Source organism: Lonchura striata, chromosome 16 (assembly GCF_046129695.1).
Source record: "Lonchura striata isolate bLonStr1 chromosome 16, bLonStr1.mat, whole genome shotgun sequence".
Lineage (NCBI taxonomy): Eukaryota > Metazoa > Chordata > Aves > Passeriformes > Estrildidae > Lonchura > Lonchura striata.
In genome coordinates, this window is record NC_134618.1 from 319,981 (window position 1) to 602,084 (window position 282,104).

Below are 282,104 nucleotides of genomic sequence, written 5' to 3' on the forward strand. Positions count from 1 at the left end.
GTTGCAGCGTGCACGTGCCTTCCTGGCATTAAGAGCACAGTGAAAGCAATCGCAAAAGTCCAGCAGCTGCTGACTCCCAAACACAAGGCGCTTGTCTACGTTCTTGCTTCTCGACAACTCAACGCAGCCCTTCATTTCTGCAGCTGCCATCGAGTTTTCTGTATCTTGAGCCTTCTGGGACGAGCACCAATTTCCCAGGAGGGGCTGCATCAGGACGAAGTCAAAACCCAGGAAAGTTGTCTCGGAACACCTTCAATAAAGCATGCCAGCAGTGCATTGAAAAGGCAGGTAGCTTTAGCCACCGTCCTCTAGCAGTCGCGAAGCTGTGCACACAATGTCGTCTCCCTGCGGCAACGTTCTTCGCCCTCGTGCAAGCTACCGCTCTGTCCGGCTCCCGGAGCAGGAGAAGCGGCTGCTTCGCGCACACAGCAGCGGAGCGGCAGCCCTACGCTCCGAAGCGCTGCTTCAGCCGAAAGACGCCGGCCACCGGCGCTTGGCTTCGGACAGCTCCGGAGAGCCGTAGTGTGCGTCTGCACTAGACTGCATCATAGCGAAAAGCTTTGGCAGTGTGTCTCGCAAGGAGATAGCTTAGGAGAGCAGCGCACTTATGCCTCCCTTGTCCAGAAACACGATTTTACTGCACACTCCAAAAACAGTACTCTTCCCAGGGCAATATGCCAGATGCTCTCTGATGCCCGTGCTCCCTTCCTACTCTTGCCCAGCTCGTTGTTTTAACGTGCACATGCCGTCCTGGAATTCAGTGCACAGTGAAAGCAATCGCAAAAGTCCAGCAGCTGCTGACTCCCAAACACAAGGCGCTGGCTATGTTCTTGCTTCTCGACAACTCAACGCAGCCCTTCATTTCTGCAGTTGCCATCGAGGTCTCTGCATGTCGGAGACTCAGAGGACGAGCACGAGTTTCCCACGAGGGGCTGCATCAGGAGGAATTCAAAACTCAGGGAATTTGCCCTGGAACACCTTCCATAAGGATGCTAGAAGGGAATTGAAGAGGCAGGCGAGCGGCCACCACCGTCCTCTAGCAGTCCTTAGGGTGCGCGCAGAAGCCCGGTGCTCTGCGGCTTCGTTCTTCGCCCTCGTGCAAGCTACCGCTCTGTCCGGCTCCCGGAGCAGGAGAAGCGGCTGCTTCGCGCACACAACAGCGGAGCGGCAGCCCTACGCTCCGAAGCGCTGCTTCAGCCGAAAGACGCCGGCCACCGGCGCTTCGCTTCGGACAGCTCCGGAGAGCCGTAGTGTGCGTCTGCACTAGACTGCATCATAGCGAAAAGCTTTAGCAGTGTGTCTCGCAGAGAGATAGCTTAGGAGCGCAGCGCACTTATGCCTCCCTTGTCCAGAAACACGGATTTGCTGCACACTCCAAAAACACTGCTCTTTCCATGGTACTATGTAAGCTGCTGTCTGACGCCCGTTCTCTTCTGCCCACTCTTGCCCAGCTGGTTGTTGCAGCGTGCACGTGCCTTCCTGGCATTAAGAGCACAGTGAAAGCAATCGCAAAAGTCCAGCAGCTGCTGACTCCCAAACACAAGGCGCTTGTCTACGTTCTTGCTTCTCGACAACTCAACGCAGTCCTTCATTTCTGCAGCTGCCATCGAGTTTTCTGCATCTCGAGCCTTCTGGGACGAGCACCAATTTCCCAAGAGGGGCTGCATCAGGACGAAGTCAAAACCCAGGAAAGTTGTCTCGGAACACCTTCAATAAAGCATGCCAGCAGTGCATTGAAAAGGCAGGTAGCTTTAGCCACCGTCCTCTAGCAGTCGCGAAGCTGTGCACACAATGTCGTCTCCCTGCGGCAACGTTCTTCGCCCTCGTGCAAGCTACCGCTCTGTCCGGCTCCCGGAGCAGGAGAAGCGGCTGCTTCGCGCACACAACAGCGGAGCGGCAGCCCTACGCTCCGAAGCGCTGCTTCAGCCGAAAGACGCCGGCCACCGGCGCTTCGCTTCGGACAGCTCCGGAGAGCCGTAGTGTGCGTCTGCACTAGACTGCATCATAGCGAAAAGCTTTGGCAGTGTGTCTCGCAGAGAGATAGCTTAGGAGCGCAGCGCACTTATGCCTCCCTTGTCCAGAAACACGATTTTACTGCACACTCCAAAAACAGTACTCTTCCCAGGGCAATATGCCAGATGCTCTCTGATGCCCGTGCTCCCTTCCTACTCTTGCCCAGCTCGTTGTTTTAACGTGCACATGCCGTCCTGGAATTCAGTGCACAGTGAAAGCAATCGCAAAAGTCCAGCAGCTGCTGACTCCCAAACACAAGGCGCTGGCTATGTTCTTGCTACTCGACGACTCAACGCAGCCCTTCATTTCTGCAGTTGCCATCGAGGTCTCTGCATGTCGGAGACTCAGAGGACGAGCACGAGTTTCCCACGAGGGGCTGCATCAGGAGGAATTCAAAACTCAGGGAATTTGTCCTGGAACACCTTCCATAAGGATGCTAGAAGGGAATTGAAGAGGCAGGCGAGCGGCCACCACCGTCCTCTAGCAGTCCTTAGGGTGCGCGCAGAAGCCCGGTGCTCTGCGGCTTCGTTCTTCGCCCTCGTGCAAGCTACCGCTCTGTCCGGCTCCCGGAGCAGGAGAAGCGGCTGCTTCGCGCACACAACAGCGGAGCGGCAGCCCTACGCTCCGAAGCGCTGCTTCAGCCGAAAGACGCCGGCGACCGGCGCTTCGCTTCGGACAGCTCCGGAGAGCCGTAGTGTGCGTCTGCACTAAACTGCATCATAGCGAAAAGCTTTGGCAGTGTGTCTCGCAGAGAGATAGCTTAGGAGCGCAGCGCACTTATGCCTCCCTTGTCCAGAAACACGGATTTGCTGCACACTCCAAAAACACTGCTCTTTCCATGGTACTATGTAAGCTGCTGTCTGACGCCCGTTCTCTTCTGCCCACTCTTGCCCAGCTGGTTGTTGCAGCATGCACGTGCCTTCCTGGCATTAAGAGCACAGTGAAAGCAATCGCAAAAGTCCAGCAGCTGCTGACTCCCAAACACAAGGCGCTTGTCTACGTTCTTGCTTCTCGACAACTCAACGCAGTCCTTCATTTCTGCAGCTGCCATCGAGTTTTCTGCATCTCGAGCCTTCTGGGACGAGCACCAATTTCCCAAGAGGGGCTGCATCAGGACGAAGTCAAAACCCAGGAAAGTTGTCTCGGAACACCTTCAATAAAGCATGCCAGCAGTGCATTGAAAAGGCAGGTAGCTTTAGCCACCGTCCTCTAGCAGTCGCAAGGCTGTGCACACAATGTCGTCTCCCTGCGGCAACGTTCTTCGCCCTCGTACAAGCTACCGCTCTGTCCGGCTCCCGGAGCAGGAGAAGCGGCTGCTTCGCGCACACAACAGCGGAGCGGCAGCCCTACGCTCCGAAGCGCTGCTTCAGCCGAAAGACGCCGGCCACCGGCGCTTGGCTTCGGACAGCTCCGGAGAGCCGTAGTGTGCGTCTGCACTAGACTGCATCATAGCGAAAAGCTTTGGCAGTGTGACTCGCAGGGAGATAGCTTAGGAGCGCAGCGCACTTATGCCTCCCTTGTCCAGAAACACGATTTTACTGCACACTCCAAAAACAGTACTCTTCCCAGGGCAATATATAAGCTGCTTTCTGACGGCCGTGATCTTTCGATTACTCTTGCCCAGCTCGTTGTTTTAACGTGCACATGCCGTCCTGGCATTCAGTGCACAGTGAAAGCAATCGCAAAAGTCCAGCAGCTGCTGACTCCCAAACACAAGGCGCTGGCTATGTTCTTGCTTCTCGACAACTCAACGCAGCCCTTCATTTCTGCAGTTGCCATCGAGGTCTCTGCATGTCGGAGACTCAGAGGACGAGCACGAGTTTCCCACGAGGGGCTGCATCAGGAGGAATTCAAAACTCAGGGAATTTGCCCTGGAACACCTTCCATAAGGATGCTAGAAGGGAATTGAAGAGGCAGGCGAGCGGCCACCACCGTCCTCTAGCAGTCCTTAGGGTGCGCGCAGAAGCCCGGTGCTCTGCGGCTTCGTTCTTCGCCCTCGTGCAAGCTACCGCTCTGTCCGGCTCCCGGAGCAGGAGAAGCGGCTGCTTCGCGCACACAACAGCGGAGCGGCAGCCCTACGCTCCGAAGCGCTGCTTCAGCCGAAAGACGCCGGCCACCGGCGCTTCGCTTCGGACAGCTCCGGAGAGCCGTAGTGTGCGTCTGCACTAGACTGCATCATAGCGAAAAGCTTTAGCAGTGTGTCTCGCAGAGAGATAGCTTAGGAGCGCAGCGCACTTATGCCTCCCTTGTCCAGAAACACGGATTTGCTGCACACTCCAAAAACACTGCTCTTTCCATGGTACTATGTAAGCTGCTGTCTGACGCCCGTTCTCTTCTGCCCACTCTTGCCCAGCTGGTTGTTGCAGCGTGCACGTGCCTTCCTGGCATTAAGAGCACAGTGAAAGCAATCGCAAAAGTCCAGCAGCTGCTGACTCCCAAACACAAGGCGCTTGTCTACGTTCTTGCTTCTCGACAACTCAACGCAGTCCTTCATTTCTGCAGCTGCCATCGAGTTTTCTGCATCTCGAGCCTTCTGGGACGAGCACCAATTTCCCAAGAGGGGCTGCATCAGGACGAAGTCAAAACCCAGGAAAGTTGTCTCGGAACACCTTCAATAAAGCATGCCAGCAGTGCATTGAAAAGGCAGGTAGCTTTAGCCACCGTCCTCTAGCAGTCGCGAAGCTGTGCACACAATGTCGTCTCCCTGCGGCAACGTTCTTCGCCCTCGTGCAAGCTACCGCTCTGTCCGGCTCCCGGAGCAGGAGAAGCGGCTGCTTCGCGCACACAACAGCGGAGCGGCAGCCCTACGCTCCGAAGCGCTGCTTCAGCCGAAAGACGCCGGCCACCGGCGCTTCGCTTCGGACAGCTCCGGAGAGCCGTAGTGTGCGTCTGCACTAGACTGCATCATAGCGAAAAGCTTTGGCAGTGTGTCTCGCAGAGAGATAGCTTAGGAGCGCAGCGCACTTATGCCTCCCTTGTCCAGAAACACGATTTTACTGCACACTCCAAAAACAGTACTCTTCCCAGGGCAATATATAAGCTGCTTTCTGACGGCCGTGATCTTTCAATTACTCTTGCCCAGCTCGTTGTTTTAACGTGCTCATGCCGTCCTGGCATTCAGTGCACAGTGAAAGCAATCGCAAAAGTCCAGCAGCTGCTGACTCCCAAACACAAGGCGCTGGCTATGTTCTTGCTTCTCCACACTTCAACAGAGTCCTTCATTTCTGCAGCTGCCATCGAGTTTTCTGCATCTCGAGCCTTCTGGGACGAGCACCAATTTCCCAAGAGGGGCTGCATCAGGACGAAGTCAAAACCCAGGAAAGTTGTCTCGGAACACCTTCAATAAAGCATGCCAGCAGTGCATTGAAAAGGCAGGTAGCTTTAGCCACCGTCCTCTAGCAGTCGCAAGGCTGTGCACACAATGTCGTCTCCCTGCGGCAACGTTTTTCGCCCTCGTGCAAGCTACCGCTCTGTCCGGCTCCCGGAGCAGGAGAAGCGGCTGCTTCGCGCACACAACAGCGGAGCGGCAGCCCTACGCTCCGAAGCGCTGCTTCAGCCGAAAGACGCCGGCCACCGGCGCTTCGCTTCGGACAGCTCCGGAGAGCCGTAGTGTGCGTCTGCACTAGACTGCATCATAGCGAAAAGCTTTGGCAGTGTGTCTCGCAGAGAGATAGCTTAGGAGCGCAGCGCACTTATGCCTCCCTTGTCCAGAAACACGATTTTACTGCACACTCCAAAAACAGTACTCTTCCCAGGGCAATATGCCAGATGCTCTCTGATGCCCGTGCTCCCTTCCTACTCTTGCCCAGCTCGTTGTTTTAACGTGCACATGCCGTCCTGGAATTCAGTGCACAGTGAAAGCAATCGCAAAAGTCCAGCAGCTGCTGACTCCCAAACACAAGGCGCTGGCTATGTTCTTGCTACTCGACGACTCAACGCAGCCCTTCATTTCTGCAGTTGCCATCGAGGTCTCTGCATGTCGGAGACTCAGAGGACGAGCACGAGTTTCCCACGAGGGGCTGCATCAGGAGGAATTCAAAACTCAGGGAATTTGTCCTGGAACACCTTCCATAAGGATGCTAGAAGGGAATTGAAGAGGCAGGCGAGCGGCCACCACCGTCCTCTAGCAGTCCTTAGGGTGCGCGCAGAAGCCCGGTGCTCTGCGGCTTCGTTCTTCGCCCTCGTGCAAGCTACCGCTCTGTCCGGCTCCCGGAGCAGGAGAAGCGGCTGCTTCGCGCACACAACAGCGGAGCGGCAGCCCTACGCTCCGAAGCGCTGCTTCAGCCGAAAGACGCCGGCCACCGGCGCTTCGCTTCGGACAGCTCCGGAGAGCCGTAGTGTGCGTCTGCACTAAACTGCATCATAGCGAAAAGCTTTGGCAGTGTGTCTCGCAGAGAGATAGCTTAGGAGCGCAGCGCACTTATGCCTCCCTTGTCCAGAAACACGGATTTGCTGCACACTCCAAAAACACTGCTCTTTCCATGGTACTATGTAAGCTGCTGTCTGACGCCCGTTCTCTTCTGCCCACTCTTGCCCAGCTGGTTGTTGCAGCATGCACGTGCCTTCCTGGCATTAAGAGCACAGTGAAAGCAATCGCAAAAGTCCAGCAGCTGCTGACTCCCAAACACAAGGCGCTTGTCTACGTTCTTGCTTCTCGACAACTCAACGCAGTCCTTCATTTCTGCAGCTGCCATCGAGTTTTCTGCATCTCGAGCCTTCTGGGACGAGCACCAATTTCCCAAGAGGGGCTGCATCAGGACGAAGTCAAAACCCAGGAAAGTTGTCTCGGAACACCTTCAATAAAGCATGCCAGCAGTGCATTGAAAAGGCAGGTAGCTTTAGCCACCGTCCTCTAGCAGTCGCAAGGCTGTGCACACAATGTCGTCTCCCTGCGGCAACGTTCTTCGCCCTCGTACAAGCTACCGCTCTGTCCGGCTCCCGGAGCAGGAGAAGCGGCTGCTTCGCGCACACAACAGCGGAGCGGCAGCCCTACGCTCCGAAGCGCTGCTTCAGCCGAAAGACGCCGGCCACCGGCGCTTGGCTTCGGACAGCTCCGGAGAGCCGTAGTGTGCGTCTGCACTAGACTGCATCATAGCGAAAAGCTTTGGCAGTGTGACTCGCAGGGAGATAGCTTAGGAGCGCAGCGCACTTATGCCTCCCTTGTCCAGAAACACGATTTTACTGCACACTCCAAAAACAGTACTCTTCCCAGGGCAATATATAAGCTGCTTTCTGACGGCCGTGATCTTTCGATTACTCTTGCCCAGCTCGTTGTTTTAACGTGCACATGCCGTCCTGGCATTCAGTGCACAGTGAAAGCAATCGCAAAAGTCCAGCAGCTGCTGACTCCCAAACACAAGGCGCTGGCTATGTTCTTGCTTCTCGACAACTCAACGCAGCCCTTCATTTCTGCAGTTGCCATCGAGGTCTCTGCATGTCGGAGACTCAGAGGACGAGCACGAGTTTCCCACGAGGGGCTGCATCAGGAGGAATTCAAAACTCAGGGAATTTGCCCTGGAACACCTTCCATAAGGATGCTAGAAGGGAATTGAAGAGGCAGGCGAGCGGCCACCACCGTCCTCTAGCAGTCCTTAGGGTGTGCGCAAAAGCCCGATGCTCTTCAGCTTCGTTCTTCGCCCCCGTACAAGCTAGCGCTCTGTCCGGCTCCCGGAGCAGGAGAAGCGGCTGCTTCGCGCACACAACAGCGGAGCGGCAGCCCTACGCTCCGAAGCGCTGCTTCAGCCGAAAGACGCCGGCCACCGGCGCTTCGCTTCGGACAGCTCCGGAGAGCCGTAGTGTGCGTCTGCACTAGACTGCATCATAGCGAAAAGCTTTGACAGTGTGTCTCGCAGGGAGATACCTTAGGAGCGCAGCGCACTTATGCCTCCCTTGTCCAGAAACACGGATTTGCTGCACACTCCAAAAACACTGCTCTTTCCATGGTACTATGTAAGCTGCTGTCTGACGCCCGTTCTCTTCTGCCCACTCTTGCCCAGCTGGTTGTTGCAGCGTGCACGTGCCTTCCTGGCATTAAGAGCACAGTGAAAGCAATCGCAAAAGTCCAGCAGCTGCTGACTCCCAAACACAAGGCGCTTGTCTACGTTCTTGCTTCTCGACAACTCAACGCAGCCCTTCATTTCTGCAGCTGCCATCGAGTTTTCTGTATCTTGAGCCTTCTGGGACGAGCACCAATTTCCCAGGAGGGGCTGCATCAGGACGAAGTCAAAACCCAGGAAAGTTGTCTCGGAACACCTTCAATAAAGCATGCCAGCAGTGCATTGAAAAGGCAGGTAGCTTTAGCCACCGTCCTCTAGCAGTCGCGAAGCTGTGCACACAATGTCGTCTCCCTGCGGCAACGTTCTTCGCCCTCGTGCAAGCTACCGCTCTGTCCGGCTCCCGGAGCAGGAGAAGCGGCTGCTTCGCGCACACAACAGCGGAGCGGCAGCCCTACGCTCCGAAGCGCTGCTTCAGCCGAAAGACGCCGGCCACCGGCGCTTCGCTTCGGACAGCTCCGGAGAGCCGTAGTGTGCGTCTGCACTAGACTGCATCATAGCGAAAAGCTTTGGCAGTGTGTCTCGCAAGGAGATAGCTTAGGAGAGCAGCGCACTTATGCCTCCCTTGTCCAGAAACACGATTTTACTGCACACTCCAAAAACAGTACTCTTCCCAGGGCAATATGCCAGATGCTCTCTGATGCCCGTGCTCCCTTCCTACTCTTGCCCAGCTCGTTGTTTTAACGTGCACATGCCGTCCTGGAATTCAGTGCACAGTGAAAGCAATCGCAAAAGTCCAGCAGCTGCTGACTCCCAAACACAAGGCGCTGGCTATGTTCTTGCTACTCGACGACTCAACGCAGCCCTTCATTTCTGCAGTTGCCATCGAGGTCTCTGCATGTCGGAGACTCAGAGGACGAGCACGAGTTTCCCACGAGGGGCTGCATCAGGAGGAATTCAAAACTCAGGGAAATTGTCCTGGAACACCTTCCATAAGGATGCTAGAAGGGAATTGAAGAGGCAGGCGAGCGGCCACCACCGTCCTCTAGCAGTCCTTAGGGTGCGCGCAGAAGCCCGGTGCTCTGCGGCTTCGTTCTTCGCCCTCGTGCAAGCTACCGCTCTGTCCGGCTCCCGGAGCAGGAGAAGCGGCTGCTTCGCGCACACAACAGCGGAGCGGCAGCCCTACGCTCCGAAGCGCTGCTTCAGCCGAAAGACGCCGGCCACCGGCGCTTGGCTTCGGACAGCTCCGGAGAGCCGTAGTGTGCGTCTGCACTAGACTGCATCATAGCGAAAAGCTTTGGCAGTGTGTCTCGCAGAGAGATAGCTTAGGAGCGCAGCGCACTTATGCCTCCCTTGTCCAGAAACACGGATTTGCTGCACACTCCAAAAACACTGCTCTTTCCATGGTACTATGTAAGCTGCTGTCTGACGCCCGTTCTCTTCTGCCCACTCTTGCCCAGCTGGTTGTTGCAGCATGCACGTGCCTTCCTGGCATTAAGAGCACAGTGAAAGCAATCGCAAAAGTCCAGCAGCTGCTGACTCCCAAACACAAGGCGCTTGTCTACGTTCTTGCTTCTCGACAACTCAACGCAGTCCTTCATTTCTGCAGCTGCCATCGAGTTTTCTGCATCTCGAGCCTTCTGGGACGAGCACCAATTTCCCAAGAGGGGCTGCATCAGGACGAAGTCAAAACCCAGGAAAGTTGTCTCGGAACACCTTCAATAAAGCATGCCAGCAGTGCATTGAAAAGGCAGGTAGCTTTAGCCACCGTCCTCTAGCAGTCGCAAGGCTGTGCACACAATGTCGTCTCCCTGCGGCAACGTTCTTCGCCCTCGTACAAGCTACCGCTCTGTCCGGCTCCCGGAGCAGGAGAAGCGGCTGCTTCGCGCACACAACAGCGGAGCGGCAGCCCTACGCTCCGAAGCGCTGCTTCAGCCGAAAGACGCCGGCCACCGGCGCTTGGCTTCGGACAGCTCCGGAGAGCCGTAGTGTGCGTCTGCACTAGACTGCATCATAGCGAAAAGCTTTGGCAGTGTGACTCGCAGGGAGATAGCTTAGGAGCGCAGCGCACTTATGCCTCCCTTGTCCAGAAACACGATTTTACTGCACACTCCAAAAACAGTACTCTTCCCAGGGCAATATATAAGCTGCTTTCTGACGGCCGTGATCTTTCGATTACTCTTGCCCAGCTCGTTGTTTTAACGTGCACATGCCGTCCTGGCATTCAGTGCACAGTGAAAGCAATCGCAAAAGTCCAGCAGCTGCTGACTCCCAAACACAAGGCGCTGGCTATGTTCTTGCTTCTCGACAACTCAACGCAGCCCTTCATTTCTGCAGTTGCCATCGAGGTCTCTGCATGTCGGAGACTCAGAGGACGAGCACGAGTTTCCCACGAGGGGCTGCATCAGGAGGAATTCAAAACTCAGGGAATTTGCCCTGGAACACCTTCCATAAGGATGCTAGAAGGGAATTGAAGAGGCAGGCGAGCGGCCACCACCGTCCTCTAGCAGTCCTTAGGGTGCGCGCAGAAGCCCGGTGCTCTGCGGCTTCGTTCTTCGCCCTCGTGCAAGCTACCGCTCTGTCCGGCTCCCGGAGCAGGAGAAGCGGCTGCTTCGCGCACACAACAGCGGAGCGGCAGCCCTACGCTCCGAAGCGCTGCTTCAGCCGAAAGACGCCGGCCACCGGCGCTTCGCTTCGGACAGCTCCGGAGAGCCGTAGTGTGCGTCTGCACTAGACTGCATCATAGCGAAAAGCTTTAGCAGTGTGTCTCGCAGAGAGATAGCTTAGGAGCGCAGCGCACTTATGCCTCCCTTGTCCAGAAACACGGATTTGCTGCACACTCCAAAAACACTGCTCTTTCCATGGTACTATGTAAGCTGCTGTCTGACGCCCGTTCTCTTCTGCCCACTCTTGCCCAGCTGGTTGTTGCAGCGTGCACGTGCCTTCCTGGCATTAAGAGCACAGTGAAAGCAATCGCAAAAGTCCAGCAGCTGCTGACTCCCAAACACAAGGCGCTTGTCTACGTTCTTGCTTCTCGACAACTCAACGCAGTCCTTCATTTCTGCAGCTGCCATCGAGTTTTCTGCATCTCGAGCCTTCTGGGACGAGCACCAATTTCCCAAGAGGGGCTGCATCAGGACGAAGTCAAAACCCAGGAAAGTTGTCTCGGAACACCTTCAATAAAGCATGCCAGCAGTGCATTGAAAAGGCAGGTAGCTTTAGCCACCGTCCTCTAGCAGTCGCGAAGCTGTGCACACAATGTCGTCTCCCTGCGGCAACGTTCTTCGCCCTCGTGCAAGCTACCGCTCTGTCCGGCTCCCGGAGCAGGAGAAGCGGCTGCTTCGCGCACACAACAGCGGAGCGGCAGCCCTACGCTCCGAAGCGCTGCTTCAGCCGAAAGACGCCGGCCACCGGCGCTTCGCTTCGGACAGCTCCGGAGAGCCGTAGTGTGCGTCTGCACTAGACTGCATCATAGCGAAAAGCTTTGGCAGTGTGTCTCGCAGAGAGATAGCTTAGGAGCGCAGCGCACTTATGCCTCCCTTGTCCAGAAACACGATTTTACTGCACACTCCAAAAACAGTACTCTTCCCAGGGCAATATATAAGCTGCTTTCTGACGGCCGTGATCTTTCAATTACTCTTGCCCAGCTCGTTGTTTTAACGTGCTCATGCCGTCCTGGCATTCAGTGCACAGTGAAAGCAATCGCAAAAGTCCAGCAGCTGCTGACTCCCAAACACAAGGCGCTGGCTATGTTCTTGCTTCTCCACACTTCAACAGAGTCCTTCATTTCTGCAGCTGCCATCGAGTTTTCTGCATCTCGAGCCTTCTGGGACGAGCACCAATTTCCCAAGAGGGGCTGCATCAGGACGAAGTCAAAACCCAGGAAAGTTGTCTCGGAACACCTTCAATAAAGCATGCCAGCAGTGCATTGAAAAGGCAGGTAGCTTTAGCCACCGTCCTCTAGCAGTCGCAAGGCTGTGCACACAATGTCGTCTCCCTGCGGCAACGTTCTTCGCCCTCGTGCAAGCTACCGCTCTGTCCGGCTCCCGGAGCAGGAGAAGCGGCTGCTTCGCGCACACAACAGCGGAGCGGCAGCCCTACGCTCCGAAGCGCTGCTTCAGCCGAAAGACGCCGGCCACCGGCGCTTCGCTTCGGACAGCTCCGGAGAGCCGTAGTGTGCGTCTGCACTAGACTGCATCATAGCGAAAAGCTTTGGCAGTGTGTCTCGCAGAGAGATAGCTTAGGAGCGCAGCGCACTTATGCCTCCCTTGTCCAGAAACACGATTTTACTGCACACTCCAAAAACAGTACTCTTCCCAGGGCAATATGCCAGATGCTCTCTGATGCCCGTGCTCCCTTCCTACTCTTGCCCAGCTCGTTGTTTTAACGTGCACATGCCGTCCTGGAATTCAGTGCACAGTGAAAGCAATCGCAAAAGTCCAGCAGCTGCTGACTCCCAAACACAAGGCGCTGGCTATGTTCTTGCTACTCGACGACTCAACGCAGCCCTTCATTTCTGCAGTTGCCATCGAGGTCTCTGCATGTCGGAGACTCAGAGGACGAGCACGAGTTTCCCACGAGGGGCTGCATCAGGAGGAATTCAAAACTCAGGGAATTTGCCCTGGAACACCTTCCATAAGGATGCTAGAAGGGAATTGAAGAGGCAGGCGAGCGGCCACCACCGTCCTCTAGCAGTCCTTAGGGTGCGCGCAGAAGCCCGGTGCTCTGCGGCTTCGTTCTTCGCCCTCGTGCAAGCTACCGCTCTGTCCGGCTCCCGGAGCAGGAGAAGCGGCTGCTTCGCGCACACAACAGCGGAGCGGCAGCCCTACGCTCCGAAGCGCTGCTTCAGCCGAAAGACGCCGGCCACCGGCGCTTCGCTTCGGACAGCTCCGGAGAGCCGTAGTGTGCGTCTGCACTAAACTGCATCATAGCGAAAAGCTTTGGCAGTGTGTCTCGCAGAGAGATAGCTTAGGAGCGCAGCGCACTTATGCCTCCCTTGTCCAGAAACACGGATTTGCTGCACACTCCAAAAACACTGCTCTTTCCATGGTACTATGTAAGCTGCTGTCTGACGCCCGTTCTCTTCTGCCCACTCTTGCCCAGCTGGTTGTTGCAGCATGCACGTGCCTTCCTGGCATTAAGAGCACAGTGAAAGCAATCGCAAAAGTCCAGCAGCTGCTGACTCCCAAACACAAGGCGCTTGTCTACGTTCTTGCTTCTCGACAACTCAACGCAGTCCTTCATTTCTGCAGCTGCCATCGAGTTTTCTGCATCTCGAGCCTTCTGGGACGAGCACCAATTTCCCAAGAGGGGCTGCATCAGGACGAAGTCAAAACCCAGGAAAGTTGTCTCGGAACACCTTCAATAAAGCATGCCAGCAGTGCATTGAAAAGGCAGGTAGCTTTAGCCACCGTCCTCTAGCAGTCGCAAGGCTGTGCACACAATGTCGTCTCCCTGCGGCAACGTTCTTCGCCCTCGTACAAGCTACCGCTCTGTCCGGCTCCCGGAGCAGGAGAAGCGGCTGCTTCGCGCACACAACAGCGGAGCGGCAGCCCTACGCTCCGAAGCGCTGCTTCAGCCGAAAGACGCCGGCCACCGGCGCTTGGCTTCGGACAGCTCCGGAGAGCCGTAGTGTGCGTCTGCACTAGACTGCATCATAGCGAAAAGCTTTGGCAGTGTGACTCGCAGGGAGATAGCTTAGGAGCGCAGCGCACTTATGCCTCCCTTGTCCAGAAACACGATTTTACTGCACACTCCAAAAACAGTACTCTTCCCAGGGCAATATGCCAGATGCTCTCTGATGCCCGTGCTCCCTTCCTACTCTTGCCCAGCTCGTTGTTTTAACGTGCACATGCCGTCCTGGAATTCAGTGCACAGTGAAAGCAATCGCAAAAGTCCAGCAGCTGCTGACTCCCAAACACAAGGCGCTGGCTATGTTCTTGCTACTCGACGACTCAACGCAGCCCTTCATTTCTGCAGTTGCCATCGAGGTCTCTGCATGTCGGAGACTCAGAGGACGAGCACGAGTTTCCCACGAGGGGCTGCATCAGGAGGAATTCAAAACTCAGGGAAATTGTCCTGGAACACCTTCCATAAGGATGCTAGAAGGGAATTGAAGAGGCAGGCGAGCGGCCACCACCGTCCTCTAGCAGTCCTTAGGGTGCGCGCAGAAGCCCGGTGCTCTGCGGCTTCGTTCTTCGCCCTCGTGCAAGCTACCGCTCTGTCCGGCTCCCGGAGCAGGAGAAGCGGCTGCTTCGCGCACACAACAGCGGAGCGGCAGCCCTACGCTCCGAAGCGCTGCTTCAGCCGAAAGACGCCGGCCACCGGCGCTTCGCTTCGGACAGCTCCGGAGAGCCGTAGTGTGCGTCTGCACTAGACTGCATCATAGCGAAAAGCTTTGGCAGTGTGTCTCGCAGAGAGATAGCTTAGGAGCGCAGCGCACTTATGCCTCCCTTGTCCAGAAACACGGATTTGCTGCACACTCCAAAAACACTGCTCTTTCCATGGTACTATGTAAGCTGCTGTCTGACGCCCGTTCTCTTCTGCCCACTCTTGCCCAGCTGGTTGTTGCAGCGTGCACGTGCCTTCCTGGCATTAAGAGCACAGTGAAAGCAATCGCAAAAGTCCAGCAGCTGCTGACTCCCAAACACAAGGCGCTTGTCTACGTTCTTGCTTCTCGACAACTCAACGCAGTCCTTCATTTCTGCAGCTGCCATCGAGTTTTCTGCATCTCGAGCCTTCTGGGACGAGCACCAATTTCCCAAGAGGGGCTGCATCAGGACGAAGTCAAAACCCAGGAAAGTTGTCTCGGAACACCTTCAATAAAGCATGCCAGCAGTGCATTGAAAAGGCAGGTAGCTTTAGCCACCGTCCTCTAGCAGTCGCGAAGCTGTGCACACAATGTCGTCTCCCTGCGGCAACGTTCTTCGCCCTCGTGCAAGCTACCGCTCTGTCCGGCTCCCGGAGCAGGAGAAGCGGCTGCTTCGCGCACACAACAGCGGAGCGGCAGCCCTACGCTCCGAAGCGCTGCTTCAGCCGAAAGACGCCGGCCACCGGCGCTTGGCTTCGGACAGCTCCGGAGAGCCGTAGTGTGCGTCTGCACTAGACTGCATCATAGCGAAAAGCTTTGGCAGTGTGACTCGCAGGGAGATAGCTTAGGAGCGCAGCGCACTTATGCCTCCCTTGTCCAGAAACACGATTTTACTGCACACTCCAAAAACAGTACTCTTCCCAGGGCAATATATAAGCTGCTTTCTGACGGCCGTGATCTTTCGATTACTCTTGCCCAGCTCGTTGTTTTAACGTGCACATGCCGTCCTGGCATTCAGTGCACAGTGAAAGCAATCGCAAAAGTCCAGCAGCTGCTGACTCCCAAACACAAGGCGCTGGCTATGTTCTTGCTTCTTGACAACTCAACGCAGCCCTTCATTTCTGCAGTTGCCATCGAGGTCTCTGCATGTCGGAGACTCAGAGGACGAGCACGAGTTTCCCACGAGGGGCTGCATCAGGAGGAATTCAAAACTCAGGGAATTTGCCCTGGAACACCTTCCATAAGGATGCTAGAAGGGAATTGAAGAGGCAGGCGAGCGGCCACCACCGTCCTCTAGCAGTCCTTAGGGTGTGCGCAAAAGCCCGATGCTCTTCAGCTTCGTTCTTCGCCCCCGTACAAGCTAGCGCTCTGTCCGGCTCCCGGAGCAGGAGAAGCGGCTGCTTCGCGCACACAACAGCGGAGCGGCAGCCCTACGCTCCGAAGCGCTGCTTCAGCCGAAAGACGCCGGCCACCGGCGCTTCGCTTCGGACAGCTCCGGAGAGCCGTAGTGTGCGTCTGCACTAGACTGCATCATAGCGAAAAGCTTTGACAGTGTGTCTCGCAGGGAGATACCTTAGGAGCGCAGCGCACTTATGCCTCCCTTGTCCAGAAACACGGATTTGCTGCACACTCCAAAAACACTGCTCTTTCCATGGTACTATGTAAGCTGCTGTCTGACGCCCGTTCTCTTCTGCCCACTCTTGCCCAGCTGGTTGTTGCAGCGTGCACGTGCCTTCCTGGCATTAAGAGCACAGTGAAAGCAATCGCAAAAGTCCAGCAGCTGCTGACTCCCAAACACAAGGCGCTTGTCTACGTTCTTGCTTCTCGACAACTCAACGCAGCCCTTCATTTCTGCAGCTGCCATCGAGTTTTCTGTATCTTGAGCCTTCTGGGACGAGCACCAATTTCCCAGGAGGGGCTGCATCAGGACGAAGTCAAAACCCAGGAAAGTTGTCTCGGAACACCTTCAATAAAGCATGCCAGCAGTGCATTGAAAAGGCAGGTAGCTTTAGCCACCGTCCTCTAGCAGTCGCGAAGCTGTGCACACAATGTCGTCTCCCTGCGGCAACGTTCTTCGCCCTCGTGCAAGCTACCGCTCTGTCCGGCTCCCGGAGCAGGAGAAGCGGCTGCTTCGCGCACACAACAGCGGAGCGGCAGCCCTACGCTCCGAAGCGCTGCTTCAGCCGAAAGACGCCGGCCACCGGCGCTTCGCTTCGGACAGCTCCGGAGAGCCGTAGTGTGCGTCTGCACTAGACTGCATCATAGCGAAAAGCTTTGGCAGTGTGTCTCGCAAGGAGATAGCTTAGGAGAGCAGCGCACTTATGCCTCCCTTGTCCAGAAACACGATTTTACTGCACACTCCAAAAACAGTACTCTTCCCAGGGCAATATGCCAGATGCTCTCTGATGCCCGTGCTCCCTTCCTACTCTTGCCCAGCTCGTTGTTTTAACGTGCACATGCCGTCCTGGAATTCAGTGCACAGTGAAAGCAATCGCAAAAGTCCAGCAGCTGCTGACTCCCAAACACAAGGCGCTGGCTATGTTCTTGCTACTCGACGACTCAACGCAGCCCTTCATTTCTGCAGTTGCCATCGAGGTCTCTGCATGTCGGAGACTCAGAGGACGAGCACGAGTTTCCCACGAGGGGCTGCATCAGGAGGAATTCAAAACTCAGGGAAATTGTCCTGGAACACCTTCCATAAGGATGCTAGAAGGGAATTGAAGAGGCAGGCGAGCGGCCACCACCGTCCTCTAGCAGTCCTTAGGGTGCGCGCAGAAGCCCGGTGCTCTGCGGCTTCGTTCTTCGCCCTCGTGCAAGCTACCGCTCTGTCCGGCTCCCGGAGCAGGAGAAGCGGCTGCTTCGCGCACACAACAGCGGAGCGGCAGCCCTACGCTCCGAAGCGCTGCTTCAGCCGAAAGACGCCGGCCACCGGCGCTTCGCTTCGGACAGCTCCGGAGAGCCGTAGTGTGCGTCTGCACTAGACTGCATCATAGCGAAAAGCTTTGGCAGTGTGTCTCGCAGAGAGATAGCTTAGGAGCGCAGCGCACTTATGCCTCCCTTGTCCAGAAACACGGATTTGCTGCACACTCCAAAAACACTGCTCTTTCCATGGTACTATGTAAGCTGCTGTCTGACGCCCGTTCTCTTCTGCCCACTCTTGCCCAGCTGGTTGTTGCAGCATGCACGTGCCTTCCTGGCATTAAGAGCACAGTGAAAGCAATCGCAAAAGTCCAGCAGCTGCTGACTCCCAAACACAAGGCGCTTGTCTACGTTCTTGCTTCTCGACAACTCAACGCAGTCCTTCATTTCTGCAGCTGCCATCGAGTTTTCTGCATCTCGAGCCTTCTGGGACGAGCACCAATTTCCCAAGAGGGGCTGCATCAGGACGAAGTCAAAACCCAGGAAAGTTGTCTCGGAACACCTTCAATAAAGCATGCCAGCAGTGCATTGAAAAGGCAGGTAGCTTTAGCCACCGTCCTCTAGCAGTCGCAAGGCTGTGCACACAATGTCGTCTCCCTGCGGCAACGTTCTTCGCCCTCGTACAAGCTACCGCTCTGTCCGGCTCCCGGAGCAGGAGAAGCGGCTGCTTCGCGCACACAACAGCGGAGCGGCAGCCCTACGCTCCGAAGCGCTGCTTCAGCCGAAAGACGCCGGCCACCGGCGCTTGGCTTCGGACAGCTCCGGAGAGCCGTAGTGTGCGTCTGCACTAGACTGCATCATAGCGAAAAGCTTTGGCAGTGTGACTCGCAGGGAGATAGCTTAGGAGCGCAGCGCACTTATGCCTCCCTTGTCCAGAAACACGATTTTACTGCACACTCCAAAAACAGTACTCTTCCCAGGGCAATATATAAGCTGCTTTCTGACGGCCGTGATCTTTCGATTACTCTTGCCCAGCTCGTTGTTTTAACGTGCACATGCCGTCCTGGCATTCAGTGCACAGTGAAAGCAATCGCAAAAGTCCAGCAGCTGCTGACTCCCAAACACAAGGCGCTGGCTATGTTCTTGCTTCTCGACAACTCAACGCAGCCCTTCATTTCTGCAGTTGCCATCGAGGTCTCTGCATGTCGGAGACTCAGAGGACGAGCACGAGTTTCCCACGAGGGGCTGCATCAGGAGGAATTCAAAACTCAGGGAATTTGCCCTGGAACACCTTCCATAAGGATGCTAGAAGGGAATTGAAGAGGCAGGCGAGCGGCCACCACCGTCCTCTAGCAGTCCTTAGGGTGCGCGCAGAAGCCCGGTGCTCTGCGGCTTCGTTCTTCGCCCTCGTGCAAGCTACCGCTCTGTCCGGCTCCCGGAGCAGGAGAAGCGGCTGCTTCGCGCACACAACAGCGGAGCGGCAGCCCTACGCTCCGAAGCGCTGCTTCAGCCGAAAGACGCCGGCCACCGGCGCTTCGCTTCGGACAGCTCCGGAGAGCCGTAGTGTGCGTCTGCACTAGACTGCATCATAGCGAAAAGCTTTAGCAGTGTGTCTCGCAGAGAGATAGCTTAGGAGCGCAGCGCACTTATGCCTCCCTTGTCCAGAAACACGGATTTGCTGCACACTCCAAAAACACTGCTCTTTCCATGGTACTATGTAAGCTGCTGTCTGACGCCCGTTCTCTTCTGCCCACTCTTGCCCAGCTGGTTGTTGCAGCGTGCACGTGCCTTCCTGGCATTAAGAGCACAGTGAAAGCAATCGCAAAAGTCCAGCAGCTGCTGACTCCCAAACACAAGGCGCTTGTCTACGTTCTTGCTTCTCGACAACTCAACGCAGTCCTTCATTTCTGCAGCTGCCATCGAGTTTTCTGCATCTCGAGCCTTCTGGGACGAGCACCAATTTCCCAAGAGGGGCTGCATCAGGACGAAGTCAAAACCCAGGAAAGTTGTCTCGGAACACCTTCAATAAAGCATGCCAGCAGTGCATTGAAAAGGCAGGTAGCTTTAGCCACCGTCCTCTAGCAGTCGCGAAGCTGTGCACACAATGTCGTCTCCCTGCGGCAACGTTCTTCGCCCTCGTGCAAGCTACCGCTCTGTCCGGCTCCCGGAGCAGGAGAAGCGGCTGCTTCGCGCACACAACAGCGGAGCGGCAGCCCTACGCTCCGAAGCGCTGCTTCAGCCGAAAGACGCCGGCCACCGGCGCTTCGCTTCGGACAGCTCCGGAGAGCCGTAGTGTGCGTCTGCACTAGACTGCATCATAGCGAAAAGCTTTGGCAGTGTGTCTCGCAGAGAGATAGCTTAGGAGCGCAGCGCACTTATGCCTCCCTTGTCCAGAAACACGATTTTACTGCACACTCCAAAAACAGTACTCTTCCCAGGGCAATATATAAGCTGCTTTCTGACGGCCGTGATCTTTCAATTACTCTTGCCCAGCTCGTTGTTTTAACGTGCTCATGCCGTCCTGGCATTCAGTGCACAGTGAAAGCAATCGCAAAAGTCCAGCAGCTGCTGACTCCCAAACACAAGGCGCTGGCTATGTTCTTGCTTCTCCACACTTCAACAGAGTCCTTCATTTCTGCAGCTGCCATCGAGTTTTCTGCATCTCGAGCCTTCTGGGACGAGCACCAATTTCCCAAGAGGGGCTGCATCAGGACGAAGTCAAAACCCAGGAAAGTTGTCTCGGAACACCTTCAATAAAGCATGCCAGCAGTGCATTGAAAAGGCAGGTAGCTTTAGCCACCGTCCTCTAGCAGTCGCAAGGCTGTGCACACAATGTCGTCTCCCTGCGGCAACGTTCTTCGCCCTCGTGCAAGCTACCGCTCTGTCCGGCTCCCGGAGCAGGAGAAGCGGCTGCTTCGCGCACACAACAGCGGAGCGGCAGCCCTACGCTCCGAAGCGCTGCTTCAGCCGAAAGACGCCGGCCACCGGCGCTTCGCTTCGGACAGCTCCGGAGAGCCGTAGTGTGCGTCTGCACTAGACTGCATCATAGCGAAAAGCTTTGGCAGTGTGTCTCGCAGAGAGATAGCTTAGGAGCGCAGCGCACTTATGCCTCCCTTGTCCAGAAACACGATTTTACTGCACACTCCAAAAACAGTACTCTTCCCAGGGCAATATGCCAGATGCTGTCTGATGCCCGTGCTCCCTTCCTACTCTTGCCCAGCTCGTTGTTTTAACGTGCACATGCCGTCCTGGAATTCAGTGCACAGTGAAAGCAATCGCAAAAGTCCAGCAGCTGCTGACTCCCAAACACAAGGCGCTGGCTATGTTCTTGCTACTCGACGACTCAACGCAGCCCTTCATTTCTGCAGTTGCCATCGAGGTCTCTGCATGTCGGAGACTCAGAGGACGAGCACGAGTTTCCCACGAGGGGCTGCATCAGGAGGAATTCAAAACTCAGGGAATTTGTCCTGGAACACCTTCCATAAGGATGCTAGAAGGGAATTGAAGAGGCAGGCGAGCGGCCACCACCGTCCTCTAGCAGTCCTTAGGGTGCGCGCAGAAGCCCGGTGCTCTGCGGCTTCGTTCTTCGCCCTCGTGCAAGCTACCGCTCTGTCCGGCTCCCGGAGCAGGAGAAGCGGCTGCTTCGCGCACACAACAGCGGAGCGGCAGCCCTACGCTCCGAAGCGCTGCTTCAGCCGAAAGACGCCGGCGACCGGCGCTTCGCTTCGGACAGCTCCGGAGAGCCGTAGTGTGCGTCTGCACTAAACTGCATCATAGCGAAAAGCTTTGGCAGTGTGTCTCGCAGAGAGATAGCTTAGGAGCGCAGCGCACTTATGCCTCCCTTGTCCAGAAACACGGATTTGCTGCACACTCCAAAAACACTGCTCTTTCCATGGTACTATGTAAGCTGCTGTCTGACGCCCGTTCTCTTCTGCCCACTCTTGCCCAGCTGGTTGTTGCAGCATGCACGTGCCTTCCTGGCATTAAGAGCACAGTGAAAGCAATCGCAAAAGTCCAGCAGCTGCTGACTCCCAAACACAAGGCGCTTGTCTACGTTCTTGCTTCTCGACAACTCAACGCAGTCCTTCATTTCTGCAGCTGCCATCGAGTTTTCTGCATCTCGAGCCTTCTGGGACGAGCACCAATTTCCCAAGAGGGGCTGCATCAGGACGAAGTCAAAACCCAGGAAAGTTGTCTCGGAACACCTTCAATAAAGCATGCCAGCAGTGCATTGAAAAGGCAGGTAGCTTTAGCCACCGTCCTCTAGCAGTCGCAAGGCTGTGCACACAATGTCGTCTCCCTGCGGCAACGTTCTTCGCCCTCGTACAAGCTACCGCTCTGTCCGGCTCCCGGAGCAGGAGAAGCGGCTGCTTCGCGCACACAACAGCGGAGCGGCAGCCCTACGCTCCGAAGCGCTGCTTCAGCCGAAAGACGCCGGCCACCGGCGCTTGGCTTCGGACAGCTCCGGAGAGCCGTAGTGTGCGTCTGCACTAGACTGCATCATAGCGAAAAGCTTTGGCAGTGTGACTCGCAGGGAGATAGCTTAGGAGCGCAGCGCACTTATGCCTCCCTTGTCCAGAAACACGATTTTACTGCACACTCCAAAAACAGTACTCTTCCCAGGGCAATATATAAGCTGCTTTCTGACGGCCGTGATCTTTCGATTACTCTTGCCCAGCTCGTTGTTTTAACGTGCACATGCCGTCCTGGCATTCAGTGCACAGTGAAAGCAATCGCAAAAGTCCAGCAGCTGCTGACTCCCAAACACAAGGCGCTGGCTATGTTCTTGCTTCTCGACAACTCAACGCAGCCCTTCATTTCTGCAGTTGCCATCGAGGTCTCTGCATGTCGGAGACTCAGAGGACGAGCACGAGTTTCCCACGAGGGGCTGCATCAGGAGGAATTCAAAACTCAGGGAATTTGCCCTGGAACACCTTCCATAAGGATGCTAGAAGGGAATTGAAGAGGCAGGCGAGCGGCCACCACCGTCCTCTAGCAGTCCTTAGGGTGTGCGCAAAAGCCCGATGCTCTTCAGCTTCGTTCTTCGCCCCCGTACAAGCTAGCGCTCTGTCCGGCTCCCGGAGCAGGAGAAGCGGCTGCTTCGCGCACACAACAGCGGAGCGGCAGCCCTACGCTCCGAAGCGCTGCTTCAGCCGAAAGACGCCGGCCACCGGCGCTTCGCTTCGGACAGCTCCGGAGAGCCGTAGTGTGCGTCTGCACTAGACTGCATCATAGCGAAAAGCTTTGACAGTGTGTCTCGCAGGGAGATACCTTAGGAGCGCAGCGCACTTATGCCTCCCTTGTCCAGAAACACGGATTTGCTGCACACTCCAAAAACACTGCTCTTTCCATGGTACTATGTAAGCTGCTGTCTGACGCCCGTTCTCTTCTGCCCACTCTTGCCCAGCTGGTTGTTGCAGCGTGCACGTGCCTTCCTGGCATTAAGAGCACAGTGAAAGCAATCGCAAAAGTCCAGCAGCTGCTGACTCCCAAACACAAGGCGCTTGTCTACGTTCTTGCTTCTCGACAACTCAACGCAGCCCTTCATTTCTGCAGCTGCCATCGAGTTTTCTGTATCTTGAGCCTTCTGGGACGAGCACCAATTTCCCAGGAGGGGCTGCATCAGGACGAAGTCAAAACCCAGGAAAGTTGTCTCGGAACACCTTCAATAAAGCATGCCAGCAGTGCATTGAAAAGGCAGGTAGCTTTAGCCACCGTCCTCTAGCAGTCGCGAAGCTGTGCACACAATGTCGTCTCCCTGCGGCAACGTTCTTCGCCCTCGTGCAAGCTACCGCTCTGTCCGGCTCCCGGAGCAGGAGAAGCGGCTGCTTCGCGCACACAACAGCGGAGCGGCAGCCCTACGCTCCGAAGCGCTGCTTCAGCCGAAAGACGCCGGCCACCGGCGCTTCGCTTCGGACAGCTCCGGAGAGCCGTAGTGTGCGTCTGCACTAGACTGCATCATAGCGAAAAGCTTTGGCAGTGTGTCTCGCAAGGAGATAGCTTAGGAGAGCAGCGCACTTATGCCTCCCTTGTCCAGAAACACGATTTTACTGCACACTCCAAAAACAGTACTCTTCCCAGGGCAATATGCCAGATGCTCTCTGATGCCCGTGCTCCCTTCCTACTCTTGCCCAGCTCGTTGTTTTAACGTGCACATGCCGTCCTGGAATTCAGTGCACAGTGAAAGCAATCGCAAAAGTCCAGCAGCTGCTGACTCCCAAACACAAGGCGCTGGCTATGTTCTTGCTACTCGACGACTCAACGCAGCCCTTCATTTCTGCAGTTGCCATCGAGGTCTCTGCATGTCGGAGACTCAGAGGACGAGCACGAGTTTCCCACGAGGGGCTGCATCAGGAGGAATTCAAAACTCAGGGAAATTGTCCTGGAACACCTTCCATAAGGATGCTAGAAGGGAATTGAAGAGGCAGGCGAGCGGCCACCACCGTCCTCTAGCAGTCCTTAGGGTGCGCGCAGAAGCCCGGTGCTCTGCGGCTTCGTTCTTCGCCCTCGTGCAAGCTACCGCTCTGTCCGGCTCCCGGAGCAGGAGAAGCGGCTGCTTCGCGCACACAACAGCGGAGCGGCAGCCCTACGCTCCGAAGCGCTGCTTCAGCCGAAAGACGCCGGCCACCGGCGCTTCGCTTCGGACAGCTCCGGAGAGCCGTAGTGTGCGTCTGCACTAGACTGCATCATAGCGAAAAGCTTTGGCAGTGTGTCTCGCAGAGAGATAGCTTAGGAGCGCAGCGCACTTATGCCTCCCTTGTCCAGAAACACGGATTTGCTGCACACTCCAAAAACACTGCTCTTTCCATGGTACTATGTAAGCTGCTGTCTGACGCCCGTTCTCTTCTGCCCACTCTTGCCCAGCTGGTTGTTGCAGCGTGCACGTGCCTTCCTGGCATTAAGAGCACAGTGAAAGCAATCGCAAAAGTCCAGCAGCTGCTGACTCCCAAACACAAGGCGCTTGTCTACGTTCTTGCTTCTCGACAACTCAACGCAGTCCTTCATTTCTGCAGCTGCCATCGAGTTTTCTGCATCTCGAGCCTTCTGGGACGAGCACCAATTTCCCAAGAGGGGCTGCATCAGGACGAAGTCAAAACCCAGGAAAGTTGTCTCGGAACACCTTCAATAAAGCATGCCAGCAGTGCATTGAAAAGGCAGGTAGCTTTAGCCACCGTCCTCTAGCAGTCGCGAAGCTGTGCACACAATGTCGTCTCCCTGCGGCAACGTTCTTCGCCCTCGTGCAAGCTACCGCTCTGTCCGGCTCCCGGAGCAGGAGAAGCGGCTGCTTCGCGCACACAACAGCGGAGCGGCAGCCCTACGCTCCGAAGCGCTGCTTCAGCCGAAAGACGCCGGCCACCGGCGCTTGGCTTCGGACAGCTCCGGAGAGCCGTAGTGTGCGTCTGCACTAGACTGCATCATAGCGAAAAGCTTTGGCAGTGTGTCTCGCAGAGAGATAGCTTAGGAGCGCAGCGCACTTATGCCTCCCTTGTCCAGAAACACGATTTTACTGCACACTCCAAAAACAGTACTCTTCCCAGGGCAATATATAAGCTGCTTTCTGACGGCCGTGATCTTTCGATTACTCTTGCCCAGCTCGTTGTTTTAACGTGCACATGCCGTCCTGGCATTCAGTGCACAGTGAAAGCAATCGCAAAAGTCCAGCAGCTGCTGACTCCCAAACACAAGGCGCTGGCTATGTTCTTGCTTCTCGACAACTCAACGCAGCCCTTCATTTCTGCAGTTGCCATCGAGGTCTCTGCATGTCGGAGACTCAGAGGACGAGCACGAGTTTCCCACGAGGGGCTGCATCAGGAGGAATTCAAAACTCAGGGAATTTGTCCTGGAACACCTTCCATAAGGATGCTAGAATGGAATTGAAGAGGCAGGCGAGCGGCCACCACCGTCCTCTAGCAGTCCTTAGGGTGTGCGCAAAAGCCCGATGCTCTTCGGCTTCGATCTTCGCCCCCGTACAAGCTACCGCTCTGTCCGGCTCCCGGAGCAGGAGAAGCGGCTGCTTCGCGCACACACAGCGGAGCGGCAGCCCTACGCTCCGAAGCGCTGCTTCAGCCGAAAGACGCCGGCCACCGGCGCTTCGCTTCGGACAGCTCCGGAGAGCCGTAGTGTGCGTCTACAACTAGACTGCATCATAGCGAAAAGCTTTGGCAGTGTGTCTCGCAGGGAGATAGCTTAGGAGCGCAGCGCACTTATGCCTCCCTTGTCCAGAAACACGATTTTACTGCACACTCCAAAAACAGTACTCTTCCCAGGGCAATATGCCAGATGCTCTCTGATGCCCGTGCTCCCTTCCTACTCTTGCCCAGCTCGTTGTTTTAACGTGCACATGCCGTCCTGGAATTCAGTGCACAGTGAAAGCAATCGCAAAAGTCCAGCAGCTGCTGACTCCCAAACACAAGGCGCTGGCTATGTTCTTGCTTCTCGACAACTCAACGCAGCCCTTCATTTCTGCAGTTGCCATCGAGGTCTCTGCATGTCGGAGACTCAGAGGACGAGCACGAGTTTCCCACGAGGGGCTGCATCAGGAGGAATTCAAAACTCAGGGAAATTGTCCTGGAACACCTTCCATAAGGATGCTAGAAGGGAATTGAAGAGGCAGGCGAGCGGCCACCACCGTCCTCTAGCAGTCCTTAGGGTGCGCGCAGAAGCCCGGTGCTCTTCGGCTTCGTTCTTCGCCCTCGTGCAAGCTACCGCTCTGTCCGGCTCCCGGAGCAGGAGAAGCGGCTGCTTCGCGCACACAACAGCGGAGCGGCAGCCCTACGCTCCGAAGCGCTGCTTCAGCCGAAAGACGCCGGCCACCGGCGCTTCGCTTCGGATAGCAGCCGAGAGCCGTAGTGTGCGTCTGCACTAAACTGCATCATAGCGAAAAGCTTTGGCAGTGTGTCTCGCAGGGAGATAGCTTAGGAGCGCAGCGCACTTATGCCTCCCTTGTCCAGAAACACGGATTTGCTGCACACTCCAAAAACACTGCTCTTCCCAGGGCAATATATAAGCTGCTTTCTGATGGCCGTGATCCCTCCCTGCTCTTGCCCATCTGGTTGTTGCAGCGTGCACATGCCGTCCTGGCATTCAGTGCACAGTGAAAACAATCGCAAAAGTCCAGCAGCTGCTGACTCCCAAACACAAGGCGCTGGCTATGTTCTTGCTTCTCCACACTTCAACAGAGTCCTTCATTTCTGCAGCTGCCATCGAGTTTTCTGCATCTCGAGCCTTCTGGGACGAGCACCAATTTCCCAAGAGGGGCTGCATCAGGACGAAGTCAAAACCCAGGAAAGTTGTCTCGGAACACCTTCAATAAAGCATGCCAGCAGTGCATTGAAAAGGCAGGTAGCTTTAGCCACCGTCCTCTAGCAGTCGCGAAGCTGTGCACACAATGTCGTCTCCCTGCGGCAACGTTCTTCGCCCTCGTGCAAGCTACCGCTCTGTCCGGCTCCCGGAGCAGGAGAAGCGGCTGCTTCGCGCACACAACAGCGGAGCGGCAGCCCTACGCTCCGAAGCGCTGCTTCAGCCGAAAGACGCCGGCCACCGGCGCTTCGCTTCGGACAGCTCCGGAGAGCCGTAGTGTGCGTCTGCACTAGACTGCATCATAGCGAAAAGCTTTGGCAGTGTGTCTCGCAGAGAGATAGCTTAGGAGCGCAGCGCACTTATGCCTCCCTTGTCCAGAAACACGATTTTACTGCACACTCCAAAAACAGTACTCTTCCCAGGGCAATATATAAGCTGCTTTCTGACGGCCGTGATCTTTCAATTACTCTTGCCCAGCTCGTTGTTTTAACGTGCACATGCCGTCCTGGCATTCAGTGCACAGTGAAAGCAATCGCAAAAGTCCAGCAGCTGCTGACTCCCAAACACAAGGCGCTGGCTATGTTCTTGCTTCTCCACACTTCAACAGAGTCCTTCATTTCTGCAGCTGCCATCGAGTTTTCTGCATCTCGAGCCTTCTGGGACGAGCACCAATTTCCCAAGAGGGGCTGCATCAGGACGAAGTCAAAACCCAGGAAAGTTGTCTCGGAACACCTTCAATAAAGCATGCCAGCAGTGCATTGAAAAGGCAGGTAGCTTTAGCCACCGTCCTCTAGCAGTCGCAAGGCTGTGCACACAATGTCGTCTCCCTGCGGCAACGTTCTTCGCCCTCGTGCAAGCTACCGCTCTGTCCGGCTCCCGGAGCAGGAGAAGCGGCTGCTTCGCGCACACAACAGCGGAGCGGCAGCCCTACGCTCCGAAGCGCTGCTTCAGCCGAAAGACGCCGGCCACCGGCGCTTCGCTTCGGACAGCTCCGGAGAGCCGTAGTGTGCGTCTGCACTAGACTGCATCATAGCGAAAAGCTTTGGCAGTGTGTCTCGCAGAGAGATAGCTTAGGAGCGCAGCGCACTTATGCCTCCCTTGTCCAGAAACACGATTTTACTGCACACTCCAAAAACAGTACTCTTCCCAGGGCAATATGCCAGATGCTCTCTGATGCCCGTGCTCCCTTCCTACTCTTGCCCAGCTCGTTGTTTTAACGTGCACATGCCGTCCTGGAATTCAGTGCACAGTGAAAGCAATCGCAAAAGTCCAGCAGCTGCTGACTCCCAAACACAAGGCGCTGGCTATGTTCTTGCTACTCGACGACTCAACGCAGCCCTTCATTTCTGCAGTTGCCATCGAGGTCTCTGCATGTCGGAGACTCAGAGGACGAGCACGAGTTTCCCACGAGGGGCTGCATCAGGAGGAATTCAAAACTCAGGGAAATTGTCCTGGAACACCTTCCATAAGGATGCTAGAAGGGAATTGAAGAGGCAGGCGAGCGGCCACCACCGTCCTCTAGCAGTCCTTAGGGTGCGCGCAGAAGCCCGGTGCTCTTCGGCTTCGTTCTTCGCCCTCGTGCAAGCTACCGCTCTGTCCGGCTCCCGGAGCAGGAGAAGCGGCTGCTTCGCGCACACAACAGCGGAGCGGCAGCCCTACGCTCCGAAGCGCTGCTTCAGCCGAAAGACGCCGGCCACCGGCGCTTGGCTTCGGACAGCTCCGGAGAGCCGTAGTGTGGGTATGCACTAGACTGCATCATAGCGAAAAGCTTTGGCAGTGTGTCTCGCAGGGAGATAGCTTAGGAGCGCAGCGCACTTATGCCTCCCTTGTCCAGAAACACGATTTTACTGCACACTCCAAAAACAGTACTCTTCCCAGGGCAATATATAAGCTGCTTTCTGATGGCCGTGATCTTTCGATTACTCTTGCCCAGCTCGTTGTTTTAACGTGCAGATGCCGTCCTGGAATTCAGTGCACAGTGAAAACAATCGCAAAAGTCCAGCAGCTGCTGACTCCCAAACACAAGGCGCTGGCTCTGTTCTTGCTTCTCGACAACTCAACGCAGCCCTTCATTTCTGCAGTTGCCATCGAGGTCTCTGCATGTCGGAGACTCAGAGGACGAGCACGAGTTTCCCACGAGGGGCTGCATCAGGAGGAATTCAAAACTCAGGGAAATTGTCCTGGAACACCTTCCATAAGGATGCTAGAAGGGAACTGAAGAGGCAGGCGAGCGGCCACCACCGTCCTCTAGCAGTCCTTAGGGTGTGCGCAAAAGCCCGGTGCTCTTCGGCTTCGTTCTTCGCCCCCGTACAAGCTACCGCTCTGTCCGGCTCCCGGAGCAGGAGAAGCGGCTGCTTCGCGCACACAACAGCGGAGCGGCAGCCCTACGCTCCGAAGCGCTGCTTCAGCCGAAAGACGCCGGCCACCGGCGCTTGGCTTCGGACAGCTCCGGAGAGCCGTAGTGTGCGTCTGCACTAGACTGCATCATAGCGAAAAGCTTTGACAGTGTGTCTCGCAGGGAGATACCTTAGGAGCGCAGCGCACTTATGCCTCCCTTGTCCAGAAACACGGATTTGCTGCACACTCCAAAAACACTGCTCTTTCCATGGTACTATGTAAGCTGCTGTCTGACGCCCGTTCTCTTCTGCCCACTCTTGCCCAGCTGGTTGTTGCAGCGTGCACGTGCCTTCCTGGCATTAAGAGCACAGTGAAAGCAATCGCAAAAGTCCAGCAGCTGCTGACTCCCAAACACAAGGCGCTTGTCTACGTTCTTGCTTCTCGACAACTCAACGCAGTCCTTCATTTCTGCAGCTGCCATCGAGTTTTCTGCATCTCGAGCCTTCTGGGACGAGCACCAATTTCCCAAGAGGGGCTGCATCAGGACGAAGTCAAAACCCAGGAAAGTTGTCTCGGAACACCTTCAATAAAGCATGCCAGCAGTGCATTGAAAAGGCAGGTAGCTTTAGCCACCGTCCTCTAGCAGTCGCAAGGCTGTGCACACAATGTCGTCTCCCTGCGGCAACGTTCTTCGCCCTCGTGCAAGCTACCGCTCTGTCCGGCTCCCGGAGCAGGAGAAGCGGCTGCTTCGCGCACACAACAGCGGAGCGGCAGCCCTACGCTCCGAAGCGCTGCTTCAGCCGAAAGACGCCGGCCACCGGCGCTTGGCTTCGGACAGCTCCGGAGAGCCGTAGTGTGCGTCTGCACTAGACTGCATCATAGCGAAAAGCTTTGGCAGTGTGTCTCGCAGAGAGATAGCTTAGGAGCGCAGCGCACTTATGCCTCCCTTGTCCAGAAACACGATTTTACTGCACACTCCAAAAACAGTACTCTTCCCAGGGCAATATATAAGCTGCTTTCTGACGGCCGTGATCTTTCGATTACTCTTGCCCAGCTCGTTGTTTTAACGTGCACATGCCGTCCTGGCATTCAGTGCACAGTGAAAGCAATCGCAAAAGTCCAGCAGCTGCTGACTCCCAAACACAAGGCGCTGGCTATGTTCTTGCTTCTCGACAACTCAACGCAGCCCTTCATTTCTGCAGTTGCCATCGAGGTCTCTGCATGTCGGAGACTCAGAGGACGAGCACGAGTTTCCCACGAGGGGCTGCATCAGGAGGAATTCAAAACTCAGGAAAATTGTCTTTGAACACCTTCCATAGGATGCTAGAAGGGAATTGAAGAGGCAGGCGAGCGGCCACCACCGTCCTCTAGCAGTCCTTAGGGTGTGCGCAAAAGCCCGGTGCTCTTCGGCTTCGTTCTTCGCCCCCGTACAAGCTAGCGCTCTGTCCGGCTCCCGGAGCAGGAGAAGCGGCTGCTTCGCGCACACAGCAGCGGAGCGGCAGCCCTACGCTCCGAAGCGCTGCTTCAGCCGAAAGACGCCGGCCACCGGCGCTTCGCTTCGGACAGCTCCGGAGAGCCGTAGTGTGCGTCTGCACTAGACTGCATCATAGCGAAAAGCTTTGACAGTGTGTCTCGCAGGGAGATAGCTTAGGAGCGCAGCGCACTTATGCCTCCCTTGTCCAGAAACACGGATTTGCTGCACACTCCAAAAACACTGCTCTTCCCAGGGCAATATATAAGCTGCTTTCTGATGGCCGTGATCCCTCCCTGCTCTTGCCCAGCTGGTTGTTGCAGCGTGCACATGCCGTCCTGGCATTCAGTGCACAGTGAAAGCAATCGCAAAAGTCCAGCAGCTGCTGACTCCCAAACACAAGGCGCTGGCTATGTTCTTGCTTCTCCACACTTCAACAGAGTCCTTCATTTCTGCAGCTGCCATCGAGTTTTCTGCATCTCGAGCCTTCTGGGACGAGCACCAATTTCCCAAGAGGGGCTGCATCAGGACGAAGTCAAAACCCAGGAAAGTTGTCTCGGAACACCTTCAATAAAGCATGCCAGCAGTGCATTGAAAAGGCAGGTAGCTTTAGCCACCGTCCTCTAGCAGTCGCAAGGCTGTGCACACAATGTCGTCTCCCTGCGGCAACGTTCTTCGCCCTCGTGCAAGCTACCGCTCTGTCCGGCTCCCGGAGCAGGAGAAGCGGCTGCTTCGCGCACACAACAGCGGAGCGGCAGCCCTACGCTCCGAAGCGCTGCTTCAGCCGAAAGACGCCGGCCACCGGCGCTTCGCTTCGGACAGCTCCGGAGAGCCGTAGTGTGCGTCTACAACTAGACTGCATCATAGCGAAAAGCTTTGGCAGTGTGTCTCGCAAGGAGATAGCTTAGGAGCGCAGCGCACTTATGCCTCCCTTGTCCAGAAACACGATTTTACTGCACACTCCAAAAACAGTACTCTTCCCAGGGCAATATGCCAGATGCTCTCTGATGCCCGTGCTCCCTTCCTACTCTTGCCCAGCTCGTTGTTTTAACGTGCACATGCCGTCCTGGAATTCAGTGCACAGTGAAAGCAATCGCAAAAGTCCAGCAGCTGCTGACTCCCAAACACAAGGCGCTGGCTATGTTCTTGCTACTCGACGACTCAACGCAGCCCTTCATTTCTGCAGTTGCCATCGAGGTCTCTGCATGTCGGAGACTCAGAGGACGAGCACGAGTTTCCCACGAGGGGCTGCATCAGGAGGAATTCAAAACTCAGGGAATTTGTCCTGGAACACCTTCCATAAGGATGCTAGAAGGGAATTGAAGAGGCAGGCGAGCGGCCACCACCGTCCTCTAGCAGTCCTTAGGGTGCGCGCAGAAGCCCGGTGCTCTTCGGCTTCGTTCTTCGCCCTCGTGCAAGCTACCGCTCTGTCCGGCTCCCGGAGCAGGAGAAGCGGCTGCTTCGCGCACACAACAGCGGAGCGGCAGCCCTACGCTCCGAAGCGCTGCTTCAGCCGAAAGACGCCGGCCACCGGCGCTTCGCTTCGGACAGCTCCGGAGAGCCGTAGTGTGCGTCTGCACTAGACTGCATCATAGCGAAAAGCTTTGGCAGTGTGTCTCGCAGAGAGATAGCTTAGGAGCGCAGCGCACTTATGCCTCCCTTGTCCAGAAACACGGATTTGCTGCACACTCCAAAAACACTGCTCTTTCCATGGTACTATGTAAGCTGCTGTCTGACGCCCGTTCTCTTCTGCCCACTCTTGCCCAGCTGGTTGTTGCAGCGTGCACGTGCCTTCCTGGCATTAAGAGCACAGTGAAAGCAATCGCAAAAGTCCAGCAGCTGCTGACTCCCAAACACAAGGCGCTTGTCTACGTTCTTGCTTCTCGACAACTCAACGCAGTCCTTCATTTCTGCAGCTGCCATCGAGTTTTCTGCATCTCGAGCCTTCTGGGACGAGCACCAATTTCCCAAGAGGGGCTGCATCAGGACGAAGTCAAAACCCAGGAAAGTTGTCTCGGAACACCTTCAATAAAGCATGCCAGCAGTGCATTGAAAAGGCAGGTAGCTTTAGCCACCGTCCTCTAGCAGTCGCGAAGCTGTGCACACAATGTCGTCTCCCTGCGGCAACGTTCTTCGCCCTCGTGCAAGCTACCGCTCTGTCCGGCTCCCGGAGCAGGAGAAGCGGCTGCTTCGCGCACACAACAGCGGAGCGGCAGCCCTACGCTCCGAAGCGCTGCTTCAGCCGAAAGACGCCGGCCACCGGCGCTTGGCTTCGGACAGCTCCGGAGAGCCGTAGTGTGCGTCTGCACTAGACTGCATCATAGCGAAAAGCTTTGGCAGTGTGTCTCGCAGAGAGATAGCTTAGGAGCGCAGCGCACTTATGCCTCCCTTGTCCAGAAACACGATTTTACTGCACACTCCAAAAACAGTACTCTTCCCAGGGCAATATATAAGCTGCTTTCTGACGGCCGTGATCTTTCGATTACTCTTGCCCAGCTCGTTGTTTTAACGTGCACATGCCGTCCTGGCATTCAGTGCACAGTGAAAGCAATCGCAAAAGTCCAGCAGCTGCTGACTCCCAAACACAAGGCGCTGGCTATGTTCTTGCTTCTCGACAACTCAACGCAGCCCTTCATTTCTGCAGTTGCCATCGAGGTCTCTGCATGTCGGAGACTCAGAGGACGAGCACGAGTTTCCCACGAGGGGCTGCATCAGGAGGAATTCAAAACTCAGGGAATTTGTCCTGGAACACCTTCCATAAGGATGCTAGAATGGAATTGAAGAGGCAGGCGAGCGGCCACCACCGTCCTCTAGCAGTCCTTAGGGTGTGCGCAAAAGCCCGATGCTCTTCGGCTTCGATCTTCGCCCCCGTACAAGCTACCGCTCTGTCCGGCTCCCGGAGCAGGAGAAGCGGCTGCTTCGCGCACACAGCAGCGGAGCGGCAGCCCTACGCTCCGAAGCGCTGCTTCAGCCGAAAGACGCCGGCCACCGGCGCTTCGCTTCGGACAGCTCCGGAGAGCCGTAGTGTGCGTCTACAACTAGACTGCATCATAGCGAAAAGCTTTGGCAGTGTGTCTCGCAGGGAGATAGCTTAGGAGCGCAGCGCACTTATGCCTCCCTTGTCCAGAAACACGATTTTACTGCACACTCCAAAAACAGTACTCTTCCCAGGGCAATATGCCAGATGCTCTCTGATGCCCGTGCTCCCTTCCTACTCTTGCCCAGCTCGTTGTTTTAACGTGCACATGCCGTCCTGGAATTCAGTGCACAGTGAAAGCAATCGCAAAAGTCCAGCAGCTGCTGACTGCCAAACACAAGGCGCTGGCTATGTTCTTGCTTCTCGACAACTCAACGCAGCCCTTCATTTCTGCAGTTGCCATCGAGGTCTCTGCATGTCGGAGACTCAGAGGACGAGCACGAGTTTCCCACGAGGGGCTGCATCAGGAGGAATTCAAAACTCAGGGAAATTGTCCTGGAACACCTTCCATAAGGATGCTAGAAGGGAATTGAAGAGGCAGGCGAGCGGCCACCACCGTCCTCTAGCAGTCCTTAGGGTGCGCGCAGAAGCCCGGTGCTCTTCGGCTTCGTTCTTCGCCCTCGTGCAAGCTACCGCTCTGTCCGGCTCCCGGAGCAGGAGAAGCGGCTGCTTCGCGCACACAACAGCGGAGCGGCAGCCCTACGCTCCGAAGCGCTGCTTCAGCCGAAAGACGCCGGCCACCGGCGCTTCGCTTCGGATAGCAGCCGAGAGCCGTAGTGTGCGTCTGCACTAAACTGCATCATAGCGAAAAGCTTTGGCAGTGTGTCTCGCAGGGAGATAGCTTAGGAGCGCAGCGCACTTATGCCTCCCTTGTCCAGAAACACGGATTTGCTGCACACTCCAAAAACACTGCTCTTCCCAGGGCAATATATAAGCTGCTTTCTGATGGCCGTGATCCCTCCCTGCTCTTGCCCATCTGGTTGTTGCAGCGTGCACATGCCGTCCTGGCATTCAGTGCACAGTGAAAACAATCGCAAAAGTCCAGCAGCTGCTGACTCCCAAACACAAGGCGCTGGCTATGTTCTTGCTTCTCCACACTTCAACAGAGTCCTTCATTTCTGCAGCTGCCATCGAGTTTTCTGCATCTCGAGCCTTCTGGGACGAGCACCAATTTCCCAAGAGGGGCTGCATCAGGACGAAGTCAAAACCCAGGAAAGTTGTCTCGGAACACCTTCAATAAAGCATGCCAGCAGTGCATTGAAAAGGCAGGTAGCTTTAGCCACCGTCCTCTAGCAGTCGCGAAGCTGTGCACACAATGTCGTCTCCCTGCGGCAACGTTCTTCGCCCTCGTGCAAGCTACCGCTCTGTCCGGCTCCCGGAGCAGGAGAAGCGGCTGCTTCGCGCACACAACAGCGGAGCGGCAGCCCTACGCTCCGAAGCGCTGCTTCAGCCGAAAGACGCCGGCCACCGGCGCTTCGCTTCGGACAGCTCCGGAGAGCCGTAGTGTGCGTCTGCACTAGACTGCATCATAGCGAAAAGCTTTGGCAGTGTGTCTCGCAGAGAGATAGCTTAGGAGCGCAGCGCACTTATGCCTCCCTTGTCCAGAAACACGATTTTACTGCACACTCCAAAAACAGTACTCTTCCCAGGGCAATATATAAGCTGCTTTCTGACGGCCGTGATCTTTCAATTACTCTTGCCCAGCTCGTTGTTTTAACGTGCACATGCCGTCCTGGCATTCAGTGCACAGTGAAAGCAATCGCAAAAGTCCAGCAGCTGCTGACTCCCAAACACAAGGCGCTGGCTATGTTCTTGCTTCTCCACACTTCAACAGAGTCCTTCATTTCTGCAGCTGCCATCGAGTTTTCTGCATCTCGAGCCTTCTGGGACGAGCACCAATTTCCCAAGAGGGGCTGCATCAGGACGAAGTCAAAACCCAGGAAAGTTGTCTCGGAACACCTTCAATAAAGCATGCCAGCAGTGCATTGAAAAGGCAGGTAGCTTTAGCCACCGTCCTCTAGCAGTCGCAAGGCTGTGCACACAATGTCGTCTCCCTGCGGCAACGTTCTTCGCCCTCGTGCAAGCTACCGCTCTGTCCGGCTCCCGGAGCAGGAGAAGCGGCTGCTTCGCGCACACAACAGCGGAGCGGCAGCCCTACGCTCCGAAGCGCTGCTTCAGCCGAAAGACGCCGGCCACCGGCGCTTCGCTTCGGACAGCTCCGGAGAGCCGTAGTGTGCGTCTGCACTAGACTGCATCATAGCGAAAAGCTTTGGCAGTGTGTCTCGCAGAGAGATAGCTTAGGAGCGCAGCGCACTTATGCCTCCCTTGTCCAGAAACACGATTTTACTGCACACTCCAAAAACAGTACTCTTCCCAGGGCAATATGCCAGATGCTCTCTGATGCCCGTGCTCCCTTCCTACTCTTGCCCAGCTCGTTGTTTTAACGTGCACATGCCGTCCTGGAATTCAGTGCACAGTGAAAGCAATCGCAAAAGTCCAGCAGCTGCTGACTCCCAAACACAAGGCGCTGGCTATGTTCTTGCTACTCGACGACTCAACGCAGCCCTTCATTTCTGCAGTTGCCATCGAGGTCTCTGCATGTCGGAGACTCAGAGGACGAGCACGAGTTTCCCACGAGGGGCTGCATCAGGAGGAATTCAAAACTCAGGGAAATTGTCCTGGAACACCTTCCATAAGGATGCTAGAAGGGAATTGAAGAGGCAGGCGAGCGGCCACCACCGTCCTCTAGCAGTCCTTAGGGTGCGCGCAGAAGCCCGGTGCTCTTCGGCTTCGTTCTTCGCCCTCGTGCAAGCTACCGCTCTGTCCGGCTCCCGGAGCAGGAGAAGCGGCTGCTTCGCGCACACAACAGCGGAGCGGCAGCCCTACGCTCCGAAGCGCTGCTTCAGCCGAAAGACGCCGGCCACCGGCGCTTGGCTTCGGACAGCTCCGGAGAGCCGTAGTGTGGGTATGCACTAGACTGCATCATAGCGAAAAGCTTTGGCAGTGTGTCTCGCAGGGAGATAGCTTAGGAGCGCAGCGCACTTATGCCTCCCTTGTCCAGAAACACGATTTTACTGCACACTCCAAAAACAGTACTCTTCCCAGGGCAATATATAAGCTGCTTTCTGATGGCCGTGATCTTTCGATTACTCTTGCCCAGCTCGTTGTTTTAACGTGCAGATGCCGTCCTGGAATTCAGTGCACAGTGAAAACAATCGCAAAAGTCCAGCAGCTGCTGACTCCCAAACACAAGGCGCTGGCTCTGTTCTTGCTTCTCGACAACTCAACGCAGCCCTTCATTTCTGCAGTTGCCATCGAGGTCTCTGCATGTCGGAGACTCAGAGGACGAGCACGAGTTTCCCACGAGGGGCTGCATCAGGAGGAATTCAAAACTCAGGGAAATTGTCCTGGAACACCTTCCATAAGGATGCTAGAAGGGAACTGAAGAGGCAGGCGAGCGGCCACCACCGTCCTCTAGCAGTCCTTAGGGTGTGCGCAAAAGCCCGGTGCTCTTCGGCTTCGTTCTTCGCCCCCGTACAAGCTACCGCTCTGTCCGGCTCCCGGAGCAGGAGAAGCGGCTGCTTCGCGCACACAACAGCGGAGCGGCAGCCCTACGCTCCGAAGCGCTGCTTCAGCCGAAAGACGCCGGCCACCGGCGCTTGGCTTCGGACAGCTCCGGAGAGCCGTAGTGTGCGTCTGCACTAGACTGCATCATAGCGAAAAGCTTTGACAGTGTGTCTCGCAGGGAGATACCTTAGGAGCGCAGCGCACTTATGCCTCCCTTGTCCAGAAACACGGATTTGCTGCACACTCCAAAAACACTGCTCTTTCCATGGTACTATGTAAGCTGCTGTCTGACGCCCGTTCTCTTCTGCCCACTCTTGCCCAGCTGGTTGTTGCAGCGTGCACGTGCCTTCCTGGCATTAAGAGCACAGTGAAAGCAATCGCAAAAGTCCAGCAGCTGCTGACTCCCAAACACAAGGCGCTTGTCTACGTTCTTGCTTCTCGACAACTCAACGCAGTCCTTCATTTCTGCAGCTGCCATCGAGTTTTCTGCATCTCGAGCCTTCTGGGACGAGCACCAATTTCCCAAGAGGGGCTGCATCAGGACGAAGTCAAAACCCAGGAAAGTTGTCTCGGAACACCTTCAATAAAGCATGCCAGCAGTGCATTGAAAAGGCAGGTAGCTTTAGCCACCGTCCTCTAGCAGTCGCAAGGCTGTGCACACAATGTCGTCTCCCTGCGGCAACGTTCTTCGCCCTCGTGCAAGCTACCGCTCTGTCCGGCTCCCGGAGCAGGAGAAGCGGCTGCTTCGCGCACACAACAGCGGAGCGGCAGCCCTACGCTCCGAAGCGCTGCTTCAGCCGAAAGACGCCGGCCACCGGCGCTTGGCTTCGGACAGCTCCGGAGAGCCGTAGTGTGCGTCTGCACTAGACTGCATCATAGCGAAAAGCTTTGGCAGTGTGTCTCGCAGAGAGATAGCTTAGGAGCGCAGCGCACTTATGCCTCCCTTGTCCAGAAACACGATTTTACTGCACACTCCAAAAACAGTACTCTTCCCAGGGCAATATATAAGCTGCTTTCTGACGGCCGTGATCTTTCGATTACTCTTGCCCAGCTCGTTGTTTTAACGTGCACATGCCGTCCTGGCATTCAGTGCACAGTGAAAGCAATCGCAAAAGTCCAGCAGCTGCTGACTCCCAAACACAAGGCGCTGCCTATGTTCTTGCTTCTCGACAACTCAACGCAGCCCTTCATTTCTGCAGTTGCCATCGAGGTCTCTGCATGTCGGAGACTCAGAGGACGAGCACGAGTTTCCCACGAGGGGCTGCATCAGGAGGAATTCAAAACTCAGGAAAATTGTCTTTGAACACCTTCCATAGGATGCTAGAAGGGAATTGAAGAGGCAGGCGAGCGGCCACCACCGTCCTCTAGCAGTCCTTAGGGTGTGCGCAAAAGCCCGGTGCTCTTCGGCTTCGTTCTTCGCCCCCGTACAAGCTAGCGCTCTGTCCGGCTCCCGGAGCAGGAGAAGCGGCTGCTTCGCGCACACAGCAGCGGAGCGGCAGCCCTACGCTCCGAAGCGCTGCTTCAGCCGAAAGACGCCGGCCACCGGCGCTTCGCTTCGGACAGCTCCGGAGAGCCGTAGTGTGCGTCTGCACTAGACTGCATCATAGCGAAAAGCTTTGACAGTGTGTCTCGCAGGGAGATAGCTTAGGAGCGCAGCGCACTTATGCCTCCCTTGTCCAGAAACACGGATTTGCTGCACACTCCAAAAACACTGCTCTTCCCAGGGCAATATATAAGCTGCTTTCTGATGGCCGTGATCCCTCCCTGCTCTTGCCCAGCTGGTTGTTGCAGCGTGCACATGCCGTCCTGGCATTCAGTGCACAGTGAAAGCAATCGCAAAAGTCCAGCAGCTGCTGACTCCCAAACACAAGGCGCTGGCTATGTTCTTGCTTCTCCACACTTCAACAGAGTCCTTCATTTCTGCAGCTGCCATCGAGTTTTCTGCATCTCGAGCCTTCTGGGACGAGCACCAATTTCCCAAGAGGGGCTGCATCAGGACGAAGTCAAAACCCAGGAAAGTTGTCTCGGAACACCTTCAATAAAGCATGCCAGCAGTGCATTGAAAAGGCAGGTAGCTTTAGCCACCGTCCTCTAGCAGTCGCGAAGCTGTGCACACAATGTCGTCTCCCTGCGGCAACGTTCTTCGCCCTCGTGCAAGCTACCGCTCTGTCCGGCTCCCGGAGCAGGAGAAGCGGCTGCTTCGCGCACACAACAGCGGAGCGGCAGCCCTACGCTCCGAAGCGCTGCTTCAGCCGAAAGACGCCGGCCACCGGCGCTTCGCTTCGGACAGCTCCGGAGAGCCGTAGTGTGCGTCTACAACTAGACTGCATCATAGCGAAAAGCTTTGGCAGTGTGTCTCGCAAGGAGATAGCTTAGGAGCGCAGCGCACTTATGCCTCCCTTGTCCAGAAACACGATTTTACTGCACACTCCAAAAACAGTACTCTTCCCAGGGCAATATGCCAGATGCTCTCTGATGCCCGTGCTCCCTTCCTACTCTTGCCCAGCTCGTTGTTTTAACGTGCACATGCCGTCCTGGAATTCAGTGCACAGTGAAAGCAATCGCAAAAGTCCAGCAGCTGCTGACTCCCAAACACAAGGCGCTGGCTATGTTCTTGCTACTCGACGACTCAACGCAGCCCTTCATTTCTGCAGTTGCCATCGAGGTCTCTGCATGTCGGAGACTCAGAGGACGAGCACGAGTTTCCCACGAGGGGCTGCATCAGGAGGAATTCAAAACTCAGGGAATTTGTCCTGGAACACCTTCCATAAGGATGCTAGAAGGGAATTGAAGAGGCAGGCGAGCGGCCACCACCGTCCTCTAGCAGTCCTTAGGGTGCGCGCAGAAGCCCGGTGCTCTTCGGCTTCGTTCTTCGCCCTCGTGCAAGCTACCGCTCTGTCCGGCTCCCGGAGCAGGAGAAGCGGCTGCTTCGCGCACACAACAGCGGAGCGGCAGCCCTACGCTCCGAAGCGCTGCTTCAGCCGAAAGACGCCGGCCACCGGCGCTTGGCTTCGGACAGCTCCGGAGAGCCGTAGTGTGGGTATGCACTAGACTGCATCATAGCGAAAAGCTTTGGCAGTGTGTCTCGCAGGGAGATAGCTTAGGAGCGCAGCGCACTTATGCCTCCCTTGTCCAGAAACACGATTTTACTGCACACTCCAAAAACAGTACTCTTCCCAGGGCAATATATAAGCTGCTTTCTGATGGCCGTGATCTTTCGATTACTCTTGCCCAGCTCGTTGTTTTAACGTGCAGATGCCGTCCTGGAATTCAGTGCACAGTGAAAACAATCGCAAAAGTCCAGCAGCTGCTGACTCCCAAACACAAGGCGCTGGCTATGTTCTTGCTTCTCGACAACTCAACGCAGCCCTTCATTTCTGCAGTTGCCATCGAGGTCTCTGCATGTCGGAGACTCAGAGGACGAGCACGAGTTTCCCACGAGGGGCTGCATCAGGAGGAATTCAAAACTCAGGAAAATTGTCTTTGAACACCTTCCATAAGGATGCTAGAAGGGAATTGAAGAGGCAGGCGAGCGGCCACCACCGTCCTCTAGCAGTCCTTAGGGTGTGCGCAAAAGCCCGGTGCTCTTCGGCTTCGTTCTTCGCCCCCGTACAAGCTACCGCTCTGTCCGGCTCCCGGAGCAGGAGAAGCGGCTGCTTCGCGCACACAACAGCGGAGCGGCAGCCCTACGCTCCGAAGCGCTGCTTCAGCCGAAAGACGCCGGCCACCGGCGCTTGGCTTCGGACAGCTCCGGAGAGCCGTAGTGTGCGTCTGCACTAGACTGCATCATAGCGAAAAGCTTTGACAGTGTGTCTCGCAGGGAGATAGCTTAGGAGCGCAGCGCACTTATGCCTCCCTTGTCCAGAAACACGGATTTGCTGCACACTCCAAAAACACTGCTCTTTCCATGGTACTATGTAAGCTGCTGTCTGACGCCCGTTCTCTTCTGCCCACTCTTGCCCAGCTGGTTGTTGCAGCGTGCACGTGCCTTCCTGGCATTAAGAGCACAGTGAAAGCAATCGCAAAAGTCCAGCAGCTGCTGACTCCCAAACACAAGGCGCTTGTCTACGTTCTTGCTTCTCGACAACTCAACGCAGTCCTTCATTTCTGCAGCTGCCATCGAGTTTTCTGCATCTCGAGCCTTCTGGGACGAGCACCAATTTCCCAAGAGGGGCTGCATCAGGACGAAGTCAAAACCCAAGAAAGTTGTCTCGGAACACCTTCAATAAAGCATGCCAGCAGTGCATTGAAAAGGCAGGTAGCTTTAGCCACCGTCCTCTAGCAGTCGCAAGGCTGTGCACACAATGTCGTCTCCCTGCGGCAACGTTCTTCGCCCTCGTGCAAGCTACCGCTCTGTCCGGCTCCCGGAGCAGGAGAAGCGGCTGCTTCGCGCACACAACAGCGGAGCGGCAGCCCTACGCTCCGAAGCGCTGCTTCAGCCGAAAGACGCCGGCCACCGGCGCTTGGCTTCGGACAGCTCCGGAGAGCCGTAGTGTGCGTCTGCACTAGACTGCATCATAGCGAAAAGCTTTGGCAGTGTGTCTCGCAGAGAGATAGCTTAGGAGCGCAGCGCACTTATGCCTCCCTTGTCCAGAAACACGATTTTACTGCACACTCCAAAAACAGTACTCTTCCCAGGGCAATATATAAGCTGCTTTCTGACGGCCGTGATCTTTCGATTACTCTTGCCCAGCTCGTTGTTTTAACGTGCACATGCCGTCCTGGAATTCAGTGCACAGTGAAAGCAATCGCAAAAGTCCAGCAGCTGCTGACTCCCAAACACAAGGCGCTGGCTATGTTCTTGCTACTCGACGACTCAACGCAGCCCTTCATTTCTGCAGTTGCCATCGAGGTCTCTGCATGTCGGAGACTCAGAGGACGAGCACGAGTTTCCCACGAGGGGCTGCATCAGGAGGAATTCAAAACTCAGGGAAATTGTCCTGGAACACCTTCCATAAGGATGCTAGAAGGGAATTGAAGAGGCAGGCGAGCGGCCACCACCGTCCTCTAGCAGTCCTTAGGGTGCGCGCAGAAGCCCGGTGCTCTGCGGCTTCGTTCTTCGCCCTCGTGCAAGCTACCGCTCTGTCCGGCTCCCGGAGCAGGAGAAGCGGCTGCTTCGCGCACACAACAGCGGAGCGGCAGCCCTACGCTCCGAAGCGCTGCTTCAGCCGAAAGACGCCGGCCACCGGCGCTTCGCTTCGGACAGCTCCGGAGAGCCGTAGTGTGCGTCTGCACTAGACTGCATCATAGCGAAAAGCTTTAGCAGTGTGTCTCGCAGAGAGATAGCTTAGGAGCGCAGCGCACTTATGCCTCCCTTGTCCAGAAACACGGATTTGCTGCACACTCCAAAAACACTGCTCTTTCCATGGTACTATGTAAGCTGCTGTCTGACGCCCGTTCTCTTCTGCCCACTCTTGCCCAGCTGGTTGTTGCAGCGTGCACGTGCCTTCCTGGCATTAAGAGCACAGTGAAAGCAATCGCAAAAGTCCAGCAGCTGCTGACTCCCAAACACAAGGCGCTTGTCTACGTTCTTGCTTCTCGACAACTCAACGCAGTCCTTCATTTCTGCAGCTGCCATCGAGTTTTCTGCATCTCGAGCCTTCTGGGACGAGCACCAATTTCCCAAGAGGGGCTGCATCAGGACGAAGTCAAAACCCAGGAAAGTTGTCTCGGAACACCTTCAATAAAGCATGCCAGCAGTGCATTGAAAAGGCAGGTAGCTTTAGCCACCGTCCTCTAGCAGTCGCGAAGCTGTGCACACAATGTCGTCTCCCTGCGGCAACGTTCTTCGCCCTCGTGCAAGCTACCGCTCTGTCCGGCTCCCGGAGCAGGAGAAGCGGCTGCTTCGCGCACACAACAGCGGAGCGGCAGCCCTACGCTCCGAAGCGCTGCTTCAGCCGAAAGACGCCGGCCACCGGCGCTTCGCTTCGGACAGCTCCGGAGAGCCGTAGTGTGCGTCTGCACTAGACTGCATCATAGCGAAAAGCTTTGGCAGTGTGTCTCGCAGAGAGATAGCTTAGGAGCGCAGCGCACTTATGCCTCCCTTGTCCAGAAACACGATTTTACTGCACACTCCAAAAACAGTACTCTTCCCAGGGCAATATATAAGCTGCTTTCTGACGGCCGTGATCTTTCAATTACTCTTGCCCAGCTCGTTGTTTTAACGTGCTCATGCCGTCCTGGCATTCAGTGCACAGTGAAAACAATCGCAAAAGTCCAGCAGCTGCTGACTCCCAAACACAAGGCGCTGGCTATGTTCTTGCTTCTCCACACTTCAACAGAGTCCTTCATTTCTGCAGCTGCCATCGAGTTTTCTGCATCTCGAGCCTTCTGGGACGAGCACCAATTTCCCAAGAGGGGCTGCATCAGGACGAAGTCAAAACCCAGGAAAGTTGTCTCGGAACACCTTCAATAAAGCATGCCAGCAGTGCATTGAAAAGGCAGGTAGCTTTAGCCACCGTCCTCTAGCAGTCGCAAGGCTGTGCACACAATGTCGTCTCCCTGCGGCAACGTTCTTCGCCCTCGTGCAAGCTACCGCTCTGTCCGGCTCCCGGAGCAGGAGAAGCGGCTGCTTCGCGCACACAACAGCGGAGCGGCAGCCCTACGCTCCGAAGCGCTGCTTCAGCCGAAAGACGCCGGCCACCGGCGCTTCGCTTCGGACAGCTCCGGAGAGCCGTAGTGTGCGTCTGCACTAGACTGCATCATAGCGAAAAGCTTTGGCAGTGTGTCTCGCAGAGAGATAGCTTAGGAGCGCAGCGCACTTATGCCTCCCTTGTCCAGAAACACGATTTTACTGCACACTCCAAAAACAGTACTCTTCCCAGGGCAATATGCCAGATGCTCTCTGATGCCCGTGCTCCCTTCCTACTCTTGCCCAGCTCGTTGTTTTAACGTGCACATGCCGTCCTGGAATTCAGTGCACAGTGAAAGCAATCGCAAAAGTCCAGCAGCTGCTGACTCCCAAACACAAGGCGCTGGCTATGTTCCTGCTTCTCGACGACTCAACGCAGCCCTTCATTTCTGCAGTTGCCATCGAGGTCTCTGCATGTCGGAGACTCAGAGGACGAGCACGAGTTTCCCACGAGGGGCTGCATCAGGAGGAATTCAAAACTCAGGGAAATTGTCCTGGAACACCTTCCATAAGGATGCTAGAAGGGAATTGAAGAGGCAGGCGAGCGGCCACCACCGTCCTCTAGCAGTCCTTAGGGTGCGCGCAGAAGCCCGGTGCTCTTCGGCTTCGTTCTTCGCCCTCGTGCAAGCTACCGCTCTGTCCGGCTCCCGGAGCAGGAGAAGCGGCTGCTTCGCGCACACAACAGCGGAGCGGCAGCCCTACGCTCCGAAGCGCTGCTTCAGCCGAAAGACGCCGGCCACCGGCGCTTGGCTTCGGACAGCTCCGGAGAGCCGTAGTGTGCGTCTGCACTAGACTGCATCATAGCGAAAAGCTTTGGCAGTGTGTCTCGCAGGGAGATAGCTTAGGAGCGCAGCGCACTTATGCCTCCCTTGTCCAGAAACACGATTTTACTGCACACTCCAAAAACAGTACTCTTCCCAGGGCAATATATAAGCTGCTTTCTGATGGCCGTGATCTTTCGATTACTCTTGCCCAGCTCGTTGTTTTAACGTGCAGATGCCGTCCTGGAATTCAGTGCACAGTGAAAGCAATCGCAAAAGTCCAGCAGCTGCTGACTCCCAAACACAAGGCGCTGGCTATGTTCTTGCTACTCGACGACTCAACGCAGCCCTTCATTTCTGCAGTTGCCATCGAGGTCTCTGCATGTCGGAGACTCAGAGGACGAGCACGAGTTTCCCACGAGGGGCTGCATCAGGAGGAATTCAAAACTCAGGGAATTTGTCCTGGAACACCTTCCATAAGGATGCTAGAAGGGAATTGAAGAGGCAGGCGAGCGGCCACCACCGTCCTCTAGCAGTCCTTAGGGTGCGCGCAGAAGCCCGGTGCTCTGCGGCTTCGTTCTTCGCCCTCGTGCAAGCTACCGCTCTGTCCGGCTCCCGGAGCAGGAGAAGCGGCTGCTTCGCGCACACAACAGCGGAGCGGCAGCCCTACGCTCCGAAGCGCTGCTTCAGCCGAAAGACGCCGGCCACCGGCGCTTCGCTTCGGACAGCTCCGGAGAGCCGTAGTGTGCGTCTGCACTAAACTGCATCATAGCGAAAAGCTTTGGCAGTGTGTCTTGCAGAGAGATAGCTTAGGAGCGCAGCGCACTTATGCCTCCCTTGTCCAGAAACACGGATTTGCTGCACACTCCAAAAACACTGCTCTTTCCATGGTACTATGTAAGCTGCTGTCTGACGCCCGTTCTCTTCTGCCCACTCTTGCCCAGCTGGTTGTTGCAGCATGCACGTGCCTTCCTGGCATTAAGAGCACAGTGAAAGCAATCGCAAAAGTCCAGCAGCTGCTGACTCCCAAACACAAGGCGCTTGTCTACGTTCTTGCTTCTCGACAACTCAACGCAGTCCTTCATTTCTGCAGCTGCCATCGTGTTTTCTGCATCTCGAGCCTTCTGGGACGAGCACCAATTTCCCAAGAGGGGCTGCATCAGGACGAAGTCAAAACCCAGGAAAGTTGTCTCGGAACACCTTCAATAAAGCATGCCAGCAGTGCATTGAAAAGGCAGGTAGCTTTAGCCACCGTCCTCTAGCAGTCGCAAGGCTGTGCACACAATGTCGTCTCCCTGCGGCAACGTTCTTCGCCCTCGTGCAATCTACCGCTCTGTCCGGCTCCCGGAGCAGGAGAAGCGGCTGCTTCGCGCACACAACAGCGGAGCGGCAGCCCTACGCTCCGAAGCGCTGCTTCAGCCGAAAGACGCCGGCCACCGGCGCTTCGCTTCGGACAGCTCCGGAGAGCCGTAGTGTGCGTCTGCACTAGACTGCATCATAGCGAAAAGCTTTGGCAGTGTGTCTCGCAGAGAGATAGCTTAGGAGCGCAGCGCACTTATGCCTCCCTTGTCCAGAAACACGGATTTGCTGCACACTCCAAAAACACTGCTCTTTCCATGGTACTATGTAAGCTGCTGTCTGACGCCCGTTCTCTTCTGCCCACTCTTGCCCAGCTGGTTGTTGCAGCGTGCACGTGCCTTCCTGGCATTAAGAGCACAGTGAAAGCAATCGCAAAAGTCCAGCAGCTGCTGACTCCCAAACACAAGGCGCTTGTCTACGTTCTTTCTTCTCGACAACTCAACGCAGTCCTTCATTTCTGCAGCTGCCATCGAGTTTTCTGCATCTCGAGCCTTCTGGGACGAGCACCAATTTCCCAAGAGGGGCTGCATCAGGACGAAGTCAAAACCCAGGAAAGTTGTCTCGGAACACCTTCAATAAAGCATGCCAGCAGTGCATTGAAAAGGCAGGTAGCTTTAGCCACCGTCCTCTAGCAGTCGCGAAGCTGTGCACACAATGTCGTCTCCCTGCGGCAACGTTCTTCGCCCTCGTGCAAGCTACCGCTCTGTCCGGCTCCCGGAGCAGGAGAAGCGGCTGCTTCGCGCACACAACAGCGGAGCGGCAGCCCTACGCTCCGAAGCGCTGCTTCAGCCGAAAGACGCCGGCCACCGGCGCTTGGCTTCGGACAGCTCCGGAGAGCCGTAGTGTGCGTCTGCACTAGACTGCATCATAGCGAAAAGCTTTGGCAGTGTGTCTCGCAGAGAGATAGCTTAGGAGCGCAGCGCACTTATGCCTCCCTTGTCCAGAAACACGGATTTGCTGCACACTCCAAAAACACTGCTCTTTCCATGGTACTATGTAAGCTGCTGTCTGACGCCCGTTCTCTTCTGCCCACTCTTGCCCAGCTGGTTGTTGCAGCATGCACGTGCCTTCCTGGCATTAAGAGCACAGTGAAAGCAATCGCAAAAGTCCAGCAGCTGCTGACTCCCAAACACAAGGCGCTTGTCTACGTTCTTGCTTCTCGACAACTCAACGCAGTCCTTCATTTCTGCAGCTGCCATCGAGTTTTCTGCATCTCGAGCCTTCTGGGACGAGCACCAATTTCCCAAGAGGGGCTGCATCAGGACGAAGTCAAAACCCAGGAAAGTTGTCTCGGAACACCTTCAATAAAGCATGCCAGCAGTGCATTGAAAAGGCAGGTAGCTTTAGCCACCGTCCTCTAGCAGTCGCAAGGCTGTGCACACAATGTCGTCTCCCTGCGGCAACGTTCTTCGCCCTCGTGCAATCTACCGCTCTGTCCGGCTCCCGGAGCAGGAGAAGCGGCTGCTTCGCGCACACAACAGCGGAGCGGCAGCCCTACGCTCCGAAGCGCTGCTTCAGCCGAAAGACGCCGGCCACCGGCGCTTCGCTTCGGACAGCTCCGGAGAGCCGTAGTGTGCGTCTGCACTAGACTGCATCATAGCGAAAAGCTTTGGCAGTGTGTCTCGCAGAGAGATAGCTTAGGAGCGCAGCGCACTTATGCCTCCCTTGTCCAGAAACACGGATTTGCTGCACACTCCAAAAACACTGCTCTTTCCATGGTACTATGTAAGCTGCTGTCTGACGCCCGTTCTCTTCTGCCCACTCTTGCCCAGCTGGTTGTTGCAGCGTGCACGTGCCTTCCTGGCATTAAGAGCACAGTGAAAGCAATCGCAAAAGTCCAGCAGCTGCTGACTCCCAAACACAAGGCGCTTGTCTACGTTCTTGCTTCTCGACAACTCAACGCAGTCCTTCATTTCTGCAGCTGCCATCGAGTTTTCTGCATCTCGAGCCTTCTGGGACGAGCACCAATTTCCCAAGAGGGGCTGCATCAGGACGAAGTCAAAACCCAGGAAAGTTGTCTCGGAACACCTTCAATAAAGCATGCCAGCAGTGCATTGAAAAGGCAGGTAGCTTTAGCCACCGTCCTCTAGCAGTCGCGAAGCTGTGCACACAATGTCGTCTCCCTGCGGCAACGTTCTTCGCCCTCGTGCAAGCTACCGCTCTGTCCGGCTCCCGGAGCAGGAGAAGCGGCTGCTTCGCGCACACAACAGCGGAGCGGCAGCCCTACGCTCCGAAGCGCTGCTTCAGCCGAAAGACGCCGGCCACCGGCGCTTGGCTTCGGACAGCTCCGGAGAGCCGTAGTGTGCGTCTGCACTAGACTGCATCATAGCGAAAAGCTTTGGCAGTGTGTCTCGCAGAGAGATAGCTTAGGAGCGCAGCGCACTTATGCCTCCCTTGTCCAGAAACACGATTTTACTGCACACTCCAAAAACAGTACTCTTCCCAGGGCAATATATAAGCTGCTTTCTGACGGCCGTGATCTTTCGATTACTCTTGCCCAGCTCGTTGTTTTAACGTGCACATGCCGTCCTGGCATTCAGTGCACAGTGAAAGCAATCGCAAAAGTCCAGCAGCTGCTGACTCCCAAACACAAGGCGCTGCCTATGTTCTTGCTTCTCGACAACTCAACGCAGCCCTTCATTTCTGCAGTTGCCATCGAGGTCTCTGCATGTCGGAGACTCAGAGGACGAGCACGAGTTTCCCACGAGGGGCTGCATCAGGAGGAATTCAAAACTCAGGGAATTTGTCCTGGAACACCTTCCATAAGGATGCTAGAAGGGAATTGAAGAGGCAGGCGAGCGGCCACCACCGTCCTCTAGCAGTCCTTAGGGTGTGCGCAAAAGCCCGATGCTCTTCGGCTTCGATCTTCGCCCCCGTACAAGCTACCGCTCTGTCCGGCTCCCGGAGCAGGAGAAGCGGCTGCTTCGCGCACACAACAGCGGAGCGGCAGCCCTACGCTCCGAAGCGCTGCTTCAGCCGAAAGACGCCGGCCACCGGCGCTTCGCTTCGGACAGCTCCGGAGAGCCGTAGTGTGCGTCTACAACTAGACTGCATCATAGCGAAAAGCTTTGGCAGTGTGTCTCGCAGGGAGATAGCTTAGGAGCGCAGCGCACTTATGCCTCCCTTGTCCAGAAACACGATTTTACTGCACACTCCAAAAACAGTACTCTTCCCAGGGCAATATATAAGCTGCTTTCTGATGGCCGTGATCTTTCGATTACTCTTGCCCAGCTCGTTGTTTTAACGTGCAGATGCCGTCCTGGAATTCAGTGCACAGTGAAAACAATCGCAAAAGTCCAGCAGCTGCTGACTCCCAAACACAAGGCGCTGGCTATGTTCTTGCTTCTCGACAACTCAACGCAGCCCTTCATTTCTGCAGTTGCCATCGAGGTCTCTGCATGTCGGAGACTCAGAGGACGAGCACGAGTTTCCCACGAGGGGCTGCATCAGGAGGAATTCAAAACTCAGGAAAATTGTCTTTGAACACCTTCCATAGGATGCTAGAAGGGAATTGAAGAGGCAGGCGAGCGGCCACCACCGTCCTCTAGCAGTCCTTAGGGTGTGCGCAAAAGCCCGGTGCTCTTCGGCTTCGTTCTTCGCCCCCGTACAAGCTAGCGCTCTGTCCGGCTCCCGGAGCAGGAGAAGCGGCTGCTTCGCGCACACAACAGCGGAGCGGCAGCCCTACGCTCCGAAGCGCTGCTTCAGCCGAAAGACGCCGGCCACCGGCGCTTCGCTTCGGACAGCTCCGGAGAGCCGTAGTGTGCGTCTGCACTAGACTGCATCATAGCGAAAAGCTTTGGCAGTGTGTCTCGCAAGGAGATAGCTTAGGAGAGCAGCGCACTTATGCCTCCCTTGTCCAGAAACACGATTTTACTGCACACTCCAAAAACAGTACTCTTCCCAGGGCAATATGCCAGATGCTCTCTGATGCCCGTGCTCCCTTCCTACTCTTGCCCAGCTCGTTGTTTTAACGTGCACATGCCGTCCTGGAATTCAGTGCACAGTGAAAGCAATCGCAAAAGTCCAGCAGCTGCTGACTCCCAAACACAAGGCGCTGGCTATGTTCTTGCTACTCGACAACTCAACGCAGCCCTTCATTTCTGCAGTTGCCATCGAGGTCTCTGCATGTCGGAGACTCAGAGGACGAGCACGAGTTTCCCACGAGGGGCTGCATCAGGAGGAATTCAAAACTCAGGGAAATTGTCCTGGAACACCTTCCATAAGGATGCTAGAAGGGAATTGAAGAGGCAGGCGAGCGGCCACCACCGTCCTCTAGCAGTCCTTAGGGTGCGCGCAGAAGCCCGGTGCTCTGCGGCTTCGTTCTTCGCCCTCGTGCAAGCTACCGCTCTGTCCGGCTCCCGGAGCAGGAGAAGCGGCTGCTTCGCGCACACAACAGCGGAGCGGCAACCCTACGCTCCGAAGCGCTGCTTCAGCCGAAAGACGCCGGCCACCGGCGCTTGGCTTCGGACAGCTCCGGAGAGCCGTAGTGTGCGTCTGCACTAGACTGCATCATAGCGAAAAGCTTTAGCAGTGTGTCTCGCAGAGAGATAGCTTAGGAGCGCAGCGCACTTATGCCTCCCTTGTCCAGAAACACGGATTTGCTGCACACTCCAAAAACACTGCTCTTTCCATGGTACTATGTAAGCTGCTGTCTGACGCCCGTTCTCTTCTGCCCACTCTTGCCCAGCTGGTTGTTGCAGCGTGCACGTGCCTTCCTGGCATTAAGAGCACAGTGAAAGCAATCGCAAAAGTCCAGCAGCTGCTGACTCCCAAACACAAGGCGCTTGTCTACGTTCTTGCTTCTCGACAACTCAACGCAGTCCTTCATTTCTGCAGCTGCCATCGAGTTTTCTGCATCTCGAGCCTTCTGGGACGAGCACCAATTTCCCAAGAGGGGCTGCATCAGGACGAAGTCAAAACCCAGGAAAGTTGTCTCGGAACACCTTCAATAAAGCATGCCAGCAGTGCATTGAAAAGGCAGGTAGCTTTAGCCACCGTCCTCTAGCAGTCGCGAAGCTGTGCACACAATGTCGTCTCCCTGCGGCAACGTTCTTCGCCCTCGTGCAAGCTACCGCTCTGTCCGGCTCCCGGAGCAGGAGAAGCGGCTGCTTCGCGCACACAACAGCGGAGCGGCAGCCCTACGCTCCGAAGCGCTGCTTCAGCCGAAAGACGCCGGCCACCGGCGCTTCGCTTCGGACAGCTCCGGAGAGCCGTAGTGTGCGTCTGCACTAGACTGCATCATAGCGAAAAGCTTTGGCAGTGTGTCTCGCAGAGAGATAGCTTAGGAGCGCAGCGCACTTATGCCTCCCTTGTCCAGAAACACGATTTTACTGCACACTCCAAAAACAGTACTCTTCCCAGGGCAATATATAAGCTGCTTTCTGACGGCCGTGATCTTTCAATTACTCTTGCCCAGCTCGTTGTTTTAACGTGCTCATGCCGTCCTGGCATTCAGTGCACAGTGAAAACAATCGCAAAAGTCCAGCAGCTGCTGACTCCCAAACACAAGGCGCTGGCTATGTTCTTGCTTCTCCACACTTCAACAGAGTCCTTCATTTCTGCAGCTGCCATCGAGTTTTCTGCATCTCGAGCCTTCTGGGACGAGCACCAATTTCCCAAGAGGGGCTGCATCAGGACGAAGTCAAAACCCAGGAAAGTTGTCTCGGAACACCTTCAATAAAGCATGCCAGCAGTGCATTGAAAAGGCAGGTAGCTTTAGCCACCGTCCTCTAGCAGTCGCAAGGCTGTGCACACAATGTCGTCTCCCTGCGGCAACGTTCTTCGCCCTCGTGCAAGCTACCGCTCTGTCCGGCTCCCGGAGCAGGAGAAGCGGCTGCTTCGCGCACACAACAGCGGAGCGGCAGCCCTACGCTCCGAAGCGCTGCTTCAGCCGAAAGACGCCGGCCACCGGCGCTTGGCTTCGGACAGCTCCGGAGAGCCGTAGTGTGCGTCTGCACTAGACTGCATCATAGCGAAAAGCTTTGGCAGTGTGTCTCGCAGAGAGATAGCTTAGGAGCGCAGCGCACTTATGCCTCCCTTGTCCAGAAACACGATTTTACTGCACACTCCAAAAACAGTACTCTTCCCAGGGCAATATGCCAGATGCTCTCTGATGCCCGTGCTCCCTTCCTACTCTTGCCCAGCTCGTTGTTTTAACGTGCACATGCCGTCCTGGAATTCAGTGCACAGTGAAAGCAATCGCAAAAGTCCAGCAGCTGCTGACTCCCAAACACAAGGCGCTGGCTATGTTCCTGCTTCTCGACGACTCAACGCAGCCCTTCATTTCTGCAGTTGCCATCGAGGTCTCTGCATGTCGGAGACTCAGAGGACGAGCACGAGTTTCCCACGAGGGGCTGCATCAGGAGGAATTCAAAACTCAGGGAAATTGTCCTGGAACACCTTCCATAAGGATGCTAGAAGGGAATTGAAGAGGCAGGCGAGCGGCCACCACCGTCCTCTAGCAGTCCTTAGGGTGCGCGCAGAAGCCCGGTGCTCAGCGGCTTCGTTCTTCGCCCTCGTGCAAGCTACCGCTCTGTCCGGCTCCCGGAGCAGGAGAAGCGGCTGCTTCGCGCACACAACAGCGGAGCGGCAGCCCTACGCTCCGAAGCGCTGCTTCAGCCGAAAGACGCCGGCCACCGGCGCTTGGCTTCGGACAGCTCCGGAGAGCCGTAGTGTGCGTCTGCACTAGACTGCATCATAGCGAAAAGCTTTGGCAGTGTGTCTCGCAGAGAGATAGCTTAGGAGCGCAGCGCACTTATGCCTCCCTTGTCCAGAAACACGATTTTACTGCACACTCCAAAAACAGTACTCTTCCCAGGGCAATATATAAGCTGCTTTCTGACGGCCGTGATCTTTCGATTACTCTTGCCCAGCTCGTTGTTTTAACGTGCACATGCCGTCCTGGCATTCAGTGCACAGTGAAAGCAATCGCAAAAGTCCAGCAGCTGCTGACTCCCAAACACAAGGCGCTGCCTATGTTCTTGCTTCTCGACAACTCAACGCAGCCCTTCATTTCTGCAGTTGCCATCGAGGTCTCTGCATGTCGGAGACTCAGAGGACGAGCACGAGTTTCCCACGAGGGGCTGCATCAGGAGGAATTCAAAACTCAGGGAATTTGTCCTGGAACACCTTCCATAAGGATGCTAGAAGGGAATTGAAGAGGCAGGCGAGCGGCCACCACCGTCCTCTAGCAGTCCTTAGGGTGTGCGCAAAAGCCCGATGCTCTTCGGCTTCGATCTTCGCCCCCGTACAAGCTACCGCTCTGTCCGGCTCCCGGAGCAGGAGAAGCGGCTGCTTCGCGCACACAGCAGCGGAGCGGCAGCCCTACGCTCCGAAGCGCTGCTTCAGCCGAAAGACGCCGGCCACCGGCGCTTCGCTTCGGACAGCTCCGGAGAGCCGTAGTGTGCGTCTACAACTAGACTGCATCATAGCGAAAAGCTTTGGCAGTGTGTCTCGCAGGGAGATAGCTTAGGAGCGCAGCGCACTTATGCCTCCCTTGTCCAGAAACACGATTTTACTGCACACTCCAAAAACAGTACTCTTCCCAGGGCAATATATAAGCTGCTTTCTGATGGCCGTGATCTTTCGATTACTCTTGCCCAGCTCGTTGTTTTAACGTGCAGATGCCGTCCTGGAATTCAGTGCACAGTGAAAACAATCGCAAAAGTCCAGCAGCTGCTGACTCCCAAACACAAGGCGCTGGCTATGTTCTTGCTTCTCGACAACTCAACGCAGCCCTTCATTTCTGCAGTTGCCATCGAGGTCTCTGCATGTCGGAGACTCAGAGGACGAGCACGAGTTTCCCACGAGGGGCTGCATCAGGAGGAATTCAAAACTCAGGAAAATTGTCTTTGAACACCTTCCATAGGATGCTAGAAGGGAATTGAAGAGGCAGGCGAGCGGCCACCACCGTCCTCTAGCAGTCCTTAGGGTGTGCGCAAAAGCCCGGTGCTCTTCGGCTTCGTTCTTCGCCCCCGTACAAGCTAGCGCTCTGTCCGGCTCCCGGAGCAGGAGAAGCGGCTGCTTCGCGCACACAACAGCGGAGCGGCAGCCCTACGCTCCGAAGCGCTGCTTCAGCCGAAAGACGCCGGCCACCGGCGCTTCGCTTCGGACAGCTCCGGAGAGCCGTAGTGTGCGTCTGCACTAGACTGCATCATAGCGAAAAGCTTTAGCAGTGTGTCTCGCAGGGAGATACCTTAGGAGCGCAGCGCACTTATGCCTCCCTTGTCCAGAAACACGGATTTGCTGCACACTCCAAAAACACTGCTCTTTCCATGGTACTATGTAAGCTGCTGTCTGACGCCCGTTCTCTTCTGCCCACTCTTGCCCAGCTGGTTGTTGCAGCGTGCACGTGCCTTCCTGGCATTAAGAGCACAGTGAAAGCAATCGCAAAAGTCCAGCAGCTGCTGACTCCCAAACACAAGGCGCTTGTCTACGTTCTTGCTTCTCGACAACTCAACGCAGTCCTTCATTTCTGCAGCTGCCATCGAGTTTTCTGCATCTCGAGCCTTCTGGGACGAGCACCAATTTCCCAAGAGGGGCTGCATCAGGACGAAGTCAAAACCCAGGAAAGTTGTCTCGGAACACCTTCAATAAAGCATGCCAGCAGTGCATTGAAAAGGCAGGTAGCTTTAGCCACCGTCCTCTAGCAGTCGCAAGGCTGTGCACACAATGTCGTCTCCCTGCGGCAACGTTCTTCGCCCTCGTGCAAGCTACCGCTCTGTCCGGCTCCCGGAGCAGGAGAAGCGGCTGCTTCGCGCACACAACAGCGGAGCGGCAGCCCTACGCTCCGAAGCGCTGCTTCAGCCGAAAGACGCCGGCCACCGGCGCTTGGCTTCGGACAGCTCCGGAGAGCCGTAGTGTGCGTCTGCACTAGACTGCATCATAGCGAAAAGCTTTGGCAGTGTGTCTCGCAGAGAGATAGCTTAGGAGCGCAGCGCACTTATGCCTCCCTTGTCCAGAAACACGATTTTACTGCACACTCCAAAAACAGTACTCTTCCCAGGGCAATATATAAGCTGCTTTCTGACGGCCGTGATCTTTCGATTACTCTTGCCCAGCTCGTTGTTTTAACGTGCACATGCCGTCCTGGCATTCAGTGCACAGTGAAAGCAATCGCAAAAGTCCAGCAGCTGCTGACTCCCAAACACAAGGCGCTGGCTATGTTCTTGCTTCTCGACAACTCAACGCAGCCCTTCATTTCTGCAGTTGCCATCGAGGTCTCTGCATGTCGGAGACTCAGAGGACGAGCACGAGTTTCCCACGAGGGGCTGCATCAGGAGGAATTCAAAACTCAGGGAATTTGCCCTGGAACACCTTCCATAAGGATGCTAGAAGGGAATTGAAGAGGCAGGCGAGCGGCCACCACCGTCCTCTAGCAGTCCTTAGGGTGTGCGCAAAAGCCCGATGCTCTTCAGCTTCGTTCTTCGCCCCCGTACAAGCTACCGCTCTGTCCGGCTCCCGGAGCAGGAGAAGCGGCTGCTTCGCGCACACAACAGCGGAGCGGCAGCCCTACGCTCCGAAGCGCTGCTTCAGCCGAAAGACGCCGGCCACCGGCGCTTCGCTTCGGACAGCTCCGGAGAGCCGTAGTGTGCGTCTGCACTAGACTGCATCATAGCGAAAAGCTTTGACAGTGTGTCTCGCAGGGAGATAGCTTAGGAGCGCAGCGCACTTATGCCTCCCTTGTCCAGAAACACGGATTTGCTGCACACTCCAAAAACACTGCTCTTTCCATGGTACTATGTAAGCTGCTGTCTGACGCCCGTTCTCTTCTGCCCACTCTTGCCCAGCTGGTTGTTGCAGCGTGCACGTGCCTTCCTGGCATTAAGAGCACAGTGAAAGCAATCGCAAAAGTCCAGCAGCTGCTGACTCCCAAACACAAGGCGCTTGTCTACGTTCTTGCTTCTCGACAACTCAACGCAGCCCTTCATTTCTGCAGCTGCCATCGAGTTTTCTGTATCTTGAGCCTTCTGGGACGAGCACCAATTTCCCAGGAGGGGCTGCATCAGGACGAAGTCAAAACCCAGGAAAGTTGTCTCGGAACACCTTCAATAAAGCATGCCAGCAGTGCATTGAAAAGGCAGGTAGCTTTAGCCACCGTCCTCTAGCAGTCGCGAAGCTGTGCACACAATGTCGTCTCCCTGCGGCAACGTTCTTCGCCCTCGTGCAAGCTACCGCTCTGTCCGGCTCCCGGAGCAGGAGAAGCGGCTGCTTCGCGCACACAGCAGCGGAGCGGCAGCCCTACGCTCCGAAGCGCTGCTTCAGCCGAAAGACGCCGGCCACCGGCGCTTGGCTTCGGACAGCTCCGGAGAGCCGTAGTGTGCGTCTGCACTAGACTGCATCATAGCGAAAAGCTTTGGCAGTGTGTCTCGCAAGGAGATAGCTTAGGAGAGCAGCGCACTTATGCCTCCCTTGTCCAGAAACACGATTTTACTGCACACTCCAAAAACAGTACTCTTCCTAGGGCAATATGCCAGATGCTCTCTGATGCCCGTGCTCCCTTCCTACTCTTGCCCAGCTCGTTGTTTTAACGTGCACATGCCGTCCTGGAATTCAGTGCACAGTGAAAGCAATCGCAAAAGTCCAGCAGCTGCTGACTCCCAAACACAAGGCGCTGGCTATGTTCTTGCTACTCGACGACTCAACGCAGCCCTTCATTTCTGCAGTTGCCATCGAGGTCTCTGCATGTCGGAGACTCAGAGGACGAGCACGAGTTTCCCAGGAGGGGCTGCATCAGGAGGAATTCAAAACTCAGGGAAATTGTCCTGGAACACCTTCCATAAGGATGCTAGAAGGGAATTGAAGAGGCAGGCGAGCGGCCACCACCGTCCTCTAGCAGTCCTTAGGGTGCGCGCAGAAGCCCGGTGCTCTGCGGCTTCGTTCTTCGCCCTCGTGCAAGCTACCGCTCTGTCCGGCTCCCGGAGCAGGAGAAGCGGCTGCTTCGCGCACACAACAGCGGAGCGGCAGCCCTACGCTCCGAAGCGCTGCTTCAGCCGAAAGACGCCGGCCACCGGCGCTTCGCTTCGGACAGCTCCGGAGAGCCGTAGTGTGCGTCTGCACTAGACTGCATCATAGCGAAAAGCTTTAGCAGTGTGTCTCGCAGAGAGATAGCTTAGGAGCGCAGCGCACTTATGCCTCCCTTGTCCAGAAACACGGATTTGCTGCACACTCCAAAAACACTGCTCTTTCCATGGTACTATGTAAGCTGCTGTCTGACGCCCGTTCTCTTCTGCCCACTCTTGCCCAGCTGGTTGTTGCAGCGTGCACGTGCCTTCCTGGCATTAAGAGCACAGTGAAAGCAATCGCAAAAGTCCAGCAGCTGCTGACTCCCAAACACAAGGCGCTTGTCTACGTTCTTGCTTCTCGACAACTCAACGCAGTCCTTCATTTCTGCAGCTGCCATCGAGTTTTCTGCATCTCGAGCCTTCTGGGACGAGCACCAATTTCCCAAGAGGGGCTGCATCAGGACGAAGTCAAAACCCAGGAAAGTTGTCTCGGAACACCTTCAATAAAGCATGCCAGCAGTGCATTGAAAAGGCAGGTAGCTTTAGCCACCGTCCTCTAGCAGTCGCGAAGCTGTGCACACAATGTCGTCTCCCTGCGGCAACGTTCTTCGCCCTCGTGCAAGCTACCGCTCTGTCCGGCTCCCGGAGCAGGAGAAGCGGCTGCTTCGCGCACACAACAGCGGAGCGGCAGCCCTACGCTCCGAAGCGCTGCTTCAGCCGAAAGACGCCGGCCACCGGCGCTTGGCTTCGGACAGCTCCGGAGAGCCGTAGTGTGCGTCTGCACTAGACTGCATCATAGCGAAAAGCTTTGGCAGTGTGTCTCGCAGAGAGATAGCTTAGGAGCGCAGCGCACTTATGCCTCCCTTGTCCAGAAACACGATTTTACTGCACACTCCAAAAACAGTACTCTTCCCAGGGCAATATATAAGCTGCTTTCTGACGGCCGTGCTCTTTCAATTACTCTTGCCCAGCTCGTTGTTTTAACGTGCTCATGCCGTCCTGGCATTCAGTGCACAGTGAAAGCAATCGCAAAAGTCCAGCAGCTGCTGACTCCCAAACACAAGGCGCTGGCTATGTTCTTGCTTCTCCACACTTCAACAGAGTCCTTCATTTCTGCAGCTGCCATCGAGTTTTCTGCATCTCGAGCCTTCTGGGACGAGCACCAATTTCCCAAGAGGGGCTGCATCAGGACGAAGTCAAAACCCAGGAAAGTTGTCTCGGAACACCTTCAATAAAGCATGCCAGCAGTGCATTGAAAAGGCAGGTAGCTTTAGCCACCGTCCTCTAGCAGTCGCAAGGCTGTGCACACAATGTCGTCTCCCTGCGGCAACGTTCTTCGCCCTCGTGCAAGCTACCGCTCTGTCCGGCTCCCGGAGCAGGAGAAGCGGCTGCTTCGCGCACACAACAGCGGAGCGGCAGCCCTACGCTCCGAAGCGCTGCTTCAGCCGAAAGACGCCGGCCACCGGCGCTTCGCTTCGGACAGCTCCGGAGAGCCGTAGTGTGCGTCTGCACTAGACTGCATCATAGCGAAAAGCTTTGGCAGTGTGTCTCGCAGAGAGATAGCTTAGGAGCGCAGCGCACTTATGCCTCCCTTGTCCAGAAACACGATTTTACTGCACACTCCAAAAACAGTACTCTTCCCAGGGCAATATGCCAGATGCTCTCTGATGCCCGTGCTCCCTTCCTACTCTTGCCCAGCTCGTTGTTTTAACGTGCACATGCCGTCCTGGAATTCAGTGCACAGTGAAAGCAATCGCAAAAGTCCAGCAGCTGCTGACTCCCAAACACAAGGCGCTGGCTATGTTCTTGCTACTCGACGACTCAACGCAGCCCTTCATTTCTGCAGTTGCCATCGAGGTCTCTGCATGTCGGAGACTCAGAGGACGAGCACGAGTTTCCCACGAGGGGCTGCATCAGGAGGAATTCAAAACTCAGGGAAATTGTCCTGGAACACCTTCCATAAGGATGCTAGAAGGGAATTGAAGAGGCAGGCGAGCGGCCACCACCGTCCTCTAGCAGTCCTTAGGGTGCGCGCAGAAGCCCGGTGCTCTTCGGCTTCGTTCTTCGCCCTCGTGCAAGCTACCGCTCTGTCCGGCTCCCGGAGCAGGAGAAGCGGCTGCTTCGCGCACACAACAGCGGAGCGGCAGCCCTACGCTCCGAAGCGCTGCTTCAGCCGAAAGACGCTGGCCACCGGCGCTTCGCTTCGGACAGCTCCGGAGAGCCGTAGTGTGCGTCTGCACTAGACTGCATCATAGCGAAAAGCTTTGGCAGTGTGTCTCGCAGGGAGATAGCTTAGGAGCGCAGCGCACTTATGCCTCCCTTGTCCAGAAACACGATTTTACTGCACACTCCAAAAACAGTACTCTTCCCAGGGCAATATATAAGCTGCTTTCTGATGGCCGTGATCTTTCGATTACTCTTGCCCAGCTCGTTGTTTTAACGTGCAGATGCCGTCCTGGAATTCAGTGCACAGTGAAAGCAATCGCAAAAGTCCAGCAGCTGCTGACTCCCAAACACAAGGCGCTGGCTATGTTCTTGCTACTCGACGACTCAACGCAGCCCTTCATTTCTGCAGTTGCCATCGAGGTCTCTGCATGTCGGAGACTCAGAGGACGAGCACGAGTTTCCCACGAGGGGCTGCATCAGGAGGAATTCAAAACTCAGGGAATTTGTCCTGGAACACCTTCCATAAGGATGCTAGAAGGGAATTGAAGAGGCAGGCGAGCGGCCACCACCGTCCTCTAGCAGTCCTTAGGGTGCGCGCAGAAGCCCGGTGCTCTGCGGCTTCGTTCTTCGCCCTCGTGCAAGCTACCGCTCTGTCCGGCTCCCGGAGCAGGAGAAGCGGCTGCTTCGCGCACACAACAGCGGAGCGGCAGCCCTACGCTCCGAAGCGCTGCTTCAGCCGAAAGACGCCGGCCACCGGCGCTTGGCTTCGGACAGCTCCGGAGAGCCGTAGTGTGCGTCTGCACTAAACTGCATCATAGCGAAAAGCTTTGGCAGTGTGTCTCGCAGAGAGATAGCTTAGGAGCGCAGCGCACTTATGCCTCCCTTGTCCAGAAACACGGATTTGCTGCACACTCCAAAAACACTGCTCTTTCCATGGTACTATGTAAGCTGCTGTCTGACGCCCGTTCTCTTCTGCCCACTCTTGCCCAGCTGGTTGTTGCAGCATGCACGTGCCTTCCTGGCATTAAGAGCACAGTGAAAGCAATCGCAAAAGTCCAGCAGCTGCTGACTCCCAAACACAAGGCGCTTGTCTACGTTCTTGCTTCTCGACAACTCAACGCAGTCCTTCATTTCTGCAGCTGCCATCGTGTTTTCTGCATCTCGAGCCTTCTGGGACGAGCACGAGTTTCCCACGAGGGGCTGCATCAGGACGAAGTCAAAACCCAGGAAAGTTGTCTCGGAACACCTTCAATAAAGCATGCCAGCAGTGCATTGAAAAGGCAGGTAGCTTTAGCCACCGTCCTCTAGCAGTCGCAAGGCTGTGCACACAATGTCGTCTCCCTGCGGCAACGTTCTTCGCCCTCGTGCAAGCTACCGCTCTGTCCGGCTCCCGGAGCAGGAGAAGCGGCTGCTTCGCGCACACAACAGCGGAGCGGCAGCCCTACGCTCCGAAGCGCTGCTTCAGCCGAAAGACGCCGGCCACCGGCGCTTCGCTTCGGACAGCTCCGGAGAGCCGTAGTGTGCGTCTGCACTAGACTGCATCATAGCGAAAAGCTTTGGCAGTGTGTCTCGCAGAGAGATAGCTTAGGAGCGCAGCGCACTTATGCCTCCCTTGTCCAGAAACACGGATTTGCTGCACACTCCAAAAACACTGCTCTTTCCATGGTACTATGTAAGCTGCTGTCTGACGCCCGTTCTCTTCTGCCCACTCTTGCCCAGCTGGTTGTTGCAGCGTGCACGTGCCTTCCTGGCATTAAGAGCACAGTGAAAGCAATCGCAAAAGTCCAGCAGCTGCTGACTCCCAAACACAAGGCGCTTGTCTACGTTCTTGCTTCTCGACAACTCAACGCAGTCCTTCATTTCTGCAGCTGCCATCGAGTTTTCTGCATCTCGAGCCTTCTGGGACGAGCACCAATTTCCCAGGAGGGGCTGCATCAGGACGAAGTCAAAACCCAGGAAAGTTGTCTCGGAACACCTTCAATAAAGCATGCCAGCAGTGCATTGAAAAGGCAGGTAGCTTTAGCCACCGTCCTCTAGCAGTCGCGAAGCTGTGCACACAATGTCGTCTCCCTGCGGCAACGTTCTTCGCCCTCGTGCAAGCTACCGCTCTGTCCGGCTCCCGGAGCAGGAGAAGCGGCTGCTTCGCGCACACAACAGCGGAGCGGCAGCCCTACGCTCCGAAGCGCTGCTTCAGCCGAAAGACGCCGGCCACCGGCGCTTCGCTTCGGACAGCTCCGGAGAGCCGTAGTGTGCGTCTGCACTAGACTGCATCCTAGCGAAAAGCTTTGGCAGTGTGTCTCGCAGGGAGATAGCTTAGGAGCGCAGCGCACTTATGCCTCCCTTGTCCAGAAACACGATTTTACTGCACACTCCAAAAACAGTACTCTTCCCAGGGCAATATATAAGCTGCTTTCTGACGGCCGTGATCTTTCGATTACTCTTGCCCAGCTCGTTGTTTTAACGTGCAGATGCCGTCCTGGCATTCAGTGCACAGTGAAAGCAATCGCAAAAGTCCAGCAGCTGCTGACTCCCAAACACAAGGCGCTGGCTATGTTCTTGCTACTCGACAACTCAACGCAGCCCTTCATTTCTGCAGTTGCCATCGAGGTCTCTGCATGTCGGAGACTCAGAGGACGAGCACGAGTTTCCCACGAGGGGCTGCATCAGGAGGAATTCAAAACTCAGGGAATTTGTCCTGGAACACCTTCCATAAGGATGCTAGAAGGGAATTGAAGAGGCAGGCGAGCGGCCACCACCGTCCTCTAGCAGTCCTTAGGGTGTGCGCAAAAGCCCGATGCTCTTCGGCTTCGATCTTCGCCCCCGTACAAGCTACCGCTCTGTCCGGCTCCCGGAGCAGGAGAAGCGGCTGCTTCGCGCACACAGCAGCGGAGCGGCAGCCCTACGCTCCGAAGCGCTGCTTCAGCCGAAAGACGCCGGCCACCGGCGCTTCGCTTCGGACAGCTCCGGAGAGCCGTAGTGTGCGTCTACAACTAGACTGCATCATAGCGAAAAGCTTTGGCAGTGTGTCTCGCAGGGAGATAGCTTAGGAGCGCAGCGCACTTATGCCTCCCTTGTCCAGAAACACGATTTTACTGCACACTCCAAAAACAGTACTCTTCCCAGGGCAATATATAAGCTGCTTTCTGATGGCCGTGATCTTTCGATTACTCTTGCCCAGCTCGTTGTTTTAACGTGCAGATGCCGTCCTGGAATTCAGTGCACAGTGAAAACAATCGCAAAAGTCCAGCAGCTGCTGACTCCCAAACACAAGGCGCTGGCTATGTTCTTGCTTCTCGACAACTCAACGCAGCCCTTCATTTCTGCAGTTGCCATCGAGGTCTCTGCATGTCGGAGACTCAGAGGACGAGCACGAGTTTCCCACGAGGGGCTGCATCAGGAGGAATTCAAAACTCAGGAAAATTGTCTTTGAACACCTTCCATAGGATGCTAGAAGGGAATTGAAGAGGCAGGCGAGCGGCCACCACCGTCCTCTAGCAGTCCTTAGGGTGTGCGCAAAAGCCCGGTGCTCTTCGGCTTCGTTCTTCGCCCCCGTACAAGCTAGCGCTCTGTCCGGCTCCCGGAGCAGGAGAAGCGGCTGCTTCGCGCACACAACAGCGGAGCGGCAGCCCTACGCTCCGAAGCGCTGCTTCAGCCGAAAGACGCCGGCCACCGGCGCTTGGCTTCGGACAGCTCCGGAGAGCCGTAGTGTGCGTCTGCACTAGACTGCATCATAGCGAAAAGCTTTGACAGTGTGTCTCGCAGGGAGATACCTTAGGAGCGCAGCGCACTTATGCCTCCCTTGTCCAGAAACACGGATTTGCTGCACACTCCAAAAACACTGCTCTTTCCATGGTACTATGTAAGCTGCTGTCTGACGCCCGTTCTCTTCTGCCCACTCTTGCCCAGCTGGTTGTTGCAGCGTGCACGTGCCTTCCTGGCATTAAGAGCACAGTGAAAGCAATCGCAAAAGTCCAGCAGCTGCTGACTCCCAAACACAAGGCGCTTGTCTACGTTCTTGCTTCTCGACAACTCAACGCAGTCCTTCATTTCTGCAGCTGCCATCGAGTTTTCTGCATCTCGAGCCTTCTGGGACGAGCACCAATTTCCCAAGAGGGGCTGCATCAGGACGAAGTCAAAACCCAGGAAAGTTGTCTCGGAACACCTTCAATAAAGCATGCCAGCAGTGCATTGAAAAGGCAGGTAGCTTTAGCCACCGTCCTCTAGCAGTCGCAAGGCTGTGCACACAATGTCGTCTCCCTGCGGCAACGTTCTTCGCCCTCGTGCAAGCTACCGCTCTGTCCGGCTCCCGGAGCAGGAGAAGCGGCTGCTTCGCGCACACAACAGCGGAGCGGCAGCCCTACGCTCCGAAGCGCTGCTTCAGCCGAAAGACGCCGGCCACCGGCGCTTGGCTTCGGACAGCTCCGGAGAGCCGTAGTGTGCGTCTGCACTAGACTGCATCATAGCGAAAAGCTTTGGCAGTGTGTCTCGCAGAGAGATAGCTTAGGAGCGCAGCGCACTTATGCCTCCCTTGTCCAGAAACACGATTTTACTGCACACTCCAAAAACAGTACTCTTCCCAGGGCAATATATAAGCTGCTTTCTGACGGCCGTGATTTTTCGATTACTCTTGCCCAGCTCGTTGTTTTAACGTGCACATGCCGTCCTGGCATTCAGTGCACAGTGAAAGCAATCGCAAAAGTCCAGCAGCTGCTGACTCCCAAACACAAGGCGCTGGCTATGTTCTTGCTTCTCGACAACTCAACGCAGCCCTTCATTTCTGCAGTTGCCATCGAGGTCTCTGCATGTCGGAGACTCAGAGGACGAGCACGAGTTTCCCACGAGGGGCTGCATCAGGAGGAATTCAAAACTCAGGGAATTTGCCCTGGAACACCTTCCATAAGGATGCTAGAAGGGAATTGAAGAGGCAGGCGAGCGGCCACCACCGTCCTCTAGCAGTCCTTAGGGTGTGCGCAAAAGCCCGATGCTCTTCAGCTTCGTTCTTCGCCCCCGTACAAGCTACCGCTCTGTCCGGCTCCCGGAGCAGGAGAAGCGGCTGCTTCGCGCACACAACAGCGGAGCGGCAGCCCTACGCTCCGAAGCGCTGCTTCAGCCGAAAGACGCCGGCCACCGGCGCTTCGCTTCGGACAGCTCCGGAGAGCCGTAGTGTGCGTCTGCACTAGACTGCATCATAGCGAAAAGCTTTGACAGTGTGTCTCGCAGGGAGATAGCTTAGGAGCGCAGCGCACTTATGCCTCCCTTGTCCAGAAACACGGATTTGCTGCACACTCCAAAAACACTGCTCTTTCCATGGTACTATGTAAGCTGCTGTCTGACGCCCGTTCTCTTCTGCCCACTCTTGCCCAGCTGGTTGTTGCAGCGTGCACGTGCCTTCCTGGCATTAAGAGCACAGTGAAAGCAATCGCAAAAGTCCAGCAGCTGCTGACTCCCAAACACAAGGCGCTTGTCTACGTTCTTGCTTCTCGACAACTCAACGCAGCCCTTCATTTCTGCAGCTGCCATCGAGTTTTCTGTATCTTGAGCCTTCTGGGACGAGCACCAATTTCCCAGGAGGGGCTGCATCAGGACGAAGTCAAAACCCAGGAAAGTTGTCTCGGAACACCTTCAATAAAGCATGCCAGCAGTGCATTGAAAAGGCAGGTAGCTTTAGCCACCGTCCTCTAGCAGTCGCGAAGCTGTGCACACAATGTCGTCTCCCTGCGGCAACGTTCTTCGCCCTCGTGCAAGCTACCGCTCTGTCCGGCTCCCGGAGCAGGAGAAGCGGCTGCTTCGCGCACACAGCAGCGGAGCGGCAGCCCTACGCTCCGAAGCGCTGCTTCAGCCGAAAGACGCCGGCCACCGGCGCTTGGCTTCGGACAGCTCCGGAGAGCCGTAGTGTGCGTCTGCACTAGACTGCATCATAGCGAAAAGCTTTGGCAGTGTGTCTCGCAAGGAGATAGCTTAGGAGAGCAGCGCACTTATGCCTCCCTTGTCCAGAAACACGATTTTACTGCACACTCCAAAAACAGTACTCTTCCCAGGGCAATATGCCAGATGCTCTCTGATGCCCGTGCTCCCTTCCTACTCTTGCCCAGCTCGTTGTTTTAACGTGCACATGCCGTCCTGGAATTCAGTGCACAGTGAAAGCAATCGCAAAAGTCCAGCAGCTGCTGACTCCCAAACACAAGGCGCTGGCTATGTTCCTGCTACTCGACGACTCAACGCAGCCCTTCATTTCTGCAGTTGCCATCGAGGTCTCTGCATGTCGGAGACTCAGAGGACGAGCACGAGTTTCCCACGAGGGGCTGCATCAGGAGGAATTCAAAACTCAGGGAATTTGTCCTGGAACACCTTCCATAAGGATGCTAGAAGGGAATTGAAGAGGCAGGCGAGCGGCCACCACCGTCCTCTAGCAGTCCTTAGGGTGCGCGCAGAAGCCCGGTGCTCTGCGGCTTCGTTCTTCGCCCTCGTGCAAGCTACCGCTCTGTCCGGCTCCCGGAGCAGGAGAAGCGGCTGCTTCGCGCACACAACAGCGGAGCGGCAGCCCTACGCTCCGAAGCGCTGCTTCAGCCGAAAGACGCCGGCCACCGGCGCTTCGCTTCGGACAGCTCCGGAGAGCCGTAGTGTGCGTCTGCACTAGACTGCATCATAGCGAAAAGCTTTAGCAGTGTGTCTCGCAGAGAGATAGCTTAGGAGCGCAGCGCACTTATGCCTCCCTTGTCCAGAAACACGGATTTGCTGCACACTCCAAAAACACTGCTCTTTCCATGGTACTATGTAAGCTGCTGTCTGACGCCCGTTCTCTTCTGCCCACTCTTGCCCAGCTGGTTGTTGCAGCGTGCACGTGCCTTCCTGGCATTAAGAGCACAGTGAAAGCAATCGCAAAAGTCCAGCAGCTGCTGACTCCCAAACACAAGGCGCTTGTCTACGTTCTTGCTTCTCGACAACTCAACGCAGTCCTTCATTTCTGCAGCTGCCATCGAGTTTTCTGCATCTCGAGCCTTCTGGGACGAGCACCAATTTCCCAAGAGGGGCTGCATCAGGACGAAGTCAAAACCCAGGAAAGTTGTCTCGGAACACCTTCAATAAAGCATGCCAGCAGTGCATTGAAAAGGCAGGTAGCTTTAGCCACCGTCCTCTAGCAGTCGCGAAGCTGTGCACACAATGTCGTCTCCCTGCGGCAACGTTCTTCGCCCTCGTGCAAGCTACCGCTCTGTCCGGCTCCCGGAGCAGGAGAAGCGGCTGCTTCGCGCACACAACAGCGGAGCGGCAGCCCTACGCTCCGAAGCGCTGCTTCAGCCGAAAGACGCCGGCCACCGGCGCTTGGCTTCGGACAGCTCCGGAGAGCCGTAGTGTGCGTCTGCACTAGACTGCATCATAGCGAAAAGCTTTGGCAGTGTGTCTCGCAGAGAGATAGCTTAGGAGCGCAGCGCACTTATGCCTCCCTTGTCCAGAAACACGATTTTACTGCACACTCCAAAAACAGTACTCTTCCCAGGGCAATATATAAGCTGCTTTCTGACGGCCGTGATCTTTCAATTACTCTTGCCCAGCTCGTTGTTTTAACGTGCTCATGCCGTCCTGGCATTCAGTGCACAGTGAAAGCAATCGCAAAAGTCCAGCAGCTGCTGACTCCCAAACACAAGGCGCTGGCTATGTTCTTGCTTCTCCACACTTCAACAGAGTCCTTCATTTCTGCAGCTGCCATCGAGTTTTCTGCATCTCGAGCCTTCTGGGACGAGCACCAATTTCCCAAGAGGGGCTGCATCAGGACGAAGTCAAAACCCAGGAAAGTTGTCTCGGAACACCTTCAATAAAGCATGCCAGCAGTGCATTGAAAAGGCAGGTAGCTTTAGCCACCGTCCTCTAGCAGTCGCAAGGCTGTGCACACAATGTCGTCTCCCTGCGGCAACGTTCTTCGCCCTCGTGCAAGCTACCGCTCTGTCCGGCTCCCGGAGCAGGAGAAGCGGCTGCTTCGCGCACACAACAGCGGAGCGGCAGCCCTACGCTCCGAAGCGCTGCTTCAGCCGAAAGACGCCGGCCACCGGCGCTTCGCTTCGGACAGCTCCGGAGAGCCGTAGTGTGCGTCTGCACTAGACTGCATCATAGCGAAAAGCTTTGGCAGTGTGTCTCGCAGAGAGATAGCTTAGGAGCGCAGCGCACTTATGCCTCCCTTGTCCAGAAACACGATTTTACTGCACACTCCAAAAACAGTACTCTTCCCAGGGCAATATGCCAGATGCTCTCTGATGCCCGTGCTCCCTTCCTACTCTTGCCCAGCTCGTTGTTTTAACGTGCACATGCCGTCCTGGCATTCAGTGCACAGTGAAAGCAATCGCAAAAGTCCAGCAGCTGCTGACTCCCAAACACAAGGCGCTGGCTATGTTCTTGCTACTCGACGACTCAACGCAGCCCTTCATTTCTGCAGTTGCCATCGAGGTCTCTGCATGTCGGAGACTCAGAGGACGAGCACGAGTTTCCCACGAGGGGCTGCATCAGGAGGAATTCAAAACTCAGGGAAATTGTCCTGGAACACCTTCCATAAGGATGCTAGAAGGGAATTGAAGAGGCAGGCGAGCGGCCACCACCGTCCTCTAGCAGTCCTTAGGGTGCGCGCAGAAGCCCGGTGCTCTTCGGCTTCGTTCTTCGCCCTCGTGCAAGCTACCGCTCTGTCCGGCTCCCGGAGCAGGAGAAGCGGCTGCTTCGCGCACACAACAGCGGAGCGGCAGCCCTACGCTCCGAAGCGCTGCTTCAGCCGAAAGACGCCGGCCACCGGCGCTTGGCTTCGGACAGCTCCGGAGAGCCGTAGTTTGCGTCTGCACTAGACTGCATCATAGCGAAAAGCTTTGGCAGTGTGTCTCGCAGGGAGATAGCTTAGGAGCGCAGCGCACTTATGCCTCCCTTGTCCAGAAACACTTTTTTACTGCACACTCCAAAAACAGTACTCTTCCCAGGGCAATATATAAGCTGCTTTCTGATGGCCGTGATCTTTCGATTACTCTTGCCCAGCTCGTTGTTTTAACGTGCAGATGCCGTCCTGGAATTCAGTGCACAGTGAAAGCAATCGCAAAAGTCCAGCAGCTGCTGACTCCCAAACACAAGGCGCTGGCTATGTTCTTGCTACTCGACGACTCAACGCAGCCCTTCATTTCTGCAGTTGCCATCGAGGTCTCTGCATGTCGGAGACTCAGAGGACGAGCACGAGTTTCCCACGAGGGGCTGCATCAGGAGGAATTCAAAACTCAGGGAATTTGTCCTGGAACACCTTCCATAAGGATGCTAGAAGGGAATTGAAGAGGCAGGCGAGCGGCCACCACCGTCCTCTAGCAGTCCTTAGGGTGCGCGCAGAAGCCCGGTGCTCTGCGGCTTCGTTCTTCGCCCTCGTGCAAGCTACCGCTCTGTCCGGCTCCCGGAGCAGGAGAAGCGGCTGCTTCGCGCACACAACAGCGGAGCGGCAGCCCTACGCTCCGAAGCGCTGCTTCAGCCGAAAGACGCCGGCCACCGGCGCTTGGCTTCGGACAGCTCCGGAGAGCCGTAGTGTGCGTCTGCACTAAACTGCATCATAGCGAAAAGCTTTGGCAGTGTGTCTCGCAGAGAGATAGCTTAGGAGCGCAGCGCACTTATGCCTCCCTTGTCCAGAAACACGGATTTGCTGCACACTCCAAAAACACTGCTCTTTCCATGGTACTATGTAAGCTGCTGTCTGACGCCCGTTCTCTTCTGCCCACTCTTGCCCAGCTGGTTGTTGCAGCATGCACGTGCCTTCCTGGCATTAAGAGCACAGTGAAAGCAATCGCAAAAGTCCAGCAGCTGCTGACTCCCAAACACAAGGCGCTTGTCTACGTTCTTGCTTCTCGACAACTCAACGCAGTCCTTCATTTCTGCAGCTGCCATCGTGTTTTCTGCATCTCGAGCCTTCTGGGACGAGCACCAATTTCCCAAGAGGGGCTGCATCAGGACGAAGTCAAAACCCAGGAAAGTTGTCTCGGAACACCTTCAATAAAGCATGCCAGCAGTGCATTGAAAAGGCAGGTAGCTTTAGCCACCGTCCTCTAGCAGTCGCAAGGCTGTGCACACAATGTCGTCTCCCTGCGGCAACGTTCTTCGCCCTCGTGCAAGCTACCGCTCTGTCCGGCTCCCGGAGCAGGAGAAGCGGCTGCTTCGCGCACACAACAGCGGAGCGGCAGCCCTACGCTCCGAAGCGCTGCTTCAGCCGAAAGACGCCGGCCACCGGCGCTTCGCTTCGGACAGCTCCGGAGAGCCGTAGTGTGCGTCTGCACTAGACTGCATCATAGCGAAAAGCTTTGGCAGTGTGTCTCGCAGAGAGATAGCTTAGGAGCGCAGCGCACTTATGCCTCCCTTGTCCAGAAACACGGATTTGCTGCACACTCCAAAAACACTGCTCTTTCCATGGTACTATGTAAGCTGCTGTCTGACGCCCGTTCTCTTCTGCCCACTCTTGCCCAGCTGGTTGTTGCAGCGTGCACGTGCCTTCCTGGCATTAAGAGCACAGTGAAAGCAATCGCAAAAGTCCAGCAGCTGCTGACTCCCAAACACAAGGCGCTTGTCTACGTTCTTGCTTCTCGACAACTCAACGCAGTCCTTCATTTCTGCAGCTGCCATCGAGTTTTCTGCATCTCGAGCCTTCTGGGACGAGCACCAGCTTCCCAAGAGGGGCTGCATCAGGACGAAGTCAAAACCCAGGAAAGTTGTCTCGGAACACCTTCAATAAAGCATGCCAGCAGTGCATTGAAAAGGCAGGTAGCTTTAGCCACCGTCCTCTAGCAGTCGCGAAGCTGTGCACACAATGTCGTCTCCCTGCGGCAACGTTCTTCGCCCTCGTGCAAGCTACCGCTCTGTCCGGCTCCCGGAGCAGGAGAAGCGGCTGCTTCGCGCACACAACAGCGGAGCGGCAGCCCTACGCTCCGAAGCGCTGCTTCAGCCGAAAGACGCCGGCCACCGGCGCTTGGCTTCGGACAGCTCCGGAGAGCCGTAGTGTGCGTCTGCACTAGACTGCATCATAGCGAAAAGCTTTGGCAGTGTGTCTCGCAGAGAGATAGCTTAGGAGCGCAGCGCACTTATGCCTCCCTTGTCCAGAAACACGATTTTACTGCACACTCCAAAAACAGTACTCTTCCCAGGGCAATATATAAGCTGCTTTCTGACGGCCGTGATCTTTCGATTACTCTTGCCCAGCTCGTTGTTTTAACGTGCACATGCCGTCCTGGCATTCAGTGCACAGTGAAAGCAATCGCAAAAGTCCAGCAGCTGCTGACTCCCAAACACAAGGCGCTGGCTATGTTCTTGCTTCTCGACAACTCAACGCAGCCCTTCATTTCTGCAGTTGCCATCGAGGTCTCTGCATGTCGGAGACTCAGAGGACGAGCACGAGTTTCCCACGAGGGGCTGCATCAGGAGGAATTCAAAACTCAGGGAATTTGTCCTGGAACACCTTCCATAAGGATGCTAGAAGGGAATTGAAGAGGCAGGCGAGCGGCCACCACCGTCCTCTAGCAGTCCTTAGGGTGTGCGCAAAAGCCCGATGCTCTTCGGCTTCGATCTTCGCCCCCGTACAAGCTACCGCTCTGTCCGGCTCCCGGAGCAGGAGAAGCGGCTGCTTCGCGCACACAACAGCGGAGCGGCAGCCCTACGCTCCGAAGCGCTGCTTCAGCCGAAAGACGCCGGCCACCGGCGCTTCGCTTCGGACAGCTCCGGAGAGCCGTAGTGTGCGTCTACAACTAGACTGCATCATAGCGAAAAGCTTTGGCAGTGTGTCTCGCAGGGAGATAGCTTAGGAGCGCAGCGCACTTATGCCTCCCTTGTCCAGAAACACGATTTTACTGCACACTCCAAAAACAGTACTCTTCCCAGGGCAATATATAAGCTGCTTTCTGATGGCCGTGATCTTTCGATTACTCTTGCCCAGCTCGTTGTTTTAACGTGCAGATGCCGTCCTGGAATTCAGTGCACAGTGAAAACAATCGCAAAAGTCCAGCAGCTGCTGACTCCCAAACACAAGGCGCTGGCTATGTTCTTGCTTCTCGACAACTCAACGCAGCCCTTCATTTCTGCAGTTGCCATCGAGGTCTCTGCATGTCGGAGACTCAGAGGACGAGCACGAGTTTCCCACGAGGGGCTGCATCAGGAGGAATTCAAAACTCAGGAAAATTGTCTTTGAACACCTTCCATAGGATGCTAGAAGGGAATTGAAGAGGCAGGCGAGCGGCCACCACCGTCCTCTAGCAGTCCTTAGGGTGTGCGCAAAAGCCCGGTGCTCTTCGGCTTCGTTCTTCGCCCCCGTACAAGCTAGCGCTCTGTCCGGCTCCCGGAGCAGGAGAAGCGGCTGCTTCGCGCACACAACAGCGGAGCGGCAGCCCTACGCTCCGAAGCGCTGCTTCAGCCGAAAGACGCCGGCCACCGGCGCTTGGCTTCGGACAGCAGCGGAGAGCCGTAGTGTGCGTCTGCACTAGACTGCATCATAGCGAAAAGCTTTGACAGTGTGTCTCGCAGGGAGATACCTTAGGAGCGCAGCGCACTTATGCCTCCCTTGTCCAGAAACACGGATTTGCTGCACACTCCAAAAACACTGCTCTTTCCATGGTACTATGTAAGCTGCTGTCTGACGCCCGTTCTCTTCTGCCCACTCTTGCCCAGCTGGTTGTTGCAGCGTGCACGTGCCTTCCTGGCATTAAGAGCACAGTGAAAGCAATCGCAAAAGTCCAGCAGCTGCTGACTCCCAAACACAAGGCGCTTGTCTACGTTCTTGCTTCTCGACAACTCAACGCAGTCCTTCATTTCTGCAGCTGCCATCGAGTTTTCTGCATCTCGAGCCTTCTGGGACGAGCACCAGCTTCCCAAGAGGGGCTGCATCAGGACGAAGTCAAAACCCAGGAAAGTTGTCTCGGAACACCTTCAATAAAGCATGCCAGCAGTGCATTGAAAAGGCAGGTAGCTTTAGCCACCGTCCTCTAGCAGTCGCGAAGCTGTGCACACAATGTCGTCTCCCTGCGGCAACGTTCTTCGCCCTCGTGCAAGCTACCGCTCTGTCCGGCTCCCGGAGCAGGAGAAGCGGCTGCTTCGCGCACACAACAGCGGAGCGGCAGCCCTACGCTCCGAAGCGCTGCTTCAGCCGAAAGACGCCGGCCACCGGCGCTTGGCTTCGGACAGCTCCGGAGAGCCGTAGTGTGCGTCTGCACTAGACTGCATCATAGCGAAAAGCTTTGGCAGTGTGTCTCGCAGAGAGATAGCTTAGGAGCGCAGCGCACTTATGCCTCCCTTGTCCAGAAACACGATTTTACTGCACACTCCAAAAACAGTACTCTTCCCAGGGCAATATATAAGCTGCTTTCTGACGGCCGTGATCTTTCGATTACTCTTGCCCAGCTCGTTGTTTTAACGTGCACATGCCGTCCTGGCATTCAGTGCACAGTGAAAGCAATCGCAAAAGTCCAGCAGCTGCTGACTCCCAAACACAAGGCGCTGGCTATGTTCTTGCTTCTCGACAACTCAACGCAGCCCTTCATTTCTGCAGTTGCCATCGAGGTCTCTGCATGTCGGAGACTCAGAGGACGAGCACGAGTTTCCCACGAGGGGCTGCATCAGGAGGAATTCAAAACTCAGGGAATTTGCCCTGGAACACCTTCCATAAGGATGCTAGAAGGGAATTGAAGAGGCAGGCGAGCGGCCACCACCGTCCTCTAGCAGTCCTTAGGGTGTGCGCAAAAGCCCGATGCTCTTCAGCTTCGTTCTTCGCCCCCGTACAAGCTACCGCTCTGTCCGGCTCCCGGAGCAGGAGAAGCGGCTGCTTCGCGCACACAACAGCGGAGCGGCAGCCCTACGCTCCGAAGCGCTGCTTCAGCCGAAAGACGCCGGCCACCGGCGCTTCGCTTCGGACAGCTCCGGAGAGCCGTAGTGTGCGTCTGCACTAGACTGCATCATAGCGAAAAGCTTTGACAGTGTGTCTCGCAGGGAGATAGCTTAGGAGCGCAGCGCACTTATGCCTCCCTTGTCCAGAAACACGGATTTGCTGCACACTCCAAAAACACTGCTCTTTCCATGGTACTATGTAAGCTGCTGTCTGACGCCCGTTCTCTTCTGCCCACTCTTGCCCAGCTGGTTGTTGCAGCGTGCACGTGCCTTCCTGGCATTAAGAGCACAGTGAAAGCAATCGCAAAAGTCCAGCAGCTGCTGACTCCCAAACACAAGGCGCTTGTCTACGTTCTTGCTTCTCGACAACTCAACGCAGCCCTTCATTTCTGCAGCTGCCATCGAGTTTTCTGTATCTTGAGCCTTCTGGGACGAGCACCAATTTCCCAGGAGGGGCTGCATCAGGACGAAGTCAAAACCCAGGAAAGTTGTCTCGGAACACCTTCAATAAAGCATGCCAGCAGTGCATTGAAAAGGCAGGTAGCTTTAGCCACCGTCCTCTAGCAGTCGCGAAGCTGTGCACACAATGTCGTCTCCCTGCGGCAACGTTCTTCGCCCTCGTGCAAGCTACCGCTCTGTCCGGCTCCCGGAGCAGGAGAAGCGGCTGCTTCGCGCACACAGCAGCGGAGCGGCAGCCCTACGCTCCGAAGCGCTGCTTCAGCCGAAAGACGCCGGCCACCGGCGCTTGGCTTCGGACAGCTCCGGAGAGCCGTAGTGTGCGTCTGCACTAGACTGCATCATAGCGAAAAGCTTTGGCAGTGTGTCTCGCAAGGAGATAGCTTAGGAGAGCAGCGCACTTATGCCTCCCTTGTCCAGAAACACGATTTTACTGCACACTCCAAAAACAGTACTCTTCCCAGGGCAATATGCCAGATGCTCTCTGATGCCCGTGCTCCCTTCCTACTCTTGCCCAGCTCGTTGTTTTAACGTGCACATGCCGTCCTGGAATTCAGTGCACAGTGAAAGCAATCGCAAAAGTCCAGCAGCTGCTGACTCCCAAACACAAGGCGCTGGCTATGTTCTTGCTACTCGACAACTCAACGCAGCCCTTCATTTCTGCAGTTGCCATCGAGGTCTCTGCATGTCGGAGACTCAGAGGACGAGCACGAGTTTCCCACGAGGGGCTGCATCAGGAGGAATTCAAAACTCAGGGAAATTGTCCTGGAACACCTTCCATAAGGATGCTAGAAGGGAATTGAAGAGGCAGGCGAGCGGCCACCACCGTCCTCTAGCAGTCCTTAGGGTGCGCGCAGAAGCCCGGTGCTCTGCGGCTTCGTTCTTCGCCCTCGTGCAAGCTACCGCTCTGTCCGGCTCCCGGAGCAGGAGAAGCGGCTGCTTCGCGCACACAACAGCGGAGCGGCAGCCCTACGCTCCGAAGCGCTGCTTCAGCCGAAAGACGCCGGCCACCGGCGCTTCGCTTCGGACAGCTCCGGAGAGCCGTAGTGTGCGTCTGCACTAAACTGCATCATAGCGAAAAGCTTTAGCAGTGTGTCTCGCAGAGAGATAGCTTAGGAGCGCAGCGCACTTATGCCTCCCTTGTCCAGAAACACGGATTTGCTGCACACTCCAAAAACACTGCTCTTTCCATGGTACTATGTAAGCTGCTGTCTGACGCCCGTTCTCTTCTGCCCACTCTTGCCCAGCTGGTTGTTGCAGCGTGCACGTGCCTTCCTGGCATTAAGAGCACAGTGAAAGCAATCGCAAAAGTCCAGCAGCTGCTGACTCCCAAACACAAGGCGCTTGTCTACGTTCTTGCTTCTCGACAACTCAACGCAGTCCTTCATTTCTGCAGCTGCCATCGAGTTTTCTGCATCTCGAGCCTTCTGGGACGAGCACCAATTTCCCAAGAGGGGCTGCATCAGGACGAAGTCAAAACCCAGGAAAGTTGTCTCGGAACACCTTCAATAAAGCATGCCAGCAGTGCATTGAAAAGGCAGGTAGCTTTAGCCACCGTCCTCTAGCAGTCGCGAAGCTGTGCACACAATGTCGTCTCCCTGCGGCAACGTTCTTCGCCCTCGTGCAAGCTACCGCTCTGTCCGGCTCCCGGAGCAGGAGAAGCGGCTGCTTCGCGCACACAACAGCGGAGCGGCAGCCCTACGCTCCGAAGCGCTGCTTCAGCCGAAAGACGCCGGCCACCGGCGCTTCGCTTCGGACAGCTCCGGAGAGCCGTAGTGTGCGTCTGCACTAGACTGCATCATAGCGAAAAGCTTTGGCAGTGTGTCTCGCAGAGAGATAGCTTAGGAGCGCAGCGCACTTATGCCTCCCTTGTCCAGAAACACGATTTTACTGCACACTCCTGTGGAGTTGCGTTATGTATATGTTTTATTATCCCTGTATTATGTATTGGTTTATTCCTTTGTACCCCCGTGTGCAACTTGGTTTATCCCCAGTTTTCCCGCCTTGTCCTCCCTTCCCGCCTTCCCAGTATCTATCCATCACCCTGAAAGAGGCATTTTACCCCCCCCGGGTGCCTTGTCTATCACTCGGTGCCCCTTCCCATCCATCCAGAAGCTTCTACTCAGGGCACCGGGTGATTGGGCGAGGACCTGGGGCTCCCCCCATATCCTTCCCCCATTGGACCCCACCATATCCCCCCATCCCGGAGCCACCCCCTATCCCTATCCCCATTGGTCGTTGGATACCCCTCCCTTACAGTTTATAAGCCAGTGCAAGCACCTTGTGCTTGTTCCTGTTGGCTGGCACCGTTTTAGGACATTTGGCCCCGTTGGGCTACAATAAACTCGGACTTAGCCCCCAGCAGGATCCGCTCTTCATTTACCACCGCGAGGCTTGCTAGCGCTGCCCGGAACCCACAAAGGCACTCTCCAAACCCCAGCTGGGAGCGGCGGAGGGTGCCTCCATCGCCCGCCCTCGCCCCAGGATGAGAGCTAGCCGGGGCTGAGACAAAGGGAACCGGGGCGGGAGCGCGGCAGCTGGCGCCCAACGAGCGGCCCCGTTTTCGCGGCGTTGGACCCTCGTTTGAGGATTTTAGGGTCGCGCAGACCTGAAGAATCGTCCTCCTGGCCGTCAGCTACCCCGGCGAGAGCAGACCCACGTTTTAGTGGGTGGCACTCTTGGGGACAGGATCGGCAGCTCTGGAACGCACCTCCGGAGTCGATTCTCTCGCGGAGAAGCCCTGCGATTGGTTTTTCTTTTCCACCCTTCCCTCTCGGACCCCTGTGGTTTGTGAGTATAGGGGCCCCTGGGGCTTTCCCGGTCCTTTTTTTGGTTGGTTCCTTTCCCCTAGGTTTTAGGGGAAGGATCCCTTTTTGGTGGGTTTCTTTTTCCCTGGGGTTCGGGGAAAAAATTCCTGTTTTTGGTGCTTCCCTTTCCGGGCGGGAAGCTTAAGGACCGAGACAAAGCCGGAAGTGTGGTCTTTTGTTTTTCGTTCGTGTTTTCCCAATCGTAGGCGCTGCGGCACGATTTAACATCTAACAGCCATGAGTGCAAGGCTGTCCGTGCCGCAGAAGAGCATTTATTCCCAAGTTGTGGGTATCCTTTTAGTGGGGGGAATTAAGGTTAAAAAATCTGAAGTAAAACGGTTCGTTCAGTGGTTGTCGCAAACTTTCCCTGACATTTCGCCAGCTAAATTATACCAAGCTCCTTTTTGGGAACAGGTAGCGGGGAAGATCCTGCGACAGTCAGATCTCTCTCTCTCCATATTCACCCATTTGGCTCTCCAAATTCGCGATATAATTAAATATCGCTACGAAAGTCTGCCACTGCCAGCCGCAAACAAACCGATCCCCAGTTCGGCGGGTAGTTCATATAACCCTACTCCGCTTCCCTGTCCCTCAGCCCGGTCGCTGCAGTACGATGCGGCAGCCGCCGCTGCGGCAGAGCGCGGGGCGGCTGCTGTCGCTGCTCCCGAGGCTGCGGCTGCGGCGGGGCGCGGGGCGGCTGCTGTCGCTGCTCCCGAGGCTGCGGCTGCGGCGGGGCGCGGGGCGGCTGCTGTCGCTGCTCCCGAGGCTGCGGCTGCGGCGGGCGCTGCGGGAAAACTGCGGCAAAACTCTCCCTCTCTCCCGAAGTCGGGTATTATCAGACAGGCATCCCGGCATTGCCCGCAGGCAGATTCTGGCCCCTCTGATAATACCCTAGACACCCCGCAGAGCGGTGCAGGCACTGTCTCTGCTTCTACCCATTCCCCTTCTTCCCCACGCTGTACAGCCCCGTCCCGTAGAGACTCCGTTCGTTTTCAGTTATCCCAGACCCCCGAATATCCCTCATCCCCCATCCTCCATCCCCAAACCCCACGAAATGGCTCCCCTTCTTCCCCCTTCCCCAGGACACAAGATGGAAGTGACCGCGTGGGTTTTCCCGCCACTCGTGCTCCTTCTTCCCATGATCCCTGTCCTCCCCCCTCCCATAATCCCTTCCGGCAGACCAACCCCTTCTGCTCCCCGGATTTCTCCGCCCACCTCCCTCCTCCACCCCCCGTCAACTCCCCCTGCCTTGAATTATTCAACACCCCACCCCTCAGCTCCACCCCCGGGGAGGGGAGTCCCCACCATACCACTCCCCCTGCTCCAGACCACGCCTCGTCCCCTGGTTCCCACGACCCCACTTCCAGTTCCCACGCTTTCGGTTCCGGGGGGGGGGAGCGTGGGAACCCCGATCCACCCCAATCCCTGCCTGCCTTCTCGGCCGCACCTGTCACCTGTACCCCGCGGCGGGGGGGTAGGCCCCTTGCACAGTGGTCCCCCATCCCCCAGCAGACCATCAAAGAGCTCTGCAAGGCCAAGAAGGGGTTCGGGATGGAAAGCGAATACTTCCGAGGCTTATTAAAAGCAACCCTCTCCTCCAAAGAATATGTCCCAGCAGACATGCGAACTCTCTTCTCCTGTTTAATTACCCACGGAGAATTCCTCATCTGGGAGTCCGAGTGGAAGCGGGAGATCAGAGAGGTGTTACCTGACCTCTGGGCCAATGCAGATAGCTCTAGGGATGAGGATGGGGCTGTAATATCGCTAGACCACTTGTGCGGGGAGGGGGATTGGAAAATGGGGACCAAGCAGGCGGAAAAAATCCCCAGAGAGGCGCTGCAAGTCAGCACTAGGGCAGCAGAAAAGGCGTTTTTTAAGTTAAGACCCAGCGGTACGGTTATTAACTTCTTGTCCCTAAAGCAGGAATCCCTAGAACCTTTTGTCGCGTTCATGGATCGCTTGCATCACGCGATGGAGGCTCAGGTCCCGGACGAGAGGCTGCGAGAGGGGATGCTTGCCACAGTTGCGAGGCAGAACGCTAACGACGCGTGCCGGCAAGCAATCCTCAGTCTGCCCCTGGACCCTGAGCCTACCCTTCAAAGCATGCTACAAGTCTGTGCGAGGAAGGTGACAGTTCCTGCTAAAGACATTCCAGAGACTCCTAAACCACCCACAAAGAGAGTAGCCTTCGTTGAAGCCGTGACACCGCCAGCCACCCCTTCTCCAGATCGCCGCCCTACAGGAGCACCCCCGAGGGGACAACAGCACCATCAGGCCTGCAATCTATGTAGGCAGAAGGGACATTGGGCTTCCCAATGCCCGCTGAGGGACGAGTTTTTTAGGTTTAAACAACAGCGACAAGAAAAGAGTGCCCCCAACTCGGGGGGAAAACAAAAAAACTGAGTCATCAGCGCAGTCCCTCCCTGCGCGAGGACATAAATATGGTGGGTTCTATAACATCAGAGGAGGGGAGGGACGACTACCTGCAATGCCCACCTGAGGACATTTCACTGGACTTGACACACCAGATTATGGCTGACAAACCAGCCTATATGAGAGAAGATGTGGATTTCATTCCCACTGCTTGGCTGGGTCGAGGCCCGAACCAGCCCAAGCCGATACTTAACATCGTATCTGGTTTCTCCCCATATAAGTTGGCCCTGACTGAGGCTCTGCACCTAAGGGACAGCGACTGGCACTCCATCGCTGTCGACACAGAGGACCCAAGAACCTGGAGGAACCTCCACAGTAAGTACATCGTTCTTGGGGACACAAAATTCACGCCTCTCGAAGTCACTATTGCACCATCCCTGACATCCAGAAACACCGAGCGATTAGTGGTGTGGCTGCACTGCCCCCATCCTCCAGTCTTCCTTCCCAAGGGCCAAATCATCGCCCAAGCCATTCCAGCATCTGGGCCTCCGGCACACCCTGAGGATCTATGGAAAAAGTCAGCGAAGAAGAGCTACCAGGTGTGCCAGGCCCAGGTCATAGGGAAGGAAAGACCAAAGCTCTCCTGCTATATGCGGAAGGATGGGGAGTACAAACACCTAAGCGGTCTCCTAGATACAGGAGCAGACGTAACAGTCATTCCCGAACGGGATTGGCCGTCACGCTGGGAATTGCAAAACGTGGCAGGGAAAATTCAAGGTGTAGGGGGTTCTCAATTGGCAAAGCAATCAAAAAACATCGTAAAATTTGAGGGGCCGAACGGACAATCGGCCTATTTACGCCCGTTCGTATTAGATTACACAGAACCCTTATGGGGGAGAGACCTGATGGCCCAGTGGGGGGTCACAATTAACATCCCGACCCCCCAGGTTTTTCGGGCAACAGTCACTGAGGAGCGTCCTACCCGAAAACTTAATTGGCTCACAGATACACCAGTGTGGGTAGAGCAGTGGCCGCTCAATAAACAGAAATTAAAAGCGCTTCGGGAGCTCGTGAAGGAGCAACTTGCCAAAGGGAATATCCAGGAAACAACATCCCCCTGGAATTCCCCTGTCTTTGTCCTAAAAAAACCTGGCAAAGACGAGTGGCGCCTCCTTCATGACCTTCGCGCCATCAACAATGTAATAGAAGACATGGGTCCTCTCCAGCCAGGGATGCCGTCCCCCACGATGTTACCAGAAAATTGGAAATTAGCTGTCATTGACATCAAAAATTGTTTTTTCCAAATTCCCCTACACCCTGATGACGCACCACGGTTCGCCTTCTCGGTTCCTTCCATCAACCGAGAAGCCCCAATGGAGAGATACCACTGGAAAGTTCTTCCCCAAGGCATAAAAGTCAGCCCAAGCATTTGCCAGTGGTACGTCTCTTCATTGCTGTCCCCTGTGCGTGCAGCCACCGAGGGCGTAATCATCCAGCACTATATGGATGATATTCTTATTTGTGCCCCCAACAGCGATCTACTTACACACGTGCTTGAACTGACAACCAGTGCGTTGGTTGCTGTAGGGTTCGAGCTGCGAGAGGATAAGATTCAAAAAATGCCACCTTGGAAGTACCTGGGTTTAGAGATAAACAAGCGGACCATTGTTCCGCAGAAATTGGCCATAAAAAATTCAATTCGGACTCTAGCCGACGTGCAGCAGCTGTGTGGGTCTTTAAACTGGGTGAGACCCTGGTTAGGTATTAACAACGAAGACCTAGCCCCTCTTTTCAATTTATTGAAAGGGGGGGAAGAGCCTAGTTCTCCCAGGGAACTCACTCCAGAGGCCAAAGCTGCTTTGCAGAAGGTTCAGGAGGCAATGTCTGCCAGGCAGGCCCACAGGTACGATCCGGGCCTGCCCTTCAGATTCATCATATTGGGCAGACTGCCACACCTCCACGGTGTCATCTTCCAATGGGCAAACACCCTAGGAAAGGGCAAGGATCAGGACAAAAGAGACCCACTCTCCATCATAGAGTGGGTATTCCTGAGTCATTCACGATCCAAAAGGTTGACACGGCCACAAGAGCTGGTGGCAGAGCTAATCCGCAAAGCGAGAACGCGGATTCGGGAGCTGGCGGGGTGTGACTTTGATCACATCCACATTCCTTTGAAATTAGAATCGGGCCAATTCACAAAGGCAATGTTAGAACACCTGCTGCAAGAGAATGAATCATTGCAGTTTGCACTAGACAGCTACACCGGAAAAATTTCTGTTTTGAGACCGGCCCACAAAATTTTCAATTCCGAAATCCAATTCACTCTGTCAACAAAACAAATTCAGAGCAAAAAACCCTTAAAGGCTCTAACAGTTTTTACAGACGCGTCCGGAGGGTCCCACAAGTCAGTAGTGACTTGGAAAGATCCTCAAACTCAGCAGTGGGAGGCAGATGTTGTTGAAGTAGAAGGATCCCCTCAAGTAGCTGAGTTGGCCGCAGTCGTTCGAGCTTTTGAGCGGTTCTCTGAACCTTTTAATTTGGTAACTGATTCGGCCTATGTAGCGGGTGTAGTGTCTAGAGCACAGGATGCAATCCTGCAAGGTGTCTCCAACGATGCCCTTAACAAGTTGCTCTCTAAGCTGATAAGGCTAGTCTCCCACCGAGAGCAACCGTTTTATGTGATGCATATCAGGTCACACACCGACCTGCCGGGGTTCTTGGCCGAGGGCAATCGCCGTGCCGATTCCCTCGCTGCCGCCCCCGCACAGCTGGCGCCGCTCCCGGACAAGTTCCAGCAAGCCAAAATAAGCCACCAGCTTTACCATCAAAATGCGCCTGGTCTGGTCCGGCAGTTCCATCTAACCCGGGACCAGGCCAAGGCCATTGTGGCCACATGCCCGTCCTGTAAGTTGCTCCCACTACCATCAGTGAGCGCAGGGGCTAACCCTAGGGGTCTAAAGTCCTGTGAGGTGTGGCAGATGGACGTTACTCATATCCCCTCCTTCGGGAGGATGAAGTACGTCCATGTCTCCGTGGACACCTTCTCTGGAGCAGTTTTCGCCTCTGCCCACACAGGGGAGAAGGCCAAGGAAGTAGAGAAACACCTGATACAAGCCTTCTCCATGCTAGGCGTCCCAAAACAGATAAAAACAGACAATGCCCCCGGGTACACATCCAAGGAATTCGCAGGCTTCCTGCAGCAATGGGGAATAGAACATAAAACTGGCATCGCCTATTCCCCGACAGGTCAAGCCGTGGTAGAGAGGACTCATCAAAGCATCAAAAGGATGCTTAAACAACAACAGTCGTCAGCTAAAAATGAGTCCCCCCAGGTTCAGTTAGCGCGAGCCCTTTTTACCATCAATTTCTTAAACTGTTCCTTCGAGTGCCTCAACCCCCCCATCGCGAGGCACTTTAATTCCTACGAGCAGAGCAAGGTCAGGGAAAAGCCGCCAGTTCTCATTAAAAACCCTGAGACCTGGCAGCAGGAAGGACCCTATGACTTGGTCACCTGGGGACGGGGGTACGCTTGCGTATCCACGCCCTCAGACCTGAGATGGGTCCCTTCCAAATTCGTCAGACCATATGTCCCTAAGACCCAGAAAAAAAAACCGGACAGTCCTCAAGTTAAGTATGCCGCCCTCCGACGGCGGAAAAGGTCCCCCTCACCTGGTCCCCCCTCTTCCCTCCCTGGCTCCTGGGATTCTCTGTTCCCCTTTGAGTTAGACCTCCCCTACCTCGACTATTAATTTCAGTTGCTTTCTAAAGAAACAGGACTTTTGCTGCTGCTGGGACTCATCGTGTTTATTACAAGCTTTAGCGTAGTGATGAACTGAAACCCTTGAACAAAGAAGGGTTTCAAGAAGAAGAATTTCCAGAAAAAGGAAACATCTAGTTTCAAAATGAGCCCAGTGACTGTGAAGCCCCCGTTTAAAGACTTACTTTATCCTCTTCACCTTTCTTTCTTTTTAAACAAAAAAAGGAGGAGATGTGGAGTTGCGTTATGTATATGTTTTATTATCCCTGTATTATGTATTGGTTTATTCCTTTGTACCCCCGTGTGCAACTTGGTTTATCCCCAGTTTTCCCGCCTTGTCCTCCCTTCCCGCCTTCCCAGTATCTATCCATCACCCTGAAAGAGGCATTTTACCCCCCCCGGGTGCCTTGTCTATCACTCGGTGCCCCTTCCCATCCATCCAGAAGCTTCTACTCAGGGCACCGGGTGATTGGGCGAGGACCTGGGGCTCCCCCCATATCCTTCCCCCATTGGACCCCACCATATCCCCCCATCCCGGAGCCACCCCCTATCCCTATCCCCATTGGTCGTTGGATACCCCTCCCTTACAGTTTATAAGCCAGTGCAAGCACCTTGTGCTTGTTCCTGTTGGCTGGCACCGTTTTAGGACATTTGGCCCCGTTGGGCTACAATAAACTCGGACTTAGCCCCCAGCAGGATCCGCTCTTCATTTACCACCGCGAGGCTTGCTAGCGCTGCCCGGAACCCACAAAGGCACTCTCCAAACCCCAGCTGGGAGCGGCGGAGGGTGCCTCCATCGCCCGCCCTCGCCCCAGGATGAGAGCTAGCCGGGGCTGAGACAAAGGGAACCGGGGCGGGAGCGCGGCACACTCCAAAAACAGTACTCTTCCCAGGGCAATATATAAGCTGCTTTCTGACGGCCGTGATCTTTCAATTACTCTTGCCCAGCTCGTTGTTTTAACGTGCTCATGCCGTCCTGGCATTCAGTGCACAGTGAAAGCAATCGCAAAAGTCCAGCAGCTGCTGACTCCCAAACACAAGGCGCTGGCTATGTTCTTGCTTCTCCACACTTCAACAGAGTCCTTCATTTCTGCAGCTGCCATCGAGTTTTCTGCATCTCGAGCCTTCTGGGACGAGCACCAATTTCCCAAGAGGGGCTGCATCAGGACGAAGTCAAAACCCAGGAAAGTTGTCTCGGAACACCTTCAATAAAGCATGCCAGCAGTGCATTGAAAAGGCAGGTAGCTTTAGCCACCGTCCTCTAGCAGTCGCAAGGCTGTGCACACAATGTCGTCTCCCTGCGGCAACGTTCTTCGCCCTCGTGCAAGCTACCGCTCTGTCCGGCTCCCGGAGCAGGAGAAGCGGCTGCTTCGCGCACACAACAGCGGAGCGGCAGCCCTACGCTCCGAAGCGCTGCTTCAGCCGAAAGACGCCGGCCACCGGCGCTTCGCTTCGGACAGCTCCGGAGAGCCGTAGTGTGCGTCTGCACTAGACTGCATCATAGCGAAAAGCTTTGGCAGTGTGTCTCGCAGAGAGATAGCTTAGGAGCGCAGCGCACTTATGCCTCCCTTGTCCAGAAACACGATTTTACTGCACACTCCAAAAACAGTACTCTTCCCAGGGCAATATGCCAGATGCTCTCTGATGCCCGTGCTCCCTTCCTACTCTTGCCCAGCTCGTTGTTTTAACGTGCACATGCCGTCCTGGAATTCAGTGCACAGTGAAAGCAATCGCAAAAGTCCAGCAGCTGCTGACTCCCAAACACAAGGCGCTGGCTATGTTCTTGCTACTCGACGACTCAACGCAGCCCTTCATTTCTGCAGTTGCCATCGAGGTCTCTGCATGTCGGAGACTCAGAGGACGAGCACGAGTTTCCCACGAGGGGCTGCATCAGGAGGAATTCAAAACTCAGGGAATTTGTCCTGGAACACCTTCCATAAGGATGCTAGAAGGGAATTGAAGAGGCAGGCGAGCGGCCACCACCGTCCTCTAGCAGTCCTTAGGGTGCGCGCAGAAGCCCGGTGCTCTGCGGCTTCGTTCTTCGCCCTCGTGCAAGCTACCGCTCTGTCCGGCTCCCGGAGCAGGAGAAGCGGCTGCTTCGCGCACACAACAGCGGAGCGGCAGCCCTACGCTCCGAAGCGCTGCTTCAGCCGAAAGACGCCGGCCACCGGCGCTTCGCTTCGGACAGCTCCGGAGAGCCGTAGTGTGCGTCTGCACTAGACTGCATCATAGCGAAAAGCTTTGGCAGTGTGTCTCGCAGAGAGATAGCTTAGGAGCGCAGCGCACTTATGCCTCCCTTGTCCAGAAACACGGATTTGCTGCACACTCCAAAAACACTGCTCTTTCCATGGTACTATGTAAGCTGCTGTCTGACGCCCGTTCTCTTCTGCCCACTCTTGCCCAGCTGGTTGTTGCAGCATGCACGTGCCTTCCTGGCATTAAGAGCACAGTGAAAGCAATCGCAAAAGTCCAGCAGCTGCTGACTCCCAAACACAAGGCGCTTGTCTACGTTCTTGCTTCTCGACAACTCAACGCAGTCCTTCATTTCTGCAGCTGCCATCGAGTTTTCTGCATCTCGAGCCTTCTGGGACGAGCACCAATTTCCCAAGAGGGGCTGCATCAGGACGAAGTCAAAACCCAGGAAAGTTGTCTCGGAACACCTTCAATAAAGCATGCCAGCAGTGCATTGAAAAGGCAGGTAGCTTTAGCCACCGTCCTCTAGCAGTCGCAAGGCTGTGCACACAATGTCGTCTCCCTGCGGCAACGTTCTTCGCCCTCGTACAAGCTACCGCTCTGTCCGGCTCCCGGAGCAGGAGAAGCGGCTGCTTCGCGCACACAACAGCGGAGCGGCAGCCCTACGCTCCGAAGCGCTGCTTCAGCCGAAAGACGCCGGCCACCGGCGCTTGGCTTCGGACAGCTCCGGAGAGCCGTAGTGTGCGTCTGCACTAGACTGCATCATAGCGAAAAGCTTTGGCAGTGTGACTCGCAGGGAGATAGCTTAGGAGCGCAGCGCACTTATGCCTCCCTTGTCCAGAAACACGATTTTACTGCACACTCCAAAAACAGTACTCTTCCCAGGGCAATATATAAGCTGCTTTCTGACGGCCGTGATCTTTCGATTACTCTTGCCCAGCTCGTTGTTTTAACGTGCACATGCCGTCCTGGCATTCAGTGCACAGTGAAAGCAATCGCAAAAGTCCAGCAGCTGCTGACTCCCAAACACAAGGCGCTGGCTATGTTCTTGCTTCTCGACAACTCAACGCAGCCCTTCATTTCTGCAGTTGCCATCGAGGTCTCTGCATGTCGGAGACTCAGAGGACGAGCACGAGTTTCCCACGAGGGGCTGCATCAGGAGGAATTCAAAACTCAGGGAATTTGCCCTGGAACACCTTCCATAAGGATGCTAGAAGGGAATTGAAGAGGCAGGCGAGCGGCCACCACCGTCCTCTAGCAGTCCTTAGGGTGTGCGCAAAAGCCCGATGCTCTTCAGCTTCGTTCTTCGCCCCCGTACAAGCTAGCGCTCTGTCCGGCTCCCGGAGCAGGAGAAGCGGCTGCTTCGCGCACACAACAGCGGAGCGGCAGCCCTACGCTCCGAAGCGCTGCTTCAGCCGAAAGACGCCGGCCACCGGCGCTTCGCTTCGGACAGCTCCGGAGAGCCGTAGTGTGCGTCTGCACTAGACTGCATCATAGCGAAAAGCTTTGACAGTGTGTCTCGCAGGGAGATACCTTAGGAGCGCAGCGCACTTATGCCTCCCTTGTCCAGAAACACGGATTTGCTGCACACTCCAAAAACACTGCTCTTTCCATGGTACTATGTAAGCTGCTGTCTGACGCCCGTTCTCTTCTGCCCACTCTTGCCCAGCTGGTTGTTGCAGCGTGCACGTGCCTTCCTGGCATTAAGAGCACAGTGAAAGCAATCGCAAAAGTCCAGCAGCTGCTGACTCCCAAACACAAGGCGCTTGTCTACGTTCTTGCTTCTCGACAACTCAACGCAGCCCTTCATTTCTGCAGCTGCCATCGAGTTTTCTGTATCTTGAGCCTTCTGGGACGAGCACCAATTTCCCAGGAGGGGCTGCATCAGGACGAAGTCAAAACCCAGGAAAGTTGTCTCGGAACACCTTCAATAAAGCATGCCAGCAGTGCATTGAAAAGGCAGGTAGCTTTAGCCACCGTCCTCTAGCAGTCGCGAAGCTGTGCACACAATGTCGTCTCCCTGCGGCAACGTTCTTCGCCCTCGTGCAAGCTACCGCTCTGTCCGGCTCCCGGAGCAGGAGAAGCGGCTGCTTCGCGCACACAACAGCGGAGCGGCAGCCCTACGCTCCGAAGCGCTGCTTCAGCCGAAAGACGCCGGCCACCGGCGCTTCGCTTCGGACAGCTCCGGAGAGCCGTAGTGTGCGTCTGCACTAGACTGCATCATAGCGAAAAGCTTTGGCAGTGTGTCTCGCAAGGAGATAGCTTAGGAGAGCAGCGCACTTATGCCTCCCTTGTCCAGAAACACGATTTTACTGCACACTCCAAAAACAGTACTCTTCCCAGGGCAATATGCCAGATGCTCTCTGATGCCCGTGCTCCCTTCCTACTCTTGCCCAGCTCGTTGTTTTAACGTGCACATGCCGTCCTGGAATTCAGTGCACAGTGAAAGCAATCGCAAAAGTCCAGCAGCTGCTGACTCCCAAACACAAGGCGCTGGCTATGTTCTTGCTACTCGACGACTCAACGCAGCCCTTCATTTCTGCAGTTGCCATCGAGGTCTCTGCATGTCGGAGACTCAGAGGACGAGCACGAGTTTCCCACGAGGGGCTGCATCAGGAGGAATTCAAAACTCAGGGAAATTGTCCTGGAACACCTTCCATAAGGATGCTAGAAGGGAATTGAAGAGGCAGGCGAGCGGCCACCACCGTCCTCTAGCAGTCCTTAGGGTGCGCGCAGAAGCCCGGTGCTCTGCGGCTTCGTTCTTCGCCCTCGTGCAAGCTACCGCTCTGTCCGGCTCCCGGAGCAGGAGAAGCGGCTGCTTCGCGCACACAACAGCGGAGCAGCAGCCCTACGCTCCGAAGCGCTGCTTCAGCCGAAAGACGCCGGCCACCGGCGCTTCGCTTCGGACAGCTCCGGAGAGCCGTAGTGTGCGTCTGCACTAGACTGCATCATAGCGAAAAGCTTTGGCAGTGTGTCTCGCAGAGAGATAGCTTAGGAGCGCAGCGCACTTATGCCTCCCTTGTCCAGAAACACGGATTTGCTGCACACTCCAAAAACACTGCTCTTTCCATGGTACTATGTAAGCTGCTGTCTGACGCCCGTTCTCTTCTGCCCACTCTTGCCCAGCTGGTTGTTGCAGCGTGCACGTGCCTTCCTGGCATTAAGAGCACAGTGAAAGCAATCGCAAAAGTCCAGCAGCTGCTGACTCCCAAACACAAGGCGCTTGTCTACGTTCTTGCTTCTCGACAACTCAACGCAGTCCTTCATTTCTGCAGCTGCCATCGAGTTTTCTGCATCTCGAGCCTTCTGGGACGAGCACCAATTTCCCAAGAGGGGCTGCATCAGGACGAAGTCAAAACCCAGGAAAGTTGTCTCGGAACACCTTCAATAAAGCATGCCAGCAGTGCATTGAAAAGGCAGGTAGCTTTAGCCACCGTCCTCTAGCAGTCGCGAAGCTGTGCACACAATGTCGTCTCCCTGCGGCAACGTTCTTCGCCCTCGTGCAAGCTACCGCTCTGTCCGGCTCCCGGAGCAGGAGAAGCGGCTGCTTCGCGCACACAACAGCGGAGCGGCAGCCCTACGCTCCGAAGCGCTGCTTCAGCCGAAAGACGCCGGCCACCGGCGCTTGGCTTCGGACAGCTCCGGAGAGCCGTAGTGTGCGTCTGCACTAGACTGCATCATAGCGAAAAGCTTTGGCAGTGTGTCTCGCAGAGAGATAGCTTAGGAGCGCAGCGCACTTATGCCTCCCTTGTCCAGAAACACGATTTTACTGCACACTCCAAAAACAGTACTCTTCCCAGGGCAATATATAAGCTGCTTTCTGACGGCCGTGATCTTTCGATTACTCTTGCCCAGCTCGTTGTTTTAACGTGCACATGCCGTCCTGGCATTCAGTGCACAGTGAAAGCAATCGCAAAAGTCCAGCAGCTGCTGACTCCCAAACACAAGGCGCTGGCTATGTTCTTGCTTCTCGACAACTCAACGCAGCCCTTCATTTCTGCAGTTGCCATCGAGGTCTCTGCATGTCGGAGACTCAGAGGACGAGCACGAGTTTCCCACGAGGGGCTGCATCAGGAGGAATTCAAAACTCAGGGAATTTGTCCTGGAACACCTTCCATAAGGATGCTAGAATGGAATTGAAGAGGCAGGCGAGCGGCCACCACCGTCCTCTAGCAGTCCTTAGGGTGTGCGCAAAAGCCCGATGCTCTTCGGCTTCGATCTTCGCCCCCGTACAAGCTACCGCTCTGTCCGGCTCCCGGAGCAGGAGAAGCGGCTGCTTCGCGCACACAGCAGCGGAGCGGCAGCCCTACGCTCCGAAGCGCTGCTTCAGCCGAAAGACGCCGGCCACCGGCGCTTCGCTTCGGACAGCTCCGGAGAGCCGTAGTGTGCGTCTACAACTAGACTGCATCATAGCGAAAAGCTTTGGCAGTGTGTCTCGCAGGGAGATAGCTTAGGAGCGCAGCGCACTTATGCCTCCCTTGTCCAGAAACACGATTTTACTGCACACTCCAAAAACAGTACTCTTCCCAGGGCAATATGCCAGATGCTCTCTGATGCCCGTGCTCCCTTCCTACTCTTGCCCAGCTCGTTGTTTTAACGTGCACATGCCGTCCTGGAATTCAGTGCACAGTGAAAGCAATCGCAAAAGTCCAGCAGCTGCTGACTCCCAAACACAAGGCGCTGGCTATGTTCTTGCTTCTCGACAACTCAACGCAGCCCTTCATTTCTGCAGTTGCCATCGAGGTCTCTGCATGTCGGAGACTCAGAGGACGAGCACGAGTTTCCCACGAGGGGCTGCATCAGGAGGAATTCAAAACTCAGGGAAATTGTCCTGGAACACCTTCCATAAGGATGCTAGAAGGGAATTGAAGAGGCAGGCGAGCGGCCACCACCGTCCTCTAGCAGTCCTTAGGGTGCGCGCAGAAGCCCGGTGCTCTTCGGCTTCGTTCTTCGCCCTCGTGCAAGCTACCGCTCTGTCCGGCTCCCGGAGCAGGAGAAGCGGCTGCTTCGCGCACACAACAGCGGAGCGGCAGCCCTACGCTCCGAAGCGCTGCTTCAGCCGAAAGTCGCCGGCCACCGGCGCTTCGCTTCGGACAGCTCCGGAGAGCCGTAGTGTGCGTCTGCACTAGACTGCATCATAGCGAAAAGCTTTGGCAGTGTGTCTCGCAGAGAGATAGCTTAGGAGCGCAGCGCACTTATGCCTCCCTTGTCCAGAAACACGGATTTGCTGCACACTCCAAAAACACTGCTCTTCCCAGGGCAATATATAAGCTGCTTTCTGACGGCCGTGATCTTTCAATTACTCTTGCCCAGCTCGTTGTTTTAACGTGCTCATGCCGTCCTGGCATTCAGTGCACAGTGAAAGCAATCGCAAAAGTCCAGCAGCTGCTGACTCCCAAACACAAGGCGCTGGCTATGTTCTTGCTTCTCCACACTTCAACAGAGTCCTTCATTTCTGCAGCTGCCATCGAGTTTTCTGCATCTCGAGCCTTCTGGGACGAGCACCAATTTCCCAAGAGGGGCTGCATCAGGACGAAGTCAAAACCCAGGAAAGTTGTCTCGGAACACCTTCAATAAAGCATGCCAGCAGTGCATTGAAAAGGCAGGTAGCTTTAGCCACCGTCCTCTAGCAGTCGCGAAGCTGTGCACACAATGTCGTCTCCCTGCGGCAACGTTCTTCGCCCTCGTGCAAGCTACCGCTCTGTCCGGCTCCCGGAGCAGGAGAAGCGGCTGCTTCGCGCACACAACAGCGGAGCGGCAGCCCTACGCTCCGAAGCGCTGCTTCAGCCGAAAGACGCCGGCCACCGGCGCTTGGCTTCGGACAGCAGCCGAGAGCCGTAGTGTGGGTATGCACTAGACTGCATCATAGCGAAAAGCTTTGGCAGTGTGTCTCGCAGGGAGATAGCTTAGGAGCGCAGCGCACTTATGCCTCCCTTGTCCAGAAACACGATTTTACTGCACACTCCAAAAACAGTACTCTTCCCAGGGCAATATATAAGCTGCTTTCTGATGGCCGTGATCTTTCGATTACTCTTGCCCAGCTCGTTGTTTTAACGTGCAGATGCCGTCCTGGAATTCAGTGCACAGTGAAAACAATCGCAAAAGTCCAGCAGCTGCTGACTCCCAAACACAAGGCGCTGGCTATGTTCTTGCTTCTCGACAACTCAACGCAGCCCTTCATTTCTGCAGTTGCCATCGAGGTCTCTGCATGTCGGAGACTCAGAGGACGAGCACGAGTTTCCCACGAGGGGCTGCATCAGGAGGAATTCAAAACTCAGGGAAATTGTCCTGGAACACCTTCCATAAGGATGCTAGAAGGGAACTGAAGAGGCAGGCGAGCGGCCACCACCGTCCTCTAGCAGTCCTTAGGGTGCGCGCAGAAGCCCGGTGCTCTTCGGCTTCGTTCTTCGCCCTCGTGCAAGCTACCGCTCTGTCCGGCTCCCGGAGCAGGAGAAGCGGCTGCTTCGCGCACACAACAGCGGAGCGGCAGCCCTACGCTCCGAAGCGCTGCTTCAGCCGAAAGACGCCGGCCACCGGCGCTTGGCTTCGGACAGCTCCGGAGAGCCGTAGTGTGGGTATGCACTAGACGGCATCATAGCGAAAAGCTTTGACAGTGTGTCTCGCAGGGAGATAGCTTAGGAGCGCAGCGCACTTATGCCTCCCTTGTCCAGAAACACGGATTTGCTGCACACTCCAAAAACACTGCTCTTCCCAGGGCAATATATAAGCTGCTTTCTGATGGCCGTGATCCCTCCCTGCTCTTGCCCAGCTGGTTGTTGCAGCGTGCACATGCCGTCCTGGCATTCAGTGCACAGTGAAAGCAATCGCAAAAGTCCAGCAGCTGCTGACTCCCAAACACAAGGCGCTGGCTATGTTCTTGCTTCTCCACACTTCAACAGAGTCCTTCATTTCTGCAGCTGCCATCGAGTTTTCTGCATCTCGAGCCTTCTGGGACGAGCACCAATTTCCCAAGAGGGGCTGCATCAGGACGAAGTCAAAACCCAGGAAAGTTGTCTCGGAACACCTTCAATAAAGCATGCCAGCAGTGCATTGAAAAGGCAGGTAGCTTTAGCCACCGTCCTCTAGCAGTCGCAAGGCTGTGCACACAATGTCGTCTCCCTGCGGCAACGTTCTTCGCCCTCGTGCAAGCTACCGCTCTGTCCGGCTCCCGGAGCAGGAGAAGCGGCTGCTTCGCGCACACAACAGCGGAGCGGCAGCCCTACGCTCCGAAGCGCTGCTTCAGCCGAAAGACGCCGGCCACCGGCGCTTGGCTTCGGACAGCTCCGGAGAGCCGTAGTGTGCGTCTACAACTACACTGCATCATAGCGAAAAGCTTTGGCAGTGTGTCTCGCAAGGAGATAGCTTAGGAGCGCAGCGCACTTATGCCTCCCTTGTCCAGAAACACGATTTTACTGCACACTCCAAAAACAGTACTCTTCCCAGGGCAATATGCCAGATGCTCTCTGATGCCCGTGCTCCCTTCCTACTCTTGCCCAGCTCGTTGTTTTAACGTGCACATGCCGTCCTGGAATTCAGTGCACAGTGAAAGCAATCGCAAAAGTCCAGCAGCTGCTGACTCCCAAACACAAGGCGCTGGCTATGTTCTTGCTACTCGACGACTCAACGCAGCCCTTCATTTCTGCAGTTGCCATCGAGGTCTCTGCATGTCGGAGACTCAGAGGACGAGCACGAGTTTCCCACGAGGGGCTGCATCAGGAGGAATTCAAAACTCAGGGAAATTGTCCTGGAACACCTTCCATAAGGATGCTAGAAGGGAATTGAAGAGGCAGGCGAGCGGCCACCACCGTCCTCTAGCAGTCCTTAGGGTGCGCGCAGAAGCCCGGTGCTCTTCGGCTTCGTTCTTCGCCCTCGTGCAAGCTACCGCTCTGTCCGGCTCCCGGAGCAGGAGAAGCGGCTGCTTCGCGCACACAACAGCGGAGCGGCAGCCCTACGCTCCGAAGCGCTGCTTCAGCCGAAAGACGCCGGCCACCGGCGCTTGGCTTCGGACAGCTCCGGAGAGCCGTAGTGTGGGTATGCACTAGACTGCATCATAGCGAAAAGCTTTGGCAGTGTGTCTCGCAGGGAGATAGCTTAGGAGCGCAGCGCACTTATGCCTCCCTTGTCCAGAAACACGGATTTGCTGCACACTCCAAAAACAGTACTCTTCCCAGGGCAATATATAAGCTGCTTTCTGATGGCCGTGATCTTTCGATTACTCTTGCCCAGCTCGTTGTTTTAACGTGCAGATGCCGTCCTGGAATTCAGTGCACAGTGAAAACAATCGCAAAAGTCCAGCAGCTGCTGACTCCCAAACACAAGGCGCTGGCTATGTTCTTGCTTCTCGACAACTCAACGCAGCCCTTCATTTCTGCAGTTGCCATCGAGGTCTCTGCATGTCGGAGACTCAGAGGACGAGCACGAGTTTCCCACGAGGGGCTGCATCAGGAGGAATTCAAAACTCAGGGAAATTGTCCTGGAACACCTTCCATAAGGATGCTAGAAGGGAATTGAAGAGGCAGGCGAGCGGCCACCACCGTCCTCTAGCAGTCCTTAGGGTGTGCGCAAAAGCCCGGTGCTCTTCGGCTTCGTTCTTCGCCCCCGTACAAGCTAGCGCTCTGTCCGGCTCCCGGAGCAGGAGAAGCGGCTGCTTCGCGCACACAACAGCGGAGCGGCAGCCCTACGCTCCGAAGCGCTGCTTCAGCCGAAAGACGCCGGCCACCGGCGCTTGGCTTCGGACAGCTCCGGAGAGCCGTAGTGTGCGTCTGCACTAGACTGCATCATAGCGAAAAGCTTTGACAGTGTGTCTCGCAGGGAGATAGCTTAGGAGCGCAGCGCACTTATGCCTCCCTTGTCCAGAAACACGGATTTGCTGCACACTCCAAAAACACTGCTCTTTCCATGGTACTATGTAAGCTGCTGTCTGACGCCCGTTCTCTTCTGCCCACTCTTGCCCAGCTGGTTGTTGCAGCGTGCACGTGCCTTCCTGGCATTAAGAGCACAGTGAAAGCAATCGCAAAAGTCCAGCAGCTGCTGACTCCCAAACACAAGGCGCTTGTCTACGTTCTTGCTTCTCGACAACTCAACGCAGTCCTTCATTTCTGCAGCTGCCATCGAGTTTTCTGCATCTCGAGCCTTCTGGGACGAGCACCAATTTCCCAAGAGGGGCTGCATCAGGACGAAGTCAAAACCCAGGAAAGTTGTCTCGGAACACCTTCAATAAAGCATGCCAGCAGTGCATTGAAAAGGCAGGTAGCTTTAGCCACCGTCCTCTAGCAGTCGCAAGGCTGTGCACACAATGTCGTCTCCCTGCGGCAACGTTCTTCGCCCTCGTGCAAGCTACCGCTCTGTCCGGCTCCCGGAGCAGGAGAAGCGGCTGCTTCGCGCACACAACAGCGGAGCGGCAGCCCTACGCTCCGAAGCGCTGCTTCAGCCGAAAGACGCCGGCCACCGGCGCTTGGCTTCGGACAGCTCCGGAGAGCCGTAGTGTGCGTCTGCACTAGACTGCATCATAGCGAAAAGCTTTGGCAGTGTGTCTCGCAGAGAGATAGCTTAGGAGCGCAGCGCACTTATGCCTCCCTTGTCCAGAAACACGATTTTACTGCACACTCCAAAAACAGTACTCTTCCCAGGGCAATATATAAGCTGCTTTCTGACGGCCGTGATCTTTCGATTACTCTTGCCCAGCTCGTTGTTTTAACGTGCACATGCCGTCCTGGCATTCAGTGCACAGTGAAAGCAATCGCAAAAGTCCAGCAGCTGCTGACTCCCAAACACAAGGCGCTGGCTATGTTCTTGCTTCTCGACAACTCAACGCAGCCCTTCATTTCTGCAGTTGCCATCGAGGTCTCTGCATGTCGGAGACTCAGAGGACGAGCACGAGTTTCCCACGAGGGGCTGCATCAGGAGGAATTCAAAACTCAGGGAATTTGCCCTGGAACACCTTCCATAAGGATGCTAGAAGGGAATTGAAGAGGCAGGCGAGCGGCCACCACCGTCCTCTAGCAGTCCTTAGGGTGTGCGCAAAAGCCCGATGCTCTTCAGCTTCGTTCTTCGCCCCCGTACAAGCTACCGCTCTGTCCGGCTCCCGGAGCAGGAGAAGCGGCTGCTTCGCGCACACAACAGCGGAGCGGCAGCCCTACGCTCCGAAGCGCTGCTTCAGCCGAAAGACGCCGGCCACCGGCGCTTCGCTTCGGACAGCTCCGGAGAGCCGTAGTGTGCGTCTGCACTAGACTGCATCATAGCGAAAAGCTTTGACAGTGTGTCTCGCAGGGAGATAGCTTAGGAGCGCAGCGCACTTATGCCTCCCTTGTCCAGAAACACGGATTTGCTGCACACTCCAAAAACACTGCTCTTTCCATGGTACTATGTAAGCTGCTGTCTGACGCCCGTTCTCTTCTGCCCACTCTTGCCCAGCTGGTTGTTGCAGCGTGCACGTGCCTTCCTGGCATTAAGAGCACAGTGAAAGCAATCGCAAAAGTCCAGCAGCTGCTGACTCCCAAACACAAGGCGCTTGTCTACGTTCTTGCTTCTCGACAACTCAACGCAGCCCTTCATTTCTGCAGCTGCCATCGAGTTTTCTGTATCTTGAGCCTTCTGGGACGAGCACCAATTTCCCAGGAGGGGCTGCATCAGGACGAAGTCAAAACCCAGGAAAGTTGTCTCGGAACACCTTCAATAAAGCATGCCAGCAGTGCATTGAAAAGGCAGGTAGCTTTAGCCACCGTCCTCTAGCAGTCGCGAAGCTGTGCACACAATGTCGTCTCCCTGCGGCAACGTTCTTCGCCCTCGTGCAAGCTACCGCTCTGTCCGGCTCCCGGAGCAGGAGAAGCGGCTGCTTCGCGCACACAGCAGCGGAGCGGCAGCCCTACGCTCCGAAGCGCTGCTTCAGCCGAAAGACGCCGGCCACCGGCGCTTCGCTTCGGACAGCTCCGGAGAGCCGTAGTGTGCGTCTGCACTAGACTGCATCATAGCGAAAAGCTTTGGCAGTGTGTCTCGCAAGGAGATAGCTTAGGAGAGCAGCGCACTTATGCCTCCCTTGTCCAGAAACACGATTTTACTGCACACTCCAAAAACAGTACTCTTCCCAGGGCAATATGCCAGATGCTCTCTGATGCCCGTGCTCCCTTCCTACTCTTGCCCAGCTCGTTGTTTTAACGTGCACATGCCGTCCTGGAATTCAGTGCACAGTGAAAGCAATCGCAAAAGTCCAGCAGCTGCTGACTCCCAAACACAAGGCGCTGGCTATGTTCTTGCTACTCGACGACTCAACGCAGCCCTTCATTTCTGCAGTTGCCATCGAGGTCTCTGCATGTCGGAGACTCAGAGGACGAGCACGAGTTTCCCACGAGGGGCTGCATCAGGAGGAATTCAAAACTCAGGGAAATTGTCCTGGAACACCTTCCATAAGGATGCTAGAAGGGAATTGAAGAGGCAGGCGAGCGGCCACCACCGTCCTCTAGCAGTCCTTAGGGTGCGCGCAGAAGCCCGGTGCTCTGCGGCTTCGTTCTTCGCCCTCGTGCAAGCTACCGCTCTGTCCGGCTCCCGGAGCAGGAGAAGCGGCTGCTTCGCGCACACAACAGCGGAGCGGCAGCCCTACGCTCCGAAGCGCTGCTTCAGCCGAAAGACGCCGGCCACCGGCGCTTCGCTTCGGACAGCTCCGGAGAGCCGTAGTGTGCGTCTGCACTAGACTGCATCATAGCGAAAAGCTTTGGCAGTGTGTCTCGCAGAGAGATAGCTTAGGAGCGCAGCGCACTTATGCCTCCCTTGTCCAGAAACACGGATTTGCTGCACACTCCAAAAACACTGCTCTTCCCAGGGCAATATATAAGCTGCTTTCTGATGGCCGTGATCCCTCCCTGCTCTTGCCCATCTGGTTGTTGCAGCGTGCACATGCCGTCCTGGCATTCAGTGCACAGTGAAAACAATCGCAAAAGTCCAGCAGCTGCTGACTCCCAAACACAAGGCGCTGGCTATGTTCTTGCTTCTCCACACTTCAACAGAGTCCTTCATTTCTGCAGCTGCCATCGAGTTTTCTGCATCTCGAGCCTTCTGGGACGAGCACCAATTTCCCAAGAGGGGCTGCATCAGGACGAAGTCAAAACCCAGGAAAGTTGTCTCGGAACACCTTCAATAAAGCATGCCAGCAGTGCATTGAAAAGGCAGGTAGCTTTAGCCACCGTCCTCTAGCAGTCGCAAGGCTGTGCACACAATGTCGTCTCCCTGCGGCAACGTTCTTCGCCCTCGTGCAAGCTACCGCTCTGTCCGGCTCCCGGAGCAGGAGAAGCGGCTGCTTCGCGCACACAACAGCGGAGCGGCAGCCCTACGCTCCGAAGCGCTGCTTCAGCCGAAAGACGCCGGCCACCGGCGCTTCGCTTCGGACAGCTCCGGAGAGCCGTAGTGTGCGTCTGCACTAGACTGCATCATAGCGAAAAGCTTTGGCAGTGTGTCTCGCAGAGAGATAGCTTAGGAGCGCAGCGCACTTATGCCTCCCTTGTCCAGAAACACGATTTTACTGCACACTCCAAAAACAGTACTCTTCCCAGGGCAATATATAAGCTGCTTTCTGACGGCCGTGATCTTTCGATTACTCTTGCCCAGCTCGTTGTTTTAACGTGCAGATGCCGTCCTGGCATTCAGTGCACAGTGAAAGCAATCGCAAAAGTCCAGCAGCTGCTGACTCCCAAACACAAGGCGCTGGCTATGTTCTTGCTTCTCCACACTTCAACAGAGTCCTTCATTTCTGCAGCTGCCATCGAGTTTTCTGCATCTCGAGCCTTCTGGGACGAGCACCAATTTCCCAAGAGGGGCTGCATCAGGACGAAGTCAAAACCCAGGAAAGTTGTCTCGGAACACCTTCAATAAAGCATGCCAGCAGTGCATTGAAAAGGCAGGTAGCTTTAGCCACCGTCCTCTAGCAGTCGCGAAGCTGTGCACACAATGTCGTCTCCCTGCGGCAACGTTCTTCGCCCTCGTGCAAGCTACCGCTCTGTCCGGCTCCCGGAGCAGGAGAAGCGGCTGCTTCGCGCACACAACAGCGGAGCGGCAGCCGTACGCTCCGAAGCGCTGCTTCAGCCGAAAGACGCCGGCCACCGGCGCTTCGCTTCGGACAGCTCCGGAGAGCCGTAGTGTGCGTCTGCACTAGACTGCATCATAGCGAAAAGCTTTGGCAGTGTGTCTCGCAGAGAGATAGCTTAGGAGCGCAGCGCACTTATGCCTCCCTTGTCCAGAAACACGGATTTGCTGCACACTCCAAAAACACTGCTCTTCCCAGGGCAATATATAAGCTGCTTTCTGACGGCCGTGATCTTTCAATTACTCTTGCCCAGCTCGTTGTTTTAACGTGCTCATGCCGTCCTGGCATTCAGTGCACAGTGAAAGCAATCGCAAAAGTCCAGCAGCTGCTGACTCCCAAACACAAGGCGCTGGCTATGTTCTTGCTTCTCCACACTTCAACAGAGTCCTTCATTTCTGCAGCTGCCATCGAGTTTTCTGCATCTCGAGCCTTCTGGGACGAGCACCAATTTCCCAAGAGGGGCTGCATCAGGACGAAGTCAAAACCCAGGAAAGTTGTCTCGGAACACCTTCAATAAAGCATGCCAGCAGTGCATTGAAAAGGCAGGTAGCTTTAGCCACCGTCCTCTAGCAGTCGCGAAGCTGTGCACACAATGTCGTCTCCCTGCGGCAACGTTCTTCGCCCTCGTGCAAGCTACCGCTCTGTCCGGCTCCCGGAGCAGGAGAAGCGGCTGCTTCGCGCACACAACAGCGGAGCGGCAGCCCTACGCTCCGAAGCGCTGCTTCAGCCGAAAGACGCCGGCCACCGGCGCTTGGCTTCGGACAGCTCCGGAGAGCCGTAGTGTGCGTCTGCACTAGACTGCATCATAGCGAAAAGCTTTGGCAGTGTGTCTCGCAGAGAGATAGCTTAGGAGCGCAGCGCACTTATGCCTCCCTTGTCCAGAAACACGATTTTACTGCACACTCCAAAAACAGTACTCTTCCCAGGGCAATATGCCAGATGCTCTCTGATGCCCGTGCTCCCTTCCTACTCTTGCCCAGCTCGTTGTTTTAACGTGCACATGCCGTCCTGGAATTCAGTGCACAGTGAAAGCAATCGCAAAAGTCCAGCAGCTGCTGACTCCCAAACACAAGGCGCTGGCTATGTTCTTGCTACTCGACGACTCAACGCAGCCCTTCATTTCTGCAGTTGCCATCGAGGTCTCTGCATGTCGGAGACTCAGAGGACGAGCACGAGTTTCCCACGAGGGGCTGCATCAGGAGGAATTCAAAACTCAGGAAAATTGTCCTGGAACACCTTCCATAAGGATGCTAGAAGGGAATTGAAGAGGCAGGCGAGCGGCCACCACCGTCCTCTAGCAGTCCTTAGGGTGCGCGCAGAAGCCCGGTGCTCTTCGGCTTCGTTCTTCGCCCTCGTGCAAGCTACCGCTCTGTCCGGCTCCCGGAGCAGGAGAAGCGGCTGCTTCGCGCACACAACAGCGGAGCGGCAGCCCTACGCTCCGAAGTGCTGCTTCAGCCGAAAGACGCCGGCCACCGGCGCTTGGCTTCGGACAGCTCCGGAGAGCCGTAGTGTGCGTCTGCACTAGACTGCATCATAGCGAAAAGCTTTGGCAGTGTGTCTCGCAGGGAGATAGCTTAGGAGCGCAGCGCACTTATGCCTCCCTTGTCCAGAAACACGATTTTACTGCACACTCCAAAAACAGTACTCTTCCCAGGGCAATATATAAGCTGCTTTCTGATGGCCGTGATCTTTCGATTACTCTTGCCCAGCTCGTTGTTTTAACGTGCAGATGCCGTCCTGGAATTCAGTGCACAGTGAAAACAATCGCAAAAGTCCAGCAGCTGCTGACTCCCAAACACAAGGCGCTGGCTATGTTCTTGCTTCTCGACAACTCAACGCAGCCCTTCATTTCTGCAGTTGCCATCGAGGTCTCTGCATGTCGGAGACTCAGAGGACGAGCACGAGTTTCCCACGAGGGGCTGCATCAGGAGGAATTCAAAACTCAGGGAAATTGTCCTGGAACACCTTCCATAAGGATGCTAGAAGGGAACTGAAGAGGCAGGCGAGCGGCCACCACCGTCCTCTAGCAGTCCTTAGGGTGCGCGCAGAAGCCCGGTGCTCTTCGGCTTCGTTCTTCGCCCTCGTGCAAGCTACCGCTCTGTCCGGCTCCCGGAGCAGGAGAAGCGGCTGCTTCGCGCACACAACAGCGGAGCGGCAGCCCTACGCTCCGAAGCGCTGCTTCAGCCGAAAGACGCCGGCCACCGGCGCTTGGCTTCGGACAGCTCCGGAGAGCCGTAGTGTGGGTATGCACTAGACGGCATCATAGCGAAAAGCTTTGACAGTGTGTCTCGCAGGGAGATAGCTTAGGAGCGCAGCGCACTTATGCCTCCCTTGTCCAGAAACACGGATTTGCTGCACACTCCAAAAACACTGCTCTTCCCAGGGCAATATATAAGCTGCTTTCTGATGGCCGTGATCCCTCCCTGCTCTTGCCCAGCTGGTTGTTGCAGCGTGCACATGCCGTCCTGGCATTCAGTGCACAGTGAAAGCAATCGCAAAAGTCCAGCAGCTGCTGACTCCCAAACACAAGGCGCTGGCTATGTTCTTGCTTCTCCACACTTCAACAGAGTCCTTCATTTCTGCAGCTGCCATCGAGTTTTCTGCATCTCGAGCCTTCTGGGACGAGCACCAATTTCCCAAGAGGGGCTGCATCAGGACGAAGTCAAAACCCAGGAAAGTTGTCTCGGAACACCTTCAATAAAGCATGCCAGCAGTGCATTGAAAAGGCAGGTAGCTTTAGCCACCGTCCTCTAGCAGTCGCAAGGCTGTGCACACAATGTCGTCTCCCTGCGGCAACGTTCTTCGCCCTCGTGCAAGCTACCGCTCTGTCCGGCTCCCGGAGCAGGAGAAGCGGCTGCTTCGCGCACACAACAGCGGAGCGGCAGCCCTACGCTCCGAAGCGCTGCTTCAGCCGAAAGACGCCGGCCACCGGCGCTTCGCTTCGGACAGCTCCGGAGAGCCGTAGTGTGCGTCTACAACTACACTGCATCATAGCGAAAAGCTTTGGCAGTGTGTCTCGCAAGGAGATAGCTTAGGAGCGCAGCGCACTTATGCCTCCCTTGTCCAGAAACACGATTTTACTGCACACTCCAAAAACAGTACTCTTCCCAGGGCAATATGCCAGATGCTCTCTGATGCCCGTGCTCCCTTCCTACTCTTGCCCAGCTCGTTGTTTTAACGTGCACATGCCGTCCTGGAATTCAGTGCACAGTGAAAGCAATCGCAAAAGTCCAGCAGCTGCTGACTCCCAAACACAAGGCGCTGGCTATGTTCTTGCTACTCGACGACTCAACGCAGCCCTTCATTTCTGCAGTTGCCATCGAGGTCTCTGCATGTCGGAGACTCAGAGGACGAGCACGAGTTTCCCACGAGGGGCTGCATCAGGAGGAATTCAAAACTCAGGGAAATTGTCCTGGAACACCTTCCATAAGGATGCTAGAAGGGAATTGAAGAGGCAGGCGAGCGGCCACCACCGTCCTCTAGCAGTCCTTAGGGTGCGCGCAGAAGCCCGGTGCTCTTCGGCTTCGTTCTTCGCCCTCGTGCAAGCTACCGCTCTGTCCGGCTCCCGGAGCAGGAGAAGCGGCTGCTTCGCGCACACAACAGCGGAGCGGCAGCCCTACGCTCCGAAGCGCTGCTTCAGCCGAAAGACGCCGGCCACCGGCGCTTGGCTTCGGACAGCTCCGGAGAGCCGTAGTGTGGGTATGCACTAGACTGCATCATAGCGAAAAGCTTTGGCAGTGTGTCTCGCAGGGAGATAGCTTAGGAGCGCAGCGCACTTATGCCTCCCTTGTCCAGAAACACGGATTTGCTGCACACTCCAAAAACAGTACTCTTCCCAGGGCAATATATAAGCTGCTTTCTGATGGCCGTGATCTTTCGATTACTCTTGCCCAGCTCGTTGTTTTAACGTGCAGATGCCGTCCTGGAATTCAGTGCACAGTGAAAACAATCGCAAAAGTCCAGCAGCTGCTGACTCCCAAACACAAGGCGCTGGCTATGTTCTTGCTTCTCGACAACTCAACGCAGCCCTTCATTTCTGCAGTTGCCATCGAGGTCTCTGCATGTCGGAGACTCAGAGGACGAGCACGAGTTTCCCACGAGGGGCTGCATCAGGAGGAATTCAAAACTCAGGAAAATTGTCTTTGAACACCTTCCATAGGATGCTAGAAGGGAATTGAAGAGGCAGGCGAGCGGCCACCACCGTCCTCTAGCAGTCCTTAGGGTGTGCGCAAAAGCCCGGTGCTCTTCGGCTTCGTTCTTCGCCCCCGTACAAGCTAGCGCTCTGTCCGGCTCCCGGAGCAGGAGAAGCGGCTGCTTCGCGCACACAACAGCGGAGCGGCAGCCCTACGCTCCGAAGCGCTGCTTCAGCCGAAAGACGCCGGCCACCGGCGCTTGGCTTCGGACAGCTCCGGAGAGCCGTAGTGTGCGTCTGCACTAGACTGCATCATAGCGAAAAGCTTTGACAGTGTGTCTCGCAGGGAGATAGCTTAGGAGCGCAGCGCACTTATGCCTCCCTTGTCCAGAAACACGGATTTGCTGCACACTCCAAAAACACTGCTCTTTCCATGGTACTATGTAAGCTGCTGTCTGACGCCCGTTCTCTTCTGCCCACTCTTGCCCAGCTGGTTGTTGCAGCGTGCACGTGCCTTCCTGGCATTAAGAGCACAGTGAAAGCAATCGCAAAAGTCCAGCAGCTGCTGACTCCCAAACACAAGGCGCTTGTCTACGTTCTTGCTTCTCGACAACTCAACGCAGTCCTTCATTTCTGCAGCTGCCATCGAGTTTTCTGCATCTCGAGCCTTCTGGGACGAGCACCAATTTCCCAAGAGGGGCTGCATCAGGACGAAGTCAAAACCCAGGAAAGTTGTCTCGGAACACCTTCAATAAAGCATGCCAGCAGTGCATTGAAAAGGCAGGTAGCTTTAGCCACCGTCCTCTAGCAGTCGCAAGGCTGTGCACACAATGTCGTCTCCCTGCGGCAACGTTCTTCGCCCTCGTGCAAGCTACCGCTCTGTCCGGCTCCCGGAGCAGGAGAAGCGGCTGCTTCGCGCACACAACAGCGGAGCGGCAGCCCTACGCTCCGAAGCGCTGCTTCAGCCGAAAGACGCCGGCCACCGGCGCTTGGCTTCGGACAGCTCCGGAGAGCCGTAGTGTGCGTCTGCACTAGACTGCATCATAGCGAAAAGCTTTGGCAGTGTGTCTCGCAGAGAGATAGCTTAGGAGCGCAGCGCACTTATGCCTCCCTTGTCCAGAAACACGATTTTACTGCACACTCCAAAAACAGTACTCTTCCCAGGGCAATATATAAGCTGCTTTCTGACGGCCGTGATCTTTCGATTACTCTTGCCCAGCTCGTTGTTTTAACGTGCACATGCCGTCCTGGCATTCAGTGCACAGTGAAAGCAATCGCAAAAGTCCAGCAGCTGCTGACTCCCAAACACAAGGCGCTGGCTATGTTCTTGCTTCTCGACAACTCAACGCAGCCCTTCATTTCTGCAGTTGCCATCGAGGTCTCTGCATGTCGGAGACTCAGAGGACGAGCACGAGTTTCCCACGAGGGGCTGCATCAGGAGGAATTCAAAACTCAGGGAATTTGCCCTGGAACACCTTCCATAAGGATGCTAGAAGGGAATTGAAGAGGCAGGCGAGCGGCCACCACCGTCCTCTAGCAGTCCTTAGGGTGTGCGCAAAAGCCCGATGCTCTTCAGCTTCGTTCTTCGCCCCCGTACAAGCTACCGCTCTGTCCGGCTCCCGGAGCAGGAGAAGCGGCTGCTTCGCGCACACAACAGCGGAGCGGCAGCCCTACGCTCCGAAGCGCTGCTTCAGCCGAAAGACGCCGGCCACCGGCGCTTCGCTTCGGACAGCTCCGGAGAGCCGTAGTGTGCGTCTGCACTAGACTGCATCATAGCGAAAAGCTTTGACAGTGTGTCTCGCAGGGAGATAGCTTAGGAGCGCAGCGCACTTATGCCTCCCTTGTCCAGAAACACGGATTTGCTGCACACTCCAAAAACACTGCTCTTTCCATGGTACTATGTAAGCTGCTGTCTGACGCCCGTTCTCTTCTGCCCACTCTTGCCCAGCTGGTTGTTGCAGCGTGCACGTGCCTTCCTGGCATTAAGAGCACAGTGAAAGCAATCGCAAAAGTCCAGCAGCTGCTGACTCCCAAACACAAGGCGCTTGTCTACGTTCTTGCTTCTCGACAACTCAACGCAGCCCTTCATTTCTGCAGCTGCCATCGAGTTTTCTGTATCTTGAGCCTTCTGGGACGAGCACCAATTTCCCAGGAGGGGCTGCATCAGGACGAAGTCAAAACCCAGGAAAGTTGTCTCGGAACACCTTCAATAAAGCATGCCAGCAGTGCATTGAAAAGGCAGGTAGCTTTAGCCACCGTCCTCTAGCAGTCGCGAAGCTGTGCACACAATGTCGTCTCCCTGCGGCAACGTTCTTCGCCCTCGTGCAAGCTACCGCTCTGTCCGGCTCCCGGAGCAGGAGAAGCGGCTGCTTCGCGCACACAGCAGCGGAGCGGCAGCCCTACGCTCCGAAGCGCTGCTTCAGCCGAAAGACGCCGGCCACCGGCGCTTGGCTTCGGACAGCTCCGGAGAGCCGTAGTGTGCGTCTGCACTAGACTGCATCATAGCGAAAAGCTTTGGCAGTGTGTCTCGCAAGGAGATAGCTTAGGAGAGCAGCGCACTTATGCCTCCCTTGTCCAGAAACACGATTTTACTGCACACTCCAAAAACAGTACTCTTCCCAGGGCAATATGCCAGATGCTCTCTGATGCCCGTGCTCCCTTCCTACTCTTGCCCAGCTCGTTGTTTTAACGTGCACATGCCGTCCTGGAATTCAGTGCACAGTGAAAGCAATCGCAAAAGTCCAGCAGCTGCTGACTCCCAAACACAAGGCGCTGGCTATGTTCTTGCTACTCGACGACTCAACGCAGCCCTTCATTTCTGCAGTTGCCATCGAGGTCTCTGCATGTCGGAGACTCAGAGGACGAGCACGAGTTTCCCACGAGGGGCTGCATCAGGAGGAATTCAAAACTCAGGGAAATTGTCCTGGAACACCTTCCATAAGGATGCTAGAAGGGAATTGAAGAGGCAGGCGAGCGGCCACCACCGTCCTCTAGCAGTCCTTAGGGTGCGCGCAAAAGCCCGGTGCTCTGCGGCTTCGTTCTTCGCCCTCGTGCAAGCTACCGCTCTGTCCGGCTCCCGGAGCAGGAGAAGCGGCTGCTTCGCGCACACAACAGCGGAGCGGCAGCCCTACGCTCCGAAGCGCTGCTTCAGCCGAAAGACGCCGGCCACCGGCGCTTCGCTTCGGACAGCTCCGGAGAGCCGTAGTGTGCGTCTGCACTAGACTGCATCATAGCGAAAAGCTTTGGCAGTGTGTCTCGCAGAGAGATAGCTTAGGAGCGCAGCGCACTTATGCCTCCCTTGTCCAGAAACACGGATTTGCTGCACACTCCAAAAACACTGCTCTTTCCATGGTACTATGTAAGCTGCTGTCTGACGCCCGTTCTCTTCTGCCCACTCTTGCCCAGCTGGTTGTTGCAGCGTGCACGTGCCTTCCTGGCATTAAGAGCACAGTGAAAGCAATCGCAAAAGTCCAGCAGCTGCTGACTCCCAAACACAAGGCGCTTGTCTACGTTCTTGCTTCTCGACAACTCAACGCAGTCCTTCATTTCTGCAGCTGCCATCGAGTTTTCTGCATCTCGAGCCTTCTGGGACGAGCACCAATTTCCCAAGAGGGGCTGCATCAGGACGAAGTCAAAACCCAGGAAAGTTGTCTCGGAACACCTTCAATAAAGCATGCCAGCAGTGCATTGAAAAGGCAGGTAGCTTTAGCCACCGTCCTCTAGCAGTCGCAAGGCTGTGCACACAATGTCGTCTCCCTGCGGCAACGTTCTTCGCCCTCGTGCAAGCTACCGCTCTGTCCGGCTCCCGGAGCAGGAGAAGCGGCTGCTTCGCGCACACAACAGCGGAGCGGCAGCCCTACGCTCCGAAGCGCTGCTTCAGCCGAAAGACGCCGGCCACCGGCGCTTGGCTTCGGACAGCTCCGGAGAGCCGTAGTGTGCGTCTGCACTAGACTGCATCATAGCGAAAAGCTTTGGCAGTGTGTCTCGCAGAGAGATAGCTTAGGAGCGCAGCGCACTTATGCCTCCCTTGTCCAGAAACACGATTTTACTGCACACTCCAAAAACAGTACTCTTCCCAGGGCAATATATAAGCTGCTTTCTGACGGCCGTGATCTTTCGATTACTCTTGCCCAGCTCGTTGTTTTAACGTGCACATGCCGTCCTGGCATTCAGTGCACAGTGAAAGCAATCGCAAAAGTCCAGCAGCTGCTGACTCCCAAACACAAGGCGCTGGCTATGTTCTTGCTTCTCGACAACTCAACGCAGCCCTTCATTTCTGCAGTTGCCATCGAGGTCTCTGCATGTCGGAGACTCAGAGGACGAGCACGAGTTTCCCACGAGGGGCTGCATCAGGAGGAATTCAAAACTCAGGGAATTTGCCCTGGAACACCTTCCATAAGGATGCTAGAAGGGAATTGAAGAGGCAGGCGAGCGGCCACCACCGTCCTCTAGCAGTCCTTAGGGTGTGCGCAAAAGCCCGATGCTCTTCAGCTTCGTTCTTCGCCCCCGTACAAGCTACCGCTCTGTCCGGCTCCCGGAGCAGGAGAAGCGGCTGCTTCGCGCACACAACAGCGGAGCGGCAGCCCTACGCTCCGAAGCGCTGCTTCAGCCGAAAGACGCCGGCCACCGGCGCTTCGCTTCGGACAGCTCCGGAGAGCCGTAGTGTGCGTCTGCACTAGACTGCATCATAGCGAAAAGCTTTGACAGTGTGTCTCGCAGGGAGATAGCTTAGGAGCGCAGCGCACTTATGCCTCCCTTGTCCAGAAACACGGATTTGCTGCACACTCCAAAAACACTGCTCTTTCCATGGTACTATGTAAGCTGCTGTCTGACGCCCGTTCTCTTCTGCCCACTCTTGCCCAGCTGGTTGTTGCAGCGTGCACGTGCCTTCCTGGCATTAAGAGCACAGTGAAAGCAATCGCAAAAGTCCAGCAGCTGCTGACTCCCAAACACAAGGCGCTTGTCTACGTTCTTGCTTCTCGACAACTCAACGCAGCCCTTCATTTCTGCAGCTGCCATCGAGTTTTCTGTATCTTGAGCCTTCTGGGACGAGCACCAATTTCCCAGGAGGGGCTGCATCAGGACGAAGTCAAAACCCAGGAAAGTTGTCTCGGAACACCTTCAATAAAGCATGCCAGCAGTGCATTGAAAAGGCAGGTAGCTTTAGCCACCGTCCTCTAGCAGTCGCGAAGCTGTGCACACAATGTCGTCTCCCTGCGGCAACGTTCTTCGCCCTCGTGCAAGCTACCGCTCTGTCCGGCTCCCGGAGCAGGAGAAGCGGCTGCTTCGCGCACACAGCAGCGGAGCGGCAGCCCTACGCTCCGAAGCGCTGCTTCAGCCGAAAGACGCCGGCCACCGGCGCTTCGCTTCGGACAGCTCCGGAGAGCCGTAGTGTGCGTCTGCACTAGACTGCATCATAGCGAAAAGCTTTGGCAGTGTGTCTCGCAAGGAGATAGCTTAGGAGAGCAGCGCACTTATGCCTCCCTTGTCCAGAAACACGATTTTACTGCACACTCCAAAAACAGTACTCTTCCCAGGGCAATATGCCAGATGCTCTCTGATGCCCGTGCTCCCTTCCTACTCTTGCCCAGCTCGTTGTTTTAACGTGCACATGCCGTCCTGGAATTCAGTGCACAGTGAAAGCAATCGCAAAAGTCCAGCAGCTGCTGACTCCCAAACACAAGGCGCTGGCTATGTTCTTGCTACTCGACGACTCAACGCAGCCCTTCATTTCTGCAGTTGCCATCGAGGTCTCTGCATGTCGGAGACTCAGAGGACGAGCACGAGTTTCCCACGAGGGGCTGCATCAGGAGGAATTCAAAACTCAGGGAAATTGTCCTGGAACACCTTCCATAAGGATGCTAGAAGGGAATTGAAGAGGCAGGCGAGCGGCCACCACCGTCCTCTAGCAGTCCTTAGGGTGCGCGCAGAAGCCCGGTGCTCTGCGGCTTCGTTCTTCGCCCTCGTGCAAGCTACCGCTCTGTCCGGCTCCCGGAGCAGGAGAAGCGGCTGCTTCGCGCACACAACAGCGGAGCGGCAGCCCTACGCTCCGAAGCGCTGCTTCAGCCGAAAGACGCCGGCCACCGGCGCTTCGCTTCGGACAGCTCCGGAGAGCCGTAGTGTGCGTCTGCACTAGACTGCATCATAGCGAAAAGCTTTGGCAGTGTGTCTCGCAGAGAGATAGCTTAGGAGCGCAGCGCACTTATGCCTCCCTTGTCCAGAAACACGGATTTGCTGCACACTCCAAAAACACTGCTCTTTCCATGGTACTATGTAAGCTGCTGTCTGACGCCCGTTCTCTTCTGCCCACTCTTGCCCAGCTGGTTGTTGCAGCGTGCACGTGCCTTCCTGGCATTAAGAGCACAGTGAAAGCAATCGCAAAAGTCCAGCAGCTGCTGACTCCCAAACACAAGGCGCTTGTCTACGTTCTTGCTTCTCGACAACTCAACGCAGTCCTTCATTTCTGCAGCTGCCATCGAGTTTTCTGCATCTCGAGCCTTCTGGGACGAGCACCAATTTCCCAAGAGGGGCTGCATCAGGACGAAGTCAAAACCCAGGAAAGTTGTCTCGGAACACCTTCAATAAAGCATGCCAGCAGTGCATTGAAAAGGCAGGTAGCTTTAGCCACCGTCCTCTAGCAGTCGCAAGGCTGTGCACACAATGTCGTCTCCCTGCGGCAACGTTCTTCGCCCTCGTGCAAGCTACCGCTCTGTCCGGCTCCCGGAGCAGGAGAAGCGGCTGCTTCGCGCACACAACAGCGGAGCGGCAGCCCTACGCTCCGAAGCGCTGCTTCAGCCGAAAGACGCCGGCCACCGGCGCTTGGCTTCGGACAGCTCCGGAGAGCCGTAGTGTGCGTCTGCACTAGACTGCATCATAGCGAAAAGCTTTGGCAGTGTGTCTCGCAGAGAGATAGCTTAGGAGCGCAGCGCACTTATGCCTCCCTTGTCCAGAAACACGATTTTACTGCACACTCCAAAAACAGTACTCTTCCCAGGGCAATATATAAGCTGCTTTCTGACGGCCGTGATCTTTCGATTACTCTTGCCCAGCTCGTTGTTTTAACGTGCACATGCCGTCCTGGCATTCAGTGCACAGTGAAAGCAATCGCAAAAGTCCAGCAGCTGCTGACTCCCAAACACAAGGCGCTGGCTATGTTCTTGCTTCTCGACAACTCAACGCAGCCCTTCATTTCTGCAGTTGCCATCGAGGTCTCTGCATGTCGGAGACTCAGAGGACGAGCACGAGTTTCCCACGAGGGGCTGCATCAGGAGGAATTCAAAACTCAGGGAATTTGCCCTGGAACACCTTCCATAAGGATGCTAGAAGGGAATTGAAGAGGCAGGCGAGCGGCCACCACCGTCCTCTAGCAGTCCTTAGGGTGTGCGCAAAAGCCCGATGCTCTTCAGCTTCGTTCTTCGCCCCCGTACAAGCTACCGCTCTGTCCGGCTCCCGGAGCAGGAGAAGCGGCTGCTTCGCGCACACAACAGCGGAGCGGCAGCCCTACGCTCCGAAGCGCTGCTTCAGCCGAAAGACGCCGGCCACCGGCGCTTCGCTTCGGACAGCTCCGGAGAGCCGTAGTGTGCGTCTGCACTAGACTGCATCATAGCGAAAAGCTTTGACAGTGTGTCTCGCAGGGAGATACCTTAGGAGCGCAGCGCACTTATGCCTCCCTTGTCCAGAAACACGGATTTGCTGCACACTCCAAAAACACTGCTCTTTCCATGGTACTATGTAAGCTGCTGTCTGACGCCCGTTCTCTTCTGCCCACTCTTGCCCAGCTGGTTGTTGCAGCGTGCACGTGCCTTCCTGGCATTAAGAGCACAGTGAAAGCAATCGCAAAAGTCCAGCAGCTGCTGACTCCCAAACACAAGGCGCTTGTCTACGTTCTTGCTTCTCGACAACTCAACGCAGCCCTTCATTTCTGCAGCTGCCATCGAGTTTTCTGTATCTTGAGCCTTCTGGGACGAGCACCAATTTCCCAGGAGGGGCTGCATCAGGACGAAGTCAAAACCCAGGAAAGTTGTCTCGGAACACCTTCAATAAAGCATGCCAGCAGTGCATTGAAAAGGCAGGTAGCTTTAGCCACCGTCCTCTAGCAGTCGCGAAGCTGTGCACACAATGTCGTCTCCCTGCGGCAACGTTCTTCGCCCTCGTGCAAGCTACCGCTCTGTCCGGCTCCCGGAGCAGGAGAAGCGGCTGCTTCGCGCACACAGCAGCGGAGCGGCAGCCCTACGCTCCGAAGCGCTGCTTCAGCCGAAAGACGCCGGCCACCGGCGCTTCGCTTCGGACAGCTCCGGAGAGCCGTAGTGTGCGTCTGCACTAGACTGCATCATAGCGAAAAGCTTTGGCAGTGTGTCTCGCAAGGAGATAGCTTAGGAGAGCAGCGCACTTATGCCTCCCTTGTCCAGAAACACGATTTTACTGCACACTCCAAAAACAGTACTCTTCCCAGGGCAATATGCCAGATGCTCTCTGATGCCCGTGCTCCCTTCCTACTCTTGCCCAGCTCGTTGTTTTAACGTGCACATGCCGTCCTGGAATTCAGTGCACAGTGAAAGCAATCGCAAAAGTCCAGCAGCTGCTGACTCCCAAACACAAGGCGCTGGCTATGTTCTTGCTACTCGACGACTCAACGCAGCCCTTCATTTCTGCAGTTGCCATCGAGGTCTCTGCATGTCGGAGACTCAGAGGACGAGCACGAGTTTCCCACGAGGGGCTGCATCAGGAGGAATTCAAAACTCAGGGAAATTGTCCTGGAACACCTTCCATAAGGATGCTAGAAGGGAATTGAAGAGGCAGGCGAGCGGCCACCACCGTCCTCTAGCAGTCCTTAGGGTGCGCGCAGAAGCCCGGTGCTCTGCGGCTTCGTTCTTCGCCCTCGTGCAAGCTACCGCTCTGTCCGGCTCCCGGAGCAGGAGAAGCGGCTGCTTCGCGCACACAACAGCGGAGCGGCAGCCCTACGCTCCGAAGCGCTGCTTCAGCCGAAAGACGCCGGCCACCGGCGCTTGGCTTCGGACAGCTCCGGAGAGCCGTAGTGTGCGTCTGCACTAGACTGCATCATAGCGAAAAGCTTTGGCAGTGTGTCTCGCAGAGAGATAGCTTAGGAGCGCAGCGCACTTATGCCTCCCTTGTCCAGAAACACGGATTTGCTGCACACTCCAAAAACACTGCTCTTTCCATGGTACTATGTAAGCTGCTGTCTGACGCCCGTTCTCTTCTGCCCACTCTTGCCCAGCTGGTTGTTGCAGCGTGCACGTGCCTTCCTGGCATTAAGAGCACAGTGAAAGCAATCGCAAAAGTCCAGCAGCTGCTGACTCCCAAACACAAGGCGCTTGTCTACGTTCTTGCTTCTCGACAACTCAACGCAGCCCTTCATTTCTGCAGCTGCCATCGAGTTTTCTGTATCTTGAGCCTTCTGGGACGAGCACCAATTTCCCAGGAGGGGCTGCATCAGGACGAAGTCAAAACCCAGGAAAGTTGTCTCGGAACACCTTCAATAAAGCATGCCAGCAGTGCATTGAAAAGGCAGGTAGCTTTAGCCACCGTCCTCTAGCAGTCGCGAAGCTGTGCACACAATGTCGTCTCCCTGCGGCAACGTTCTTCGCCCTCGTGCAAGCTACCGCTCTGTCCGGCTCCCGGAGCAGGAGAAGCGGCTGCTTCGCGCACACAGCAGCGGAGCGGCAGCCCTACGCTCCGAAGCGCTGCTTCAGCCGAAAGACGCCGGCCACCGGCGCTTCGCTTCGGACAGCTCCGGAGAGCCGTAGTGTGCGTCTGCACTAGACTGCATCATAGCGAAAAGCTTTGGCAGTGTGTCTCGCAAGGAGATAGCTTAGGAGAGCAGCGCACTTATGCCTCCCTTGTCCAGAAACACGATTTTACTGCACACTCCAAAAACAGTACTCTTCCCAGGGCAATATGCCAGATGCTCTCTGATGCCCGTGCTCCCTTCCTACTCTTGCCCAGCTCGTTGTTTTAACGTGCACATGCCGTCCTGGAATTCAGTGCACAGTGAAAGCAATCGCAAAAGTCCAGCAGCTGCTGACTCCCAAACACAAGGCGCTGGCTATGTTCTTGCTACTCGACGACTCAACGCAGCCCTTCATTTCTGCAGTTGCCATCGAGGTCTCTGCATGTCGGAGACTCAGAGGACGAGCACGAGTTTCCCACGAGGGGCTGCATCAGGAGGAATTCAAAACTCAGGGAAATTGTCCTGGAACACCTTCCATAAGGATGCTAGAAGGGAATTGAAGAGGCAGGCGAGCGGCCACCACCGTCCTCTAGCAGTCCTTAGGGTGCGCGCAGAAGCCCGGTGCTCTGCGGCTTCGTTCTTCGCCCTCGTGCAAGCTACCGCTCTGTCCGGCTCCCGGAGCAGGAGAAGCGGCTGCTTCGCGCACACAACAGCGGAGCGGCAGCCCTACGCTCCGAAGCGCTGCTTCAGCCGAAAGACGCCGGCCACCGGCGCTTCGCTTCGGACAGCTCCGGAGAGCCGTAGTGTGCGTCTGCACTAGACTGCATCATAGCGAAAAGCTTTGGCAGTGTGTCTCGCAGAGAGATAGCTTAGGAGCGCAGCGCACTTATGCCTCCCTTGTCCAGAAACACGGATTTGCTGCACACTCCAAAAACACTGCTCTTTCCATGGTACTATGTAAGCTGCTGTCTGACGCCCGTTCTCTTCTGCCCACTCTTGCCCAGCTGGTTGTTGCAGCGTGCACGTGCCTTCCTGGCATTAAGAGCACAGTGAAAGCAATCGCAAAAGTCCAGCAGCTGCTGACTCCCAAACACAAGGCGCTTGTCTACGTTCTTGCTTCTCGACAACTCAACGCAGCCCTTCATTTCTGCAGCTGCCATCGAGTTTTCTGCATCTCGAGCCTTCTGGGACGAGCACCAATTTCCCAAGAGGGGCTGCATCAGGACGAAGTCAAAACCCAGGAAAGTTGTCTCGGAACACCTTCAATAAAGCATGCCAGCAGTGCATTGAAAAGGCAGGTAGCTTTAGCCACCGTCCTCTAGCAGTCGCAAGGCTGTGCACACAATGTCGTCTCCCTGCGGCAACGTTCTTCGCCCTCGTGCAAGCTACCGCTCTGTCCGGCTCCCGGAGCAGGAGAAGCGGCTGCTTCGCGCACACAACAGCGGAGCGGCAGCCCTACGCTCCGAAGCGCTGCTTCAGCCGAAAGACGCCGGCCACCGGCGCTTGGCTTCGGACAGCTCCGGAGAGCCGTAGTGTGCGTCTGCACTAGACTGCATCATAGCGAAAAGCTTTGGCAGTGTGTCTCGCAGAGAGATAGCTTAGGAGCGCAGCGCACTTATGCCTCCCTTGTCCAGAAACACGATTTTACTGCACACTCCAAAAACAGTACTCTTCCCAGGGCAATATATAAGCTGCTTTCTGACGGCCGTGATCTTTCGATTACTCTTGCCCAGCTCGTTGTTTTAACGTGCACATGCCGTCCTGGCATTCAGTGCACAGTGAAAGCAATCGCAAAAGTCCAGCAGCTGCTGACTCCCAAACACAAGGCGCTGGCTATGTTCTTGCTTCTCGACAACTCAACGCAGCCCTTCATTTCTGCAGTTGCCATCGAGGTCTCTGCATGTCGGAGACTCAGAGGACGAGCACGAGTTTCCCACGAGGGGCTGCATCAGGAGGAATTCAAAACTCAGGGAATTTGCCCTGGAACACCTTCCATAAGGATGCTAGAAGGGAATTGAAGAGGCAGGCGAGCGGCCACCACCGTCCTCTAGCAGTCCTTAGGGTGTGCGCAAAAGCCCGATGCTCTTCAGCTTCGTTCTTCGCCCCCGTACAAGCTACCGCTCTGTCCGGCTCCCGGAGCAGGAGAAGCGGCTGCTTCGCGCACACAACAGCGGAGCGGCAGCCCTACGCTCCGAAGCGCTGCTTCAGCCGAAAGACGCCGGCCACCGGCGCTTCGCTTCGGACAGCTCCGGAGAGCCGTAGTGTGCGTCTGCACTAGACTGCATCATAGCGAAAAGCTTTGACAGTGTGTCTCGCAGGGAGATAGCTTAGGAGCGCAGCGCACTTATGCCTCCCTTGTCCAGAAACACGGATTTGCTGCACACTCCAAAAACACTGCTCTTTCCATGGTACTATGTAAGCTGCTGTCTGACGCCCGTTCTCTTCTGCCCACTCTTGCCCAGCTGGTTGTTGCAGCGTGCACGTGCCTTCCTGGCATTAAGAGCACAGTGAAAGCAATCGCAAAAGTCCAGCAGCTGCTGACTCCCAAACACAAGGCGCTTGTCTACGTTCTTGCTTCTCGACAACTCAACGCAGCCCTTCATTTCTGCAGCTGCCATCGAGTTTTCTGTATCTTGAGCCTTCTGGGACGAGCACCAATTTCCCAGGAGGGGCTGCATCAGGACGAAGTCAAAACCCAGGAAAGTTGTCTCGGAACACCTTCAATAAAGCATGCCAGCAGTGCATTGAAAAGGCAGGTAGCTTTAGCCACCGTCCTCTAGCAGTCGCGAAGCTGTGCACACAATGTCGTCTCCCTGCGGCAACGTTCTTCGCCCTCGTGCAAGCTACCGCTCTGTCCGGCTCCCGGAGCAGGAGAAGCGGCTGCTTCGCGCACACAGCAGCGGAGCGGCAGCCCTACGCTCCGAAGCGCTGCTTCAGCCGAAAGACGCCGGCCACCGGCGCTTCGCTTCGGACAGCTCCGGAGAGCCGTAGTGTGCGTCTGCACTAGACTGCATCATAGCGAAAAGCTTTGGCAGTGTGTCTCGCAAGGAGATAGCTTAGGAGAGCAGCGCACTTATGCCTCCCTTGTCCAGAAACACGATTTTACTGCACACTCCAAAAACAGTACTCTTCCCAGGGCAATATGCCAGATGCTCTCTGATGCCCGTGCTCCCTTCCTACTCTTGCCCAGCTCGTTGTTTTAACGTGCACATGCCGTCCTGGAATTCAGTGCACAGTGAAAGCAATCGCAAAAGTCCAGCAGCTGCTGACTCCCAAACACAAGGCGCTGGCTATGTTCTTGCTACTCGACGACTCAACGCAGCCCTTCATTTCTGCAGTTGCCATCGAGGTCTCTGCATGTCGGAGACTCAGAGGACGAGCACGAGTTTCCCACGAGGGGCTGCATCAGGAGGAATTCAAAACTCAGGGAAATTGTCCTGGAACACCTTCCATAAGGATGCTAGAAGGGAATTGAAGAGGCAGGCGAGCGGCCACCACCGTCCTCTAGCAGTCCTTAGGGTGCGCGCAGAAGCCCGGTGCTCTGCGGCTTCGTTCTTCGCCCTCGTGCAAGCTACCGCTCTGTCCGGCTCCCGGAGCAGGAGAAGCGGCTGCTTCGCGCACACAACAGCGGAGCGGCAGCCCTACGCTCCGAAGCGCTGCTTCAGCCGAAAGACGCCGGCCACCGGCGCTTCGCTTCGGACAGCTCCGGAGAGCCGTAGTGTGCGTCTGCACTAGACTGCATCATAGCGAAAAGCTTTGGCAGTGTGTCTCGCAGAGAGATAGCTTAGGAGCGCAGCGCACTTATGCCTCCCTTGTCCAGAAACACGGATTTGCTGCACACTCCAAAAACACTGCTCTTTCCATGGTACTATGTAAGCTGCTGTCTGACGCCCGTTCTCTTCTGCCCACTCTTGCCCAGCTGGTTGTTGCAGCGTGCACGTGCCTTCCTGGCATTAAGAGCACAGTGAAAGCAATCGCAAAAGTCCAGCAGCTGCTGACTCCCAAACACAAGGCGCTTGTCTACGTTCTTGCTTCTCGACAACTCAACGCAGTCCTTCATTTCTGCAGCTGCCATCGAGTTTTCTGCATCTCGAGCCTTCTGGGACGAGCACCAATTTCCCAAGAGGGGCTGCATCAGGACGAAGTCAAAACCCAGGAAAGTTGTCTCGGAACACCTTCAATAAAGCATGCCAGCAGTGCATTGAAAAGGCAGGTAGCTTTAGCCACCGTCCTCTAGCAGTCGCAAGGCTGTGCACACAATGTCGTCTCCCTGCGGCAACGTTCTTCGCCCTCGTGCAAGCTACCGCTCTGTCCGGCTCCCGGAGCAGGAGAAGCGGCTGCTTCGCGCACACAACAGCGGAGCGGCAGCCCTACGCTCCGAAGCGCTGCTTCAGCCGAAAGACGCCGGCCACCGGCGCTTGGCTTCGGACAGCTCCGGAGAGCCGTAGTGTGCGTCTGCACTAGACTGCATCATAGCGAAAAGCTTTGGCAGTGTGTCTCGCAGAGAGATAGCTTAGGAGCGCAGCGCACTTATGCCTCCCTTGTCCAGAAACACGATTTTACTGCACACTCCAAAAACAGTACTCTTCCCAGGGCAATATATAAGCTGCTTTCTGACGGCCGTGATCTTTCGATTACTCTTGCCCAGCTCGTTGTTTTAACGTGCACATGCCGTCCTGGCATTCAGTGCACAGTGAAAGCAATCGCAAAAGTCCAGCAGCTGCTGACTCCCAAACACAAGGCGCTGGCTATGTTCTTGCTTCTCGACAACTCAACGCAGCCCTTCATTTCTGCAGTTGCCATCGAGGTCTCTGCATGTCGGAGACTCAGAGGACGAGCACGAGTTTCCCACGAGGGGCTGCATCAGGAGGAATTCAAAACTCAGGGAATTTGCCCTGGAACACCTTCCATAAGGATGCTAGAAGGGAATTGAAGAGGCAGGCGAGCGGCCACCACCGTCCTCTAGCAGTCCTTAGGGTGTGCGCAAAAGCCCGATGCTCTTCAGCTTCGTTCTTCGCCCCCGTACAAGCTACCGCTCTGTCCGGCTCCCGGAGCAGGAGAAGCGGCTGCTTCGCGCACACAACAGCGGAGCGGCAGCCCTACGCTCCGAAGCGCTGCTTCAGCCGAAAGACGCCGGCCACCGGCGCTTCGCTTCGGACAGCTCCGGAGAGCCGTAGTGTGCGTCTGCACTAGACTGCATCATAGCGAAAAGCTTTGACAGTGTGTCTCGCAGGGAGATAGCTTAGGAGCGCAGCGCACTTATGCCTCCCTTGTCCAGAAACACGGATTTGCTGCACACTCCAAAAACACTGCTCTTTCCATGGTACTATGTAAGCTGCTGTCTGACGCCCGTTCTCTTCTGCCCACTCTTGCCCAGCTGGTTGTTGCAGCGTGCACGTGCCTTCCTGGCATTAAGAGCACAGTGAAAGCAATCGCAAAAGTCCAGCAGCTGCTGACTCCCAAACACAAGGCGCTTGTCTACGTTCTTGCTTCTCGACAACTCAACGCAGCCCTTCATTTCTGCAGCTGCCATCGAGTTTTCTGTATCTTGAGCCTTCTGGGACGAGCACCAATTTCCCAGGAGGGGCTGCATCAGGACGAAGTCAAAACCCAGGAAAGTTGTCTCGGAACACCTTCAATAAAGCATGCCAGCAGTGCATTGAAAAGGCAGGTAGCTTTAGCCACCGTCCTCTAGCAGTCGCGAAGCTGTGCACACAATGTCGTCTCCCTGCGGCAACGTTCTTCGCCCTCGTGCAAGCTACCGCTCTGTCCGGCTCCCGGAGCAGGAGAAGCGGCTGCTTCGCGCACACAGCAGCGGAGCGGCAGCCCTACGCTCCGAAGCGCTGCTTCAGCCGAAAGACGCCGGCCACCGGCGCTTCGCTTCGGACAGCTCCGGAGAGCCGTAGTGTGCGTCTGCACTAGACTGCATCATAGCGAAAAGCTTTGGCAGTGTGTCTCGCAAGGAGATAGCTTAGGAGAGCAGCGCACTTATGCCTCCCTTGTCCAGAAACACGATTTTATTGCACACTCCAAAAACAGTACTCTTCCCAGGGCAATATGCCAGATGCTCTCTGATGCCCGTGCTCCCTTCCTACTCTTGCCCAGCTCGTTGTTTTAACGTGCACATGCCGTCCTGGAATTCAGTGCACAGTGAAAGCAATCGCAAAAGTCCAGCAGCTGCTGACTCCCAAACACAAGGCGCTGGCTATGTTCTTGCTACTCGACGACTCAACGCAGCCCTTCATTTCTGCAGTTGCCATCGAGGTCTCTGCATGTCGGAGACTCAGAGGACGAGCACGAGTTTCCCACGAGGGGCTGCATCAGGAGGAATTCAAAACTCAGGGAAATTGTCCTGGAACACCTTCCATAAGGATGCTAGAAGGGAATTGAAGAGGCAGGCGAGCGGCCACCACCGTCCTCTAGCAGTCCTTAGGGTGCGCGCAGAAGCCCGGTGCTCTTCGGCTTCGTTCTTCGCCCTCGTGCAAGCTACCGCTCTGTCCGGCTCCCGGAGCAGGAGAAGCGGCTGCTTCGCGCACACAACAGCGGAGCGGCAGCCCTACGCTCCGAAGCGCTGCTTCAGCCGAAAGACGCCGGCCACCGGCGCTTGGCTTCGGACAGCTCCGGAGAGCCGTAGTGTGGGTATGCACTAGACTGCATCATAGCGAAAAGCTTTGGCAGTGTGTCTCGCAAGGAGATAGCTTAGGAGCGCAGCGCACTTATGCCTCCCTTGTCCAGAAACACGGATTTGCTGCACACTCCAAAAACAGTACTCTTCCCAGGGCAATATATAAGCTGCTTTCTGATGGCCGTGATCTTTCGATTACTCTTGCCCAGCTCGTTGTTTTAACGTGCAGATGCCGTCCTGGAATTCAGTGCACAGTGAAAACAATCGCAAAAGTCCAGCAGCTGCTGACTCCCAAACACAAGGCGCTGGCTATGTTCTTGCTTCTCGACAACTCAACGCAGCCCTTCATTTCTGCAGTTGCCATCGAGGTCTCTGCATGTCGGAGACTCAGAGGACGAGCACGAGTTTCCCACGAGGGGCTGCATCAGGAGGAATTCAAAACTCAGGAAAATTGTCTTTGAACACCTTCCATAAGGATGCTAGAAGGGAATTGAAGAGGCAGGCGAGCGGCCACCACCGTCCTCTAGCAGTCCTTAGGGTGTGCGCAAAAGCCCGGTGCTCTTCGGCTTCGTTCTTCGCCCCCGTACAAGCTAGCGCTCTGTCCGGCTCCCGGAGCAGGAGAAGCGGCTGCTTCGCGCACACAACAGCGGAGCGGCAGCCCTACGCTCCGAAGCGCTGCTTCAGCCGAAAGACGCCGGCCACCGGCGCTTGGCTTCGGACAGCTCCGGAGAGCCGTAGTGTGCGTCTGCACTAGACTGCATCATAGCGAAAAGCTTTGACAGTGTGTCTCGCAGGGAGATAGCTTAGGAGCGCAGCGCACTTATGCCTCCCTTGTCCAGAAACACGGATTTGCTGCACACTCCAAAAACACTGCTCTTTCCATGGTACTATGTAAGCTGCTGTCTGACGCCCGTTCTCTTCTGCCCACTCTTGCCCAGCTGGTTGTTGCAGCGTGCACGTGCCTTCCTGGCATTAAGAGCACAGTGAAAGCAATCGCAAAAGTCCAGCAGCTGCTGACTCCCAAACACAAGGCGCTTGTCTACGTTCTTGCTTCTCGACAACTCAACGCAGTCCTTCATTTCTGCAGCTGCCATCGAGTTTTCTGCATCTCGAGCCTTCTGGGACGAGCACCAATTTCCCAAGAGGGGCTGCATCAGGACGAAGTCAAAACCCAGGAAAGTTGTCTCGGAACACCTTCAATAAAGCATGCCAGCAGTGCATTGAAAAGGCAGGTAGCTTTAGCCACCGTCCTCTAGCAGTCGCAAGGCTGTGCACACAATGTCGTCTCCCTGCGGCAACGTTCTTCGCCCTCGTGCAAGCTACCGCTCTGTCCGGCTCCCGGAGCAGGAGAAGCGGCTGCTTCGCGCACACAACAGCGGAGCGGCAGCCCTACGCTCCGAAGCGCTGCTTCAGCCGAAAGACGCCGGCCACCGGCGCTTGGCTTCGGACAGCTCCGGAGAGCCGTAGTGTGCGTCTGCACTAGACTGCATCATAGCGAAAAGCTTTGGCAGTGTGTCTCGCAGAGAGATAGCTTAGGAGCGCAGCGCACTTATGCCTCCCTTGTCCAGAAACACGATTTTACTGCACACTCCAAAAACAGTACTCTTCCCAGGGCAATATATAAGCTGCTTTCTGACGGCCGTGATCTTTCGATTACTCTTGCCCAGCTCGTTGTTTTAACGTGCACATGCCGTCCTGGCATTCAGTGCACAGTGAAAGCAATCGCAAAAGTCCAGCAGCTGCTGACTCCCAAACACAAGGCGCTGGCTATGTTCTTGCTTCTCGACAACTCAACGCAGCCCTTCATTTCTGCAGTTGCCATCGAGGTCTCTGCATGTCGGAGACTCAGAGGACGAGCACGAGTTTCCCACGAGGGGCTGCATCAGGAGGAATTCAAAACTCAGGGAATTTGCCCTGGAACACCTTCCATAAGGATGCTAGAAGGGAATTGAAGAGGCAGGCGAGCGGCCACCACCGTCCTCTAGCAGTCCTTAGGGTGTGCGCAAAAGCCCGATGCTCTTCAGCTTCGTTCTTCGCCCCCGTACAAGCTACCGCTCTGTCCGGCTCCCGGAGCAGGAGAAGCGGCTGCTTCGCGCACACAAGAGCGGAGCGGCAGCCCTACGCTCCGAAGCGCTGCTTCAGCCGAAAGACGCCGGCCACCGGCGCTTCGCTTCGGACAGCTCCGGAGAGCCGTAGTGTGCGTCTGCACTAGACTGCATCATAGCGAAAAGCTTTGACAGTGTGTCTCGCAGGGAGATAGCTTAGGAGCGCAGCGCACTTATGCCTCCCTTGTCCAGAAACACGGATTTGCTGCACACTCCAAAAACACTGCTCTTTCCATGGTACTATGTAAGCTGCTGTCTGACGCCCGTTCTCTTCTGCCCACTCTTGCCCAGCTGGTTGTTGCAGCGTGCACGTGCCTTCCTGGCATTAAGAGCACAGTGAAAGCAATCGCAAAAGTCCAGCAGCTGCTGACTCCCAAACACAAGGCGCTTGTCTACGTTCTTGCTTCTCGACAACTCAACGCAGCCCTTCATTTCTGCAGCTGCCATCGAGTTTTCTGTATCTTGAGCCTTCTGGGACGAGCACCAATTTCCCAGGAGGGGCTGCATCAGGACGAAGTCAAAACCCAGGAAAGTTGTCTCGGAACACCTTCAATAAAGCATGCCAGCAGTGCATTGAAAAGGCAGGTAGCTTTAGCCACCGTCCTCTAGCAGTCGCGAAGCTGTGCACACAATGTCGTCTCCCTGCGGCAACGTTCTTCGCCCTCGTGCAAGCTACCGCTCTGTCCGGCTCCCGGAGCAGGAGAAGCGGCTGCTTCGCGCACACAGCAGCGGAGCGGCAGCCCTACGCTCCGAAGCGCTGCTTCAGCCGAAAGACGCCGGCCACCGGCGCTTCGCTTCGGACAGCTCCGGAGAGCCGTAGTGTGCGTCTGCACTAGACTGCATCATAGCGAAAAGCTTTGGCAGTGTGTCTCGCAAGGAGATAGCTTAGGAGAGCAGCGCACTTATGCCTCCCTTGTCCAGAAACACGATTTTACTGCACACTCCAAAAACAGTACTCTTCCCAGGGCAATATGCCAGATGCTCTCTGATGCCCGTGCTCCCTTCCTACTCTTGCCCAGCTCGTTGTTTTAACGTGCACATGCCGTCCTGGAATTCAGTGCACAGTGAAAGCAATCGCAAAAGTCCAGCAGCTGCTGACTCCCAAACACAAGGCGCTGGCTATGTTCTTGCTACTCGACGACTCAACGCAGCCCTTCATTTCTGCAGTTGCCATCGAGGTCTCTGCATGTCGGAGACTCAGAGGACGAGCACGAGTTTCCCACGAGGGGCTGCATCAGGAGGAATTCAAAACTCAGGGAAATTGTCCTGGAACACCTTCCATAAGGATGCTAGAAGGGAATTGAAGAGGCAGGCGAGCGGCCACCACCGTCCTCTAGCAGTCCTTAGGGTGCGCGCAGAAGCCCGGTGCTCTGCGGCTTCGTTCTTCGCCCTCGTGCAAGCTACCGCTCTGTCCGGCTCCCGGAGCAGGAGAAGCGGCTGCTTCGCGCACACAACAGCGGAGCGGCAGCCCTACGCTCCGAAGCGCTGCTTCAGCCGAAAGACGCCGGCCACCGGCGCTTCGCTTCGGACAGCTCCGGAGAGCCGTAGTGTGCGTCTGCACTAGACTGCATCATAGCGAAAAGCTTTGGCAGTGTGTCTCGCAGAGAGATAGCTTAGGAGCGCAGCGCACTTATGCCTCCCTTGTCCAGAAACACGGATTTGCTGCACACTCCAAAAACACTGCTCTTTCCATGGTACTATGTAAGCTGCTGTCTGACGCCCGTTCTCTTCTGCCCACTCTTGCCCAGCTGGTTGTTGCAGCGTGCACGTGCCTTCCTGGCATTAAGAGCACAGTGAAAGCAATCGCAAAAGTCCAGCAGCTGCTGACTCCCAAACACAAGGCGCTTGTCTACGTTCTTGCTTCTCGACAACTCAACGCAGTCCTTCATTTCTGCAGCTGCCATCGAGTTTTCTGCATCTCGAGCCTTCTGGGACGAGCACCAATTTCCCAAGAGGGGCTGCATCAGGACGAAGTCAAAACCCAGGAAAGTTGTCTCGGAACACCTTCAATAAAGCATGCCAGCAGTGCATTGAAAAGGCAGGTAGCTTTAGCCACCGTCCTCTAGCAGTCGCAAGGCTGTGCACACAATGTCGTCTCCCTGCGGCAACGTTCTTCGCCCTCGTGCAAGCTACCGCTCTGTCCGGCTCCCGGAGCAGGAGAAGCGGCTGCTTCGCGCACACAACAGCGGAGCGGCAGCCCTACGCTCCGAAGCGCTGCTTCAGCCGAAAGACGCCGGCCACCGGCGCTTGGCTTCGGACAGCTCCGGAGAGCCGTAGTGTGCGTCTGCACTAGACTGCATCATAGCGAAAAGCTTTGGCAGTGTGTCTCGCAGAGAGATAGCTTAGGAGCGCAGCGCACTTATGCCTCCCTTGTCCAGAAACACGATTTTACTGCACACTCCAAAAACAGTACTCTTCCCAGGGCAATATATAAGCTGCTTTCTGACGGCCGTGATCTTTCGATTACTCTTGCCCAGCTCGTTGTTTTAACGTGCACATGCCGTCCTGGCATTCAGTGCACAGTGAAAGCAATCGCAAAAGTCCAGCAGCTGCTGACTCCCAAACACAAGGCGCTGGCTATGTTCTTGCTTCTCGACAACTCAACGCAGCCCTTCATTTCTGCAGTTGCCATCGAGGTCTCTGCATGTCGGAGACTCAGAGGACGAGCACGAGTTTCCCACGAGGGGCTGCATCAGGAGGAATTCAAAACTCAGGGAATTTGCCCTGGAACACCTTCCATAAGGATGCTAGAAGGGAATTGAAGAGGCAGGCGAGCGGCCACCACCGTCCTCTAGCAGTCCTTAGGGTGTGCGCAAAAGCCCGATGCTCTTCAGCTTCGTTCTTCGCCCCCGTACAAGCTACCGCTCTGTCCGGCTCCCGGAGCAGGAGAAGCGGCTGCTTCGCGCACACAAGAGCGGAGCGGCAGCCCTACGCTCCGAAGCGCTGCTTCAGCCGAAAGACGCCGGCCACCGGCGCTTCGCTTCGGACAGCTCCGGAGAGCCGTAGTGTGCGTCTGCACTAGACTGCATCATAGCGAAAAGCTTTGACAGTGTGTCTCGCAGGGAGATAGCTTAGGAGCGCAGCGCACTTATGCCTCCCTTGTCCAGAAACACGGATTTGCTGCACACTCCAAAAACACTGCTCTTTCCATGGTACTATGTAAGCTGCTGTCTGACGCCCGTTCTCTTCTGCCCACTCTTGCCCAGCTGGTTGTTGCAGCGTGCACGTGCCTTCCTGGCATTAAGAGCACAGTGAAAGCAATCGCAAAAGTCCAGCAGCTGCTGACTCCCAAACACAAGGCGCTTGTCTACGTTCTTGCTTCTCGACAACTCAACGCAGCCCTTCATTTCTGCAGCTGCCATCGAGTTTTCTGTATCTTGAGCCTTCTGGGACGAGCACCAATTTCCCAGGAGGGGCTGCATCAGGACGAAGTCAAAACCCAGGAAAGTTGTCTCGGAACACCTTCAATAAAGCATGCCAGCAGTGCATTGAAAAGGCAGGTAGCTTTAGCCACCGTCCTCTAGCAGTCGCGAAGCTGTGCACACAATGTCGTCTCCCTGCGGCAACGTTCTTCGCCCTCGTGCAAGCTACCGCTCTGTCCGGCTCCCGGAGCAGGAGAAGCGGCTGCTTCGCGCACACAGCAGCGGAGCGGCAGCCCTACGCTCCGAAGCGCTGCTTCAGCCGAAAGACGCCGGCCACCGGCGCTTCGCTTCGGACAGCTCCGGAGAGCCGTAGTGTGCGTCTGCACTAGACTGCATCATAGCGAAAAGCTTTGGCAGTGTGTCTCGCAAGGAGATAGCTTAGGAGAGCAGCGCACTTATGCCTCCCTTGTCCAGAAACACGATTTTACTGCACACTCCAAAAACAGTACTCTTCCCAGGGCAATATGCCAGATGCTCTCTGATGCCCGTGCTCCCTTCCTACTCTTGCCCAGCTCGTTGTTTTAACGTGCACATGCCGTCCTGGAATTCAGTGCACAGTGAAAGCAATCGCAAAAGTCCAGCAGCTGCTGACTCCCAAACACAAGGCGCTGGCTATGTTCTTGCTACTCGACGACTCAACGCAGCCCTTCATTTCTGCAGTTGCCATCGAGGTCTCTGCATGTCGGAGACTCAGAGGACGAGCACGAGTTTCCCACGAGGGGCTGCATCAGGAGGAATTCAAAACTCAGGGAAATTGTCCTGGAACACCTTCCATAAGGATGCTAGAAGGGAATTGAAGAGGCAGGCGAGCGGCCACCACCGTCCTCTAGCAGTCCTTAGGGTGCGCGCAGAAGCCCGGTGCTCTGCGGCTTCGTTCTTCGCCCTCGTGCAAGCTACCGCTCTGTCCGGCTCCCGGAGCAGGAGAAGCGGCTGCTTCGCGCACACAACAGCGGAGCGGCAGCCCTACGCTCCGAAGCGCTGCTTCAGCCGAAAGACGCCGGCCACCGGCGCTTCGCTTCGGACAGCTCCGGAGAGCCGTAGTGTGCGTCTGCACTAGACTGCATCATAGCGAAAAGCTTTGGCAGTGTGTCTCGCAGAGAGATAGCTTAGGAGCGCAGCGCACTTATGCCTCCCTTGTCCAGAAACACGGATTTGCTGCACACTCCAAAAACACTGCTCTTTCCATGGTACTATGTAAGCTGCTGTCTGACGCCCGTTCTCTTCTGCCCACTCTTGCCCAGCTGGTTGTTGCAGCGTGCACGTGCCTTCCTGGCATTAAGAGCACAGTGAAAGCAATCGCAAAAGTCCAGCAGCTGCTGACTCCCAAACACAAGGCGCTTGTCTACGTTCTTGCTTCTCGACAACTCAACGCAGTCCTTCATTTCTGCAGCTGCCATCGAGTTTTCTGCATCTCGAGCCTTCTGGGACGAGCACCAATTTCCCAAGAGGGGCTGCATCAGGACGAAGTCAAAACCCAGGAAAGTTGTCTCGGAACACCTTCAATAAAGCATGCCAGCAGTGCATTGAAAAGGCAGGTAGCTTTAGCCACCGTCCTCTAGCAGTCGCAAGGCTGTGCACACAATGTCGTCTCCCTGCGGCAACGTTCTTCGCCCTCGTGCAAGCTACCGCTCTGTCCGGCTCCCGGAGCAGGAGAAGCGGCTGCTTCGCGCACACAACAGCGGAGCGGCAGCCCTACGCTCCGAAGCGCTGCTTCAGCCGAAAGACGCCGGCCACCGGCGCTTGGCTTCGGACAGCTCCGGAGAGCCGTAGTGTGCGTCTGCACTAGACTGCATCATAGCGAAAAGCTTTGGCAGTGTGTCTCGCAGAGAGATAGCTTAGGAGCGCAGCGCACTTATGCCTCCCTTGTCCAGAAACACGATTTTACTGCACACTCCAAAAACAGTACTCTTCCCAGGGCAATATATAAGCTGCTTTCTGACGGCCGTGATCTTTCGATTACTCTTGCCCAGCTCGTTGTTTTAACGTGCACATGCCGTCCTGGCATTCAGTGCACAGTGAAAGCAATCGCAAAAGTCCAGCAGCTGCTGACTCCCAAACACAAGGCGCTGGCTATGTTCTTGCTTCTCGACAACTCAACGCAGCCCTTCATTTCTGCAGTTGCCATCGAGGTCTCTGCATGTCGGAGACTCAGAGGACGAGCACGAGTTTCCCACGAGGGGCTGCATCAGGAGGAATTCAAAACTCAGGGAATTTGCCCTGGAACACCTTCCATAAGGATGCTAGAAGGGAATTGAAGAGGCAGGCGAGCGGCCACCACCGTCCTCTAGCAGTCCTTAGGGTGTGCGCAAAAGCCCGATGCTCTTCAGCTTCGTTCTTCGCCCCCGTACAAGCTACCGCTCTGTCCGGCTCCCGGAGCAGGAGAAGCGGCTGCTTCGCGCACACAACAGCGGAGCGGCAGCCCTACGCTCCGAAGCGCTGCTTCAGCCGAAAGACGCCGGCCACCGGCGCTTCGCTTCGGACAGCTCCGGAGAGCCGTAGTGTGCGTCTGCACTAGACTGCATCATAGCGAAAAGCTTTGACAGTGTGTCTCGCAGGGAGATAGCTTAGGAGCGCAGCGCACTTATGCCTCCCTTGTCCAGAAACACGGATTTGCTGCACACTCCAAAAACACTGCTCTTTCCATGGTACTATGTAAGCTGCTGTCTGACGCCCGTTCTCTTCTGCCCACTCTTGCCCAGCTGGTTGTTGCAGCGTGCACGTGCCTTCCTGGCATTAAGAGCACAGTGAAAGCAATCGCAAAAGTCCAGCAGCTGCTGACTCCCAAACACAAGGCGCTTGTCTACGTTCTTGCTTCTCGACAACTCAACGCAGCCCTTCATTTCTGCAGCTGCCATCGAGTTTTCTGTATCTTGAGCCTTCTGGGACGAGCACCAATTTCCCAGGAGGGGCTGCATCAGGACGAAGTCAAAACCCAGGAAAGTTGTCTCGGAACACCTTCAATAAAGCATGCCAGCAGTGCATTGAAAAGGCAGGTAGCTTTAGCCACCGTCCTCTAGCAGTCGCGAAGCTGTGCACACAATGTCGTCTCCCTGCGGCAACGTTCTTCGCCCTCGTGCAAGCTACCGCTCTGTCCGGCTCCCGGAGCAGGAGAAGCGGCTGCTTCGCGCACACAGCAGCGGAGCGGCAGCCCTACGCTCCGAAGCGCTGCTTCAGCCGAAAGACGCCGGCCACCGGCGCTTCGCTTCGGACAGCTCCGGAGAGCCGTAGTGTGCGTCTGCACTAGACTGCATCATAGCGAAAAGCTTTGGCAGTGTGTCTCGCAAGGAGATAGCTTAGGAGAGCAGCGCACTTATGCCTCCCTTGTCCAGAAACACGATTTTACTGCACACTCCAAAAACAGTACTCTTCCCAGGGCAATATGCCAGATGCTCTCTGATGCCCGTGCTCCCTTCCTACTCTTGCCCAGCTCGTTGTTTTAACGTGCACATGCCGTCCTGGAATTCAGTGCACAGTGAAAGCAATCGCAAAAGTCCAGCAGCTGCTGACTCCCAAACACAAGGCGCTGGCTATGTTCTTGCTACTCGACGACTCAACGCAGCCCTTCATTTCTGCAGTTGCCATCGAGGTCTCTGCATGTCGGAGACTCAGAGGACGAGCACGAGTTTCCCACGAGGGGCTGCATCAGGAGGAATTCAAAACTCAGGGAAATTGTCCTGGAACACCTTCCATAAGGATGCTAGAAGGGAATTGAAGAGGCAGGCGAGCGGCCACCACCGTCCTCTAGCAGTCCTTAGGGTGCGCGCAGAAGCCCGGTGCTCTGCGGCTTCGTTCTTCGCCCTCGTGCAAGCTACCGCTCTGTCCGGCTCCCGGAGCAGGAGAAGCGGCTGCTTCGCGCACACAACAGCGGAGCGGCAGCCCTACGCTCCGAAGCGCTGCTTCAGCCGAAAGACGCCGGCCACCGGCGCTTCGCTTCGGACAGCTCCGGAGAGCCGTAGTGTGCGTCTGCACTAGACTGCATCATAGCGAAAAGCTTTGGCAGTGTGTCTCGCAGAGAGATAGCTTAGGAGCGCAGCGCACTTATGCCTCCCTTGTCCAGAAACACGGATTTGCTGCACACTCCAAAAACACTGCTCTTTCCATGGTACTATGTAAGCTGCTGTCTGACGCCCGTTCTCTTCTGCCCACTCTTGCCCAGCTGGTTGTTGCAGCGTGCACGTGCCTTCCTGGCATTAAGAGCACAGTGAAAGCAATCGCAAAAGTCCAGCAGCTGCTGACTCCCAAACACAAGGCGCTTGTCTACGTTCTTGCTTCTCGACAACTCAACGCAGTCCTTCATTTCTGCAGCTGCCATCGAGTTTTCTGCATCTCGAGCCTTCTGGGACGAGCACCAATTTCCCAAGAGGGGCTGCATCAGGACGAAGTCAAAACCCAGGAAAGTTGTCTCGGAACACCTTCAATAAAGCATGCCAGCAGTGCATTGAAAAGGCAGGTAGCTTTAGCCACCGTCCTCTAGCAGTCGCAAGGCTGTGCACACAATGTCGTCTCCCTGCGGCAACGTTCTTCGCCCTCGTGCAAGCTACCGCTCTGTCCGGCTCCCGGAGCAGGAGAAGCGGCTGCTTCGCGCACACAACAGCGGAGCGGCAGCCCTACGCTCCGAAGCGCTGCTTCAGCCGAAAGACGCCGGCCACCGGCGCTTGGCTTCGGACAGCTCCGGAGAGCCGTAGTGTGCGTCTGCACTAGACTGCATCATAGCGAAAAGCTTTGGCAGTGTGTCTCGCAGAGAGATAGCTTAGGAGCGCAGCGCACTTATGCCTCCCTTGTCCAGAAACACGATTTTACTGCACACTCCAAAAACAGTACTCTTCCCAGGGCAATATATAAGCTGCTTTCTGACGGCCGTGATCTTTCGATTACTCTTGCCCAGCTCGTTGTTTTAACGTGCACATGCCGTCCTGGCATTCAGTGCACAGTGAAAGCAATCGCAAAAGTCCAGCAGCTGCTGACTCCCAAACACAAGGCGCTGGCTATGTTCTTGCTTCTCGACAACTCAACGCAGCCCTTCATTTCTGCAGTTGCCATCGAGGTCTCTGCATGTCGGAGACTCAGAGGACGAGCACGAGTTTCCCACGAGGGGCTGCATCAGGAGGAATTCAAAACTCAGGGAATTTGCCCTGGAACACCTTCCATAAGGATGCTAGAAGGGAATTGAAGAGGCAGGCGAGCGGCCACCACCGTCCTCTAGCAGTCCTTAGGGTGTGCGCAAAAGCCCGATGCTCTTCAGCTTCGTTCTTCGCCCCCGTACAAGCTACCGCTCTGTCCGGCTCCCGGAGCAGGAGAAGCGGCTGCTTCGCGCACACAACAGCGGAGCGGCAGCCCTACGCTCCGAAGCGCTGCTTCAGCCGAAAGACGCCGGCCACCGGCGCTTCGCTTCGGACAGCTCCGGAGAGCCGTAGTGTGCGTCTGCACTAGACTGCATCATAGCGAAAAGCTTTGACAGTGTGTCTCGCAGGGAGATAGCTTAGGAGCGCAGCGCACTTATGCCTCCCTTGTCCAGAAACACGGATTTGCTGCACACTCCAAAAACACTGCTCTTTCCATGGTACTATGTAAGCTGCTGTCTGACGCCCGTTCTCTTCTGCCCACTCTTGCCCAGCTGGTTGTTGCAGCGTGCACGTGCCTTCCTGGCATTAAGAGCACAGTGAAAGCAATCGCAAAAGTCCAGCAGCTGCTGACTCCCAAACACAAGGCGCTTGTCTACGTTCTTGCTTCTCGACAACTCAACGCAGCCCTTCATTTCTGCAGCTGCCATCGAGTTTTCTGTATCTTGAGCCTTCTGGGACGAGCACCAATTTCCCAGGAGGGGCTGCATCAGGACGAAGTCAAAACCCAGGAAAGTTGTCTCGGAACACCTTCAATAAAGCATGCCAGCAGTGCATTGAAAAGGCAGGTAGCTTTAGCCACCGTCCTCTAGCAGTCGCGAAGCTGTGCACACAATGTCGTCTCCCTGCGGCAACGTTCTTCGCCCTCGTGCAAGCTACCGCTCTGTCCGGCTCCCGGAGCAGGAGAAGCGGCTGCTTCGCGCACACAGCAGCGGAGCGGCAGCCCTACGCTCCGAAGCGCTGCTTCAGCCGAAAGACGCCGGCCACCGGCGCTTCGCTTCGGACAGCTCCGGAGAGCCGTAGTGTGCGTCTGCACTAGACTGCATCATAGCGAAAAGCTTTGGCAGTGTGTCTCGCAAGGAGATAGCTTAGGAGAGCAGCGCACTTATGCCTCCCTTGTCCAGAAACACGATTTTACTGCACACTCCAAAAACAGTACTCTTCCCAGGGCAATATGCCAGATGCTCTCTGATGCCCGTGCTCCCTTCCTACTCTTGCCCAGCTCGTTGTTTTAACGTGCACATGCCGTCCTGGAATTCAGTGCACAGTGAAAGCAATCGCAAAAGTCCAGCAGCTGCTGACTCCCAAACACAAGGCGCTGGCTATGTTCTTGCTACTCGACGACTCAACGCAGCCCTTCATTTCTGCAGTTGCCATCGAGGTCTCTGCATGTCGGAGACTCAGAGGACGAGCACGAGTTTCCCACGAGGGGCTGCATCAGGAGGAATTCAAAACTCAGGGAAATTGTCCTGGAACACCTTCCATAAGGATGCTAGAAGGGAATTGAAGAGGCAGGCGAGCGGCCACCACCGTCCTCTAGCAGTCCTTAGGGTGCGCGCAGAAGCCCGGTGCTCTGCGGCTTCGTTCTTCGCCCTCGTGCAAGCTACCGCTCTGTCCGGCTCCCGGAGCAGGAGAAGCGGCTGCTTCGCGCACACAACAGCGGAGCGGCAGCCCTACGCTCCGAAGCGCTGCTTCAGCCGAAAGACGCCGGCCACCGGCGCTTCGCTTCGGACAGCTCCGGAGAGCCGTAGTGTGCGTCTGCACTAGACTGCATCATAGCGAAAAGCTTTGGCAGTGTGTCTCGCAGAGAGATAGCTTAGGAGCGCAGCGCACTTATGCCTCCCTTGTCCAGAAACACGGATTTGCTGCACACTCCAAAAACACTGCTCTTTCCATGGTACTATGTAAGCTGCTGTCTGACGCCCGTTCTCTTCTGCCCACTTTTGCCCAGCTGGTTGTTGCAGCGTGCACGTGCCTTCCTGGCATTAAGAGCACAGTGAAAGCAATCGCAAAAGTCCAGCAGCTGCTGACTCCCAAACACAAGGCGCTTGTCTACGTTCTTGCTTCTCGACAACTCAACGCAGTCCTTCATTTCTGCAGCTGCCATCGAGTTTTCTGCATCTCGAGCCTTCTGGGACGAGCACCAATTTCCCAAGAGGGGCTGCATCAGGACGAAGTCAAAACCCAGGAAAGTTGTCTCGGAACACCTTCAATAAAGCATGCCAGCAGTGCATTGAAAAGGCAGGTAGCTTTAGCCACCGTCCTCTAGCAGTCGCGAAGCTGTGCACACAATGTCGTCTCCCTGCGGCAACGTTCTTCGCCCTCGTGCAAGCTACCGCTCTGTCCGGCTCCCGGAGCAGGAGAAGCGGCTGCTTCGCGCACACAACAGCGGAGCGGCAGCCCTACGCTCCGAAGCGCTGCTTCAGCCGAAAGACGCCGGCCACCGGCGCTTGGCTTCGGACAGCTCCGGAGAGCCGTAGTGTGGGTCTGCACTAGACTGCATCATAGCGAAAAGCTTTGGCAGTGTGTCTCGCAGAGAGATAGCTTAGGAGCGCAGCGCACTTATGCCTCCCTTGTCCAGAAACACGATTTTACTGCACACTCCAAAAACAGTACTCTTCCCAGGGCAATATATAAGCTGCTTTCTGACGGCCGTGATCTTTCGATTACTCTTGCCCAGCTCGTTGTTTTAACGTGCACATGCCGTCCTGGCATTCAGTGCACAGTGAAAGCAATCGCAAAAGTCCAGCAGCTGCTGACTCCCAAACACAAGGCGCTGGCTATGTTCTTGCTTCTCGACAACTCAACGCAGCCCTTCATTTCTGCAGTTGCCATCGAGGTCTCTGCATGTCGGAGACTCAGAGGACGAGCACGAGTTTCCCACGAGGGGCTGCATCAGGAGGAATTCAAAACTCAGGGAATTTGTCCTGGAACACCTTCCATAAGGATGCTAGAAGGGAATTGAAGAGGCAGGCGAGCGGCCACCACCGTCCTCTAGCAGTCCTTAGGGTGTGCGCAAAAGCCCGATGCTCTTCGGCTTCGATCTTCGCCCCCGTACAAGCTAGCGCTCTGTCCGGCTCCCGGAGCAGGAGAAGCGGCTGCTTCGCGCACACAGCAGCGGAGCGGCAGCCCTACGCTCCGAAGCGCTGCTTCAGCCGAAAGACGCCGGCCACCGGCGCTTCGCTTCGGACAGCTCCGGAGAGCCGTAGTGTGCGTCTACAACTAGACTGCATCATAGCGAAAAGCTTTGGCAGTGTGTCTCGCAGGGAGATAGCTTAGGAGCGCAGCGCACTTATGCCTCCCTTGTCCAGAAACACGATTTTACTGCACACTCCAAAAACAGTACTCTTCCCAGGGCAATATGCCAGATGCTCTCTGATGCCCGTGCTCCCTTCCTACTCTTGCCCAGCTCGTTGTTTTAACGTGCACATGCCGTCCTGGAATTCAGTGCACAGTGAAAGCAATCGCAAAAGTCCAGCAGCTGCTGACTCCCAAACACAAGGCGCTGGCTATGTTCTTGCTTCTCGACAACTCAACGCAGCCCTTCATTTCTGCAGTTGCCATCGAGGTCTCTGCATGTCGGAGACTCAGAGGACGAGCACGAGTTTCCCACGAGGGGCTGCATCAGGAGGAATTCAAAACTCAGGGAAATTGTCCTGGAACACCTTCCATAAGGATGCTAGAAGGGAATTGAAGAGGCAGGCGAGCGGCCACCACCGTCCTCTAGCAGTCCTTAGGGTGCGCGCAGAAGCCCGGTGCTCTGCGGCTTCGTTCTTCGCCCTCGTGCAAGCTACCGCTCTGTCCGGCTCCCGGAGCAGGAGAAGCGGCTGCTTCGCGCACACAACAGCGGAGCGGCAGCCCTACGCTCCGAAGCGCTGCTTCAGCCGAAAGACGCCGGCCACCGGCGCTTCGCTTCGGATAGCAGCCGAGAGCCGTAGTGTGCGTCTGCACTAAACTGCATCATAGCGAAAAGCTTTGGCAGTGTGACTCGCAGGGAGATAGCTTAGGAGCGCAGCGCACTTATGCCTCCCTTGTCCAGAAACACGGATTTGCTGCACACTCCAAAAACACTGCTCTTCCCAGGGCAATATATAAGCTGCTTTCTGATGGCCGTGATCCCTCCCTGCTCTTGCCCATCTGGTTGTTGCAGCGTGCACATGCCGTCCTGGCATTCAGTGCACAGTGAAAACAATCGCAAAAGTCCAGCAGCTGCTGACTCCCAAACACAAGGCGCTGGCTATGTTCTTGCTTCTCCACACTTCAACAGAGTCCTTCATTTCTGCAGCTGCCATCGAGTTTTCTGCATCTCGAGCCTTCTGGGACGAGCACCAATTTCCCAAGAGGGGCTGCATCAGGACGAAGTCAAAACCCAGGAAAGTTGTCTCGGAACACCTTCAATAAAGCATGCCAGCAGTGCATTGAAAAGGCAGGTAGCTTTAGCCACCGTCCTCTAGCAGTCGCGAAGCTGTGCACACAATGTCGTCTCCCTGCGGCAACGTTCTTCGCCCTCGTGCAAGCTACCGCTCTGTCCGGCTCCCGGAGCAGGAGAAGCGGCTGCTTCGCGCACACAACAGCGGAGCGGCAGCCCTACGCTCCGAAGCGCTGCTTCAGCCGAAAGACGCCGGCCACCGGCGCTTGGCTTCGGACAGCTCCGGAGAGCCGTAGTGTGGGTCTGCACTAGACTGCATCATAGCGAAAAGCTTTGGCAGTGTGTCTCGCAGAGAGATAGCTTAGGAGCGCAGCGCACTTATGCCTCCCTTGTCCAGAAACACGATTTTACTGCACACTCCAAAAACAGTACTCTTCCCAGGGCAATATATAAGCTGCTTTCTGACGGCCGTGATCTTTCGATTACTCTTGCCCAGCTCGTTGTTTTAACGTGCACATGCCGTCCTGGCATTCAGTGCACAGTGAAAGCAATCGCAAAAGTCCAGCAGCTGCTGACTCCCAAACACAAGGCGCTGGCTATGTTCTTGCTTCTCCACACTTCAACAGAGTCCTTCATTTCTGCAGCTGCCATCGAGTTTTCTGCATCTCGAGCCTTCTGGGACGAGCACCAATTTCCCAAGAGGGGCTGCATCAGGACGAAGTCAAAACCCAGGAAAGTTGTCTCGGAACACCTTCAATAAAGCATGCCAGCAGTGCATTGAAAAGGCAGGTAGCTTTAGCCACCGTCCTCTAGCAGTCGCAAGGCTGTGCACACAATGTCGTCTCCCTGCGGCAACGTTCTTCGCCCTCGTGCAAGCTACCGCTCTGTCCGGCTCCCGGAGCAGGAGAAGCGGCTGCTTCGCGCACACAAGAGCGGAGCGGCAGCCCTACGCTCCGAAGCGCTGCTTCAGCCGAAAGACGCCGGCCACCGGCGCTTGGCTTCGGACAGCTCCGGAGAGCCGTAGTGTGGGTCTGCACTAGACTGCATCATAGCGAAAAGCTTTGGCAGTGTGTCTCGCAGAGAGATAGCTTAGGAGCGCAGCGCACTTATGCCTCCCTTGTCCAGAAACACGATTTTACTGCACACTCCAAAAACAGTACTCTTCCCAGGGCAATATATAAGCTGCTTTCTGACGGCCGTGATCTTTCAATTACTCTTGCCCAGCTCGTTGTTTTAACGTGCACATGCCGTCCTGGCATTCAGTGCACAGTGAAAGCAATCGCAAAAGTCCAGCAGATGCTGACTCCCAAACACAAGGCGCTGGCTATGTTCTTGCTTCTCCACACTTCAACAGAGTCCTTCATTTCTGCAGCTGCCATCGAGTTTTCTGCATCTCAAGCCTTCTGGGACGAGCACCAATTTCCCAAGAGGGGCTGCATCAGGACGAAGTCAAAACCCAGGAAAGTTGTCTCGGAACACCTTCAATAAAGCATGCCAGCAGTGCATTGAAAAGGCAGGTAGCTTTAGCCACCGTCCTCTAGCAGTCGCAAGGCTGTGCACACAATGTCGTCTCCCTGCGGCAACGTTCTTCGCCCTCGTGCAAGCTACCGCTCTGTCCGGCTCCCGGAGCAGGAGAAGCGGCTGCTTCGCGCACACAACAGCGGAGCGGCAGCCCTACGCTCCGAAGCGCTGCTTCAGCCGAAAGACGCCGGCCACCGGCGCTTCGCTTCGGACAGCTCCGGAGAGCCGTAGTGTGCGTCTGCACTAGACTGCATCATAGCGAAAAGCTTTGGCAGTGTGTCTCGCAGAGAGATAGCTTAGGAGCGCAGCGCACTTATGCCTCCCTTGTCCAGAAACACGATTTTACTGCACACTCCAAAAACAGTACTCTTCCCAGGGCAATATGCCAGATGCTCTCTGATGCCCGTGCTCCCTTCCTACTCTTGCCCAGCTCGTTGTTTTAACGTGCACATGCCGTCCTGGAATTCAGTGCACAGTGAAAGCAATCGCAAAAGTCCAGCAGCTGCTGACTCCCAAACACAAGGCGCTGGCTATGTTCTTGCTACTCGACGACTCAACGCAGCCCTTCATTTCTGCAGTTGCCATTGAGGTCTCTGCATGTCGGAGACTCAGAGGACGAGCACGAGTTTCCCACGAGGGGCTGCATCAGGAGGAATTCAAAACTCAGGGAAATTGTCCTGGAACACCTTCCATAAGGATGCTAGAAGGGAATTGAAGAGGCAGGCGAGCGGCCACCACCGTCCTCTAGCAGTCCTTAGGGTGCGCGCAGAAGCCCGGTGCTCTTCGGCTTCGTTCTTCGCCCTCGTGCAAGCTACCGCTCTGTCCGGCTCCCGGAGCAGGAGAAGCGGCTGCTTCGCGCACACAACAGCGGAGCGGCAGCCCTACGCTCCGAAGCGCTGCTTCAGCCGAAAGACGCCGGCCACCGGCGCTTGGCTTCGGACAGCTCCGGAGAGCCGTAGTGTGGGTATGCACTAGACTGCATCATAGCGAAAAGCTTTGGCAGTGTGTCTCGCAGGGAGATAGCTTAGGAGCGCAGCGCACTTATGCCTCCCTTGTCCAGAAACACGATTTTACTGCACACTCCAAAAACAGTACTCTTCCCAGGGCAATATATAAGCTGCTTTCTGATGGCCGTGATCTTTCGATTACTCTTGCCCAGCTCGTTGTTTTAACGTGCAGATGCCGTCCTGGAATTCAGTGCACAGTGAAAACAATCGCAAAAGTCCAGCAGCTGCTGACTCCCAAACACAAGGCGCTGGCTATGTTCTTGCTTCTCGACAACTCAACGCAGCCCTTCATTTCTGCAGTTGCCATCGAGGTCTCTGCATGTCGGAGACTCAGAGGACGAGCACGAGTTTCCCACGAGGGGCTGCATCAGGAGGAATTCAAAACTCAGGGAAATTGTCCTGGAACACCTTCCATAAGGATGCTAGAAGGGAACTGAAGAGGCAGGCGAGCGGCCACCACCGTCCTCTAGCAGTCCTTAGGGTGCGCGCAGAAGCCCGGTGCTCTTCGGCTTCGTTCTTCGCCCTCGTGCAAGCTACCGCTCTGTCCGGCTCCCGGAGCAGGAGAAGCGGCTGCTTCGCGCACACAACAGCGGAGCGGCAGCCCTACGCTCCGAAGCGCTGCTTCAGCCGAAAGACGCCGGCCACCGGCGCTTGGCTTCGGACAGCTCCGGAGAGCCGTAGTGTGGGTATGCACTAGACTGCATCATAGCGAAAAGCTTTGACAGTGTGTCTCGCAGGGAGATAGCTTAGGAGCGCAGCGCACTTATGCCTCCCTTGTCCAGAAACACGGATTTGCTGCACACTCCAAAAACACTGCTCTTCCCAGGGCAATATATAAGCTGCTTTCTGATGGCCGTGATCCCTCCCTGCTCTTGCCCAGCTGGTTGTTGCAGCGTGCACATGCCGTCCTGGCATTCAGTGCACAGTGAAAGCAATCGCAAAAGTCCAGCAGCTGCTGACTCCCAAACACAAGGCGCTGGCTATGTTCTTGCTTCTCCACACTTCAACAGAGTCCTTCATTTCTGCAGCTGCCATCGAGTTTTCTGCATCTCGAGCCTTCTGGGACGAGCACCAATTTCCCAAGAGGGGCTGCATCAGGACGAAGTCAAAACCCAGGAAAGTTGTCTCGGAACACCTTCAATAAAGCATGCCAGCAGTGCATTGAAAAGGCAGGTAGCTTTAGCCACCGTCCTCTAGCAGTCGCAAGGCTGTGCACACAATGTCGTCTCCCTGCGGCAACGTTCTTCGCCCTCGTGCAAGCTACCGCTCTGTCCGGCTCCCGGAGCAGGAGAAGCGGCTGCTTCGCGCACACAACAGCGGAGCGGCAGCCCTACGCTCCGAAGCGCTGCTTCAGCCGAAAGACGCCGGCCACCGGCGCTTGGCTTCGGACAGCTCCGGAGAGCCGTAGTGTGCGTCTGCATTAGACTGCATCATAGCGAAAAGCTTTGGCAGTGTGTCTCGCAAGGAGATAGCTTAGGAGCGCAGCGCACTTATGCCTCCCTTGTCCAGAAACACGATTTTACTGCACACTCCAAAAACAGTACTCTTCCCAGGGCAATATGCCAGATGCTCTCTGATGCCCGTGCTCCCTTCCTACTCTTGCCCAGCTCGTTGTTTTAACGTGCACATGCCGTCCTGGAATTCAGTGCACAGTGAAAGCAATCGCAAAAGTCCAGCAGCTGCTGACTCCCAAACACAAGGCGCTGGCTATGTTCTTGCTACTCGACGACTCAACGCAGCCCTTCATTTCTGCAGTTGCCATCGAGGTCTCTGCATGTCGGAGACTCAGAGGACGAGCACGAGTTTCCCACGAGGGGCTGCATCAGGAGGAATTCAAAACTCAGGGAAATTGTCCTGGAACACCTTCCATAAGGATGCTAGAAGGGAATTGAAGAGGCAGGCGAGCGGCCACCACCGTCCTCTAGCAGTCCTTAGGGTGCGCGCAGAAGCCCGGTGCTCTTCGGCTTCGTTCTTCGCCCTCGTGCAAGCTACCGCTCTGTCCGGCTCCCGGAGCAGGAGAAGCGGCTGCTTCGCGCACACAACAGCGGAGCGGCAGCCCTACGCTCCGAAGCGCTGCTTCAGCCGAAAGACGCCGGCCACCGGCGCTTGGCTTCGGACAGCTCCGGAGAGCCGTAGTGTGGGTATGCACTAGACTGCATCATAGCGAAAAGCTTTGGCAGTGTGTCTCGCAGGGAGATAGCTTAGGAGCGCAGCGCACTTATGCCTCCCTTGTCCAGAAACACGATTTTACTGCACACTCCAAAAACAGTACTCTTCCCAGGGCAATATATAAGCTGCTTTCTGATGGCCGTGATCTTTCGATTACTCTTGCCCAGCTCGTTGTTTTAACGTGCACATGCCGTCCTGGAATTCAGTGCACAGTGAAAACAATCGCAAAAGTCCAGCAGCTGCTGACTCCCAAACACAAGGCGCTGGCTATGTTCTTGCTTCTCGACAACTCAACGCAGCCCTTCATTTCTGCAGTTGCCATCGAGGTCTCTGCATGTCGGAGACTCAGAGGACGAGCACGAGTTTCCCACGAGGGGCTGCATCAGGAGGAATTCAAAACTCAGGAAAATTGTCTTTGAACACCTTCCATAGGATGCTAGAAGGGAACTGAAGAGGCAGGCGAGCGGCCACCACCGTCCTCTAGCAGTCCTTAGGGTGTGCGCAAAAGCCCGGTGCTCTTCGGCTTCGTTCTTCGCCCCCGTACAAGCTACCGCTCTGTCCGGCTCCCGGAGCAGGAGAAGCGGCTGCTTCACGCACACAGCAGCGGAGCGGCAGCCCTACGCTCCGAAGCGCTGCTTCAGCCGAAAGACGCCGGCCACCGGCGCTTGGCTTCGGACAGCTCCGGAGAGCCGTAGTGTGCGTCTGCACTAGACTGCATCATAGCGAAAAGCTTTGGCAGTGTGTCTCGCAGGGAGATAGCTTAGGAGCGCAGCGCACTTATGCCTCCCTTGTCCAGAAACACGGATTTGCTGCACACTCCAAAAACACTGCTCTTTCCATGGTACTATGTAAGCTGCTGTCTGACGCCCGTTCTCTTCTGCCCACTCTTGCCCAGCTGGTTGTTGCAGCGTGCACGTGCCTTCCTGGCATTAAGAGCACAGTGAAAGCAATCGCAAAAGTCTAGCAGCTGCTGACTCCCAAACACAAGGCGCTTGTCTACGTTCTTGCTTCTCGACAACTCAACGCAGCCCTTCATTTCTGCAGCTGCCATCGAGTTTTCTGTATCTTGAGCCTTCTGGGACGAGCACCAATTTCCCAAGAGGGGCTGCATCAGGACGAAGTCAAAACCCAGGAAGGTTGTCTCGGAACACCTTCAATAAAGCATGCCAGCAGTGCATTGAAAAGGCAGGTAGCTTTAGCCACCGTCCTCTAGCAGTCGCGAAGCTGTGCACACAATGTCGTCTCCCTGCGGCAACGTTCTTCGCCCTCGTGCAAGCTACCGCTCTGTCCGGCTCCCGGAGCAGGAGAAGCGGCTGCTTCGCGCACACAGCAGCGGAGCGGCAGCCCTACGCTCCGAAGCGCTGCTTCAGCCGAAAGACGCCGGCCACCGGCGCTTCGCTTCGGACAGCTCCGGAGAGCCGTAGTGTGCGTCTACAACTACACTGCATCATAGCGAAAAGCTTTGGCAGTGTGTCTCGCAAGGAGATAGCTTAGGAGCGCAGCGCACTTATGCCTCCCTTGTCCAGAAACACGATTTTACTGCACACTCCAAAAACAGTACTCTTCCCAGGGCAATATGCCAGATGCTCTCTGATGCCCGTGCTCCCTTCCTACTCTTGCCCAGCTCGTTGTTTTAACGTGCACATGCCGTCCTGGAATTCAGTGCACAGTGAAAGCAATCGCAAAAGTCCAGCAGCTGCTGACTCCCAAACACAAGGCGCTGGCTATGTTCTTGCTACTCGACAACTCAACGCAGCCCTTCATTTCTGCAGTTGCCATCGAGGTCTCTGCATCTCGGAGACTCAGAGGACGAGCACGAGTTTCCCACGAGGGGCTGCATCAAGAGGAATTCAAAACTCAGGAAAATTGTCTTTGAATACCTTCCATAGGATGCTAGAAGGGAATTGAAGAGGCAGGCGAGCGGCCACCACCGTCCTCTAGCAGTCCTTAGGGTGTGCGCAAAAGCCCGGTGCTCTTCGGCTTCGTTCTTCGCCCCCGTACAAGCTACCGCTCTGTCCGGCTCCCGGAGCAGGAGAAGCGGCTGCTTCGCGCACACAACAGCGGAGCGGCAGCCCTACGCTCCGAAGCGCTGCTTCAGCCGAAAGACGCCGGCCACCGGCGCTTCGCTTCGGACAGCTCCGGAGAGCCGTAGTGTGCGTCTGCACTAGACTGCATCATAGCGAAAAGCTTTGGCAGTGTGTCTCGCAAGGAGATAGCTTAGGAGCGCAGCGCACTTATGCCTCCCTTGTCCAGAAACACGATTTTACTGCACACTCCAAAAACAGTACTTTTCCCAGGGCAATATGCCAGATGCTCTCTGATGCCCGTGCTCCCTTCCTACTCTTGCCCAGCTCGTTGTTTTAACGTGCACATGCCGTCCTGGAATTCAGTGCACAGTGAAAGCAATCGCAAAAGTCCAGCAGCTGCTGACTCCCAAACACAAGGCGCTTGTCTACGTTCTTGCTTCTCGACGACTCAACGCAGCCCTTCATTTCTGCAGTTGCCATCGAGGTCTCTGCATGTCGGAGACTCAGAGGACGAGCACGAGTTTCCCACGAGGGGGTGCATCAGGAGGAATTCAAAACTCAGGGAATTTGCCCTGGAACACCTTCCATAAGGATGCTAGAAGGGAATTGAAGAGGCAGGCGAGCGGCCACCACCGTCCTCTAGCAGTCCTTAGGGTGCGCGCAGAAGCCCGGTGCTCTGCGGCTTCGTTCTTCGCCCTCGTGCAAGCTACCGCTCTGTCCGGCTCCCGGAGCAGGAGAAGCGGCTGCTTCGCGCACACAGCAGCGGAGCGGCAGCCCTACGCTCCGAAGCGCTGCTTCAGCCGAAAGACGCCGGCCACCGGCGCTTGGCTTCGGACAGCTCCGGAGAGCCGTAGTGTGCGTCTGCACTAGACTGCATCATAGCGAAAAGCTTTGGCAGTGTGTCTCGCAAGGAGATAGCTTAGGAGAGCAGCGCACTTATGCCTCCCTTGTCCAGAAACACGATTTTACTGCACACTCCAAAAACAGTACTCTTCCCAGGGCAATATATAAGCTGCTTTCTGATGGCCGTGATCCCTCCCTGCTCTTGCCCAGCTGGTTGTTGCAGCGTGCACATGCCGTCCTGGCATTCAGTGCACAGTGAAAGCAATCGCAAAAGTCCAGCAGCTGCTGACTCCCAAACACAAGGCGCTGGCTATGTTCTTGCTTCTCCACACTTCAACAGAGTCCTTCATTTCTGCAGCTGCCATCGAGTTTTCTGCATCTCGAGCCTTCTGGGACGAGCACCAATTTCCCAGGAGGGGCTGCATCAGGACGAAGTCAAAACCCAGGAAAGTTGTCTCGGAACACCTTCAATAAAGCATGCCAGCAGTGCATTGAAAAGGCAGGTAGCTTTAGCCACCGTCCTCTAGCAGTCGCAAGGCTGTGCACACAATGTCGTCTCCCTGCGGCAACGTTCTTCGCCCTCGTGCAAGCTACCGCTCTGTCCGGCTCCCGGAGCAGGAGAAGCGGCTGCTTCGCGCACACAACAGCGGAGCGGCAGCCCTACGCTCCGAAGCGCTGCTTCAGCCGAAAGACGCCGGCCACCGGCGCTTGGCTTCGGACAGCTCCGGAGAGCCGTAGTGTGCGTCTGCACTAGACTGCATCATAGCGAAAAGCTTTGGCAGTGTGTCTCGCAAGGAGATAGCTTAGGAGCGCAGCGCACTTATGCCTCCCTTGTCCAGAAACACGATTTTACTGCACACTCCAAAAACAGTACTCTTCCCAGGGCAATATGCCAGATGCTCTCTGATGCCCGTGCTCCCTTCCTACTCTTGCCCAGCTCGTTGTTTTAACGTGCACATGCCGTCCTGGAATTCAGTGCACAGTGAAAGCAATCGCAAAAGTCCAGCAGCTGCTGACTCCCAAACACAAGGCGCTGGCTATGTTCTTGCTACTCGACGACTCAACGCAGCCCTTCATTTCTGCAGTTGCCATCGAGGTCTCTGCATCTCGGAGACTCAGAGGACGAGCACGAGTTTCCCACGAGGGGCTGCATCAGGAGGAATTCAAAACTCAGGGAAATTGTCCTGGAACACCTTCCATAAGGATGCTAGAAGGGAATTGAAGAGGCAGGCGAGCGGCCACCACCGTCCTCTAGCAGTCCTTAGGGTGCGCGCAGAAGCCCGGTGCTCTTCGGCTTCGTTCTTCGCCCTCGTGCAAGCTACCGCTCTGTCCGGCTCCCGGAGCAGGAGAAGCGGCTGCTTCGCGCACACAACAGCGGAGCGGCAGCCCTACGCTCCGAAGCGCTGCTTCAGCCGAAAGACGCCGGCCACCGGCGCTTGGGTTCGGACAGCTCCGGAGAGCCGTAGTGTGGGTATGCACTAGACTGCATCATAGCGAAAAGCTTTGGCAGTGTGTCTCGCAGGGAGATAGCTTAGGAGCGCAGCGCACTTATGCCTCCCTTGTCCAGAAACACGATTTTACTGCACACTCCAAAAACAGTACTCTTCCCAGGGCAATATATAAGCTGCTTTCTGATGGCCGTGATCTTTCGATTACTCTTGCCCAGCTCGTTGTTTTAACGTGCACATGCCGTCCTGGAATTCAGTGCACAGTGAAAACAATCGCAAAAGTCCAGCAGCTGCTGACTCCCAAACACAAGGCGCTGGCTATGTTCTTGCTTCTCGACAACTCAACGCAGCCCTTCATTTCTGCAGTTGCCATCGAGGTCTCTGCATGTCGGAGACTCAGAGGACGAGCACGAGTTTCCCACGAGGGGCTGCATCAGGAGGAATTCAAAACTCAGGAAAATTGTCTTTGAACACCTTCCATAGGATGCTAGAAGGGAACTGAAGAGGCAGGCGAGCGGCCACCACCGTCCTCTAGCAGTCCTTAGGGTGTGCGCAAAAGCCCGGTGCTCTTCGGCTTCGTTCTTCGCCCCCGTACAAGCTAGCGCTCTGTCCGGCTCCCGGAGCAGGAGAAGCGGCTGCTTCGCGCACACAAGAGCGGAGCGGCAGCCCTACGCTCCGAAGCGCTGCTTCAGCCGAAAGACGCCGGCCACCGGCGCTTGGCTTCGGACAGCTCCGGAGAGCCGTAGTGTGCGTCTGCACTAGACTGCATCCTAGCGAAAAGCTTTGGCAGTGTGTCTCGCAGAGAGATAGCTTAGGAGCGCAGCGCACTTATGCCTCCCTTGTCCAGAAACACGGATTTGCTGCACACTCCAAAAACACTGCTCTTTCCATGGTACTATGTAAGCTGCTGTCTGACGCCCGTTCTCTTCTGCCCACTCTTGCCCAGCTGGTTGTTGCAGCGTGCACGTGCCTTCCTGGCATTAAGAGCACAGTGAAAGCAATCGCAAAAGTCTAGCAGCTGCTGACTCCCAAACACAAGGCGCTTGTCTACGTTCTTGCTTCTCGACAACTCAACGCAGCCCTTCATTTCTGCAGCTGCCATCGAGTTTTCTGTATCTTGAGCCTTCTGGGACGAGCACCAATTTCCCAGGAGGGGCTGCATCAGGACGAAGTCAAAACCCAGGAAGGTTGTCTCGGAACACCTTCAATAAAGCATGCCAGCAGTGCATTGAAAAGGCAGGTAGCTTTAGCCACCGTCCTCTAGCAGTCGCGAAGCTGTGCACACAATGTCGTCTCCCTGCGGCAACGTTCTTCGCCCTCGTGCAAGCTACCGCTCTGTCCGGCTCCCGGAGCAGGAGAAGCGGCTGCTTCGCGCACACAGCAGCGGAGCGGCAGCCCTACGCTCCGAAGCGCTGCTTCAGCCGAAAGACGCCGGCCACCGGCGCTTCGCTTCGGACAGCTCCGGAGAGCCGTAGTGTGCGTCTACAACTACACTGCATCATAGCGAAAAGCTTTGGCAGTGTGTCTCGCAAGGAGATAGCTTAGGAGCGCAGCGCACTTATGCCTCCCTTGTCCAGAAACACGATTTTACTGCACACTCCAAAAACAGTACTCTTCCCAGGGCAATATGCCAGATGCTCTCTGATGCCCGTGCTCCCTTCCTACTCTTGCCCAGCTCGTTGTTTTAACGTGCACATGCCGTCCTGGAATTCAGTGCACAGTGAAAGCAATCGCAAAAGTCCAGCAGCTGCTGACTCCCAAACACAAGGCGCTGGCTATGTTCTTGCTACTCGACGACTCAACGCAGCCCTTCATTTCTGCAGTTGCCATCGAGGTCTCTGCATGTCGGAGACTCAGAGGACGAGCACGAGTTTCCCACGAGGGGCTGCATCAGGAGGAATTCAAAACTCAGGAAAATTGTCCTGGAACACCTTCCATAAGGATGCTAGAAGGGAATTGAAGAGGCAGGCGAGCGGCCACCACCGTCCTCTAGCAGTCCTTAGGGTGCGCGCAGAAGCCCGGTGCTCTGCGGCTTCGTTCTTCGCCCTCGTGCAAGCTACCGCTCTGTCCGGCTCCCGGAGCAGGAGAAGCGGCTGCTTCGCGCACACAACAGCGGAGCGGCAGCCCTACGCTCCGAAGCGCTGCTTCAGCTGAAAGACGCCGGCCACCGGCGCTTCGCTTCGGACAGCTCCGGAGAGCCGTAGTGTGCGTCTGCACTAGACTGCATCATAGCGAAAAGCTTTGGCAGTGTGTCTCGCAGAGAGATAGCTTAGGAGCGCAGCGCACTTATGCCTCCCTTGTCCAGAAACACGATTTTACTGCACACTCCAAAAACAGTACTCTTCCCAGGGCAATATGCCAGATGCTCTCTGATGCCCGTGCTCCCTTCCTACTCTTGCCCAGCTCGTTGTTTTAACGTGCACATGCCGTCCTGGAATTCAGTGCACAGTGAAAGCAATCGCAAAAGTCCAGCAGCTGCTGACTCCCAAACACAAGGCGCTGGCTATGTTCTTGCTACTCGACGACTCAACGCAGCCCTTCATTTCTGCAGTTGCCATCGAGGTCTCTGCATGTCGGAGACTCAGAGGACGAGCACGAGTTTCCCACGAGGGGCTGCATCAGGAGGAATTCAAAACTCAGGGAAATTGTCCTGGAACACCTTCCATAAGGATGCTAGAAGGGAACTGAAGAGGCAGGCGAGCGGCCACCACCGTCCTCTAGCAGTCCTTAGGGTGCGCGCAGAAGCCCGGTGCTCTTCGGCTTCGTTCTTCGCCCTCGTGCAAGCTACCGCTCTCTCCGGCTCCCGGAGCAGGAGAAGCGGCTGCTTCGCGCACACAAGAGCGGAGCGGCAGCCCTACGCTCCGAAGCGCTGCTTCAGCCGAAAGACGCCGGCCACCGGCGCTTGGCTTCGGACAGCTCCGGAGAGCCGTAGTGTGGGTATGCACTAGACTGCATCATAGCGAAAAGCTTTGACAGTGTGTCTCGCAGGGAGATAGCTTAGGAGCGCAGCGCACTTATGCCTCCCTTGTCCAGAAACACGGATTTGCTGCACACTCCAAAAACACTGCTCTTCCCAGGGCAATATATAAGCTGCTTTCTGATGGCCGTGATCCCTCCCTGCTCTTGCCCAGCTGGTTGTTGCAGCGTGCACATGCCGTCCTGGCATTCAGTGCACAGTGAAAGCAATCGCAAAAGTCCAGCAGCTGCTGACTCCCAAACACAAGGCGCTGGCTATGTTCTTGCTTCTCCACACTTCAACAGAGTCCTTCATTTCTGCAGCTGCCATCGAGTTTTCTGCATCTCGAGCCTTCTGGGACGAGCACCAATTTCCCAAGAGGGGCTGCATCAGGACGAAGTCAAAACCCAGGAAAGTTGTCTCGGAACACCTTCAATAAAGCATGCCAGCAGTGCATTGAAAAGGCAGGTAGCTTTAGCCACCGTCCTCTAGCAGTCGCAAGGCTGTGCACACAATGTCGTCTCCCTGCGGCAACGTTCTTCGCCCTCGTGCAAGCTACCGCTCTGTCCGGCTCCCGGAGCAGGAGAAGCGGCTGCTTCGCGCACACAACAGCGGAGCGGCAGCCCTGCGATCCGAAGCGCTGCTTCAGCCGAAAGACGCCGGCCACCGGCGCTTGGCTTCGGACAGCTCCGGAGAGCCGTAGTGTGCGTCTGCACTAGACTGCATCATAGCGAAAAGCTTTGGCAGTGTGTCTCGCAGAGAGATAGCTTAGGAGCGCAGCGCACTTATGCCTCCCTTGTCCAGAAACACGATTTTACTGCACACTCCAAAAACAGTACTCTTCCCAGGGCAATATATAAGCTGCTTTCTGACGGCCGTGATCTTTCGATTACTCTTGCCCAGCTCGTTGTTTTAACGTGCACATGCCGTCCTGGAATTCAGTGCACAGTGAAAGCAATCGCAAAAGTCCAGCAGCTGCTGACTCCCAAACACAAGGCGCTGGCTATGTTCTTGCTTCTCGACAACTCAACGCAGCCCTTCATTTCTGCAGTTGCCATCGAGGTCTCTGCATGTCGGAGACTCAGAGGACGAGCACGAGTTTCCCACGAGGGGCTGCATCAGGAGGAATTCAAAACTCAGGAAAATTGTCTTTGAACACCTTCCATAGGATGCTAGAAGGGAACTGAAGAGGCAGGCGAGCGGCCACCACCGTCCTCTAGCAGTCCTTAGGGTGTGCGCAAAAGCCCGGTGCTCTTCGGCTTCGTTCTTCGCCCCCGTACAAGCTAGCGCTCTGTCCGGCTCCCGGAGCAGGAGAAGCGGCTGCTTCGCGCACACAACAGCGGAGCGGCAGCCCTACGCTCCGAAGCGCTGCTTCAGCCGAAAGACGCCGGCCACCGGCGCTTGGCTTCGGACAGCTCCGGAGAGCCGTAGTGTGCGTCTGCACTAGACTGCATCATAGCGAAAAGCTTTGGCAGTGTGTCTCGCAGGGAGATAGCTTAGGAGCGCAGCGCACTTATGCCTCCCTTGTCCAGAAACACGGATTTGCTGCACACTCCAAAAACACTGCTCTTTCCATGGTACTATGTAAGCTGCTGTCTGACGCCCGTTCTCTTCTGCCCACTCTTGCCCAGCTGGTTGTTGCAGCGTGCACGTGCCTTCCTGGCATTAAGAGCACAGTGAAAGCAATCGCAAAAGTCCAGCAGCTGCTGACTCCCAAACACAAGGCGCTTGTCTACGTTCTTGCTTCTCGACAACTCAACGCAGCCCTTCATTTCTGCAGCTGCCATCGAGTTTTCTGTATCTTGAGCCTTCTGGGACGAGCGCCAATTTCCCAGGAGGCGCTGCATCAGGACGAAGTCAAAACCCAGGAAGGTTGTCTCGGAACACCTTCAATAAAGCATGCCAGCAGTGCATTGAAAAGGCAGGTAGCTTTAGCCACCGTCCTCTAGCAGTCGCGAAGCTGTGCACACAATGTCGTCTCCCTGCGGCAACGTTCTTCGCCCTCGTGCAAGCTACCGCTCTGTCCGGCTCCCGGAGCAGGAGAAGCGGCTGCTTCGCGCACACAGCAGCGGAGCGGCAGCCCTACGCTCCGAAGCGCTGCTTCAGCCGAAAGACGCCGGCCACCGGCGCTTCGCTTCGGACAGCTCCGGAGAGCCGTAGTGTGCGTCTACAACTACACTGCATCATAGCGAAAAGCTTTGGCAGTGTGTCTCGCAAGGAGATAGCTTAGGAGCGCAGCGCACTTATGCCTCCCTTGTCCAGAAACACGATTTTACTGCACACTCCAAAAACAGTACTCTTCCCAGGGCAATATGCCAGATGCTCTCTGATGCCCGTGCTCCCTTCCTACTCTTGCCCAGCTCGTTGTTTTAACGTGCACATGCCGTCCTGGAATTCAGTGCACAGTGAAAGCAATCGCAAAAGTCCAGCAGCTGCTGACTCCCAAACACAAGGCGCTGGCTATGTTCTTGCTACTCGACGACTCAACGCAGCCCTTCATTTCTGCAGTTGCCATCGAGGTCTCTGCATGTCGGAGACTCAGAGGACGAGCACGAGTTTCCCACGAGGGGCTGCATCAAGAGGAATTCAAAACTCAGGAAAATTGTCTTTGAATACCTTCCATAGGATGCTAGAAGGGAATTGAAGAGGCAGGCGAGCGGCCACCACCGTCCTCTAGCAGTCCTTAGGGTGTGCGCAAAAGCCCGGTGCTCTGCGGCTTCGTTCTTCGCCCCCGTACAAGCTACCGCTCTGTCCGGCTCCCGGAGCAGGAGAAGCGGCTGCTTCGCGCACACAACAGCGGAGCGGCAGCCCTACGCTCCGAAGCGCTGCTTCAGCCGAAAGACGCCGGCCACCGGCGCTTCGCTTCGGACAGCTCCGGAGAGCCGTAGTGTGCGTCTGCACTAGACTGCATCATAGCGAAAAGCTTTGGCAGTGTGTCTCGCAAGGAGATAGCTTAGGAGCGCAGCGCACTTATGCCTCCCTTGTCCAGAAACACGATTTTACTGCACACTCCAAAAACAGTACTCTTCCCAGGGCAATATGCCAGATGCTCTCTGATGCCCGTGCTCCCTTCCTACTCTTGCCCAGCTCGTTGTTTTAACGTGCACATGCCGTCCTGGAATTCAGTGCACAGTGAAAGCAATCGCAAAAGTCCAGCAGCTGCTGACTCCCAAACACAAGGCGCTGGCTATGTTCTTGCTACTCGACGACTCAACGCAGCCCTTCATTTCTGCAGTTGCCATCGAGGTCTCTGCATGTCGGAGACTCAGAGGACGAGCACGAGTTTCCCACGAGGGGGTGCATCAGGAGGAATTCAAAACTCAGGGAAATTGTCCTGGAACACCTTCCATAAGGATGCTAGAAGGGAATTGAAGAGGCAGGCGAGCGGCCACCACCGTCCTCTAGCAGTCCTTAGGGTGCGCGCAGAAGCCCGGTGCTCTGCGGCTTCGTTCTTCGCCCTCGTGCAAGCTACCGCTCTGTCCGGCTCCCGGAGCAGGAGAAGCGGCTGCTTCGCGCACACAAGAGCGGAGCGGCAGCCCTACGCTCCGAAGCGCTGCTTCAGCCGAAAGACGCCGGCCACCGGCGCTTGGCTTCGGACAGCTCCGGAGAGCCGTAGTGTGGGTATGCACTAGACTGCATCATAGCGAAAAGCTTTGACAGTGTGTCTCGCAGGGAGATAGCTTAGGAGCGCAGCGCACTTATGCCTCCCTTGTCCAGAAACACGGATTTGCTGCACACTCCAAAAACACTGCTCTTCCCAGGGCAATATATAAGCTGCTTTCTGATGGCCGTGATCCCTCCCTGCTCTTGCCCAGCTGGTTGTTGCAGCGTGCACATGCCGTCCTGGCATTCAGTGCACAGTGAAAGCAATCGCAAAAGTCCAGCAGCTGCTGACTCCCAAACACAAGGCGCTGGCTATGTTCTTGCTTCTCCACACTTCAACAGAGTCCTTCATTTCTGCAGCTGCCATCGAGTTTTCTGCATCTCGAGCCTTCTGGGACGAGCACCAATTTCCCAAGAGGGGCTGCATCAGGACGAAGTCAAAACCCAGGAAAGTTGTCTCGGAACACCTTCAATAAAGCATGCCAGCAGTGCATTGAAAAGGCAGGTAGCTTTAGCCACCGTCCTCTAGCAGTCGCAAGGCTGTGCACACAATGTCGTCTCCCTGCGGCAACGTTCTTCGCCCTCGTGCAAGCTACCGCTCTGTCCGGCTCCCGGAGCAGGAGAAGCGGCTGCTTCGCGCACACAACAGCGGAGCGGCAGCCCTACGCTCCGAAGCGCTGCTTCAGCCGAAAGACGCCGGCCACCGGCGCTTGGCTTCGGACAGCTCCGGAGAGCCGTAGTGTGCGTCTGCATTAGACTGCATCATAGCGAAAAGCTTTGGCAGTGTGTCTCGCAAGGAGATAGCTTAGGAGCGCAGCGCACTTATGCCTCCCTTGTCCAGAAACACGATTTTACTGCACACTCCAAAAACAGTACTCTTCCCAGGGCAATATGCCAGATGCTCTCTGATGCCCGTGCTCCCTTCCTACTCTTGCCCAGCTCGTTGTTTTAACGTGCACATGCCGTCCTGGAATTCAGTGCACAGTGAAAGCAATCGCAAAAGTCCAGCAGCTGCTGACTCCCAAACACAAGGCGCTGGCTATGTTCTTGCTACTCGACGACTCAACGCAGCCCTTCATTTCTGCAGTTGCCATCGAGGTCTCTGCATGTCGGAGACTCAGAGGACGAGCACGAGTTTCCCACGAGGGGCTGCATCAGGAGGAATTCAAAACTCAGGGAAATTGTCCTGGAACACCTTCCATAAGGATGCTAGAAGGGAATTGAAGAGGCAGGCGAGCGGCCACCACCGTCCTCTAGCAGTCCTTAGGGTGCGCGCAGAAGCCCGGTGCTCTTCGGCTTCGTTCTTCGCCCTCGTGCAAGCTACCGCTCTGTCCGGCTCCCGGAGCAGGAGAAGCGGCTGCTTCGCGCACACAACAGCGGAGCGGCAGCCCTACGCTCCGAAGCGCTGCTTCAGCCGAAAGACGCCGGCCACCGGCGCTTGGCTTCGGACAGCTCCGGAGAGCCGTAGTGTGCGTCTGCACTAGACTGCATCATAGCGAAAAGCTTTGGCAGTGTGTCTCGCAGAGAGATAGCTTAGGAGCGCAGCGCACTTATGCCTCCCTTGTCCAGAAACACGATTTTACTGCACACTCCAAAAACAGTACTCTTCCCAGGGCAATATATAAGCTGCTTTCTGACGGCCGTGATCTTTCGATTACTCTTGCCCAGCTCGTTGTTTTAACGTGCACATGCCGTCCTGGCATTCAGTGCACAGTGAAAGCAATCGCAAAAGTCCAGCAGCTGCTGACTCCCAAACACAAGGCGCTGGCTATGTTCTTGCTTCTCCACACTTCAACAGAGTCCTTCATTTCTGCAGCTGCCATCGAGTTTTCTGCATCTCGAGCCTTCTGGGACGAGCACCAATTTCCCAAGAGGGGCTGCATCAGGACGAAGTCAAAACCCAGGAAAGTTGTCTCGGAACACCTTCAATAAAGCATGCCAGCAGTGCATTGAAAAGGCAGGTAGCTTTAGCCACCGTCCTCTAGCAGTCGCAAGGCTGTGCACACAATGTCGTCTCCCTGCGGCAACGTTCTTCGCCCTCGTGCAAGCTACCGCTCTGTCCGGCTCCCGGAGCAGGAGAAGCGGCTGCTTCGCGCACACAACAGCGGAGCGGCAGCCCTACGCTCCGAAGCGCTGCTTCAGCCGAAAGACGCCGGCCACCGGCGCTTGGCTTCGGACAGCTCCGGAGAGCCGTAGTGTGGGTCTGCACTAGACTGCATCATAGCGAAAAGCTTTGGCAGTGTGTCTCGCAGAGAGATAGCTTAGGAGCGCAGCGCACTTATGCCTCCCTTGTCCAGAAACACGATTTTACTGCACACTCCAAAAACAGTACTCTTCCCAGGGCAATATATAAGCTGCTTTCTGACGGCCGTGATCTTTCGATTACTCTTGCCCAGCTCGTTGTTTTAACGTGCACATGCCGTCCTGGCATTCAGTGCACAGTGAAAGCAATCGCAAAAGTCCAGCAGCTGCTGACTCCCAAACACAAGGCGCTGGCTATGTTCTTGCTTCTCCACACTTCAACAGAGTCCTTCATTTCTGCAGCTGCCATCGAGTTTTCTGCATCTCGAGCCTTCTGGGACGAGCACCAATTTCCCAAGAGGGGCTGCATCAGGACGAAGTCAAAACCCAGGAAAGTTGTCTCGGAACACCTTCAATAAAGCATGCCAGCAGTGCATTGAAAAGGCAGGTAGCTTTAGCCACCGTCCTCTAGCAGTCGCAAGGCTGTGCACACAATGTCGTCTCCCTGCGGCAACGTTCTTCGCCCTCGTGCAAGCTACCGCTCTGTCCGGCTCCCGGAGCAGGAGAAGCGGCTGCTTCGCGCACACAACAGCGGAGCGGCAGCCCTACGCTCCGAAGCGCTGCTTCAGCCGAAAGACGCCGGCCACCGGCGCTTGGCTTCGGACAGCTCCGGAGAGCCGTAGTGTGGGTCTGCACTAGACTGCATCATAGCGAAAAGCTTTGGCAGTGTGTCTCGCAGAGAGATAGCTTAGGAGCGCAGCGCACTTATGCCTCCCTTGTCCAGAAACACGATTTTACTGCACACTCCAAAAACAGTACTCTTCCCAGGGCAATATATAAGCTGCTTTCTGACGGCCGTGATCTTTCAATTACTCTTGCCCAGCTCGTTGTTTTAACGTGCACATGCCGTCCTGGCATTCAGTGCACAGTGAAAGCAATCGCAAAAGTCCAGCAGATGCTGACTCCCAAACACAAGGCGCTGGCTATGTTCTTGCTTCTCCACACTTCAACAGAGTCCTTCATTTCTGCAGCTGCCATCGAGTTTTCTGCATCTCGAGCCTTCTGGGACGAGCACCAATTTCCCAAGAGGGGCTGCATCAGGACGAAGTCAAAACCCAGGAAAGTTGTCTCGGAACACCTTCAATAAAGCATGCCAGCAGTGCATTGAAAAGGCAGGTAGCTTTAGCCACCGTCCTCTAGCAGTCGCAAGGCTGTGCACACAATGTCGTCTCCCTGCGGCAACGTTCTTCGCCCTCGTGCAAGCTACCGCTCTGTCCGGCTCCCGGAGCAGGAGAAGCGGCTGCTTCGCGCACACAACAGCGGAGCGGCAGCCCTACGCTCCGAAGCGCTGCTTCAGCCGAAAGACGCCGGCCACCGGCGCTTCGCTTCGGACAGCTCCGGAGAGCCGTAGTGTGCGTCTGCACTAGACTGCATCATAGCGAAAAGCTTTGGCAGTGTGTCTCGCAGAGAGATAGCTTAGGAGCGCAGCGCACTTATGCCTCCCTTGTCCAGAAACACGATTTTACTGCACACTCCAAAAACAGTACTCTTCCCAGGGCAATATGCCAGATGCTCTCTGATGCCCGTGCTCCCTTCCTACTCTTGCCCAGCTCGTTGTTTTAACGTGCACATGCCGTCCTGGAATTCAGTGCACAGTGAAAGCAATCGCAAAAGTCCAGCAGCTGCTGACTCCCAAACACAAGGCGCTGGCTATGTTCTTGCTACTCGACGACTCAACGCAGCCCTTCATTTCTGCAGTTGCCATTGAGGTCTCTGCATGTCGGAGACTCAGAGGACGAGCACGAGTTTCCCACGAGGGGCTGCATCAGGAGGAATTCAAAACTCAGGGAAATTGTCCTGGAACACCTTCCATAAGGATGCTAGAAGGGAATTGAAGAGGCAGGCGAGCGGCCACCACCGTCCTCTAGCAGTCCTTAGGGTGCGCGCAGAAGCCCGGTGCTCTTCGGCTTCGTTCTTCGCCCTCGTGCAAGCTACCGCTCTGTCCGGCTCCCGGAGCAGGAGAAGCGGCTGCTTCGCGCACACAACAGCGGAGCGGCAGCCCTACGCTCCGAAGCGCTGCTTCAGCCGAAAGACGCCGGCCACCGGCGCTTGGCTTCGGACAGCTCCGGAGAGCCGTAGTGTGGGTATGCACTAGACTGCATCATAGCGAAAAGCTTTGGCAGTGTGTCTCGCAGGGAGATAGCTTAGGAGCGCAGCGCACTTATGCCTCCCTTGTCCAGAAACACGATTTTACTGCACACTCCAAAAACAGTACTCTTCCCAGGGCAATATATAAGCTGCTTTCTGATGGCCGTGATCTTTCGATTACTCTTGCCCAGCTCGTTGTTTTAACGTGCAGATGCCGTCCTGGAATTCAGTGCACAGTGAAAACAATCGCAAAAGTCCAGCAGCTGCTGACTCCCAAACACAAGGCGCTGGCTATGTTCTTGCTTCTCGACAACTCAACGCAGCCCTTCATTTCTGCAGTTGCCATCGAGGTCTCTGCATGTCGGAGACTCAGAGGACGAGCACGAGTTTCCCACGAGGGGCTGCATCAGGAGGAATTCAAAACTCAGGGAAATTGTCCTGGAACACCTTCCATAAGGATGCTAGAAGGGAACTGAAGAGGCAGGCGAGCGGCCACCACCGTCCTCTAGCAGTCCTTAGGGTGCGCGCAGAAGCCCGGTGCTCTTCGGCTTCGTTCTTCGCCCTCGTGCAAGCTACCGCTCTGTCCGGCTCCCGGAGCAGGAGAAGCGGCTGCTTCGCGCACACAACAGCGGAGCGGCAGCCCTACGCTCCGAAGCGCTGCTTCAGCCGAAAGACGCCGGCCACCGGCGCTTGGCTTCGGACAGCTCCGGAGAGCCGTAGTGTGGGTATGCACTAGACTGCATCATAGCGAAAAGCTTTGACAGTGTGTCTCGCAGGGAGATAGCTTAGGAGCGCAGCGCACTTATGCCTCCCTTGTCCAGAAACACGGATTTGCTGCACACTCCAAAAACACTGCTCTTCCCAGGGCAATATATAAGCTGCTTTCTGATGGCCGTGATCCCTCCCTGCTCTTGCCCAGCTGGTTGTTGCAGCGTGCACATGCCGTCCTGGCATTCAGTGCACAGTGAAAGCAATCGCAAAAGTCCAGCAGCTGCTGACTCCCAAACACAAGGCGCTGGCTATGTTCTTGCTTCTCCACACTTCAACAGAGTCCTTCATTTCTGCAGCTGCCATCGAGTTTTCTGCATCTCGAGCCTTCTGGGACGAGCACCAATTTCCCAAGAGGGGCTGCATCAGGACGAAGTCAAAACCCAGGAAAGTTGTCTCGGAACACCTTCAATAAAGCATGCCAGCAGTGCATTGAAAAGGCAGGTAGCTTTAGCCACCGTCCTCTAGCAGTCGCAAGGCTGTGCACACAATGTCGTCTCCCTGCGGCAACGTTCTTCGCCCTCGTGCAAGCTACCGCTCTGTCCGGCTCCCGGAGCAGGAGAAGCGGCTGCTTCGCGCACACAACAGCGGAGCGGCAGCCCTACGCTCCGAAGCGCTGCTTCAGCCGAAAGACGCCGGCCACCGGCGCTTGGCTTCGGACAGCTCCGGAGAGCCGTAGTGTGCGTCTGCATTAGACTGCATCATAGCGAAAAGCTTTGGCAGTGTGTCTCGCAAGGAGATAGCTTAGGAGCGCAGCGCACTTATGCCTCCCTTGTCCAGAAACACGATTTTACTGCACACTCCAAAAACAGTACTCTTCCCAGGGCAATATGCCAGATGCTCTCTGATGCCCGTGCTCCCTTCCTACTCTTGCCCAGCTCGTTGTTTTAACGTGCACATGCCGTCCTGGAATTCAGTGCACAGTGAAAGCAATCGCAAAAGTCCAGCAGCTGCTGACTCCCAAACACAAGGCGCTGGCTATGTTCTTGCTACTCGACGACTCAACGCAGCCCTTCATTTCTGCAGTTGCCATCGAGGTCTCTGCATGTCGGAGACTCAGAGGACGAGCACGAGTTTCCCACGAGGGGCTGCATCAGGAGGAATTCAAAACTCAGGGAAATTGTCCTGGAACACCTTCCATAAGGATGCTAGAAGGGAATTGAAGAGGCAGGCGAGCGGCCACCACCGTCCTCTAGCAGTCCTTAGGGTGCGCGCAGAAGCCCGGTGCTCTTCGGCTTCGTTCTTCGCCCTCGTGCAAGCTACCGCTCTGTCCGGCTCCCGGAGCAGGAGAAGCGGCTGCTTCGCGCACAAAACAGCGGAGCGGCAGCCCTACGCTCCGAAGCGCTGCTTCAGCCGAAAGACGCCGGCCACCGGCGCTTGGCTTCGGACAGCTCCGGAGAGCCGTAGTGTGGGTATGCACTAGACTGCATCATAGCGAAAAGCTTTGGCAGTGTGTCTCGCAGGGAGATAGCTTAGGAGCGCAGCGCACTTATGCCTCCCTTGTCCAGAAACACGATTTTACTGCACACTCCAAAAACAGTACTCTTCCCAGGGCAATATATAAGCTGCTTTCTGATGGCCGTGATCTTTCGATTACTCTTGCCCAGCTCGTTGTTTTAACGTGCAGATGCCGTCCTGGAATTCAGTGCACAGTGAAAACAATCGCAAAAGTCCAGCAGCTGCTGACTCCCAAACACAAGGCGCTGGCTATGTTCTTGCTTCTCGACAACTCAACGCAGCCCTTCATTTCTGCAGTTGCCATCGAGGTCTCTGCATGTCGGAGACTCAGAGGACGAGCACGAGTTTCCCACGAGGGGCTGCATCAGGAGGAATTCAAAACTCAGGAAAATTGTCTTTGAACACCTTCCATAGGATGCTAGAAGGGAACTGAAGAGGCAGGCGAGCGGCCACCACCGTCCTCTAGCAGTCCTTAGGGTGTGCGCAAAAGCCCGGTGCTCTTCGGCTTCGTTCTTCGCCCCCGTACAAGCTACCGCTCTGTCCGGCTCCCGGAGCAGGAGAAGCGGCTGCTTCACGCACACAGCAGCGGAGCGGCAGCCCTACGCTCCGAAGCGCTGCTTCAGCCGAAAGACGCCGGCCACCGGCGCTTGGCTTCGGACAGCTCCGGAGAGCCGTAGTGTGCGTCTGCACTAGACTGCATCATAGCGAAAAGCTTTGGCAGTGTGTCTCGCAGGGAGATAGCTTAGGAGCGCAGCGCACTTATGCCTCCCTTGTCCAGAAACACGGATTTGCTGCACACTCCAAAAACACTGCTCTTTCCATGGTACTATGTAAGCTGCTGTCTGACGCCCGTTCTCTTCTGCCCACTCTTGCCCAGCTGGTTGTTGCAGCGTGCACGTGCCTTCCTGGCATTAAGAGCACAGTGAAAGCAATCGCAAAAGTCTAGCAGCTGCTGACTCCCAAACACAAGGCGCTTGTCTACGTTCTTGCTTCTCGACAACTCAACGCAGCCCTTCATTTCTGCAGCTGCCATCGAGTTTTCTGTATCTTGAGCCTTCTGGGACGAGCACCAATTTCCCAGGAGGGGCTGCATCAGGACGAAGTCAAAACCCAGGAAGGTTGTCTCGGAACACCTTCAATAAAGCATGCCAGCAGTGCATTGAAAAGGCAGGTAGCTTTAGCCACCGTCCTCTAGCAGTCGCGAAGCTGTGCACACAATGTCGTCTCCCTGCGGCAACGTTCTTCGCCCTCGTGCAAGCTACCGCTCTGTCCGGCTCCCGGAGCAGGAGAAGCGGCTGCTTCGCGCACACAGCAGCGGAGCGGCAGCCCTACGCTCCGAAGCGCTGCTTCAGCCGAAAGACGCCGGCCACCGGCGCTTCGCTTCGGACAGCTCCGGAGAGCCGTAGTGTGCGTCTACAACTACACTGCATCATAGCGAAAAGCTTTGGCAGTGTGTCTCGCAAGGAGATAGCTTAGGAGCGCAGCGCACTTATGCCTCCCTTGTCCAGAAACACGATTTTACTGCACACTCCAAAAACAGTACTCTTCCCAGGGCAATATGCCAGATGCTCTCTGATGCCCGTGCTCCCTTCCTACTCTTGCCCAGCTCGTTGTTTTAACGTGCACATGCCGTCCTGGAATTCAGTGCACAGTGAAAGCAATCGCAAAAGTCCAGCAGCTGCTGACTCCCAAACACAAGGCGCTGGCTATGTTCTTGCTACTCGACAACTCAACGCAGCCCTTCATTTCTGCAGTTGCCATCGAGGTCTCTGCATCTCGGAGACTCAGAGGACGAGCACGAGTTTCCCACGAGGGGCTGCATCAAGAGGAATTCAAAACTCAGGAAAATTGTCTTTGAATACCTTCCATAGGATGCTAGAAGGGAATTGAAGAGGCAGGCGAGCGGCCACCACCGTCCTCTAGCAGTCCTTAGGGTGTGCGCAAAAGCCCGGTGCTCTTCGGCTTCGTTCTTCGCCCCCGTACAAGCTACCGCTCTGTCCGGCTCCCGGAGCAGGAGAAGCGGCTGCTTCGCGCACACAACAGCGGAGCGGCAGCCCTACGCTCCGAAGCGCTGCTTCAGCCGAAAGACGCCGGCCACCGGCGCTTCGCTTCGGACAGCTCCGGAGAGCCGTAGTGTGCGTCTGCACTAGACTGCATCATAGCGAAAAGCTTTGGCAGTGTGTCTCGCAAGGAGATAGCTTAGGAGCGCAGCGCACTTATGCCTCCCTTGTCCAGAAACACGATTTTACTGCACACTCCAAAAACAGTACTCTTCCCAGGGCAATATGCCAGATGCTCTCTGATGCCCGTGCTCCCTTCCTACTCTTGCCCAGCTCGTTGTTTTAACGTGCACATGCCGTCCTGGAATTCAGTGCACAGTGAAAGCAATCGCAAAAGTCCAGCAGCTGCTGACTCCCAAACACAAGGCGCTGGCTATGTTCTTGCTACTCGACGACTCAACGCAGCCCTTCATTTCTGCAGTTGCCATCGAGGTCTCTGCATGTCGGAGACTCAGAGGACGAGCACGAGTTTCCCACGAGGGGGTGCATCAGGAGGAATTCAAAACTCAGGGAATTTGCCCTGGAACACCTTCCATAAGGATGCTAGAAGGGAATTGAAGAGGCAGGCGAGCGGCCACCACCGTCCTCTAGCAGTCCTTAGGGTGCGCGCAGAAGCCCGGTGCTCTGCGGCTTCGTTCTTCGCCCTCGTGCAAGCTACCGCTCTGTCCGGCTCCCGGAGCAGGAGAAGCGGCTGCTTCGCGCACACAGCAGCGGAGCGGCAGCCCTACGCTCCGAAGCGCTGCTTCAGCCGAAAGACGCCGGCCACCGGCGCTTGGCTTCGGACAGCTCCGGAGAGCCGTAGTGTGCGTCTGCACTAGACTGCATCATAGCGAAAAGCTTTGGCAGTGTGTCTCGCAAGGAGATAGCTTAGGAGAGCAGCGCACTTATGCCTCCCTTGTCCAGAAACACGATTTTACTGCACACTCCAAAAACAGTACTCTTCCCAGGGCAATATATAAGCTGCTTTCTGATGGCCGTGATCCCTCCCTGCTCTTGCCCAGCTGGTTGTTGCAGCGTGCACATGCCGTCCTGGCATTCAGTGCACAGTGAAAGCAATCGCAAAAGTCCAGCAGCTGCTGACTCCCAAACACAAGGCGCTGGCTATGTTCTTGCTTCTCCACACTTCAACAGAGTCCTTCATTTCTGCAGCTGCCATCGAGTTTTCTGCATCTCGAGCCTTCTGGGACGAGCACCAATTTCCCAGGAGGGGCTGCATCAGGACGAAGTCAAAACCCAGGAAAGTTGTCTCGGAACACCTTCAATAAAGCATGCCAGCAGTGCATTGAAAAGGCAGGTAGCTTTAGCCACCGTCCTCTAGCAGTCGCAAGGCTGTGCACACAATGTCGTCTCCCTGCGGCAACGTTCTTCGCCCTCGTGCAAGCTACCGCTCTGTCCGGCTCCCGGAGCAGGAGAAGCGGCTGCTTCGCGCACACAACAGCGGAGCGGCAGCCCTACGCTCCGAAGCGCTGCTTCAGCCGAAAGACGCCGGCCACCGGCGCTTGGCTTCGGACAGCTCCGGAGAGCCGTAGTGTGCGTCTGCACTAGACTGCATCATAGCGAAAAGCTTTGGCAGTGTGTCTCGCAAGGAGATAGCTTAGGAGCGCAGCGCACTTATGCCTCCCTTGTCCAGAAACACGATTTTACTGCACACTCCAAAAACAGTACTCTTCCCAGGGCAATATGCCAGATGCTCTCTGATGCCCGTGCTCCCTTCCTACTCTTGCCCAGCTCGTTGTTTTAACGTGCACATGCCGTCCTGGAATTCAGTGCACAGTGAAAGCAATCGCAAAAGTCCAGCAGCTGTTGACTCCCAAACACAAGGCGCTGGCTATGTTCTTGCTACTCGACGACTCAACGCAGCCCTTCATTTCTGCAGTTGCCATCGAGGTCTCTGCATCTCGGAGACTCAGAGGACGAGCACGAGTTTCCCACGAGGGGCTGCATCAGGAGGAATTCAAAACTCAGGGAAATTGTCCTGGAACACCTTCCATAAGGATGCTAGAAGGGAATTGAAGAGGCAGGCGAGCGGCCACCACCGTCCTCTAGCAGTCCTTAGGGTGCGCGCAGAAGCCCGGTGCTCTTCGGCTTCGTTCTTCGCCCTCGTGCAAGCTACCGCTCTGTCCGGCTCCCGGAGCAGGAGAAGCGGCTGCTTCGCGCACACAACAGCGGAGCGGCAGCCCTACGCTCCGAAGCGCTGCTTCAGCCGAAAGACGCCGGCCACCGGCGCTTGGCTTCGGACAGCTCCGGAGAGCCGTAGTGTGGGTATGCACTAGACTGCATCATAGCGAAAAGCTTTGGCAGTGTGTCTCGCAGGGAGATAGCTTAGGAGCGCAGCGCACTTATGCCTCCCTTGTCCAGAAACACGATTTTACTGCACACTCCAAAAACAGTACTCTTCCCAGGGCAATATATAAGCTGCTTTCTGATGGCCGTGATCTTTCGATTACTCTTGCCCAGCTCGTTGTTTTAACGTGCAGATGCCGTCCTGGAATTCAGTGCACAGTGAAAACAATCGCAAAAGTCCAGCAGCTGCTGACTCCCAAACACAAGGCGCTGGCTATGTTCTTGCTTCTCGACAACTCAACGCAGCCCTTCATTTCTGCAGTTGCCATCGAGGTCTCTGCATGTCGGAGACTCAGAGGACGAGCACGAGTTTCCCACGAGGGGCTGCATCAGGAGGAATTCAAAACTCAGGAAAATTGTCTTTGAACACCTTCCATAGGATGCTAGAAGGGAACTGAAGAGGCAGGCGAGCGGCCACCACCGTCCTCTAGCAGTCCTTAGGGTGTGCGCAAAAGCCCGGTGCTCTTCGGCTTCGTTCTTCGCCCCCGTACAAGCTAGCGCTCTGTCCGGCTCCCGGAGCAGGAGAAGCGGCTGCTTCGCGCACACAAGAGCGGAGCGGCAGCCCTACGCTCCGAAGCGCTGCTTCAGCCGAAAGACGCCGGCCACCGGCGCTTGGCTTCGGACAGCTCCGGAGAGCCGTAGTGTGCGTCTGCACTAGACTGCATCCTAGCGAAAAGCTTTGGCAGTGTGTCTCGCAGGGAGATAGCTTAGGAGCGCAGCGCACTTATGCCTCCCTTGTCCAGAAACACGGATTTGCTGCACACTCCAAAAACACTGCTCTTTCCATGGTACTATGTAAGCTGCTGTCTGACGCCCGTTCTCTTCTGCCCACTCTTGCCCAGCTGGTTGTTGCAGCGTGCACGTGCCTTCCTGGCATTAAGAGCACAGTGAAAGCAATCGCAAAAGTCTAGCAGCTGCTGACTCCCAAACACAAGGCGCTTGTCTACGTTCTTGCTTCTCGACAACTCAACGCAGCCCTTCATTTCTGCAGCTGCCATCGAGTTTTCTGTATCTTGAGCCTTCTGGGACGAGCACCAATTTCCCAGGAGGGGCTGCATCAGGACGAAGTCAAAACCCAGGAAGGTTGTCTCGGAACACCTTCAATAAAGCATGCCAGCAGTGCATTGAAAAGGCAGGTAGCTTTAGCCACCGTCCTCTAGCAGTCGCGAAGCTGTGCACACAATGTCGTCTCCCTGCGGCAACGTTCTTCGCCCTCGTGCAAGCTACCGCTCTGTCCGGCTCCCGGAGCAGGAGAAGCGGCTGCTTCGCGCACACAGCAGCGGAGCGGCAGCCCTACGCTCCGAAGCGCTGCTTCAGCCGAAAGACGCCGGCCACCGGCGCTTCGCTTCGGACAGCTCCGGAGAGCCGTAGTGTGCGTCTACAACTACACTGCATCATAGCGAAAAGCTTTGGCAGTGTGTCTCGCAAGGAGATAGCTTAGGAGCGCAGCGCACTTATGCCTCCCTTGTCCAGAAACACGATTTTACTGCACACTCCAAAAACAGTACTCTTCCCAGGGCAATATGCCAGATGCTCTCTGATGCCCGTGCTCCCTTCCTACTCTTGCCCAGCTCGTTGTTTTAACGTGCACATGCCGTCCTGGAATTCAGTGCACAGTGAAAGCAATCGCAAAAGTCCAGCAGCTGCTGACTCCCAAACACAAGGCGCTGGCTATGTTCTTGCTACTCGACAACTCAACGCAGCCCTTCATTTCTGCAGTTGCCATCGAGGTCTCTGCATCTCGGAGACTCAGAGGACGAGCACGAGTTTCCCACGAGGGGCTGCATCAAGAGGAATTCAAAACTCAGGAAAATTGTCTTTGAATACCTTCCATAGGATGCTAGAAGGGAATTGAAGAGGCAGGCGAGCGGCCACCACCGTCCTCTAGCAGTCCTTAGGGTGTGCGCAAAAGCCCGGTGCTCTTCGGCTTCGTTCTTCGCCCCCGTACAAGCTACCGCTCTGTCCGGCTCCCGGAGCAGGAGAAGCGGCTGCTTCGCGCACACAACAGCGGAGCGGCAGCCCTACGCTCCGAAGCGCTGCTTCAGCCGAAAGACGCCGGCCACCGGCGCTTGGCTTCGGACAGCTCCGGAGAGCCGTAGTGTGCGTCTGCACTAGACTGCATCATAGCGAAAAGCTTTGGCAGTGTGTCTCGCAAGGAGATAGCTTAGGAGCGCAGCGCACTTATGCCTCCCTTGTCCAGAAACACGATTTTACTGCACACTCCAAAAACAGTACTCTTCCCAGGGCAATATGCCAGATGCTCTCTGATGCCCGTGCTCCCTTCCTACTCTTGCCCAGCTCGTTGTTTTAACGTGCACATGCCGTCCTGGAATTCAGTGCACAGTGAAAGCAATCGCAAAAGTCCAGCAGCTGCTGACTCCCAAACACAAGGCGCTGGCTATGTTCTTGCTACTCGACGACTCAACGCAGCCCTTCATTTCTGCAGTTGCCATCGAGGTCTCTGCATGTCGGAGACTCAGAGGACGAGCACGAGTTTCCCACGAGGGGGTGCATCAGGAGGAATTCAAAACTCAGGGAATTTGCCCTGGAACACCTTCCATAAGGATGCTAGAAGGGAATTGAAGAGGCAGGCGAGCGGCCACCACCGTCCTCTAGCAGTCCTTAGGGTGCGCGCAGAAGCCCGGTGCTCTGCGGCTTCGTTCTTCGCCCTCGTGCAAGCTACCGCTCTGTCCGGCTCCCGGAGCAGGAGAAGCGGCTGCTTCGCGCACACAGCAGCGGAGCGGCAGCCCTACGCTCCGAAGCGCTGCTTCAGCCGAAAGACGCCGGCCACCGGCGCTTGGCTTCGGACAGCTCCGGAGAGCCGTAGTGTGCGTCTGCACTAGACTGCATCATAGCGAAAAGCTTTGGCAGTGTGTCTCGCAAGGAGATAGCTTAGGAGAGCAGCGCACTTATGCCTCCCTTGTCCAGAAACACGATTTTACTGCACACTCCAAAAACAGTACTCTTCCCAGGGCAATATATAAGCTGCTTTCTGATGGCCGTGATCCCTCCCTGCTCTTGCCCAGCTGGTTGTTGCAGCGTGCACATGCCGTCCTGGCATTCAGTGCACAGTGAAAGCAATCGCAAAAGTCCAGCAGCTGCTGACTCCCAAACACAAGGCGCTGGCTATGTTCTTGCTTCTCCACACTTCAACAGAGTCCTTCATTTCTGCAGCTGCCATCGAGTTTTCTGCATCTCGAGCCTTCTGGGACGAGCACCAATTTCCCAGGAGGGGCTGCATCAGGACGAAGTCAAAACCCAGGAAAGTTGTCTCGGAACACCTTCAATAAAGCATGCCAGCAGTGCATTGAAAAGGCAGGTAGCTTTAGCCACCGTCCTCTAGCAGTCGCAAGGCTGTGCACACAATGTCGTCTCCCTGCGGCAACGTTCTTCGCCCTCGTGCAAGCTACCGCTCTGTCCGGCTCCCGGAGCAGGAGAAGCGGCTGCTTCGCGCACACAACAGCGGAGCGGCAGCCCTACGCTCCGAAGCGCTGCTTCAGCCGAAAGACGCCGGCCACCGGCGCTTGGCTTCGGACAGCTCCGGAGAGCCGTAGTGTGCGTCTGCACTAGACTGCATCATAGCGAAAAGCTTTGGCAGTGTGTCTCGCAAGGAGATAGCTTAGGAGCGCAGCGCACTTATGCCTCCCTTGTCCAGAAACACGATTTTACTGCACACTCCAAAAACAGTACTCTTCCCAGGGCAATATGCCAGATGCTCTCTGATGCCCGTGCTCCCTTCCTACTCTTGCCCAGCTCGTTGTTTTAACGTGCACATGCCGTCCTGGAATTCAGTGCACAGTGAAAGCAATCGCAAAAGTCCAGCAGCTGCTGACTCCCAAACACAAGGCGCTGGCTATGTTCTTGCTACTCGACGACTCAACGCAGCCCTTCATTTCTGCAGTTGCCATCGAGGTCTCTGCATCTCGGAGACTCAGAGGACGAGCACGAGTTTCCCACGAGGGGCTGCATCAGGAGGAATTCAAAACTCAGGGAAATTGTCCTGGAACACCTTCCATAAGGATGCTAGAAGGGAATTGAAGAGGCAGGCGAGCGGCCACCACCGTCCTCTAGCAGTCCTTAGGGTGCGCGCAGAAGCCCGGTGCTCTTCGGCTTCGTTCTTCGCCCTCGTGCAAGCTACCGCTCTGTCCGGCTCCCGGAGCAGGAGACGCGGCTGCTTCGCGCACACAACAGCGGAGCGGCAGCCCTACGCTCCGAAGCGCTGCTTCAGCCGAAAGACGCCGGCCACCGGCGCTTGGCTTCGGACAGCTCCGGAGAGCCGTAGTGTGGGTATGCACTAGACTGCATCATAGCGAAAAGCTTTGGCAGTGTGTCTCGCAGGGAGATAGCTTAGGAGCGCAGCGCACTTATGCCTCCCTTGTCCAGAAACACGATTTTACTGCACACTCCAAAAACAGTACTCTTCCCAGGGCAATATATAAGCTGCTTTCTGATGGCCGTGATCTTTCGATTACTCTTGCCCAGCTCGTTGTTTTAACGTGCAGATGCCGTCCTGGAATTCAGTGCACAGTGAAAACAATCGCAAAAGTCCAGCAGCTGCTGACTCCCAAACACAAGGCGCTGGCTATGTTCTTGCTTCTCGACAACTCAACGCAGCCCTTCATTTCTGCAGTTGCCATCGAGGTCTCTGCATGTCGGAGACTCAGAGGACGAGCACGAGTTTCCCACGAGGGGCTGCATCAGGAGGAATTCAAAACTCAGGAAAATTGTCTTTGAACACCTTCCATAGGATGCTAGAAGGGAACTGAAGAGGCAGGCGAGCGGCCACCACCGTCCTCTAGCAGTCCTTAGGGTGTGCGCAAAAGCCCGGTGCTCTTCGGCTTCGTTCTTCGCCCCCGTACAAGCTAGCGCTCTGTCCGGCTCCCGGAGCAGGAGAAGCGGCTGCTTCGCGCACACAAGAGCGGAGCGGCAGCCCTACGCTCCGAAGCGCTGCTTCAGCCGAAAGACGCCGGCCACCGGCGCTTGGCTTCGGACAGCTCCGGAGAGCCGTAGTGTGCGTCTGCACTAGACTGCATCCTAGCGAAAAGCTTTGGCAGTGTGTCTCGCAGGGAGATAGCTTAGGAGCGCAGCGCACTTATGCCTCCCTTGTCCAGAAACACGGATTTGCTGCACACTCCAAAAACACTGCTCTTTCCATGGTACTATGTAAGCTGCTGTCTGACGCCCGTTCTCTTCTGCCCACTCTTGCCCAGCTGGTTGTTGCAGCGTGCACGTGCCTTCCTGGCATTAAGAGCACAGTGAAAGCAATCGCAAAAGTCTAGCAGCTGCTGACTCCCAAACACAAGGCGCTTGTCTACGTTCTTGCTTCTCGACAACTCAACGCAGCCCTTCATTTCTGCAGCTGCCATCGAGTTTTCTGTATCTTGAGCCTTCTGGGACGAGCACCAATTTCCCAGGAGGGGCTGCATCAGGACGAAGTCAAAACCCAGGAAGGTTGTCTCGGAACACCTTCAATAAAGCATGCCAGCAGTGCATTGAAAAGGCAGGTAGCTTTAGCCACCGTCCTCTAGCAGTCGCGAAGCTGTGCACACAATGTCGTCTCCCTGCGGCAACGTTCTTCGCCCTCGTGCAAGCTACCGCTCTGTCCGGCTCCCGGAGCAGGAGAAGCGGCTGCTTCGCGCACACAGCAGCGGAGCGGCAGCCCTACGCTCCGAAGCGCTGCTTCAGCCGAAAGACGCCGGCCACCGGCGCTTCGCTTCGGACAGCTCCGGAGAGCCGTAGTGTGCGTCTACAACTACACTGCATCATAGCGAAAAGCTTTGGCAGTGTGTCTCGCAAGGAGATAGCTTAGGAGCGCAGCGCACTTATGCCTCCCTTGTCCAGAAACACGATTTTACTGCACACTCCAAAAACAGTACTCTTCCCAGGGCAATATGCCAGATGCTCTCTGATGCCCGTGCTCCCTTCCTACTCTTGCCCAGCTCGTTGTTTTAACGTGCACATGCCGTCCTGGAATTCAGTGCACAGTGAAAGCAATCGCAAAAGTCCAGCAGCTGCTGACTCCCAAACACAAGGCGCTGGCTATGTTCTTGCTACTCGACAACTCAACGCAGCCCTTCATTTCTGCAGTTGCCATCGAGGTCTCTGCATGTCGGAGACTCAGAGGACGAGCACGAGTTTCCCACGAGGGGCTGCATCAGGAGGAATTCAAAACTCAGGAAAATTGTCCTGGAACACCTTCCATAAGGATGCTAGAAGGGAATTGAAGAGGCAGGCGAGCGGCCACCACCGTCCTCTAGCAGTCCTTAGGGTGCGCGCAGAAGCCCGGTGCTCTGCGGCTTCGTTCTTCGCCCTCGTGCAAGCTACCGCTCTGTCCGGCTCCCGGAGCAGGAGAAGCGGCTGCTTCGCGCACACAACAGCGGAGCGGCAGCCCTACGCTCCGAAGCGCTGCTTCAGCCGAAAGACGCCGGCCACCGGCGCTTCGCTTCGGACAGCTCCGGAGAGCCGTAGTGTGCGTCTGCACTAGACTGCATCCTAGCGAAAAGCTTTGGCAGTGTGTCTCGCAGAGAGATAGCTTAGGAGCGCAGCGCACTTATGCCTCCCTTGTCCAGAAACACGATTTTACTGCACACTCCAAAAACAGTACTCTTCCCAGGGCAATATGCCAGATGCTCTCTGATGCCCGTGCTCCCTTCCTACTCTTGCCCAGCTCGTTGTTTTAACGTGCACATGCCGTCCTGGAATTCAGTGCACAGTGAAAGCAATCGCAAAAGTCCAGCAGCTGCTGACTCCCAAACACAAGGCGCTGGCTATGTTCTTGCTACTCGACGACTCAACGCAGCCCTTCATTTCTGCAGTTGCCATCGAGGTCTCTGCATGTCGGAGACTCAGAGGACGAGCACGAGTTTCCCACGAGGGGCTGCATCAGGAGGAATTCAAAACTCAGGGAAATTGTCCTGGAACACCTTCCATAAGGATGCTAGAAGGGAACTGAAGAGGCAGGCGAGCGGCCACCACCGTCCTCTAGCAGTCCTTAGGGTGCGCGCAGAAGCCCGGTGCTCTTCGGCTTCGTTCTTCGCCCTCGTGCAAGCTACCGCTCTGTCCGGCTCCCGGAGCAGGAGAAGCGGCTGCTTCGCGCACACAAGAGCGGAGCGGCAGCCCTACGCTCCGAAGCGCTGCTTCAGCCGAAAGACGCCGGCCACCGGCGCTTGGCTTCGGACAGCTCCGGAGAGCCGTAGTGTGGGTATGCACTAGACTGCATCATAGCGAAAAGCTTTGACAGTGTGTCTCGCAGGGAGATAGCTTAGGAGCGCAGCGCACTTATGCCTCCCTTGTCCAGAAACACGGATTTGCTGCACACTCCAAAAACACTGCTCTTCCCAGGGCAATATATAAGCTGCTTTCTGATGGCCGTGATCCCTCCCTGCTCTTGCCCAGCTGGTTGTTGCAGCGTGCACATGCCGTCCTGGCATTCAGTGCACAGTGAAAGCAATCGCAAAAGTCCAGCAGCTGCTGACTCCCAAACACAAGGCGCTGGCTATGTTCTTGCTTCTCCACACTTCAACAGAGTCCTTCATTTCTGCAGCTGCCATCGAGTTTTCTGCATCTCGAGCCTTCTGGGACGAGCACCAATTTCCCAAGAGGGGCTGCATCAGGACGAAGTCAAAACCCAGGAAAGTTGTCTCGGAACACCTTCAATAAAGCATGCCAGCAGTGCATTGAAAAGGCAGGTAGCTTTAGCCACCGTCCTCTAGCAGTCGCAAGGCTGTGCACACAATGTCGTCTCCCTGCGGCAACGTTCTTCGCCCTCGTGCAAGCTACCGCTCTGTCCGGCTCCCGGAGCAGGAGAAGCGGCTGCTTCGCGCACACAACAGCGGAGCGGCAGCCCTACGATCCGAAGCACTGCTTCAGCCGAAAGACGCCGGCCACCGGCGCTTGGCTTCGGACAGCTCCGGAGAGCCGTAGTGTGCGTCTGCACTAGACTGCATCATAGCGAAAAGCTTTGGCAGTGTGTCTCGCAGAGAGATAGCTTAGGAGCGCAGCGCACTTATGCCTCCCTTGTCCAGAAACACGATTTTACTGCACACTCCAAAAACAGTACTCTTCCCAGGGCAATATATAAGCTGCTTTCTGACGGCCGTGATCTTTCGATTACTCTTGCCCAGCTCGTTGTTTTAACGTGCACATGCCGTCCTGGAATTCAGTGCACAGTGAAAGCAATCGCAAAAGTCCAGCAGCTGCTGACTCCCAAGCACAAGGCGCTGGCTATGTTCTTGCTTCTCGACAACTCAACGCAGCCCTTCATTTCTGCAGTTGCCATCGAGGTCTCTGCATGTCGGAGACTCAGAGGACGAGCACGAGTTTCCCACGAGGGGCTGCATCAGGAGGAATTCAAAACTCAGGAAAATTGTCTTTGAACACCTTCCATAGGATGCTAGAAGGGAACTGAAGAGGCAGGCGAGCGGCCACCACCGTCCTCTAGCAGTCCTTAGGGTGTGCGCAAAAGCCCGGTGCTCTTCGGCTTCGTTCTTCGCCCCCGTACAAGCTAGCGCTCTGTCCGGCTCCCGGAGCAGGAGAAGCGGCTGCTTCGCGCACACAACAGCGGAGCGGCAGCCCTACGCTCCGAAGCGCTGCTTCAGCCGAAAGACGCCGGCCACCGGCGCTTGGCTTCGGACAGCTCCGGAGAGCCGTAGTGTGCGTCTGCACTAGACTGCATCATAGCGAAAAGCTTTGGCAGTGTGTCTCGCAGGGAGATAGCTTAGGAGCGCAGCGCACTTATGCCTCCCTTGTCCAGAAACACGGATTTGCTGCACACTCCAAAAACACTGCTCTTTCCATGGTACTATGTAAGCTGCTGTCTGACGCCCGTTCTCTTCTGCCCACTCTTGCCCAGCTGGTTGTTGCAGCGTGCACGTGCCTTCCTGGCATTAAGAGCACAGTGAAAGCAATCGCAAAAGTCCAGCAGCTGCTGACTCCCAAACACAAGGCGCTTGTCTACGTTCTTGCTTCTCGACAACTCCACGCAGCCCTTCATTTCTGCAGCTGCCATCGAGTTTTCTGTATCTTGAGCCTTCTGGGACGAGCGCCAATTTCCCAGGAGGCGCTGCATCAGGACGAAGTCAAAACCCAGGAAGGTTGTCTCGGAACACCTTCAATAAAGCATGCCAGCAGTGCATTGAAAAGGCAGGTAGCTTTAGCCACCGTCCTCTAGCAGTCGCGAAGCTGTGCACACAATGTCGTCTCCCTGCGGCAACGTTCTTCGCCCTCGTGCAAGCTACCGCTCTGTCCGGCTCCCGGAGCAGGAGAAGCGGCTGCTTCGCGCACACAGCAGCGGAGCGGCAGCCCTACGCTCCGAAGCGCTGCTTCAGCCGAAAGACGCCGGCCACCGGCGCTTCGCTTCGGACAGCTCCGGAGAGCCGTAGTGTGCGTCTACAACTACACTGCATCATAGCGAAAAGCTTTGGCAGTGTGTCTCGCAAGGAGATAGCTTAGGAGCGCAGCGCACTTATGCCTCCCTTGTCCAGAAACACGATTTTACTGCACACTCCAAAAACAGTACTCTTCCCAGGGCAATATGCCAGATGCTCTCTGATGCCCGTGCTCCCTTCCTACTCTTGCCCAGCTCGTTGTTTTAACGTGCACATGCCGTCCTGGAATTCAGTGCACAGTGAAAGCAATCGCAAAAGTCCAGCAGCTGCTGACTCCCAAACACAAGGCGCTGGCTATGTTCTTGCTACTCGACAACTCAACGCAGCCCTTCATTTCTGCAGTTGCCATCGAGGTCTCTGCATGTCGGAGACTCAGAGGACGAGCACGAGTTTCCCACGAGGGGCTGCATCAAGAGGAATTCAAAACTCAGGAAAATTGTCTTTGAATACCTTCCATAGGATGCTAGAAGGGAATTGAAGAGGCAGGCGAGCGGCCACCACCGTCCTCTAGCAGTCCTTAGGGTGTGCGCAAAAGCCCGGTGCTCTTCGGCTTCGTTCTTCGCCCCCGTACAAGCTACCGCTCTGTCCGGCTCCCGGAGCAGGAGAAGCGGCTGCTTCGCGCACACAACAGCGGAGCGGCAGCCCTACGCTCCGAAGCGCTGCTTCAGCCGAAAGACGCCGGCCACCGGCGCTTCGCTTCGGACAGCTCCGGAGAGCCGTAGTGTGCGTCTGCACTAGACTGCATCATAGCGAAAAGCTTTGGCAGTGTGTCTCGCAAGGAGATAGCTTAGGAGCGCAGCGCACTTATGCCTCCCTTGTCCAGAAACACGATTTTACTGCACACTCCAAAAACAGTACTCTTCCCAGGGCAATATGCCAGATGCTCTCTGATGCCCGTGCTCCCTTCCTACTCTTGCCCAGCTCGTTGTTTTAACGTGCACATGCCGTCCTGGAATTCAGTGCACAGTGAAAGCAATCGCAAAAGTCCAGCAGCTGCTGACTCCCAAACACAAGGCGCTGGCTATGTTCTTGCTACTCGACGACTCAACGCAGCCCTTCATTTCTGCAGTTGCCATCGAGGTCTCTGCATGTCGGAGACTCAGAGGACGAGCACGAGTTTCCCACGAGGGGGTGCATCAGGAGGAATTCAAAACTCAGGGAATTTGCCCTGGAACACCTTCCATAAGGATGCTAGAAGGGAATTGAAGAGGCAGGCGAGCGGCCACCACCGTCCTCTAGCAGTCCTTAGGGTGCGCGCAGAAGCCCGGTGCTCTGCGGCTTCGTTCTTCGCCCTCGTGCAAGCTACCGCTCTGTCCGGCTCCCGGAGCAGGAGAAGCGGCTGCTTCGCGCACACAGCAGCGGAGGGGCAGCCCTACGCTCCGAAGCGCTGCTTCAGCCGAAAGACGCCGGCCACCGGCGCTTGGCTTCGGACAGCTCCGGAGAGCCGTAGTGTGCGTCTGCACTAGACTGCATCATAGCGAAAAGCTTTGGCAGTGTGTCTCGCAAGGAGATAGCTTAGGAGAGCAGCGCACTTATGCCTCCCTTGTCCAGAAACACGATTTTACTGCACACTCCAAAAACAGTACTCTTCCCAGGGCAATATATAAGCTGCTTTCTGATGGCCGTGATCCCTCCCTGCTCTTGCCCAGCTGGTTGTTGCAGCGTGCACATGCCGTCCTGGCATTCAGTGCACAGTGAAAGCAATCGCAAAAGTCCAGCAGCTGCTGACTCCCAAACACAAGGCGCTGGCTATGTTCTTGCTTCTCCACACTTCAACAGAGTCCTTCATTTCTGCAGCTGCCATCGAGTTTTCTGCATCTCGAGCCTTCTGGGACGAGCACCAATTTCCCAGGAGGGGCTGCATCAGGACGAAGTCAAAACCCAGGAAAGTTGTCTCGGAACACCTTCAATAAAGCATGCCAGCAGTGCATTGAAAAGGCAGGTAGCTTTAGCCACCGTCCTCTAGCAGTCGCAAGGCTGTGCACACAATGTCGTCTCCCTGCGGCAACGTTCTTCGCCCTCGTGCAAGCTACCGCTCTGTCCGGCTCCCGGAGCAGGAGAAGCGGCTGCTTCGCGCACACAACAGCGGAGCGGCAGCCCTACGCTCCGAAGCGCTGCTTCAGCCGAAAGACGCCGGCCACCGGCGCTTGGCTTCGGACAGCTCCGGAGAGCCGTAGTGTGCGTCTGCACTAGACTGCATCATAGCGAAAAGCTTTGGCAGTGTGTCTCGCAAGGAGATAGCTTAGGAGCGCAGCGCACTTATGCCTCCCTTGTCCAGAAACACGATTTTACTGCACACTCCAAAAACAGTACTCTTCCCAGGGCAATATGCCAGATGCTCTCTGATGCCCGTGCTCCCTTCCTACTCTTGCCCAGCTCGTTGTTTTAACGTGCACATGCCGTCCTGGAATTCAGTGCACAGTGAAAGCAATCGCAAAAGTCCAGCAGCTGCTGACTCCCAAACACAAGGCGCTGGCTATGTTCTTGCTACTCGACGACTCAACGCAGCCCTTCATTTCTGCAGTTGCCATCGAGGTCTCTGCATCTCGGAGACTCAGAGGACGAGCACGAGTTTCCCACGAGGGGCTGCATCAGGAGGAATTCAAAACTCAGGGAAATTGTCCTGGAACACCTTCCATAAGGATGCTAGAAGGGAATTGAAGAGGCAGGCGAGCGGCCACCACCGTCCTCTAGCAGTCCTTAGGGTGCGCGCAGAAGCCCGGTGCTCTTCGGCTTCGTTCTTCGCCCTCGTGCAAGCTACCGCTCTGTCCGGCTCCCGGAGCAGGAGAAGCGGCTGCTTCGCGCACACAACAGCGGAGCGGCAGCCCTACGCTCCGAAGCGCTGCTTCAGCCGAAAGACGCCGGCCACCGGCGCTTGGCTTCGGACAGCTCCGGAGAGCCGTAGTGTGGGTATGCACTAGACTGCATCATAGCGAAAAGCTTTGACAGTGTGTCTCGCAGGGAGATAGCTTAGGAGCGCAGCGCACTTATGCCTCCCTTGTCCAGAAACACGGATTTGCTGCACACTCCAAAAACACTGCTCTTCCCAGGGCAATATATAAGCTGCTTTCTGATGGCCGTGATCCCTCCCTGCTCTTGCCCAGCTGGTTGTTGCAGCGTGCACATGCCGTCCTGGCATTCAGTGCACAGTGAAAGCAATCGCAAAAGTCCAGCAGCTGCTGACTCCCAAACACAAGGCGCTGGCTATGTTCTTGCTTCTCCACACTTCAACAGAGTCCTTCATTTCTGCAGCTGCCATCGAGTTTTCTGCATCTCGAGCCTTCTGGGACGAGCACCAATTTCCCAAGAGGGGCTGCATCAGGACGAAGTCAAAACCCAGGAAAGTTGTCTCGGAACACCTTCAATAAAGCATGCCAGCAGTGCATTGAAAAGGCAGGTAGCTTTAGCCACCGTCCTCTAGCAGTCGCAAGGCTGTGCACACAATGTCGTCTCCCTGCGGCAACGTTCTTCGCCCTCGTGCAAGCTACCGCTCTGTCCGGCTCCCGGAGCAGGAGAAGCGGCTGCTTCGCGCACACAACAGCGGAGCGGCAGCCGTACGCTCCGAAGCGCTGCTTCAGCCGAAAGACGCCGGCCACCGGCGCTTGGCTTCGGACAGCTCCGGAGAGCCGTAGTGTGCGTCTGCACTAGACTGCATCATAGCGAAAAGCTTTGGCAGTGTGTCTCGCAGAGAGATAGCTTAGGAGCGCAGCGCACTTATGCCTCCCTTGTCCAGAAACACGATTTTACTGCACACTCCAAAAACAGTACTCTTCCCAGGGCAATATATAAGCTGCTTTCTGACGGCCGTGATCTTTCGATTACTCTTGCCCAGCTCGTTGTTTTAACGTGCACATGCCGTCCTGGAATTCAGTGCACAGTGAAAGCAATCGCAAAAGTCCAGCAGCTGCTGACTCCCAAACACAAGGCGCTGGCTATGTTCTTGCTTCTCGACAACTCAACGCAGCCCTTCATTTCTGCAGTTGCCATCGAGGTCTCTGCATGTCGGAGACTCAGAGGACGAGCACGAGTTTCCCACGAGGGGCTGCATCAGGAGGAATTCAAAACTCAGGAAAATTGTCTTTGAACACCTTCCATAGGATGCTAGAAGGGAACTGAAGAGGCAGGCGAGCGGCCACCACCGTCCTCTAGCAGTCCTTAGGGTGTGCGCAAAAGCCCGGTGCTCTTCGGCTTCGTTCTTCGCCCCCGTACAAGCTAGCGCTCTGTCCGGCTCCCGGAGCAGGAGAAGCGGCTGCTTCGCGCACACAACAGCGGAGCGGCAGCCCTACGCTCCGAAGCGCTGCTTCAGCCGAAAGACGCCGGCCACCGGCGCTTGGCTTCGGACAGCTCCGGAGAGCCGTAGTGTGCGTCTGCACTAGACTGCATCATAGCGAAAAGCTTTGGCAGTGTGTCTCGCAGGGAGATAGCTTAGGAGCGCAGCGCACTTATGCCTCCCTTGTCCAGAAACACGGATTTGCTGCACACTCCAAAAACACTGCTCTTTCCATGGTACTATGTAAGCTGCTGTCTGACGCCCGTTCTCTTCTGCCCACTCTTGCCCAGCTGGTTGTTGCAGCGTGCACGTGCCTTCCTGGCATTAAGAGCACAGTGAAAGCAATCGCAAAAGTCCAGCAGCTGCTGACTCCCAAACACAAGGCGCTTGTCTACGTTCTTGCTTCTCGACAACTCAACGCAGCCCTTCATTTCTGCAGCTGCCATCGAGTTTTCTGTATCTTGAGCCTTCTGGGACGAGCACCAATTTCCCAGGAGGGGCTGCATCAGGACGAAGTCAAAACCCAGGAAGGTTGTCTCGGAACACCTTCAATAAAGCATGCCAGCAGTGCATTGAAAAGGCAGGTAGCTTTAGCCACCGTCCTCTAGCAGTCGCGAAGCTGTGCACACAATGTCGTCTCCCTGCGGCAACGTTCTTCGCCCTCGTGCAAGCTACCGCTCTGTCCGGCTCCCGGAGCAGGAGAAGCGGCTGCTTCGCGCACACAGCAGCGGAGCGGCAGCCCTACGCTCCGAAGCGCTGCTTCAGCCGAAAGACGCCGGCCACCGGCGCTTCGCTTCGGACAGCTCCGGAGAGCCGTAGTGTGCGTCTACAACTAGACTGCATCATAGCGAAAAGCTTTGGCAGTGTGTCTCGCAAGGAGATAGCTTAGGAGCGCAGCGCACTTATGCCTCCCTTGTCCAGAAACACGATTTTACTGCACACTCCAAAAACAGTACTCTTCCCAGGGCAATATGCCAGATGCTCTCTGATGCCCGTGCTCCCTTCCTACTCTTGCCCAGCTCGTTGTTTTAACGTGCACATGCCGTCCTGGAATTCAGTGCACAGTGAAAGCAATCGCAAAAGTCCAGCAGCTGCTGACTCCCAAACACAAGGCGCTGGCTATGTTCTTGCTACTCGACGACTCAACGCAGCCCTTCATTTCTGCAGTTGCCATCGAGGTCTCTGCATGTCGGAGACTCAGAGGACGAGCACGAGTTTCCCACGAGGGGCTGCATCAGGAGGAATTCAAAACTCAGGAAAATTGTCCTGGAACACCTTCCATAAGGATGCTAGAAGGGAATTGAAGAGGCAGGCGAGCGGCCACCACCGTCCTCTAGCAGTCCTTAGGGTGCGCGCAGAAGCCCGGTGCTCTGCGGCTTCGTTCTTCGCCCTCGTGCAAGCTACCGCTCTGTCCGGCTCCCGGAGCAGGAGAAGCGGCTGCTTCGCGCACACAACAGCGGAGCGGCAGCCCTACGCTCCGAAGCGCTGCTTCAGCCGAAAGACGCCGGCCACCGGCGCTTCGCTTCGGACAGCTCCGGAGAGCCGTAGTGTGCGTCTGCACTAGACTGCATCCTAGCGAAAAGCTTTGGCAGTGTGTCTCGCAGAGAGATAGCTTAGGAGCGCAGCGCACTTATGCCTCCCTTGTCCAGAAACACGATTTTACTGCACACTCCAAAAACAGTACTCTTCCCAGGGCAATATGCCAGATGCTCTCTGATGCCCGTGCTCCCTTCCTACTCTTGCCCAGCTCGTTGTTTTAACGTGCACATGCCGTCCTGGAATTCAGTGCACAGTGAAAGCAATCGCAAAAGTCCAGCAGCTGCTGACTCCCAAACACAAGGCGCTGGCTATGTTCTTGCTACTCGACGACTCAACGCAGCCCTTCATTTCTGCAGTTGCCATCGAGGTCTCTGCATGTCGGAGACTCAGAGGACGAGCACGAGTTTCCCACGAGGGGCTGCATCAGGAGGAATTCAAAACTCAGGGAAATTGTCCTGGAACACCTTCCATAAGGATGCTAGAAGGGAACTGAAGAGGCAGGCGAGCGGCCACCACCGTCCTCTAGCAGTCCTTAGGGTGCGCGCAGAAGCCCGGTGCTCTTCGGCTTCGTTCTTCGCCCTCGTGCAAGCTACCGCTCTCTCCGGCTCCCGGAGCAGGAGAAGCGGCTGCTTCGCGCACACAAGAGCGGAGCGGCAGCCCTACGCTCCGAAGCGCTGCTTCAGCCGAAAGACGCCGGCCACCGGCGCTTGGCTTCGGACAGCTCCGGAGAGCCGTAGTGTGGGTATGCACTAGACTGCATCATAGCGAAAAGCTTTGACAGTGTGTCTCGCAGGGAGATAGCTTAGGAGCGCAGCGCACTTATGCCTCCCTTGTCCAGAAACACGGATTTGCTGCACACTCCAAAAACACTGCTCTTCCCAGGGCAATATATAAGCTGCTTTCTGATGGCCGTGATCCCTCCCTGCTCTTGCCCAGCTGGTTGTTGCAGCGTGCACATGCCGTCCTGGCATTCAGTGCACAGTGAAAGCAATCGCAAAAGTCCAGCAGCTGCTGACTCCCAAACACAAGGCGCTGGCTATGTTCTTGCTTCTCCACACTTCAACAGAGTCCTTCATTTCTGCAGCTGCCATCGAGTTTTCTGCATCTCGAGCCTTCTGGGACGAGCACCAATTTCCCAAGAGGGGCTGCATCAGGACGAAGTCAAAACCCAGGAAAGTTGTCTCGGAACACCTTCAATAAAGCATGCCAGCAGTGCATTGAAAAGGCAGGTAGCTTTAGCCACCGTCCTCTAGCAGTCGCAAGGCTGTGCACACAATGTCGTCTCCCTGCGGCAACGTTCTTCGCCCTCGTGCAAGCTACCGCTCTGTCCGGCTCCCGGAGCAGGAGAAGCGGCTGCTTCGCGCACACAACAGCGGAGCGGCAGCCGTACGCTCCGAAGCGCTGCTTCAGCCGAAAGACGCCGGCCACCGGCGCTTGGCTTCGGACAGCTCCGGAGAGCCGTAGTGTGCGTCTGCACTAGACTGCATCATAGCGAAAAGCTTTGGCAGTGTGTCTCGCAGAGAGATAGCTTAGGAGCGCAGCGCACTTATGCCTCCCTTGTCCAGAAACACGATTTTACTGCACACTCCAAAAACAGTACTCTTCCCAGGGCAATATATAAGCTGCTTTCTGACGGCCGTGATCTTTCGATTACTCTTGCCCAGCTCGTTGTTTTAACGTGCACATGCCGTCCTGGAATTCAGTGCACAGTGAAAGCAATCGCAAAAGTCCAGCAGCTGCTGACTCCCAAACACAAGGCGCTGGCTATGTTCTTGCTTCTCGACAACTCAACGCAGCCCTTCATTTCTGCAGTTGCCATCGAGGTCTCTGCATGTCGGAGACTCAGAGGACGAGCACGAGTTTCCCACGAGGGGCTGCATCAGGAGGAATTCAAAACTCAGGAAAATTGTCTTTGAACACCTTCCATAGGATGCTAGAAGGGAACTGAAGAGGCAGGCGAGCGGCCACCACCGTCCTCTAGCAGTCCTTAGGGTGTGCGCAAAAGCCCGGTGCTCTTCGGCTTCGTTCTTCGCCCCCGTACAAGCTAGCGCTCTGTCCGGCTCCCGGAGCAGGAGAAGCGGCTGCTTCGCGCACACAACAGCGGAGCGGCAGCCCTACGCTCCGAAGCGCTGCTTCAGCCGAAAGACGCCGGCCACCGGCGCTTGGCTTCGGACAGCTCCGGAGAGCCGTAGTGTGCGTCTGCACTAGACTGCATCATAGCGAAAAGCTTTGGCAGTGTGTCTCGCAGGGAGATAGCTTAGGAGCGCAGCGCACTTATGCCTCCCTTGTCCAGAAACACGGATTTGCTGCACACTCCAAAAACACTGCTCTTTCCATGGTACTATGTAAGCTGCTGTCTGACGCCCGTTCTCTTCTGCCCACTCTTGCCCAGCTGGTTGTTGCAGCGTGCACGTGCCTTCCTGGCATTAAGAGCACAGTGAAAGCAATCGCAAAAGTCCAGCAGCTGCTGACTCCCAAACACAAGGCGCTTGTCTACGTTCTTGCTTCTCGACAACTCCACGCAGCCCTTCATTTCTGCAGCTGCCATCGAGTTTTCTGTATCTTGAGCCTTCTGGGACGAGCGCCAATTTCCCAGGAGGCGCTGCATCAGGACGAAGTCAAAACCCAGGAAGGTTGTCTCGGAACACCTTCAATAAAGCATGCCAGCAGTGCATTGAAAAGGCAGGTAGCTTTAGCCACCGTCCTCTAGCAGTCGCGAAGCTGTGCACACAATGTCGTCTCCCTGCGGCAACGTTCTTCGCCCTCGTGCAAGCTACCGCTCTGTCCGGCTCCCGGAGCAGGAGAAGCGGCTGCTTCGCGCACACAGCAGCGGAGCGGCAGCCCTACGCTCCGAAGCGCTGCTTCAGCCGAAAGACGCCGGCCACCGGCGCTTCGCTTCGGACAGCTCCGGAGAGCCGTAGTGTGCGTCTACAACTACACTGCATCATAGCGAAAAGCTTTGGCAGTGTGTCTCGCAAGGAGATAGCTTAGGAGCGCAGCGCACTTATGCCTCCCTTGTCCAGAAACACGATTTTACTGCACACTCCAAAAACAGTACTCTTCCCAGGGCAATATGCCAGATGCTCTCTGATGCCCGTGCTCCCTTCCTACTCTTGCCCAGCTCGTTGTTTTAACGTGCACATGCCGTCCTGGAATTCAGTGCACAGTGAAAGCAATCGCAAAAGTCCAGCAGCTGCTGACTCCCAAACACAAGGCGCTGGCTATGTTCTTGCTACTCGACAACTCAACGCAGCCCTTCATTTCTGCAGTTGCCATCGAGGTCTCTGCATGTCGGAGACTCAGAGGACGAGCACGAGTTTCCCACGAGGGGCTGCATCAAGAGGAATTCAAAACTCAGGAAAATTGTCTTTGAATACCTTCCATAGGATGCTAGAAGGGAATTGAAGAGGCAGGCGAGCGGCCACCACCGTCCTCTAGCAGTCCTTAGGGTGTGCGCAAAAGCCCGGTGCTCTGCGGCTTCGTTCTTCGCCCCCGTACAAGCTACCGCTCTGTCCGGCTCCCGGAGCAGGAGAAGCGGCTGCTTCGCGCACACAACAGCGGAGCGGCAGCCCTACGCTCCGAAGCGCTGCTTCAGCCGAAAGACGCCGGCCACCGGCGCTTGGCTTCGGACAGCTCCGGAGAGCCGTAGTGTGCGTCTGCACTAGACTGCATCATAGCGAAAAGCTTTGGCAGTGTGTCTCGCAAGGAGATAGCTTAGGAGCGCAGCGCACTTATGCCTCCCTTGTCCAGAAACACGATTTTACTGCACACTCCAAAAACAGTACTCTTCCCAGGGCAATATGCCAGATGCTCTCTGATGCCCGTGCTCCCTTCCTACTCTTGCCCAGCTCGTTGTTTTAACGTGCACATGCCGTCCTGGAATTCAGTGCACAGTGAAAGCAATCGCAAAAGTCCAGCAGCTGCTGACTCCCAAACACAAGGCGCTGGCTATGTTCTTGCTACTCGACGACTCAACGCAGCCCTTCATTTCTGCAGTTGCCATCGAGGTCTCTGCATGTCGGAGACTCAGAGGACGAGCACGAGTTTCCCACGAGGGGGTGCATCAGGAGGAATTCAAAACTCAGGGAATTTGCCCTGGAACACCTTCCATAAGGATGCTAGAAGGGAATTGAAGAGGCAGGCGAGCGGCCACCACCGTCCTCTAGCAGTCCTTAGGGTGCGCGCAGAAGCCCGGTGCTCTGCGGCTTCGTTCTTCGCCCTCGTGCAAGCTACCGCTCTGTCCGGCTCCCGGAGCAGGAGAAGCGGCTGCTTCGCGCACACAACAGCGGAGCGGCAGCCCTACGCTCCGAAGCGCTGCTTCAGCCGAAAGACGCCGGCCACCGGCGCTTGGCTTCGGACAGCTCCGGAGAGCCGTAGTGTGGGTATGCACTAGACTGCATCATAGCGAAAAGCTTTGACAGTGTGTCTCGCAGGGAGATAGCTTAGGAGCGCAGCGCACTTATGCCTCCCTTGTCCAGAAACACGGATTTGCTGCACACTCCAAAAACACTGCTCTTCCCAGGGCAATATATAAGCTGCTTTCTGATGGCCGTGATCCCTCCCTGCTCTTGCCCAGCTGGTTGTTGCAGCGTGCACATGCCGTCCTGGCATTCAGTGCACAGTGAAAGCAATCGCAAAAGTCCAGCAGCTGCTGACTCCCAAACACAAGGCGCTGGCTATGTTCTTGCTTCTCCACACTTCAACAGAGTCCTTCATTTCTGCAGCTGCCATCGAGTTTTCTGCATCTCGAGCCTTCTGGGACGAGCACCAATTTCCCAAGAGGGGCTGCATCAGGACGAAGTCAAAACCCAGGAAAGTTGTCTCGGAACACCTTCAATAAAGCATGCCAGCAGTGCATTGAAAAGGCAGGTAGCTTTAGCCACCGTCCTCTAGCAGTCGCAAGGCTGTGCACACAATGTCGTCTCCCTGCGGCAACGTTCTTCGCCCTCGTGCAAGCTACCGCTCTGTCCGGCTCCCGGAGCAGGAGAAGCGGCTGCTTCGCGCACACAACAGCGGAGCGGCAGCCCTACGATCCGAAGCGCTGCTTCAGCCGAAAGACGCCGGCCACCGGCGCTTCGCTTCGGACAGCTCCGGAGAGCCGTAGTGTGCGTCTGCACTAGACTGCATCCTAGCGAAAAGCTTTGGCAGTGTGTCTCGCAAGGAGATAGCTTAGGAGCGCAGCGCACTTATGCCTCCCTTGTCCAGAAACACGATTTTACTGCACACTCCAAAAACAGTACTCTTCCCAGGGCAATATATAAGCTGCTTTCTGACGGCCGTGATCTTTCGATTACTCTTGCCCAGCTCGTTGTTTTAACGTGCACATGCCGTCCTGGAATTCAGTGCACAGTGAAAGCAATCGCAAAAGTCCAGCAGCTGCTGACTCCCAAACACAAGGCGCTGGCTATGTTCTTGCTTCTCGACAACTCAACGCAGCCCTTCATTTCTGCAGTTGCCATCGAGGTCTCTGCATGTCGGAGACTCAGAGGACGAGCACGAGTTTCCCACGAGGGGCTGCATCAGGAGGAATTCAAAACTCAGGGAATTTGCCCTGGAACACCTTCCATAAGGATGCTAGAAGGGAATTGAAGAGGCAGGCGAGCGGCCACCACCGTCCTCTAGCAGTCCTTAGGGTGTGCGCAAAAGCCCGATGCTCTTCGGCTTCGTTCTTCGCCCCCGTACAAGCTACCGCTCTGTCCGGCTCCCGGAGCAGGAGAAGCGGCTGCTTCGCGCACACAACAGCGGAGCGGCAGCCCTACGCTCCGAAGCGCTGCTTCAGCCGAAAGACGCCGGCCACCGGCGCTTCGCTTCGGACAGCTCCGGAGAGCCGTAGTGTGCGTCTGCACTAGACTGCATCATAGCGAAAAGCTTTGGCAGTGTGTCTCGCAAGGAGATAGCTTAGGAGCGCAGCGCACTTATGCCTCCCTTGTCCAGAAACACGGATTTGCTGCACACTCCAAAAACACTGCTCTTTCCATGGTACTATGTAAGCTGCTGTCTGACGCCCGTTCTCTTCTGCCCACTCTTGCCCAGCTGGTTGTTGCAGCGTGCACGTGCCTTCCTGGCATTAAGAGCACAGTGAAAGCAATCGCAAAAGTCCAGCAGCTGCTGACTCCCAAACACAAGGCGCTTGTCTACGTTCTTGCTTCTCGACAACTCAACGCAGCCCTTCATTTCTGCAGCTGCCATCGAGTTTTCTGTATCTTGAGCCTTCTGGGACGAGCACCAATTTCCCAGGAGGGGCTGCATCAGGACGAAGTCAAAACCCAGGAAAGTTGTCTCGGAACACCTTCAATAAAGCATGCCAGCAGTGCATTGAAAAGGCAGGTAGCTTTAGCCACCGTCCTCTAGCAGTCGCGAAGCTGTGCACACAATGTCGTCTCCCTGCGGCAACGTTCTTCGCCCTCGTGCAAGCTACCGCTCTGTCCGGCTCCCGGAGCAGGAGAAGCGGCTGCTTCGCGCACACAGCAGCGGAGCGGCAGCCCTACGCTCCGAAGCGCTGCTTCAGCCGAAAGACGCCGGCCACCGGCGCTTCGCTTCGGACAGCTCCGGAGAGCCGTAGTGTGCGTCTACAACTACACTGCATCATAGCGAAAAGCTTTGGCAGTGTGTCTCGCAAGGAGATAGCTTAGGAGCACAGCGCACTTATGCCTCCCTTGTCCAGAAACACGATTTTACTGCACACTCCAAAAACAGTACTCTTCCCAGGGCAATATGCCAGATGCTCTCTGATGCCCGTGCTCCCTTCCTACTCTTGCCCAGCTCGTTGTTTTAACGTGCACATGCCGTCCTGGAATTCAGTGCACAGTGAAAGCAATCGCAAAAGTCCAGCAGCTGCTGACTCCCAAACACAAGGCGCTGGCTATGTTCTTGCTACTCGACGACTCAACACAGCCCTTCATTTCTGCAGTTGCCATCGAGGTCTCTGCATGTCGGAGACTCAGAGGACGAGCACGAGTTTCCCACGAGGGGCTGCATCAGGAGGAATTCAAAACTCAGGGAATTTGTCCTGGAACACCTTCCATAAGGATGCTAGAAGGGAATTGAAGAGGCAGGCGAGCGGCCACCACCGTCCTCTAGCAGTCCTTAGGGTGCGCGCAGAAGCCCGGTGCTCTGCGGCTTCGTTCTTCGCCCTCGTGCAAGCTACCGCTCTGTCCGGCTCCCGGAGCAGGAGAAGCGGCTGCTTCGCGCACACAACAGCGGAGCGGCAGCCCTACGCTCCGAAGCGCTGCTTCGGCCGAAAGACGCCGGCCATCGGCGCTTCGCTTCGGACAGCTCCGGAGAGCCGTAGTGTGCGTCTGCACTAGACTGCATCCTAGCGAAAAGCTTTGACAGTGTGTCTCGCAGGGAGATAGCTTAGGAGCGCAGCGCACTTATGCCTCCCTTGTCCAGAAACACGGATTTGCTGCACACTCCAAAAACACTGCTCTTCCCAGGGCAATATGCCAGATTCTCTCTGATGCCCGTGCTCCCTTCCTACTCTTGCCCAGCTCGTTGTTTTAACGTGCACATGCCGTCCTAGAATTCAGTGCACAGTGAAAGCAATCGCAAAAGTCCAGCAGCTGCTGACTCCCAAACACAAGGCGCTGGCTATGTTCTTGCTTCTCCACACTTCAACAGAGTCCTTCATTTCTGCAGCTGCCATCGAGTTTTCTGCATCTCGAGCCTTCTGGGACGAGCACCAATTTCCCAAGAGGGGCTGCATCAGGACGAAGTCAAAACCCAGGAAGGTTGTCTCGGAACACCTTCAATAAAGCATGCCAGCAGTGCATTGAAAAGGCAGGTAGCTTTAGCCACCGTCCTCTAGCAGTCGCAAGGCTGTGCACACAATGTCGTCTCCCTGCGGCAACGTTCTTCGCCCTCGTGCAAGCTACCGCTCTGTCCGGCTCCCGGAGCAGGAGAAGCGGCTGCTTCGCGCACACAACAGCGGAGCGGCAGCCCTACGCTCCGAAGCGCTGCTTCAGCCGAAAGACGCCGGCGACCGGCGCTTGGCTTCGGACAGCTCCGGAGAGCCGTAGTGTGGGTCTGCACTAGACTGCATCATAGCGAAAAGCTTTGGCAGTGTGTCTCGCAGAGAGATAGCTTAGGAGCGCAGCGCACTTATGCCTCCCTTATCCAGAAACACGATTTTACTGCACACTCCAAAAACAGTACTCTTCCCAGGGCAATATATAAGCTGCTTTCTGATGGCCGTGATCTTTCGATTACTCTTGCCCAGCTCGTTGTTTTAACGTGCACATGCCGTCCTGGAATTCAGTGCACAGTGAAAGCAATCGCAAAAGTCCAGCAGCTGCTGACTCCCAAACACAAGGCGCTGGCTATGTTCTTGCTTCTCGACAACTCAACGCAGCCCTTCATTTCTGCAGTTGCCATCGAGGTCTCTGCATGTCGGAGACTCAGAGGACGAGCACGAGTTTCCCACGAGGGGCTGCATCAGGAGGAATTCAAAACTCAGGAAAATTGTCTTTGAACACCTTCCATAGGAAGCGAGAAGGGAATTGAAGAGGCAGGCGAGCGGCCACCACCGTCCTCTAGCAGTCCTTAGGGTGTGCGCAAAAGCCCGATGCTCTTCGGCTTCGTTCTTCGCCCCCGTACAAGCTACCGCTCTGTCCGGCTCCCGGAGCAGGAGAAGCGGCTGCTTCGCGCACACAACAGCGGAGCGGCAGCCGTACTCTCCGAAGCGCTGCTTCAGCCGAAAGACGCCGGCCACCGGCGCTTCGCTTCGGACAGCTCCGGAGAGCCGTAGTGTGCGTCTACAACTAGACTGCATCATAACGAAAAGCTTTGGCAGTGTGTCTCGCAAGGAGATAGCTTAGGAGCGCAGCGCACTTATGCCTCCCTTGTCCAGAAACACGATTTTACTGCACACTCCAAAAACAGTACTCTTCCCAGGGCAATATGCCAGATGCTCTCTGATGCCCGTGCTCCCTTCCTACTCTTGCCCAGCTCGTTGTTTTAACGTGCACATGCCGTCCTGGAATTCAGTGCACAGTGAAAGCAATCGCAAAAGTCCAGCAGCTGCTGACTCCCAAACACAAGGCGCTGGCTATGTTCTTGCTACTCGACGACTCAACGCAGCCCTTCATTTCTGCAGTTGCCATCGAGGTCTCTGCATGTCGGAGACTCAGAGGACGAGCACGAGTTTCCCACGAGGGGCTGCATCAGGAGGAATTCAAAACTCAGGGAATTTGTCCTGGAACACCTTCCATAAGGATGCTAGAAGGGAATTGAAGAGGCAGGCGAGCGGCCACCACCGTCCTCTAGCAGTCCTTAGGGTGCGCGCAGAAGCCCGGTGCTCTGCGGCTTCGTTCTTCGCCCTCGTGCAAGCTACCGCTCTGTCCGGCTCCCGGAGCAGGAGAAGCGGCTGCTTCGCGCACACAACAGCGGAGCGGCAGCCCTACGCTCCGAAGCGCTGCTTCAGCCGAAAGACGCCGGCCACCGGCGCTTCGCTTCGGACAGCTCCGGAGAGCCGTAGTGTGCGTATGCACTAGACTGCATCATAGCGAAAAGCTTTGACAGTGTGTCTCGCAGGGAGATAGCTTAGGAGCGCAGCGCACTTATGCCTCCCTTGTCCAGAAACACGGATTTGCTGCACACTCCAAAAACACTGCTCTTCCCAGGGCAATATATAAGCTGCTTTCTGATGGCCGTGATCCCTCCCTGCTCTTGCCCAGCTGGTTGTTGCAGCGTGCACATGCCGTCCTGGCATTCAGTGCACAGTGAAAGCAATCGCAAAAGTCCAGCAGCTGCTGACTCCCAAACACAAGGCGCTGGCTATGTTCTTGCTTCTCCACACTTCAACAGAGTCCTTCATTTCTGCAGCTGCCATCGAGTTTTCTGCATCTCGAGCCTTCTGGGACGAGCACCAATTTCCCAAGAGGGGCTGCATCAGGACGAAGTCAAAACCCAGGAAAGTTGTCTCGGAACACCTTCAATAAAGCATGCCAGCAGTGCATTGAAAAGGCAGGTAGCTTTAGCCACCGTCCTCTAGCAGTCGCAAGGCTGTGCACACAATGTCGTCTCCCTGCGGCAACGTTCTTCGCCCTCGTGCAAGCTACCGCTCTGTCCGGCTCCCGGAGCAGGAGAAGCGGCTGCTTCGCGCACACAACAGCGGAGCGGCAGCCCTACGCTCCGAAGCGCTGCTTCAGCCGAAAGACGCCGGCGACCGGCGCTTGGCTTCGGACAGCTCCGGAGAGCCGTAGTGTGGGTCTGCACTAGACTGCATCATAGCGAAAAGCTTTGGCAGTGTGTCTCGCAGAGAGATAGCTTAGGAGCGCAGCGCACTTATGCCTCCCTTGTCCAGAAACACGATTTTACTGCACACTCCAAAAACAGTACTCTTCCCAGGGCAATATATAAGCTGCTTTCTGACGGCCGTGATCTTTCGATTACTCTTGCCCAGCTCGTTGTTTTAACGTGCACATGCCGTCCTGGAATTCAGTGCACAGTGAAAGCAATCGCAAAAGTCCAGCAGCTGCTGACTCCCAAACACAAGGCGCTGGCTATGTTCTTGCTACTCGACGACTCAACGCAGCCCTTCATTTCTGCAGTTGCCATCGAGGTCTCTGCATGTCGGAGACTCAGAGGACGAGCACGAGTTTCCCACGAGGGGCTGCATCAGGAGGAATTCAAAACTCAGGGAATTTGTCCTGGAACACCTTCCATAAGGATGCTAGAAGGGAATTGAAGAGGCAGGCGAGCGGCCACCACCGTCCTCTAGCAGTCCTTAGGGTGCGCGCAGAAGCCCGGTGCTCTGCGGCTTCGTTCTTCGCCCTCGTGCAAGCTACCGCTCTGTCCGGCTCCCGGAGCAGGAGAAGCGGCTGCTTCGCGCACACAACAGCGGAGCGGCAGCCCTACGCTCCGAAGCGCTGCTTCAGCCGAAAGACGCCGGCGACCGGCGCTTGGCTTCGGACAGCTCCGGAGAGCCGTAGTGTGGGTCTGCACTAGACTGCATCATAGCGAAAAGCTTTGGCAGTGTGTCTCGCAGAGAGATAGCTTAGGAGCGCAGCGCACTTATGCCTCCCTTGTCCAGAAACACGATTTTACTGCACACTCCAAAAACAGTACTCTTCCCAGGGCAATATATAAGCTGCTTTCTGACGGCCGTGATCTTTCGATTACTCTTGCCCAGCTCGTTGTTTTAACGTGCACATGCCGTCCTGGAATTCAGTGCACAGTGAAAGCAATCGCAAAAGTCCAGCAGCTGCTGACTCCCAAACACAAGGCGCTGGCTATGTTCTTGCTTCTCGACAACTCAACGCAGCCCTTCATTTCTGCAGTTGCCATCGAGGTCTCTGCATGTCGGAGACTCAGAGGACGAGCACGAGTTTCCCACGAGGGGCTGCATCAGGAGGAATTCAAAACTCAGGGAATTTGCCCTGGAACACCTTCCATAAGGATGCTAGAAGGGAATTGAAGAGGCAGGCGAGCGGCCACCACCGTCCTCTAGCAGTCCTTAGGGTGTGCGCAAAAGCCCGATGCTCTTCGGCTTCGTTCTTCGCCCCCGTACAAGCTACCGCTCTGTCCGGCTCCCGGAGCAGGAGAAGCGGCTGCTTCGCGCACACAACAGCGGAGCGGCAGCCGTACTCTCCGAAGCGCTGCTTCAGCCGAAAGACGCCGGCCACCGGCGCTTCGCTTCGGACAGCTCCGGAGAGCCGTAGTGTGCGTCTGCACTAGACTGCATCATAGCGAAAAGCTTTGACAGTGTGTCTCGCAGGGAGATAGCTTAGGAGCGCAGCGCACTTATGCCTCCCTTGTCCAGAAACACGGATTTGCTGCACACTCCAAAAACACTGCTCTTTCCATGGTACTATGTAAGCTGCTGTCTGACGCCCGTTCTCTTCTGCCCACTCTTGCCCAGCTGGTTGTTGCAGCGTGCACGTGCCTTCCTGGCATTAAGAGCACAGTGAAAGCAATCGCAAAAGTCCAGCAGCTGCTGACTCCCAAACACAAGGCGCTTGTCTACGTTCTTGCTTCTCGACAACTCAACGCAGCCCTTCATTTCTGCAGCTGCCATCGAGTTTTCTGTATCTTGAGCCTTCTGGGACGAGCACCAATTTCCCAGGAGGCGCTGCATCAGGACGAAGTCAAAACCCAGGAAAGTTGTCTCGGAACACCTTCAATAAAGCATGCCAGCAGTGCATTGAAAAGGCAGGTAGCTTTAGCCACCGTCCTCTAGCAGTCGCGAAGCTGTGCACACAATGTCGTCTCCCTGCGGCAACGTTCTTCGCCCTCGTGCAAGCTACCGCTCTGTCCGGCTCCCGGAGCAGGAGAAGCGGCTGCTTCGCGCACACAGCAGCGGAGCGGCAGCCCTACGCTCCGAAGCGCTGCTTCAGCCGAAAGACGCCGGCCACCGGCGCTTCGCTTCGGACAGCTCCGGAGAGCCGTAGTGTGCGTCTACAACTACACTGCATCATAGCGAAAAGCTTTGGCAGTGTGTCTCGCAAGGAGATAGCTTAGGAGCGCAGCGCACTTATGCCTCCCTTGTCCAGAAACACGATTTTACTGCACACTCCAAAAACAGTACTCTTCCCAGGGCAATATGCCAGATGCTCTCTGATGCCCGTGCTCCCTTCCTACTCTTGCCCAGCTCGTTGTTTTAACGTGCACATGCCGTCCTGGAATTCAGTGCACAGTGAAAGCAATCGCAAAAGTCCAGCAGCTGCTGACTCCCAAACACAAGGCGCTGGCTATGTTCTTGCTACTCGACGACTCAACGCAGCCCTTCATTTCTGCAGTTGCCATCGAGGTCTCTGCATGTCGGAGACTCAGAGGACGAGCACGAGTTTCCCACGAGGGGCTGCATCAGGAGGAATTCAAAACTCAGGGAATTTGTCCTGGAACACCTTCCATAAGGATGCTAGAAGGGAATTGAAGAGGCAGGCGAGCGGCCACCACCGTCCTCTAGCAGTCCTTAGGGTGCGCGCAGAAGCCCGGTGCTCTGCGGCTTCGTTCTTCGCCCTCGTGCAAGCTACCGCTCTGTCCGGCTCCCGGAGCAGGAGAAGCGGCTGCTTCGCGCACACAACAGCGGAGCGGCAGCCCTACGCTCCGAAGCGCTGCTTCGGCCGAAAGACGCCGGCCATCGGCGCTTCGCTTCGGACAGCTCCGGAGAGCCGTAGTGTGCGTCTGCACTAGACTGCATCCTAGCGAAAAGCTTTGACAGTGTGTCTCGCAGGGAGATACCTTAGGAGCGCAGCGCACTTATGCCTCCCTTGTCCAGAAACACGGATTTGCTGCACACTCCAAAAACACTGCTCTTCCCAGGGCAATATGCCAGATGCTCTCTGATGCCCGTGCTCCCTTCCTACTCTTGCCCAGCTCGTTGTTTTAACGTGCACATGCCGTCCTGGAATTCAGTGCACAGTGAAAGCAATCGCAAAAGTCCAGCAGCTGCTGACTCCCAAACACAAGGCGCTGGCTATGTTCTTGCTTCTCCACACTTCAACAGAGTCCTTCATTTCTGCAGCTGCCATCGAGTTTTCTGCATCTCGAGCCTTCTGGGACGAGCACCAATTTCCCAAGAGGGGCTGCATCAGGACGAAGTCAAAACCCAGGAAGGTTGTCTCGGAACACCTTCAATAAAGCATGCCAGCAGTGCATTGAAAAGGCAGGTAGCTTTAGCCACCGTCCTCTAGCAGTCGCAAGGCTGTGCACACAATGTCGTCTCCCTGCGGCAACGTTCTTCGCCCTCGTGCAAGCTACCGCTCTGTCCGGCTCCCGGAGCAGGAGAAGCGGCTGCTTCGCGCACACAACAGCGGAGCGGCAGCCCTACGCTCCGAAGCGCTGCTTCAGCCGAAAGACGCCGGCGACCGGCGCTTGGCTTCGGACAGCTCCGGAGAGCCGTAGTGTGGGTCTGCACTAGACTGCATCATAGCGAAAAGCTTTGGCAGTGTGTCTCGCAGAGAGATAGCTTAGGAGCGCAGCGCACTTATGCCTCCCTTGTCCAGAAACACGATTTTACTGCACACTCCAAAAACAGTACTCTTCCCAGGGCAATATATAAGCTGCTTTCTGATGGCCGTGATCTTTCGATTACTCTTGCCCAGCTCGTTGTTTTAACGTGCACATGCCGTCCTGGAATTCAGTGCACAGTGAAAGCAATCGCAAAAGTCCAGCAGCTGCTGACTCCCAAACACAAGGCGCTGGCTATGTTCTTGCTTCTCGACAACTCAACGCAGCCCTTCATTTCTGCAGTTGCCATCGAGGTCTCTGCATGTCGGAGACTCAGAGGACGAGCACGAGTTTCCCACGAGGGGCTGCATCAGGAGGAATTCAAAACTCAGGAAAATTGTCTTTGAACACCTTCCATAGGAAGCGAGAAGGGAATTGAAGAGGCAGGCGAGCGGCCACCACCGTCCTCTAGCAGTCCTTAGGGTGTGCGCAAAAGCCCGATGCTCTTCGGCTTCGTTCTTCGCCCCCGTACAAGCTACCGCTCTGTCCGGCTCCCGGAGCAGGAGAAGCGGCTGCTTCGCGCACACAACAGCGGAGCGGCAGCCCTACGCTCCGAAGCGCTGCTTCAGCCGAAAGACGCCGGCCACCGGCGCTTCGCTTCGGACAGCTCCGGAGAGCCGTAGTGTGCGTCTACAACTAGACTGCATCATAACGAAAAGCTTTGGCAGTGTGTCTCGCAAGGAGATAGCTTAGGAGCGCAGCGCACTTATGCCTCCCTTGTCCAGAAACACGATTTTACTGCACACTCCAAAAACAGTACTCTTCCCAGGGCAATATGCCAGATGCTCTCTGATGCCCGTGCTCCCTTCCTACTCTTGCCCAGCTCGTTGTTTTAATGTGCACATGCCGTCCTGGAATTCAGTGCACAGTGAAAGCAATCGCAAAAGTCCAGCAGCTGCTGACTCCCAAACACAAGGCGCTGGCTATGTTCTTGCTACTCGACGACTCAACGCAGCCCTTCATTTCTGCAGTTGCCATCGAGGTCTCTGCATGTCGGAGACTCAGAGGACGAGCACGAGTTTCCCACGAGGGGCTGCATCAGGAGGAATTCAAAACTCAGGGAATTTGTCCTGGAACACCTTCCATAAGGATGCTAGAAGGGAACTGAAGAGGCAGGCGAGCGGCCACCACCGTCCTCTAGCAGTCCTTAGGGTGCGCGCAGAAGCCCGGTGCTCTTCGGCTTCGTTCTTCGCCCTCGTGCAAGCTACCGCTCTGTCCGGCTCCCGGAGCAGGAGAAGCGGCTGCTTCGCGCACACAACAGCGGAGCGGCAGCCCTACGCTCCGAAGCGCTGCTTCAGCCGAAAGACGCCGGCCACCGGCGCTTCGCTTCGGACAGCTCCGGAGAGCCGTAGTGTGGGTATGCACTAGACTGCATCATAGCGAAAAGCTTTGACAGTGTGTCTCGCAGGGAGATAGCTTAGGAGCGCAGCGCACTTATGCCTCCCTTGTCCAGAAACACGGATTTGCTGCACACTCCAAAAACACTGCTCTTCCCAGGGCAATATATAAGCTGCTTTCTGATGGCCGTGATCCCTCCCTGCTCTTGCCCAGCTGGTTGTTTTAGCGTGCACATGCCGTCCTGGCATTCAGTGCACAGTGAAAGCAATCGCAAAAGTCCAGCAGCTGCTGACTCCCAAACACAAGGCGCTGGCTATGTTCTTGCTTCTCCACACTTCAACAGAGTCCTTCATTTCTGCAGCTGCCATCGAGGTCTCTGCATCTCGAGCCTTCTGGGACGAGCACCAATTTCCCAAGAGGGGCTGCATCAGGACGAAGTCAAAACCCAGGAAAGTTGTCTCGGAACACCTTCAATAAAGCATGCCAGCAGTGCATTGAAAAGGCAGGTAGCTTTAGCCACCGTCCTCTAGCAGTCGCAAGGCTGTGCACACAATGTCGTCTCCCTGCGGCAACGTTCTTCGCCCTCGTGCAAGCTACCGCTCTGTCCGGCTCCCGGAGCAGGAGAAGCGGCTGCTTCGCGCACACAACAGCGGAGCGGCAGCCCTACGCTCCGAAGCGCTGCTTCAGCCGAAAGACGCCGGCGACCGGCGCTTGGCTTCGGACAGCTCCGGAGAGCCGTAGTGTGGGTCTGCACTAGACTGCATCATAGCGAAAAGCTTTGGCAGTGTGTCTCGCAGAGAGATAGCTTAGGAGCGCAGCGCACTTATGCCTCCCTTGTCCAGAAACACGATTTTACTGCACACTCCAAAAACAGTACTCTTCCCAGGGCAATATATAAGCTGCTTTCTGACGGCCGTGATCTTTCGATTACTCTTGCCCAGCTCGTTGTTTTAACGTGCACATGCCGTCCTGGAATTCAGTGCACAGTGAAAGCAATCGCAAAAGTCCAGCAGCTGCTGACTCCCAAACACAAGGCGCTGGCTATGTTCTTGCTACTCGACGACTCAACGCAGTCCTTCATTTCTGCAGTTGCCATCGAGGTCTCTGCATGTCGGAGACTCAGAGGACGAGCACGAGTTTCCCACGAGGGGCTGCATCAGGAGGAATTCAAAACTCAGGGAATTTGTCCTGGAACACCTTCCATAAGGATGCTAGAAGGGAATTGAAGAGGCAGGCGAGCGGCCACCACCGTCCTCTAGCAGTCCTTAGGGTGCGCGCAGAAGCCCGGTGCTCTGCGGCTTCGTTCTTCGCCCTCGTGCAAGCTACCGCTCTGTCCGGCTCCCGGAGCAGGAGAAGCGGCTGCTTCGCGCACACAACAGCGGAGCGGCAGCCCTACGCTCCGAAGCGCTGCTTCAGCCGAAAGACGCCGGCGACCGGCGCTTGGCTTCGGACAGCTCCGGAGAGCCGTAGTGTGGGTCTGCACTAGACTGCATCATAGCGAAAAGCTTTGGCAGTGTGTCTCGCAGAGAGATAGCTTAGGAGCGCAGCGCACTTATGCCTCCCTTGTCCAGAAACACGATTTTACTGCACACTCCAAAAACAGTACTCTTCCCAGGGCAATATATAAGCTGCTTTCTGACGGCCGTGATCTTTCGATTACTCTTGCCCAGCTCGTTGTTTTAACGTGCACATGCCGTCCTGGAATTCAGTGCACAGTGAAAGCAATCGCAAAAGTCCAGCAGCTGCTGACTCCCAAACACAAGGCGCTGGCTATGTTCTTGCTTCTCGACAACTCAACGCAGCCCTTCATTTCTGCAGTTGCCATCGAGGTCTCTGCATGTCGGAGACTCAGAGGACGAGCACGAGTTTCCCACGAGGGGCTGCATCAGGAGGAATTCAAAACTCAGGGAATTTGCCCTGGAACACCTTCCATAAGGATGCTAGAAGGGAATTGAAGAGGCAGGCGAGCGGCCACCACCGTCCTCTAGCAGTCCTTAGGGTGTGCGCAAAAGCCCGATGCTCTTCGGCTTCGTTCTTCGCCCCCGTACAAGCTAGCGCTCTGTCCGGCTCCCGGAGCAGGAGAAGCGGCTGCTTCGCGCACACAACAGCGGAGCGGCAGCCGTACTCTCCGAAGCGCTGCTTCAGCCGAAAGACGCCGGCCACCGGCGCTTCGCTTCGGACAGCTCCGGAGAGCCGTAGTGTGCGTCTGCACTAGACTGCATCATAGCGAAAAGCTTTGACAGTGTGTCTCGCAGGGAGATAGCTTAGGAGCGCAGCGCACTTATGCCTCCCTTGTCCAGAAACACGGATTTGCTGCACACTCCAAAAACACTGCTCTTTCCATGGTACTATGTAAGCTGCTGTCTGACGCCCGTTCTCTTCTGCCCACTCTTGCCCAGCTGGTTGTTGCAGCGTGCACGTGCCTTCCTGGCATTAAGAGCACAGTGAAAGCAATCGCAAAAGTCCAGCAGCTGCTGACTCCCAAACACAAGGCGCTTGTCTACGTTCTTGCTTCTCGACAACTCAACGCAGCCCTTCATTTCTGCAGCTGCCATCGAGTTTTCTGTATCTTGAGCCTTCTGGGACGAGCACCAATTTCCCAGGAGGCGCTGCATCAGGACGAAGTCAAAACCCAGGAAAGTTGTCTCGGAACACCTTCAATAAAGCATGCCAGCAGTGCATTGAAAAGGCAGGTAGCTTTAGCCACCGTCCTCTAGCAGTCGCGAAGCTGTGCACACAATGTCGTCTCCCTGCGGCAACGTTCTTCGCCCTCGTGCAAGCTACCGCTCTGTCCGGCTCCCGGAGCAGGAGAAGCGGCTGCTTCGCGCACACAGCAGCGGAGCGGCAGCCCTACGCTCCGAAGCGCTGCTTCAGCCGAAAGACGCCGGCCACCGGCGCTTCGCTTCGGACAGCTCCGGAGAGCCGTAGTGTGCGTCTACAACTACACTGCATCATAGCGAAAAGCTTTGGCAGTGTGTCTCGCAAGGAGATAGCTTAGGAGCGCAGCGCACTTATGCCTCCCTTGTCCAGAAACACGATTTTACTGCACACTCCAAAAACAGTACTCTTCCCAGGGCAATATGCCAGATGCTCTCTGATGCCCGTGCTCCCTTCCTACTCTTGCCCAGCTCGTTGTTTTAACGTGCACATGCCGTCCTGGAATTCAGTGCACAGTGAAAGCAATCGCAAAAGTCCAGCAGCTGCTGACTCCCAAACACAAGGCGCTGGCTATGTTCTTGCTACTCGACGACTCAACGCAGCCCTTCATTTCTGCAGTTGCCATCGAGGTCTCTGCATGTCGGAGACTCAGAGGACGAGCACGAGTTTCCCACGAGGGGCTGCATCAGGAGGAATTCAAAACTCAGGGAATTTGTCCTGGAACACCTTCCATAAGGATGCTAGAAGGGAATTGAAGAGGCAGGCGAGCGGCCACCACCGTCCTCTAGCAGTCCTTAGGGTGCGCGCAGAAGCCCGGTGCTCTGCGGCTTCGTTCTTCGCCCTCGTGCAAGCTACCGCTCTGTCCGGCTCCCGGAGCAGGAGAAGCGGCTGCTTCGCGCACACAACAGCGGAGCGGCAGCCCTACGCTCCGAAGCGCTGCTTCGGCCGAAAGACGCCGGCCATCGGCGCTTCGCTTCGGACAGCTCCGGAGAGCCGTAGTGTGCGTCTGCACTAGACTGCATCCTAGCGAAAAGCTTTGACAGTGTGTCTCGCAGGGAGATAGCTTAGGAGCGCAGCGCACTTATGCCTCCCTTGTCCAGAAACACGGATTTGCTGCACACTCCAAAAACACTGCTCTTCCCAGGGCAATATGCCAGATGCTCTCTGATGCCCGTGCTCCCTTCCTACTCTTGCCCAGCTGGTTGTTTTAACGTGCACATGCCGTCCTGGCATTCAGTGCACAGTGAAAGCAATCGCAAAAGTCCAGCAGCTGCTGACTCCCAAACACAAGGCGCTGGCTATGTTCTTGCTTCTCCACACTTCAACAGAGTCCTTCATTTCTGCAGCTGCCATCGAGGTCTCTGCATCTCGAGCCTTCTGGGACGAGCACCAATTTCCCAAGAGGGGCTGCATCAGGACGAAGTCAAAACCCAGGAAAGTTGTCTCGGAACACCTTCAATAAAGCATGCCAGCAGTGCATTGAAAAGGCAGGTAGCTTTAGCCACCGTCCTCTAGCAGTCGCAAGGCTGTGCACACAATGTCGTCTCCCTGCGGCAACGTTCTTCGCCCTCGTGCAAGCTACCGCTCTGTCCGGCTCCCGGAGCAGGAGAAGCGGCTGCTTCGCGCACACAACAGCGGAGCGGCAGCCCTACGCTCCGAAGCGCTGCTTCAGCCGAAAGACGCCGGCGACCGGCGCTTGGCTTCGGACAGCTCCGGAGAGCCGTAGTGTGGGTCTGCACTAGACTGCATCATAGCGAAAAGCTTTGGCAGTGTGTCTCGCAGAGAGATAGCTTAGGAGCGCAGCGCACTTATGCCTCCCTTGTCCAGAAACACGATTTTACTGCACACTCCAAAAACAGTACTCTTCCCAGGGCAATATATAAGCTGCTTTCTGACGGCCGTGATCTTTCGATTACTCTTGCCCAGCTCGTTGTTTTAACGTGCACATGCCGTCCTGGAATTCAGTGCACAGTGAAAGCAATCGCAAAAGTCCAGCAGCTGCTGACTCCCAAACACAAGGCGCTGGCTATGTTCTTGCTACTCGACGACTCAACGCAGCCCTTCATTTCTGCAGTTGCCATCGAGGTCTCTGCATGTCGGAGACTCAGAGGACGAGCACGAGTTTCCCACGAGGGGCTGCATCAGGAGGAATTCAAAACTCAGGGAATTTGTCCTGGAACACCTTCCATAAGGATGCTAGAAGGGAATTGAAGAGGCAGGCGAGCGGCCACCACCGTCCTCTAGCAGTCCTTAGGGTGCGCGCAGAAGCCCGGTGCTCTGCGGCTTCGTTCTTCGCCCTCGTGCAAGCTACCGCTCTGTCCGGCTCCCGGAGCAGGAGAAGCGGCTGCTTCGCGCACACAACAGCGGAGCGGCAGCCCTACGCTCCGAAGCGCTGCTTCAGCCGAAAGACGCCGGCGACCGGCGCTTGGCTTCGGACAGCTCCGGAGAGCCGTAGTGTGGGTCTGCACTAGACTGCATCATAGCGAAAAGCTTTGGCAGTGTGTCTCGCAGAGAGATAGCTTAGGAGCGCAGCGCACTTATGCCTCCCTTGTCCAGAAACACGATTTTACTGCACACTCCAAAAACAGTACTCTTCCCAGGGCAATATATAAGCTGCTTTCTGACGGCCGTGATCTTTCGATTACTCTTGCCCAGCTCGTTGTTTTAACGTGCACATGCCGTCCTGGAATTCAGTGCACAGTGAAAGCAATCGCAAAAGTCCAGCAGCTGCTGACTCCCAAACACAAGGCGCTGGCTATGTTCTTGCTTCTCGACAACTCAACGCAGCCCTTCATTTCTGCAGTTGCCATCGAGGTCTCTGCATGTCGGAGACTCAGAGGACGAGCACGAGTTTCCCACGAGGGGCTGCATCAGGAGGAATTCAAAACTCAGGGAATTTGTCCTGGAACACCTTCCATAAGGATGCTAGAAGGGAATTGAAGAGGCAGGCGAGCGGCCACCACCGTCCTCTAGCAGTCCTTAGGGTGTGCGCAAAAGCCCGATGCTCTTCGGCTTCGTTCTTCGCCCCCGTACAAGCTACCGCTCTGTCCGGCTCGCGGAGCAGGAGAAGCGGCTGCTTCGCGCACACAACAGCGGAGCGGCAGCCGTACTCTCCGAAGCGCTGCTTCAGCCGAAAGACGCCGGCCACCGGCGCTTCGCTTCGGACAGCTCCGGAGAGCCGTAGTGTGCGTCTGCACTAGACTGCATCATAGCGAAAAGCTTTGACAGTGTGTCTCGCAGGGAGATAGCTTAGGAGCGCAGCGCACTTATGCCTCCCTTGTCCAGAAACACGGATTTGCTGCACACTCCAAAAACACTGCTCTTTCCATGGTACTATGTAAGCTGCTGTCTGACGCCCGTTCTCTTCTGCCCACTCTTGCCCAGCTGGTTGTTGCAGCGTGCACGTGCCTTCCTGGCATTAAGAGCACAGTGAAAGCAATCGCAAAAGTCCAGCAGCTGCTGACTCCCAAACACAAGGCGCTTGTCTACGTTCTTGCTTCTCGACAACTCAACGCAGCCCTTCATTTCTGCAGCTGCCATCGAGTTTTCTGTATCTTGAGCCTTCTGGGACGAGCACCAATTTCCCAGGAGGCGCTGCATCAGGACGAAGTCAAAACCCAGGAAAGTTGTCTCGGAACACCTTCAATAAAGCATGCCAGCAGTGCATTGAAAAGGCAGGTAGCTTTAGCCACCGTCCTCTAGCAGTCGCGAAGCTGTGCACACAATGTCGTCTCCCTGCGGCAACGTTCTTCGCCCTCGTGCAAGCTACCGCTCTGTCCGGCTCCCGGAGCAGGAGAAGCGGCTGCTTCGCGCACACAGCAGCGGAGCGGCAGCCCTACGCTCCGAAGCGCTGCTTCAGCCGAAAGACGCCGGCCACCGGCGCTTCGCTTCGGACAGCTCCGGAGAGCCGTAGTGTGCGTCTACAACTACACTGCATCATAGCGAAAAGCTTTGGCAGTGTGTCTCGCAAGGAGATAGCTTAGGAGCGCAGCGCACTTATGCCTCCCTTGTCCAGAAACACGATTTTACTGCACACTCCAAAAACAGTACTCTTCCCAGGGCAATATGCCAGATGCTCTCTGATGCCCGTGCTCCCTTCCTACTCTTGCCCAGCTCGTTGTTTTAACGTGCACATGCCGTCCTGGAATTCAGTGCACAGTGAAAGCAATCGCAAAAGTCCAGCAGCTGCTGACTCCCAAACACAAGGCGCTGGCTATGTTCTTGCTACTCGACGACTCAACGCAGCCCTTCATTTCTGCAGTTGCCATCGAGGTCTCTGCATGTCGGAGACTCAGAGGACGAGCACGAGTTTCCCACGAGGGGCTGCATCAGGAGGAATTCAAAACTCAGGGAATTTGTCCTGGAACACCTTCCATAAGGATGCTAGAAGGGAATTGAAGAGGCAGGCGAGCGGCCACCACCGTCCTCTAGCAGTCCTTAGGGTGCGCGCAGAAGCCCGGTGCTCTGCGGCTTCGTTCTTCGCCCTCGTGCAAGCTACCGCTCTGTCCGGCTCCCGGAGCAGGAGAAGCGGCTGCTTCGCGCACACAACAGCGGAGCGGCAGCCCTACGCTCCGAAGCGCTGCTTCGGCCGAAAGACGCCGGCCATCGGCGCTTCGCTTCGGACAGCTCCGGAGAGCCGTAGTGTGCGTCTGCACTAGACTGCATCCTAGCGAAAAGCTTTGACAGTGTGTCTCGCAGGGAGATACCTTAGGAGCGCAGCGCACTTATGCCTCCCTTGTCCAGAAACACGGATTTGCTGCACACTCCAAAAACACTGCTCTTCCCAGGGCAATATGCCAGATGCTCTCTGATGCCCGTGCTCCCTTCCTACTCTTGCCCAGCTCGTTGTTTTAACGTGCACATGCCGTCCTGGAATTCAGTGCACAGTGAAAGCAATCGCAAAAGTCCAGCAGCTGCTGACTCCCAAACACAAGGCGCTGGCTATGTTCTTGCTTCTCCACACTTCAACAGAGTCCTTCATTTCTGCAGCTGCCATCGAGTTTTCTGCATCTCGAGCCTTCTGGGACGAGCACCAATTTCCCAAGAGGGGCTGCATCAGGACGAAGTCAAAACCCAGGAAGGTTGTCTCGGAACACCTTCAATAAAGCATGCCAGCAGTGCATTGAAAAGGCAGGTAGCTTTAGCCACCGTCCTCTAGCAGTCGCAAGGCTGTGCACACAATGTCGTCTCCCTGCGGCAACGTTCTTCGCCCTCGTGCAAGCTACCGCTCTGTCCGGCTCCCGGAGCAGGAGAAGCGGCTGCTTCGCGCACACAACAGCGGAGCGGCAGCCCTACGCTCCGAAGCGCTGCTTCAGCCGAAAGACGCCGGCGACCGGCGCTTGGCTTCGGACAGCTCCGGAGAGCCGTAGTGTGGGTCTGCACTAGACTGCATCATAGCGAAAAGCTTTGGCAGTGTGTCTCGCAGAGAGATAGCTTAGGAGCGCAGCGCACTTATGCCTCCCTTGTCCAGAAACACGATTTTACTGCACACTCCAAAAACAGTACTCTTCCCAGGGCAATATATAAGCTGCTTTCTGACGGCCGTGATCTTTCGATTACTCTTGCCCAGCTCGTTGTTTTAACGTGCACATGCCGTCCTGGAATTCAGTGCACAGTGAAAGCAATCGCAAAAGTCCAGCAGCTGCTGACTCCCAAACACAAGGCGCTGGCTATGTTCTTGCTTCTCGACAACTCAACGCAGCCCTTCATTTCTGCAGTTGCCATCGAGGTCTCTGCATGTCGGAGACTCAGAGGACGAGCACGAGTTTCCCACGAGGGGCTGCATCAGGAGGAATTCAAAACTCAGGGAATTTGTCCTGGAACACCTTCCATAAGGATGCTAGAAGGGAATTGAAGAGGCAGGCGAGCGGCCACCACCGTCCTCTAGCAGTCCTTAGGGTGTGCGCAAAAGCCCGATGCTCTTCGGCTTCGTTCTTCGCCCCCGTACAAGCTACCGCTCTGTCCGGCTCGCGGAGCAGGAGAAGCGGCTGCTTCGCGCACACAACAGCGGAGCGGCAGCCGTACTCTCCGAAGCGCTGCTTCAGCCGAAAGACGCCGGCCACCGGCGCTTCGCTTCGGACAGCTCCGGAGAGCCGTAGTGTGCGTCTGCACTAGACTGCATCATAGCGAAAAGCTTTGACAGTGTGTCTCGCAGGGAGATAGCTTAGGAGCGCAGCGCACTTATGCCTCCCTTGTCCAGAAACACGGATTTGCTGCACACTCCAAAAACACTGCTCTTTCCATGGTACTATATAAGCTGCTGTCTGACGCCCGTTCTCTTCTGCCCACTCTTGCCCAGCTGGTTGTTGCAGCGTGCACGTGCCTTCCTGGCATTAAGAGCACAGTGAAAGCAATCGCAAAAGTCCAGCAGCTGCTGACTCCCAAACACAAGGCGCTTGTCTACGTTCTTGCTTCTCGACAACTCAACGCAGCCCTTCATTTCTGCAGCTGCCATCGAGTTTTCTGTATCTTGAGCCTTCTGGGACGAGCACCAATTTCCCAGGAGGCGCTGCATCAGGACGAAGTCAAAACCCAGGAAAGTTGTCTCGGAACACCTTCAATAAAGCATGCCAGCAGTGCATTGAAAAGGCAGGTAGCTTTAGCCACCGTCCTCTAGCAGTCGCGAAGCTGTGCACACAATGTCGTCTCCCTGCGGCAACGTTCTTCGCCCTCGTGCAAGCTACCGCTCTGTCCGGCTCCCGGAGCAGGAGAAGCGGCTGCTTCGCGCACACAACAGCGGAGCGGCAGCCCTACGCTCCGAAGCGCTGCTTCAGCCGAAAGACGCCGGCCACCGGCGCTTCGCTTCGGACAGCTCCGGAGAGCCGTAGTGTGCGTCTACAACTACACTGCATCATAGCGAAAAGCTTTGGCAGTGTGTCTCGCAAGGAGATAGCTTAGGAGCGCAGCGCACTTATGCCTCCCTTGTCCAGAAACACGATTTTACTGCACACTCCAAAAACAGTACTCTTCCCAGGGCAATATGCCAGATGCTCTCTGATGCCCGTGCTCCCTTCCTACTCTTGCCCAGCTCGTTGTTTTAACGTGCACATGCCGTCCTGGAATTCAGTGCACAGTGAAAGCAATCGCAAAAGTCCAGCAGCTGCTGACTCCCAAACACAAGGCGCTGGCTATGTTCTTGCTACTCGACGACTCAACGCAGCCCTTCATTTCTGCAGTTGCCATCGAGGTCTCTGCATGTCGGAGACTCAGAGGACGAGCACGAGTTTCCCACGAGGGGCTGCATCAGGAGGAATTCAAAACTCAGGGAATTTGTCCTGGAACACCTTCCATAAGGATGCTAGAAGGGAATTGAAGAGGCAGGCGAGCGGCCACCACCGTCCTCTAGCAGTCCTTAGGGTGCGCGCAGAAGCCCGGTGCTCTGCGGCTTCGTTCTTCGCCCTCGTGCAAGCTACCGCTCTGTCCGGCTCCCGGAGCAGGAGAAGCGGCTGCTTCGCGCACACAACAGCGGAGCGGCAGCCCTACGCTCCGAAGCGCTGCTTCGGCCGAAAGACGCCGGCCACCGGCGCTTGGCTTCGGACAGCTCCGGAGAGCCGTAGTGTGCGTCTGCACTAGACTGCATCCTAGCGAAAAGCTTTGACAGTGTGTCTCGCAGGGAGATACCTTAGGAGCGCAGCGCACTTATGCCTCCCTTGTCCAGAAACACGGATTTGCTGCACACTCCAAAAACACTGCTCTTCCCAGGGCAATATGCCAGATGCTCTCTGATGCCCGTGCTCCCTTCCTACTCTTGCCCAGCTCGTTGTTTTAACGTGCACATGCCGTCCTGGAATTCAGTGCACAGTGAAAGCAATCGCAAAAGTCCAGCAGCTGCTGACTCCCAAACACAAGGCGCTGGCTATGTTCTTGCTTCTCCACACTTCAACAGAGTCCTTCATTTCTGCAGCTGCCATCGAGTTTTCTGCATCTCGAGCCTTCTGGGACGAGCACCAATTTCCCAAGAGGGGCTGCATCAGGACGAAGTCAAAACCCAGGAAGGTTGTCTCGGAACACCTTCAATAAAGCATGCCAGCAGTGCATTGAAAAGGCAGGTAGCTTTAGCCACCGTCCTCTAGCAGTCGCAAGGCTGTGCACACAATGTCGTCTCCCTGCGGCAACGTTCTTCGCCCTCGTGCAAGCTACCGCTCTGTCCGGCTCCCGGAGCAGGAGAAGCGGCTGCTTCGCGCACACAACAGCGGAGCGGCAGCCCTACGCTCCGAAGCGCTGCTTCAGCCGAAAGACGCCGGCGACCGGCGCTTGGCTTCGGACAGCTCCGGAGAGCCGTAGTGTGGGTCTGCACTAGACTGCATCATAGCGAAAAGCTTTGGCAGTGTGTCTCGCAGAGAGATAGCTTAGGAGCGCAGCGCACTTATGCCTCCCTTGTCCAGAAACACGATTTTACTGCACACTCCAAAAACAGTACTCTTCCCAGGGCAATATATAAGCTGCTTTCTGATGGCCGTGATCTTTCGATTACTCTTGCCCAGCTCGTTGTTTTAACGTGCACATGCCGTCCTGGAATTCAGTGCACAGTGAAAGCAATCGCAAAAGTCCAGCAGCTGCTGACTCCCAAACACAAGGCGCTGGCTATGTTCTTGCTTCTCGACAACTCAACGCAGCCCTTCATTTCTGCAGTTGCCATCGAGGTCTCTGCATGTCGGAGACTCAGAGGACGAGCACGAGTTTCCCACGAGGGGCTGCATCAAGAGGAATTCAAAACTCAGGAAAATTGTCTTTGAACACCTTCCATAGGAAGCGAGAAGGGAATTGAAGAGGCAGGCGAGCGGCCACCACCGTCCTCTAGCAGTCCTTAGGGTGTGCGCAAAAGCCCGATGCTCTTCGGCTTCGTTCTTCGCCCCCGTACAAGCTACCGCTCTGTCCGGCTCCCGGAGCAGGAGAAGCGGCTGCTTCGCGCACACAACAGCGGAGCGGCAGCCGTACTCTCCGAAGCGCTGCTTCAGCCGAAAGACGCCGGCCACCGGCGCTTCGCTTCGGACAGCTCCGGAGAGCCGTAGTGTGCGTCTACAACTACACTGCATCATAGCGAAAAGCTTTGGCAGTGTGTCTCGCAAGGAGATAGCTTAGGAGCGCAGCGCACTTATGCCTCCCTTGTCCAGAAACACGATTTTACTGCACACTCCAAAAACAGTACTCTTCCCAGGGCAATATGCCAGATGCTCTCTGATGCCCGTGCTCCCTTCCTACTCTTGCCCAGCTCGTTGTTTTAACGTGCACATGCCGTCCTGGAATTCAGTGCACAGTGAAAGCAATCGCAAAAGTCCAGCAGCTGCTGACTCCCAAACACAAGGCGCTGGCTATGTTCTTGCTACTCGACGACTCAACGCAGCCCTTCATTTCTGCAGTTGCCATCGAGGTCTCTGCATGTCGGAGACTCAGAGGACGAGCACGAGTTTCCCACGAGGGGCTGCATCAGGAGGAATTCAAAACTCAGGGAATTTGTCCTGGAACACCTTCCATAAGGATGCTAGAAGGGAACTGAAGAGGCAGGCGAGCGGCCACCACCGTCCTCTAGCAGTCCTTAGGGTGCGCGCAGAAGCCCGGTGCTCTTCGGCTTCGTTCTTCGCCCTCGTGCAAGCTACCGCTCTGTCCGGCTCCCGGAGCAGGAGAAGCGGCTGCTTCGCGCACACAACAGCGGAGCGGCAGCCCTACGCTCCGAAGCGCTGCTTCAGCCGAAAGACGCCGGCCACCGGCGCTTCGCTTCGGACAGCTCCGGAGAGCCGTAGTGTGGGTATGCACTAGACTGCATCATAGCGAAAAGCTTTGACAGTGTGTCTCGCAGGGAGATAGCTTAGGAGCGCAGCGCACTTATGCCTCCCTTGTCCAGAAACACGGATTTGCTGCACACTCCAAAAACACTGCTCTTCCCAGGGCAATATATAAGCTGCTTTCTGATGGCCGTGATCCCTCCCTGCTCTTGCCCAGCTGGTTGTTGCAGCGTGCACATGCCGTCCTGGCATTCAGTGCACAGTGAAAGCAATCGCAAAAGTCCAGCAGCTGCTGACTCCCAAACACAAGGCGCTGGCTATGTTCTTGCTTCTCCACACTTCAACAGAGTCCTTCATTTCTGCAGCTGCCATCGAGTTTTCTGCATCTCGAGCCTTCTGGGACGAGCACCAATTTCCCAAGAGGGGCTGCATCAGGACGAAGTCAAAACCCAGGAAAGTTGTCTCGGAACACCTTCAATAAAGCATGCCAGCAGTGCATTGAAAAGGCAGGTAGCTTTAGCCACCGTCCTCTAGCAGTCGCAAGGCTGTGCACACAATGTCGTCTCCCTGCGGCAACGTTCTTCGCCCTCGTGCAAGCTACCGCTCTGTCCGGCTCCCGGAGCAGGAGAAGCGGCTGCTTCGCGCACACAACAGCGGAGCGGCAGCCCTACGCTCCGAAGCGCTGCTTCAGCCGAAAGACGCCGGTGACCGGCGCTTGGCTTCGGACAGCTCCGGAGAGCCGTAGTGTGGGTCTGCACTAGACTGCATCATAGCGAAAAGCTTTGGCAGTGTGTCTCGCAGAGAGATAGCTTAGGAGCGCAGCGCACTTATGCCTCCCTTGTCCAGAAACACGATTTTACTGCACACTCCAAAAACAGTACTCTTCCCAGGGCAATATATAAGCTGCTTTCTGATGGCCGTGATCTTTCGATTACTCTTGCCCAGCTCGTTGTTTTAACGTGCACATGCCGTCCTGGAATTCAGTGCACAGTGAAAACAATCGCAAAAGTCCAGCAGCTGCTGACTCCCAAACACAAGGCGCTGGCTATGTTCTTGCTTCTCGACAACTCAACGCAGCCCTTCATTTCTGCAGTTGCCATCGAGGTCTCTGCATGTCGGAGACTCAGAGGACGAGCACGAGTTTCCCACGAGGGGCTGCATCAGGAGGAATTCAAAACTCAGGAAATTGTCTTTGAACACCTTCCATAGGATGCTAGAAGGGAACTGAAGAGGCAGGCGAGCGGCCACCACCGTCCTCTAGCAGTCCTTAGGGTGTGCGCAAAAGCCCGGTGCTCTTCGGCTTCGTTCTTCGCCCCCGTACAAGCTACCGCTCTGTCCGGCTCCCGGAGCAGGAGAAGCGGCTGCTTCGCGCACACAACAGCGGAGCGGCAGCCCTACGCTCCGAAGCGCTGCTTCAGCCGAAAGACGCCGGCCACCGGCGCTTGGCTTCGGACAGCTCCGGAGAGCCGTAGTGTGCGTCTGCACTAGACTGCATCATAGCGAAAAGCTTTGACAGTGTGTCTCGCAGGGAGATACCTTAGGAGCGCAGCGCACTTATGCCTCCCTTGTCCAGAAACACGGATTTGCTGCACACTCCAAAAACACTGCTCTTTCCATGGTACTATGTAAGCTGCTGTCTGACGCCCGTTCTCTTCTGCCCACTCTTGCCCAGCTGGTTGTTGCAGCGTGCACGTGCCTTCCTGGCATTAAGAGCACAGTGAAAGCAATCGCAAAAGTCTAGCAGCTGCTGACTCCCAAACACAAGGCGCTTGTCTACGTTCTTGCTTCTCGACAACTCAACGCAGCCCTTCATTTCTGCAGCTGCCATCGAGTTTTCTGTATCTTGAGCCTTCTGGGACGAGCACCAATTTCCCAGGAGGGGCTGCATCAGGACGAAGTCAAAACCCAGGAAGGTTGTCTCGGAACACCTTCAATAAAGCATGTCAGCAGTGCATTGAAAAGGCAGGTAGCTTTAGCCACCGTCCTCTAGCAGTCGCGAAGCTGTGCACACAATGTCGTCTCCCTGCGGCAACGTTCTTCGCCCTCGTGCAAGCTAGCGCTCCGTCCGGCTCCCGGAGCAGGAGAAGCGGCTGCTTCGCGCACACAGCAGCGGAGCGGCAGCCCTACGCTCCGAAGCGCTGCTTCAGCCGAAAGACGCCGGCCACCGGCGCTTCGCTTCGGACAGCTCCGGAGAGCCGTAGTGTGCGTCTACAACTACACTGCATCATAGCGAAAAGCTTTGGCAGTGTGTCTCGCAAGGAGATAGCTTAGGAGCGCAGCGCACTTATGCCTCCCTTGTCCAGAAACACGATTTTACTGCACACTCCAAAAACAGTACTCTTCCCAGGGCAATATGCCAGATGCTCTCTGATGCCCGTGCTCCCTTCCTACTCTTGCCCAGCTCGTTGTTTTAACGTGCACATGCCGTCCTGGAATTCAGTGCACAGTGAAAGCAATCGCAAAAGTCCAGCAGCTGCTGACTCCCAAACACAAGGCGCTGGCTATGTTCTTGCTACTCGACGACTCAACGCAGCCCTTCATTTCTGCAGTTGCCATCGAGGTCTCTGCATGTCGGAGACTCAGAGGACGAGCACGAGTTTCCCACGAGGGGCTGCATCAGGAGGAATTCAAAACTCAGGGAAATTGTCCTGGAACACCTTCCATAAGGATGCTAGAAGGGAACTGAAGAGGCAGGCGAGCGGCCACCACCGTCCTCTAGCAGTCCTTAGGGTGCGCGCAGAAGCCCGGTGCTCTTCGGCTTCGTTCTTCGCCCTCGTGCAAGCTACCGCTCTGTCCGGCTCCCGGAGCAGGAGAAGCGGCTGCTTCGCGCACACAACAGCGGAGCGGCAGCCCTACGCTCCGAAGCGCTGCTTCAGCCGAAAGACGCCGGCCACCGGCGCTTGGCTTCGGACAGCTCCGGAGAGCCGTAGTGTGGGTATGCACTAGACTGCATCATAGCGAAAAGCTTTGACAGTGTGTCTCGCAGGGAGATAGCTTAGGAGCGCAGCGCACTTATGCCTCCCTTGTCCAGAAACACGGATTTGCTGCACACTCCAAAAACACTGCTCTTCCCAGGGCAATATATAAGCTGCTTTCTGATGGCCGTGATCCCTCCCTGCTCTTGCCCAGCTGGTTGTTGCAGCGTGCACATGCCGTCCTGGCATTCAGTGCACAGTGAAAGCAATCGCAAAAGTCCAGCAGCTGCTGACTCCCAAACACAAGGCGCTGGCTATGTTCTTGCTTCTCCACACTTCAACAGAGTCCTTCATTTCTGCAGCTGCCATCGAGTTTTCTGCATCTCGAGCCTTCTGGGACGAGCACCAATTTCCCAAGAGGGGCTGCATCAGGACGAAGTCAAAACCCAGGAAAGTTGTCTCGGAACACCTTCAATAAAGCATGCCAGCAGTGCATTGAAAAGGCAGGTAGCTTTAGCCACCGTCCTCTAGCAGTCGCAAGGCTGTGCACACAATGTCGTCTCCCTGCGGCAACGTTCTTCGCCCTCGTGCAAGCTACCGCTCTGTCCGGCTCCCGGAGCAGGAGAAGCGGCTGCTTCGCGCACACAACAGCGGAGCGGCAGCCCTACGCTCCGAAGCGCTGCTTCAGCCGAAAGACGCCGGCCACCGGCGCTTCGCTTCGGACAGCTCCGGAGAGCCGTAGTGTGCGTCTGCACTAGACTGCATCATAGCGAAAAGCTTTGGCAGTGTGTCTCGCAGAGAGATAGCTTAGGAGCGCAGCGCACTTATGCCTCCCTTGTCCAGAAACACGATTTTACTGCACACTCCAAAAACAGTACTCTTCCCAGGGCAATATATAAGCTGCTTTCTGACGGCCGTGATCTTTCGATTACTCTTGCCCAGCTCGTTGTTTTAACGTGCACATGCCGTCCTGGAATTCAGTGCACAGTGAAAGCAATCGCAAAAGTCCAGCAGCTGCTGACTCCCAAACACAAGGCGCTGGCTATGTTCTTGCTTCTCGACAACTCAACGCAGCCCTTCATTTCTGCAGTTGCCATCGAGGTCTCTGCATGTCGGAGCCTCAGAGGACGAGCACGAGTTTCCCACGAGGGGCTGCATCAGGAGGAATTCAAAACTCAGGAAAATTGTCTTTGAACACCTTCCATAGGATGCTAGAAGGGAACTGAAGAGGCAGGCGAGCGGCCACCACCGTCCTCTAGCAGTCCTTAGGGTGTGCGCAAAAGCCCGGTGCTCTTCGGCTTCGTTCTTCGCCCCCGTACAAGCTACCGCTCTGTCCGGCTCCCGGAGCAGGAGAAGCGGCTGCTTCGCGCACACAACAGCGGAGCGGCAGCCCTACGCTCCGAAGCGCTGCTTCAGCCGAAAGACGCCGGCCACCGGCGCTTCGCTTCGGACAGCTCCGGAGAGCCGTAGTGTGCGTCTGCACTAGACTGCATCATAGCGAAAAGCTTTGGCAGTGTGTCTCGCAGGGAGATAGCTTAGGAGCGCAGCGCACTTATGCCTCCCTTGTCCAGAAACACGGATTTGCTGCACACTCCAAAAACACTGCTCTTTCCATGGTACTATGTAAGCTGCTGTCTGACGCCCGTTCTCTTCTGCCCACTCTTGCCCAGCTGGTTGTTGCAGCGTGCACGTGCCTTCCTGGCATTAAGAGCACAGTGAAAGCAATCGCAAAAGTCCAGCAGCTGCTGACTCCCAAACACAAGGCGCTTGTCTACGTTCTTGCTTCTCGACAACTCAACGCAGCCCTTCATTTCTGCAGCTGCCATCGAGTTTTCTGTGTCTTGAGCCTTCTGGGACGAGCGCCAATTTCCCAGGAGGCGCTGCATCAGGACGAAGTCAAAACCCAGGAAGGTTGTCTCGGAACACCTTCAATAAAGCATGCCAGCAGTGCATTGAAAAGGCAGGTAGCTTTAGCCACCGTCCTCTAGCAGTCGCGAAGCTGTGCACACAATGTCGTCTCCCTGCGGCAACGTTCTTCGCCCTCGTGCAAGCTACCGCTCTGTCCGGCTCCCGGAGCAGGAGAAGCGGCTGCTTCGCGCACACAACAGCGGAGCGGCAGCCCTACGCTCCGAAGCGCTGCTTCAGCCGAAAGACGCCGGCCACCGGCGCTTCGCTTCGGACAGCTCCGGAGAGCCGTAGTGTGCGTCTACAACTACACTGCATCATAGCGAAAAGCTTTGGCAGTGTGTCTCGCAAGGAGATAGCTTAGGGGCGCAGCGCACTTATGCCTCCCTTGTCCAGAAACACGATTTTACTGCACACTCCAAAAACAGTACTCTTCCCAGGGCAATATGCCAGATGCTCTCTGATGCCCGTGCTCCCTTCCTACTCTTGCCCAGCTCGTTGTTTTAACGTGCACATGCCGTCCTGGAATTCAGTGCACAGTGAAAGCAATCGCAAAAGTCCAGCAGCTGCTGACTCCCAAACACAAGGCGCTGGCTATGTTCTTGCTACTCGACAACTCAACGCAGCCCTTCATTTCTGCAGTTGCCATCGAGGTCTCTGCATCTCGGAGACTCAGAGGACGAGCACGAGTTTCCCACGAGGGGCTGCATCAAGAGGAATTCAAAACTCAGGAAAATTGTCTTTGAATACCTTCCATAGGATGCTAGAAGGGAATTGAAGAGGCAGGCGAGCGGCCACCACCGTCCTCTAGCAGTCCTTAGGGTGTGCGCAAAAGCCCGGTGCTCTTCGGCTTCGTTCTTCGCCCCCGTACAAGCTACCGCTCTGTCCGGCTCCCGGAGCAGGAGAAGCGGCTGCTTCGCGCACACAACAGCGGAGCGGCAGCCCTACGCTCCGAAGCGCTGCTTCAGCCGAAAGACGCCGGCCACCGGCGCTTCGCTTCGGACAGCTCCGGAGAGCCGTAGTGTGCGTCTGCACTAGACTGCATCATAGCGAAAAGCTTTGGCAGTGTGTCTCGCAAGGAGATAGCTTAGGAGCGCAGCGCACTTATGCCTCCCTTGTCCAGAAACACGATTTTACTGCACACTCCAAAAACAGTACTCTTCCCAGGGCAATATGCCAGATGCTCTCTGATGCCCGTGATCCCTTCCTACTCTTGCCCAGCTCGTTGTTTTAACGTGCACATGCCGTCCTGGAATTCAGTGCACAGTGAAAGCAATCGCAAAAGTCCAGCAGCTGCTGACTCCCAAACACAAGGCGCTGGCTATGTTCTTGCTACTCGACGACTCAACGCAGCCCTTCATTTCTGCAGTTGCCATCGAGGTCTCTGCATGTCGGAGACTCAGAGGACGAGCACGAGTTTCCCACGAGGGGGTGCATCAGGAGGAATTCAAAACTCAGGGAATTTGTCCTGGAACACCTTCCATAAGGATGCTAGAAGGGAATTGAAGAGGCAGGCGAGCGGCCACCACCGTCCTCTAGCAGTCCTTAGGGTGCGCGCAGAAGCCCGGTGCTCTGCGGCTTCGTTCTTCGCCCTCGTGCAAGCTACCGCTCTCTCCGGCTCCCGGAGCAGGAGAAGCGGCTGCTTCGCGCACACAACAGCGGAGCGGCAGCCCTACGCTCCGAAGCGCTGCTTCAGCCGAAAGACGCCGGCCACCGGCGCTTGGCTTCGGACAGCTCCGGAGAGCCGTAGTGTGGGTATGCACTAGACTGCATCATAGCGAAAAGCTTTGACAGTGTGTCTCGCAGGGAGATAGCTTAGGAGCGCAGCGCACTTATGCCTCCCTTGTCCAGAAACACGGATTTGCTGCACACTCCAAAAACACTGCTCTTCCCAGGGCAATATATAAGCTGCTTTCTGATGGCCGTGATCCCTCCCTGCTCTTGCCCAGCTGGTTGTTGCAGCGTGCACATGCCGTCCTGGCATTCAGTGCACAGTGAAAGCAATCGCAAAAGTCCAGCAGCTGCTGACTCCCAAACACAAGGCGCTGGCTATGTTCTTGCTTCTCCACACTTCAACAGAGTCCTTCATTTCTGCAGCTGCCATCGAGTTTTCTGCATCTCGAGCCTTCTGGGACGAGCACCAATTTCCCAAGAGGGGCTGCATCAGGACGAAGTCAAAACCCAGGAAAGTTGTCTCGGAACACCTTCAATAAAGCATGCCAGCAGTGCATTGAAAAGGCAGGGAGCTTTAGCCACCGTCCTCTAGCAGTCGCAAGGCTGTGCACACAATGTCGTCTCCCTGCGGCAACGTTCTTCGCCCTCGTGCAAGCTACCGCTCTGTCCGGCTCCCGGAGCAGGAGAAGCGGCTGCTTCGCGCACACAACAGCGGAGCGGCAGCCCTACGATCCGAAGCGCTGCTTCAGCCGAAAGACGCCGGCCACCGGCGCTTCGCTTCGGACAGCTCCGGAGAGCCGTAGTGTGCGTCTGCACTAGACTGCATCCTAGCGAAAAGCTTTGGCAGTGTGTCTCGCAAGGAGATAGCTTAGGAGCGCAGCGCACTTATGCCTCCCTTGTCCAGAAACACGATTTTACTGCACACTCCAAAAACAGTACTCTTCCCAGGGCAATATATAAGCTGCTTTCTGACGGCCGTGATCTTTCGATTACTCTTGCCCAGCTCGTTGTTTTAACGTGCACATGCCGTCCTGGAATTCAGTGCACAGTGAAAGCAATCGCAAAAGTCCAGCAGCTGCTGACTCCCAAACACAAGGCGCTGGCTATGTTCTTGCTTCTCGACAACTCAACGCAGCCCTTCATTTCTGCAGTTGCCATCGAGGTCTCTGCATGTCGGAGACTCAGAGGACGAGCACGAGTTTCCCACGAGGGGCTGCATCAGGAGGAATTCAAAACTCAGGAAAATTGTCTTTGAACACCTTCCATAGGATGCTAGAAGGGAACTGAAGAGGCAGGCGAGCGGCCACCACCGTCCTCTAGCAGTCCTTAGGGTGTGCGCAAAAGCCCGGTGCTCTTCGGCTTCGTTCTTCGCCCCCGTACAAGCTAGCGCTCTGTCCGGCTCCCGGAGCAGGAGAAGCGGCTGCTTCGCGCACACAACAGCGGAGCGGCAGCCCTACGCTCCGAAGCGCTGCTTCAGCCGAAAGACGCCGGCCACCGGCGCTTGGCTTCGGACAGCTCCGGAGAGCCGTAGTGTGCGTCTGCACTAGACTGCATCATAGCGAAAAGCTTTGACAGTGTGTCTCGCAGGGAGATAGCTTAGGAGCGCAGTGCACTTATGCCTCCCTTGTCCAGAAACACGGATTTGCTGCACACTCCAAAAACACTGCTCTTTCCATGGTACTATGTAAGCTGCTGTCTGACGCCCGTTCTCTTCTGCCCACTCTTGCCCAGCTGGTTGTTGCAGCGTGCACGTGCCTTCCTGGCATTAAGAGCACAGTGAAAGCAATCGCAAAAGTCTAGCAGCTGCTGACTCCCAAACACAAGGCGCTTGTCTACGTTCTTGCTTCTCGACAACTCAACGCAGCCCTTCATTTCTGCAGCTGCCATCGAGTTTTCTGTATCTTGAGCCTTCTGGGACGAGCACCAATTTCCCAGGAGGGGCTGCATCAGGACGAAGTCAAAACCCAGGAAGGTTGTCTCGGAACACCTTCAATAAAGCATGCCAGCAGTGCATTGAAAAGGCAGGTAGCTTTAGCCACCGTCCTCTAGCAGTCGCAAGGCTGTGCACACAATGTCGTCTCCCTGCGGCAACGTTCTTCGCCCTCGTGCAAGCTAGCGCTCCGTCCGGCTCCCGGAGCAGGAGAAGCGGCTGCTTCGCGCACACAGCAGCGGAGCGGCAGCCCTACGCTCCGAAGCGCTGCTTCAGCCGAAAGACGCCGGCCACCGGCGCTTCGCTTCGGACAGCTCCGGAGAGCCGTAGTGTGCGTCTACAACTACACTGCATCATAGCGAAAAGCTTTGGCAGTGTGTCTCGCAAGGAGATAGCTTAGGAGCGCAGCGCACTTATGCCTCCCTTGTCCAGAAACACGATTTTACTGCACACTCCAAAAACAGTACTCTTCCCAGGGCAATATGCCAGATGCTCTCTGATGCCCGTGCTCCCTTCCTACTCTTGCCCAGCTCGTTGTTTTAACGTGCACATGCCGTCCTGGAATTCAGTGCACAGTGAAAGCAATCGCAAAAGTCCAGCAGCTGCTGACTCCCAAACACAAGGCGCTGGCTATGTTCTTGCTACTCGACGACTCAACGCAGCCCTTCATTTCTGCAGTTGCCATCGAGGTCTCTGCATGTCGGAGACTCAGAGGACGAGCACGAGTTTCCCACGAGGGGCTGCATCAGGAGGAATTCAAAACTCAGGGAATTTGTCCTGGAACACCTTCCATAAGGATGCTAGAAGGGAATTGAAGAGGCAGGCGAGCGGCCACCACCGTCCTCTAGCAGTCCTTAGGGTGCGCGCAGAAGCCCGGTGCTCTGCGGCTTCGTTCTTCGCCCTCGTGCAAGCTACCGCTCTGTCCGGCTCCCGGAGCAGGAGAAGCGGCTGCTTCGCGCACACAACAGCGGAGCGGCAGCCCTACGCTCCGAAGCGCTGCTTCAGCCGAAAGACGCCGGCGACCGGCGCTTGGCTTCGGACAGCTCCGGAGAGCCGTAGTGTGCGTCTGCACTAGACTGCATCATAGCGAAAAGCTTTGGCAGTGTGTCTCGCAGAGAGATAGCTTAGGAGCGCAGCGCACTTATGCCTCCCTTGTCCAGAAACACGATTTTACTGCACACTCCAAAAACAGTACTCTTCCCAGGGCAATATATAAGCTGCTTTCTGACGGCCGTGATCTTTCGATTACTCTTGCCCAGCTCGTTGTTTTAACGTGCACATGCCGTCCTGGAATTCAGTGCACAGTGAAAGCAATCGCAAAAGTCCAGCAGCTGCTGACTCCCAAACACAAGGCGCTGGCTATGTTCTTGCTTCTCGACAACTCAACGCAGCCCTTCATTTCTGCAGTTGCCATCGAGGTCTCTGCATGTCGGAGACTCAGAGGACGAGCACGAGTTTCCCACGAGGGGCTGCATCAGGAGGAATTCAAAACTCAGGGAATTTGCCCTGGAACACCTTCCATAAGGATGCTAGAAGGGAATTGAAGAGGCAGGCGAGCGGCCACCACCGTCCTCTAGCAGTCCTTAGGGTGTGCGCAAAAGCCCGATGCTCTTCGGCTTCGTTCTTCGCCCCCGTACAAGCTACCGCTCTGTCCGGCTCCCGGAGCAGGAGAAGCGGCTGCTTCGCGCACACAACAGCGGAGCGGCAGCCCTACGCTCCGAAGCGCTGCTTCAGCCGAAAGACGCCGGCCACCGGCGCTTGGCTTCGGACAGCTCCGGAGAGCCGTAGTGTGCGTCTGCACTAGACTGCATCATAGCGAAAAGCTTTGGCAGTGTGTCTCGCAGGGAGATAGCTTAGGAGCGCAGCGCACTTATGCCTCCCTTGTCCAGAAACACGGATTTGCTGCACACTCCAAAAACACTGCTCTTTCCATGGTACTATGTAAGCTGCTGTCTGACGCCCGTTCTCTTCTGCCCACTCTTGCCCAGCTGGTTGTTGCAGCGTGCACGTGCCTTCCTGGCATTAAGAGCACAGTGAAAGCAATCGCAAAAGTCCAGCAGCTGCTGACTCCCAAACACAAGGCGCTTGTCTACGTTCTTGCTTCTCGACAACTCAACGCAGCCCTTCATTTCTGCAGCTGCCATCGAGTTTTCTGTGTCTTGAGCCTTCTGGGACGAGCGCCAATTTCCCAGGAGGCGCTGCATCAGGACGAAGTCAAAACCCAGGAAGGTTGTCTCGGAACACCTTCAATAAAGCATGCCAGCAGTGCATTGAAAAGGCAGGTAGCTTTAGCCACCGTCCTCTAGCAGTCGCGAAGCTGTGCACACAATGTCGTCTCCCTGCGGCAACGTTCTTCGCCCTCGTGCAAGCTACCGCTCTGTCCGGCTCCCGGAGCAGGAGAAGCGGCTGCTTCGCGCACACAACAGCGGAACGGCAGCCCTACGCTCCGAAGCGCTGCTTCAGCCGAAAGACGCCGGCCACCGGCGCTTCGCTTCGGACAGCTCCGGAGAGCCGTAGTGTGCGTCTACAACTACACTGCATCATAGCGAAAAGCTTTGGCAGTGTGTCTCGCAAGGAGATAGCTTAGGGGCGCAGCGCACTTATGCCTCCCTTGTCCAGAAACACGATTTTACTGCACACTCCAAAAACAGTACTCTTCCCAGGGCAATATGCCAGATGCTCTCTGATGCCCGTGCTCCCTTCCTACTCTTGCCCAGCTCGTTGTTTTAACGTGCACATGCCGTCCTGGAATTCAGTGCACAGTGAAAGCAATCGCAAAAGTCCAGCAGCTGCTGACTCCCAAACACAAGGCGCTGGCTATGTTCTTGCTACTCGACAACTCAACGCAGCCCTTCATTTCTGCAGTTGCCATCGAGGTCTCTGCATCTCGGAGACTCAGAGGACGAGCACGAGTTTCCCACGAGGGGCTGCATCAAGAGGAATTCAAAACTCAGGAAAATTGTCTTTGAATACCTTCCATAGGATGCTAGAAGGGAATTGAAGAGGCAGGCGAGCGGCCACCACCGTCCTCTAGCAGTCCTTAGGGTGTGCGCAAAAGCCCGGTGCTCTTCGGCTTCGTTCTTCGCCCCCGTACAAGCTACCGCTCTGTCCGGCTCCCGGAGCAGGAGAAGCGGCTGCTTCGCGCACACAACAGCGGAGCGGCAGCCCTACGCTCCGAAGCGCTGCTTCGGCCGAAAGACGCCGGCCATCGGCGCTTCGCTTCGGACAGCTCCGGAGAGCCGTAGTGTGGGTATGCACTAGACTGCATCATAGCGAAAAGCTTTGACAGTGTGTCTCGCAGGGAGATAGCTTAGGAGCGCAGCGCACTTATGCCTCCCTTGTCCAGAAACACGGATTTGCTGCACACTCCAAAAACACTGCTCTTCCCAGGGCAATATATAAGCTGCTTTCTGATGGCCGTGATCCCTCCCTGCTCTTGCCCAGCTGGTTGTTGCAGCGTGCACATGCCGTCCTGGCATTCAGTGCACAGTGAAAGCAATCGCAAAAGTCCAGCAGCTGCTGACTCCCAAACACAAGGCGCTGGCTATGTTCTTGCTTCTCCACACTTCAACAGAGTCCTTCATTTCTGCAGCTGCCATCGAGTTTTCTGCATCTCGAGCCTTCTGGGACGAGCACCAATTTCCCAAGAGGGGCTGCATCAGGACGAAGTCAAAACCCAGGAAAGTTGTCTCGGAACACCTTCAATAAAGCATGCCAGCAGTGCATTGAAAAGGCAGGGAGCTTTAGCCACCGTCCTCTAGCAGTCGCAAGGCTGTGCACACAATGTCGTCTCCCTGCGGCAACGTTCTTCGCCCTCGTGCAAGCTACCGCTCTGTCCGGCTCCCGGAGCAGGAGAAGCGGCTGCTTCGCGCACACAACAGCGGAGCGGCAGCCCTACGATCCGAAGCGCTGCTTCAGCCGAAAGACGCCGGCCACCGGCGCTTCGCTTCGGACAGCTCCGGAGAGCCGTAGTGTGCGTCTGCACTAGACTGCATCCTAGCGAAAAGCTTTGGCAGTGTGTCTCGCAAGGAGATAGCTTAGGAGCGCAGCGCACTTATGCCTCCCTTGTCCAGAAACACGATTTTACTGCACACTCCAAAAACAGTACTCTTCCCAGGGCAATATATAAGCTGCTTTCTGACGGCCGTGATCTTTCGATTACTCTTGCCCAGCTCGTTGTTTTAACGTGCACATGCCGTCCTGGAATTCAGTGCACAGTGAAAGCAATCGCAAAAGTCCAGCAGCTGCTGACTCCCAAACACAAGGCGCTGGCTATGTTCTTGCTTCTCGACAACTCAACGCAGCCCTTCATTTCTGCAGTTGCCATCGAGGTCTCTGCATGTCGGAGACTCAGAGGACGAGCACGAGTTTCCCACGAGGGGCTGCATCAGGAGGAATTCAAAACTCAGGAAAATTGTCTTTGAACACCTTCCATAGGATGCTAGAAGGGAACTGAAGAGGCAGGCGAGCGGCCACCACCGTCCTCTAGCAGTCCTTAGGGTGTGCGCAAAAGCCCGGTGCTCTTCGGCTTCGTTCTTCGCCCCCGTACAAGCTAGCGCTCTGTCCGGCTCCCGGAGCAGGAGAAGCGGCTGCTTCGCGCACACAACAGCGGAGCGGCAGCCCTACGCTCCGAAGCGCTGCTTCAGCCGAAAGACGCCGGCCACCGGCGCTTGGCTTCGGACAGCTCCGGAGAGCCGTAGTGTGCGTCTGCACTAGACTGCATCATAGCGAAAAGCTTTGACAGTGTGTCTCGCAGGGAGATAGCTTAGGAGCGCAGCGCACTTATGCCTCCCTTGTCCAGAAACACGGATTTGCTGCACACTCCAAAAACACTGCTCTTTCCATGGTACTATGTAAGCTGCTGTCTGACGCCCGTTCTCTTCTGCCCACTCTTGCCCAGCTGGTTGTTGCAGCGTGCACGTGCCTTCCTGGCATTAAGAGCACAGTGAAAGCAATCGCAAAAGTCTAGCAGCTGCTGACTCCCAAACACAAGGCGCTTGTCTACGTTCTTGCTTCTCGACAACTCAACGCAGCCCTTCATTTCTGCAGCTGCCATCGAGTTTTCTGTATCTTGAGCCTTCTGGGACGAGCACCAATTTCCCAGGAGGGGCTGCATCAGGACGAAGTCAAAACCCAGGAAGGTTGTCTCGGAACACCTTCAATAAAGCATGCCAGCAGTGCATTGAAAAGGCAGGTAGCTTTAGCCACCGTCCTCTAGCAGTCGCAAGGCTGTGCACACAATGTCGTCTCCCTGCGGCAACGTTCTTCGCCCTCGTGCAAGCTAGCGCTCCGTCCGGCTCCCGGAGCAGGAGAAGCGGCTGCTTCGCGCACACAGCAGCGGAGCGGCAGCCCTACGCTCCGAAGCGCTGCTTCAGCCGAAAGACGCCGGCCACCGGCGCTTCGCTTCGGACAGCTCCGGAGAGCCGTAGTGTGCGTCTACAACTACACTGCATCATAGCGAAAAGCTTTGGCAGTGTGTCTCGCAAGGAGATAGCTTAGGAGCGCAGCGCACTTATGCCTCCCTTGTCCAGAAACACGATTTTACTGCACACTCCAAAAACAGTACTCTTCCCAGGGCAATATGCCAGATGCTCTCTGATGCCCGTGCTCCCTTCCTACTCTTGCCCAGCTCGTTGTTTTAACGTGCACATGCCGTCCTGGAATTCAGTGCACAGTGAAAGCAATCGCAAAAGTCCAGCAGCTGCTGACTCCCAAACACAAGGCGCTGGCTATGTTCTTGCTACTCGACGACTCAACGCAGCCCTTCATTTCTGCAGTTGCCATCGAGGTCTCTGCATGTCGGAGACTCAGAGGACGAGCACGAGTTTCCCACGAGGGGCTGCATCAGGAGGAATTCAAAACTCAGGGAATTTGTCCTGGAACACCTTCCATAAGGATGCTAGAAGGGAATTGAAGAGGCAGGCGAGCGGCCACCACCGTCCTCTAGCAGTCCTTAGGGTGCGCGCAGAAGCCCGGTGCTCTGCGGCTTCGTTCTTCGCCCTCGTGCAAGCTACCGCTCTGTCCGGCTCCCGGAGCAGGAGAAGCGGCTGCTTCGCGCACACAACAGCGGAGCGGCAGCCCTACGCTCCGAAGCGCTGCTTCAGCCGAAAGACGCCGGCGACCGGCGCTTGGCTTCGGACAGCTCCGGAGAGCCGTAGTGTGCGTCTGCACTAGACTGCATCATAGCGAAAAGCTTTGGCAGTGTGTCTCGCAGAGAGATAGCTTAGGAGCGCAGCGCACTTATGCCTCCCTTGTCCAGAAACACGATTTTACTGCACACTCCAAAAACAGTACTCTTCCCAGGGCAATATATAAGCTGCTTTCTGACGGCCGTGATCTTTCGATTACTCTTGCCCAGCTCGTTGTTTTAACGTGCACATGCCGTCCTGGAATTCAGTGCACAGTGAAAGCAATCGCAAAAGTCCAGCAGCTGCTGACTCCCAAACACAAGGCGCTGGCTATGTTCTTGCTTCTCGACAACTCAACGCAGCCCTTCATTTCTGCAGTTGCCATCGAGGTCTCTGCATGTCGGAGACTCAGAGGACGAGCACGAGTTTCCCACGAGGGGCTGCATCAGGAGGAATTCAAAACTCAGGGAATTTGCCCTGGAACACCTTCCATAAGGATGCTAGAAGGGAATTGAAGAGGCAGGCGAGCGGCCACCACCGTCCTCTAGCAGTCCTTAGGGTGTGCGCAAAAGCCCGATGCTCTTCGGCTTCGTTCTTCGCCCCCGTACAAGCTACCGCTCTGTCCGGCTCCCGGAGCAGGAGAAGCGGCTGCTTCGCGCACACAACAGCGGAGCGGCAGCCCTACGCTCCGAAGCGCTGCTTCAGCCGAAAGACGCCGGCCACCGGCGCTTCGCTTCGGACAGCTCCGGAGAGCCGTAGTGTGCGTCTGCACTAGACTGCATCATAGCGAAAAGCTTTGACAGTGTGTCTCGCAGGGAGATAGCTTAGGAGCGCAGCGCACTTATGCCTCCCTTGTCCAGAAACACGGATTTGCTGCACACTCCAAAAACACTGCTCTTTCCATGGTACTATGTAAGCTGCTGTCTGACGCCCGTTCTCTTCTGCCCACTCTTGCCCAGCTGGTTGTTGCAGCGTGCACGTGCCTTCCTGGCATTAAGAGCACAGTGAAAGCAATCGCAAAAGTCCAGCAGCTGCTGACTCCCAAACACAAGGCGCTTGTCTACGTTCTTGCTTCTCGACAACTCAACGCAGCCCTTCATTTCTGCAGCTGCCATCGAGTTTTCTGTATCTTGAGCCTTCTGGGACGAGCACCAATTTCCCAGGAGGCGCTGCATCAGGACGAAGTCAAAACCCAGGAAAGTTGTCTCGGAACACCTTCAATAAAGCATGCCAGCAGTGCATTGAAAAGGCAGGTAGCTTTAGCCACCGTCCTCTAGCAGTCGCGAAGCTGTGCACACAATGTCGTCTCCCTGCGGCAACGTTCTTCGCCCTCGTGCAAGCTAGCGCTCCGTCCGGCTCCCGGAGCAGGAGAAGCGGCTGCTTCGCGCACACAGCAGCGGAGCGGCAGCCCTACGCTCCGAAGCGCTGCTTCAGCCGAAAGACGCCGGCCACCGGCGCTTGGCTTCGGACAGCTCCGGAGAGCCGTAGTGTGCGTCTACAACTACACTGCATCATAGCGAAAAGCTTTGGCAGTGTGTCTCGCAAGGAGATAGCTTAGGAGCGCAGCGCACTTATGCCTCCCTTGTCCAGAAACACGATTTTACTGCACACTCCAAAAACAGTACTCTTCCCAGGGCAATATGCCAGATGCTCTCTGATGCCCGTGCTCCCTTCCTACTCTTGCCCAGCTCGTTGTTTTAACGTGCACATGCCGTCCTGGAATTCAGTGCACAGTGAAAGCAATCGCAAAAGTCCAGCAGCTGCTGACTCCCAAACACAAGGCGCTGGCTATGTTCTTGCTACTCGACGACTCAACGCAGCCCTTCATTTCTGCAGTTGCCATCGAGGTCTCTGCATGTCGGAGACTCAGAGGACGAGCACGAGTTTCCCACGAGGGGCTGCATCAGGAGGAATTCAAAACTCAGGGAATTTGTCCTGGAACACCTTCCATAAGGATGCTAGAAGGGAATTGAAGAGGCAGGCGAGCGGCCACCACCGTCCTCTAGCAGTCCTTAGGGTGCGCGCAGAAGCCCGGTGCTCTGCGGCTTCGTTCTTCGCCCTCGTGCAAGCTACCGCTCTGTCCGGCTCCCGGAGCAGGAGAAGCGGCTGCTTCGCGCACACAACAGCGGAGCGGCAGCCCTACGCTCCGAAGCGCTGCTTCGGCCGAAAGACGCCGGCCATCGGCGCTTCGCTTCGGACAGCTCCGGAGAGCCGTAGTGTGCGTCTGCACTAGACTGCATCCTAGCGAAAAGCTTTGACAGTGTGTCTCGCAGGGAGATACCTTAGGAGCGCAGCGCACTTATGCCTCCCTTGTCCAGAAACACGGATTTGCTGCACACTCCAAAAACACTGCTCTTCCCAGGGCAATATATAAGCTGCTTTCTGATGGCCGTGATCCCTCCCTGCTCTTGCCCAGCTGGTTGTTGCAGCGTGCACATGCCGTCCTGGCATTCAGTGCACAGTGAAAGCAATCGCAAAAGTCCAGCAGCTGCTGACTCCCAAACACAAGGCGCTGGCTATGTTCTTGCTTCTCCACACTTCAACAGAGTCCTTCATTTCTGCAGCTGCCATCGAGTTTTCTGCATCTCGAGCCTTCTGGGACGAGCACCAATTTCCCAAGAGGGGCTGCATCAGGACGAAGTCAAAACCCAGGAAAGTTGTCTCGGAACACCTTCAATAAAGCATGCCAGCAGTGCATTGAAAAGGCAGGTAGCTTTAGCCACCGTCCTCTAGCAGTCGCAAGGCTGTGCACACAATGTCGTCTCCCTGCGGCAACGTTCTTCGCCCTCGTGCAAGCTACCGCTCTGTCCGGCTCCCGGAGCAGGAGAAGCGGCTGCTTCGCGCACACAACAGCGGAGCGGCAGCCCTACGATCCGAAGCGCTGCTTCAGCCGAAAGACGCCGGCCACCGGCGCTTCGCTTCGGACAGCTCCGGAGAGCCGTAGTGTGCGTCTGCACTAGACTGCATCCTAGCGAAAAGCTTTGGCAGTGTGTCTCGCAGAGAGATAGCTTAGGAGCGCAGCGCACTTATGCCTCCCTTGTCCAGAAACACGATTTTACTGCACACTCCAAAAACAGTACTCTTCCCAGGGCAATATATAAGCTGCTTTCTGATGGCCGTGATCTTTCGATTACTCTTGCCCAGCTCGTTGTTTTAACGTGCACATGCCGTCCTGGAATTCAGTGCACAGTGAAAGCAATCGCAAAAGTCCAGCAGCTGCTGACTCCCAAACACAAGGCGCTGGCTATGTTCTTGCTTCTCGACAACTCAACGCAGCCCTTCATTTCTGCAGTTGCCATCGAGGTCTCTGCATGTCGGAGACTCAGAGGACGAGCACGAGTTTCCCACGAGGGGCTGCATCAAGAGGAATTCAAAACTCAGGAAAATTGTCTTTGAACACCTTCCATAGGAAGCGAGAAGGGAATTGAAGAGGCAGGCGAGCGGCCACCACCGTCCTCTAGCAGTCCTTAGGGTGTGCGCAAAAGCCCGATGCTCTTCGGCTTCGTTCTTCGCCCCCGTACAAGCTACCGCTCTGTCCGGCTCCCGGAGCAGGAGAAGCGGCTGCTTCGCGCACACAACAGCGGAGCGGCAGCCGTACTCTCCGAAGCGCTGCTTCAGCCGAAAGACGCCGGCCACCGGCGCTTCGCTTCGGACAGCTCCGGAGAGCCGTAGTGTGCGTCTACAACTAGACTGCATCATAACGAAAAGCTTTGGCAGTGTGTCTCGCAAGGAGATAGCTTAGGAGCGCAGCGCACTTATGCCTCCCTTGTCCAGAAACACGATTTTACTGCACACTCCAAAAACAGTACTCTTCCCAGGGCAATATGCCAGATGCTCTCTGATGCCCGTGCTCCCTTCCTACTCTTGCCCAGCTCGTTGTTTTAACGTGCACATGCCGTCCTGGAATTCAGTGCACAGTGAAAGCAATCGCAAAAGTCCAGCAGCTGCTGACTCCCAAACACAAGGCGCTGGCTATGTTCTTGCTACTCGACGACTCAACGCAGCCCTTCATTTCTGCAGTTGCCATCGAGGTCTCTGCATGTCGGAGACTCAGAGGACGAGCACGAGTTTCCCACGAGGGGCTGCATCAGGAGGAATTCAAAACTCAGGGAATTTGTCCTGGAACACCTTCCATAAGGATGCTAGAAGGGAACTGAAGAGGCAGGCGAGCGGCCACCACCGTCCTCTAGCAGTCCTTAGGGTGCGCGCAGAAGCCCGGTGCTCTTCGGCTTCGTTCTTCGCCCTCGTGCAAGCTACCGCTCTGTCCGGCTCCCGGAGCAGGAGAAGCGGCTGCTTCGCGCACACAACAGCGGAGCGGCAGCCCTACGCTCCGAAGCGCTGCTTCAGCCGAAAGACGCCGGCCACCGGCGCTTCGCTTCGGACAGCTCCGGAGAGCCGTAGTGTGGGTATGCACTAGACTGCATCATAGCGAAAAGCTTTGACAGTGTGTCTCGCAGGGAGATAGCTTAGGAGCGCAGCGCACTTATGCCTCCCTTGTCCAGAAACACGGATTTGCTGCACACTCCAAAAACACTGCTCTTCCCAGGGCAATATATAAGCTGCTTTCTGATGGCCGTGATCCCTCCCTGCTCTTGCCCAGCTGGTTGTTGCAGCGTGCACATGCCGTCCTGGCATTCAGTGCACAGTGAAAGCAATCGCAAAAGTCCAGCAGCTGCTGACTCCCAAACACAAGGCGCTGGCTATGTTCTTGCTTCTCCACACTTCAACAGAGTCCTTCATTTCTGCAGCTGCCATCGAGTTTTCTGCATCTCGAGCCTTCTGGGACGAGCACCAATTTCCCAAGAGGGGCTGCATCAGGACGAAGTCAAAACCCAGGAAAGTTGTCTCGGAACACCTTCAATAAAGCATGCCAGCAGTGCATTGAAAAGGCAGGTAGCTTTAGCCACCGTCCTCTAGCAGTCGCAAGGCTGTGCACACAATGTCGTCTCCCTGCGGCAACGTTCTTCGCCCTCGTGCAAGCTACCGCTCTGTCCGGCTCCCGGAGCAGGAGAAGCGGCTGCTTCGCGCACACAACAGCGGAGCGGCAGCCCTACGCTCCGAAGCGCTGCTTCAGCCGAAAGACGCCGGCCACCGGCGCTTCGCTTCGGACAGCTCCGGAGAGCCGTAGTGTGCGTCTGCACTAGACTGCATCATAGCGAAAAGCTTTGGCAGTGTGTCTCGCAGAGAGATAGCTTAGGAGCGCAGCGCACTTATGCCTCCCTTGTCCAGAAACACGATTTTACTGCACACTCCAAAAACAGTACTCTTCCCAGGGCAATATATAAGCTGCTTTCTGATGGCCGTGATCTTTCGATTACTCTTGCCCAGCTCGTTGTTTTAACGTGCACATGCCGTCCTGGAATTCAGTGCACAGTGAAAACAATCGCAAAAGTCCAGCAGCTGCTGACTCCCAAACACAAGGCGCTGGCTATGTTCTTGCTTCTCGACAACTCAACGCAGCCCTTCATTTCTGCAGTTGCCATCGAGGTCTCTGCATGTCGGAGACTCAGAGGACGAGCACGAGTTTCCCACGAGGGGCTGCATCAGGAGGAATTCAAAACTCAGGAAATTGTCTTTGAACACCTTCCATAGGATGCTAGAAGGGAACTGAAGAGGCAGGCGAGCGGCCACCACCGTCCTCTAGCAGTCCTTAGGGTGTGCGCAAAAGCCCGGTGCTCTTCGGCTTCGTTCTTCGCCCCCGTACAAGCTAGCGCTCTGTCCGGCTCCCGGAGCAGGAGAAGCGGCTGCTTCGCGCACACAACAGCGGAGCGGCAGCCCTACGCTCCGAAGCGCTGCTTCAGCCGAAAGACGCCGGCCACCGGCGCTTGGCTTCGGACAGCTCCGGAGAGCCGTAGTGTGCGTCTGCACTAGACTGCATCATAGCGAAAAGCTTTGGCAGTGTGTCTCGCAGAGAGATAGCTTAGGAGCGCAGCGCACTTATGCCTCCCTTGTCCAGAAACACGGATTTGCTGCACACTCCAAAAACACTGCTCTTTCCATGGTACTATGTAAGCTGCTGTCTGACGCCCGTTCTCTTCTGCCCACTCTTGCCCAGCTGGTTGTTGCAGCGTGCACGTGCCTTCCTGGCATTAAGAGCACAGTGAAAGCAATCGCAAAAGTCTAGCAGCTGCTGACTCCCAAACACAAGGCGCTTGTCTACGTTCTTGCTTCTCGACAACTCAACGCAGCCCTTCATTTCTGCAGCTGCCATCGAGTTTTCTGTATCTTGAGCCTTCTGGGACGAGCACCAATTTCCCAGGAGGGGCTGCATCAGGACGAAGTCAAAACCCAGGAAGGTTGTCTCGGAACACCTTCAATAAAGCATGCCAGCAGTGCATTGAAAAGGCAGGTAGCTTTAGCCACCGTCCTCTAGCAGTCGCGAAGCTGTGCACACAATGTCGTCTCCCTGCGGCAACGTTCTTCGCCCTCGTGCAAGCTAGCGCTCCGTCCGGCTCCCGGAGCAGGAGAAGCGGCTGCTTCGCGCACACAGCAGCGGAGCGGCAGCCCTACGCTCCGAAGCGCTGCTTCAGCCGAAAGACGCCGGCCACCGGCGCTTCGCTTCGGACAGCTCCGGAGAGCCGTAGTGTGCGTCTACAACTACACTGCATCATAGCGAAAAGCTTTGGCAGTGTGTCTCGCAAGGAGATAGCTTAGGAGCGCAGCGCACTTATGCCTCCCTTGTCCAGAAACACGATTTTACTGCACACTCCAAAAACAGTACTCTTCCCAGGGCAATATGCCAGATGCTCTCTGATGCCCGTGCTCCCTTCCTACTCTTGCCCAGCTCGTTGTTTTAACGTGCACATGCCGTCCTGGAATTCAGTGCACAGTGAAAGCAATCGCAAAAGTCCAGCAGCTGCTGACTCCCAAACACAAGGCGCTGGCTATGTTCTTGCTACTCGACGACTCAACGCAGCCCTTCATTTCTGCAGTTGCCATCGAGGTCTCTGCATGTCGGAGACTCAGAGGACGAGCACGAGTTTCCCACGAGGGGCTGCATCAGGAGGAATTCAAAACTCAGGGAATTTGCCCTGGAACACCTTCCATAAGGATGCTAGAAGGGAATTGAAGAGGCAGGCGAGCGGCCACCACCGTCCTCTAGCAGTCCTTAGGGTGCGCGCAGAAGCCCGGTGCTCTGCGGCTTCGTTCTTCGCCCTCGTGCAAGCTACCGCTCTGTCCGGCTCCCGGAGCAGGAGAAGCGGCTGCTTCGCGCACACAACAGCGGAGCGGCAGCCCTACGCTCCGAAGCGCTGCTTCAGCCGAAAGACGCCGGCGACCGGCGCTTGGCTTCGGACAGCTCCGGAGAGCCGTAGTGTGCGTCTGCACTAGACTGCATCATAGCGAAAAGCTTTGGCAGTGTGTCTCGCAAGGAGATAGCTTAGGAGCGCAGCGCACTTATGCCTCCCTTGTCCAGAAACACGATTTTACTGCACACTCCAAAAACAGTACTCTTCCCAGGGCAATATGCCAGATGCTCTCTGATGCCCGTGCTCCCTTCCTACTCTTGCCCAGCTCGTTGTTTTAACGTGCACATGCCGTCCTGGAATTCAGTGCACAGTGAAAGCAATCGCAAAAGTCCAGCAGCTGCTGACTCCCAAACACAAGGCGCTGGCTATGTTCTTGCTACTCGACGACTCAACGCAGCCCTTCATTTCTGCAGTTGCCATCGAGGTCTCTGCATGTCGGAGACTCAGAGGACGAGCACGAGTTTCCCACGAGGGGCTGCATCAGGAGGAATTCAAAACTCAGGGAAATTGTCCTGGAACACCTTCCATAAGGATGCTAGAAGGGAACTGAAGAGGCAGGCGAGCGGCCACCACCGTCCTCTAGCAGTCCTTAGGGTGCGCGCAGAAGCCCGGTGCTCTTCGGCTTCGTTCTTCGCCCTCGTGCAAGCTACCGCTCTGTCCGGCTCCCGGAGCAGGAGAAGCGGCTGCTTCGCGCACACAACAGCGGAGCGGCAGCCCTACGCTCCGAAGCGCTGCTTCAGCCGAAAGACGCCGGCCACCGGCGCTTGGCTTCGGACAGCTCCGGAGAGCCGTAGTGTGGGTATGCACTAGACTGCATCATAGCGAAAAGCTTTGACAGTGTGTCTCGCAGGGAGATAGCTTAGGAGCGCAGCGCACTTATGCCTCCCTTGTCCAGAAACACGGATTTGCTGCACACTCCAAAAACACTGCTCTTCCCAGGGCAATATATAAGCTGCTTTCTGATGGCCGTGATCCCTCCCTGCTCTTGCCCAGCTGGTTGTTGCAGCGTGCACATGCCGTCCTGGCATTCAGTGCACAGTGAAAGCAATCGCAAAAGTCCAGCAGCTGCTGACTCCCAAACACAAGGCGCTGGCTATGTTCTTGCTTCTCCACACTTCAACAGAGTCCTTCATTTCTGCAGCTGCCATCGAGTTTTCTGCATCTCGAGCCTTCTGGGACGAGCACCAATTTCCCAAGAGGGGCTGCATCAGGACGAAGTCAAAACCCAGGAAAGTTGTCTCGGAACACCTTCAATAAAGCATGCCAGCAGTGCATTGAAAAGGCAGGTAGCTTTAGCCACCGTCCTCTAGCAGTCGCAAGGCTGTGCACACAATGTCGTCTCCCTGCGGCAACGTTCTTCGCCCTCGTGCAAGCTACCGCTCTGTCCGGCTCCCGGAGCAGGAGAAGCGGCTGCTTCGCGCACACAACAGCGGAGCGGCAGCCCTACGCTCCGAAGCGCTGCTTCAGCCGAAAGACGCCGGCCACCGGCGCTTCGCTTCGGACAGCTCCGGAGAGCCGTAGTGTGCGTCTGCACTAGACTGCATCATAGCGAAAAGCTTTGGCAGTGTGTCTCGCAGAGAGATAGCTTAGGAGCGCAGCGCACTTATGCCTCCCTTGTCCAGAAACACGATTTTACTGCACACTCCAAAAACAGTACTCTTCCCAGGGCAATATATAAGCTGCTTTCTGATGGCCGTGATCTTTCGATTACTCTTGCCCAGCTCGTTGTTTTAACGTGCACATGCCGTCCTGGAATTCAGTGCACAGTGAAAGCAATCGCAAAAGTCCAGCAGCTGCTGACTCCCAAACACAAGGCGCTGGCTATGTTCTTGCTTCTCGACAACTCAACGCAGCCCTTCATTTCTGCAGTTGCCATCGAGGTCTCTGCATGTCGGAGACTCAGAGGACGAGCACGAGTTTCCCACGAGGGGCTGCATCAGGAGGAATTCAAAACTCAGGAAATTGTCTTTGAACACCTTCCATAGGATGCTAGAAGGGAACTGAAGAGGCAGGCGAGCGGCCACCACCGTCCTCTAGCAGTCCTTAGGGTGTGCGCAAAAGCCCGGTGCTCTTCGGCTTCGTTCTTCGCCCCCGTACAAGCTAGCGCTCTGTCCGGCTCCCGGAGCAGGAGAAGCGGCTGCTTCGCGCACACAACAGCGGAGCGGCAGCCCTACGCTCCGAAGCGCTGCTTCAGCCGAAAGACGCCGGCCACCGGCGCTTGGCTTCGGACAGCTCCGGAGAGCCGTAGTGTGCGTCTGCACTAGACTGCATCATAGCGAAAAGCTTTGACAGTGTGTCTCGCAGGGAGATAGCTTAGGAGCGCAGCGCACTTATGCCTCCCTTGTCCAGAAACACGGATTTGCTGCACACTCCAAAAACACTGCTCTTTCCATGGTACTATGTAAGCTGCTGTCTGACGCCCGTTCTCTTCTGCCCACTCTTGCCCAGCTGGTTGTTGCAGCGTGCACGTGCCTTCCTGGCATTAAGAGCACAGTGAAAGCAATCGCAAAAGTCTAGCAGCTGCTGACTCCCAAACACAAGGCGCTTGTCTACGTTCTTGCTTCTCGACAACTCAACGCAGCCCTTCATTTCTGCAGCTGCCATCGAGTTTTCTGTATCTTGAGCCTTCTGGGACGAGCACCAATTTCCCAGGAGGGGCTGCATCAGGACGAAGTCAAAACCCAGGAAGGTTGTCTCGGAACACCTTCAATAAAGCATGCCAGCAGTGCATTGAAAAGGCAGGTAGCTTTAGCCACCGTCCTCTAGCAGTCGCGAAGCTGTGCACACAATGTCGTCTCCCTGCGGCAACGTTCTTCGCCCTCGTGCAAGCTAGCGCTCCGTCCGGCTCCCGGAGCAGGAGAAGCGGCTGCTTCGCGCACACAGCAGCGGAGCGGCAGCCCTACGCTCCGAAGCGCTGCTTCAGCCGAAAGACGCCGGCCACCGGCGCTTCGCTTCGGACAGCTCCGGAGAGCCGTAGTGTGCGTCTACAACTACACTGCATCATAGCGAAAAGCTTTGGCAGTGTGTCTCGCAAGGAGATAGCTTAGGAGCGCAGCGCACTTATGCCTCCCTTGTCCAGAAACACGATTTTACTGCACACTCCAAAAACAGTACTCTTCCCAGGGCAATATGCCAGATGCTCTCTGATGCCCGTGCTCCCTTCCTACTCTTGCCCAGCTCGTTGTTTTAACGTGCACATGCCGTCCTGGAATTCAGTGCACAGTGAAAGCAATCGCAAAAGTCCAGCAGCTGCTGACTCCCAAACACAAGGCGCTGGCTATGTTCTTGCTACTCGACGACTCAACGCAGCCCTTCATTTCTGCAGTTGCCATCGAGGTCTCTGCATGTCGGAGACTCAGAGGACGAGCACGAGTTTCCCACGAGGGGCTGCATCAGGAGGAATTCAAAACTCAGGGAATTTGCCCTGGAACACCTTCCATAAGGATGCTAGAAGGGAATTGAAGAGGCAGGCGAGCGGCCACCACCGTCCTCTAGCAGTCCTTAGGGTGCGCGCAGAAGCCCGGTGCTCTGCGGCTTCGTTCTTCGCCCTCGTGCAAGCTACCGCTCTGTCCGGCTCCCGGAGCAGGAGAAGCGGCTGCTTCGCGCACACAACAGCGGAGCGGCAGCCCTACGCTCCGAAGCGCTGCTTCAGCCGAAAGACGCCGGCGACCGGCGCTTGGCTTCGGACAGCTCCGGAGAGCCGTAGTGTGCGTCTGCACTAGACTGCATCATAGCGAAAAGCTTTGGCAGTGTGTCTCGCAAGGAGATAGCTTAGGAGCGCAGCGCACTTATGCCTCCCTTGTCCAGAAACACGATTTTACTGCACACTCCAAAAACAGTACTCTTCCCAGGGCAATATGCCAGATGCTCTCTGATGCCCGTGCTCCCTTCCTACTCTTGCCCAGCTCGTTGTTTTAACGTGCACATGCCGTCCTGGAATTCAGTGCACAGTGAAAGCAATCGCAAAAGTCCAGCAGCTGCTGACTCCCAAACACAAGGCGCTGGCTATGTTCTTGCTACTCGACGACTCAACGCAGCCCTTCATTTCTGCAGTTGCCATCGAGGTCTCTGCATGTCGGAGACTCAGAGGACGAGCACGAGTTTCCCACGAGGGGCTGCATCAGGAGGAATTCAAAACTCAGGGAAATTGTCCTGGAACACCTTCCATAAGGATGCTAGAAGGGAACTGAAGAGGCAGGCGAGCGGCCACCACCGTCCTCTAGCAGTCCTTAGGGTGCGCGCAGAAGCCCGGTGCTCTTCGGCTTCGTTCTTCGCCCTCGTGCAAGCTACCGCTCTGTCCGGCTCCCGGAGCAGGAGAAGCGGCTGCTTCGCGCACACAACAGCGGAGCGGCAGCCCTACGCTCCGAAGCGCTGCTTCAGCCGAAAGACGCCGGCCACCGGCGCTTGGCTTCGGACAGCTCCGGAGAGCCGTAGTGTGGGTATGCACTAGACTGCATCATAGCGAAAAGCTTTGACAGTGTGTCTCGCAGGGAGATAGCTTAGGAGCGCAGCGCACTTATGCCTCCCTTGTCCAGAAACACGGATTTGCTGCACACTCCAAAAACACTGCTCTTCCCAGGGCAATATATAAGCTGCTTTCTGATGGCCGTGATCCCTCCCTGCTCTTGCCCAGCTGGTTGTTGCAGCGTGCACATGCCGTCCTGGCATTCAGTGCACAGTGAAAGCAATCGCAAAAGTCCAGCAGCTGCTGACTCCCAAACACAAGGCGCTGGCTATGTTCTTGCTTCTCCACACTTCAACAGAGTCCTTCATTTCTGCAGCTGCCATCGAGTTTTCTGCATCTCGAGCCTTCTGGGACGAGCACCAATTTCCCAAGAGGGGCTGCATCAGGACGAAGTCAAAACCCAGGAAAGTTGTCTCGGAACACCTTCAATAAAGCATGCCAGCAGTGCATTGAAAAGGCAGGTAGCTTTAGCCACCGTCCTCTAGCAGTCGCAAGGCTGTGCACACAATGTCGTCTCCCTGCGGCAACGTTCTTCGCCCTCGTGCAAGCTACCGCTCTGTCCGGCTCCCGGAGCAGGAGAAGCGGCTGCTTCGCGCACACAACAGCGGAGCGGCAGCCCTACGCTCCGAAGCGCTGCTTCAGCCGAAAGACGCCGGCCACCGGCGCTTCGCTTCGGACAGCTCCGGAGAGCCGTAGTGTGCGTCTGCACTAGACTGCATCATAGCGAAAAGCTTTGGCAGTGTGTCTCGCAGAGAGATAGCTTAGGAGCGCAGCGCACTTATGCCTCCCTTGTCCAGAAACACGATTTTACTGCACACTCCAAAAACAGTACTCTTCCCAGGGCAATATATAAGCTGCTTTCTGATGGCCGTGATCTTTCGATTACTCTTGCCCAGCTCGTTGTTTTAACGTGCACATGCCGTCCTGGAATTCAGTGCACAGTGAAAGCAATCGCAAAAGTCCAGCAGCTGCTGACTCCCAAACACAAGGCGCTGGCTATGTTCTTGCTTCTCGACAACTCAACGCAGCCCTTCATTTCTGCAGTTGCCATCGAGGTCTCTGCATGTCGGAGACTCAGAGGACGAGCACGAGTTTCCCACGAGGGGCTGCATCAGGAGGAATTCAAAACTCAGGAAATTGTCTTTGAACACCTTCCATAGGATGCTAGAAGGGAACTGAAGAGGCAGGCGAGCGGCCACCACCGTCCTCTAGCAGTCCTTAGGGTGTGCGCAAAAGCCCGGTGCTCTTCGGCTTCGTTCTTCGCCCCCGTACAAGCTAGCGCTCTGTCCGGCTCCCGGAGCAGGAGAAGCGGCTGCTTCGCGCACACAACAGCGGAGCGGCAGCCCTACGCTCCGAAGCGCTGCTTCAGCCGAAAGACGCCGGCCACCGGCGCTTGGCTTCGGACAGCTCCGGAGAGCCGTAGTGTGCGTCTGCACTAGACTGCATCATAGCGAAAAGCTTTGACAGTGTGTCTCGCAGGGAGATAGCTTAGGAGCGCAGCGCACTTATGCCTCCCTTGTCCAGAAACACGGATTTGCTGCACACTCCAAAAACACTGCTCTTTCCATGGTACTATGTAAGCTGCTGTCTGACGCCCGTTCTCTTCTGCCCACTCTTGCCCAGCTGGTTGTTGCAGCGTGCACGTGCCTTCCTGGCATTAAGAGCACAGTGAAAGCAATCGCAAAAGTCTAGCAGCTGCTGACTCCCAAACACAAGGCGCTTGTCTACGTTCTTGCTTCTCGACAACTCAACGCAGCCCTTCATTTCTGCAGCTGCCATCGAGTTTTCTGTATCTCGAGCCTTCTGGGACGAGCACCAATTTCCCAGGAGGGGCTGCATCAGGACGAAGTCAAAACCCAGGAAGGTTGTCTCGGAACACCTTCAATAAAGCATGCCAGCAGTGCATTGAAAAGGCAGGTAGCTTTAGCCACCGTCCTCTAGCAGTCGCGAAGCTGTGCACACAATGTCGTCTCCCTGCGGCAACGTTCTTCGCCCTCGTGCAAGCTAGCGCTCCGTCCGGCTCCCGGAGCTGGAGAAGCGGCTGCTTCGCGCACACAGCAGCGGAGCGGCAGCCCTACGCTCCGAAGCGCTGCTTCAGCCGAAAGACGCCGGCCACCGGCGCTTCGCTTCGGACAGCTCCGGAGAGCCGTAGTGTGCGTCTACAACTACACTGCATCATAGCGAAAAGCTTTGGCAGTGTGTCTCGCAAGGAGATAGCTTAGGAGCGCAGCGCACTTATGCCTCCCTTGTCCAGAAACACGATTTTACTGCACACTCCAAAAACAGTACTCTTCCCAGGGCAATATGCCAGATGCTCTCTGATGCCCGTGCTCCCTTCCTACTCTTGCCCAGCTCGTTGTTTTAACGTGCACATGCCGTCCTGGAATTCAGTGCACAGTGAAAGCAATCGCAAAAGTCCAGCAGCTGCTGACTCCCAAACACAAGGCGCTGGCTATGTTCTTGCTACTCGACGACTCAACGCAGCCCTTCATTTCTGCAGTTGCCATCGAGGTCTCTGCATGTCGGAGACTCAGAGGACGAGCACGAGTTTCCCACGAGGGGCTGCATCAGGAGGAATTCAAAACTCAGGGAAATTGTCCTGGAACACCTTCCATAAGGATGCTAGAAGGGAACTGAAGAGGCAGGCGAGCGGCCACCACCGTCCTCTAGCAGTCCTTAGGGTGCGCGCAGAAGCCCGGTGCTCTGCGGCTTCGTTCTTCGCCCTCGTGCAAGCTACCGCTCTGTCCGGCTCCCGGAGCAGGAGAAGCGGCTGCTTCGCGCACACAACAGCGGAGCGGCAGCCCTACGCTCCGAAGCGCTGCTTCAGCCGAAAGACGCCGGCCACCGGCGCTTGGCTTCGGACAGCTCCGGAGAGCCGTAGTGTGGGTATGCACTAGACTGCATCATAGCGAAAAGCTTTGACAGTGTGTCTCGCAGGGAGATAGCTTAGGAGCGCAGCGCACTTATGCCTCCCTTGTCCAGAAACACGGATTTGCTGCACACTCCAAAAACACTGCTCTTCCCAGGGCAATATATAAGCTGCTTTCTGATGGCCGTGATCCCTCCCTGCTCTTGCCCAGCTGGTTGTTGCAGCGTGCACATGCCGTCCTGGCATTCAGTGCACAGTGAAAGCAATCGCAAAAGTCCAGCAGCTGCTGACTCCCAAACACAAGGCGCTGGCTATGTTCTTGCTTCTCCACACTTCAACAGAGTCCTTCATTTCTGCAGCTGCCATCGAGTTTTCTGCATCTCGAGCCTTCTGGGACGAGCACCAATTTCCCAAGAGGGGCTGCATCAGGACGAAGTCAAAACCCAGGAAAGTTGTCTCGGAACACCTTCAATAAAGCATGCCAGCAGTGCATTGAAAAGGCAGGTAGCTTTAGCCACCGTCCTCTAGCAGTCGCAAGGCTGTGCACACAATGTCGTCTCCCTGCGGCAACGTTCTTCGCCCTCGTGCAAGCTACCGCTCTGTCCGGCTCCCGGAGCAGGAGAAGTGGCTGCTTCGCGCACACAACAGCGGAGCGGCAGCCCTACGCTCCGAAGCGCTGCTTCAGCCGAAAGACGCCGGCCACCGGCGCTTCGCTTCGGACAGCTCCGGAGAGCCGTAGTGTGCGTCTGCACTAGACTGCATCATAGCGAAAAGCTTTGGCAGTGTGTCTCGCAGAGAGATAGCTTAGGAGCGCAGCGCACTTATGCCTCCCTTGTCCAGAAACACGATTTTACTGCACACTCCAAAAACAGTACTCTTCCCAGGGCAATATATAAGCTGCTTTCTGACGGCCGTGATCTTTCGATTACTCTTGCCCAGCTCGTTGTTTTAACGTGCACATGCCGTCCTGGAATTCAGTGCACAGTGAAAGCAATCGCAAAAGTCCAGCAGCTGCTGACTCCCAAACACAAGGCGCTGGCTATGTTCTTGCTTCTCGACAACTCAACGCAGCCCTTCATTTCTGCAGTTGCCATCGAGGTCTCTGCATGTCGGAGACTCAGAGGACGAGCATGAGTTTCCCACGAGGGGCTGCATCAGGAGGAATTCAAAACTCAGGAAAATTGTCTTTGAACACCTTCCATAGGATGCTAGAAGGGAACTGAAGAGGCAGGCGAGCGGCCACCACCGTCCTCTAGCAGTCCTTAGGGTGTGCGCAAAAGCCCGGTGCTCTTCGGCTTCGTTCTTCGCCCCCGTACAAGCTACCGCTCTGTCCGGCTCCCGGAGCAGGAGAAGCGGCTGCTTCGCGCACACAACAGCGGAGCGGCAGCCCTACGCTCCGAAGCGCTGCTTCAGCCGAAAGACGCCGGCCACCGGCGCTTGGCTTCGGACAGCTCCGGAGAGCCGTAGTGTGCGTCTGCACTAGACTGCATCATAGCGAAAAGCTTTGGCAGTGTGTCTCGCAGGGAGATAGCTTAGGAGCGCAGCGCACTTATGCCTCCCTTGTCCAGAAACACGGATTTGCTGCACACTCCAAAAACACTGCTCTTTCCATGGTACTATGTAAGCTGCTGTCTGACGCCCGTTCTCTTCTGCCCACTCTTGCCCAGCTGGTTGTTGCAGCGTGCACGTGCCTTCCTGGCATTAAGAGCACAGTGAAAGCAATCGCAAAAGTCCAGCAGCTGCTGACTCCCAAACACAAGGCGCTTGTCTACGTTCTTGCTTCTCGACAACTCAACGCAGCCCTTCATTTCTGCAGCTGCCATCGAGTTTTCTGTATCTTGAGCCTTCTGGGACGAGCGCCAATTTCCCAGGAGGGGCTGCATCAGGACGAAGTCAAAACCCAGGAAGGTTGTCTCGGAACACCTTCAATAAAGCATGCCAGCAGTGCATTGAAAAGGCAGGTAGCTTTAGCCACCGTCCTCTAGCAGTCGCGAAGCTGTGCACACAATGTCGTCTCCCTGCGGCAACGTTCTTCGCCCTCGTGCAAGCTACCGCTCTGTCCGGCTCCCGGAGCAGGAGAAGCGGCTGCTTCGCGCACACAACAGCGGAGCGGCAGCCCTACGCTCCGAAGCGCTGCTTCAGCCGAAAGACGCCGGCCACCGGCGCTTCGCTTCGGACAGCTCCGGAGAGCCGTAGTGTGCGTCTACAACTACACTGCATCATAGCGAAAAGCTTTGGCAGTGTGTCTCGCAAGGAGATAGCTTAGGGGCGCAGCGCACTTATGCCTCCCTTGTCCAGAAACACGATTTTACTGCACACTCCAAAAACAGTACTCTTCCCAGGGCAATATGCCAGATGCTCTCTGATGCCCGTGCTCCCTTCCTACTCTTGCCCAGCTCGTTGTTTTAACGTGCACATGCCGTCCTGGAATTCAGTGCACAGTGAAAGCAATCGCAAAAGTCCAGCAGCTGCTGACTCCCAAACACAAGGCGCTGGCTATGTTCTTGCTACTCGACAACTCAACGCAGCCCTTCATTTCTGCAGTTGCCATCGAGGTCTCTGCATCTCGGAGACTCAGAGGACGAGCACGAGTTTCCCACGAGGGGCTGCATCAAGAGGAATTCAAAACTCAGGAAAATTGTCTTTGAATACCTTCCATAGGATGCTAGAAGGGAACTGAAGAGGCAGGCGAGCGGCCACCACCGTCCTCTAGCAGTCCTTAGGGTGTGCGCAAAAGCCCGGTGCTCTTCGGCTTCGTTCTTCGCCCCCGTACAAGCTACCGCTCTGTCCGGCTCCCGGAGCAGGAGAAGCGGCTGCTTCGCGCACACAACAGCGGAGCGGCAGCCCTACGCTCCGAAGCGCTGCTTCAGCCGAAAGACGCCGGCCACCGGCGCTTCGCTTCGGACAGCTCCGGAGAGCCGTAGTGTGCGTCTGCACTAGACTGCATCATAGCGAAAAGCTTTGGCAGTGTGTCTCGCAAGGAGATAGCTTAGGAGCGCAGCGCACTTATGCCTCCCTTGTCCAGAAACACGATTTTACTGCACACTCCAAAAACAGTACTCTTCCCAGGGCAATATGCCAGATGCTCTCTGATGCCCGTGCTCCCTTCCTACTCTTGCCCAGCTCGTTGTTTTAACGTGCACATGCCGTCCTGGAATTCAGTGCACAGTGAAAGCAATCGCAAAAGTCCAGCAGCTGCTGACTCCCAAACACAAGGCGCTGGCTATGTTCTTGCTACTCGACGACTCAACGCAGCCCTTCATTTCTGCAGTTGCCATCGAGGTCTCTGCATGTCGGAGACTCAGAGGACGAGCACGAGTTTCCCACGAGGGGGTGCATCAGGAGGAATTCAAAACTCAGGGAATTTGTCCTGGAACACCTTCCATAAGGATGCTAGAAGGGAACTGAAGAGGCAGGCGAGCGGCCACCACCGTCCTCTAGCAGTCCTTAGGGTGCGCGCAGAAGCCCGGTGCTCTGCGGCTTCGTTCTTCGCCCTCGTGCAAGCTACCGCTCTCTCCGGCTCCCGGAGCAGGAGAAGCGGCTGCTTCGCGCACACAACAGCGGAGCGGCAGCCCTACGCTCCGAAGCGCTGCTTCAGCCGAAAGACGCCGGCCACCGGCGCTTGGCTTCGGACAGCTCCGGAGAGCCGTAGTGTGGGTATGCACTAGACTGCATCATAGCGAAAAGCTTTGACAGTGTGTCTCGCAGGGAGATAGCTTAGGAGCGCAGCGCACTTATGCCTCCCTTGTCCAGAAACACGGATTTGCTGCACACTCCAAAAACACTGCTCTTCCCAGGGCAATATATAAGCTGCTTTCTGATGGCCGTGATCCCTCCCTGCTCTTGCCCAGCTGGTTGTTGCAGCGTGCACATGCCGTCCTGGCATTCAGTGCACAGTGAAAGCAATCGCAAAAGTCCAGCAGCTGCTGACTCCCAAACACAAGGCGCTGGCTATGTTCTTGCTTCTCCACACTTCAACAGAGTCCTTCATTTCTGCAGCTGCCATCGAGTTTTCTGCATCTCGAGCCTTCTGGGACGAGCACCAATTTCCCAAGAGGGGCTGCATCAGGACGAAGTCAAAACCCAGGAAAGTTGTCTCGGAACACCTTCAATAAAGCATGCCAGCAGTGCATTGAAAAGGCAGGGAGCTTTAGCCACCGTCCTCTAGCAGTCGCAAGGCTGTGCACACAATGTCGTCTCCCTGCGGCAACGTTCTTCGCCCTCGTGCAAGCTACCGCTCTGTCCGGCTCCCGGAGCAGGAGAAGCGGCTGCTTCGCGCACACAACAGCGGAGCGGCAGCCCTACGATCCGAAGCGCTGCTTCAGCCGAAAGACGCCGGCCACCGGCGCTTCGCTTCGGACAGCTCCGGAGAGCCGTAGTGTGCGTCTGCACTAGACTGCATCCTAGCGAAAAGCTTTGGCAGTGTGTCTCGCAAGGAGATAGCTTAGGAGCGCAGCGCACTTATGCCTCCCTTGTCCAGAAACACGATTTTACTGCACACTCCAAAAACAGTACTCTTCCCAGGGCAATATATAAGCTGCTTTCTGACGGCCGTGATCTTTCGATTACTCTTGCCCAGCTCGTTGTTTTAACGTGCACATGCCGTCCTGGAATTCAGTGCACAGTGAAAGCAATCGCAAAAGTCCAGCAGCTGCTGACTCCCAAACACAAGGCGCTGGCTATGTTCTTGCTTCTCGACAACTCAACGCAGCCCTTCATTTCTGCAGTTGCCATCGAGGTCTCTGCATGTCGGAGACTCAGAGGACGAGCACGAGTTTCCCACGAGGGGCTGCATCAGGAGGAATTCAAAACTCAGGAAAATTGTCTTTGAACACCTTCCATAGGATGCTAGAAGGGAACTGAAGAGGCAGGCGAGCGGCCACCACCGTCCTCTAGCAGTCCTTAGGGTGTGCGCAAAAGCCCGGTGCTCTTCGGCTTCGTTCTTCGCCCCCGTACAAGCTAGCGCTCTGTCCGGCTCCCGGAGCAGGAGAAGCGGCTGCTTCGCGCACACAACAGCGGAGCGGCAGCCCTACGCTCCGAAGCGCTGCTTCAGCCGAAAGACGCCGGCCACCGGCGCTTGGCTTCGGACAGCTCCGGAGAGCCGTAGTGTGCGTCTGCACTAGACTGCATCATAGCGAAAAGCTTTGACAGTGTGTCTCGCAGGGAGATAGCTTAGGAGCGCAGCGCACTTATGCCTCCCTTGTCCAGAAACACGGATTTGCTGCACACTCCAAAAACACTGCTCTTTCCATGGTACTATGTAAGCTGCTGTCTGACGCCCGTTCTCTTCTGCCCACTCTTGCCCAGCTGGTTGTTGCAGCGTGCACGTGCCTTCCTGGCATTAAGAGCACAGTGAAAGCAATCGCAAAAGTCTAGCAGCTGCTGACTCCCAAACACAAGGCGCTTGTCTACGTTCTTGCTTCTCGACAACTCAACGCAGCCCTTCATTTCTGCAGCTGCCATCGAGTTTTCTGTATCTTGAGCCTTCTGGGACGAGCACCAATTTCCCAGGAGGGGCTGCATCAGGACGAAGTCAAAACCCAGGAAAGTTGTCTCGGAACACCTTCAATAAAGCATGCCAGCAGTGCATTGAAAAGGCAGGTAGCTTTAGCCACCGTCCTCTAGCAGTCGCAAGGCTGTGCACACAATGTCGTCTCCCTGCGGCAACGTTCTTCGCCCTCGTGCAAGCTAGCGCTCCGTCCGGCTCCCGGAGCAGGAGAAGCGGCTGCTTCGCGCACACAGCAGCGGAGCGGCAGCCCTACGCTCCGAAGCGCTGCTTCAGCCGAAAGACGCCGGCCACCGGCGCTTCGCTTCGGACAGCTCCGGAGAGCCGTAGTGTGCGTCTACAACTACACTGCATCATAGCAAAAAGCTTTGGCAGTGTGTCTCGCAAGGAGATAGCTTAGGAGCGCAGCGCACTTATGCCTCCCTTGTCCAGAAACACGATTTTACTGCACACTCCAAAAACAGTACTCTTCCCAGGGCAATATGCCAGATGCTCTCTGATGCCCGTGCTCCCTTCCTACTCTTGCCCAGCTCGTTGTTTTAACGTGCACATGCCGTCCTGGAATTCAGTGCACAGTGAAAGCAATCGCAAAAGTCCAGCAGCTGCTGACTCCCAAACACAAGGCGCTGGCTATGTTCTTGCTACTCGACGACTCAACGCAGCCCTTCATTTCTGCAGTTGCCATCGAGGTCTCTGCATGTCGGAGACTCAGAGGACGAGCACGAGTTTCCCACGAGGGGCTGCATCAGGAGGAATTCAAAACTCAGGGAATTTGTCCTGGAACACCTTCCATAAGGATGCTAGAAGGGAATTGAAGAGGCAGGCGAGCGGCCACCACCGTCCTCTAGCAGTCCTTAGGGTGCGCGCAGAAGCCCGGTGCTCTGCGGCTTCGTTCTTCGCCCTCGTGCAAGCTACCGCTCTGTCCGGCTCCCGGAGCAGGAGAAGCGGCTGCTTCGCGCACACAACAGCGGAGCGGCAGCCCTACGCTCCGAAGCGCTGCTTCAGCCGAAAGACGCCGGCGACCGGCGCTTGGCTTCGGACAGCTCCGGAGAGCCGTAGTGTGCGTCTGCACTAGACTGCATCATAGCGAAAAGCTTTGGCAGTGTGTCTCGCAGAGAGATAGCTTAGGAGCGCAGCGCACTTATGCCTCCCTTGTCCAGAAACACGATTTTACTGCACACTCCAAAAACAGTACTCTTCCCAGGGCAATATATAAGCTGCTTTCTGACGGCCGTGATCTTTCGATTACTCTTGCCCAGCTCGTTGTTTTAACGTGCACATGCCGTCCTGGAATTCAGTGCACAGTGAAAGCAATCGCAAAAGTCCAGCAGCTGCTGACTCCCAAACACAAGGCGCTGGCTATGTTCTTGCTTCTCGACAACTCAACGCAGCCCTTCATTTCTGCAGTTGCCATCGAGGTCTCTGCATGTCGGAGACTCAGAGGACGAGCACGAGTTTCCCACGAGGGGCTGCATCAGGAGGAATTCAAAACTCAGGGAATTTGCCCTGGAACACCTTCCATAAGGATGCTAGAAGGGAATTGAAGAGGCAGGCGAGCGGCCACCACCGTCCTCTAGCAGTCCTTAGGGTGTGCGCAAAAGCCCGATGCTCTTCGGCTTCGTTCTTCGCCCCCGTACAAGCTACCGCTCTGTCCGGCTCCCGGAGCAGGAGAAGCGGCTGCTTCGCGCACACAACAGCGGAGCGGCAGCCCTACGCTCCGAAGCGCTGCTTCAGCCGAAAGACGCCGGCCACCGGCGCTTGGCTTCGGACAGCTCCGGAGAGCCGTAGTGTGCGTCTGCACTAGACTGCATCATAGCGAAAAGCTTTGACAGTGTGTCTCGCAGGGAGATAGCTTAGGAGCGCAGCGCACTTATGCCTCCCTTGTCCAGAAACACGGATTTGCTGCACACTCCAAAAACACTGCTCTTTCCATGGTACTATGTAAGCTGCTGTCTGACGCCCGTTCTCTTCTGCCCACTCTTGCCCAGCTGGTTGTTGCAGCGTGCACGTGCCTTCCTGGCATTAAGAGCACAGTGAAAGCAATCGCAAAAGTCCAGCAGCTGCTGACTCCCAAACACAAGGCGCTTGTCTACGTTCTTGCTTCTCGACAACTCAACGCAGCCCTTCATTTCTGCAGCTGCCATCGAGTTTTCTGTATCTTGAGCCTTCTGGGACGAGCACCAATTTCCCAGGAGGCGCTGCATCAGGACGAAGTCAAAACCAAGGAAAGTTGTCTCGGAACACCTTCAATAAAGCATGCCAGCAGTGCATTGAAAAGGCAGGTAGCTTTAGCCACCGTCCTCTAGCAGTCGCGAAGCTGTGCACACAATGTCGTCTCCCTGCGGCAACGTTCTTCGCCCTCGTGCAAGCTAGCGCTCCGTCCGGCTCCCGGAGCAGGAGAAGCGGCTGCTTCGCGCACACAGCAGCGGAGCGGCAGCCCTACGCTCCGAAGCGCTGCTTCAGCCGAAAGACGCCGGCCACCGGCGCTTCGCTTCGGACAGCTCCGGAGAGCCGTAGTGTGCGTCTACAACTACACTGCATCATAGCGAAAAGCTTTGGCAGTGTGTCTCGCAAGGAGATAGCTTAGGAGCGCAGCGCACTTATGCCTCCCTTGTCCAGAAACACGATTTTACTGCACACTCCAAAAACAGTACTCTTCCCAGGGCAATATGCCAGATGCTCTCTGATGCCCGTGCTCCCTTCCTACTCTTGCCCAGCTCGTTGTTTTAACGTGCACATGCCGTCCTGGAATTCAGTGCACAGTGAAAGCAATCGCAAAAGTCCAGCAGCTGCTGACTCCCAAACACAAGGCGCTGGCTATGTTCTTGCTACTCGACGACTCAACGCAGCCCTTCATTTCTGCAGTTGCCATCGAGGTCTCTGCATGTCGGAGACTCAGAGGACGAGCACGAGTTTCCCACGAGGGGCTGCATCAGGAGGAATTCAAAACTCAGGGAATTTGTCCTGGAACACCTTCCATAAGGATGCTAGAAGGGAATTGAAGAGGCAGGCGAGCGGCCACCACCGTCCTCTAGCAGTCCTTAGGGTGCGCGCAGAAGCCCGGTGCTCTGCGGCTTCGTTCTTCGCCCTCGTGCAAGCTACCGCTCTGTCCGGCTCCCGGAGCAGGAGAAGCGGCTGCTTCGCGCACACAACAGCGGAGCGGCAGCCCTACGCTCCGAAGCGCTGCTTCAGCCGAAAGACGCCGGCGACCGGCGCTTGGCTTCGGACAGCTCCGGAGAGCCGTAGTGTGCGTCTGCACTAGACTGCATCATAGCGAAAAGCTTTGGCAGTGTGTCTCGCAGAGAGATAGCTTAGGAGCGCAGCGCACTTATGCCTCCCTTGTCCAGAAACACGATTTTACTGCACACTCCAAAAACAGTACTCTTCCCAGGGCAATATATAAGCTGCTTTCTGACGGCCGTGATCTTTCGATTACTCTTGCCCAGCTCGTTGTTTTAACGTGCACATGCCGTCCTGGAATTCAGTGCACAGTGAAAGCAATCGCAAAAGTCCAGCAGCTGCTGACTCCCAAACACAAGGCGCTGGCTATGTTCTTGCTTCTCGACAACTCAACGCAGCCCTTCATTTCTGCAGTTGCCATCGAGGTCTCTGCATGTCGGAGACTCAGAGGACGAGCACGAGTTTCCCACGAGGGGCTGCATCAGGAGGAATTCAAAACTCAGGGAATTTGCCCTGGAACACCTTCCATAAGGATGCTAGAAGGGAATTGAAGAGGCAGGCGAGCGGCCACCACCGTCCTCTAGCAGTCCTTAGGGTGTGCGCAAAAGCCCGATGCTCTTCGGCTTCGTTCTTCGCCCCCGTACAAGCTACCGCTCTGTCCGGCTCCCGGAGCAGGAGAAGCGGCTGCTTCGCGCACACAACAGCGGAGCGGCAGCCCTACGCTCCGAAGCGCTGCTTCAGCCGAAAGACGCCGGCCACCGGCGCTTGGCTTCGGACAGCTCCGGAGAGCCGTAGTGTGCGTCTGCACTAGACTGCATCATAGCGAAAAGCTTTGACAGTGTGTCTCGCAGGGAGATAGCTTAGGAGCGCAGCGCACTTATGCCTCCCTTGTCCAGAAACACGGATTTGCTGCACACTCCAAAAACACTGCTCTTTCCATGGTACTATGTAAGCTGCTGTCTGACGCCCGTTCTCTTCTGCCCACTCTTGCCCAGCTGGTTGTTGCAGCGTGCACGTGCCTTCCTGGCATTAAGAGCACAGTGAAAGCAATCGCAAAAGTCCAGCAGCTGCTGACTCCCAAACACAAGGCGCTTGTCTACGTTCTTGCTTCTCGACAACTCAACGCAGCCCTTCATTTCTGCAGCTGCCATCGAGTTTTCTGTATCTTGAGCCTTCTGGGACGAGCACCAATTTCCCAGGAGGCGCTGCATCAGGACGAAGTCAAAACCAAGGAAAGTTGTCTCGGAACACCTTCAATAAAGCATGCCAGCAGTGCATTGAAAAGGCAGGTAGCTTTAGCCACCGTCCTCTAGCAGTCGCGAAGCTGTGCACACAATGTCGTCTCCCTGCGGCAACGTTCTTCGCCCTCGTGCAAGCTAGCGCTCCGTCCGGCTCCCGGAGCAGGAGAAGCGGCTGCTTCGCGCACACAGCAGCGGAGCGGCAGCCCTACGCTCCGAAGCGCTGCTTCAGCCGAAAGACGCCGGCCACCGGCGCTTCGCTTCGGACAGCTCCGGAGAGCCGTAGTGTGCGTCTACAACTACACTGCATCATAGCGAAAAGCTTTGGCAGTGTGTCTCGCAAGGAGATAGCTTAGGAGCGCAGCGCACTTATGCCTCCCTTGTCCAGAAACACGATTTTACTGCACACTCCAAAAACAGTACTCTTCCCAGGGCAATATGCCAGATGCTCTCTGATGCCCGTGCTCCCTTCCTACTCTTGCCCAGCTCGTTGTTTTAACGTGCACATGCCGTCCTGGAATTCAGTGCACAGTGAAAGCAATCGCAAAAGTCCAGCAGCTGCTGACTCCCAAACACAAGGCGCTGGCTATGTTCTTGCTACTCGACGACTCAACGCAGCCCTTCATTTCTGCAGTTGCCATCGAGGTCTCTGCATGTCGGAGACTCAGAGGACGAGCACGAGTTTCCCACGAGGGGCTGCATCAGGAGGAATTCAAAACTCAGGGAATTTGTCCTGGAACACCTTCCATAAGGATGCTAGAAGGGAATTGAAGAGGCAGGCGAGCGGCCACCACCGTCCTCTAGCAGTCCTTAGGGTGCGCGCAGAAGCCCGGTGCTCTGCGGCTTCGTTCTTCGCCCTCGTGCAAGCTACCGCTCTGTCCGGCTCCCGGAGCAGGAGAAGCGGCTGCTTCGCGCACACAACAGCGGAGCGGCAGCCCTACGCTCCGAAGCGCTGCTTCGGCCGAAAGACGCCGGCCATCGGCGCTTCGCTTCGGACAGCTCCGGAGAGCCGTAGTGTGCGTCTGCACTAGACTGCATCCTAGCGAAAAGCTTTGACAGTGTGTCTCGCAGGGAGATACCTTAGGAGCGCAGCGCACTTATGCCTCCCTTGTCCAGAAACACGGATTTGCTGCACACTCCAAAAACACTGCTCTTCCCAGGGCAATATATAAGCTGCTTTCTGATGGCCGTGATCCCTCCCTGCTCTTGCCCAGCTGGTTGTTGCAGCGTGCACATGCCGTCCTGGCATTCAGTGCACAGTGAAAGCAATCGCAAAAGTCCAGCAGCTGCTGACTCCCAAACACAAGGCGCTGGCTATGTTCTTGCTTCTCCACACTTCAACAGAGTCCTTCATTTCTGCAGCTGCCATCGAGTTTTCTGCATCTCGAGCCTTCTGGGACGAGCACCAATTTCCCAAGAGGGGCTGCATCAGGACGAAGTCAAAACCCAGGAAAGTTGTCTCGGAACACCTTCAATAAAGCATGCCAGCAGTGCATTGAAAAGGCAGGTAGCTTTAGCCACCGTCCTCTAGCAGTCGCAAGGCTGTGCACACAATGTCGTCTCCCTGCGGCAACGTTCTTCGCCCTCGTGCAAGCTACCGCTCTGTCCGGCTCCCGGAGCAGGAGAAGCGGCTGCTTCGCGCACACAACAGCGGAGCGGCAGCCCTACGATCCGAAGCGCTGCTTCAGCCGAAAGACGCCGGCCACCGGCGCTTCGCTTCGGACAGCTCCGGAGAGCCGTAGTGTGCGTCTGCACTAGACTGCATCCTAGCGAAAAGCTTTGGCAGTGTGTCTCGCAGAGAGATAGCTTAGGAGCGCAGCGCACTTATGCCTCCCTTGTCCAGAAACACGATTTTACTGCACACTCCAAAAACAGTACTCTTCCCAGGGCAATATATAAGCTGCTTTCTGATGGCCGTGATCTTTCGATTACTCTTGCCCAGCTCGTTGTTTTAACGTGCACATGCCGTCCTGGAATTCAGTGCACAGTGAAAGCAATCGCAAAAGTCCAGCAGCTGCTGACTCCCAAACACAAGGCGCTGGCTATGTTCTTGCTTCTCGACAACTCAACGCAGCCCTTCATTTCTGCAGTTGCCATCGAGGTCTCTGCATGTCGGAGACTCAGAGGACGAGCACGAGTTTCCCACGAGGGGCTGCATCAAGAGGAATTCAAAACTCAGGAAAATTGTCTTTGAACACCTTCCATAGGAAGCGAGAAGGGAATTGAAGAGGCAGGCGAGCGGCCACCACCGTCCTCTAGCAGTCCTTAGGGTGTGCGCAAAAGCCCGATGCTCTTCGGCTTCGTTCTTCGCCCCCGTACAAGCTACCGCTCTGTCCGGCTCCCGGAGCAGGAGAAGCGGCTGCTTCGCGCACACAACAGCGGAGCGGCAGCCGTACTCTCCGAAGCGCTGCTTCAGCCGAAAGACGCCGGCCACCGGCGCTTCGCTTCGGACAGCTCCGGAGAGCCGTAGTGTGCGTCTACAACTAGACTGCATCATAACGAAAAGCTTTGGCAGTGTGTCTCGCAAGGAGATAGCTTAGGAGCGCAGCGCACTTATGCCTCCCTTGTCCAGAAACACGATTTTACTGCACACTCCAAAAACAGTACTCTTCCCAGGGCAATATGCCAGATGCTCTCTGATGCCCGTGCTCCCTTCCTACTCTTGCCCAGCTCGTTGTTTTAACGTGCACATGCCGTCCTGGAATTCAGTGCACAGTGAAAGCAATCGCAAAAGTCCAGCAGCTGCTGACTCCCAAACACAAGGCGCTGGCTATGTTCTTGCTACTCGACGACTCAACGCAGCCCTTCATTTCTGCAGTTGCCATCGAGGTCTCTGCATGTCGGAGACTCAGAGGACGAGCACGAGTTTCCCACGAGGGGCTGCATCAGGAGGAATTCAAAACTCAGGGAATTTGTCCTGGAACACCTTCCATAAGGATGCTAGAAGGGAACTGAAGAGGCAGGCGAGCGGCCACCACCGTCCTCTAGCAGTCCTTAGGGTGCGCGCAGAAGCCCGGTGCTCTTCGGCTTCGTTCTTCGCCCTCGTGCAAGCTACCGCTCTGTCCGGCTCCCGGAGCAGGAGAAGCGGCTGCTTCGCGCACACAACAGCGGAGCGGCAGCCCTACGCTCCGAAGCGCTGCTTCAGCCGAAAGACGCCGGCGACCGGCGCTTGGCTTCGGACAGCTCCGGAGAGCCGTAGTGTGGGTATGCACTAGACTGCATCATAGCGAAAAGCTTTGACAGTGTGTCTCGCAGGGAGATAGCTTAGGAGCGCAGCGCACTTATGCCTCCCTTGTCCAGAAACACGGATTTGCTGCACACTCCAAAAACACTGCTCTTCCCAGGGCAATATATAAGCTGCTTTCTGATGGCCGTGATCCCTCCCTGCTCTTGCCCAGCTGGTTGTTGCAGCGTGCACATGCCGTCCTGGCATTCAGTGCACAGTGAAAGCAATCGCAAAAGTCCAGCAGCTGCTGACTCCCAAACACAAGGCGCTGGCTATGTTCTTGCTTCTCCACACTTCAACAGAGTCCTTCATTTCTGCAGCTGCCATCGAGTTTTCTGCATCTCGAGCCTTCTGGGACGAGCACCAATTTCCCAAGAGGGGCTGCATCAGGACGAAGTCAAAACCCAGGAAAGTTGTCTCGGAACACCTTCAATAAAGCATGCCAGCAGTGCATTGAAAAGGCAGGTAGCTTTAGCCACCGTCCTCTAGCAGTCGCAAGGCTGTGCACACAATGTCGTCTCCCTGCGGCAACGTTCTTCGCCCTCGTGCAAGCTACCGCTCTGTCCGGCTCCCGGAGCAGGAGAAGCGGCTGCTTCGCGCACACAACAGCGGAGCGGCAGCCCTACGCTCCGAAGCGCTGCTTCAGCCGAAAGACGCCGGCCACCGGCGCTTCGCTTCGGACAGCTCCGGAGAGCCGTAGTGTGCGTCTGCACTAGACTGCATCATAGCGAAAAGCTTTGGCAGTGTGTCTCGCAGAGAGATAGCTTAGGAGCGCAGCGCACTTATGCCTCCCTTGTCCAGAAACACGATTTTACTGCACACTCCAAAAACAGTACTCTTCCCAGGGCAATATATAAGCTGCTTTCTGATGGCCGTGATCTTTCGATTACTCTTGCCCAGCTCGTTGTTTTAACGTGCACATGCCGTCCTGGAATTCAGTGCACAGTGAAAACAATCGCAAAAGTCCAGCAGCTGCTGACTCCCAAACACAAGGCGCTGGCTATGTTCTTGCTTCTCGACAACTCAACGCAGCCCTTCATTTCTGCAGTTGCCATCGAGGTCTCTGCATGTCGGAGACTCAGAGGACGAGCACGAGTTTCCCACGAGGGGCTGCATCAGGAGGAATTCAAAACTCAGGAAATTGTCTTTGAACACCTTCCATAGGATGCTAGAAGGGAACTGAAGAGGCAGGCGAGCGGCCACCACCGTCCTCTAGCAGTCCTTAGGGTGTGCGCAAAAGCCCGGTGCTCTTCGGCTTCGTTCTTCGCCCCCGTACAAGCTAGCGCTCTGTCCGGCTCCCGGAGCAGGAGAAGCGGCTGCTTCGCGCACACAACAGCGGAGCGGCAGCCCTACGCTCCGAAGCGCTGCTTCAGCCGAAAGACGCCGGCCACCGGCGCTTGGCTTCGGACAGCTCCGGAGAGCCGTAGTGTGCGTCTGCACTAGACTGCATCATAGCGAAAAGCTTTGACAGTGTGTCTCGCAGGGAGATAGCTTAGGAGCGCAGCGCACTTATGCCTCCCTTGTCCAGAAACACGGATTTGCTGCACACTCCAAAAACACTGCTCTTTCCATGGTACTATGTAAGCTGCTGTCTGACGCCCGTTCTCTTCTGCCCACTCTTGCCCAGCTGGTTGTTGCAGCGTGCACGTGCCTTCCTGGCATTAAGAGCACAGTGAAAGCAATCGCAAAAGTCTAGCAGCTGCTGACTCCCAAACACAAGGCGCTTGTCTACGTTCTTGCTTCTCGACAACTCAACGCAGCCCTTCATTTCTGCAGCTGCCATCGAGTTTTCTGTATCTTGAGCCTTCTGGGACGAGCACCAATTTCCCAGGAGGGGCTGCATCAGGACGAAGTCAAAACCCAGGAAGGTTGTCTCGGAACACCTTCAATAAAGCATGCCAGCAGTGCATTGAAAAGGCAGGTAGCTTTAGCCACCGTCCTCTAGCAGTCGCGAAGCTGTGCACACAATGTCGTCTCCCTGCGGCAACGTTCTTCGCCCTCGTGCAAGCTAGCGCTCCGTCCGGCTCCCGGAGCAGGAGAAGCGGCTGCTTCGCGCACACAGCAGCGGAGCGGCAGCCCTACGCTCCGAAGCGCTGCTTCAGCCGAAAGACGCCGGCCACCGGCGCTTCGCTTCGGACAGCTCCGGAGAGCCGTAGTGTGCGTCTACAACTACACTGCATCATAGCGAAAAGCTTTGGCAGTGTGTCTCGCAAGGAGATAGCTTAGGAGCGCAGCGCACTTATGCCTCCCTTGTCCAGAAACACGATTTTACTGCACACTCCAAAAACAGTACTCTTCCCAGGGCAATATGCCAGATGCTCTCTGATGCCCGTGCTCCCTTCCTACTCTTGCCCAGCTCGTTGTTTTAACGTGCACATGCCGTCCTGGAATTCAGTGCACAGTGAAAGCAATCGCAAAAGTCCAGCAGCTGCTGACTCCCAAACACAAGGCGCTGGCTATGTTCTTGCTACTCGACGACTCAACGCAGCCCTTCATTTCTGCAGTTGCCATCGAGGTCTCTGCATGTCGGAGACTCAGAGGACGAGCACGAGTTTCCCACGAGGGGCTGCATCAGGAGGAATTCAAAACTCAGGGAATTTGTCCTGGAACACCTTCCATAAGGATGCTAGAAGGGAATTGAAGAGGCAGGCGAGCGGCCACCACCGTCCTCTAGCAGTCCTTAGGGTGCGCGCAGAAGCCCGGTGCTCTGCGGCTTCGTTCTTCGCCCTCGTGCAAGCTACCGCTCTGTCCGGCTCCCGGAGCAGGAGAAGCGGCTGCTTCGCGCACACAACAGCGGAGCGGCAGCCCTACGCTCCGAAGCGCTGCTTCAGCCGAAAGACGCCGGCGACCGGCGCTTGGCTTCGGACAGCTCCGGAGAGCCGTAGTGTGCGTCTGCACTAGACTGCATCATAGCGAAAAGCTTTGGCAGTGTGTCTCGCAAGGAGATAGCTTAGGAGCGCAGCGCACTTATGCCTCCCTTGTCCAGAAACACGATTTTACTGCACACTCCAAAAACAGTACTCTTCCCAGGGCAATATGCCAGATGCTCTCTGATGCCCGTGCTCCCTTCCTACTCTTGCCCAGCTCGTTGTTTTAACGTGCACATGCCGTCCTGGAATTCAGTGCACAGTGAAAGCAATCGCAAAAGTCCAGCAGCTGCTGACTCCCAAACACAAGGCGCTGGCTATGTTCTTGCTACTCGACGACTCAACGCAGCCCTTCATTTCTGCAGTTGCCATCGAGGTCTCTGCATGTCGGAGACTCAGAGGACGAGCACGAGTTTCCCACGAGGGGCTGCATCAGGAGGAATTCAAAACTCAGGGAAATTGTCCTGGAACACCTTCCATAAGGATGCTAGAAGGGAACTGAAGAGGCAGGCGAGCGGCCACCACCGTCCTCTAGCAGTCCTTAGGGTGCGCGCAGAAGCCCGGTGCTCTTCGGCTTCGTTCTTCGCCCTCGTGCAAGCTACCGCTCTGTCCGGCTCCCGGAGCAGGAGAAGCGGCTGCTTCGCGCACACAACAGCGGAGCGGCAGCCCTACGCTCCGAAGCGCTGCTTCAGCCGAAAGACGCCGGCCACCGGCGCTTGGCTTCGGACAGCTCCGGAGAGCCGTAGTGTGGGTATGCACTAGACTGCATCATAGCGAAAAGCTTTGACAGTGTGTCTCGCAGGGAGATAGCTTAGGAGCGCAGCGCACTTATGCCTCCCTTGTCCAGAAACACGGATTTGCTGCACACTCCAAAAACACTGCTCTTCCCAGGGCAATATATAAGCTGCTTTCTGATGGCCGTGATCCCTCCCTGCTCTTGCCCAGCTGGTTGTTGCAGCGTGCACATGCCGTCCTGGCATTCAGTGCACAGTGAAAGCAATCGCAAAAGTCCAGCAGCTGCTGACTCCCAAACACAAGGCGCTGGCTATGTTCTTGCTTCTCCACACTTCAACAGAGACCTTCATTTCTGCAGCTGCCATCGAGTTTTCTGCATCTCGAGCCTTCTGGGACGAGCACCAATTTCCCAAGAGGGGCTGCATCAGGACGAAGTCAAAACCCAGGAAAGTTGTCTCGGAACACCTTCAATAAAGCATGCCAGCAGTGCATTGAAAAGGCAGGTAGCTTTAGCCACCGTCCTCTAGCAGTCGCAAGGCTGTGCACACAATGTCGTCTCCCTGCGGCAACGTTCTTCGCCCTCGTGCAAGCTACCGCTCTGTCCGGCTCCCGGAGCAGGAGAAGCGGCTGCTTCGCGCACACAACAGCGGAGCGGCAGCCCTACGCTCCGAAGCGCTGCTTCAGCCGAAAGACGCCGGCCACCGGCGCTTCGCTTCGGACAGCTCCGGAGAGCCGTAGTGTGCGTCTGCACTAGACTGCATCATAGCGAAAAGCTTTGGCAGTGTGTCTCGCAGAGAGATAGCTTAGGAGCGCAGCGCACTTATGCCTCCCTTGTCCAGAAACACGATTTTACTGCACACTCCAAAAACAGTACTCTTCCCAGGGCAATATATAAGCTGCTTTCTGATGGCCGTGATCTTTCGATTACTCTTGCCCAGCTCGTTGTTTTAACGTGCACATGCCGTCCTGGAATTCAGTGCACAGTGAAAGCAATCGCAAAAGTCCAGCAGCTGCTGACTCCCAAACACAAGGCGCTGGCTATGTTCTTGCTTCTCGACAACTCAACGCAGCCCTTCATTTCTGCAGTTGCCATCGAGGTCTCTGCATGTCGGAGACTCAGAGGACGAGCACGAGTTTCCCACGAGGGGCTGCATCAGGAGGAATTCAAAACTCAGGAAATTGTCTTTGAACACCTTCCATAGGATGCTAGAAGGGAACTGAAGAGGCAGGCGAGCGGCCACCACCGTCCTCTAGCAGTCCTTAGGGTGCGCGCAAAAGCCCGGTGCTCTTCGGCTTCGTTCTTCGCCCCCGTACAAGCTAGCGCTCTGTCCGGCTCCCGGAGCAGGAGAAGCGGCTGCTTCGCGCACACAACAGCGGAGCGGCAGCCCTACGCTCCGAAGCGCTGCTTCAGCCGAAAGACGCCGGCCACCGGCGCTTGGCTTCGGACAGCTCCGGAGAGCCGTAGTGTGCGTCTGCACTAGACTGCATCATAGCGAAAAGCTTTGACAGTGTGTCTCGCAGGGAGATAGCTTAGGAGCGCAGCGCACTTATGCCTCCCTTGTCCAGAAACACGGATTTGCTGCACACTCCAAAAACACTGCTCTTTCCATGGTACTATGTAAGCTGCTGTCTGACGCCCGTTCTCTTCTGCCCACTCTTGCCCAGCTGGTTGTTGCAGCGTGCACGTGCCTTCCTGGCATTAAGAGCACAGTGAAAGCAATCGCAAAAGTCTAGCAGCTGCTGACTCCCAAACACAAGGCGCTTGTCTACGTTCTTGCTTCTCGACAACTCAACGCAGCCCTTCATTTCTGCAGCTGCCATCGAGTTTTCTGTATCTCGAGCCTTCTGGGACGAGCACCAATTTCCCAGGAGGGGCTGCATCAGGACGAAGTCAAAACCCAGGAAGGTTGTCTCGGAACACCTTCAATAAAGCATGCCAGCAGTGCATTGAAAAGGCAGGTAGCTTTAGCCACCGTCCTCTAGCAGTCGCGAAGCTGTGCACACAATGTCGTCTCCCTGCGGCAACGTTCTTCGCCCTCGTGCAAGCTAGCGCTCCGTCCGGCTCCCGGAGCAGGAGAAGCGGCTGCTTCGCGCACACAGCAGCGGAGCGGCAGCCCTACGCTCCGAAGCGCTGCTTCAGCCGAAAGACGCCGGCCACCGGCGCTTCGCTTCGGACAGCTCCGGAGAGCCGTAGTGTGCGTCTACAACTACACTGCATCATAGCGAAAAGCTTTGGCAGTGTGTCTCGCAAGGAGATAGCTTAGGAGCGCAGCGCACTTATGCCTCCCTTGTCCAGAAACACGATTTTACTGCACACTCCAAAAACAGTACTCTTCCCAGGGCAATATGCCAGATGCTCTCTGATGCCCGTGCTCCCTTCCTACTCTTGCCCAGCTCGTTGTTTTAACGTGCACATGCCGTCCTGGAATTCAGTGCACAGTGAAAGCAATCGCAAAAGTCCAGCAGCTGCTGACTCCCAAACACAAGGCGCTGGCTATGTTCTTGCTACTCGACGACTCAACGCAGCCCTTCATTTCTGCAGTTGCCATCGAGGTCTCTGCATGTCGGAGACTCAGAGGACGAGCACGAGTTTCCCACGAGGGGCTGCATCAGGAGGAATTCAAAACTCAGGGAATTTGTCCTGGAACACCTTCCATAAGGATGCTAGAAGGGAATTGAAGAGGCAGGCGAGCGGCCACCACCGTCCTCTAGCAGTCCTTAGGGTGCGCGCAGAAGCCCGGTGCTCTGCGGCTTCGTTCTTCGCCCTCGTGCAAGCTACCGCTCTGTCCGGCTCCCGGAGCAGGAGAAGCGGCTGCTTCGCGCACACAACAGCGGAGCGGCAGCCCTACGCTCCGAAGCGCTGCTTCAGCCGAAAGACGCCGGCCACCGGCGCTTGGCTTCGGACAGCTCCGGAGAGCCAGAGTGTGCGTCTGCACTAGACTGCATCATAGCGAAAAGCTTTGGCAGTGTGTCTCGCAAGGAGATAGCTTAGGAGCGCAGCGCACTTATGCCTCCCTTGTCCAGAAACACGATTTTACTGCACACTCCAAAAACAGTACTCTTCCCAGGGCAATATGCCAGATGCTCTCTGATGCCCGTGCTCCCTTCCTACTCTTGCCCAGCTCGTTGTTTTAACGTGCACATGCCGTCCTGGAATTCAGTGCACAGTGAAAGCAATCGCAAAAGTCCAGCAGCTGCTGACTCCCAAACACAAGGCGCTGGCTATGTTCTTGCTACTCGACGACTCAACGCAGCCCTTCATTTCTGCAGTTGCCATCGAGGTCTCTGCATGTCGGAGACTCAGAGGACGAGCACGAGTTTCCCACGAGGGGCTGCATCAGGAGGAATTCAAAACTCAGGGAAATTGTCCTGGAACACCTTCCATAAGGATGCTAGAAGGGAACTGAAGAGGCAGGCGAGCGGCCACCACCGTCCTCTAGCAGTCCTTAGGGTGCGCGCAGAAGCCCGGTGCTCTTCGGCTTCGTTCTTCGCCCTCGTGCAAGCTACCGCTCTGTCCGGCTCCCGGAGCAGGAGAAGCGGCTGCTTCGCGCACACAACAGCGGAGCGGCAGCCCTACGCTCCGAAGCGCTGCTTCAGCCGAAAGACGCCGGCCACCGGCGCTTGGCTTCGGACAGCTCCGGAGAGCCGTAGTGTGGGTATGCACTAGACTGCATCATAGCGAAAAGCTTTGACAGTGTGTCTCGCAGGGAGATAGCTTAGGAGCGCAGCGCACTTATGCCTCCCTTGTCCAGAAACACGGATTTGCTGCACACTCCAAAAACACTGCTCTTCCCAGGGCAATATATAAGCTGCTTTCTGATGGCCGTGATCCCTCCCTGCTCTTGCCCAGCTGGTTGTTGCAGCGTGCACATGCCGTCCTGGCATTCAGTGCACAGTGAAAGCAATCGCAAAAGTCCAGCAGCTGCTGACTCCCAAACACAAGGCGCTGGCTATGTTCTTGCTTCTCCACACTTCAACAGAGTCCTTCATTTCTGCAGCTGCCATCGAGTTTTCTGCATCTCGAGCCTTCTGGGACGAGCACCAATTTCCCAAGAGGGGCTGCATCAGGACGAAGTCAAAACCCAGGAAAGTTGTCTCGGAACACCTTCAATAAAGCATGCCAGCAGTGCATTGAAAAGGCAGGTAGCTTTAGCCACCGTCCTCTAGCAGTCGCAAGGCTGTGCACACAATGTCGTCTCCCTGCGGCAACGTTCTTCGCCCTCGTGCAAGCTACCGCTCTGTCCGGCTCCCGGAGCAGGAGAAGCGGCTGCTTCGCGCACACAACAGCGGAGCGGCAGCCCTACGATCCGAAGCGCTGCTTCAGCCGAAAGACGCCGGCCACCGGCGCTTCGCTTCGGACAGCTCCGGAGAGCCGTAGTGTGCGTCTGCACTAGACTGCATCATAGCGAAAAGCTTTGGCAGTGTGTCTCGCAGAGAGATAGCTTAGGAGCGCAGCGCACTTATGCCTCCCTTGTCCAGAAACACGATTTTACTGCACACTCCAAAAACAGTACTCTTCCCAGGGCAATATATAAGCTGCTTTCTGACGGCCGTGATCTTTCGATTACTCTTGCCCAGCTCGTTGTTTTAACGTGCACATGCCGTCCTGGAATTCAGTGCACAGTGAAAGCAATCGCAAAAGTCCAGCAGCTGCTGACTCCCAAACACAAGGCGCTGGCTATGTTCTTGCTTCTCGACAACTCAACGCAGCCCTTCATTTCTGCAGTTGCCATCGAGGTCTCTGCATGTCGGAGACTCAGAGGACGAGCACGAGTTTCCCACGAGGGGCTGCATCAGGAGGAATTCAAAACTCAGGAAAATTGTCTTTGAACACCTTCCATAGGATGCTAGAAGGGAACTGAAGAGGCAGGCGAGCGGCCACCACCGTCCTCTAGCAGTCCTTAGGGTGTGCGCAAAAGCCCGGTGCTCTTCGGCTTCGTTCTTCGCCCCCGTACAAGCTACCGCTCTGTCCGGCTCCCGGAGCAGGAGAAGCGGCTGCTTCGCGCACACAACAGCGGAGCGGCAGCCCTACGCTCCGAAGCGCTGCTTCAGCCGAAAGACGCCGGCCACCGGCGCTTGGCTTCGGACAGCTCCGGAGAGCCGTAGTGTGCGTCTGCACTAGACTGCATCATAGCGAAAAGCTTTGGCAGTGTGTCTCGCAGGGAGATAGCTTAGGAGCGCAGCGCACTTATGCCTCCCTTGTCCAGAAACACGGATTTGCTGCACACTCCAAAAACACTGCTCTTTCCATGGTACTATGTAAGCTGCTGTCTGACGCCCGTTCTCTTCTGCCCACTCTTGCCCAGCTGGTTGTTGCAGCGTGCACGTGCCTTCCTGGCATTAAGAGCACAGTGAAAGCAATCGCAAAAGTCCAGCAGCTGCTGACTCCCAAACACAAGGCGCTTGTCTACGTTCTTGCTTCTCGACAACTCAACGCAGCCCTTCATTTCTGCAGCTGCCATCGAGTTTTCTGTATCTTGAGCCTTCTGGGACGAGCGCCAATTTCCCAGGAGGGGCTGCATCAGGACGAAGTCAAAACCCAGGAAGGTTGTCTCGGAACACCTTCAATAAAGCATGCCAGCAGTGCATTGAAAAGGCAGGTAGCTTTAGCCACCGTCCTCTAGCAGTCGCGAAGCTGTGCACACAATGTCGTCTCCCTGCGGCAACGTTCTTCGCCCTCGTGCAAGCTACCGCTCTGTCCGGCTCCCGGAGCAGGAGAAGCGGCTGCTTCGCGCACACAACAGCGGAGCGGCAGCCCTACGCTCCGAAGCGCTGCTTCAGCCGAAAGACGCCGGCCACCGGCGCTTCGCTTCGGACAGCTCCGGAGAGCCGTAGTGTGCGTCTACAACTACACTGCATCATAGCGAAAAGCTTTGGCAGTGTGTCTCGCAAGGAGATAGCTTAGGGGCGCAGCGCACTTATGCCTCCCTTGTCCAGAAACACGATTTTACTGCACACTCCAAAAACAGTACTCTTCCCAGGGCAATATGCCAGATGCTCTCTGATGCCCGTGCTCCCTTCCTACTCTTGCCCAGCTCGTTGTTTTAACGTGCACATGCCGTCCTGGAATTCAGTGCACAGTGAAAGCAATCGCAAAAGTCCAGCAGCTGCTGACTCCCAAACACAAGGCGCTGGCTATGTTCTTGCTACTCGACAACTCAACGCAGCCCTTCATTTCTGCAGTTGCCATCGAGGTCTCTGCATCTCGGAGACTCAGAGGACGAGCACGAGTTTCCCACGAGGGGCTGCATCAAGAGGAATTCAAAACTCAGGAAAATTGTCTTTGAATACCTTCCATAGGATGCTAGAAGGGAATTGAAGAGGCAGGCGAGCGGCCACCACCGTCCTCTAGCAGTCCTTAGGGTGTGCGCAAAAGCCCGGTGCTCTTCGGCTTCGTTCTTCGCCCCCGTACAAGCTACCGCTCTGTCCGGCTCCCGGAGCAGGAGAAGCGGCTGCTTCGCGCACACAACAGCGGAGCGGCAGCCCTACGCTCCGAAGCGCTGCTTCAGCCGAAAGACGCCGGCCACCGGCGCTTCGCTTCGGACAGCTCCGGAGAGCCGTAGTGTGCGTCTGCACTAGACTGCATCATAGCGAAAAGCTTTGGCAGTGTGTCTCGCAAGGAGATAGCTTAGGAGCGCAGCGCACTTATGCCTCCCTTGTCCAGAAACACGATTTTACTGCACACTCCAAAAACAGTACTCTTCCCAGGGCAATATGCCAGATGCTCTCTGATGCCCGTGCTCCCTTCCTACTCTTGCCCAGCTCGTTGTTTTAACGTGCACATGCCGTCCTGGAATTCAGTGCACAGTGAAAGCAATCGCAAAAGTCCAGCAGCTGCTGACTCCCAAACACAAGGCGCTGGCTATGTTCTTGCTACTCGACGACTCAACGCAGCCCTTCATTTCTGCAGTTGCCATCGAGGTCTCTGCATGTCGGAGACTCAGAGGACGAGCACGAGTTTCCCACGAGGGGGTGCATCAGGAGGAATTCAAAACTCAGGGAATTTGTCCTGGAACACCTTCCATAAGGATGCTAGAAGGGAATTGAAGAGGCAGGCGAGCGGCCACCACCGTCCTCTAGCAGTCCTTAGGGTGCGCGCAGAAGCCCGGTGCTCTGCGGCTTCGTTCTTCGCCCTCGTGCAAGCTAGCGCTCTGTCCGGCTCCCGGAGCAGGAGAAGCGGCTGCTTCGCGCACACAACAGCGGAGCGGCAGCCCTACGCTCCGAAGCGCTGCTTCAGCCGAAAGACGCCGGCCACCGGCGCTTGGCTTCGGACAGCTCCGGAGAGCCGTAGTGTGGGTATGCACTAGACTGCATCATAGCGAAAAGCTTTGACAGTGTGTCTCGCAGGGAGATAGCTTAGGAGTGCAGCGCACTTATGCCTCCCTTGTCCAGAAACACGGATTTGCTGCACACTCCAAAAACACTGCTCTTCCCAGGGCAATATATAAGCTGCTTTCTGATGGCCGTGATCCCTCCCTGCTCTTGCCCAGCTGGTTGTTGCAGCGTGCACATGCCGTCCTGGCATTCAGTGCACAGTGAAAGCAATCGCAAAAGTCCAGCAGCTGCTGACTCCCAAACACAAGGCGCTGGCTATGTTCTTGCTTCTCCACACTTCAACAGAGTCCTTCATTTCTGCAGCTGCCATCGAGTTTTCTGCATCTCGAGCCTTCTGGGACGAGCACCAATTTCCCAAGAGGGGCTGCATCAGGACGAAGTCAAAACCCAGGAAAGTTGTCTCGGAACACCTTCAATAAAGCATGCCAGCAGTGCATTGAAAAGGCAGGTAGCTTTAGCCACCGTCCTCTAGCAGTCGCAAGGCTGTGCACACAATGTCGTCTCCCTGCGGCAACGTTCTTCGCCCTCGTGCAAGCTACCGCTCTGTCCGGCTCCCGGAGCAGGAGAAGCGGCTGCTTCGCGCACACAACAGCGGAGCGGCAGCCCTACGATCCGAAGCGCTGCTTCAGCCGAAAGACGCCGGCCACCGGCGCTTCGCTTCGGACAGCTCCGGAGAGCCGTAGTGTGCGTCTGCACTAGACTGCATCCTAGCGAAAAGCTTTGGCAGTGTGTCTCGCAAGGAGATAGCTTAGGAGCGCAGCGCACTTATGCCTCCCTTGTCCAGAAACACGATTTTACTGCACACTCCAAAAACAGTACTCTTCCCAGGGCAATATATAAGCTGCTTTCTGACGGCCGTGATCTTTCGATTACTCTTGCCCAGCTCGTTGTTTTAACGTGCACATGCCGTCCTGGAATTCAGTGCACAGTGAAAGCAATCGCAAAAGTCCAGCAGCTGCTGACTCCCAAACACAAGGCGCTGGCTATGTTCTTGCTTCTCGACAACTCAACGCAGCCCTTCATTTCTGCAGTTGCCATCGAGGTCTCTGCATGTCGGAGCCTCAGAGGACGAGCACGAGTTTCCCACGAGGGGCTGCATCAGGAGGAATTCAAAACTCAGGAAAATTGTCTTTGAACACCTTCCATAGGATGCTAGAAGGGAACTGAAGAGGCAGGCGAGCGGCCACCACCGTCCTCTAGCAGTCCTTAGGGTGTGCGCAAAAGCCCGGTGCTCTTCGGCTTCGTTCTTCGCCCCCGTACAAGCTACCGCTCTGTCCGGCTCCCGGAGCAGGAGAAGCGGCTGCTTCGCGCACACAACAGCGGAGCGGCAGCCCTACGCTCCGAAGCGCTGCTTCAGCCGAAAGACGCCGGCCACCGGCGCTTGGCTTCGGACAGCTCCGGAGAGCCGTAGTGTGCGTCTGCACTAGACTGCATCATAGCGAAAAGCTTTGGCAGTGTGTCTCGCAGGGAGATAGCTTAGGAGCGCAGCGCACTTATGCCTCCCTTGTCCAGAAACACGGATTTGCTGCACACTCCAAAAACACTGCTCTTTCCATGGTACTATGTAAGCTGCTGTCTGACGCCCGTTCTCTTCTGCCCACTCTTGCCCAGCTGGTTGTTGCAGCGTGCACGTGCCTTCCTGGCATTAAGAGCACAGTGAAAGCAATCGCAAAAGTCTAGCAGCTGCTGACTCCCAAACACAAGGCGCTTGTCTACGTTCTTGCTTCTCGACAACTCAACGCAGCCCTTCATTTCTGCAGCTGCCATCGAGTTTTCTGTATCTTGAGCCTTCTGGGACGAGCACCAATTTCCCAGGAGGGGCTGCATCAGGACGAAGTCAAAACCCAGGAAGGTTGTCTCGGAACACCTTCAATAAAGCATGCCAGCAGTGCATTGAAAAGGCAGGTAGCTTTAGCCACCGTCCTCTAGCAGTCGCGAAGCTGTGCACACAATGTCGTCTCCCTGCGGCAACGTTCTTCGCCCTCGTGCAAGCTAGCGCTCTGTCCGGCTCCCGGAGCAGGAGAAGCGGCTGCTTCGCGCACACAGCAGCGGAGCGGCAGCCCTACGCTCCGAAGCGCTGCTTCAGCCGAAAGACGCCGGCCACCGGCGCTTCGCTTCGGACAGCTCCGGAGAGCCGTAGTGTGCGTCTACAACTACACTGCATCATAGCGAAAAGCTTTGGCAGTGTGTCTCGCAAGGAGATAGCTTAGGAGCGCAGCGCACTTATGCCTCCCTTGTCCAGAAACACGATTTTACTGCACACTCCAAAAACAGTACTCTTCCCAGGGCAATATGCCAGATGCTCTCTGATGCCCGTGCTCCCTTCCTACTCTTGCCCAGCTCGTTGTTTTAACGTGCACATGCCGTCCTGGAATTCAGTGCACAGTGAAAGCAATCGCAAAAGTCCAGCAGCTGCTGACTCCCAAACACAAGGCGCTGGCTATGTTCTTGCTACTCGACGACTCAACGCAGCCCTTCATTTCTGCAGTTGCCATCGAGGTCTCTGCATGTCGGAGACTCAGAGGACGAGCACGAGTTTCCCACGAGGGGCTGCATCAGGAGGAATTCAAAACTCAGGAAAATTGTCCTGGAACACCTTCCATAAGGATGCTAGAAGGGAATTGAAGAGGCAGGCGAGCGGCCACCACCGTCCTCTAGCAGTCCTTAGGGTGCGCGCAGAAGCCCGGTGCTCTGCGGCTTCGTTCTTCGCCCTCGTGCAAGCTACCGCTCTGTCCGGCTCCCGGAGCAGGAGAAGCGGCTGCTTCGCGCACACAACAGCGGAGCGGCAGCCCTACGCTCCGAAGCGCTGCTTCAGCCGAAAGACGCCGGCCACCGGCGCTTCGCTTCGGACAGCTCCGGAGAGCCGTAGTGTGCGTCTGCACTAGACTGCATCATAGCGAAAAGCTTTGGCAGTGTGTCTCGCAGAGAGATAGCTTAGGAGCGCAGCGCACTTATGCCTCCCTTGTCCAGAAACACGATTTTACTGCACACTCCAAAAACAGTACTCTTCCCAGGGCAATATGCCAGATGCTCTCTGATGCCCGTGCTCCCTTCCTACTCTTGCCCAGCTCGTTGTTTTAACGTGCACATGCCGTCCTGGAATTCAGTGCACAGTGAAAGCAATCGCAAAAGTCCAGCAGCTGCTGACTCCCAAACACAAGGCGCTGGCTATGTTCTTGCTACTCGACGACTCAACGCAGCCCTTCATTTCTGCAGTTGCCATCGAGGTCTCTGCATGTCGGAGACTCAGAGGACGAGCACGAGTTTCCCACGAGGGGCTGCATCAGGAGGAATTCAAAACTCAGGGAAATTGTCCTGGAACACCTTCCATAAGGATGCTAGAAGGGAATTGAAGAGGCAGGCGAGCGGCCACCACCGTCCTCTAGCAGTCCTTAGGGTGCGCGCAGAAGCCCGGTGCTCTTCGGCTTCGTTCTTCGCCCTCGTGCAAGCTACCGCTCTGTCCGGCTCCCGGAGCAGGAGAAGCGGCTGCTTCGCGCACACAACAGCGGAGCGGCAGCCCTACGCTCCGAAGCGCTGCTTCAGCCGAAAGACGCCGGCCACCGGCGCTTCGCTTCGGACAGCTCCGGAGAGCCGTAGTGTGGGTATGCACTAGACTGCATCATAGCGAAAAGCTTTGACAGTGTGTCTCGCAGGGAGATAGCTTAGGAGCGCAGCGCACTTATGCCTCCCTTGTCCAGAAACACGGATTTGCTGCACACTCCAAAAACACTGCTCTTCCCAGGGCAATATATAAGCTGCTTTCTGATGGCCGTGATCCCTCCCTGCTCTTGCCCAGCTGGTTGTTGCAGCGTGCACATGCCGTCCTGGCATTCAGTGCACAGTGAAAGCAATCGCAAAAGTCCAGCAGCTGCTGACTCCCAAACACAAGGCGCTGGCTATGTTCTTGCTTCTCGACAACTCAACGCAGCCCTTCATTTCTGCAGTTGCCATCGAGGTCTCTGCATGTCGGAGACTCAGAGGACGAGCACGAGTTTCCCACGAGGGGCTGCATCAGGAGGAATTCAAAACTCAGGGAATTTGCCCTGGAACACCTTCCATAAGGATGCTAGAAGGGAATTGAAGAGGCAGGCGAGCGGCCACCACCGTCCTCTAGCAGTCCTTAGGGTGTGCGCAAAAGCCCGATGCTCTTCGGCTTCGTTCTTCGCCCCCGTACAAGCTACCGCTCTGTCCGGCTCCCGGAGCAGGAGAAGCGGCTGCTTCGCGCACACAACAGCGGAGCGGCAGCCCTACGCTCCGAAGCGCTGCTTCAGCCGAAAGACGCCGGCCACCGGCGCTTCGCTTCGGACAGCTCCGGAGAGCCGTAGTGTGCGTCTGCACTAGACTGCATCATAGCGAAAAGCTTTGACAGTGTGTCTCGCAGGGAGATAGCTTAGGAGCGCAGCGCACTTATGCCTCCCTTGTCCAGAAACACGGATTTGCTGCACACTCCAAAAACACTGCTCTTTCCATGGTACTATGTAAGCTGCTGTCTGACGCCCGTTCTCTTCTGCCCACTCTTGCCCAGCTGGTTGTTGCAGCGTGCACGTGCCTTCCTGGCATTAAGAGCACAGTGAAAGCAATCGCAAAAGTCCAGCAGCTGCTGACTCCCAAACACAAGGCGCTTGTCTACGTTCTTGCTTCTCGACAACTCAACGCAGCCCTTCATTTCTGCAGCTGCCATCGAGTTTTCTGTATCTTGAGCCTTCTGGGACGAGCACCAATTTCCCAGGAGGCGCTGCATCAGGACGAAGTCAAAACCCAGGAAAGTTATCTCGGAACACCTTCAATAAAGCATGCCAGCAGTGCATTGAAAAGGCAGGTAGCTTTAGCCACCGTCCTCTAGCAGTCGCGAAGCTGTGCACACAATGTCGTCTCCCTGCGGCAACGTTCTTCGCCCTCGTGCAAGCTACCGCTCTGTCCGGCTCCCGGAGCAGGAGAAGCGGCTGCTTCGCGCACACAGCAGCGGAGCGGCAGCCCTACGCTCCGAAGCGCTGCTTCAGCCGAAAGACGCCGGCCACCGGCGCTTCGCTTCGGACAGCTCCGGAGAGCCGTAGTGTGCGTCTACAACTACACTGCATCATAGCGAAAAGCTTTGGCAGTGTGTCTCGCAAGGAGATAGCTTAGGAGCGCAGCGCACTTATGCCTCCCTTGTCCAGAAACACGATTTTACTGCACACTCCAAAAACAGTACTCTTCCCAGGGCAATATGCCAGATGCTCTCTGATGCCCGTGCTCCCTTCCTACTCTTGCCCAGCTCGTTGTTTTAACGTGCACATGCCGTCCTGGAATTCAGTGCACAGTGAAAGCAATCGCAAAAGTCCAGCAGCTGCTGACTCCCAAACACAAGGCGCTGGCTATGTTCTTGCTACTCGACGACTCAACGCAGCCCTTCATTTCTGCAGTTGCCATCGAGGTCTCTGCATGTCGGAGACTCAGAGGACGAGCACGAGTTTCCCACGAGGGGCTGCATCAGGAGGAATTCAAAACTCAGGGAATTTGTCCTGGAACACCTTCCATAAGGATGCTAGAAGGGAATTGAAGAGGCAGGCGAGCGGCCACCACCGTCCTCTAGCAGTCCTTAGGGTGCGCGCAGAAGCCCGGTGCTCTGCGGCTTCGTTCTTCGCCCTCGTGCAAGCTACCGCTCTGTCCGGCTCCCGGAGCAGGAGAAGCGGCTGCTTCGCGCACACAACAGCGGAGCGGCAGCCCTACGCTCCGAAGCGCTGCTTCGGCCGAAAGACGCCGGCGACCGGCGCTTCGCTTCGGACAGCTCCGGAGAGCCGTAGTGTGCGTCTGCACTAGACTGCATCCTAGCGAAAAGCTTTGACAGTGTGTCTCGCAGGGAGATAGCTTAGGAGCGCAGCGCACTTATGCCTCCCTTGTCCAGAAACACGGATTTGCTGCACACTCCAAAAACACTGCTCTTCCCAGGGCAATATATAAGCTGCTTTCTGATGGCCGTGATCCCTCCCTGCTCTTGCCCAGCTGGTTGTTGCAGCGTGCACATGCCGTCCTGGCATTCAGTGCACAGTGAAAGCAATCGCAAAAGTCCAGCAGCTGCTGACTCCCAAACACAAGGCGCTGGCTATGTTCTTGCTTCTCCACACTTCAACAGAGTCCTTCATTTCTGCAGCTGCCATCGAGTTTTCTGCATCTCGAGCCTTCTGGGACGAGCACCAATTTCCCAAGAGGGGCTGCATCAGGACGAAGTCAAAACCCAGGAAGGTTGTCTCGGAACACCTTCAATAAAGCATGCCAGCAGTGCATTGAAAAGGCAGGTAGCTTTAGCCACCGTCCTCTAGCAGTCGCAAGGCTGTGCACACAATGTGGTCTCCCTGCGGCAACGTTCTTCGCCCTCGTGCAAGCTACCGCTCTGTCCGGCTCCCGGAGCAGGAGAAGCGGCTGCTTCGCGCACACAACAGCGGAGCGGCAGCCGTACGCTCCGAAGCGCTGCTTCAGCCGAAAGACGCCGGCGACCGGCGCTTGGCTTCGGACAGCTCCGGAGAGCCGTAGTGTGGGTCTGCACTAGACTGCATCATAGCGAAAAGCTTTGGCAGTGTGTCTCGCAGAGAGATAGCTTAGGAGCGCAGCGCACTTATGCCTCCCTTGTCCAGAAACACGATTTTACTGCACACTCCAAAAACAGTACTCTTCCCAGGGCAATATATAAGCTGCTTTCTGACGGCCGTGATCTTTCGATTACTCTTGCCCAGCTCGTTGTTTTAACGTGCACATGCCGTCCTGGAATTCAGTGCACAGTGAAAGCAATCGCAAAAGTCCAGCAGCTGCTGACTCCCAAACACAAGGCGCTGGCTATGTTCTTGCTTCTCGACAACTCAACGCAGCCCTTCATTTCTGCAGTTGCCATCGAGGTCTCTGCATGTCGGAGACTCAGAGGACGAGCACGAGTCTCCCACGAGGGGCTGCATCAGGAGGAATTCAAAACTCAGGGAATTTGCCCTGGAACACCTTCCATAAGGATGCTAGAAGGGAATTGAAGAGGCAGGCGAGCGGCCACCACCGTCCTCTAGCAGTCCTTAGGGTGTGCGCAAAAGCCCGATGCTCTTCGGCTTCGTTCTTCGCCCCCGTACAAGCTACCGCTCTGTCCGGCTCCCGGAGCAGGAGAAGCGGCTGCTTCGCGCACACAACAGCGGAGCGGCAGCCCTACGCTCCGAAGCGCTGCTTCAGCCGAAAGACGCCGGCCACCGGCGCTTCGCTTCGGACAGCTCCGGAGAGCCGTAGTGTGCGTCTGCACTAGACTGCATCATAGCGAAAAGCTTTGACAGTGTGTCTCGCAGGGAGATAGCTTAGGAGCGCAGCGCACTTATGCCTCCCTTGTCCAGAAACACGGATTTGCTGCACACTCCAAAAACACTGCTCTTTCCATGGTACTATGTAAGCTGCTGTCTGACGCCCGTTCTCTTCTGCCCACTCTTGCCCAGCTGGTTGTTGCAGCGTGCACGTGCCTTCCTGGCATTAAGAGCACAGTGAAAGCAATCGCAAAAGTCCAGCAGCTGCTGACTCCCAAACACAAGGCGCTTGTCTACGTTCTTGCTTCTCGACAACTCAACGCAGCCCTTCATTTCTGCAGCTGCCATCGAGTTTTCTGTATCTTGAGCCTTCTGGGACGAGCACCAATTTCCCAGGAGGCGCTGCATCAGGACGAAGTCAAAACCCAGGAAAGTTATCTCGGAACACCTTCAATAAAGCATGCCAGCAGTGCATTGAAAAGGCAGGTAGCTTTAGCCACCGTCCTCCAGCAGTCGCGAAGCTGTGCACACAATGTCGTCTCCCTGCGGCAACGTTCTTCGCCCTCGTGCAAGCTAGCGCTCTGTCCGGCTCCCGGAGCAGGAGAAGCGGCTGCTTCGCGCACACAGCAGCGGAGCGGCAGCCCTACGCTCCGAAGCGCTGCTTCAGCCGAAAGACGCCGGCCACCGGCGCTTCGCTTCGGACAGCTCCGGAGAGCCGTAGTGTGCGTCTACAACTACACTGCATCATAGCGAAAAGCTTTGGCAGTGTGTCTCGCAAGGAGATAGCTTAGGAGCGCAGCGCACTTATGCCTCCCTTGTCCAGAAACACGATTTTACTGCACACTCCAAAAACAGTACTCTTCCCAGGGCAATATGCCAGATGCTCTCTGATGCCCGTGCTCCCTTCCTACTCTTGCCCAGCTCGTTGTTTTAACGTGCACATGCCGTCCTGGAATTCAGTGCACAGTGAAAGCAATCGCAAAAGTCCAGCAGCTGCTGACTCCCAAACACAAGGCGCTGGCTATGTTCTTGCTACTCGACGACTCAACGCAGCCCTTCATTTCTGCAGTTGCCATCGAGGTCTCTGCATGTCGGAGACTCAGAGGACGAGCACGAGTTTCCCACGAGGGGCTGCATCAGGAGGAATTCAAAACTCAGGGAATTTGTCCTGGAACACCTTCCATAAGGATGCTAGAAGGGAATTGAAGAGGCAGGCGAGCGGCCACCACCGTCCTCTAGCAGTCCTTAGGGTGCGCGCAGAAGCCCGGTGCTCTGCGGCTTCGTTCTTCGCCCTCGTGCAAGCTACCGCTCTGTCCGGCTCCCGGAGCAGGAGAAGCGGCTGCTTCGCGCACACAACAGCGGAGGGGCAGCCCTACTCTCCGAAGCGCTGCTTCAGCCGAAAGACGCCGGCGACCGGCGGTTCGCTTCGGATAGCAGCCGAGAGCCGTAGTGTGCGTCTGCACTAAACTGCATCATAGCGAAAAGCTTTGGCAGTGTGACTCGCAGGGAGATAGCTTAGGAGCGCAGCGCACTTATGCCTCCCTTGTCCAGAAACACGGATTTGCTGCACACTCCAAAAACACTGCTCTTCCCAGGGCAATATATAAGCTGCTTTCTGATGGCCGTGATCCCTCCCTGCTCTTGCCCAGCTGGTTGTTGCAGCGTGCACATGCCGTCCTGGCATTCAGTGCACAGTGAAAGCAATCGCAAAAGTCCAGCAGCTGCTGACTCCCAAACACAAGGCGCTGGCTATGTTCTTGCTTCTCCACACTTCAACAGAGTCCTTCATTTCTGCAGCTGCCATCGAGTTTTCTGCATCTCGAGCCTTCTGGGACGAGCACCAATTTCCCAAGAGGGGCTGCATCAGGACGAAGTCAAAACCCAGGAAAGTTGTCTCGGAACACCTTCAATAAAGCATGCCAGCAGTGCATTGAAAAGGCAGGTAGCTTTAGCCACCGTCCTCTAGCAGTCGCAAGGCTGTGCACACAATGTCGTCTCCCTGCGGCAACGTTCTTCGCCCTCGTGCAAGCTACCGCTCTGTCCGGCTCCCGGAGCAGGAGAAGCGGCTGCTTCGCGCACACAACAGCGGAGCGGCAGCCCTACGCTCCGAAGCGCTGCTTCAGCCGAAAGACGCCGGCGACCGGCGCTTCGCTTCGGACAGCTCCGGAGAGCCGTAGTGTGGGTCTGCACTAGACTGCATCATAGCGAAAAGCTTTGGCAGTGTGTCTCGCAGAGAGATAGCTTAGGAGCGCAGCGCACTTATGCCTCCCTTGTCCAGAAACACGATTTTACTGCACACTCCAAAAACAGTACTCTTCCCAGGGCAATATATAAGCTGCTTTCTGACGGCCGTGATCTTTCAATTACTCTTGCCCAGCTCGTTGTTTTAACGTGCTCATGCCGTCCTGGCATTCAGTGCACAGTGAAAGCAATCGCAAAAGTCCAGCAGCTGCTGACTCCCAAACACAAGGCGCTGGCTATGTTCTTGCTTCTCCACACTTCAACAGAGTCCTTCATTTCTGCAGCTGCCATCGAGTTTTCTGCATCTCGAGCCTTCTGGGACGAGCACCAATTTCCCAAGAGGGGCTGCATCAGGACGAAGTCAAAACCCAGGAAAGTTGTCTCGGAACACCTTCAATAAAGCATGCCAGCAGTGCATTGAAAAGGCAGGTAGCTTTAGCCACCGTCCTCTAGCAGTCGCGAAGCTGTGCACACAATGTCGTCTCCCTGCGGCAACGTTCTTCGCCCTCGTGCAAGCTAGCGCTCTGTCCGGCTCCCGGAGCAGGAGAAGCGGCTGCTTCGCGCACACAGCAGCGGAGCGGCAGCCCTACGCTCCGAAGCGCTGCTTCAGCCGAAAGACGCCGGCCACCGGCGCTTGGCTTCGGACAGCTCCGGAGAGCCGTAGTGTGCGTCTGCACTAGACTGCATCATAGCGAAAAGCTTTGGCAGTGTGTCTCGCAGAGAGATAGCTTAGGAGCGCAGCGCACTTATGCCTCCCTTGTCCAGAAACACGATTTTACTGCACACTCCAAAAACAGTACTCTTCCCAGGGCAATATATAAGCTGCTTTCTGACGGCCGTGATCTTTCGATTACTCTTGCCCAGCTCGTTGTTTTAACGTGCACATGCCGTCCTGGAATTCAGTGCACAGTGAAAGCAATCGCAAAAGTCCAGCAGCTGCTGACTCCCAAACACAAGGCGCTGGCTATGTTCTTGCTTCTCGACAACTCAACGCAGCCCTTCATTTCTGCAGTTGCCATCGAGGTCTCTGCATGTCGGAGACTCAGAGGACGAGCACGAGTTTCCCACGAGGGGCTGCATCAGGAGGAATTCAAAACTCAGGGAATTTGCCCTGGAACACCTTCCATAAGGATGCTAGAAGGGAATTGAAGAGGCAGGCGAGCGGCCACCACCGTCCTCTAGCAGTCCTTAGGGTGTGCGCAAAAGCCCGATGCTCTTCAGCTTCGTTCTTCGCCCCCGTACAAGCTACCGCTCTGTCCGGCTCCCGGAGCAGGAGAAGCGGCTGCTTCGCGCACACAGCAGCGGAGCGGCAGCCCTACGCTCCGAAGCGCTGCTTCAGCCGAAAGACGCCGGCCACCGGCGCTTCGCTTCGGACAGCTCCGGAGAGCCGTAGTGTGCGTCTGCACTAGACTGCATCATAGCGAAAAGCTTTGGCAGTGTGTCTCGCAAGGAGATAGCTTAGGAGAGCAGCGCACTTATGCCTCCCTTGTCCAGAAACACGATTTTACTGCACACTCCAAAAACAGTACTCTTCCCAGGGCAATATGCCAGATGCTCTCTGATGCCCGTGCTCCCTTCCTACTCTTGCCCAGCTCGTTGTTTTAACGTGCACATGCCGTCCTGGAATTCAGTGCACAGTGAAAGCAATCGCAAAAGTCCAGCAGCTGCTGACTCCCAAACACAAGGCGCTGGCTATGTTCTTGCTACTCGACGACTCAACGCAGCCCTTCATTTCTGCAGTTGCCATCGAGGTCTCTGCATGTCGGAGACTCAGAGGACGAGCACGAGTTTCCCACGAGGGGCTGCATCAGGAGGAATTCAAAACTCAGGGAAATTGTCCTGGAACACCTTCCATAAGGATGCTAGAAGGGAATTGAAGAGGCAGGCGAGCGGCCACCACCGTCCTCTAGCAGTCCTTAGGGTGCGCGCAGAAGCCCGGTGCTCTGCGGCTTCGTTCTTCGCCCTCGTGCAAGCTACCGCTCTGTCCGGCTCCCGGAGCAGGAGAAGCGGCTGCTTCGCGCACACAACAGCGGAGCGGCAGCCGTACGCTCCGAAGCGCTGCTTCAGCCGAAAGACGCCGGCCACCGGCGCTTCGCTTCGGACAGCTTTGGAGAGCCGTAGTGTGCGTCTGCACTAGACTGCATCATAGCGAAAAGCTTTGGCAGTGTGTCTCGCAGAGAGATACCTTAGGAGCGCAGCGCACTTATGCCTCCCTTGTCCAGAAACACGGATTTGCTGCACACTCCAAAAACACTGCTCTTTCCATGGTACTATGTAAGCTGCTGTCTGACGCCCGTTCTCTTCTGCCCACTCTTGCCCAGCTGGTTGTTGCAGCGTGCACGTGCCTTCCTGGCATTAAGAGCACAGTGAAAGCAATCGCAAAAGTCCAGCAGCTGCTGACTCCCAAACACAAGGCGCTTGTCTACGTTCTTGCTTCTCGACAACTCAACGCAGTCCTTCATTTCTGCAGCTGCCATCGAGTTTTCTGCATCTCGAGCCTTCTGGGACGAGCACCAATTTCCCAAGAGGGGCTGCATCAGGACGAAGTCAAAACCCAGGAAAGTTGTCTCGGAACACCTTCAATAAAGCATGCCAGCAGTGCATTGAAAAGGCAGGTAGCTTTAGCCACCGTCCTCTAGCAGTCGCGAAGCTGTGCACACAATGTCGTCTCCCTGCGGCAACGTTCTTCGCCCTCGTGCAAGCTACCGCTCTGTCCGGCTCCCGGAGCAGGAGAAGCGGCTGCTTCGCGCACACAACAGCGGAGCGGCAGCCCTACGCTCCGAAGCGCTGCTTCAGCCGAAAGACGCCGGCCACCGGCGCTTGGCTTCGGACAGCTCCGGAGAGCCGTAGTGTGCGTCTGCACTAGACTGCATCATAGCGAAAAGCTTTGGCAGTGTGTCTCGCAGAGAGATAGCTTAGGAGCGCAGCGCACTTATGCCTCCCTTGTCCAGAAACACGATTTTACTGCACACTCCAAAAACAGTACTCTTCCCAGGGCAATATATAAGCTGCTTTCTGACGGCCGTGATCTTTCGATTACTCTTGCCCAGCTCGTTGTTTTAACGTGCACATGCCGTCCTGGCATTCAGTGCACAGTGAAAGCAATCGCAAAAGTCCAGCAGCTGCTGACTCCCAAACACAAGGCGCTGGCTATGTTCTTGCTTCTCGACAACTCAACGCAGCCCTTCATTTCTGCAGTTGCCATCGAGGTCTCTGCATGTCGGAGACTCAGAGGACGAGCACGAGTTTCCCACGAGGGGCTGCATCAGGAGGAATTCAAAACTCAGGGAATTTGTCCTGGAACACCTTCCATAAGGATGCTAGAAGGGAATTGAAGAGGCAGGCGAGCGGCCACCACCGTCCTCTAGCAGTCCTTAGGGTGTGCGCAAAAGCCCGATGCTCTTCGGCTTCGATCTTCGCCCCCGTACAAGCTACCGCTCTGTCCGGCTCCCGGAGCAGGAGAAGCGGCTGCTTCGCGCACACAGCAGCGGAGCGGCAGCCCTACGCTCCGAAGCGCTGCTTCAGCCGAAAGACGCCGGCCACCGGCGCTTGGCTTCGGACAGCTCCGGAGAGCCGTAGTGTGCGTCTACAACTAGACTGCATCATAGCGAAAAGCTTTGGCAGTGTGTCTCGCAGGGAGATAGCTTAGGAGCGCAGCGCACTTATGCCTCCCTTGTCCAGAAACACGATTTTACTGCACACTCCAAAAACAGTACTCTTCCCAGGGCAATATGCCAGATGCTCTCTGATGCCCGTGCTCCCTTCCTACTCTTGCCCAGCTCGTTGTTTTAACGTGCACATGCCGTCCTGGAATTCAGTGCACAGTGAAAGCAATCGCAAAAGTCCAGCAGCTGCTGACTCCCAAACACAAGGCGCTGGCTATGTTCTTGCTTCTCGACAACTCAACGCAGCCCTTCATTTCTGCAGTTGCCATCGAGGTCTCTGCATGTCGGAGACTCAGAGGACGAGCACGAGTTTCCCACGAGGGGCTGCATCAGGAGGAATTCAAAACTCAGGGAAATTGTCCTGGAACACCTTCCATAAGGATGCTAGAAGGGAATTGAAGAGGCAGGCGAGCGGCCACCACCGTCCTCTAGCAGTCCTTAGGGTGCGCGCAGAAGCCCGGTGCTCTGCGGCTTCGTTCTTCGCCCTCGTGCAAGCTACCGCTCTGTCCGGCTCCCGGAGCAGGAGAAGCGGCTGCTTCGCGCACACAACAGCGGAGCGGCAGCCCTACGCTCCGAAGCGCTGCTTCAGCCGAAAGATGCCGGCCACCGGCGCTTGGCTTCGGACAGCTCCGGAGAGCCGTAGTGTGGGTATGCACTAGACTGCATCATAGCGAAAAGCTTTGACAGTGTGTCTCGCAGGGAGATAGCTTAGGAGCGCAGCGCACTTATGCCTCCCTTGTCCAGAAACACGGATTTGCTGCACACTCCAAAAACACTGCTCTTCCCAGGGCAATATATAAGCTGCTTTCTGATGGCCGTGATCCCTCCCTGCTCTTGCCCAGCTGGTTGTTGCAGCGTGCACATGCCGTCCTGGCATTCAGTGCACAGTGAAAGCAATCGCAAAAGTCCAGCAGCTGCTGACTCCCAAACACAAGGCGCTGGCTATGTTCTTGCTTCTCCACACTTCAACAGAGTCCTTCATTTCTGCAGCTGCCATCGAGTTTTCTGCATCTCGAGCCTTCTGGGACGAGCACCAATTTCCCAAGAGGGGCTGCATCAGGACGAAGTCAAAACCCAGGAAAGTTGTCTCGGAACACCTTCAATAAAGCATGCCAGCAGTGCATTGAAAAGGCAGGTAGCTTTAGCCACCGTCCTCTAGCAGTCGCGAAGCTGTGCACACAATGTCGTCTCCCTGCGGCAACGTTCTTCGCCCTCGTGCAAGCTACCGCTCTGTCCGGCTCCCGGAGCAGGAGAAGCGGCTGCTTCGCGCACACAACAGCGGAGCGGCAGCCCTACGCTCCGAAGCGCTGCTTCAGCCGAAAGACGCCGGCCACCGGCGCTTGGCTTCGGACAGCTCCGGTGAGCCGTAGTGTGCGTCTGCACTAGACTGCATCATAGCGAAAAGCTTTGGCAGTGTGTCTCGCAGAGAGATAGCTTAGGAGCGCAGCGCACTTATGCCTCCCTTGTCCAGAAACACGATTTTACTGCACACTCCAAAAACAGTACTCTTCCCAGGGCAATATATAAGCTGCTTTCTGACGGCCGTGATCTTTCGATTACTCTTGCCCAGCTCGTTGTTTTAACGTGCACATGCCGTCCTGGCATTCAGTGCACAGTGAAAGCAATCGCAAAAGTCCAGCAGCTGCTGACTCCCAAACACAAGGCGCTGGCTATGTTCTTGCTTCTCCACACTTCAACAGAGTCCTTCATTTCTGCAGCTGCCATCGAGTTTTCTGCATCTCGAGCCTTCTGGGACGAGCACGAGTTTCCCAGGAGGGGCTGCATCAGGACGAAGTCAAAACCCAGGAAAGTTGTCTCGGAACACCTTCAATAAAGCATGCCAGCAGTGCATTGAAAAGGCAGGTAGCTTTAGCCACCGTCCTCTAGCAGTCGCAAGGCTGTGCACACAATGTCGTCTCCCTGCGGCAACGTTCTTCGCCCTCGTGCAAGCTACCGCTCTGTCCGGCTCCCGGAGCAGGAGAAGCGGCTGCTTCGCGCACACAACAGCGGAGCGGCAGCCCTACGCTCCGAAGCGCTGCTTCAGCCGAAAGACGCCGGCCACCGGCGCTTCGCTTCGGACAGCTCCGGAGAGCCGTAGTGTGGGTCTGCACTAGACTGCATCATAGCGAAAAGCTTTGGCAGTGTGTCTCGCAGAGAGATAGCTTAGGAGCGCAGCGCACTTATGCCTCCCTTGTCCAGAAACACGATTTTACTGCACACTCCAAAAACAGTACTCTTCCCAGGGCAATATATGAGCTGCTTTCTGACGGCCGTGATCTTTCGATTACTCTTGCCCAGCTCGTTGTTTTAACGTGCACATGCCGTCCTGGCATTCAGTGCACAGTGAAAGCAATCGCAAAAGTCCAGCAGCTGCTGACTCCCAAACACAAGGCGCTGGCTATGTTCTTGCTTCTCCACACTTCAACAGAGTCCTTCATTTCTGCAGCTGCCATCGAGTTTTCTGCATCTCGAGCCTTCTGGGACGAGCACGAGTTTCCCAGGAGGGGCTGCATCAGGACGAAGTCAAAACCCAGGAAAGTTGTCTCGGAACACCTTCAATAAAGCATGCCAGCAGTGCATTGAAAAGGCAGGTAGCTTTAGCCACCGTCCTCTAGCAGTCGCAAGGCTGTGCACACAATGTCGTCTCCCTGCGGCAACGTTCTTCGCCCTCGTGCAAGCTACCGCTCTGTCCGGCTCCCGGAGCAGGAGAAGCGGCTGCTTCGCGCACACAACAGCGGAGCGGCAGCCCTACGCTCCGAAGCGCTGCTTCAGCCGAAAGACGCCGGCCACCGGCGCTTCGCTTCGGACAGCTCCGGAGAGCCGTAGTGTGGGTCTGCACTAGACTGCATCATAGCGAAAAGCTTTGGCAGTGTGTCTCGCAGAGAGATAGCTTAGGAGCGCAGCGCACTTATGCCTCCCTTGTCCAGAAACACGATTTTACTGCACACTCCAAAAACAGTACTCTTCCCAGGGCAATATATGAGCTGCTTTCTGACGGCCGTGATCTTTCAATTACTCTTGCCCAGCTCGTTGTTTTAACGTGCTCATGCCGTCCTGGCATTCAGTGCACAGTGAAAGCAATCGCAAAAGTCCAGCAGCTGCTGACTCCCAAACACAAGGCGCTGGCTATGTTCTTGCTTCTCCACACTTCAACAGAGTCCTTCATTTCTGCAGCTGCCATCGAGTTTTCTGCATCTTGAGCCTTCTGGGACGAGCACCAATTTCCCAAGAGGGGCTGCATCAGGACGAAGTCAAAACCCAGGAAAGTTGTCTCGGAACACCTTCAATAAAGCATGCCAGCAGTGCATTGAAAAGGCAGGTAGCTTTAGCCACCGTCCTCTAGCAGTCGCAAGGCTGTGCACACAATGTCGTCTCCCTGCGGCAACGTTCTTCGCCCTCGTGCAAGCTACCGCTCTGTCCGGCTCCCGGAGCAGGAGAAGCGGCTGCTTCGCGCACACAGCAGCGGAGCGGCAGCCCTACGCTCCGAAGCGCTGCTTCAGCCGAAAGACGCCGGCCACCGGCGCTTCGCTTCGGACAGCTCCGGAGAGCCGTAGTGTGCGTCTGCACTAGACTGCATCATAGCGAAAAGCTTTGGCAGTGTGTCTCGCAGAGAGATAGCTTAGGAGCGCAGCGCACTTATGCCTCCCTTGTCCAGAAACACGATTTTACTGCACACTCCAAAAACAGTACTCTTCCCAGGGCAATATGCCAGATGCTCTCTGATGCCCGTGCTCCCTTCCTACTCTTGCCCAGCTCGTTGTTTTAACGTGCACATGCCGTCCTGGAATTCAGTGCACAGTGAAAGCAATCGCAAAAGTCCAGCAGCTGCTGACTCCCAAACACAAGGCGCTGGCTATGTTCTTGCTACTCGACGACTCAACGCAACCCTTCATTTCTGCAGTTGCCATCGAGGTCTCTGCATGTCGGAGACTCAGAGGACGAGCACGAGTTTCCCACGAGGGGCTGCATCAGGAGGAATTCAAAACTCAGGGAATTTGTCCTGGAACACCTTCCATAAGGATGCTAGAAGGGAATTGAAGAGGCAGGCGAGCGGCCACCACCGTCCTCTAGCAGTCCTTAGGGTGCGCGCAGAAGCCCGGTGCTCTGCGGCTTCGTTCTTCGCCCTCGTGCAAGCTACCGCTCTGTCCGGCTCCCGGAGCAGGAGAAGCGGCTGCTTCGCGCACACAACAGCGGAGCGGCAGCCCTACGCTCCGAAGCGCTGCTTCAGCCGAAAGACGCCGGCCACCGGCGGTTCGCTTCGGATAGCAGCCGAGAGCCGTAGTGTGCGTCTGCACTAAAATGCATCATAGCGAAAAGCTTTGGCAGTGTGACTCGCAGGGAGATAGCTTAGGAGCGCAGCGCACTTATGCCTCCCTTGTCCAGAAACACGGATTTGCTGCACACTCCAAAAACACTGCTCTTCCCAGGGCAATATATAAGCTGCTTTCTGATGGCCGTGATCCCTCCCTGCTCTTGCCCAGCTGGTTGTTGCAGCGTGCACATGCCGTCCTGGCATTCAGTGCACAGTGAAAGCAATCGCAAAAGTCCAGCAGCTGCTGACTCCCAAACACAAGGCGCTGGCTATGTTCTTGCTTCTCCACACTTCAACAGAGTCCTTCATTTCTGCAGCTGCCATCGAGTTTTCTGCATCTCGAGCCTTCTGGGACGAGCACCAATTTCCCAAGAGGGGCTGCATCAGGACGAAGTCAAAACCCAGGAAAGTTGTCTCGGAACACCTTCAATAAAGCATGCCAGCAGTGCATTGAAAAGGCAGGTAGCTTTAGCCACCGTCCTCTAGCAGTCGCAAGGCTGTGCACACAATGTCGTCTCCCTGCGGCAACGTTCTTCGCCCTCGTGCAAGCTACCGCTCTGTCCGGCTCCCGGAGCAGGAGAAGCGGCTGCTTCGCGCACACAACAGCGGAGCGGCAGCCCTACGCTCCGAAGCGCTGCTTCAGCCGAAAGACGCCGGCCACCGGCGCTTCGCTTCGGACAGCTCCGGAGAGCCGTAGTGTGGGTCTGCACTAGACTGCATCATAGCGAAAAGCTTTGGCAGTGTGTCTCGCAGAGAGATAGCTTAGGAGCGCAGCGCACTTATGCCTCCCTTGTCCAGAAACACGATTTTACTGCACACTCCAAAAACAGTACTCTTCCCAGGGCAATATATAAGCTGCTTTCTGACGGCTGTGATCTTTCAATTACTCTTGCCCAGCTCGTTGTTTTAACGTGCTCATGCCGTCCTGGCATTCAGTGCACAGTGAAAGCAATCGCAAAAGTCCAGCAGCTGCTGACTCCCAAACACAAGGCGCTGGCTATGTTCTTGCTTCTCCACACTTCAACAGAGTCCTTCATTTCTGCAGCTGCCATCGAGTTTTCTGCATCTCGAGCCTTCTGGGACGAGCACCAATTTCCCAAGAGGGGCTGCATCAGGACGAAGTCAAAACCCAGGAAAGTTGTCTCGGAACACCTTCAATAAAGCATGCCAGCAGTGCATTGAAAAGGCAGGTAGCTTTAGCCACCGTCCTCTAGCAGTCGCGAAGCTGTGCACACAATGTCGTCTCCCTGCGGCAACGTTCTTCGCCCTCGTGCAAGCTACCGCTCTGTCCGGCTCCCGGAGCAGGAGAAGCGGCTGCTTCGCGCACACAGCAGCGGAGCGGCAGCCCTACGCTCCGAAGCGCTGCTTCAGCCGAAAGACGCCGGCCACCGGCGCTTGGCTTCGGACAGCTCCGGAGAGCCGTAGTGTGCGTCTGCACTAGACTGCATCATAGCGAAAAGCTTTGGCAGTGTGTCTCGCAGAGAGATAGCTTAGGAGCGCAGCGCACTTATGCCTCCCTTGTCCAGAAACACGATTTTACTGCACACTCCAAAAACAGTACTCTTCCCAGGGCAATATATAAGCTGCTTTCTGACGGCCGTGATCTTTCGATTACTCTTGCCCAGCTCGTTGTTTTAACGTGCACATGCCGTCCTGGCATTCAGTGCACAGTGAAAGCAATCGCAAAAGTCCAGCAGCTGCTGACTCCCAAACACAAGGCGCTGGCTATGTTCTTGCTTCTCGACAACTCAACGCAGCCCTTCATTTCTGCAGTTGCCATCGAGGTCTCTGCATGTCGGAGACTCAGAGGACGAGCACGAGTTTCCCACGAGGGGCTGCATCAGGAGGAATTCAAAACTCAGGGAATTTGCCCTGGAACACCTTCCATAAGGATGCTAGAAGGGAATTGAAGAGGCAGGCGAGCGGCCACCACCGTCCTCTAGCAGTCCTTAGGGTGTGCGCAAAAGCCCGATGCTCTTCAGCTTCGTTCTTCGCCCCCGTACAAGCTACCGCTCTGTCCGGCTCCCGGAGCAGGAGAAGCGGCTGCTTCGCGCACACAGCAGCGGAGCGGCAGCCCTACGCTCCGAAGCGCTGCTTCAGCCGAAAGACGCCGGCCACCGGCGCTTGGCTTCGGACAGCTCCGGAGAGCCGTAGTGTGCGTCTGCACTAGACTGCATCATAGCGAAAAGCTTTGGCAGTGTGTCTCGCAAGGAGATAGCTTAGGAGAGCAGCGCACTTATGCCTCCCTTGTCCAGAAACACGATTTTACTGCACACTCCAAAAACAGTACTCTTCCCAGGGCAATATGCCAGATGCTCTCTGATGCCCGTGCTCCCTTCCTACTCTTGCCCAGCTCGTTGTTTTAACGTGCACATGCCGTCCTGGAATTCAGTGCACAGTGAAAGCAATCGCAAAAGTCCAGCAGCTGCTGACTCCCAAACACAAGGCGCTGGCTATGTTCTTGCTACTCGACGACTCAACGCAGCCCTTCATTTCTGCAGTTGCCATCGAGGTCTCTGCATGTCGGAGACTCAGAGGACGAGCACGAGTTTCCCACGAGGGGGTGCATCAGGAGGAATTCAAAACTCAGGGAAATTGTCCTGGAACACCTTCCATAAGGATGCTAGAAGGGAATTGAAGAGGCAGGCGAGCGGCCACCACCGTCCTCTAGCAGTCCTTAGGGTGCGCGCAGAAGCCCGGTGCTCTGCGGCTTCGTTCTTCGCCCTCGTGCAAGCTACCGCTCTGTCCGGCTCCCGGAGCAGGAGAAGCGGCTGCTTCGCACACACAACAGCGGAGCGGCAGCCGTACGCTCCGAAGCGCTGCTTCAGCCGAAAGACGCCGGCCACCGGCGCTTCGCTTCGGACAGCTCCGGAGAGCCGTAGTGTGCGTCTGCACTAGACTGCATCATAGCGAAAAGCTTTGGCAGTGTGTCTCGCAGAGAGATACCTTAGGAGCGCAGCGCACTTATGCCTCCCTTGTCCAGAAACACGGATTTGCTGCACACTCCAAAAACACTGCTCTTTCCATGGTACTATGTAAGCTGCTGTCTGACGCCCGTTCTCTTCTGCCCACTCTTGCCCAGCTGGTTGTTGCAGCGTGCACGTGCCTTCCTGGCATTAAGAGCACAGTGAAAGCAATCGCAAAAGTCCAGCAGCTGCTGACTCCCAAACACAAGGCGCTTGTCTACGTTCTTGCTTCTCGACAACTCAACGCAGTCCTTCATTTCTGCAGCTGCCATCGAGTTTTCTGCATCTCGAGCCTTCTGGGACGAGCACCAATTTCCCAAGAGGGGCTGCATCAGGACGAAGTCAAAACCCAGGAAAGTTGTCTCGGAACACCTTCAATAAAGCATGCCAGCAGTGCATTGAAAAGGCAGGTAGCTTTAGCCACCGTCCTCTAGCAGTCGCGAAGCTGTGCACACAATGTCGTCTCCCTGCGGCAACGTTCTTCGCCCTCGTGCAAGCTACCGCTCTGTCCGGCTCCCGGAGCAGGAGAAGCGGCTGCTTCGCGCACACAACAGCGGAGCGGCAGCCCTACGCTCCGAAGCGCTGCTTCAGCCGAAAGACGCCGGCCACCGGCGCTTGGCTTCGGACAGCTCCGGAGAGCCGTAGTGTGCGTCTGCACTAGACTGCATCATAGCGAAAAGCTTTGGCAGTGTGTCTCGCAGAGAGATAGCTTAGGAGCGCAGCGCACTTATGCCTCCCTTGTCCAGAAACACGATTTTACTGCACACTCCAAAAACAGTACTCTTCCCAGGGCAATATATAAGCTGCTTTCTGACGGCCGTGATCTTTCGATTACTCTTGCCCAGCTCGTTGTTTTAACGTGCACATGCCGTCCTGGCATTCAGTGCACAGTGAAAGCAATCGCAAAAGTCCAGCAGCTGCTGACTCCCAAACACAAGGCGCTGGCTATGTTCTTGCTTCTCGACAACTCAACGCAGCCCTTCATTTCTGCAGTTGCCATCGAGGTCTCTGCATGTCGGAGACTCAGAGGACGAGCACGAGTTTCCCACGAGGGGCTGCATCAGGAGGAATTCAAAACTCAGGGAATTTGTCCTGGAACACCTTCCATAAGGATGCTAGAAGGGAATTGAAGAGGCAGGCGAGCGGCCACCACCGTCCTCTAGCAGTCCTTAGGGTGTGCGCAAAAGCCCGATGCTCTTCGGCTTCGATCTTCGCCCCCGTACAAGCTACCGCTCTGTCCGGCTCCCGGAGCAGGAGAAGCGGCTGCTTCGCGCACACAGCAGCGGAGCGGCAGCCCTACGCTCCGAAGCGCTGCTTCAGCCGAAAGACGCCGGCCACCGGCGCTTGGCTTCGGACAGCTCCGGAGAGCCGTAGTGTGCGTCTACAACTAGACTGCATCATAGCGAAAAGCTTTGGCAGTGTGTCTCGCAGGGAGATAGCTTAGGAGCGCAGCGCACTTATGCCTCCCTTGTCCAGAAACACGATTTTACTGCACACTCCAAAAACAGTACTCTTCCCAGGGCAATATGCCAGATGCTCTCTGATGCCCGTGCTCCCTTCCTACTCTTGCCCAGCTCGTTGTTTTAACGTGCACATGCCGTCCTGGAATTCAGTGCACAGTGAAAGCAATCGCAAAAGTCCAGCAGCTGCTGACTCCCAAACACAAGGCGCTGGCTATGTTCTTGCTTCTCGACAACTCAACGCAGCCCTTCATTTCTGCAGTTGCCATCGAGGTCTCTGCATGTCGGAGACTCAGAGGACGAGCACGAGTTTCCCACGAGGGGCTGCATCAGGAGGAATTCAAAACTCAGGGAAATTGTCCTGGAACACCTTCCATAAGGATGCTAGAAGGGAATTGAAGAGGCAGGCGAGCGGCCACCACCGTCCTCTAGCAGTCCTTAGGGTGCGCGCAGAAGCCCGGTGCTCTGCGGCTTCGTTCTTCGCCCTCGTGCAAGCTACCGCTCTGTCCGGCTCCCGGAGCAGGAGAAGCGGCTGCTTCGCGCACACAACAGCGGAGCGGCAGCCCTACGCTCCGAAGCGCTGCTTCAGCCGAAAGACGCCGGCCACCGGCGCTTCGCTTCGGACAGCTCCGGAGAGCCGTAGTGTGGGTATGCACTAGACTGCATCATAGCGAAAAGCTTTGACAGTGTGTCTCGCAGGGAGATAGCTTAGGAGCGCAGCGCACTTATGCCTCCCTTGTCCAGAAACACGGATTTGCTGCACACTCCAAAAACACTGCTCTTCCCAGGGCAATATATAAGCTGCTTTCTGATGGCCGTGATCCCTCCCTGCTCTTGCCCAGCTGGTTGTTGCAGCGTGCACATGCCGTCCTGGCATTCAGTGCACAGTGAAAGCAATCGCAAAAGTCCAGCAGCTGCTGACTCCCAAACACAAGGCGCTGGCTATGTTCTTGCTTCTCCACACTTCAACAGAGTCCTTCATTTCTGCAGCTGCCATCGAGTTTTCTGCATCTCGAGCCTTCTGGGACGAGCACCAATTTCCCAAGAGGGGCTGCATCAGGACGAAGTCAAAACCCAGGAAAGTTGTCTCGGAACACCTTCAATAAAGCATGCCAGCAGTGCATTGAAAAGGCAGGTAGCTTTAGCCACCGTCCTCTAGCAGTCGCGAAGCTGTGCACACAATGTCGTCTCCCTGCGGCAACGTTCTTCGCCCTCGTGCAAGCTACCGCTCTGTCCGGCTCCCGGAGCAGGAGAAGCGGCTGCTTCGCGCACACAACAGCGGAGCGGCAGCCCTACGCTCCGAAGCGCTGCTTCAGCCGAAAGACGCCGGCCACCGGCGCTTGGCTTCGGACAGCTCCGGAGAGCCGTAGTGTGCGTCTGCACTAGACTGCATCATAGCGAAAAGCTTTGGCAGTGTGTCTCGCAGAGAGATAGCTTAGGAGCGCAGCGCACTTATGCCTCCCTTGTCCAGAAACACGATTTTACTGCACACTCCAAAAACAGTACTCTTCCCAGGGCAATATATAAGCTGCTTTCTGACGGCCGTGATCTTTCGATTACTCTTGCCCAGCTCGTTGTTTTAACGTGCACATGCCGTCCTGGCATTCAGTGCACAGTGAAAGCAATCGCAAAAGTCCAGCAGCTGCTGACTCCCAAACACAAGGCGCTGGCTATGTTCTTGCTTCTCCACACTTCAACAGAGTCCTTCATTTCTGCAGCTGCCATCGAGTTTTCTGCATCTCGAGCCTTCTGGGACGAGCACGAGTTTCCCAGGAGGGGCTGCATCAGGACGAAGTGAAAACCCAGGAAAGTTGTCTCGGAACACCTTCAATAAAGCATGCCAGCAGTGCATTGAAAAGGCAGGTAGCTTTAGCCACCGTCCTCTAGCAGTCGCAAGGCTGTGCACACAATGTCGTCTCCCTGCGGCAACGTTCTTCGCCCTCGTGCAAGCTACCGCTCTGTCCGGCTCCCGGAGCAGGAGAAGCGGCTGCTTCGCGCACACAACAGCGGAGCGGCAGCCGTACTCTCCGAAGCGCTGCTTCAGCCGAAAGACGCCGGCCACCGGCGCTTCGCTTCGGACAGCTCCGGAGAGCCGTAGTGTGGGTCTGCACTAGACTGCATCATAGCGAAAAGCTTTGGCAGTGTGTCTCGCAGAGAGATAGCTTAGGAGCGCAGCGCACTTATGCCTCCCTTGTCCAGAAACACGATTTTACTGCACACTCCAAAAACAGTACTCTTCCCAGGGCAATATATGAGCTGCTTTCTGACGGCCGTGATCTTTCAATTACTCTTGCCCAGCTCGTTGTTTTAACGTGCTCATGCCGTCCTGGCATTCAGTGCACAGTGAAAGCAATCGCAAAAGTCCAGCAGCTGCTGACTCCCAAACACAAGGCGCTGGCTATGTTCTTGCTTCTCCACACTTCAACAGAGTCCTTCATTTCTGCAGCTGCCATCGAGTTTTCTGCATCTCGAGCCTTCTGGGACGAGCACCAATTTCCCAAGAGGGGCTGCATCAGGACGAAGTCAAAACCCAGGAAAGTTGTCTCGGAACACCTTCAATAAAGCATGCCAGCAGTGCATTGAAAAGGCAGGTAGCTTTAGCCACCGTCCTCTAGCAGTCGCAAGGCTGTGCACACAATGTCGTCTCCCTGCGGCAACGTTCTTCGCCCTCGTGCAAGCTACCGCTCTGTCCGGCTCCCGGAGCAGGAGAAGCGGCTGCTTCGCGCACACAGCAGCGGAGCGGCAGCCCTACGCTCCGAAGCGCTGCTTCAGCCGAAAGACGGCGGCCACCGGCGCTTCGCTTCGGACAGCTCTGGAGAGCCGTAGTGTGCGTCTGCACTAGACTGCATCATAGCGAAAAGCTTTGGCAGTGTGTCTCGCAGAGAGATAGCTTAGGAGCGCAGCGCACTTATGCCTCCCTTGTCCAGAAACACGATTTTACTGCACACTCCAAAAACAGTACTCTTCCCAGGGCAATATGCCAGATGCTCTCTGATGCCCGTGCTCCCTTCCTACTCTTGCCCAGCTCGTTGTTTTAACGTGCACATGCCGTCCTGGAATTCAGTGCACAGTGAAAGCAATCGCAAAAGTCCAGCAGCTGCTGACTCCCAAACACAAGGCGCTGGCTATGTTCTTGCTACTCGACGACTCAACGCAGCCCTTCATTTCTGCAGTTGCCATCGAGGTCTCTGCATGTCGGAGACTCAGAGGACGAGCACGAGTTTCCCACGAGGGGCTGCATCAGGAGGAATTCAAAACTCAGGGAATTTGTCCTGGAACACCTTCCATAAGGATGCTAGAAGGGAATTGAAGAGGCAGGCGAGCGGCCACCACCGTCCTCTAGCAGTCCTTAGGGTGCGCGCAGAAGCCCGGTGCTCTGCGGCTTCGTTCTTCGCCCTCGTGCAAGCTACCGCTCTGTCCGGCTCCCGGAGCAGGAGAAGCGGCTGCTTCGCGCACACAACAGCGGAGCGGCAGCCCTACGCTCCGAAGCGCTGCTTCAGCCGAAAGACGCCGGCCACCGGCGCTTGGCTTCGGACAGCTCCGGAGAGCCGTAGTGTGCGTCTGCACTAAACTGCATCATAGCGAAAAGCTTTGGCAGTGTGTCTCGCAGAGAGATAGCTTAGGAGCGCAGCGCACTTATGCCTCCCTTGTCCAGAAACACGGATTTGCTGCACACTCCAAAAACACTGCTCTTTCCATGGTACTATGTAAGCTGCTGTCTGACGCCCGTTCTCTTCTGCCCACTCTTGCCCAGCTGGTTGTTGCAGCGTGCACGTGCCTTCCTGGCATTAAGAGCACAGTGAAAGCAATCGCAAAAGTCCAGCAGCTGCTGACTCCCAAACACAAGGCGCTTGTCTACGTTCTTGCTTCTCGACAACTCAACGCAGTCCTTCATTTCTGCAGCTGCCATCGAGTTTTCTGCATCTCGAGCCTTCTGGGACGAGCACCAATTTCCCAAGAGGGGCTGCATCAGGACGAAGTCAAAACCCAGGAAAGTTGTCTCGGAACACCTTCAATAAAGCATGCCAGCAGTGCATTGAAAAGGCAGGTAGCTTTAGCCACCGTCCTCTAGCAGTCGCAAGGCTGTGCACACAATGTCGTCTCCCTGCGGCAACGTTCTTCGCCCTCGTGCAAGCTACCGCTCTGTCCGGCTCCCGGAGCAGGAGAAGCGGCTGCTTCGCGCACACAACAGCGGAGCGGCAGCCCTACGCTCCGAAGCGCTGCTTCAGCCGAAAGACGCCGGCCACCGGCGCTTGGCTTCGGACAGCTCCGGAGAGCCGTAGTGTGCGTCTGCACTAGACTGCATCATAGCGAAAAGCTTTGGCAGTGTGTCTCGCAGAGAGATAGCTTAGGAGCGCAGCGCACTTATGCGTCCCTTGTCCAGAAACACGATTTTACTGCACACTCCAAAAACAGTACTCTTCCCAGGGCAATATATAAGCTGCTTTCTGACGGCCGTGATCTTTCGATTACTCTTGCCCAGCTCGTTGTTTTAACGTGCACATGCCGTCCTGGAATTCAGTGCACAGTGAAAGCAATCGCAAAAGTCCAGCAGCTGCTGACTCCCAAACACAAGGCGCTGGCTATGTTCTTGCTTCTCGACAACTCAACGCAGCCCTTCATTTCTGCAGTTGCCATCGAGGTCTCTGCATGTCGGAGACTCAGAGGACGAGCACGAGTTTCCCACGAGGGGCTGCATCAGGAGGAATTCAAAACTCAGGAAAATTGTCTTTGAACACCTTCCATAGGATGCTAGAAGGGAATTGAAGAGGCAGGCGAGCGGCCACCACCGTCCTCTAGCAGTCCTTA